This window comes from Pan troglodytes, chromosome 8 (genome assembly GCF_028858775.2).
Source record: "Pan troglodytes isolate AG18354 chromosome 8, NHGRI_mPanTro3-v2.0_pri, whole genome shotgun sequence".
Classification (NCBI taxonomy): Eukaryota; Metazoa; Chordata; class Mammalia; order Primates; family Hominidae; genus Pan; species Pan troglodytes.
The window spans coordinates 131,817,987-132,106,344 of record NC_072406.2 but is presented as its reverse complement, the minus strand read 5'-3'; the positions used below and the strand labels follow the sequence as shown (position 1 = coordinate 132,106,344).

The window sequence follows — 288,358 nt, the reverse complement described above, 5'->3', positions numbered from 1 at the left end:
ATGGTGCTGGGGAAACTGGATAGCCATATGTAGAAGAATGAAACTGGATTCCTATCTCTCACCATATACAAAAATCATCTCAAGATGGATTAAAGACTGAAATCTAAGACCTGAAATTATAAAAAAATTCTAGAAGAAAACCTAGGAAAAACTCTTCTAGACATTGGCCTAGGCAAAGAATTTATGACTAAGACCCCAAAAGCAAATGCAACAAAAGCAAAAATAAATACATGGGACCTGATTAAACTAAAAAGCTTCTGTACAGCAAAATAAATAATCAGCAGAGTAAACAGACAACCCACAGAATGGTAGAAAATATTTGCAAACTATGCATCCAACAATATTTTGACTAATATCCATAATCTACAAGGAACTCAAATCAGCAAGGAGAAAAACAAATAATCCCGTCAAAAAAAGGGGAAGCATTCTGCATTCCCTGAGCAAAGTGTCCAGCAAAGCCACAGAAACCATCCCTGCTATGGAACAGGAGTTGCCGCAGCCCCAGGCTGACAGAGGGTCTGGAACAGAATCTGACAGTGATGAATCAGTACCAGAGTTTGAGGAACAGGATTCCACACAGACAACCACACAACAAGCCCAGCTGGCAACAGCAGCTGAAATTAATAAAGAACCAGTCAGCAAAGCAAAACGGAGTCAGAGTGAAAAGAAAGCACAGAAGGCTATGTCCAAACTGGGTCTTCAACAGGTTACAGGGGTTACTAGAGTCACTATCTGGAAATCTAAGAATATCCTCTTTGTCATCATAAAACCAGATGTCTACAAGCGCCCTGCTTTGGATACCTACATAGTTTTGGGGGGAACCAAAAATGAAGATTTATCTCAGCAAGCACAGCTAGCAGCTGCTGAGAAATTCAAAGTTCAACGTAAATCTATCTCAAACATTTAAGAAACAACACAGACCCCAGCTGTACAAGAGGAGAGTGAAGAGGAAGAAGTTGATAAAACAGGTGTGGAAGTTAAGGGCATGGAACTGGTCATGTCACAAGCAAATATGTCAAGAGCAAAGGCAGTCCAAGCCCTGAAGAACAACAGTAATTATGTTGTAAATGCTATTATGGAATTAACAAAGTAACCAACTGAAAACAACTTGTTCAGTGTTTCCAAGAAGTAACTGCAGCTTGATTTGAAATTTGTACTGTTTCTAGAAGAGCAATAACAATCATTGCAGTCTGGCTCTCTAGGAAGCCCTATCCCTAGGAAAAGGGAGAACACACCACATCAAGGGATTGCCCTGTGGGACAAAAGAATCTGAACAGCAGCACTTGAGTTCCAGATTTTTCCACTGAAATAGTCTACTCAAATGAGAAGGAATCAGAAAAGTAATTCTGGTGATGTGACAAAAACAAGGTTCTATAACACCCCCAAAAGACCACACTATCTCCCCAGTAATAGAACCAAACCAAGAAAAAAATCTCTGAATTGACAGTTAAAGAATTCAGAAGGTTGATTATTAAGCTACTCAAGGAGACACCACAGAAAGGTGAAAACCAACTTAAAGAAATATAAAAAACAATACAGGATATGGATGACCATGTCTCCAGAGAAACAGATCTCATAAAGGAAAAACAATCACAACTTCTGGAAATAAAAGACACACTTAAGAAATACAAAATGCACTGGAAAGTGTCAACAATAGACTAGAACAAGTAGAAGAAAGAACTTCAGAGCTCAAAGATGAGGCTTTCAAATTAACTCAATCAGACAAAGACAAAGAGAAAAAGAATTTTTGAAAATGAACAAAGACTCCAAGAAATTTGGATTATGTTAAATGACCAAACCTAAGAATAACTGGTGTCCCTGAGGAAAAGGAGAAATCTAAAAGTTTGGAAAACATATTTGAGGGAATAATTGAAAAAAAAAATACTTCCCTGGCCTCACTAGAGATCTAGACATCCCAATACAAGAAACTCAAAAAACACCTGGTAAATTCATCACAAAAAATCATCACCTAGGCACATAGTCATCAGGTTATCTAAAGTCAAGACGAAGAAAAGAATCAAGAGCTGTGAGGCAAAAGCATCAGGTAACCTATAAAGGAAAACCTATCAGATTAACAGCAGATTTCTCACCAGAAACCCTACAAGCCAGAAGGGATTAGGGTCCTATCTTTAGCCCCCTTGAACAAAATAATTGCCAGCCAATAATTTTGTATCCAGCAAAACTAAGCTTCACAAATGAAGGAGAGAAAAAGCCTTTCTCAGACAAACAAATGCTGAGAGAATTCACCACTACCAAGCCAATATTATAAGAAATGCTAAAAGGAGTTCTAAATCTTGAAACAAAACCTCGAAATACACCAAATAGAACCTCCTTAAAGCATAAATCTCACAGGCACTATAAAACAATAACGTAATGAAAAAAACGTATTCAGGCAGCAACTAGCACAATGAATAAAACATTACCTCACATCTCAATACTAACATTGAATGTAAATGACCTAAATACCCCACTTAAAAGATACAGAATGGCAGAATGGATAAAAATCCACCAACCAAGTATCTGCTGCCTTCAAGAGACTCACTTAACGCATAAGGACTCACATAAATTTAAGGTAAATGGGTGCAAAAAGATATTCCATGCAAATGGAAACCAAAAGCAAGAAGGAGTAGCTATTCTTATATCAGACAAAACAAACTTTAAAGCAAAAACAGTTTAAAAAGACAAAGAGGGGCCAGGCGCAGTGGCTCACACCTGTAATCCCAGCACTTTGGGAGGCCAAGGTGGGCGGATCACAAGGTCAGGAGATCAAGACTATCCTGGCTAACACGGTGAAACCCCATCTCTACTAAAAATACAAAAAAATTAGCTGGGCATGGTGGTGCATGCCCGTAGTCCCAGCTACTTGGGAGGCTGAGGCAAGAGAATGGCGTGAACCCAGGAGGCAGAGCTTGCAGTGAGCCGAGACCGCGCCACTGCACTCCAGCCTGGGCAACAGAGCGAGACTCCATCTCAAAAAAACAAAAAACAAAAAGACAAAGACGGACATTGTACAATGATAAAAGGATCAGTCTAACAGAAAAATATCACAATCCTAAATATATATGCACCTAACACTGGAGCTCCCATATTTATAAAACAATTATTACTAGACCTAAGAAATGAGATAGATGGCAACACAATAATAGTGAGGGATTTCAATACTCCACTGACAGCACTAGACAGGTCATCAAGACAGAAGTCAACAAAAAAACAAAGAATTTAAACTGTACCTTAGAATAAATGGACTTAACAGATATTTACAGAACATTCTACCCAACAACTGCAGTATATACATTCGTTTCTTCAGAACATGGAACATTCTCCAAAATAGACTATATGATAGACCAGAAAACAAGTCTCAGCAAATTTAAGAAAATCAGAATTATATAAAGTACCCTCTCAGACCAGTGGAATAAAACTGGAAATTCACTCCAAAAAGAACCCTCAGAACTATACAAATACATTGAGATTAAATAATCTGCTCCTGAACAATCTTTGGGTCAATAATGAAATCAAGATGGAAACTTAAAAATTATTTGAATTGAATAATAGTGACACAATTTATCAAAACCTCTGGGATACAGCAAAAGTGGTGCTAAGAAGAAAGATCATAGCATTAAATGCCTACATCAAAAGCCTGAAAGAGCACAAATAGACAATATGATGTCACATCTCAAGGAACTAGAGAAACAGGAACAAATCAAACTCAAACCCAGAAGAAGAAAAGAAATAACAAATAGCAGAACTAAATAAATTGAAAAAAATACAAAAGATAATTGAAACAAAAAGCTGGTTCTTCAAAAAGATAAACAAAATTAATAGACAATTAGCAAGATTAACCAAGAAATAAAGAGAGAAGATCCAAATAAGCTTCATTAGAAACAAAACAGTAGATATTACAAACTATATCACAGAAACACGAAAGATCATTTAAGGCTACAGTGAACACTTTTACATGCACAAACTAGAAAATCTAGAGGAGATGGGTAAATTCCTCGAAATATACAAACCTCCTAGATTAAAGCAGAAAAAAAAAGAAACTCTGAACAGACCAATAACGAGTAGTGAATTGAAACAGTAATTTTAAAATTGCCAACAAAAAAAAAGTCCAGCACCAAATTCTATCAGGCATTCAAAGAAGAACTGGTACCAATCTTGCTAAAACTATTCCAAAAGATACAGAAAGAGGGAATCCTCTGTAAGTCATTCTATGAAACCAGTATTATCCTAATACCAAAACCAGGACAAGACATAACAAAAAAAGAAAACTCCAGACCAATATCCCTGATGAACATAGATGCAAAAATCCTCAACAAAATACCAGCTAGCCAAATTCAACATATCAAAAAGATAATCCACCATGATCAAGTGGATTTCATACCAGGGATGCAGGGATGGTTTAACACATGCAAGTCAACAAATGTGATATACCACATAAACAGAATTAGTCCAAATACCTTCATATGGACAAAGTTTAAAATATGTATAAAGTTGGGTTTTAATATAACTGAAGGCTGGCAAAATATCAAACAACTAAATTTAGTATTGCCTATGTCTGAGTGTTCTATCAATGGGCTAGTGGTGTTTGACATGTAACAAAGGTATACATCATTCATACATTATATTTATTTCATAAGTTTTATTTTTCCTGACTTCATTTTAGCAAAATTATATTTTTATAATCAAGATTTTCAGGCCATGCACAGTGGCTCATGCCAATTCCAGCACTTTGAGAGGCCGAGGCAGGAGGACTGCTCAAGCACAGGAGTTTGAGACCAGCCTGCGCAACATAGCAAAATCCCGTATCTATAAAAAAAAATTTTTTTTGATGAGCCAAGTGTGGTGGCATGTGCCTGTAGTCCCAGCTGCTCTGGAGGCTGAGATGGGAGGATTGCCTGAACCCAGGAGATCGAGGCTGCAGTGAGCTGTGATCATACCTGGGCCACAGAGCGAGACCTTGTCTCAAAAATAACAATTTTCATAGAATTTGTGTTAGATTGATAGCAATGCCCTAAACTATTAAATAATAAAATGTAATATTTCAAAATGTATAAAATTAGAATGAATTTTCATTAAAAATATAAATTATTTGATTTTTAAAATTAAAATTATTTTCATGCTTTCAAGATAGGTTATTTTTCTAAAATATTCCAAAGTATATGTTTATGCAAAATCCAAATTTTAATTAAGGAATATAAAATTTTTACATCAAGAGTTTTTAAAGCTGAAGTTGTATTTAATTTTTGGAAAATGTAATCAAAGCATATTAAATATATTTTATAGAAGTAAAACTATTCCTAATTTTAGTGTTCAATTTCCATCTAGCCCCCTATATAAAGAATATATAACACACTTCAGGCGTATTACTTCTTGACCTACATAAATACAAATTTAAGAATAATATGCACTGTTTTAACATTGCAAATTATTCCTCAGCTACCATGTGTAGCTATTGCAAAACTGTGCTAATTTATGAGTACCTCTGGAACCAAGAACTGGAGCACAAAGAGAAACAAGAAAATGAACGTTTGGCACTACTGAGAAACAATAATTCTTTATGCAAGAATTCATTACAAGTTAATTAAAGATAAATTAATTACATTATTTTTTCTTTACCTCAGTTCTCTGCTGGTCAAATCATTCTTACCCTCCCAGGCAAGTCCAACCCAGGCAGCAGCACAACCCTCAAATTCGTGGCATTCGGTTACAGTTGCCTTTGTTTCAAGGACATAGGGCAAGAGTTTGTATGAAGGAGAATTTCCCTGGGACCTGAATGGTGTTAGTCAACATAGTACGTAAGCCTATGTTGAGCACCAGTTCTTAAGTGACAGAGCTGACCATTTGGTCTTTGATGTGTGTGTGTGTGTGTGTATTTATGACATATAAGACTCTCTAAAGCATAGAGCTGAAGTCTAAATGCACCAGTGCTTGTGGTAACTCTCTTACATTTTTTATCTGAATATATCCACTTTTTATTCAGATCAGTTAAATTAATCTTTAATTATACAAGTAATTTGTAAATATATTCCTTTGTTCCAAAATTATTTAAACGTTGAGGATAAGGCTAAAATCTAACTCATCTATCTACCCGACTCCACGGTTATAGGTTTGGCTGCAAGTTCATTACCAATCTCTCTAAATGCATTACATCATAATAATAGCCAACACTGGTACAATACCAGTATTCTAAGCATTTTACATCCCTCATCCTTCTAGATTTTTATCTGTTTAAAATCCTCATAACAACCCCGTAAGACAGCTACTTTACATAAATATACTCATATATTTACTTCTCAAGGATCTATAGCACTGTGTGTGTTCAGCATAAAATATATCATACTTAAGGCTTAGTCTTGAAACATATTTTGTTCTCTTAATATATCTTGGAGATCTACTCATGTTAGGACATTAAGATCCTACTTTCCTTCTTAGTGGCAAGAGGTATATGTAAGCAAAATACACCCCTTGCTTTGGGAGGGAAACAAGTTTTCTAAAGACGTTCAGAATTTCCCCATTTACTGAGATTTCTAATTGTTTGATTTCTGATTATTTTCAGCTTCTGAGATCCACAGGCAATTAGCAATCAGGTGAAAGGTTAGCTGCACAGCTGGCCAACGAAAAGCCTCCCTCTGCAAAATCTCGAATGTGCTGTGCAACATATTTCTCCCACTAGAAACATGTCAGCTCTTGAAATGAAAAAAGGACAAAAGCCCCACCAAGCTATTTCAGGATGACTTTGTAATAAATACATATGAAGGAGCAGGAATAGTCACGTCCATACAATTACTCTTCATTGGAGAAGGCCCACCTCTTCGGGACTAAATGACTAACGTACCAAGTTGATCTTAGCCCTCTCTTTCACCTTCCAGCAGCCTGCACCCTGCCACCACCAGCGATGCTCTCTTGCATTCTGAATTAGCACAAGCAGCTGAACTCCCCTCCAAGCTATTCCTCTTCCCCACTGCCTCGTAAATAGATCTATTCCTACATGGAGCCTTCGACTGGGTGTTGGAAGAACGATCGTCTAAGTTATTTTTTCACATTAATAGTGAGTGGCTGCTACTTCCTCTCTCAAAACTGCCCAAACAAGAGCTTGTTTTAATCTAAACAACTCTTTGGTGAATTGAGACTCTTTGGGAGGATACATTTAGGGACAGGAAAACCACCCAAATACTTACTCCTCTTCATTATTGTCAGTAAGAAAGGCAAACTAGCTCATTAGTATTTATGATGCATCAAAGAAGATGAGACCAGAGATGCAGAGTAGAGGTAACATAAATAAACAAAGTGGTCAGCATGAAACAACCGAGCTTGCTGGGACCACAAACCTTCAGGCAAGAGCTGAAAGGAGAAATGGGGCAAAATATGGGCAGAGGTAATGAGAACTGATATTTTTATCCTTTCTTCTTTGCAATAGCAAAGTAGAATTCAACTGCTTTAATAATCAGGAGTTTGGATTTTAGCATGCTAGAGCCTTTGTGTTTCTTCATGAAAAGAAGCGTCTGGATAATTTTGCTAATACTTATTATTTGCCCCCAAAGTCTCACTGGGAGAGTTTTCCACCATCACCCTGCATCACTTAGGAAAATAATATTCCTGAAATCCTCATCTGTCTAGGTCTCATCTCTAGGGAAGTCTCCATGGTTTTAAGCATTCTTGCCCTTATGCATAAAACATATTTGTTACACTCACCGCCAGTGGCTGGAAAATACAGACCCAATACAGTTCACCCAGCTATACCTTTAATTAAGAGAAACGTGGTGTGTGCAGACTTTATAGGAATGTTGAATTCTGTCCACAAGACCCATCAGCCTATGATGCCCTGCTCTTCTCACATCTGACAGCCTGATACACGTCCCTCCCACCACCTCTCATGACACCCGCCTCCGTACATATCCCTACCGTAGCCTCTGATGCCAAGTCCTGCCCCACAACCCCCCTCAGCCTCTGATGCCACACCCCTTCCCACACACCATTCCCACAGCTTCTGATGCCCCGCCCCTCCTCACACACACACTTCCCACACAGCCTCTGATGTTACCCACTTCTGCACACATCCCTCCCATAGCCTCTGATGCCAAGCTCCTCCCCACACCTCCCACAGCCTCTGATGCCACACCTCTCACTCTCACCACCCCCCATCCGCACAGGCTCTAAGAGGGTCGAAGCAGGTGGATTGCTTGAGCCCAGGAATTCGAGACCAGCCTGGGCATCACGGTGAAACCCCACCTCTACAACAAATATAAAAAATTATCTGGGCATGGTGGTGTGCACCTGTGGTCCCAGCTACTCAGGAGGCTGAGGTGGAATGATCTCGTAAGCCTGGGAAGTGGAGGTGGCAGTGAGTCAAAATCACAGCACTACACTCCAGCCTGGGTGACAGAGCCAGACCCTGTCTCTCTCTTTCTATATATATATATGTATATATTTATATATAACATATAAATATATAATATATTATATATAAAATATATTATATATACATATATAAATAAGTATATATATATAATATATATAATATGTTATATATATTATATATGTGTACATATGAGATACCCCACCTACCCAGAGATCACCCTGGACCTCTGGGTCCTCACAATTTCCCACAGTTGGATGCATCACTGGCTTTGGTCCTCCACGGCCCAGGCAAGCAGTGTGGGGTCCATGTTGGCATGCTCACTGACCAACACCAGGCTTGGCAGTGAGCAGGTGGGTACACACATTGTGCAGGAAGGCTGGGTCTTCCTGAAAAACTGACATTTCTCTGGTGGCCCGGCTGAGACCAGCTCTTCTGTTTCCTGGTACTTCTTTCTGGAGCTGCTATGGAAGCTCTGGCACAAGCTCCCTAGCTGCAGGCCCAGCTAATGCCCAAACTGGGCCCCTCCACTTTGCTGCATAGCACACAGGTAGCCCAAGAGTTGAGTTGTCCATCCAGCCTTGCTACCTCCTTCTGATGGCAAACTGTCAAAACAGGGAGCCACGCTGCTTTCTAAACAGGGGAAGGACAACTTCTGCATGGACAGAACCCAAACTTGATTGAGAGGGAAGGAGACAGGGAATCCCCGAGCCCTGGGTAGGGATGATATAGGCTGGCCAGCCAGAATAGTCTAACAGGTGAGCAAGGGGAAAAGCCTTAGAGTCAGGTGTATCTGCCTTCCAATCCCAGCTCTGCAACTCACCAGCTGTGGGGCCTTCAGCTTCTCTGAACCTCAATTTCCTCATTTGCAAAACAGGCATAAAAGTGTCAGTAGTTGATCCATAAGCCTGTTGTAAGGATTGAGTGAACGAATGCATGTGAAACCTTTAGTGCTCCAGGAATGTTTGTCATAGTCATTATCCAATCAGAAGAAAGCCTGAGCACCTAGACCCACCAAACATAAATCAAAGTAGATTTATAGGAGACCCTACATTCCAGGCCCAGGACAGGAAGCAGGCAAGGACATGGTCATTGAGTCTATACTGCAGATAGAAAATGCAGGGGAGGGTTATTCCTGGGATCATGCAGAATCCAAAGGCAACCTGTACAAGGACAAGAGGAACTGCAACCCATGGGAGAGGTCATGACCACAGTACTTCTGGAAGGAGTTATGTATTTATGTTAATATAGTCCATTTTAAAGGCTGGGACTCCTCCTGTAAATGCCTTGGCCTATCCACAGGCACTTACCAGCCTCTGGCCTGGCTCCTGACAACTTGGTTCAAAGCAGCCCCTGCTTGGAAGATGAAAAGGAAATCTCCCACCCCATTCCTTCTATTCCTACTGGAGACATGTTGGGCCATTTTGTACTTAAAATAATAAAGGGCTGGGCATGGTGGCTCATGCCTATAATCCTAGCACTTTGGGAAGCTCAGACAGGTGGATTGCTTGAGCTTAGGAGTTCGAGACCCATCTGAGCAACATGGTGAATCCCCATCTCTACAAAAAAAATACAAAGAAAGGGTGTTGTAGTGCATGCCTGCAGTCCCTTAAGCTATTCAGAAGGCTGAGGTGGGAGGATGGCTTGAACTTAGGGGGTGGGGGTTGCAGTGAGCTGAGATCACACCACTGCACTCCAGCCTGGGTGAACTTGTTTCGAGCTGGTTTTTTGAACAGATCAACAAAATTGATAGACCGCTAGCAAGACTAATAAAGAAGAAAAGAGAGAAGAATCAAATAGATGCAATAAAAAAGTATAAAGGGGATATCACCACTGATCCCACAGAAATACAAACTACCATCAGAGAATACTATAAACACCTCTATGCAAATAAACTAGAAAATCTAGAAGAAATGGATAAATTCCTCGATACATACACCCTCCCAAGACTAAACCAGGAAGAAGTTGAATCTCTGAATAGACCAATAACAGGATCTGAAATTGAGGCAATACTTAGTAGCTTACCAACCAAAAAAAGTCCAGGACCAGATGGATTCACAGCCGAATTCTACCAGAGGTACAAGGAGGAACTGGTACCATTCCTTCTGAAACTATTCCAATCGATAGAAAAAGAGGGAATCCTCCCTAACTCATTTTATGAGGCCAGCATCATCCTGATACCAAAGCCTGGCAGAGGCACAACAAAAAAAGAGAATTTTAGACCAATATCCTTGATGAACATTGATGCAAAAATCCTCAATAAAATACTGGCAAACCAAATCCAGCAGCACATCAAAAAGCTTATCCACCATGATCAAGTGGGCTTCATCCCTGGGATGCAAGGCTGGTTCAACATATGAAAATCAATAAACATAATCCAGCATATAAACAGAACCAAAGACAAAAACCACATGATTATCTCAATAGATGCAGAAAAGGCCTTTGACAAAATTCAACAACCTTCATGCTAAAAACTCTCAATAAATTAGGTATTGACGGGACATATCTCAAAATAATAAGAGCTATCTATGACAAACCCACAGCCAATATCATACTGAATGGACAGAAACTGGAAGCATTCCCTTTGATAACTGGCACAAGACAGGGATGCCCTCTCTCACCACTCCTATTCAACATAGTGTTGGAAGTTCTGGCCAAGGCAATCAGGCAGGAGAAGGAAATAAAGGGTATTCAATTAGGAAAAGAGGAAGTCAAATTGTCCCTGTTTGCAGATGACATGATTGTATATCTAGAAAACCCCATCCTCTCAGCCCAAAATCTCCTTAAGCTGATAAGCAACTTCAGCAAAGTCTCAGGATACAAAATCAATGTGCAAAAATCACAAGCATTCTTATACACCAATTACAGACAAACAGAGAGCCAAATCATGAGTGAACTCCCATTCACAATTGCTTCAAAGAGAATAAAATACCTAGGAATCCAATTTACAAGGGATTTGAAGGACCTCTTCAAGGAGAACTACAAACCACTGCTCAATGAAATGAAAGAGGACACAAACAAATGGAAGAACTTTCCATGCTCATGGGTAGGAAGAATCAATATCATGAAAATGGCCATACTGCCCAAGGTAATTTATAGATTCAATGCCATCCCCATCAAGCTACCAATGCCTTTCTTCACAGAATTGGAAAAAACTACTTTAAAGTTCATATGGAACCAAAAAAGAGCCCGTATTGCCAAGTCAATCCTAAGCCAAAAGAACAAAGCTGGAGGCATCACACTACCTGACTTCAAACTGTACTACAAGGCCACAGTAACCAAAATAGTATGCTACTGGTACCAAAACAGAGATATAGACCAATGGAACAAAACAGAGCCCTCAGAAATAATGCCACATATCTACAACAATCTGATCTTTGAAAAACCTGACAAAAAGAAGAAATGGGGAAAGGATTCCCTATTTAATAAATGGTGCTGGGAAAACTGGCTAGCCATATGTAGAAAGCTGAAACTGGATCCCTTCCTTACACCTTATACAAAAATCAATTCAAGATGGATTAAAGACTTACATGTTAGACCTAAAACCATAAAAACCCTAGAAGAAAACCTAGGCAATAACATTCAGGACATAGGCATGGGCAAGGACTTCATGTCTAAAACACCAAAAGCAATGGCAACAAAAGCCAAAGTTGACAAATGGGATCTAACTAAACTAAAGAGCTTCTGCACAGCAAAAGAAACTACCATCAAAGTGAACAGGCAACCTACAGAATGGGAGAACATTTTTGCAACCTACTCATCTGACAAAGGGCTAATATCCAGAATCTACAAAGAACTCAAACAAATTTACAAGAAAAAAGCAAACAACCCCAACAAAAAGTGGGCGAAGGATATGAACAGACACTTCTCAAAAGAAGACATTTATGCAGCCAAAAAACACATGAAAAAATGCTCATCATCACTGGCCATCAGAGAAATGCAAATCAAAACCACAACGAGATATTGTCTCACACCAGTTAGAATGGCAATCATTAAAAAGTCAGGAAACAACAGGTGCTGGAGAGGATGTGGAGAAATAGGAAGACTTTTACACTGTTGGTGGGACTGTAAACTAGTTCAACCATTGTGGAAGTCAGTGTGGCGATTCCTCAGGGATCTAGAACTAGAAATACCATTTGACCCAGCCATCCCATTACTGGGTATATACCCAAAGGATTATAAATCATGCTGCTATAAAGACACATGCACACGTATGATTATTGCAGCACTATTCACAATAGCAAAGACTTGGAACCAACCCAAATGTCCAACAATGATAGACTGGATTAAGAAAATGTGGCATATATACACCGTGGAATACTATGCAGCCATAAAAAATGATGAGTTCATGTCCTTTGTAGGGATATGGATGAAGCTGGAAACCATCATTCTCAGCAAACTATCGCAAGGACAAACAACCAAACACCACATGTTCTCACTCATAGGTGGGAATTGAACAATGAGAACACGTGGACACAGGAAGGGGAACATCACACACTGGGAACTGTTGTGGGGTGTGGGGGGGGGGAGGGATAGCATTAGGAGATATACCTAATGCTAAATGACGAGTTAATGGGTGCAGCACACCAACATGGCACATGTATACATATGTAACAAACCTGCATGTTGTGCACATGTACCCTAAAACTTTAAAGTATAATAATAAAATTTAAAAATAAATAAATAAAATAAAAATAAAAATAAAATAAAGAACCTACTATGATCTGAATGTATCCCACGAAATTCGTATGTTGAAATCCTAACCCCCAAGGTGATGGTATTAAGAGGTGGAGCCTTTGAAAGGTAATTAGGTCATGAGTGTTCTTTCCTCATAAATGGGAGTAATGTCCTTAGAAAAGAGGCCAAAGGGAGCTTATTCACCCCTCTGCCATGTGAGGACAGATAGAAGGTGATATCTATGAGGAATAGGCTCTCACCAGACACCAAATCTGCTGGTGCCTTGATCTTGGACTTCCCAGCCTCCAGAACTGTGAGCAACAAATTTTTGTTTTTTATAAATTGCCCAGTCTAAGGTATTCTTGTGATAGTAGCCCAAATGGACTAAGACAGATCCCTTCCTGAGATCTGTACTTGTGATATAGGATTGCTATGTACAAACAAGTGGAAAAACATTCCATGCTCATGGATAGGAAGAATCAATATCATGAAAATGGCCATACTGCCCAAAGTAATTTATAGATTCAGTGCTATTCCTATTAAACTACCAATGACATTTTTCACAGAACTAGAAAAAACTATTTTAACATTCATATGGAACCAAAAAAGGGCCCAAATATTCAAGGCAATCCTAAGCAAAAAGAACAAACCTGGAGGCATCATGCTACACAACTTCAAACCATTCTACAGGGCTACAGTAACCAAAACAGTATGGTACTGTACATGGTACAAAAACAAACACATAAACTAATGGAACAGAATAGAGAACCCAGAAATAAAGCCACACACCTACAACCATCTGGTCTTCAACAAAGTCAACAATAACAAGCAATGGGGAAATAACTCCCTATTCAATAAATGGTGCTGAGATAACTGGCTAGCTGTATGCAGAAGATTGAAACTGGACCCCTTTCTCTCATCATGTACAAAAATCAACTCAAGATGGATTAAAGACAAATATAAAACCTAAAACCATAAAAACCCTAGAAGAAAGCCTAGGATATATCATTCTGGACATAGGCCCGGGCAAAGATTTCATGACAAAGACACCAAAAGCAATTGCAACAACAACAAAAATTGACAAGTGGGACCCAACTAAATCTTCTGCACAGCAAAAGAAACTATCAATAAAGTGAACAGACAACCTACAGAATGGGAGAAAATATTTGTAAACTATGCACTGACAGAGGCCTAATATCCAGAATCCATAAGGAAATTAAATTAACAAGCAAAAAACAATCCCATTAAAAAATGGCCAAAGAGCCAGGTGCAGTGGCTCACACCTGTAATCCCAGCACTTTGGGAGGCTGAGGCAGAAAGATTACTGGAGCCTAGGAGTTAAAGGCCAGCTTGGGCAACAAAGTAAGACCCTCTCTCTATAAAAAATCAAAAATTAGCTGGGCGTGGTGCTGCATACCTGCAGTCCCAGCTACACGGGAGGCTGAGACAGGAAGATCCCTTGAGCCCAGGAGGTCGAGGCTACAGTGAGCCATGTCCATGCCATTTTTTGATACACTATCTCAAAAAATAAAAATAAAATAAAAAATAGGCAAAGGAGATGAACAGATACTTCTCAAAAGAAGACATACACACAGCCAACAAGCATATAAAAAAATGGTTAACATCACTAATCATTAGAAAAACACAAATCAAAACAATAATCAGATACTGTCTCAACACCAGTCAGAATGGCTATTATTAAAAAGTCAAAAAATAACAGATGCTGGCAAAGTTACAGAGAAAAGAGATTGCTTATACACTGCTGGTGGAAATGTAAATTAGTTCAGCCACTGTGGAAAGCAGTTTGGAGATTTCTCAAAGAACTTAAAACAGAACTAACATTCAACCTAGCAATTCCATTACTGGGTATATACCCAAAGGAATATAAAGTAATATCAACTGTTCTACCGTAAAGACACAGCACTATTCACAATAGCAAAGACATGGACTCAATCTAGATGCCCTTCAGTAGTGAACTGGATAAAGAAACTGAGCATTGACAGTGAGACTCCAAATGCAGATCCTGAGACACCTCCAAGAGTCTGGGATTGGATTTTGAACAGCAACTCTAGCAGATTCTGATGTAAGTAACCCATGGATCATAATTTTTTAAGACATATTAAAACATTCCCTAAAAATATTTTTTAAAACACTTTATAACTAAGATGTACGTGGCTTTAGTAAATAGAGTCTTCCAAAGTGGAAATGATATCACTCTTATGTAATTATCCCTAGGATTCCATCCAGGGCCCCTGGGTGGAGAGGAGTGATCTCTTTGAGCCACCAAACTCTTAGTGGAGGCCTGTTGTGTGCCAGAAACAGTGCTGAAGGTGCAAAACCTTCCAGACACACAAAATAATAATAACTTGTATTTATTCAGTACCTCATGAGGTGACAGTTCATTGATGTGTTCTGATTTATTAATCTTAAGGAGAACTTCACAAGCTAGGTACTATTCCCCCCAACTCCATTTCACACGTAAGAAATATAAGACTCTGGCTGGGCGTGGTGGCTCACACCTGTAATCCTGGCACTTTGGGAGGCCAAGGCAGGCGGCTCTCTTGAGGTCAGGAGTTCGAGACTTGAGGTCAGGAGTTCGAGACTTGAGGTCAGGAGTTCAAAACCAGCCTGGCCAACATGGTGAAACCCCATCTCTACTAAAAATACAAAAATTAGCCAGGCATGGTGGCACACGCCTCTAATCCCATCTACTTGGGAGGCTGAGGCAGAAGAATTGCTTGAACCCAGGAGACAGAAGTTGCAGTGAGCAACAGAGTGAGACTCCGTATCAAAAAACAAAACAAAACAAAACAAAACAAAAAACCAGAAATATGAGACTCAAAGAGGTTAAATATATTTTCTGAGTTCACACAGTAAATAGGTGGTAGAGCCAGGATTCAAGCACAGGCAGCTTAACTCCTGAGCCTACACTGTCATATGAAATGACATGTCCTACAAAAATGAAACCTAAAGTACAGCCAAGGATAAAAAGGGGAACCTAAGATCAACAAAGGTGAGCAGGATGCTGTTCTCCTCCTCCAGAGGCTTGCTGTTGTCCATGAAAGGAATTCAGTCAGGGACCCTGCTGAGTCATCTGCATTTGTTTCCTAGCTGGGCAATGATGCCAACTCGCTGGGCAAACTGGGACAAATTGGTAAACATTTCTAGGGCTCTATGAGAGAAGGAACAGGAGAGAGATGAGAACTCAACAATATTTTAAGTTCTTTCCAACTTTAAGAATCCTATGATTCTACATACAGCCCTACCTAAATAGCTGCAATCAAAATATTCTCCAAGTGAGAATATATGACATTCTTAATTGCAGAAGACTCGATAAATTACAAGCCTTTTTAAGAATGAAAGTTCTTCTTTCAGGTAGTGCTAAAGAGAATGAAAACAAAAAACTCGTTTCCAAGAGCTTTAACCTTGAGTTCTTCTGAAAGATTTCCAAAAAAAGTTCTCTTTCTGGACCTATGGCCAGTCTAAAGTCTTCCATACACAGTTAGGAATATTTGGTTTCAAGAATGTTGAGCTCATTTATATTACATTTCAAAGGGACTTTCTTTGTGCCAAGTCATGGTGAAAACCATGAAGAGAAATGCCTTTCAAACCTTATGGGACTTAAATGTCTCTAAGAACATCTTCAACTTAAACCTAGCCTAGTCAACAGCACAGACCTTAAAAAGCAGTACATATCATAGTAATTCATTACTGTGAAATAATGCCAGTATTTGCTTCACAATGGGACTCACTAGTTTTTCTTTTAAATAAACTCTTTTGTAGCATCATAAATGGAATTTTTTGGGTAAACAGTGGAGTCCTAAATAGGGAAGAGGAGTCAGGCTGGTGGGAGCAGGGGAAAGCGAAAAAGAAAAAGCAGATAAGCTATAAGTCTGCCTTCCTTCATGGTCCAGGACACAATCTTCCTGTGTCTAGCTATCACCAGATCCTCAGCTGATACAAAAATGCCAGCTAGCTCACTGCAACCTTGGCGTTACCAGTAGTGCACAAAGGCCTCTTCAGCACATGGCCCAGGCACCATTCTATAAAATCCCCAGCAAGCCTTTGTCTCCTTACAGTCAGCTCCTCTCATGTTGACTTGCCTGTTGCTTTCTTGCAACATATTTTTCTTTACTACAACACCTTTTTAATGCATGGATGTATTTTCATACTTTTTCTAATAAATCTGCCTTTCTTTAACTGCAACTGTCTTGTTAAATTCTTCTACCACCCACACCATTGGCCCAGAGAGTTGCCACTTACCCACAACATACACCATTATCTTTACACAACCTTTCAGACATAAAATAATAATAGCTAATATTTATTCAGTACTTACTGAGGTGATAGTTCCTTGATGTGTTTTGATGTATTAATCTTAAGGAGAACTTCACAAGCTAAGTACTGTTTTCCCCCATTTTACATGTAAGAAATACAAGATTCGAAGATAAATAAGTTTTCTGAGTTCACACAAAAAATAGGTGGTGGAGTCAGTGTTCAAGCACTGACAGTCTGACTCCTGAGCCTACACGATTAAATAAAACAAGGTGCCCTGTAGAAATGAAACCTAAAGTACAGCAGAGGACAAAAGGGAAACTAGAATCAACAGCTGATTTGGCATCCTCTTCAGGATTGTCAAGATGTAAAATAATTTGGATTATCTATGTTGACATTTCAGGTCCATCTAATCCAAGTCTGATTGAAATTTTATAAAGTTAAGAAATAGTATCACCCCAGCAGACTCAAATAGACTCCATTAATTCACAGTTTCCCATGTTTCAGTTATTTCTCCACCATCTGCATGATTTTTTCCATATTCATGTATCACCCGAACTATTATTTACCTAATAATCTGATTTAAATCATCTACTTTATTTCAAAAGGAGTATATAAAATCTTTGAACTCACTGGTTTTGGGTGCTAGTTATATTTTTAAAACTATCTTTAAAATAAATACATAGTCACTTAAATTTTAAAAACTATTCATGTATTCTCTGAGATTTTATTTATTATACTTATAGCAATGTATACCACAGTTGGGACATGCTGAAATTGAAAACGTGTGGCTTCTAGAACTATGGTAGAATTAAGAGATGTCAGCCAGAAAGTCTTCATTGGAAGCCAATAGGAGTCTAGTCTACTATGTATGAGAATATCTTTACCAATAGAGACAAATGCAAGGAAAGTTCAACCCAACCATCTGTGACTTTTAAACCTCAATCGATTGCCATAAGGAACTATAAAGAAATAAATATAGTCACAAGAATAGTTTTTGTGACCTTCTAATATATGGTTTGTCCTCACATTAAATGTAGTACAGCATATCATTAAGAATTAGCTCTTGTTAAACTCTATCTTGTCTCAAAATTTACAATTGTTTCTAATTGTTGGATGTCTGAGTTGACTGTAGAAGGGCATCTTTGCATGCTCAATAGAGGGCAGAGTTTTAAGGTCTCCACTGGTATGGGAAATAAATTACTGACACTTGAAGCCTCTGGATTCTGATGAAAAGAAACTCATTGAAGAAGCGGCTTTTATTATAGCTTGTCACCCCAGTGACTGGAACATAAAAAAGTGAAGGCAGCAACTATGGCTAAATTCCAGTAACCCATTTTCCTTATTCATAGTTCTTAGAGTCTTGAAAGTCAGTTAATCCCTTGAAAGAAATCAAAGATGGGCCAGGCGCAGTGGCTCACACCTGTAATCCCAACACTTTGGGAGGCCAAGGCAGGCTGATCACTTGAGGTCAGGAGTTTGAGACCAGCCTGGCCAACATGGTAAAACCCTGTCTCCACTAAAAACACACAAAAAATTAGTCAGGCGTGTGGTGTGGTGGCTCGTGCCTGTAATCCCAGCTACTCAGGAGGCTGAGGCAGGAGAATTGCTTGAAACCGGGAGGTGGAGGTTGCAGTGAGCTGAGATCATGCCACTGCACTCCAGCCTGGGAGGCAGAGCAAAACTCCATTTCATAAAAAAAGAAAGAAAACAGTGATGCACCAGAAACTGGATGAATCACCAGTCCACGCTGACAGCCATGAGGCCACCATACATTTCCTATTGACCTTGTAGGTAGTTTTAGAAGGTACTAAGGAAACAGGAGAAAGATGAGTATTTTACAGGTGTGTGGGGGTGGAGGGAGTGTAGAGCGAGCATCTGATCCTTTTCTCTGTCATCATCATCTTTCATTTCACAAAGAAGGAGCAGTAGACTCTAATCCTGAAGAAAGTTACTCTACTACCTCTTAGTTTTATAATTTAAACTACCATTTTACTCTGTTCAAAGAGATAAATGATATCATAACACACAAATCAATTTAGGCTTAAATTCATGTTAGGAAAGTAAATATAACCACTGATATTTCCATAATAAATTTAATTTTCATTCAGCCTCTCTTTACAAGACTGCAGAATTCGTTCCTTAAACCAAAATCCCATTAGCATATGTTAAAAATATATCCAGAGGAATAGTCCCCTTTTTGTTTTAAGGGTTTTTAAGTCAGTCCATCAGTCCTGTTAGAGGGGAAACTGAAGGAGGTTTAATATATAAGAACTCATCTGATTGCCTCATAAATCACAAGATATAGGCAAAATAAGGACTTTGGGATTTCAGAGACAGATAAAAAAACATCTATGAAAAGACAACGTAACCTGATGGGCCATTGGAATATTGCCCTTACCTACACTGCTGCAGACACCAAATATAGCCTACAGATATGGGTTTTTTTCCACCTGCTTAGGGTTTTTGTTTTGTTTGTTTACAAGGAGTCTTGCTCTGTCACACAGGCTGGAGTTCAGTGGCACGATCTCGGCTCACTGCAACATCTGCCTCCCATGTTCAAGTGATCCTCGTGCCTCTGCTGCCAGAGTAGCTGGGATTGCAGGTGTGCACCACTATGCCTGGCTATTTTTTGTATTTTTGGTAAAGACGGGGTTTCGCCATGTTGGTCAGGCTGGTCTCGAACTCCTGACCTCACGTGATCGGCCTGCTCAGCCTCCCAATGTGCTGGGATTACTGGCATGAACCACCGTGCTCAGCCTGCGTAGGGTTTTGAAAAATTAACTTAATTGCCTGTATTTAAAATCGGGAGATTTCACATTAAAATGTGGATTGCCAATCACACTGAAAACCCAATTCCTGGCAACACGATGCCCATCCTCCAGCATGTCAGCAGTCAGTGGAACTGTCCCCGTGAGAGCTCCACTGCTCCCACTCCACTAATTCTCTCACCATCCCAGTCCTGTAAGTATTTGAAATTGAACCTCCTGATCGGCATCGAGGATTTATTAAAGGAAAGGGAGAGAGACAGAGAGAGAGAGACAGACAGAGAAACAAGCCCAGCTGGTAACAGAAGTAGGAGCACCCTGGGAGGTCACATGTCCTTCTGTTAGTGGCCCAGCCAGTGTTAATATTCACCATCATTCCTCTTAGGAGGCAGGTAATGTTTGCAAACAAGGTGACAATGAAATTGCCTGACTCCTCCCTGCTTCCAGGCACCACTATAACTTTTCAGACAAATTAGAAGCCACCTCAGAAGCGACCCCTCAGAGTTCCCGAGAGGCTGTTCAAGTCTGGAACACACGCGAACATGTAACCACCAATGCTGAGACGCAAGGCATGTCCCATCTATAATTTCTTGAAGTCAACTGAAATGCTGGTAGCACTCTGCTAAGCAAGCCACAGCCGCCACATGGGATATAGCTGTGACCAGGTGCGAATAACTGAGCATGGCGGCAGCAGTCGGGGAGGATACAGGGAACTGACCTGCCTGCCTGCGGTCCTCTCTCCCAGGAAGGGAGTGGCCTTTTGCTCTCATCTCCTATCCTGGGAATCACCCCATAGTTACCATCAGGAACTATGCCTCGAAAGGGCACTTCTTGGGGAGTGAACCAGTGGCCTCAGCCTGTTTAACATTATGAGCTCATTAATTCACCAAAGCAGGCACCAGCGCAGGGAATGAAAAGAAGATATCAGAAACCTATGGCCTGGTGGTTGTGGGAAAGGATAGTTAATTGAAAAAAAAACCAATTTGCAGAAGGTACATGTGTGAGGAAAATATCTGGAAGGATACACACCAAATGTCAACACTAACCCTCCCAGAGAATGACAGACTGTTCATTTACACAGTCTCCTCTGCTTGAGTGTTCTAAAGCAAGCAGGGATTCCTTTCATGGTTATAAACTCTTAAAATAGAATATTATAAAGCAGTCAATATGAAATGTTCTTATAAAATACATATTAGACATAGAGATATATTTCTGCATTAAAAAGCTTATTTCTGTGTAATAGAACTATGAGGTAATTATTTTCTTCTCTGTAATTGTATCCTCCAAATTTTCTACTTTTATAATCTGGGAAAAATAATAAACAATGAAAAATTTTAAGATAAATCTTGTATCTTAAATCATATCTCACCCTCATCCTCTCACTCCTATATTTAACTGAAACAGAAAGTTCCTATTTGGCTTCCCCACCCTGATTTCCACATCCCATTCCCCGCTACAGTATTTCCTCTCTCACTTCTCCCTGTCATGACAGCATCTGTTGACATAGCCAGTAAGTGACAACATGTCAAACAGAATCCCAGCATTAAGACATGCTCAAGAGTAATCCCAAAAGGAAGCTGGTTCTCAAATGTCATGTTTATCAAGCTCCCTTTGTGCCCCAATTGCCCACACCCACAATGTTCAGAAGCACTGAGACTCAAAGCAAAGGTCCTGGTGAAGATGACTGCAGAACATTTAGGTAGGCCAGGCACGGTGGCTCACGCCTGTAATCCCAACACTGAGGGAGGCCAAAGTGAGCAGATCACCTGAGGTCAGGAGTTTGAGACCAGCCTGACCAACATGGTGAAACCCTGTCTCTACTAAAAATACAAAAATTAGCCAGGCGTGATGGCAGATGCCTGTAGTCCCAGCTACTCAGGAGGCTGAGACAGGAGAATCGCTCGAACCCGGGAGGTGGAGGTTGCAGTGAGCCGAGATCATACCACTGGACTCCAGCCTGGGTGACAGAGCAAGATTCTGTCTCAAACAAACAAAAAAAATTTAGGTAAAGTGCAAAGACCCCAAAGAAGCCCCATTTTACGATATTTTCCAGTCTGGGCCGTGGGAACATCAAATGTCTTTTTCTAGAGCATATTCTGGGTAAAGCGTGTGTGGCAAATTAGCTGAACTCTAGATAATGTGGCTGAATGATGTGCTACCCTCACTCACGAAACCTCTTACTAGGATGTAATCTCACTGGGGTGTAATCATCGTGTCAACTAGAATGGCCCATGGGGTGCCCAGGTATTTGGTTAAATGTTATTCTGGGTGTGTCTGTGAGGCTGTTTCTGGAAGAGATGAGCATTTGAATGGGTAGACTGAGGAAAGCAGATGGCTCTCCCCAGTGTAGGTGGGCAACAATCAATCCATTGAGGGCATGAACAGAACAAAAGGCAGAGAAAGAGAGGATTTGCCTCTCTGCCTGCTTGAGCTGAGCCCTCCATCTTCTCCCAGCCTGGGCAAGGGCAGCTTCAACTTTGTCCCTTGCATCACAAAGGCCAGGAAATAACAACACAAAGATGGCAGCAAGGGTTGTTGGAACTGAGTGGGCGCTCACAGCCAGTCACCCTCCCAAAGACCCAGAAAGGCAAGAAAAAGAACCGAAGCTTCCCCACACCCATGCCTTCCCCACGCCTAGCATCCAGGAAGGGAAGAATGCAGAACGGTGGGCAAGAGTCTGGCATTTAGGGGCCATTTAGTTGTCTGTGGAGGACCACAGACACCACAGACAGTGCCATTGAGGACCCAGTGACATAACCAGGGCAGGAGGCCGAGGTAGGACCAAGATCACAGGAGAGCCAGGAAGGCTGCCTCAGTGGCATTTGTGAAAGCTCCGCCCCAGCTCAGCAGCCACCCCGAGAATGCCTGGCCTTCAAGATGAATGTGATTGAAGTCACTGATTTTATTTCAAATGGAAGTGACCAGATTGCATTTTCCTGTATCACACAAATGAAGGCTAGAGATCAGAAATTAAATAATAGAAAACAAAAAAAAATTATATTCCTTGTACACCCAAGTCTATAGAAATGTGTACCACTCTAGAGAGAATAGATGAGAACGTGTCCTCCCCTTGCCATTGGAAATACACAAGGGCCTGCCATAGGCGACAGCCCCTGAGGGGTGGGCACTGAGGGTCCCATCTTGCTTCTACCTCATCAGTTGCAAAGTCACCCAAAGCAGCCAACAAGGTCTTGCTGGTGCCACCCCACAGTCTGGGGCACTTGGGACCTTATGACATGCCATTGCTGTCTGCCATTCAGTCTGCAGGGCCCTAATCTGTTTGCTGGCTCTCTTGGGACCTCATTGGTTTTTCCATCCCGCAGGCAGAACACAGCCTGGCTGTGATTTGGAACGTGACAAGGTAACCACGACGAGAGTGAGTTAGGCCCAGCAGCAGCCACTGTCCTGGCAGGAGCAGAAAGGACCAGATCTGAGTCACCGCCTTCCTCGTTCCGGCGGGGCAGGGCCCTGGCCCCATTTCTCGAGGTCCACCTCTTCAGCCTGCACTTTCTCAGGGGAAGGAAGCCTCCAACTCCCTGCTGCTCCTTTCCAGCCCTTTCTTGACAAAACTCACAGAATTAATCCCAGGAGGCTTCTCCCAGCCTCCCGGGCAGCCAGCCTCCAGCACTCCTCCTGCTGTTTCTCGTCTTCTTTAACCCCTTACCTCTGGGGCGGATCCACTGTGGGTCAGTGCTTCTGAGGCCTCCTGGATGTGCAGGGTGACTCTGGCCCCCTGCCACCATCTCCACGATCACAATGACACAAAAGCCTGGGTGTTCCCCGGCTGCGAGGCGCCGTGGCAGGAGTTCTCCCATTCTCGCTGAGGAGGGAGGTGGGTATTTTTTCCCCAAAGGGTTGAGAAATGACCAGATGGGAAGAGCTCTGGAGGGGCTGCCGTGGGGTCCAGGGTCTTTGGGTGAGCACCTTCTTGGACTGTGGGAGGCAGGAGCAGGAGGCCCTGGGGAAGATACTCCAAGCTCAGCCTGGCTCCTGGCCCTGTTACTGGCATTTAAGCCAGAATAGGACTCCCAGGGAGGGTGTGCACTAAGTCCCCAAAGACAGGTGAGTGACCTTCTCTGAACCCCACTTTCCTTGACTGTCAGAAGGGACACAGGCACTTTCAAGGGCTTTGGTGAACCGCATAGGTGGCCCCAATAAACAGTAGCTGTTCCTATTTCCTCTCCCCAGCACCAGCTGTAATTCTCCATACTTTTTCACAGCATCCTTAAAAAGACAGGTAAGGCAGCAGGGCGTTAAGGCTAAATACTTAGTATTTTACATATGCCTATCCCCCCACAAGACTGCGTTTAACAAAACTGCACATAACTCTTTATTTCCCTTAAAATAACATAGGGGCCAAGTGCGGTGGCTCACGCCTATAATCCCAGCACTTTGGGAGGCCAATTCAGGAAGACAGTTTTGAGGCAGGAGAATAGGGTCTTAAGGCCCCTAGGGAGCCCACAGCCGATTCTGCTGAATTCCTAGAATGGAATCAAAAGGAAAACTCCACCTCTCCACGCCCAAGTAACAAAAGGATCAGCGGCCACTCCCTTTACAAACCCGCCCCCTCCACTTTTCTGCCTTGCAGATGAAAAATGAAAGTATCTCTGATTGGTCCCCTCCTGCAACCAATCAGACTGGTTGTAGGCCAAGTCTTCATGTATAACTTTGTAATTTCACTTCAACTTCTGATTGGTCACCTTCCACAACCAATCAAACTGGTTGCAGGCCACTACTTCATTTACATAGGTGTTAACCAGGTAACAAATGGGAAACCTCTAGAGGGCATTTAAACCCCAGAAAACTCTGTAACCAGCACTCTTGAGCCACTTACACAACTCTGCTCCCACTCTGTGGAGTGTACTTTTGTTTTAATAAATCTGTGCTTTTGTTGCTTCATTCTTTCATTGTTTTGTGCATTTTTTTTTTTTTTTTTTTTTGCCCAATTATTTGTTCAAAACACCAAGAACCTGGAGCACTCGTAGTCAAGACCCTCCACCAGTAACAGCTTGAGGCCAGGATATCAAGACCAGCCCAGGCAACACAGCAAGACCCCATCTCTACAAAAAAAAAAAAAAAAAAAATATATATATATATATATATATATATATATATATATATATATATATACACAAAAATTAGCTGGGTGTGGGTGGCGAACACCTGTAGTCCCAGCTACTCGGGGGGGTCCTTTGAGCCCTGGAGTTCAAGGCTACAGTGAACTACAGTCACAATATTTTACTCCAGCCTGGGCAATGGAGTGAGACCATGTCTCAAAATAAATGAATAAATAAAAATAACATAATAACATAGGAAATATGTTGTAGCAGGACGAGCTGCAGACCAGAACCCCTCAGACATCGACTTGTGAAAGGAAAGGGTTTTATTTAGCTGGGAGCATCGGCGGACTCACATCTCCAAAAACCGAGCTCCCGAAGTGAGCAATTCCTGTCCCTTTTAAGGGCTTACAACTCTAAGGGGGTCTGCGTGAGAGGGTCGTGTGATCGACTGAGCAAGCAGTGGGTACGTGACGGGGGGCTGCATGCACCGGTAACCAGAATGGAACAGAACAGGATGGGGATTTTCACAATGCTTTTCCATACAATGTCTGAAATCTGTAGCTAACACAAGCAGTTAGGTCAGGGGTTGATTTTTAACTATCAGGCCCAAGGCACAGTGCTGGGCTGTCTGCCTGTGGATTCCATTTCTAACTTTTAGTTTTTATTTCTTCTTTCTTTGGAGGCAGAAATTGGGCATAAGACAATATGAGGGGTGGTCTCTTCCCTTCATGTAAAGAAATTTGTTTAGAGATCTACTTCAAAAGTTGTGTAATTTATTGACTCTGCTAGGTACCGGGAATTGTGCACAAGCTTTACAGACATAATCTTACAACTCTGAGAATGAATATTATTTTACAAATGAGGACAAAGAGTCAGATACTATCACCTCTGTTTTACATGAGTAAACTGAGACGCCAGGAAGTTAGGTCATTAATAACAACAACAGTTAATATTAAGCATTAACTATTCTGTTTACAAATATGAAATAAAAATATAAATGTGTGTGTGTGCACACATGATTGCCAGGCACATACTAATCATTAAACATGTCTTAATGACTTAATACTATAAGGAGTTTTCGCTTAATCCTCCCAACAACCCTGTGAAGAAGGTATTTTTATTATCTACATTTTACACATGAGGAAATCAGGTCATGGAGAGGTTAAACAAATTGCCTTGGTCACATAGTTCCTAAGTGGTGGAAAAGAGATTTGAACTCAAGGAGAAAAGATCTCAATTACTTCAATATTCTGCTCAGTCTCACAGCTGGTAAGTGGTAGAGGTAGAACGAGAAACTGTGTCTGACTCCAAAGCCCCCATTCTTGACCACCTTGATATTAATAATTTGTGAGGATCATAATTCATTTATTTAGAGAAAGCTTACACAGCCTGTTTGTTCTGGTGGGGACTGAGTCCACAATGACCCCCGGAGACTCTCTGGACTGTGCCTTATTCCTAAGCCTGTAGGTAGCAATGCTGTGATAGACATCCAGACAAAATAAGCTAGACAGTTAGGATTCCATGAATAATAATATCCATGCCCTTCAGACTCTACAGTAATGCTGCTCTCAAAATTCAGATGTCGTAGTTTCTAAAGCAATTCTAATTTGTTCTCCAAATGAATGTGAACTCTCCCTCCTCTAAACCCTCAGAGCATTTATTGGACTTTCTCATGGAATTTTCCATATTCTGACTTACATTATGGTTACTGGAGGACTACTCTTCTCACTCCTTCTAGAACTAAGGCCTTGAGAATTGTATGGTTCAAAGATGAATTTGGGTGCTATATAAGAGGCACCTCCAAATAACAATGGCTTAAACATGGTGGAAGTTTGTTTCTCGCTCACATAATGGTACAGCTGCAGAGTGTGGGGCTGGAGAGAGGCTCTGCTCCACAGTGCTACGCAGGGATCAAAGCATCTCCCATCTGTGGCTCTGCCATCTCTAGAGGACTGCCTTCAGCTGTCCACAATGGCTCAATGCATTATAAGGGGTAAAGGTGGAAAGGAAGGGCAAGCCCCTGCCTTTTAAAGACAGAACCAAGTTAAAAGTTCTCTTATTATAATACCAAAGAGAGGGAGAACAGATAATGAAAGGAAATTAGCCATCTCAAGCGGCCATGCCTTAGGAAATACGTTCAGAATGATGCTATGTGCATGCAGACGTTTCTTCATTCAACAAAAATGAATAAAATGCCACTATATTTCATATCCAATGCAAGGCATTTATAAACAATGAATGAATACATGAATGAGTCCCTTTTTTGGAAAAGCAATCTGGAGGTAAGGCCATCAAATAATTTAAAAGATGGACACAAGTAATTTCTTCCCATAGAAGGTTGTAGATACAAACAGATATATTTTAAGCTGAACTTTTTGTAGCTTGCTGAAAAATATGGAAAATCAATTATAAAGAAAGTAAACAAACACCCCTGATTTATCAGGCTATGCTGCCACCAGCAAAATATATGCCAGAGTCTGAGTCCTGAATTTTTTACTTTGATGATTTTTTCTGTATTTTTTTCTGAAACATACTTTTATTTTTCCCTATACAAAAAAAACACACAAATTGTCACTTATTGCATTTAGACAAATACATGACTCCAAAATTGAATCCCTTCTGTGTCTTCTATAAGATAAACACTCAGGGGATTTCATCTGGGAGAAGAGCCAAAAGTCCAATTCCAATTTATTATTATTTCTAAATAATACATAAACCACCATATAAAGTCTTTAATAATAATGTTGGTTGAGCTGCCACTGGAATGCATCACTGTTGTCAGACATAGACATCACCAACTCAGCTTTTCTCATTTCCCAAATTCCATTAAGATTTATCTCCATCTTCCCAGATGGTGCCATCACCCTCTCTACATCTCCCCACCGTAAACAAAGTCCAAAAAATGTTTTGCACATTTAGCATTTTAACTAAAATGCCAATAGTAATATGAATAGTAATACTAAAGCGTAACATTTTTAAATTCAAATGTGAAGAGATGGTGAAAGTTTTGAATTCAAATGAAGTTGTGTTTAATTAGAATAAGGTTTTCAGAACTTAGGCTTTAGGTTTCAAAGAGGCAGAGGTGAGTCTTGGGAATTTATATTTTCTTCCCCCATGCTGTTAATTTGTGATGTTTTTCTCTACATTCGTTGCTCCTGAGAAGCCTGACTTAATTTCTCCTTTCCCTCCTTGGCACACAGATCTGCTATATTTACACACACTGCTATTTCCCAGAGAACAGCTGCTGTGCCCAGTCCAACAGCTTTCTTTCCTCCAACTGCACTGGGCTTAATAAAAAGGAGTAATTCCTAGGCAGTAAGACTTCCCCATCTAGGGGAAACAAAGCATTGTCCCTCAGAAAGAATTTTGCAATCCTCATTTTATGTAACTGAATTCAATACACATTTATTTAGCTATTGCAGAGAAAGTACTTGGCAGTTGGTCTGGCATATAGTTACTATTTGCTTAAAACTTACTATAATTAAGGCAAAATTGTAAGTCCACTGAGGAATACGGCAACTCACTGGTTTATTAAAAATACTCACAGATCGGCCAGGCGCAGTGGCTCACGCCTGTAATCCCAGCACTTTGGCAGGCCGAGGTGGGCGGATCACGAGGTCAGGAGATCAAGACGGTGAAACCCCGTCTCTACTAAAAATACAAAAAAAAAATTAGCTGGGTGTGGTGGCACGCGCCTGTAGTCCCAGCTACTCGGGAGGCTGAGGCAGAAGAATGCCATGAACCCGGGAGGCGGAGCTTGCAGTGAGCCGAGATCGCGCCACTGCACTCCAGCCTGGGCGACAGAGCAAGACTCCGTCTTAAAAAAAAAAAAAAAAAAAAAAAAAAAACTCATAGATCATTAACTATCCATTTATTCATTAGCATATATTTATGGAGCAAGTACTAAGTGCTAGACATCACATTCTGTTTCCAAAACAAACATGGCCCCTACTTTCACGGATCTTCCAAGCTAATGGGGAAGGCAGACAACCAAATAATTGTGCAAATGAATGTAAAACTAATTGTCAAATTGGAAAAGTGTTATAACTTTTATAAAGCCTGGGTCTCTGTGGTTCAATTTCCTGGCAGGGTCACAGTCAAAGAAATACAATCTACCAAATAAAAATACTTTCAGTAGGGTTCAGATCTCTGTCAAGGTCATGAAAAACAAGGAAAGACTGAGAAACTGTCACAGACCAGGAGACTGGGGAGATGTGAAAACTAAATATAATGCAGCGCCCTGGATTGGAACAGGAAGAAGATATTAATAGAAAAACTGGTAAATCCAAATAAAATCTGGAGTTTGGTTAATGAACTATATAGTTTGGTTAATGAAACTAACCAATGTCAGTTTCTCTGTTTTAACAAATGTGACATGGTAATGTAAGATGTTAACAATGGTGTAAATTGGGTAAGGGACATATGGAAATCCTCTCTACTATCTTTGCAATCTTTCTGTAAATCTAAAATTATTTCAAAATAAGAAATATATATTTTTAAGAGCAGCTTAAGAGGATACACATTTTTAAGTGGAAGAGCTAGGTCTTAAATCTATCTCCAAATCCCATGTTGTTAATTGAGCTCATAGTCCACACTGAAAGACTTACCAGGGAAAAGGGCCTAATGAATGAATTGTACCTGGGCCTCCAATTTTTCACAACAGTTTATACATCAAGGGCCTCCAATTAGCTCATGTCACTTTTCTGGAACCTCTGCAACTTGAATTTGAATATTCCTTAGTACTATTAGAAAGTAACCCTAGATCATATAAATCCTTGAACATCAATAGCCTGGATGTCATAGTAACAGCACTTATTAGTTTAATCTACAACTCATTTAAAACATCATCTTCTAATAACCAGATGGCTGATTAAAGCACAGTACCGCAGAGGCCAAGGTCATGAATTTGAATTTCCAGGTATATACTAGTTTACTTTAATCACTTCTGCTGTCATAATCTCCCCCACTAACTTCAACTAATAATCTTTCAATCATAAGAAGTCAGACTCTAAAATAAGAGGTGAGTTTTATTGTGTGACCAAAAAAAAATTAGGAGCTGGTTGAATTGGGGGTGGGGGGAATTGCTCTATTCCTGCCACAAAAAAAAAAGTAATCATAACAGTGGTTAGAAGCAAAGAAAAGCTATTGTGTTTTCTGATTCAGGCAATAGTCCTACTGTATCCAATGGTATTAACTACCTACTACAGATTGACAACACCCAAATCAAACCTCTGGCCAGACACCTCTTCTAAGTTCTAAGCCACAGAGCCACCAGTGAACTCATCCCTATAAACTTTATAAAATTAATCAGGGAAGAAGGGAGGGGGAGAAATGAAAATAAATCAAGCTTGCAGCACATTCAGCATTAATCATGAGGTCAGCTTGCTCCCTGACTACTTCTTCACAGTTGTTTGCCACCCATTGCCCCAAAATCACATAGACCCTAGATTATAGTTCCTTTTAACTGCTCTATAGATAACAACTTGAACTTGAACATTGTGAAATGTTGTTTTCCATTTGAGATATTCTTTCACGTCCTGCATACTGATGAAACTACTGATGCCAGCTGGTCTGATGGACCCCAAAAGGAGCCAACTCACCAAAGAATGCAGTTTCCACATCTTGATGATTTCATCTCCCTTATCCTGCCCAATCAATGACCCCAATGTCCTAGCCCCTTGCCCTCCACAATCTCCTTAAAAACCCCAGCCCAGAACTCCTTGGAGAGATGGATTTGAGGGTCCCTCTCATCTCCTCACTTGGCCTCCCTGCAATCATTAAACTCCTTCTCTGCTGCAAACTCTGCTGTTTCAGTTCATTGGTCAGTTACTGCACAGCTGGCATATGAACCTGGTGGTCCTGTAACACCTGCAACGTATATCTCCTTCTAAATGTCCTAAGGATATCTCAAACTCAGCCTATTTAAAACGCCTCTTAGATTATATGTTCTCCCTTCAATCTCAATGAATGACACCACCCTTCAACAAGTTGCCCAAGCCAAAACTTGGAAACCATTCTCAACCACTCTCTGTCTCTCAACAACAGTTCTGTTACCCTTCTTTCTCAACATTTCTTCACTCTGACTCCTCCTTTGTAACCCAATTTAGGCATCCTTTCCCATTCTATTTAAATAGACTTCTAACTAGTCATTTCCTTCTAGTATCTTCTCTCTCCAATGTCCATGGTCATTAGTTATCTTAAAATGCAAATCCAATGTGAGGAAGTGAAGGCAGGTGGAGAGGTAGGTATGGAGTGCACGATGCAGGCCATATGAGGTATGTGTGTTTCATCTTCTGATTAGGGAACCTCTAAGCATTTTACTCAGGGGAGTGACATGGTCATAAGCTTTCTTTTGCCACTTAGGGGATGTAGGTTCTCATTGGTACTTAAATTTGTGTTTTTCTTATTGAGGTTGAGCATCTTCTCATATACAAATTCATTTAGGCTTCCCCTCCTATAACTTTCCTATTATTCATATAATTCCCCTTTTCCCTTTTTCTTTTGTTTAAATGTGTTTCCTGTTTATTCCAATGCTGACTTTTTGGTATTTTTCTCTACATTCTGGAAACTAATTTTTTCTCAGTCATAGATGTTGCAAATATATCTTACCAGCCATCACCTATTCATTTACTTTGGTACTGGTGCTCACCTTTCAACATCACCCCCCTCAAAAGTATATTTTAATATATTCAAATCTATTTTTTCCTTTATTATATATACTTTGAGGATCCTGTTTAAAAAGATCTCCCCTGCCCAAGATCACAAAGAATAATCTACTCTTTTTTCTATTAACATGGCACTTTTATCTTTAAATTTAGGTTTTTGCTTTTTGTTTGTTTGTTTTTGAGGCAGGGTCTCACTCTGTCACCCAAGCTGGAGTTCAGTAGCACAATCTCGGCTCACTGAAACCTCTGGCTCCCATTTGGAACTGATTCTCCCACCTCAGCCTCCCAAGTAGCTGGGACTACAGTTGCATGCCAATACGCTCGGCTGATTTTTGTATTTTTTGGTAGAGATGAGATTTCACCATGTTTCCCAGGCTGGTCTCGAACTCCTGACCTCAAGTGATCCACCTGCTTTGGCCTCCCAAAGTGCTGGGATTACAGGTGTGAGCCACCACTGGGCCTAAATTTAGGTGTGTAATCCACCAGGAGTTTACTTCTGGGTATGGTATGAGATGAGGATCCAACTTTATTTTGCTCCAGATAATGGAGCCCATTTTCCCAAGATTATTTACCAAATATTCTCCCTTTTCCTATCTCTATAAAGTACCACATTCCCAAATATAGAAGGTCTATTTCTGGATGCTTTTCTGTTTCATTGGGCCTGTTTTTATAATATATGTCAGTTTCTGATAGTGTAAGTCTCATTTCTTTGGCCCCTTTTCCCAAAAATGTCTTAGTTATTCATGAAGTTTGATTCCTCCATCTAATTTGCAAAATCCATTTATTAAGTCCTCTAAAACACTCAGACTTGTAATTGGAATTGCACTGAATTTATAGACTAATTATGTGAGAATCAACCAGTGTTATAATGTTGTCATCAATCCATAGCTCTTTGTTTACATTTTATTTTATATCCTTTAATAGAGTTTCTAATTTTTCTTTATAAAAGTCTTGAGACTTTTTTATTATGTTAATTCCTAGAAAATTTATAGGTCTATGGAGTTTCGAGTTTTTTCTATTTTAATTTGTACCTTATTTTCTTTATATTTTATGATGAGTTATTTCTAGAGCAGAAGGTACTATTATTAAAATTTATTTTGTACCTCCAAACCTGCTGAACTTTTAATTCTCTTTTTAGTTCTAATGGTTTAGTTTATCTCTTAGGTTTACTTTGAAAAGTCTTATTCTATCTAAAAATAATGACAATTTTGTCTCTTCAATTTTGTGTTAGTTGTGATTTAGGTTCAGCTATATATAACAGAGCCTCCAAATAACAGTAGTTTAAGAAGATAGAAATTCATTTCTCTCTCATGTAAAAGTTAAGATGTAGGGAGTCCAGGCCTGGTATGAAAGTTCGACAGCAGCCTTGGGGTGCATCCTCATCCTCATGCTCCCATGTGCTCCTGGCATCACATCCATGCAGGACCCACAGAGGAAACACCTCAGAAATTTCACACACAGCTCCTCCTTACAACTCACTAGCCAAAACCTAGCTTTAGATCTTGAAAAATCATCTATTCACTCTGTTTTACTTTACTATTTCATTGATTTCTGCTTTTACCATTACTTCTTTTCTCCTTTCAAATTTACTCTATCCTAGTTTCTTGAATTGAAAGCCGAGTTCATTTCTTTTCCACCTTCCCTGTTTCTAGTTTTATTCACCACCATAAATTCCCCTCTTGGTATAGTTTTAGTTGCATCACACAAATATCACCATGTCCCACTTTGATTCTCATTCTAATCCCGAGAATTTTGTAATTTCTCCTTGTGGTAGGGCAGCTCCTGACTTGGCTCCAGTGATCCCTGCCTCCTGGTACTCCTGCCCTTGTGTAACGCCTCTCCTGGAGAGAGGGCTGGTCCTAGAGACTTGCTTCTAGAATATGACAAAGGTGATGAGATGTCAGTTCCCAGATTAGGTTATAAAAGACTATGACACTCCTCTTGCCAGCACACACTCTCTTAATCACTCTGATGGAGCAAGGGGCCATGCTGGGACATCCACAGAGCAAGGAACTGTGGGCAGCCTCTGGCCCACAGCCAGTAAGGAGCTGAGGCCCTCAGTCCAACAGGCGGCAAGTTTCTAAATCCTGCCAACAACCATGTGAGTGGGCTTGGAAAAAGGTCCTTCTCCAGTTAAGCCTTAAGATGACTGCAGGCTGGGTGCAGTGGCTCACACCTGTAATCCCAGCACTTTGGGAGGCTGAGGTGGGTGGATCACTTGGGCTCAGAAGTTCGAGACCAGCCTGGGCAACATGGCAAAACCCCGTCTCTACAAATAATACAAAAATTAGCTGGGTACGGTGGCATGCACCTATGGTCCCAGCTACTTGGGAACCTGAGGTAGGAGGATGGCTTGAGCCCAGGAGACAGAGGTTGCAGCGAGCTGAGATCTCACCACGGCACTCCAGCCTGGATGACAAAGCCAGACCCTGTTTCAAAGAAAAAAAAAAAAATTACTGCAGCCTCAGCTGCCATCTTGACCCTGAGCCAGAGCACACAGCTAAACCACACCTGAATTCCTGATCCACTGAAGCTATGAGATAATGTTTTGTTTTATGCCACTAAGTCTTGGGATAATTTGTTACATAGCAATAGATGATTAATATACCCCTATATCTTCTTTAACCCAGGAATTAATTTTCAGTGATATATTTTTAAATTTTTAGTCATACAGGATTTGTCATTAGTCTTCTGTATTAGTTCTCTCTTGCTGCTGGAACAAACAACCACAAGCTTAGTGGTAAATTTGAAACAACTCAAATTTATTATCTTACAGTTCTGGACACAGGTCTTACCAGGCTAAAGTCACGGTGTGGGCAGGGCTGTGTTCCTTTCTGGAGACTCTGAGGGAGAATTCGTTTCCTTGCTCATTCAGGCTGTTCCTTGCTGCGCTTGGCCTGAGATCCCCGTTTCCTTACTGACTGTTTTGTTACAGCCATTGACCACTCCCAGTTTTCAGTGGCCACCCACAGCCCTTGGCTCACAGCCCCCTCCCTCCGTCACCAAAGCCAGCAACAGCAGGTCAGGACTTTCTCACATTCCACCTCTCTGACCATTCTCCCATAACCATGTCTCCTTCTGGCTGCAGCTGGGAATGGTTTTCCCCTTTTTAAGGACTGACGGGATTCAAGTGGGCCCACCTGGATAAACCAGGCTACTCTCACCATCTCAAGGCCCTTAACCTTAATCACATCTGCAAAATCACTTTTGCCATGTAAAGTAATATAGTCATGGGTTCTGGGGATTTAAGTGTGGACATCTTTGCAGGGCCATTATTCTTGCTACCACATCTTCCGATACTGATTTGTAATTTAATTCTATTTCCACCACAGGATATAGTTCACATGAAGTCATTTCTTTCTGATTCACTGAGAATTCCTTTGTGACACAGATATAGTACACATAGTTTTGTGCCTGTTCTGTGTTTGCTCAAACTAATATATTTTTTTCTGAAATGTAAAGTTAAACTTCTCTCTGCTAATTTGAGATAAGTGATCACATTGTTAAACTCTTCCATATCCCTCGTCATTTTTTTCTCCTTAATTTATCAGCTTTTGAGTATGTGTCAAAATCTCCAACTATAATTTTTGATTTATCTATCATCTAATTCTTTCTGTTGTTGTTGTTTTATTTATTTATTTTTTAGCAGATATGGGGGTCTCGCTATGTTGCCCAGGCTGGTCTCAAACTCCTGGGCTTAGGTGACCCTCCTGCCTCAGCCTCCCAAAATGCTGAGATTATGGGTGTAAGCCATCATGCCCAGCCTCTCATCTTAATTCTACCATAAATTACTTGATATATTTCAGGGGTATGATATTAGAAGCAGGTGTCTGTAATTGTTGTATCTTCGTGGTCCATCATTCCTTTTATCAGCACGTAGCATCTCGTTCATCTTTGGTCAGGTTGTTTTGCTGCTGCTGTGTTTCATTTGCTGTAAATTTGTTTTGTCTGATACTAAGATTACTCCCTGAGCTTTTTCTTGTTCACACCTGCCTGCTGCATCTCTTTTTGTTAACTTATTTTCCATTTACGTATATTCTTTTCTTGTAAGAGTGACTCGGTAGATCATATGTTGCTGGGTCCCAGGATCCCCTCATTTAGCCCATCGAGACTGTCTGAGTTTTGACAGTTACCTTTCTTTCACAGGGCTTCTGCTCCTCAGATGCCTTCTAATTGTTCCTCGGAGCTCTCCATTATTCCCTTAAGATTACCTATCCCTCGGGTAGTGACGGCTCCTTGGTAGAGAGGAAAGAGCCTAGTGTTTATTCTTCTCCAGGTGAGCTGGGGGTGAGAAGGCAGAGAACCTCTACGAAGGCCTTCCAGGCTCAAGCAAATCTTGCCTGGGGACCCTGTGGAGTGAACAGTGGTAGAGGTTCTGGTCTAGTAGAAGTGGGTACTCGATCAATCAGTGTGTTCATTTGCCTGCTTACTTAAGAGTTACTGGAGATTGTAAGATTTTGAGCAAGCCGACTTCTGGGTCTAGCCATACAAGCCAAGGTTTGCAATTGCACTGGGGAGGGCCTCCCAGCTCCCACCTAGTTCACCCAGGGCAGTGTCAGAGACAGGCAAGACCCCGAGTAAAACCCAGTCCAGTCCATTCTGGCCTTGATTTCCTCCCCTGCCCAACTCCAGACCCCCTGCCCCAGACCAAACGCTCTCCTTTCTCCAAAGCACTTAGGATTGGCTGCCAAGTGAGGCTTTGAGTGCATCACCCTCCCTGTCGCTTCTTGAGAATCTACAGGATTGAGATGGGAAGAAGAAGTTGGCTTCCTTGACTAGAAGATAAATTCTGAATAGCCTGTAACAGAGAGTTGTTTTTCTTGCAAGAACCTGTAAAATTATTCATTGCCTATACAAGCTAATTTCAATTTTGAGCCTCTCCTGTGGTCAGGCTGGTGGGAAAACCCAAGCTCTTTATTTCCCATAGGTAATATATTAACATGGCTCAGAAATAAAAAATAAACAAAAGTGATACTGTAAACGTCTCCCTCCTACCTGCATATAAAACTGCTGATATTGGTTCTTATGCATCTTTCCAGAGTTTCACCAAATATACACAAGCAAGGATAAAAATGTATTCTATATGCATATACACACACATTCTTATTTGTTCCCTTTTCCACAAAGGACAGCACACTGTACAATCTATTCAGCATTTTGCCTTTATTTCACTTTAAATGTCTGGTAGACCTTTCTCAACTAATAGATTGAGCATTCTTCTTTACAGCTATACAGTATCCCCTGGTGTGGAGGACTATAATTTATCCAACCATCTCCCATTGATAGACATTGAGGTTATTTACAATCTTCTGCCATTACAAACAATGCTGCATTGAATAATATAGAGAGTTTAAACAACAGGGGGAAATGTAAAAGATAGCGGAGGCATTTCATTATGTGTTTCCCAGTAATTTTTTTTTCCCTGCTGCTGTTTCTTCCTGCTGCATTTTTATTTACCTGGAAGCCCACTGTTGATGCTTTATTGCATTTTGCACCTTGTTCAGGGTCATTTTAGCCATTGGAACTATACAGTAAAATAGAAAAATGTACATTTGTGGAAGTCTTGAAAGTTAACAATAACAACTACAAATCTCACACTCATTCAGGGTCTTCTGCAGCCTTGAGCGCTCAGATAGCAGGCTGATGGGGACTGTGCAAGCTCAACACACAGTAACCATCAGATGCAGACACCTCCCTCCTGTCACGGCAGACTAAGAAGCACAGGGTGCACTGGTCAGGCCACTCTTTCCAGAGCTACTGACACCATGAAAGGTACACAGAGATTTTTTTTCACAGTGATCTATAACTCTCCAAAACCCACTGGTGTTTATACCCAAAAGAATTGAAAGCAGAGACTCTATGAGATATTTGTACAACCATTTCTCTTTCTTTCTCCCCTCCTCACCCCTCCCCTCCTTAACAGAGTAAAAAAATAAACATTGGCAGCCCCTTGGTTGACATCAGTCTTTCTGTATAAGCAGCCATATGCAGAGCCTTCTCTGATTGAATCATTTTTCTCCATAATCCATTTCTCCACAATCAGAGAAGAGAGTTGTACAGAAAAGATCTCATCATGAGGATGATATTAGTGAAAGTACAAGTTCATATTAATCAGGCCCCTACTGAGCCAGGCACTAAGCTAAGCTCCTTACTTTATCTCATCGAATCCTTATTAAAGCTCTGCAAGGTCAACATTATCTGCATTTTACAGATGAGAAAACTAATGCTCAACAACGCCAAGAAAAACAGCTGAAAACTATTAGCACTAATGAGAGAAAGGAGTGGGGCAGATGGACACGCTACCAATGGGAAGTCACCAATACTTTCCTAGGTACGAACAATAACCAACTTGAAATTGTTTTTTAAAAGTCCCACTCAAACAACAACCAAAACCACAAAATACTGGGAAAGGGGCTACAAAAAATCTAGTAGAGAAATGTAAATAGGAGAGGGATTAGGACAAGAGAGAGGGAAGAAATTCACCTTTTACCTGGTGTATCTCTGCATAGTTTGAATTTTTACAATTATTTTTGTACAACAAAATCTTAATATAAATGTGAGGTTAAGAAAATTGTCCAGAGTCAATATCTGAAAGCGAATTGGTCTAAATTCAAAGGCTATTCCTGGCCGGGCGTGGTGGTTCACGCCTATAATCCCCGCACTTTGGGAGGTTGAGGCAGGCGGATCACTTGAGATCAGGAGTTTGAGACCAGCCTGGCCAATATGGCGAAACCCCATCTCTACTAAAAATACAAAAAATTAGCCGGGTGCGGCAGCACACGGCTGTGGTCCCAGCTACACTGGAGGCTGAGGCGTGAGAATCGCTTGAACCTAGGAGGCAGAGGTTGCAGTGAGCCGAGATCGCACCACCACACTCCAACCTGGGCAACAGAGCAAGACTCTGTCTCTAAATAAACAAACAAACAAAGGCCATTCCTTTATGTTCTGCCATCCTAGAATCCACCCAAGAAGACTGCTGGCTGGTGCCACGTGTCATCCTGAGAGGACACACACGTTAGAAGGACATTTTTGGATTACAAAGCCAGAAGGAAAAGACTTGGTTGGATGTCTCCTTCCATAAAGAGACATTGTGGGCGTTTTCTGTTTGCTTTTGCATTTTGTTTTTGTTTCGCTTTGTTTGTTTGTTTTAGGACAGAGTCTCGCTCTGTCGCCCAGGCTGGAGTGCAGTGGCGCGATCTCGGCTCACTGCAACCTCCGCCTCCCAGGTTCAAGCGATTCTCCTGCCTCAGCCTCCCGAGTAGCTGGGACTACAGGCGCCGGCCACCACGCCCGGCTAATTTTTTGTATTTTTAGTAGAGACGGGGTTTCACCGTGTTAGCCAGGATGGTCTCATCTCCTGACCTCGTGATCCGCCCGCCTCGGCCAAAGTGCTGGGATTACGGGCGTGAGCCACCGCACCCGGCCGTGTGTGTGTTTGTTTTCTAAGGATCATCATCAAAATAAAAACACAAAATCCACATTCCCGTGGGGGCTCAGTGACCCACCCGCATGCAGCGTTCAGTCTCGTGTGAACAGAATCGCTATAGAAGACTCCCTGATTTAGGAGCTTTTCGAGCCAGGGTAACCGTGTGTACCTGGGGCAAGGGTGATGGGATTGTGCTTTAAGTGAATGGCGCCCCTTGGACCACAGCTCAATGCAGAGCTACTGCTCTGGGCTCAGTTTCCCGCCTGGTTTCCCCTGAGCCTTTTTCTGTGTCGAGCCCCCAAGTACTGGCCCTTTGGCTTGGATTCAGTTTTCCCCCTGCCTAGGATCCTTCAGTGACACTGTCCACCTTCACCCTGCTCATGACTTCTGCGTCCCCTGGGCACTGAGCCTTGGAGCTCTGGACTTCCCCAGTGACAGACCAGGCTCCAGGAACTCAGACCAGGGGCAGCACTTCAGGCCTCCACGTTCTTGAGGGCTCCAGGCAGTTTCCTGAGGGTGCTTCAGAAAAAAAACCCATCACTTGCCTCCAGAGGCTCACATTCCCTTGGGAGACTCCCTCTCACTTTAGCCTAATATCCCTCCAAATCCTGGGCACTTTACAAGGCCCCATGGCAATGCATGCGTGGCCCGGAACTCCCAGTCAATTGGCACTTGTGCTCTCTCTCTCTCACTCATTCTCTCTCTCCCTCCTTCCTTCATGCTGTGCTATTCCCCACACCAAGATTTCTAGCCCACTAGGCATGCACGTCTCTTGTATCAATTCATTTTCTTTTTTTTTTTTTTTTTGAGACGGAGTCCTGCTCTGTCACCCAGACTGGAGTGCAGTGGCGTGATCTCGGCTCACTGCAACCTCCGCCTCCTGGGTTCAAGAGATTCTCCTGCCTCAGTCTCCAAAGCAACTGGGACTACAGGCACGCGCCACCACACCTGGCTAATTTTTTTTTTTTTTTTTTTTTTTAGTATAGACAGTGTTTCACGATGTGGCCAGGCTGTTCTCAATCTCCTGATCTCAGGTGATCCGCCCGTCTCGGCCTCCCAAAGTGCTAGGATTATAGGCGTGAGCTATTGTGCCCAGCCCATTTTTCATATAGCAAATTCCTCCGTGCAGTGGAGTTTCTCTAACAATATAATAACATGCATTTGTAAAGCACTCTTGCATACCTTCATTTGGCCCTTTCATGTGATCTGTCCAAATAAGCCATCTACATAATAACTTGGATAATAATACCTAGCATTCTTGAGCACTGATTGTGTTCCAGATAATGAGCTAATAAGCACCTTATTATCCTCAAACCGCCTTCGGAGGTTATTATTATCCACGTCTCATAAATGAGGACACATGCTCAAGAGTTGGTAAGTAACTCTTCCAACGTCACACAGCTAGTAGGTGATGCAGCCTGGATTCAAAGCCAGGTTTATAGACCTTGGAGTTCTTTCTGTTACACTGTAGCTCAGGTAAACATGTGACCATATTTACAAATGCCAATACATGGTGAAGGGGGAAACAGAAAAGCTATAAAAATCAATAGTGAATTCAGAAGCACATAAATCTGGACAAATGATCTTCCCCTCCTCCCTGGAAATGAGGAAGTCCCTGTATTACAATGATCAATGCCATTTACTCAGCATCTCCTCGGTGCCAGTCCTAAGGGCTTCATGTGTAATTTTTCTTACTAGATGTGTGATGGTAATCAAGTCTCCTGACTTCCCTTACTCCCAAGTTTGTCCTGTAGAATAAGATGACAATGTCTGCTCCTGTGGCTGTTATGAGAGGTGATGGAGATGAAGCATGAATAGCACTCGAGACTGGGAGGAGCAGCAATCATGACTGTCCTGAGGACTGTGATCAGGGTCAGAAAACATTCTATATGGACCTTCCTGGGAGGGAGGCAGCCTTCCCAGAAGCACCCCACCCCCACCAGCCAGCTGTCTCCCCAACAGCACCAGCCAGGACTGAGTATGTGGCCATCCCTGGGCCATCACTGGTAAAGGGACAAGTGCCATGCTTAGGCTAGTCACATGGGGTGGAAGAACACAGGCCAAACAGACAACAATCTTTTCAAAGAAATTCCTTTTATTAATTTAGAGACAGGGTCTCACTCTGTCACCTGTACTGGAGTGCAGTGGTGCCATCATGGCTCACTGCAGCTTGGACCTCCAGGGCTCAAGCCATCCCCACAACCTCAGCCTCCCAAGTAGCTGGGACTACAGGTGCGTGCCACCATGTTTGGCTAATTTTTAAAGCTTTTTTGTAGAGACAGGGTCTTGCCATGTTGCCCAGACTGGTCTTGAACTCCTGGGCTCAAGCAATCCTCCCTCCTTGGCCTCCCAAAGTGCTGTGATTACAAGTGTGGGCCACTGCACCTGGCCCTTTTAATTTTTTTAACTTAAGCCCCTCCAAAAATATTAAAAGGGATCTAATCCATAACCTCCAGCAATATTTCTCAAATCCCCATTTCACACCACCCCGATTTCTCCAAAGCTCCTCAGAAGACCCCTCCTCCTAAGGCTCTTCCTCTACCACCAGCCCTTAGAGGCCCTTCCCCCTATGATCTATATTGACTTGGCCTCTTCTAATGACAGCTTTCCTTCTTCCCTCTGTCTCCAGTCTGGTCTTTCTCTGCTCAACTAGGGGGTGGTCCTTGACTCCTCTCTCCCATCCCAAACCCAATTGATCAGAAAATCCTCCAGCCTCTACCTTCAAACTAGGTCCAGAATCCAGCCACGCTTCACCCCTTCCCTTCTACCATGGAGGTACAGCCCACATCATCTCTCACTTGGGCTCCTGTAAGAGCCTCCTCTGTGGCCTCATGGCTCCCACCCTTGCCCTGTAGTTGAGGCTGGGACGTACCACCCTGGTCAACTCTTCAAACAGAGGCATTCATTTCCCCAGCTTCCAGAAGTGTCACCTGCCAATGGCACTCGGTCAAGTCCCTTCAGGAACTTCCTTCTTAGGGAAGGGGCTGGGTTTAGGATAAGAGCTGCCTGGCTGAGTTCACACCCCCTTTCTGGGAGCGGCCCACATGCTATGACTGATTGATGCAGGGGTATCAAGTCCAAGGCCCCTCGCCTCCATTCGAGACATCTCTGAAAGGCCATCCCATTGGGCCTCTGCTGCAACTGCCACACTTTGGCCTCTGCCCAATCCTGCCTCCCTCACTCCCCCACAGATGTTGATCCCAAGGGTGCACCCCAATAAACTTCCTGCATGTTTTCCTCTCTCTCAGAGTCTGTTTCTGGGGAAATCCAACCTGTGACACCCCTGCTGTCCTCTCTCCCCACACAGCCAGAAGGATACTATTGAAATACAAGGCCCATCATGTCACACCTCTGCCCAGGTTCTCCAGGGGCTCCACATTTCTCTAAGGGTAAAAGTCAAGGCCCTAATAATGGCTCCAAGAGCCTGACCAGCCCACCCTGACTTCTCTCTCCTTGGCTTTTTTCCTACAGCCTCCCCAGCCTCCTTGCCTCGCTAGGCATGTTCCCACCTTTGAGCCTGGGTTCCCACTTTGGATTCTCTCTGCCCACTGCACTCTGGCCTCAGCCCTCTGCGTGGTCATGCCCTCACTTCCCTCTGGTCTCTGCTCAAATGTTACCTGTGCATGAAGTCAAGACTGATACCACTCCCAAATTACCTCCCTTGGCCCACTTTTTTTTTTTTTTTTTTTTTAAATAGGATCTCACTCTGTCACCCAGGCTGGAGTTCAGTGGTGCAATCACAGCAGCCTTGAGCTCCTCGTCTCAGGCAATCCTCCCACCTCAGTCTCCCAAGTAGCTAGGACTACAGGCATGCACCATAACATCTGGCTAATTTTTGTATTTTTTGTAGAGATTGGGTCTCATTATGTTACCCAGGCTGGTCTCAAATTACTGGGCTCAAGCGACCTGCCCAACTTGGCCTCCCAAAGTGCTGGGATTACAGGCACGAACCACAGCACCCAGCCCCACTTTATTTTTTCCAGAGCATCTGTCACATTCCAGCCTGCCATACATCTCCACATACCATTTATCCTGCACGTTGCTTATCTGCTGCCTCCCTTCCCACTGGAACTTAAGCTCATGACAGGGATCTCTGTTTTGTTCACTACCATAGCCCAAGTGCCAGGAACAGAGCCTGGCTTGTGGTAGGCTTAACCGCGAATCTTTAGAATGGATGAGTGAATCCAAACCTGCATCACAGAACCCTAGACGCTCCTCAAACAACAACAGCAGAGCTTTCCATGTCAGTGTGGGAAATAGGAGTGAGTCTATGAATCCTCTCTCAATCACTGTGTTCTGCGTCATCTACCTTGCAAGCAAAGATTGCCACCAATTTCAGTGTCCAAATTTACACTCACATTAAGATCATATTTTTGCCTAGTGAAAAAAAAGAGAATGATGCCCTTGGCCCAAAGTAAAGGCTTCTCCGGGTGGATGTGACAATTGGATGAGACCACGCATGGCGACAGCTTCATCTAGTGCCTGGCACACAGCACGTGCTTTATGAAAGGCAGATGCAGCTGCTTCTTTTATTTCCTTCTCAGTGCTCCTCAGTGCTGGCCCAAGGAGAGACAATACATCAGACAGGTTGATGCCAGTGGAAGTTGAGTTTAGTCTTTGATGTTAGGTGAAATTTATTTTCCAATTTTCTGTAATGTAGTTATAATTATAATTTAAATTGTATACATATGTATTCACTTAAGGAGAAGTCAAATATCTAGTGTGTAGAATAAAAAATTTATGTGAATATATGAAAAAAATGTATTAACCAAGAAGTAAAAGTAGTCAGGTTGATGTCCAGAGTTGAATCAGAAATAAAAGATTCAATGGGCACTGTGGCTCACGCCTGTAATCCCAGCACTTTGAGAAGCTGAGGCAGGAGGATCACTTGAGCTCAGGAGTTCAAAGACCAACCTAGGCAACATAGCAAGACCCCATCTGCATTAAAAAAAAATTTAAAAAATCAGCCAGGCATGGTGTCACGCTCCTGTTGTCCCAGCTACTCAGGTGACTGAGGTAGGAGATTGCTTGAGCGCAGGAGGTTGATGTTACTGTGAGTTATCACTGCACCACTGCACTTCAGCCTGGGCAACAGCGTGAGGAAGGAAGGAAGGAAGGAAGGAAGGAAGGAAGGAAAGAAAGAAGGAAGGAAGGAAGGAAGGAAGGAGAAAGAAGGAAAGAAGGAAAGGAAGGAGAGGAAGGAAGGAAAGGAAGAAAAGAGAAAAGAAAAGAAAGAAGAAAAGGAGAAAAGCAGGAAGGGAGGAAGGGAGGTAAGGAGGAGGGAGGGGGCAAGGAGGAAGAGGAAGGAAGGAAGAAAGAAAGGAAGGAAGGAAGGAGGGAAGGAAGGAGAAGGGGGAGGGAGGAAGGGGAAGGAAGGAAGGAAAGAAGGAAGGAAGGAGGGAGGGAGGGAAAGAAGGAAGGAAGGAGGGAGGGAGGGAAAGAAGGAAGGAAGGAGGGAGGGAGGGAAGGAGGGAAGGAAGGGAGGAAGGGAGGGAGGGAGGAAGAAATGATTCCATTAATGGAAATTGTTATGAAAGAATTTTCTGATACAGAAGATGGTGCATTCTACGCATCAATTTTTTTTAAGGCAGAAACAGGAAATCAAATTTAAATTGGGTCAGAAAAGTTAACTTTTACTATAAGGAGAAAATCCTTTACTTATCCAGGTGTTTTATCAGGGTCTGCCTTCTCTAACTCTGGAAACTTTTCAGACTTCATGTTCACTTCTTCCTTTAAAGAGTGAAGTTCACCAACTCTTGTACATACTTAAAGAGATTAATTTTTAAGCTCTCTGCTCTGATATAAAATGTACACCATCTCCTCTCCTTTCATGTTCAGTTCCCACTGGACCAAACCAGGCATAAAAAGTTTGAAGAAGCCTCAGCTATTATTAAGGGAGAAATATATGGTTCAAGAAACGGGTCAAGGAGATTTAAAAATAAGCCCATCTATTAATTGTTTTCTATATGTAAAACACATACACCCATGGGCTCATTTAAATCTCGTAATAGCCCTAAAAAGTAAGGAATGTTATAACCCTTCTTGTACACTTAGTACACTAAAGCTAGGACGAGGTAGCTAGTCCAAGATTATACAATGAGTAAGTGTTGGAACAAGAGCTTGATCAGACATAGGTAGTCTGTTTCCAGCCTGTGCTCTTAGCCACTGGCCTATACCCCGTCCAACTCCTCAGTGATATGACACAGTGAGAGAACTGTTGGGGCAGATGAGGCAGTGGCACTGTTTCTCCCCTAGAATTACAGACAAAGGTGCACAGAGGACACTAGTTGTGCATGCACGGCAACCTTACTAAGGGCCAAGGCTGGTCCTTGGGAAGTGTTCCCCAAAAAAGAGATGTGACTGGGAAGAATTCTAAAGGCAAAGCTATAAAAGCCACTGTGGAAATTCACAGAAATGGTGTCTGCCCATTATGTGAAGGCCTGTTCAGTACAAGACATCTTTGTCAAGTAACGACTTAAGAAGTGATTTAAAGCCACCCAGCGTTTTACTATGATGCGCCTCAGTGTTGGGTTTTCTTTGCATTTTTCTTGCCCGGCTTAGGGTAAACAGTACTTCCTGAAACCATGAGCCAGTTTTGGAAGATCCTTGTTAACGATCCCTTCAAATACTGCTCCTGCCCTAATCTCTGTCCTCCCTGCCTTCAAGGACTCCAGTTACACATGTGAAACCTTTCACCATATCCTGTGTGTCTCACATACTCTTTCCTGCATTTTCAATCCTTTTCCTCTCTCTGCTCCAGTCCATTTCTTTTTGACTTACCTTCCAATTCACTATTTGTCTCTTCAACTGCCTTATCTATTGTGAAGCCCACTACTGAACCCTCAAAATTCTGTTGTTCTATTTCTCAGTTCTAGAATTTCCATCCAGTTCTTTTTTATCTCCAGTTCTTTACTAGAAGTCACTAAACTGGATTTAATGTCTTGATATTAATCAGTTACCTTAATGTCTGTGTCTAATACCTCCAATGTCTGGATCTACTGTAGATCTGTTTTTACTGTGCTTTTTCCTTTTGGTTTTCAGTCATGTAGATTAGACATTGTGTATGGCAAACTATAGAAGTAATTTGAAGCGCTGGGTGATGTTATCTTCCTCCCAAAAGCAATCTGTTTTGCTTCTGGAAGTCAGTTCAAAGAGGGGTAGATCACCCTAATAATATCAATGATTAAGCTGATTTAACTGTGGGCTTGTCTTTGTGAGGGTTTCTCTACTTCTGGCTCATCCCCTTCTGAAGAAATAGACCCAAGGTACATACCAGACCAAAGTCTGCTTGTTGTGCCCTAAATACAGCTTTTGTCTCCTCCATCCTATAAGTGCCAGAGGCTCTTCTCTCACCTTTTCAGCCTCTCATTTGCCACTTTCTGCTTTGGCAGTAACCTCGAAGGGAGAAGTGGCACCAAATGCCATACTTACTTTGCTGTGCTTCCTTTCTCTCTGAGATGGTGGCCCCTCATGTCCTCACTTCCTTGGGAGGCGCTGCTACCTTCAAACAGATTTTTTACATACATTATATTTTCTAGTTGTTTTCAGTGGGAGGGCTGGTATACAATAAGTTAGTCCACCATTACTGAAAGTGCAAATCTCCCTCATGGCATTAGCCGTTGAAAATGTGGCGAGCTGGGTACTGAAAATTGGATGGGGAAAAAAAGGCAACAAGGAAACAGTTACAATCTGGAAGACAAGATTTCTTGGCAAGACGAAACAGGGGGTGGACTACTCTGATCTCTCTCTTCTCCTCTCATATACATAATCTGGATTTAAGAGCTTTAGGAAGGTAAATTAGAGGAGCTAAACAGGTTTGTGGGAAAATAATACCTATAGCTAATAATTAGATTTTCTGAAAATAAAGGGACATCTTCAAGGGCAAATTTCATTTTACAATAAAAGTAAATTAATAAAATGCCACCGATACTGCAAAAATGATTTAAAATATTGCTAATACTAGCTATGTCGATCAAATCAAACACTAAAGTAAGACACAAGCATCTGAATGAAAACAAACAAATATAATACAAATCACATACATGGCATAAACTAGATAATTCAAAACTTTCTAAAATATTAGTCCTTTCCAGAAAAGTTACATATTCCATAACTATATGTGCAAGCCACATTTAAATAACATCCACTGGTGAACCCAGGATTCAGACACAAACTACTGCCTTTTGGTAAACTCTCTCCTTCTAGTTGAATCAGACTTGAGAGCCCTGGGAAATGTATTAAATAGCCACTGTGTTCAATGGAATGCCTTCCAGAATTCACACTTTCCGTGACACACACACACACTCTCTCTCTCTCTCTCTCATTGGGTTCTTTGGTAAAATTAATTTTTGGTTGAGTAACAGAAAAGTCACTTTACTACCTAGCTAAGTAGCTGAGGTTTAACTCTAAATTTATCACAGAGTTTTGGTGGATGCCAACACTGCCATTCAGGGAACAAAATCTTGAGAATCATGAGCCTTCAAAGAGGGTGAATGAAGACTCAGAGTCAAGTGAAGGAAATCTCATTTCCTTAGCAACTTCCCATTTCACTTGATCTCAGAGAAATCTTACCTGTGCAGTGTAAACTGAATTTGAAACCTAAGTCAGATATTCACAAAGCTTTCTCTGAAAACAGGTTCATCGAAAGGTGGATCTATCTACATATCTATCTTTCTATCCATACACAGAGATACAGACAGACAGACACACACACACACATAATTAGAAAACTGGACTGTATTAGTCCATTCTCACACTGCTAATAATGACATACCCAGGACTGGGTAATTTATAAAGGAAAGAGGTTTAATTGTTCATGCTGCTCACAGTTCAGCATGGCTGGGGAGGCCTCAGGAAACTTACAATCATGGCAGAAGGGGAAGCAGACACATCCTTCTTCACATGGCAGCAGCAAGGAGAAGTGCTGAGCAAAAGGGGGAAAAGCCCTTTATAAAACCATCAGATCTTCCTGGGTATCCTTGTTGACTTTCTGTCTCATTGATCTGTCTAATGTTGACAGTGGCGTGTTAAAATCTCCCATTATTAATGTGTGGGAGTCTAAGTCTCTTTGTAGGTCACTCAGGACTTGCTTTATGAATCTGGGTGCTCCTGTATTGGGTGCATACATATTTAGGATAGTTAGCTCTTCTTGTTGAATTGATCCCTTTACCATTATGTAATGGCCTTCTTTGTCTCTTTTGATCTTTGTTGGTTTAAAGTCTGTTTTATCAGAGACTCTGCACCAAGCGGACCTAATAGACATCTACAGAACTCTCCACCCCAAATCAACAGAATATACATTTTTTTCAGCACCACACCACACCTATTCCAAAATTGACCACATACTTGGAAGTAAAGCTCTCCTCAGCAAATGTAAAAGATCAGAAATTATAACAAACTATCTCTCAGACCACAGTGCAATCAAACTAGAACTCAGGATTAAGAATCTCACTCAAAACCGCTCAATTACATGGAAACTGAACAACCTGCTCCTGAATGACTACTGGGTACATAACGAAATGAAGGCAGAAATAAAGATGTTCTTTGAAACCAACGAGAACAAAGACACAACATACCAGAATCTCTGGGACACATTCAAAGCAGTGTGTAGAGGGAAATTTATAGCACTAAATACCCACAAGAGAAAGCAGGAAAGATCCAAAATTGACACCCTAACATCACAATTAAAAGAACTAGAAAAGCAAGAGCAAACACATTCAAAAGCTAGCAGAAGGCAAGAAATAACTAAAATCAGAGCAGAACTGAAGGAAATAGAGACACAAAAAACCATTCAAAAAATTAATGAATCCAGGAGCTGGTTTTTTGAAAGGATCAACAAAATTGATAGACTGCTAGCAAGACTAATAAAGAAAAAAAGAGAGAAGAATCAAATAGACACAATAAAAAATGATAAAGGGGATATCACCACCAATCCCACAGAAATACAAACTACCATCAGAGAATACTACAAACACATCTACGCAAATAAACTAGAAAATCTAGAAGAAATGGATAAATTCCTTGACACATACACTCTCCCAAGACTAAACCAGGAAGAAGTTGAATCTCTGAATAGACCAATAACAGGATCTGAAATTGTGGCAATAATCAATAGCTTACCAACCAAAAAGAGTCCAGGACCAGATGGATTCACAGCCAAATTCTACCAGAGGTACAAGGAGGAACTGGTACCATTCCTTCTGAAACTATTCCAATCGATAGAAAAGGAGGGAATCCTCCCTAACTCACTTTATGAGGCCAGCATCATTGTGATACCAAAGCCAGGCAGAGACACAACAAAAAAAGAGAATTTTAGACCAATATCCTTGATGAACATTGATGCAAAAATCCTCAATAAAATACTGGCAAACCGAATCCAGTAGCACATCAAAAAGCTTATCCACCATGATCAAGTGGGCTTCATCCCTGGGATGCAAGGCTGGTTCAATATACGCAAATCAATAAATGTAATCCAGCATATAAACAGAGCCAAAGACAAAAACCACATGATTATCTCAATAGATGCAGAAAAGGCCTTTGACAAAATTCAACAACCTTTCATGCTAAAAACTCTCAATAAATTAGGTATTGATGGGACATATTTCAAAATAATAAGAGCTATCTATGACAAACACACAGCCAATATCATACTGAATGGACAAAAACTGGAAGCATTCCCTTTGATAACTGGCACAAGACAGGGATGCCCTCTCTCACCACTCCTATTCAACACAGTGTTGGAAGTTCTGGCCAGGGCAATTAGGCAGGAGAAGGAAATAAAGGGTATTCAATTAGGAAAAGAGGAAGTCAAATTGTTCCTGTTTGCAGATGACATGATTGTATATCTAGAAAACCCCATTGTCTCAGCCCAAACTCTCCTTAAGCTGATAAGCAACTTCAGCAAAGTCTCAGGATACAAAATCAATGTGCAAAAATCACAAGCATTCCTATACACCAACAACAGACAGAGAGCCAAATCATGAGTGAACTCCCATTCACAATTGCTTCAAAGAGAATAAAATACCTAGGAATCCAACTTACAAGGGAGGTGAAGGACCTCTTCAAGGAGAACTACAAAACGCTGCTCAAGGAAATAAAAGAGGATACAAACAAATGGAAGAACATTCCATGCTCATGGGTAGGAAGAATCAATATCGTGAAAATGGCCATACTGCCCAAGGTAATTTACAGATTCAATGCCATCCCCATCAAGCTACCAATGCCTTTCTTCACAGAATTGGAAAAAACTACTTTAAAGTTCATATGGAACCAAAAAAGAGCCCACATCGCCAGGTCAATCCTAAGCCAAAAGAACAAAGCTGGAGGCATCACACTACCTGACTTCAAACTATACTACAAGGCTACAGTAACCAAAACAGCATGGTAGTGGTACCAAAACAGAGATATAGATCAATGGAACAGAACAGAGCCCTCAGAAATAACGCCGCATATCTACAACTATCTGATCTTTGACAAACCTGAGAAAAACAAGCAATGGGGAAAGGATTCCCTATTTAATAAATGGTGCTGGGAAAACTGGTTAGCCATATGTAGAAAGCTGAAACTGGATCCCTTCCTTACACCTTATACAAAAATCAATTCAAGATGGACTAAAGACTTAAACGTTAGACCTAAAACCATAAAAACCCTAGAAGAAAACGTAGGCATTACCATTCAGGACATAGGCATGGGCAAGGACTTCATGTCTAAAACACCAAAAGCAATGGCAACAAAAGACAACATTGACAAATGGGATCTAATTAAACTAAAGAGCTTCTGCACAGCAAAAGAAACTACCATCACAGTGAACAGGCAACCTACAAAATGGGAGAAAATTTTCACAACCTACTCATCTGACAAAAGGCTAATATCCAGAATCTACAATGAACTCAAACAAATTTACAAGAAAAAACAAACAACCCCATCAAAAAGTGGGCGAAGGACATGAACAGACACTTCTCAAAAGAAGACATTTATGCAGCCAAAAAACACATGAAAAAATGCTCATCATCACTGGCCATCAGAGAAATGCAAATCAAAACCACTATGAGATACCATCTCACACCAGTTAGAATGGCAATCATTTAAAAGTCAGGAAACAACAGGTGCTGGAGAGGATGTGGAGAAATAGGAACACTTTTACACTGTTGGTGGGACTGTAAACTAGTTCAACCATTGTGGAAGTCAGTGTGGCGATTCCTCAGGGATCTAGAACTAGAAATACCATTTGACCCACCCATCCCATTACTGGGTATATACCCAAAGGACTATAAATCATGCTGCTATAAAGACACATGCACACATATGTTTATTGCGGCATTATTCACAATAGCAAAGACTTGGAACCAACCCAAATGTCCAACAATGATAGACTGGATTAAGAAAATGTGGCACATATACACCATGGAATACTATGCAGCCATAAAAAATGATGAGTTCATGTCCTTTGTAGGGACGTGGATGAAATTGGAAATCATCATTCTCAGTAAACTATTGCAAGAACAAAAAACCAAACACCGTATATTCTCACTCATGGGTGGGAATTGAACAATGAGATCACATGGACACAGGAAGGTGAACATCACACTCTGGGGACTGTTGTGGGGTGGGGGGAGGGGGGAGGGATAGCATTGGGAGATATACCTAATGCTAGATGACGAGTTAGTGGGTGCAGCACACCAGCATGGCACAGGTATACGTATGTAACTAACCTGCACAATGTGCACATGTACCCTAAAACTTAAAGTATAATAAAAAAAAAAATTTTTTAATCTAATTGAAAAAAATAAAAATAAAAATAAAAAGAGAGAGTAAAACCAACCAAATTTAAAAAATAAAATAGAACTGATCCCATTCAAATTTTTCAATAATTGCAAAAAGTAAGAAAAACTTGTTTAATTCTGGAAGTTCTTGATTAACTGAATTTTTTCTTCATTGCTAGTATAAAAATAAAAATGCTCAAATAAAAAAAAAACCATCAGATCTTGTGAAGAACTCACTCTCGAGAACAGCATGAGGGTAACCACCCCCATTATTAAATTATATCCCACCGGATCCCTCCCACAACACGTGGGGATTATGGGAACTACAATTCAAGATGAGACTTGGGTGGGAGACTTGAATTGGGAACTACAATTCAAGATGAGATGTGGGATTATGGAAACTACAATTCAAGATGAGACTCAGCCAAACCATACCATGGACACAATCCAAAGATCAAATAATAGGGGGTTGGTTAAGTAAAAATGGATTTTTACTTAACTAGTATCTTAATAGAAGATTTTCTTAATAACATGAAAACGATTCACATTCTAGTAAAGGAAAAAAGTTCCAAAGATCATAATGTGATCAAATTTTTATAAGGAAAAATGCAAAATGGTGCGGGTAGAATATGTGATTTTTATTTTTTCATTTATGCCTTTTTGCATTTTCCTAATTTTCTAATCCAACACAGTGCCAAGAGCTATTTCCTATTCACTCATTTTAGGGCCTATCAGTTACCAATAATCTATTTCCATAGAGAAGCAAAACAGTATCACAGAAAAGGCCTTGACCCAGAGTAGGAAGATATAAGCCAAGTCCCAGCTTCACCGTTCACGCCTGAGTCACTCTGGACAAGTCGCGTCAGTTCGGGGACTCTTAGCTCTCCCTTCTACGAAGATGGAGGTCATCTAAGTACATGAGGTGATGCATATGTTAATTAGCTTGATTTGGCCATCCCACAATGTATACATATTTCAAACCATCATGTCACACAACATTTATATAATTTTTATTTGTCAATTTAAAAAATGAAAATAAAATGATGGAGATCATCATCCCCGTCCTGCCTTCTTCCCTCAATAAGCATGAAGGTCAAATGAAGTAAAGTCCATGAAAGCCATCTGCAAAGTGGAAGCATGATCCAAGAAAAGAAATAGTTAGTAACTATTAAAAGTGTTTTTTTTTTTTTTTTTTTTGAGACAGGGTCTTGCCAGGCTGGAGTGCCATGTGATCACAGCTCACTGCAGCCCTGAACTCCTAGGCTCAAGCAATCCTCCCCCCTCAGCTCCCAAGTAGCTAGGACCCAGGCATGCGCCACCATGCCCAGCTATTTTTTTGTTTTTTGGTAGAGACGGGGTCTCACTGTTGCCCAGGTTGGTCTCAAACTCCTGAACTCAAGTGATCCACCCACCTTAATCTCCTAAAGTGCCAGGCATTACAAGCATGAGCTGCAGCACCCAGCCTAAAAGTGCTTTTAAAGTTCTTGTAGATCTATGACTCAAGCTTCTAAAGTTAAAGGCTCTGTATTTTACATCAGATAATATAGCCACCCTTACCGTGTACCTGCTCCCTCAAATGTGAATGTGGGACCTGCACAGAACACCAAGTCAGGACTGCTGGACAGGTGGGGAGCACCAGCCAACAGAGAGAAAAAAACAAGATGTTTATAAAAACCACTGCAGTGCGGCCGGACATGGTGGCTCACGTCTGTAATCCCAGCACTATGGGAGGCCGAGGCCGGCAGATAACGAAGTCAGGAGATCGAGACCATCCTGGCTAACATGGTGAAACCCCATCTCTTCTAAAAATACAAAAAGTTAGCCAGGCGTGGCGGCAGGCGCCTGTAGTCCCAGCTACTCGAGAGGCTGAGGCAGAATGGCGTGAACCCGAGAGGCGGAGCTTGCAGTGAGCCAAGATCCCACCACTGCACTCCACCCTGAGAGACAGGCGAGACTCCATCTAAAAAAAAATGTAGAGATGAGGTCTCCCTATATTGCTAGTCTCTAACTTTTGGGCTCACACAATCCTCCCACCTCAGCCTCCCAAAGTGCTGGGATTACAAGCATGAGCCACTGTGTCCAGCTGAGATCATCTTTTTTTTTTAGATAATCACATATTCCTCTCCCTTCCAAATCCACTAGAAACAGAATCTTGATCAACACACACAGAGATTTTTTCCAAACTTTGGAAGAACATTCATAAATAAAACAAAATAAATAATGGATTTTTTTGGATTTTCATCTAATTTTAAAATTTTTGCTTTCTCTACGCTGACCACAATCCTACCACTTAATCATCTTGTGATCTTGAGCAAGTCACTCAACTTTTAAAATCTGTTTCCTTACCTGTAAAATGTGCCTGTGCCATTCCTGTGCCACAAACGTCAATATGATGTATGAAGCTCTTAATCAGTTTTGGACTCGAGGTGGACATGAATGGACCTGGACACAGGAGACTGAGACCCTAGTTCTGGCTTTGTCATTATCTACAACCGTAATCACACCCCCTCCCTTCTCAGATTGGCTGGGACTGGTTGGCAGATTCCTGAGTCTGCACTCCAGCCACGGTTCAAACTATACACGTCTGCGCATCCACTGGTCTCCCAGAATGGACTGTTTATATACAAGTGACCACCCTGTTATTTCAGGCAGCATTCTGCCTCTGTCTGCTGTGCTGACTTTATACAGATGGTGCTGCAAAGCTGCCAATAACAGCGTTCATTTGAGTTGTTTTCATAGTTACAGAAATAAACAGATTTGCACTGATGTGTCCACGGGATTTTATTGTCTGATAAGACACCTGTGACCAAGACTAGAAATTTGTGACATTTCAAGGCATCCTCCCTTCTTTCCTCCAGTTTCTTACCAAATTGACCATCCTATTTAGCCACACTGAACATTTGTTTCCAGGTTTCCACTCTATAAACTTCCCATGATGAACAATCCAGCTTACATAAATTTTTGTCTTTTTTTTTTTTTTTTTTTTTTGAGATGGAATCTTGCTCTGTCACCCAGGCTGGAGTGCAGTCACGCGATCTCGGCTCACTGCAACCTCCACCTTCCAGGTTCAAGCGATTCTCCTGCCTCAGCCTCCCGAGTACCTGGGATTACAGGCGCATGCCACCATGCCCGGCTAATTTTTGTATTTTTAGTAGAGACAGGGGTCTCACCATGTTGGCCAGGCTGGTCTCAAACTCCTGACCTCAAGTGATCTGCCCGCCTTGGCCTCACAAAGTGCTGGGATTACAGGTGAGAGCCACTGTGCCCAGCCCTGTCCATTTTTTTTTTTAAAGACTCTATTTCTGAAGGTTCAATTATTGGATTAAAAGACACAGATCATTTTAAGGCTCTTGATACATATTACACCAAGTCATTTTCTAGAAAAGAAGCACCAATTGATATTCCCATGAGCAATGTATGAGCTTGTGGGCCCATCTCTTTTTATTTGCCAATATGAGCAGTTAAAAAGAAGACATCTCTTTTTAAATTTTAATTTATATTTTTGAGATAAGTAATAAGGATAAACATCTTCTTCAACTGGGTTTTTTTTTTCCTACTGAATTGTCTGTTTATGTCCTTTTCATGTTTTTAAGTTGCTAAAAGTTCACCATAAGAAAATCTGTACAGCAATTTCTTCCACAGCTAAAAATATGGGAGACTTAACTGTCAACATAAAAATAAAAAGTGACCACTTTCAAGCTGGTTGGGATTTATACTATGCAAATTTAAACATCTATAAAATAAAAACTTTTTAAATGTTCATTTCTTTTTGGATCTTAGCAAATGGGAATTTAGTTCCAGTTGACTCCCCATGATCCCTCCTGCAATTCAAGAATGCTTTCCAGAACTTTCAGATATGCCACGGAGTAGAATGTTGATGATGTTCTCTCAGCACCAAAGAAAGTGGTGACAGATATGGCTCTAAAACCCAGCCACCAGACTGAATTTAATTCTTTACACATAAGCAGCACGTGTTCGACTACAGAGATGCCCAAGGATTCTGAAACCTTAATTTTAACGTGTTTCTTATGGAGAAGACTTAATTTTTTTATTGAGTCTCAAAATCAATTCAAAACTCCTTATATTTGACAACAGTTGAGGTTAACAGACTATTATTGTCACTTAACAAAATTATCCTGATTATATAAATGGTAGAACTCCTTAGGACCCCAGCAATAAAAAGTGATGGCCGAGGGAGATAGTCATACACAGTCATCCAAGGTCACAGTCATGCTAGATTCGGATGTGGACAAAACTGATTTGGAAAACGGGCAAAAATGTAGAAGTATTTGGCTGGATTCTAAAATGTGTTAGAAAATGAAAAGTGGTATCAGAAAATGAATTTTTACAGAAGTTAGATGAAAGGTATCTGCGTTAAATGAGACACAGCATCAAGAAAAAATCTCGGCCGGGGGCGGTGGCTCATGCCTGTAATCCCAGCACTTTGGGAGGCCAATGCGGGTGGATCACCTGACATCAGGAGTTCAAGACCAGCCTGGCCAACATGGTGAAACCCCATCTCTACTAAAAATACAAAATACAGAATCTCACTCTGTCTCTCAGGCTGGAGAGCAGTGGCACGATCACAGCTCACTGCAGCCTCGACATCCTTAGCTAGGACTAAGGCATGTGCCATCACACCCAGCTAATTTTGTTTTTTTATTTTTTGTAGAGACAAGGTCTTGCTATGTTGCCCATGTTGGTCTCGAACTCCTGGTCTCAAGTGTTCCTCCCACCTCAGCCTCCCAAAGGGTTGGGATTACAGGCATGAGCCACCATGCCTGGCCTTTATACTGTTTAGAACAATTTGGGGATCTTCATTAACACAAGGTCTTTACTCCCACATTTAAAAAAAAATTAAAATGGGCTTTGACTGCCTAAATGTTTGCAAAAAGAGGCAGCAATTTGTAAGTATTTGAAAATACATCCTTCTATAGTAGAGGTTTCCCTTTATTTTTATGTTTGAGGCACAAGCACGCTTTCTTTATGCTGCCCTGCCATTAACTGTGTAGGTTTGGGCAAGATGAGTAGCTTCTACGAGCCTTGCTTCTCTCCTCTACAAAGCAAGGATGACAACTCCCTCAATCGCCTCTGTAAAGATTACACACATGAGCTGGAGCTTGTGCAGTGCCTAAGACACAGTCAGCACCCAAAACGCATGAGTTCCCTCCCCAGCCTCTTCCAGGAGGTAACAGCCAGGGAACTACAACAGCCTCCTTCACTTGAAGTTGCTCTAGGGGTCAGAGGCACTCTTCAAAATAGTTTTACAACTCCTGACTAGTAAATATACCCTGAAAAGAGGAGCAAATTGGCCTCAAAGAAACAGCTGGGCACAGGTGTTCAGCGGCATAGGAGAGTAATGCATCTTAGCTGGTAGCAAGCACTTTCCAATATTCCACACTGTGCTCCTTTCAACAAGAGCGAATGCTATTAAGTGGCTGCAAAAATAAAAGCACCACTAGAAATGCTTTCTTTAAAAATTGTTTAATGAAAATCACACTCAACACATTCACATAGCTCTCTCTGCATTTCGTGCTTAACAACTTAATTTCTTCAGTCGCCCCAGTTGTGATGTTCTTTCCCACCTCGCGTCTTTCCACAGGTCTGGAATGCACTGTCCTTTTTCCGTCTTCACCTGGCCACATCTCTTTACCTGTCTTTTAGGTCCCTGACTGTATTAGTCCATTTTCACACTGCTATCAAGGTACTACCTGAGACTGGGCAATTTATAAACAAAAGGGGTTCAAGTGACTCACAGTTCTGCATGGTTGGGGAGACCTCAGGAAACTTACAATCATGACGAACGTCGGGGAACTTACAATTATGACGAAAGGCAAAGGGGAAGCAGGCACCTTCTTCACAAGGTGGCAGGAGAGAGTGCAGGGAAAACTGCCACTTTTAAAACCATCAGATCTTGTGAGAACTCCCTCACTATCACAAGAACAGCATGGGGAAACAGCCCCCATGATCCAATCACCTCCCACCAGGTCCCTCCCCTGACACGTGGGGATTACAATTCAAGATGAGATTTGGGTGGGGACACAGAGCCAAATCATTATCACTGACACCACCCCTGAAGCTGGGAAAAGGGCACATGGGGATTCACTGTACCATTCTCCATACTTTTGAGTATTTGTGAAAATTCCATAGTAAGGTCTTTTAAAAACCACTCTTTATACAAGAAATGAAAGACAAACATGGTGGGTTATCCCAACCACACCAGTCCCACCTGTCCATGAACCTGAACTGCAGCACAACCACTAACAAATATGTAGCACTGCCCACTATCTCACGGATGTGTCCTCAATAACCCCTGGCCTGTTTTATGTGTCATCATACAATTTCATATATTGAAATATGTGAAACTCATTTCACTTAATCTGAAGCTGAAAGAAGTATTAAAGAGCTGGAATTATTTCCCAAACTCCCACTGGTGTTAACAACATGACATTATTTTCAGTGTTCTCTGGGACCAATACATTTGGGAAATCTGCAAGAGTTGCTGTTTTATTTTTTATTCATTTATTTTTTTTTGAGACAGAGTCTCGCTCTGTCACTCAGGCTAGAGTGCAGTGGCGAGATCCCAACTCACTGCAATTGGGTTCAAGCAATTCTCCTGCCTCAGCCTCCTGTAGCTGGGACTACAGGCACATGCCACCATGCCCAGCTAATTTTTTTTATTTTTAGTAGAGATGGGGTTAACCCCCTGAGGAGTATTATAGAAATGTCATGAAGACAGGTTAGCTGACAGTCCGTCCCGTGCACCGCAGGGACAGTCAACAGCAGGAACACAATGTCAGCACCCCAGCTCATAGAGGAACTGAATTCTATCCACTCTCCTCTGAGGACCCAGCCCTGGGAAACTGACTCAAACTAAGCTGGAATGCCAACTTATTAAGTTACAATGAGAACTATAACTTGGAGGAAAACCAAAACACTCAGTGTTTGCAGTTCAAGTTTCCACCAGAAAGATGCTTGGTAAACACTAAAGTACAGCATTAAGATAGTAAGATGCCTCAAGTCATAAAAACCTGAAACAACGGTACTATAAATACCAATCATCCTAGGTTTTCTGGGATAATCTTCAGTACTCTTATCATGAGACCAAATGCTGTGAGTTACTATTTCAAATACATGATCATCCCTGCCAAGATAGCGGCATCTCCTCCTTTTCATGTTCAGGGTTCTATATAGATCACACCTTTCCAATAACATACTTACCTCAAAAATCACTCGAATCTGTGCAGTTTCCTTGTCTTATACTGTGGTTTTGAGAAAGCATGCTTGTCTGGTTGGATTCAAGAAGCACGCGTGTCCAGCAGACTTAGAAAGCAGGTTCCTCTTGCCATACAGCACGTTAACATAGCTGACGAGGCCTGGGTGTCTTCATCAGTACTATGATGACTCTTTCACCTTTGATTTCAGATGCTGGCGCTTTTTACTTTTTGTGCCAAACTCTACACATGAAACACTTTTGGAATAACTACAGACATGACTTTCTTTATCTGGGGAAAAGGAGGGCATTAAACCAGATTAGGGGCCGGGAGGGGAGGTTTTCAGGGGATGAGCTGCTCCTGAGGAAGAGGCAGAGATCAAGCTTCACTCAGCAGCTGGACTCTCACCTAGTTTATAGACTGAAATCCTGCAAGGTGGTTACAACAGTGAACAATATGTTCATACATAAAGACTCTACCCTCAGGGGATCTACTGTTTTTTGGTTTTTAAGAGATTGAATAGTAATACATACATACATACATATGTGTGTGTGTGTATATATATATATGTATGTATGAGTATATATATCCACAGGCAGCGTCACTCAAAAATTCTATTTTCTGTGTCCTCAAGTATTAAAATGAAAGGGCAAGACTGCTGCCACTCAGCTGCCACATGCTTCTTCTACGAACCCTGGTCCTTCTCTGCCCATTACTCAGAAGACAGGCTGAATGACACAAACAAAATCAGATGTAAGTTGAAAAATCAAATTGGATTTTATTGAAATATATATAAATAACCCTCATTTTTCTTTATTTCATCAGTACTGGGAAATTAAGTGAAAAGTAATTAAAAAGTAGTAGTCCTGAGAGAGAGAAATGAAGGCTGAAAGGGAATCAAGAAAACCATATTCCATCCCAGATCTGCCACTACCCAGTCTGGGAAAGGCATTTATTGTCCTGGCCTCAGCTGTAGAATGAGGTGGCTGAAATCTGTGTTGTCTGGAGTCAATTACAGCTCTACAATTTTGCTGTTCTAATTCTACCATTAGGAGCCAATGCTAACGTTACATACTGACCATATAAGCAGGTACTCAAAATGAAAAGGGAATAAACACTGAGTTCATGGGGACACTTTTAAGGAAGACAAGAGAAATACATAAGTTTGCTGCTTAAAAAATGCATTAATGTTACTGCTTTATTCACACTAATTAGAATATATACACAAAAAATGTGTATCATATATCACTTTCAAAAATTTCCATGTTCCATGAGAACTATGTAAACAATGCAAAATGTTTCCACTACGTAACAAAAGAAAATCAGCATTCCCACGTAGTATTAGGAAAATATTTGGATAATCTGAATTTATAGTAAAACAAAGTGATCTGAATTTGTAGTAAAACAAAGTGAAATATTACAAAGCAGTCTTGTCATGAAGTAGCCTTATATAGCTCAGAAGCAACACATTTCATACTTTCAAACACTTTGGTATAAGTGAAATTAATACAAAACAAAAAGAAGAAAAAAAACCTCTACTTTGGTTTTCACATTATTGGAACTTCAGCAACAAGGCAAGTGCACAGCTACCTTGGATGACAAAATGGAAAACCTCTCATCTGCTTGCTTCTCCTCCTGGAAATGGACGTGCTAGGAGAGCGCTTCACAGGACTTCTTGAAAATAAGGTGCATCTCACTTCTTTCCACAATCAGGCTCTCAGCAATCGTTTGAGAGATTTATAAAACCTCAGATTCAGTTGGGATATGAGTGATCTTGATTATTTCCTCTTAACAAATATAAATAACCTTGCATTAAGGCAGCTCAGAAGTACAATTCACATTTAAGTGGAACATAAATCTCTTAAAAATCATATTACTATAGTTTCTCAACAAGTTCATACTTGAATAAAAAGAACATACTGCATTAATAAAAAGAAAAATCCAAGTTTAATAGCCCACTAACAGTACTTTTTAAGAAACAGAAATAACCGTTTACATGCTACAAATATTTCTTCATTGATATCACACATAACTTTGACAACTATACAACTAAACTGATCTGTGGAATTTTTCATGGCATCATTTTTATAATTATGTTTTCTCACCTATACTGTCCAAATGTGGTACTGATTTTTTTCACTGTGTTAGTTCTGTGTCCTGTCCTTTGAATCCCTATATCCGAGAATTGTGGCTGAGCAATTGTTAATGAATCACTCTTCTGTCATCCATCACAGGAGCGAAGTGGGAAAGTCCTCTGAGGATTTTCTCAGCAATGGAAGTTGTACTGGGACTTTCTGTGCAGACAAGAAAGTCTTAAAAAGGAAAAAAAAAACCCTCAGTGAACTTTACAAATTTACAGTCAAATACCATGCATCGTTGTCTTTTCTGAAGTAAAAGAACAGACAATCGGCCAGGCACGGTGTCTCACGCCTGTAATCTCAGCACTTTGGGAGGCCGAGGTGGGCAGATCACAAGGTCAGGAAATCGAGACCATCCTGACTAACATGGTGAAACCCCATCTCTACTGAAAATACAAAAAATTAGCCGGGCATGGTGGCGGGTGCCTGTAATCCCAGCTACTCTGGAGGCTGAGGCAGGAGAATGGTGTGAACACGGGAGGCGGAGCTTGCAGTGAGCCAAGATGACGCCACTGCACTCCAGCCTTGGGGACAGGGTGAGACTCCATCTCAAAAAAAAAAAAAGGACAATCCAGTGCTCAACTTTACTGACAAACACCGCAAACCGCCTCCAAAGAGCACAGCCTGTGAGCAAGTCCTCAGGCCTTCCAAAGGGACAAGAATGCCCAGGAAACACTCAGTAAGATTAACCAGCATGATTTCTTCATAGCAAAGCCAGTACAGAGAGTAAAAGACACAATTTAAAGTTAGTTATGGCCAAGTGTTGTGGCTCACGCCTGTAATCCCAGCACTGTGGGAGGCCGAGGCAAGTGGATCATCTCAGCTCAGAAGTTCGACACCAGCCTGGGCAACTTGGGGGAACCCTGTCTCTACCAAAAAATAAAAAAATTAGCCAGACGTGGTGGTGCACACCTGTGGTCCCAGCCTCTCGAGATGCTAAGTTAGGAGGATCGCTTGAGCCTGGGAGTCAGAGGTTGCGGTGAGCCAAGATCGCACCACTGCACTCACACAAGCTGGGTGACAGAGTGAGACCCCTTCTCAAAAAATTAAAATGAAGTATTTTATTTTATTTTTTTTCTTTGAGACAGAGTCTCGCCCTGTCGCCCAGGCAGGAGTGCAATGGCATGATCTCAGCTCACTGCACCCTCAGTCTCCCAGGTTCAAAAGATTCTCCTGCCTCAGCCTCCCAAGTAGCTGGGACTACAGGTGTGTGCTACCACGCCCGGCTAATTTTTGTATTTTTAGTAGAGACAAGGTTTCACTATTTGGCCAGGCTGGTCTCGAACTCCTGACCTTGCGATCCGCCTTGGCCTCCCAAAGTGCTGGGATTACAGGCATGAGCCACCGTGACCAGCTAAAATATTAATAAAAAATAAAGTTAGTTATCTGCCATGTTAATTTGAGGCTTTTTTATTTTTTATTTAATTATTTATTTTTGAGACAGGTTCTCACTCTATAATCCAGGCTGGAGTGCAGTGGTATGATCACAGCTCACTGCAGCCTCAATCTCCCGAACTCCAGCAATCCTCCCACCTCAGCCTCCCAAGTTGCTGGGACTACAGGTGCACACCATCATGCCCCAGTGATTTTTTTTTTTTTACTTTTAGTAGAGACAAGTAATGTCTTGTCTATGTTGCTAAGCTGGTCTCGAACTCCTGAGCTCAAGCGATCTGCCTGCCTCAGCCTCCAAAGTGCTAAGATTACAGGTGTAAGCCACCACGCCTGGCCAATTTGAGGCTTTTCAAAGAACAATCCTAAAAAGGTCTAAAAGGACATAAACATAAAACAATCATTCAGCAAAACTGATCTAAGCTTGAATGAACTATGTATAGAATAACTGTTAACATTTTAAATGGATTATCTTATGACATTAGTATAGTATTAGAAACTTAAATTCTTGCCTAAATTTTACAGCCAAGTGTAAGAAGAAGTAAATAAAACAATTATAGTGAACGAATCATGTGAAATAGAAGGTTCCGAGTTTTTCATATAAGGTGATGGCAAAATCCTAGAATTACTATTCTTTTGGTTTTGTTTGTCTTGCCTTGTTTTGTTAGGGGAGAGAGCGTCAGGGGAACTTAAATTATTTCGAACTTCATTCGGGATAACTGCGAAGACTATGGTATAGTGAGAACTTCTACTGCCAGATATTATGCAAAAAATTACAATGATTAAAACACCATATTTCACCAAATCTAAGACGCCGTTGATTGTGACACTTCACTGTTATGTACCATAAAAAGATGCCCAGAAAGGGAGTCTCAAAGGAGAAGCCCTCACAAAAAGTGGGGGACCAAACATCTATAGTCTCAATGAGGGATAAAAGCAAGCAACTACATGCAGAAGGGATGGCAAAGAGGCCTGCGCACCTCTTCCTTGACAATGGAAAGAGGGAACAAAAACTCCAATATCTGAACTGACAACCCCACCCCTGCAAATTCTGGGGGCTGAATTCACACTACCAGCATCATCCTAAAAAATCCCAAGCAGAGAAATTAGCTTAAGCAGAGACAAGTTGGTAAAGCCCCTCCCCCAGTGACCAGCAGAAGAGAATGCACGGCTTCTCAGAAAGAACTCAACTTTCCTTAAAGCAACAGCTGACTTAAATTTTTTTTTTTTTTTTTTAAGAGATGAGGTTTCACTATGTTGCCCAAGCTGGTCTCAAACTCCTGGGCTCAAGTAATCCTCCCACAGTGCTGGGATTACAGGTATGAGCCACTGCACCAGCCCCAACAGCAGATTTTAAGATGCATTACAAATTTAAATATGTTAAAATGTGGAAAATAAATGACTTGAAATCAATGAAGTATCATAGACAAATAAATCACTAGAAGAGATGAGAAAGCCTAGGAAACAAATATTAATTAAAATGTCAAACAACAGCAAAATATTTGGCATATGATAAAAACATCAAACCAATGACAAAAGGGTACATTGTTCAATATATGGCACAGACAGAAACGATTATGTAAGAAAAAAGTTAAATTGTTCTCTACACCTTACTCTTCTAAATTACAAAGCCAAATGGGGGAAAAAAAAGAACTAAAAGAAAATAAATGTAAATATCTAAAAAATAATTAATCATAAAAGACTGGGCTATGTTTTTTGTTTTTTTGTTTTTTTTTTAGACGGAGTCTCGCTCTGTCATCCAGGTGGGAGTGCAGCGGCACAATCTAGGGTCACTGCAACCTCTGCCTCCTGGGTTCAAGCGATTCTCCTGCCTCAGCATCCCAAGTAGCTGGGATTATAGGTGCCAGCCACCACACCCATCTAATTTCTGTATTTTTAATAGAGACGGGGTTTCTCCATGTTGGCCAGGCTGGTCTCAACCTCCTGACCTCAGGTGATCCGTCCACCTCGGCCTGCCAAAGTGCTGGGATTACAGGCGTGAGCCATCATGCCCAGCGTAGGGCTACGTATTTTTAAAACATGCTCCCCTCAAACTGCCGCCAAAAAAATCCAAAGTATAAGGAAAAATAAAAGGCTAATTTCAAACTGGGAAAAAATACTTATAATGACAAAGGTTAATATCCTTAAGTATCATATTTATAAATCCATAAGAAAGAAAAGGACCCTGGCCGGGCACGGTGGCTCACGCCTGTAATCCCAGCACTTTGGGAGGCCGAGGCCGGCGGATCACGAGGTCAGGAGATCGAGACCACAGTGAAACCCCGTCTCTACTAAAAATACAAAAAATTAGCTGGGCACAGCAGCGGGCGCCTGTAGTCCCAGCTACTCGGGAGGCTAAGGCAAGAGAATGGCATGAACCCGGGAGGAGGAGCTTGCAGTGAGCCGAGATCACGCCACTGCACTACAGCCTGGGCGACAAAGCAAGACTCCGTCTTAAAAAAAATAAAATAAAATAAAGAAAGAAAAAGACCCTACCCCGTACCTCCAAGAAAACACAAAGGTCATGAACAGGCAACTGACAAAAGAAATATAATCAGCCAGTTAAGATACACCCAAAGAGCTCAACTTCACTAATAATAGAAATGTAAGTAAAAACGGTATTATAACTATTTCTGGCTATCAAATTAGCAAAAAAAATTTTTAAATCAGTAATACCCAGTGTTTCCAAGAGTGCAAGAATACTGGCCTTTACATACTGATGGTAAATATGAAAATTGAGCAACTTTTCTGGAATGCAATTTAGCAAAATGCAGGGATCAAAAAGTTTTTTTTGTTTTTTTTTTTGTTTTTTGAGACGGAATCTCATGCTGTTGCCCAGGCTGGAGTGCAGTGGTGGAATCTCGGCTCACTGCAACCTCCACCTCCCAGGTTTTAGGCGGTCCTCCTGCCTCGGCCTCCCAAGTAGGTGAGATCACACCCTGCTAATTTTTCTGTATTTTTAGTAGAGACGGGGTTTCACTATGTTGGCCAGGCTGGTCTCGAACTCCTGACCTCAAGTGATCCGCCCGCCTCGGCCTCTCAAGCTGGGATTACAGGCATGAGCCACCGCACCCAGCCAAAAATCTTTTCAAAATATGCAATATTCTCAGAAATAAGAACACTGCTTCTAAGAATGTATCCAAAGCAAACAGAGATTGGCAAAAAGTGTGTAAAACTACATATCAGAGTTATTTATAATGGAGAAAATTTGGAAAATCATCTAACACCCAACAATGGGGTAAAATAAAGTATTTTAATAAAAACTATCAAATGGAATGAAATGCAACTATTAAAATATCATGTATCACTGTAGTACTGTTCATACTAATAAAAGATTAGAATAACTTCAATGCCCATCAGTAGGGACTGCTTAAACAGATTATGGTGCAATAGTCAATGGAATACACAAAAAGAACGAGGTCACTCTCATGTTCTGATCCAGATTCTTCTCTCCACCTGAAGTGGTCTTCTTCCTCCAGATATCCACCTGGCTCGCTTGCTCAAATGACACTTTACTTTACCCGTGAAGGGGGTCCTTTGCCATCTTATATACATTAACAACTTGCACCCATCCCAAATGAATTCCTCTCCTCCTTGTCCAGCTGCTCAGTCTTTACCATGTGGTTCATTTCAACTGTCCACGTGCTGTCTGCCTTCCATTAGAGGAAAAAAGGTCCTTGAGGGCAGAGGCTTTGGTCCACTGCTGTGAAACCCAATACCTAAAATAATACCTGGCACTTAAGTAAGGTGCTCAACAGATACTGGACGGATGGATGAATGGACGGATGGGCGGACAGATGGATGAATGGATGGATAGATAGATATGGGACAATCTCAAAGATACAAAGGTAATAACGGTGTGTCAATTTTGCTATCATTTGTCTTTTTTTTTTTTAGATAGAGTCTCACTCTGTCATCCAGGCCGGAGTGCAGTGGCGCAATCTCAGCTCACTGCAACCTCCAACTCCTGGGTTCAAGAGATTCTCCTGCCTCAGCCTCCTGAGTTGCTGGGATTACAGGCACCTACTACCATGCCCGGCTAATTTTTGTATTTTTAGTAGAGACAGGGTTTCACCATGTTAGCCAGGCTAGTCTTGAACTCCTAACCTCAAGTAATCCACCTGCCTTGGCCTCCCAAAGTGCTGGGATTACAGGCGTGAGCCACTACACCCAGCCTCTTTTGTCTTTTAAAAAAGAAAAACTTAAAAGTGTGTGTGATGTGTTAACAGATATCTGGAAAGATACACAAAACATGGAACACTGGCTGCCTCTAGGCAGGGAGGTTGGGGATGAGTTATGGGAAAGCCATCTTTCACTTCTGGCCTTGCATTTCCCAACTACAGGCACCCACCACCACACCCGACTAATTTTTGTATTTTTAGTACAGACGGGGTTTCACTATGTTGGCCAGGCTGGTCTCGAACTCCTAACCTCAGGTGATCTGCCCGCCTTGGCCTCCCAAAGTGATGAGATTAGAGGCGTGAGACACCATGCCTGGCCTACACTTTAGTTTTCTTTTACTTTGTTACAAGTTTAATTTTGGAAATGGAGCCAAAAAACTTTCTCTAAGGAAGCCCTACTAAAAGTACTTACCTCTCTAAAACGAGGAGGTAGAAGATGAGGCTGAAGGGAATGTTCATTTACCACTTACTATTAGAAAACCAAAAATGGCAGGAACTTCCTTTGATTTCAGTAATTTAGAGCTCAGCATTTTGTGTCTGATTCTTTCAAAGCCTTTAAAATTTCTAACTTTGTAAAAAACACATTACTTGTTTTTAAAAGTAATGCATAATCTAGTGAGGAAAACCAGGTATCTGGTGTCTCAGGAGGACAGTTAGGAATACAGAGTGTGGCTGAGCTGCACGTCAGCTGACCCATCACAGACTTAACCTCCTTCCCTATTCTTTCCCTCTATAAAGATTGGGAATGCTCAAAACATTACTTCTACAATCTTTCATACAGACTGGAGATATTGGACATTAGACACAGGCCTAGTCAATAGGTATGAGTAAATTTTTGGACAAGCTTCTGCTTCCCTAATTAAGAGCGACAGATGTGAGGAGTACTACCCTCTCCCCTCTTATTCATGTTGTGAATGTAGATATGGTATCTGCAACCATGGGGGCACCTTATAACTATGAGGCAGCAAGAGCCAACATTCAGGTGGGAAGAGGCAAGCACTCTGGGTATCTGGTGGAGTCATTCAACAGAGGAACCCTTCTTGTTACGGAAGAAAAATAAACCTCTATTTGTTTAATGTATTGTAAACTGGGTTCTGTGAACCTGCAACCAAAGGAATTCCTAACTGATATTCTTGGGAATCTATTTTAAAAAGAAACTAAAAATAACTCAAATTCTATGTAAATTTAGAAAGAAGACTGTAATAAATCAGAAATGTAAATTACAAACCAATTATCTTTCTTAATGTCTCTATTGCAAATTTTTAAAAACGACGACAAAAACTCAGAGGAAACAGAAAAAAGCAAAATCAGTCAACATCAACTCCATACAACAGATTTGAGAATGCAAACATTCAGAATTTATACATTCAATAAGGATAAACTCACACAGTAAAACTGAAGTTTGATCAATGCTGGGGCTGTTCTGGACTAATGTTCATTGTTCGATAAATTTCTTTAAGTAGTAACAGAGCAGTATCTTCAGATTCCCTATGAAAAGGAAAAGCATATTTACTTAAGAGACAATTAGAAGAAATTAACTTCTATGCACAATGGTTGAAAATGCAGGTTCTATTCTATCCAACTCTATCTAAGAAGGGCAAATGATAGCAATGTAATCTCAGTGTAATAAATAAAGCAGCGTAATCTCAGAGCTGTCCTTAAAAACTAGATGAATACTGATTAGCTCCAAAACAGCTGTGTTGCAATTCTCCTTGGTGACAGGGATACAGGAAAGAATGGCATTTCAAAGTCCCTACCACTACCACTGTGAAAGGCATTCCCACAAAAACAGTGTGCAAGAACCAAGGGTCTCTGGTCAAAAGCAGATGACATACTGCCATCTTGTGGGTAACTAAGGGGGAAAAATAACGATTCTGAACATATAGAAATTCAAATGAATATTCATAGCACATTGTATCAGTAAAAGAATCTCACTAAAACTAAAATTGCTGCACGTGCTAGCACCAAAAGCCCACTCAAATGTTACCAAATTTAAGAACACTTACCAATAGCATAAGTGACTCTGAAGAGCGAAAAGGTATTCATTAAAACTCTCTATTGGTTTTTCTTGGAGAACGTAGTCAATTCGGCGGCCTCCATTTAACATTCCAACCTTTCCTAAGTAGTCCTCATCCTTGGAAAAATCTGGACTTTCAACAACCTTTTCTGCTAGAATTTAAACCATTTCAATATCAAAGTCAATCACTTAATCTTTATCCTTTGACTTTAGCTGACTTTCTGGGCTCAATGAGAATACTGCTTGACGCATGTAGCAACCTGAGGAGCTACCAGGCTCACTCCCCGTTCCTCCAAAGAGCCAGGGGAAGAGGGGCTGGTTACCCGAGAGAGAGGAGAAAAGAGCCAACAAGCTGAGAGAAGTTGTGAAGATAAGGGGTGAGAAAGCATTGTAGAAAGAAAGGAAACAGGATTAGAATCTGAAGAAGTCAAAAACATCACAGCACGATGACCTTCACATTGCATGTCAAGTCTGTAACATAGTTAAACAACAGTTTCAGGAAGAAAACCTCTCAGAGTGAGTCTTTAAAATGCAAACCCTAAAACAAATTGAGTTCTCAACTCGGATATTCCACTCTGGCCTTAAGAATCTCAATATAATTTTTAAATTGCAGAGGAAAAAGTTCAGTAACTATCAGATAAAAACCCACTAAAAAAAGATGGCATGGATTTTGAAGTAATGCTATTGACAGTACAGTTTATCTTAACAGATTTTCCTTTAAAGAGCTTCTATAATTTAACCAAAAAGTCTAGAAAGGAAATGCATCATCATATAACTTTTAAGTATTATGTTCATATGAAACATTTGTATTAGAAAATGCCTCAAATGTCAAATTTACCTTCAACTACTTGCTTTTCTTCTTCTTCTTTGATCTGATTGGCCACCTTCTCCAATTCTTCTTGCAACTGGGTTGAAGAGGTATGAGCACGGGCAAACTCATTTAATGTCTGCCAAGCACTTTTGAGAGAGCTAATAAAACCCTGCTTCAAATCAGATCCCATACGAGAGAGACTCTCTTTCAATTCTAAAGAGATTAAGATGACACAACAAGTTAGTCAGTCACTGGGTAAACTTCTGCCTCACAAAAATTGTAAGTTAACACTCTTCTCAGACAGGATAAGACTGTTTCTTCCTCTTTTCAATGTCAAATATACGGAGTGCCTCAGCCAAGAACCCTCAGCATGTTAAAATGTCATGGATAGTCTTATTGCTTTTTTTTTTTAATGACTAAACTTGATCCAGCAAAAATCTATAAATTTTCTCTCTCCAAATAAAAGAAGTTCAAATACCATAAAAACGTAAGCACATTCAGCCAGGCGCGGTGTCTCACACCTGTAATCCCAGCACTTTGGGAGGCCGACGTGGGTGGATCACGAGGTCAGGAGATCGAGACCATCCTGGCTAACACGGTGAAACCCCGTCTCTACTAAAAATACAAAAAGTTAGCCGGGCGTGGTGGCCGGCGCCTGTAGTCCCAGCTACTCGGGAGGCTGAGGCAGGAGAATGGCATGAACCCGGGAGGCAGAGCTTGCAGTGAGCCAAGATTGTGCTACTGCACTCCAGCCTGGGCAACAGAGCAAGACTCCGACTCAAAAAAAAAAAAAATGTAAGCACATTCTTATGCCTTTTTTGTTTGTTTTTACTGTAAGTTTAAACATAGGGGCCAGACACAGTAGCTCATGCCAGTAATCCCAAAACTTTGGGAGGTCAAGAAGGGAGAATCATTTGAGGCCTGGAGTTCAAGACCAGCCTGGGCAACATAGTGAGACCCTGTCTCTATTTAAAATAAAAAATAAAAATAAAAAGAGGCCTACGAGATTTAAAAATCACTGTTTTTCTAATCTGTAAACAGGAAGTGGTTTTGAGGATTCTTTTTTTTTTTTTTTGAGACGGAGTCTCTCGGAGACTGGAGGGCAGTAGCACGATCTTGGCTCACTGCCACCTTCACCTCCCGGGTTCAAGTGGAGAATTAAACATTCTGATAAAACCACAATTTAAACTCCAATTTAGAAATGAAGAAATCCCTGCTCCTTCACTTTTTCTACTGTTGTCTAATAATCACATGTGAATTCAAGGTCTCTGAGTTATCAAACGCATGCCTTATTTTAACTTCAAAAGAGTTCAATATTTTTAAAAAGCATGTTAGCAAAACAAACAAAAAACACACTTTCACATAAGAGTGCGTAATCACTTTTCCTTCTCTTCTACCCCTCCCATCCCTTCCACCCAAACTTTTAAATGTAGCGTTAATACACACCATTAACAGGAAGAAGAGAAACCTAAATTCAACTTGGAATCACCAATCCATTATGTTTAATGAATTTTTTTAACAGGAAGGTGTGTCTAGTTAGCAAGAAAATAACAGCTCACTTTGACAACATCAAGTTTATTTCTTGATGGTCTGTTCATTACTTTAAATACTGTTCTTCTTCCTAATTCCAAAACTTGTAACCAAACTCTATCAAAATCTAATTATGCATCTTATTGCCTTATTACCAACTTCTCCCTATTCCTAATTACCTTGACAATTAGAATGCCATCAAAGAGAAATAATTCATTTGTAATTTTGTTAAAGCTCTTCCAAATTCTTAGTTTAAAAGTTCTGAACATAGTAGGCACTTAAATAATATTAATTCTCTCAGAGACGATTTAGCGTCAAAATTTTCATAATTCATTACAGATTACAAATGACAGGAAAAAAAGTTTTTATAGTATTTGCTTTTTACCTAAATGAAGTCTTTTTCTGCCTTTGTGATGTGGAATGAGAACAGCTTTTAGGTCCAAATCTGGAACAATCATAGGTTCTAATCTATATGCCACTGGATCAAGCTATAAATAGAAGAATTTATGAATAAATAAAAGAAATTTATGAAAGCTGTTTTGAGTTATATGCCTTCGCTGGGTAAGAAAATGGATACATGGCAAATCAGAGATTTTTATTTTTCTCCACACCTTATTCAAATACTGACAATTATGAAAAGATTTTCTAGTTTGTGTGTAAGATTACTTTGCAAGCAAAGCAAAAGAATTATTTCCCTGAACAAAGGCTTTTGATAAGTTTATTGGAAAGTGTCAGACTATATCTCTTAGAACAGAAAGCTGAACCTTATAAAATCAAGATAGGTATTAATTCCCAAGAAATAAGAATATGAGAATTTACTAGGATAAAGAGGACAGGTTCTTCATCTTCTTCAAAAAAGAAAGTAAAAGGTCAGGCACAGTGGCTCACGCCTATAATCCTAGCAATTTGGGAGGCTGTGATGGAAGGATCACTTGAGGCCAGGAGTTTGAGACCAGTGTGGTCCACATAGTAAGACCCCATCTCTATAAAAAAGTAAAAAATGTTTAAAAAAGAAAAAAAGATTTTAAAAAACAAAGTAAATTCAATTACTCACCGGATGATAAATATTGAAGAACCCTTTACAGGTAGGAAGGCTGTAATTCTCATCTATCCTATCAACTCCTCGAATAGTGAGAAACATAGCAATTGGAGACCCCAAGGCAAAGAATATCTCTGGTTCAAAATCTAATGAGTTGTAAGCAACAGAAACCTGGAAAGAATCAAATAACAATGAAAGATGATTGTTCCAATGTCACCTAGTAGAAAATTCTTTTGAATTTTCAGGCCGGGGGTGGTGGCTCATGCCTGTAATCCCAGCACTTAGGGAGGCCAAGGTGGGCGGATCACGAGATCAGGAGATCGAGACCATCCTGGCTAACACAGTGAAACCCTGTCTCTACTAAAAATATAAAACAATTAGCCAGGCATGGTGGCGTGCGCCTGCAGTTCCAGCTACTTGGGAGGCTAAGGCAGAAGAATCGCTTGAACCCGGGAGGTGGAGGTTGCAGTGAGCCAAGATCACACCACCGCACTCCAGCCTGGGTGACTGAGCAAGACTCCATCTCAAAAAATAAAAAAAAAGTACTAAAAAATTTCTCTTTAAAATCTTTATAGACTATTATATCCTCTGGCTATACTTTTACATATTGTTTTGCACGGCATAATAGTATATAAGAATTACTATATTTATTATGGTTATAAATATGGTTAAAACTTTAGACTTCTAAACTCAAACTGCCTGGGTCTGAATCATGGTTTCATTCACTGTGTGATCTTGGGCAAGTTTCTTAACCTCTCTCTCCTCCACCTCAGTTTCCTGATTTATAAAATGGGGATTATAACAATGCCAAGCTCACATGTGATTGAAAAATAAATAACCTAATCCACATAAAGTGCTTAGCACGAGCTCGGCACAGCTTAAGCACTCAATGAGCATTACTTCTGTTACTATTATAACTATCATCCTCTCCAGTTAAGTTTCTTTCCATCAGAAAAATGATTTGTCCTGAAAGAGCACATTTTGAGTAGCTTACATGTAGCCTCTCTCAAGAGAAAGCACTGTCATCTGAATAGCACTGTACAATTTGCAAAGCTCTTTCATTTGTTTCTCAGTAGTAGGAAATGTGTCTTTTTATTTTAGTATCTTGAGAGTGAAGCACAATGAATGGCATAATCCAAGTGTTCAACAGAGGTCCATAGAAAGAGGGAGGCAAGGCAAGAACCATTATGCCTATGGCAAAGCTCAAATATGTGACATGACTTAACCCAAGAACACAGAGCCAGTGAGTGATGGAGTGCTGACTTAGATGTGGGACTTCTAATTCCAAATCCAATTCTCTTTCTACTACACTAAGCTGCCCCTTCTAACAAAGTTTAGACTTCACATTCCTAGGCTTGCCCTTATATTTGCAAATTCGACAGTTTTGTTCCAGCAAACAAAAAGAAGAAAAAGAAAGTTAAAGAACAATTACAAACTGGAAGAAATATTTATAACATACATGACAAGGAGCTAATAACCTTAATATGTAAATATTTTGTAAATGTCAGTAAAGGAAAAAAGAAACCAAATAGAAAAACAGGTAAATTCAACACTTCACAAAAGAAAAATGTTTAAAAAACATATGAGAAAATAACCTCACTAGTGCTCAAAGAAATACAGTGTGATACCATTTTCCCTATGGGGTTATCAGAAACGTAAATGAAATACTAAAAAGAAAGTAAGAAGTACTAACAAGAAAGAAAAAAACTGTATGAAAATACACACAAAAAATTAATTCTTTAGAATAGCGTTGTCAAAGTGAAACTACTACATATTTTTAAAGGAAAATGATAATACCAGTACTGGCAATGGACAGAGGAAACAGGCAAACTTCTAAACTGCCAGTGAGAATACAGATTGATGTCTCTCCCGGGGAAGGGACTGTGTCCATCCTTTGGCCCAGCTAACCTATGTCTACCAACTTAACTGGAAGAAATAATAAAAAATGTGCACAGAAAACTGGCTTTAAAATGTTCATCACTAGACTACTTAAAAGAGTAAAAAGTAGAAATTGCCTACATGTTTAATATGATGGGTTGAACTGTGTCCTCACAAAACATTTATGTTGAAGTCCTAACCCCTAATACCTCATAATGTGACTTTATTTGGAAATAGGGTATTTGAAAAGGTAATCAAGTTAAAATGAGATCACTGTGGTGGCCCTAATCTGACTGATACATAAAAAGGGGAAATTTGGACACACAGACAGACACTCACAGAGGGAAGATGATATTAAGAGATAAGGAGAATATGACATAGAAAAGAAGCCTGGAGGGATGCATCTATAAACCTATAACTGCCAAAGATGGCCAGCAAATCCCTAGCAGCTCGAAGAAACACAAAAGGATTCCCCTCCAAGTTTCAGAGAGAAAATGGTCCCGCCACCACCCTATCTCTTCCGCTCTGCAGAACTGTGTGGCAACAAATTTCTACTGTTCAAGGCCACCCAGGTGGTGGAACTTTGTTATGGCAGCCTTAAGAAACTAATACCTTCAATAATAAGGAAATAAGAATAAGTCATTATCTCTCCAAACAGTGAAATTAGTCATTACTGATTACAGCAGTCATTAAAAATGCAGTTGGAGGCCCGATGCAGTAGCTCATGCCTGTAATCCTGGCACTTTGCAAAGCCAAGTCAGGAAGACTGCTTGAGGCCAGGAGTTCGAGGCTAACCTGAGCAACACAGCAAGACTGCCTCTACAAAAAATGAAAAAATTAGCCAGGTGTGGTGGTGCAGGGCTACACTCCCAGCTACCTGGGAGGCTGAGGTAGGAGGTATCCCTTAAACCCAAACCCTAAACCCTTGTTTTGAGGTTACAATAGGCTATGATCGCATCACTGCACTCCAGCCTGTGCAACAGAGCAAGACTCTGTCTCCAAAAAGGGAAAAAAGAAAAGAAAATGAAGTTGTAAAGGAATATTTACTTACATAAGAATATATTCCTCTAAAACTTCATTTTTAATACAAATCAAACATCCAATTTCATTTTGTACCTTCATGAACTTACTTACGGAAATGCATCTTTATATACCCAACTGTAAATATCCTGACAGTAACACTGTCTAAAAGGATTTTAATAATTATAAAAGCCACTGTGATACAAGTATGTTAAAGTATATCATTAAATGCAGCATTGGTCAATTTTTATAAGACTTTTTCCCCAAGGGAAGAATTATGAGTACTAGGAAACATAAGTTGAGTGAATACAGCCAAGTTGCTCTCACAGAAACTGAAGTATATTCTGAACATAATTTCTTAACTATGGCCACTTCTGTTGTTAGTGGCTATAAGAGACTGATGCTATAAAAGTATGAGCGGTGGGAAAACTGAAATAGAGACAATTTCAAAAGTTAGACAACACGTTCTGTATGCATTTAATCCCTTATTGTGAGTACTGTTGAAGAAGAAAAAAATTTTCACTAAGAGAAAATCAGTTTTTTCCACATCACAAATAAATGTTAAATAAATATTTAAAGAACTTAAAGCCAACCCAAATGATAAAGATGTATGATTCCAACATGAACTATGTAGCCCCAGTCAATACGTAAACTCACCTGTCCGGCGCCAACTTCAAAAGATTCATAATTCACACACACAGAAGACACGCAAGCACCAACTGGAAGTTTCCTCTTTGGCTCATTGGATTCTGAGGGGAGGGAAGCCATGTCTTTAGTCTTCTGGGCACTTTGCTCTTGACCTTTTGTAGAAGTGGCCGCCACTGCCTTCTTTTCTGACACTGCTTTTTTCTGTAAAATACCAAAATTTAGTAACATAATCATGAGAAAAAGTTCAGCTCTCAGCTATCATTACAAAACATGCTATCTCAGTATTAAGGAATGATTAGCAACTTCTTAGGAATAGTAACAACACTGTGATTACTTTAAAAAATGCCTTTTTATTCCCTGCAGCTTTTGCTTCAGCTAATTTAAAAAAATGTCCAGGTCAGGCACAGTGGCTCACCCCAGTAATCTCAGCACTTTGGGAGACCAAGGTGGAAGGATAGCTCGAGACCAGGAGTTCAAGACCAACCTGGGCAACATAGTGAGACCTCCATCTCTAGAAAAAAGAAAAAATTAGCCAGGCCTGGTAGTGCACACCTGTGGTCCCAGCTACTCAGGAGGCTAGGGTGGGAGGATCACTTGAGCCTAGAAGGTCAAGGCTGCAGTGATCTGTGATCGTACCACTGCACTCCACCCTGGTCAACAGAGAGAGACCTGTCTCAAAAAAATTTTTAAATTAAAAAAAATGTTTACGTGTCCTTTTTAGAAATGCATACTAAATATTTAGGGAACAAATGTCATGATGTCTATAGTTTAAAATTCTTAAGAAAAATAATTAAGAAGCAAAGAAAATATAGCAAGACAGTTACAACTAAGCAGAAGTATTGGCTCTCATTAGACAAATCTCAAAAATACTGAGTAAAAGAAACCAGGTATAAAAGAATACATACTGTTCATTCTACTTAGATGAATTTTTAAAATAGGTGAACTATTCCATATTGAAGGAAATCAGAAGAGTGGTTTTGTTGTAGGAGGAGTTAACTAGAAAGAAGCATGAGGGAGCTACCTGAGCTCTCTCATGAAACAGAAATGAACACAGAACATAGAAATGAACTCAGAAATGTTCAATTTCTTGTTTTAGGCAGTGACGACACAAGTGCATACAATCGTGAAAACTCACCCTACTGCACACTGAAGATCTATGCATTTCAGCACAGTGGCTCATGCCTGTAATCCCAGCACTTTGGAAGGCTGAGGTGGGTGGATCTCTTGAGCTCAGGGGTTCAAGACCAACCTGAGCAACATGGCAAGACCCCATCTCTAAAAAAACAGAAAAATTAGCTGGGCATGGTGGTGCATGCCTGAAGTCCCAGCTACTTGGGAGGATGAGGTGGGAGGATTGCTTGAACCCAGGAGGTGGAGGCTGCAGTGAGCCATGCGTGCACCACTGCACTCCAGCCTGAGTGACAGAGTGAGATCCTGCTCAAAAAATAATAATTTTTTAAAAGATCTATGCATTTCCATAAATAAACAAAAGTTTTGGGGCATCTATATAAAAGGTGTTATCTCAGCTGGGCCCAGTGGCTGACGCTTGTAATCCCAGCACTTTGGGAGGCCGAGGCGGGCGAATCATCTGAGGTCAGGAATTTGAGACCAGCATGGCAAAACCCCGTCTCTACTAAAAATACAAAAAAATTACCCGGGCATGGTGGCGAGCGCCTGTAATCCCAGCTACTCAGGAGACTGAGGCAAGAGAATTGCTTGAACCTGGGAGGCGGAGGTTGCAGTGAGCCGAGATCCACCACTGCATTCCAGCCTGAGCAACAGAGCCGGGACTCCGTCTCAAAAAAAAAAAGGTGTTATCTCTATAACGAGAGAAAAGCCATTCACACTGGTTTTCTAATTTGCCTTGAATACAGCAGCAACAATAACATCAGAGAAATTTAAACAGTTGGGTGGGAGGGGGACTTGTTTACTTCCCAATAACACAAGTTAGGCTGTGAATGACTAAGTGTTAGTCTCGGTTTAAACAGCTATCGACAGTGCCTAAACAACCACAGCTGGCCAAAATGATATTATTTAATTCCAAACACCAGGAAATCAGGAAAGTAAGTAACTGGTTAATTGAAAAGGCAATCTATAAAAAAGAAAACTCTTAGCCAGCTTGTAACTGTTTCCACCGTTAATGTTTTAGAAGGCTTGGTTATCTCTGCCCTTCGGAGGCAACACAAAATTAAGCCTAAAATCCGAAATAAGGAACATTTTCAGGGTTCCTCACTTTAAATCTGCTTTCTCACTCAGAAGTACCTCCCGTTAAATTCATAAAACATTCTAAATTGCTGAGAGCTGTCTAAAGAGATCAGAAACTGTCCTGTTGCCAAGAGTTGCTTTGTTAAATTTGCAATACTTTTTAAACTGTGAACCAACAGTGTTTAAAAGTGAACCAACATAGGCTGGGCGTGGTGGCTCACTCCTGTAATCCCAGCACTTTGGGAGGCCAAGGCAGGTGGATCACCTGAGGTCAGGAGATTGAGACCAGCCTGACCAACATGGTGAAACCCCATCTCTACTAAAAATACAAAAATTAGCTGGGCGTGGTGGCAGACGCCTATAATCCCAGCTAGTTGGGAGGCTGAAGCAGGAGAATGGCTTGAACCTGGGAGGCAGAGGTTGCAGTGAGCCGAGATCGTGCCACTGCACTCCAGCCTGGGAGACAAAGCAAGACTCCCTTTCAAAAAAAAAAAAAAACTGAACCAACATATACATACTTGACTATCAATATCCCCAACACTAGAAACAATTCCTTTTCAAATGAAAATTACTAAGATGCTTTAAAAAGAAAAAAAAAGCACACAGTCACAAATATCACAAATATTTGATCTCCTTGTTATAAAATAATCGCTAATTTTGGTCCCATTATTTCAGTTACAGTAAATCAACAGGACATACCATATTACTTTTGTATTGATCTAGTAGCACCTTGTTATCTGTAAGAAGTGTAAAGCAATCAATGGCAACTCAGCTGAGAAAGTTTCATGGTTCATCCAAAGGCAATTACCTTTTAATTTAAAAAATAAGATCACTCTATAGATTTTTGCTCATTTCAAAACATTCTTATAATGCCATAATTTATATATCTAAGCAACTGCAGTCCATAAACCAGTCTCCTTCTAGAAATTCTTCAAGAACTATAGAATCCTTTTCTACTTTTTTCCCTTTCATTACAGAATAAATTAAGAACATGGTGTAGGGCCTGAACACAAAGCTTCTCATTTCTTGTTTTTTTTTTTTTTTTTTTTTTATAGGCTTTTGCTTCACTGATGTATACACGGAGACAAGCATTTTTCTGTACGGAGCACACAGCCTGTATACAGGAACAACACTGACACGCTTGTGTCCTAGTCTCAGTTTGACTATTGTGCTCATCAGAGACAAAAGCCTGGGGATCTACTCACAGGGTTGTTGTGAGGCTCAGGTGAGATGAAAAGCTCTTTGTAAATTGGAATTACAGAACGATTCAACACACAAGAAAAATGACATGAAAGATACCTCTTAACTGCTAAAACTAATAACCTTTCTCAGCACTTAATCAAATACTGCTTGTCTATGTCTAAAATGTCTTTTGAGTTGCTCCCTTCCTCTCCACCTCCTACCTTATACCCTTATCATCTCTCTTTCAGTCACTGTACAATTACAATTACTACTATATAAGATTGCAGCCGCCTCCACTTCACGCCTTTCCAACTTCATCTGTGCACTGTGACCAAGCAAACTCTCCACAGTCCAAAAGTTAAAATTAAAATTTAGACTACACAGATGATTTGGTGCTAAATCATAACTTGTGATAGAATAAGCAGGTCAGCATTTTGCAATGTTTAAAAACACCATGACTTTCATGGCCATAAGAACATGTTTGAAAACCACTCCCTTACAAGAGAAAATCCAAGCCTCCACACCTGCCATCTGGGCCTTTGGAACCCTCTGTGCTTCCCAGTTTCCAGCTTCCCTGATGCTACAGGAAAACACATGCCAGATTCCAGAAGGCCATCTCCCCTGACCTTACCCCTCCTTCAAGCTCAAGCACCATCACCTTGGAGAAGTCTTCTCTCACCAACCCCATGCTTGTCTCAACAAGCCAGAACTGCCACCTCTCATCTGCCTCAGGACAACACACACAGCACGCTATTATGGGGCTGGTATGTTGTCATTTGAGCTCAACGTGCTCCCCCCAACTAGACAGCACACTCTTGGTTAATCTCCGGCTCCCAAGAATTGAACACAGTGCCTGACTCAAAAGAGGTAGCTGCTATTCAATAAAATGATGAAAGACTCAATTCCTTAAGCTAACCATTAAAAAAAAAATCAGTCCTATGACTTTATAGTCATTTCCCATATAAAGAAATGATGTAGGTTAAGTTCCAAATAGGTAGTAAAATAATAGAACCATAGAAATTCAAAAGATGGAAGGATCATCAAAGAGCATGTTAATAACAATACAAATAAGACGGCCACCCTAAGAGTCATCTAATTTTTCTAATTAGAAAACCTCTGTAAAATTAATTTGATCAATAAATTAAAATTAATAAAACAAGTATACTTTCCAGTTGTTCTAGTTTTAAATGCTTTTTAGCTGTTGCCTTGTTTTGTATTGTTAACAATTTTTGCTGTTTAGTGTTTAATGAGACTTCAGTGTGTATGTTTTTCCTCATCTCTTTAGATGGTAAGGACTGGGAAGAAAGTGAGCTATTACTTGGTGCTAAGCTTTGCATGCATTATTTCATGCTTACTCCAATCCTATAAGGAAGGTATTATTCCATTTTAGAAATGAAGAAAACAAAGGATCAGAAAAATTAAGAAAATCACTCATGATCAGAAGGCTGAGGCGGGAGGATAGCTTGAGCCCAGGAGTTTGAGACCAGCAGTGGGAAACACAGCAAGATCCCATCTCAAAATAAACAAATGAATAAAACCAAATAAAAATTGCTCATTAATATGCAGTTAATGAGTAGTTGAGCTGAGAATTTATTTGTCAGAACTTAACCACTTTTTGCACCAGGAAAACCTTAAATATCCATTTTAAAACTGAAAGCCCTTCATCCTAGGAACTTAGTCCCAGGAAAACCAGGATGGTCACTTAGCCTAATGTGGACTTAAGCCCAACTCTGACTCCTAAGTCTGGGTTTCCATCAGCTCCATTACTGTGCCCTAGGTAGGGAGCAAACTAGCTTACCTAACCATAGTAGTATTAAAATTTTCTATAATATAAACGAGCTGGTCACACCATGAGTTTTAGTTTTTCTTGAGTCAGAGGTGAACTTTACCAGTTTGGCTGCTTTATGTTCTACAAAGTTAGCTATCTTCTTTCTGGGTCCAAGGGGTATCCCCATTTCCTTCAGGTCATCAACTGTACACATAAGCTTTAAAAGGAAACAGACAAGCACATTAATCAATCTAGTGATAGAAGAACTGAAATGAGAATATGAAAATTATAAAGAAACCACATCATCTAAAGCAATCTAAGAGCCACTCAACTTTTTACAAGTTAGTTATTTTGTATTTAAATCATGCATCCGTTTAGGCTATAAAATCTTAGGCCTCCACACCTAAATCATTCTATTAATTAACAGAAAATACACATATGGTATACAAAATTCCAAAGCTATAGTCAAGCATACGATGAAATATCTTCCTCCCACTGCTGTCCCAAACATAGAATTCTCCTCTCAGCACCAACTGTGGAAATTTGCTCTCTTTGAAGCGATGTCTTATGTATGCATAGCACTTACATGTTTTTCTCTGTGTGTGTGCTCTACTATGCACACAGTAATGAACTCTGCTCTCTTCATGTAAATGTACCTTAGAGACGGGTATCTCTGACACTGCATCATTCATTCAACAGCTGTAGGGTACTCCGTTATGCGGATGCACCATAAATGATTTCACTAGCACCCTACTCCTCAACACCAATGGTGTCTCTAATGTTTTGTTACCTTGCAAACACTGCTGTGAGTATCCTTGTAGATAATTCTTGTGTGAATATTTCTCTATAGGAAATATTCCTGGCAATGAAACTGATGAAGCAAAGGGTAATTTTTATATTCTTAAAGATATTGCCAAACTGCCTTCCAAAGAGTTTGTACCAATTTACACTCTGACCAACAATATATAACAATGCCTAGTTCCCTTCACCCTGGCCACATAGCATATTATCAAACTTCCTATTTTTTCAAACTGGTAAGTTAAAAAAAAATCCCATTGTACTTTCAATTTCCATTTCTCTTATGAGTTTTCATACGCCAAGACACCATTTGTTATTTCCTTTTCTGTAAATCATGTTTATATTCTTTGCCTATTTACATATCACACTGATGTGATGGTCTTTCTGTAACTGATTTGTAGAAGCTTTGAAAATCAATGAAATAAGCCCTCTGTCTATAATGTGTGTTGCAAATGTATCACTGGCCTTTAGATGTTGTTTATGGTGTCTACTGTTACACAATTTTTTTCTTTGATGGCTTCTGGATTTTGCATCATACTCAGAAAAGCCTTTCAGATTATAAAAAAATATTCTTCTGTGTTTTTCAATTTTTTAAAACATTTCAGTCTTTGTCTACTCTGGAGTGTATTTTGATACGAAAATGTTTATTCCTAATTTTCAATCTACGCAAGAAAAACAATTTCAAACAAAATGAAGCAAACTATGATCAGTACCAGGGATTCCATATCAATCTTTTCCTTTTCAAAAGTGCTAAAATATTCAGAGAGGCTAAGTGCTTCCAGAGTTTCTTGCAAAGTTAGGACTTCTTCATTTTCAACATCAAGGTCATAAGACTCATCCAAAGTCAGCTTTGGCTCTTCAGGCATCTTTAAAAAAAAAGTATGAAAAACATTATAAGCTCAGAAAAACTCCCGTATAATGACTCCTGATCTACGAAAACTCTGAAACAATTTTGCTTTACACAGAAATCATAATTTTAGGCACAGTACTTTGCCATTCAAAGTTTGAATATTCTGGCCAGGCCCAGTGGCTCACGCCTGTAATACCAGCACTTTGGGAGGCTGAGGCGGGTGCATCACCTGAGGTCAGGAGTTGAAGACCAGCCTGGCCAACATGATGAAACCCTGTCTCTACTAAAAACACAAAAATTAGCTCGGCTTGGTGGCAGGCACCTGTAATCCCAGCTACTCGGGAGGCTGAGGCAGGAGAATCGCTTGAACCGGAAAGGCGGAGGTTGCAGTGAGCCGAGATCACACCATTGCACTCTAACCTGGGTGACAAAAGTGAAACTCCACCTCAAAAAAAAAAAAAAATTGAATATTCTGAAAAGCATACAAGTTTAATAAATCACTCAAGTCTCCATTTCCTATAATTTACATTTTTAAAAATCATAAACTTTCACATTTAAATTTATAACCCATAAAGAAGAAGAGTGAGAAACTCAAATAATGAGCTATATGATTTCCATTCCATTTCTAAACCTCGGTGTACTTTAATATGTAAAACCAGTTTCAGGGCTGGACACGGAAGCTATTATATTTGGGCCTATAACTGTACTCTGAATTTGGGGATTCTCTGAAGAGTTATTGATGCCAGCACTTTGGGAAGCCAAGGCAGGAGGATCGCTTGAGGCCAGGAGGGAACTCAAGACTAGCCCAAGCAACCAATGAGGCTCCGTTAAAACAAACAAACAAACAAACAAACAAACAAAAGTTTCAGGAAACAGTTCAGACTTTCGAAAATTGTTCAGCTCCATAGACTCTAAATCGAAATGTTAATTGGCCATGTACAGACATACCTGCTTTTCCTGAAAATGTAGCTGCTTCACAACTCCATTAGCAACAGCAAGAGATCCAGGGCACTTCGATAAATTCAAATCTTTTTGATTAGACAGGATGTCAAACAATATTAAAGAACCTATGAAAAAGAAACATTTTGCCTTATAATGTAGTAGGTATTTTTATAACACTAATTCTTTTTTCAATGTCTATAGTCAAAAGTCATACAGAAGTTACATGTTATTCAAGACCTGATCATTATTTTATCAAACAGCAGAATAAATTAAAATACATAGCATTCCCTAGGTAATACTAGAGGTGAATATAGAAAAGGCAGAATCTAAACTCAAAGCATTCATTTCTACCTTTTCTGAAACTTAAAATCTGTAATTCTTAATTTTGCACTAACAATATCACCTACACTGAAAGCAGTTATGACTCAACAAAAATTGTATTTAAAATGTGAATATTTGACAGTTTTACCTAAACTGTGACCAGCAACAGAGACACCTCCTTTGAAGTCTGGGTTCCGACTCATAAAGAGTGCATGCAGACGGTTTATCTCCATTCCTACTTTTTCCACAATTGTCTGACAGTACGTGGGGCTGTTATAAAATAAAATATCTAGCAAAGTTTCATTGGTAAAGTGACGAAATCGACCAATACTTGGCAAAGTGATTTTCTTAATATTCCTGTTTAAAAAGAAAAATACAGCACATTCAGTCAGCATCTACCTTAAATTTACAGATTTTTTAAAGTTTAGATTTTTGACTCCTGAAAATACACTAAGAAAACCCCACAGACTAAATATGAGTTGTTTCTGTAGATAGTCATTATAAATAAATCAAGATAGGCCAGATGCGGTGGCTCACACCTGTAATCCCAGCACTTTGGGAGGCCGAAGTGGGTGGATCACTTGAGGTCAGGAGTTCAAGACCAACCAGGCCAACATGGCGAAACCCCGTCTTTACTAAAAATACACAAATTAGCCGAGTGTGGTGGTGTACACCTGTAATCCCAGCTACTCAGGAGGGTGAGGCAGGAGAACTGCTTGAACCTGAAAGGCAGAGGTTGCAGTGAGCTGAGACTGCACCACTGCATTCCAGTCTGGGCGACAGAGCAAGATTCCATCTCAAAAAAAAAAAAAAAAAATTTAAATCAAAAGTTAGCCGCCACAAGTCATGGCACACACCTGTACACCCAGCTATTTGGAGGCTGAGGCATGAGAATCGCTTGAACCCAGGAGGTGGAGGTTGCAGTGAGCCGAGATTCTGCCACCACACTCCAGCCTGGGCGACAGAGCGAGACTCCACATCAAAAAAAAAATTAAAAATATAAATAAAGATAAACCAAAAAAATTTGTGCTGCCATATGTGGTGGCTCATGCCTGTGATCCTAGCACTTTGAGAGGCTAGGGCAGGAGGACCACTTGAGCCCAGGAGATCAAGACCAGCTTGAGCAACACAGTGAGACCCCATCTCTACAGAAAATTTAAAAATTAGCCAGGCATGGCAGCTTGCACCTATAGTCCCAGCTACTTGGGAGACTGAGGTGGGAGGATCACTTGAGCCCAGGAGGCCAAGTCTACAGTGAGCCATGATCATGCCAGTGCACTCCAGAGCCTGGGTGACAGTGAGATGCTGTCTCAAAAACAATTCAGTTTTTTTTTTTAAGTTATTTGTGCCTATAACTATACTATGAATTTTGGGATTCTCTGAAGAGTTAGTTGCTATATAAGTCATATGCAAAGATTTCTATTTTATTTTTAAAGAGGGAAGATTACTCTTCCATTTTTCTTCCAGTTAACTGCAAATCTGGACACCTGACAAACCTTGTGGGTCAAAAGGACTAAAGAGAATATCAAACAGAAAAAACAGGGCTACATGGAATGAAAAATCTTTCCTAATTTGAGAATGACCAAAATGAAGTTTAGGAATACACACAGAGAAAGAAAACACCCTTACAATAGGGCCTAACATAGACAAAACGCTGTTTGTAGAAATAGTTTTATTAAACTATGTACCCTGAAATATTACGGTGTTCACTAAAATCTAGACATGTGCCAGCAAAACTATTACCTGTATTTATGATTCTCAATTGGGAGCATTCAAAATTGAGCAGAGTATTTTTAATTGTCACAGTGCCTGGTGAGCACTGCTAGTACTGAGTGGCCTTTACACTAAGGAAGTTAAGTGGTCTGCACTGCGACAGCAAAGAATTGTCCTGACAAGAGCATCTCCACTGAGAAACAATATTCTGAATCTGTGGTTCTCAGCCAGGGGTGATTTTTACCCTCCAGGGGACATCTGGCAATTTCTGGAGACATTTTTGTTGGGGTGGAAAGGCCATTAGGCATCCTACTACATAAAGGACAGCCCCCTGTCTAAACTGCTACAGATTAAAATTGTATTTTAAAACCAGCTAAAATTTCTTAAGATTCTCTTAAATATTTACAAAAGGAGTGCACACACACACAGAGAAAAGTAGTGTGTAAACTTTACAGCCAATATTTAATCATATGTCAGAAGTATACAATTTTTAAAAACATATTGATTGAAGCTACAATAAACTATTTCATATTACGGTTTAAATTTTAAATTTAAATATGACTAATCTGAAAAACAAGTTATCAAAATCCACAAACCTGTCCACACCTGTGGCGTCCCCACCCAAAGAACTATGCCAATGAACTGGAAGGAACTCCACTCTGCTTATTTTCCCGTCATCTAAAGATTTCTTGAAATGTGTCTGCAGCAATTTGAGAGAAACCACCCTAAAATCATCCACTTCAAAAGAAAAAAAAAAAAAAAACAGAGAAAATAAATTAAACTCTCCTAGCTTGGTAGCTAGTCAGCAGTTACCTCAAAAATGCCAGTATTTTTAATAACATAAAGATACATTTTTTAAAGAAAAAAATGAGGATAAGAGAATTAGTAAAATTTTTTAAAAAGAAAGGAATAAGTCACTTTTGGGAAGCTCTTTTAAACTTTCCATTATTGCAAAGGAATAGATGCTTGGGATGCATCCGTTTAACCACCACTGCTGGGAGGTAGCGTGGCACCTTGGGGAAAGGCTCTGGAATCACACTGCCGGCTCCAGGCTCCAGGCCCTACTGACTGTGATAAGGGAGAGTTTCACTTACCCCCACCCCTACCTACCTCTTCACCCCCAACCCCCACTGCCCCAGGCCTCAGTTCCTCATTAGTCACAGTAGTGGCGATAACAGTGACAGCACCTATACCCCAAAGGTTTATTTGTGAGGGTCAAATGACAAGGCATCTAAGATACTTGGCATATACCAAATATTCAATAAATACGAACTATTATTACATGGACATAAAAATAAAACTTCAAAAATTTAAGTCAACCAGGCAGATTCATGTTTCCATTAAACAACTTCTCCCAACTCACTGACTATAAATCCATTCAATGCAGAGGTGTTCCTAGCTGCTGCAGGTGCTCAGGCAAAGGCTGTCAGCAAGGTTAAACTACTTCCAAGATCCCTTCTAATTCCTCACAGTCTGGGATTGTATGCGTCACATATATCACAAGAGCAAATCAAGTACAACTTAGTATTTCCCACTGACCATTTAAATTTCCTCTTACAGACTCCTCAGCAAGTAGTACACAGCTGGGAACTATCCTAAAAATGAATACTCCAAAGCTCTTCTATTAGTTCTCAGATCATCCCATGAAATACAATATACCCAACACTTACCACACTCAATAATGCTCCTAAAGCGTAAGTCACACACAGGTCCAATGCCATGCACCACAAACACCAAATGGTCAACTTGAGGCATCTCCCCTATCAAAAAAAATTTTTAAACATACATAAAAGATGGGAATTTGTTTGGATTTTCCTAATGGCAATATTCTAGATATCCCTTTTGTCATCACAAACTTGCCAAAGAAATTCATGACCCTTCAAAGAGAATAAGCCTCATTACCCCTATCAAATTAGAGGAACAATTTGTCCCTCTTGGCATATAAAAGCGAACTAGAACAAGAGGTGGAGGCAGCAGGCTCTCTCTGTTCCCGGAAGCTAATAGCACATGATGAGCAGCAGGTTTGTATCTATGGAGGCTCCACAACCTTGTGATGCTTCAGAACTCCCCAGGACACTAAGCCCCAGTGGAGATTACTCAGATTTCATCGTGTGAGTATTTATTTTACAAGAAACATACATTTTATTGAAACATTTTACATACACTTCAATAAACATGAAGTGTATGTAATTGTAAAAATAAAATCCATTCTTAAATAATAGTACAGAAGAAACCAAAGCACATACACCAAAGCAGGCAATGGCAAACGATGGCCCACAGGCCAAATCCTACCCACATCCTACCTGTTGTTTTGTTTTGGAGATGGAGTTTCACTCTTGTCGCCCAGGATAGAGTGCAATGGCGCCATCTCAGCTCACTGCAACCTCCGCCTCCCGGGTTCAAGCGATTCTCTTGCTTCAGCTTCCTGAGTAGCTGGGATTACAGGCACCCACCACCACGCCCAGCTAATTTTATATATGTATTTTTTTAGTAGAGACAGGGTTTCACCAAGTTGGCCAGGCTGGTCTCGAACTCCTGACCTCAGGTGATCCACTTGCCTCAGCCTCCCAAAATGCTGGGATTACAGGCGTGAGCCACCAGGCCCAGCCACCTGCTTTTATAAATAAAGTTTTTGACAAAGGTGAAACCATTCAAGGAAAAACATAAAAATAACATAAAGTTTTATGGGCCGGGTGTGGTGGCTCACGCCTGTAATTCCAGAACTTTAGAAGGCCGAGGCACGTGGATCACTTGATGTCAGGAGTTCAAAACCAGCCTGGCCAACATGGCAAAACGCTGTCTCCACTAAAAATACAAAAATTAGCCAGGCGTGGTGGTGGGCGCCTGTAATCTCAGCTACTTGGGAGGCTGAGACACAAGAATTGCTTGAACCCAGTGGGTGCAGGTTGCAGTAAGCCCAGATCACGCCACTGCACTCTAGCCTGGGCAACAGAGTGAGACTCCATTCAAAAAAAAAAAGTTTTATGGAAAATGGATATGCTCATTTGTTTACATATAGTCTTCAGCTGATTTCACACAACAATAGCAAACCTGAGTAGTTTGTAACAGAGTCCATATGGCCTGCAAAGCCTATCTGCTATCTGGCCCTTTACAGAAAAAGTCTGCAATCCCCGCACCAGAGGAATACAAACCAGTGAGGTGTAAAACCACAAGCCTAAAAGTGTTGCCAAACCTTAGTTCCAACCACCAAAGTGCTTCTCCACAACAAAACATATTTTAGAATCTACACTATGTGGTATATGTATTTTAACAGAATTCCAAATTTAAAGATAAAGATATCTGTATGTCCTCACTCATATGTAGGAACTAAAGAAGTTTATCTCATGGAGGTAAGGGCAGAATGATGGCTACCAGAGCCTGGGAAGGGTTGAGGGGAAGTGAAGATAAAAAGGGGTCAATTAATGGGTACAAACATACAGGTATGTTGAAGGAATAACTTCTACTGTTCGATAGCACAGTAGGGTGACAACAGTTAACAATAATTTATTGTGTATTTCAAAATAGCTAGGAGAGGTAGGGTGCGGTGGCTCACATCTATAATCCCAGCACTTTGGGAGGCTGAGGCAGGTGGATGACTTGAGGCCAGGAGTTTGAGACCAGCCTGGCCAACGTGGTGAAACCACATCTCTACTAAAAATACAAAAATTAGCTGGGCGTGGTGGTGCACGCCTGTAATCCCAGCTACTCGGGAGGCTGAGGCAAGAGAATCGCATGAACCTGGGAGGCGGAGGTTGTAATGAGCCGAGATCACGCCACTGTACTCCAGCCTGGCCAACAGAGTGAGACCCTGTCTGAAAAAAAGAAAAAAAGAAAAAGAAAAATACCTAGGAGAAAAGATCTGAAATGTTCCCAACACAAAGAAATGATGAATGTTTGAGGTGATGGACATACTACTTACTTCAGTTTCATCATTACACATTCTATGCATTTATCAAAATACCAGGTGTACCCCATTAATATGTATCAATTAAAAAATAAAGATACAAAAGTAATAAAATCAAAAAGAAAGATATGGCCAGGCACAGTGGCTCATGCCTGTAATTCCAGCACTCTGGGAGGCCGAGGCAGGCAAATAGCTTGAGCTCAGGAGTTCGAGAAAAGTCTGGGCAACATGGCAAAACTTCATCTCTACAAAAAATAGATATATTAGCTGGGAGTGGTGGTGCAATGGCTGCTGTGGCAGGGAATTCTAATAACTGTTTATTTCTTCATCATTCTAAAGAATGATGCTAAAATGGAGAGGACTAAAACAGACCTCAGTTCTAAACAAACTATACACACCGTCGGGAATTTCATCAAGGTTATCATCAATTCCACGCTTTACAACCCTGGGCCTTGTCTGTCCATCTTGAGTGGTGCCCCATTCATCTGGCACTGAGGAGGGCTGGAACTGAACAATAACCTTCAAGATGCAACAGAATTATGTCAAAGCTCATTAACAAATTCTTTTCCACTACAGGCTAAGTAGTTTAACACATACTAAGCTATACCTCAGAGTATGGAGAGTTTATAAATTATTAGTACTGTTTCCCCAAAACAAACTTTGAAGGAGTCTTGCTAGTGTTCATTAACCACCAAAATTAAGCAAATCGATACCTTTCCAATGCTTATGTTGAAAATTATACAATTAAATCAGAAGTATTACACCTTGATTTAAAAGCTAATAACATAGGCCAGGTATGGTGGCTCACACCTGTAATCCCAGCACTTTGGGAGGCTGAGGTGGGAGGATCACTTGAGCCCAGGCGTTCAAGACAAGCCTGAGCAATATGGTGAGACCCATCTCCACAGAAAACTTAAAAATTAGCCAGGCACGGTGGTGCATGCCTGTGGAACCAGCTTCTCAGGAGGCCGAGGCAGAAGGATTGCTTGAGCCCAAGAGGTCGAGGCTGCAATGAGCTGTGTTTGTGCTACTGCACTCCAGCCTGGGCAACAGAGCAAAATCCTGTCTCAAAAAAAAAACAAAACAAAAATAAAAGCTAACATAAAACTCCAGGTTTACACAAAAGAAATCAAGGACAGGCCCGGTACAGTGGCTCATGCCTGTAATCCTAACACTTTGAGAGGCCAATGTGGGAGGACTGCTTGAGCTCAGGAGTTCCAGAGCAGCCTGGGCAACAAAGTTAGAGACCCTGTCTCTACAAAAAATAATAATAATAATAAAATAAAAACAAAAAAAGAAATCAAGGACAAGTAACCTGCAATTGAGGAGTCTCTGTCTTATAAAAACAAGTAAAGCAAAATCCTTTAAAAATAGTAAGATTCCCAATTAAACTACAATTTCAATTTCAGTGACAAAAACATAATGACAAAACCCTACCACTTTTTAGGAAATCCATTCTGTTAAACCAACTGTATTAAATTCAGCCCTGTACCACAAAGAAAATTTTCTTTAAAAAAAAAAAAAAAAGAACATATACTTGATGTATGCAAAATGTTTATCTAAAAAAAAAAGGTTAGCCAAGTGCGTTGGCTCACACCTGTAATCTCAGCACTTTGGGAGGCCGAGGCAGGAGGAAGACTTGAGCCCAAGAGTTCAAGACCAGCCTGGGCAAGATAGCAAGACCCCATCTCTGCAAAAAAAGTCTTAAAAACTGGCCAGGCAAGGTGGCGCACACCTGTAGTCCTAGCTACTCGGGAGGCTGAGGCAGGAGGATCCCTTGAGCCCAGAGTTCGAGGATGCAGCGAATTGTGATTGGCCACTGCACTACAGCCTGAGTAAGGGAGTGAGACCTTATTTCTTAAAAAAACAAACAAAAAGATTAAGAATGGTTACTATGGAGAGGAGAAATGAGGAAGGCAGAGATAGGAGGCTTTTATTTTTCATTTAATATCCTTTTAAACTGTTTACATTTTGTTGGCATATGAATGTTATTTTTATTTCAGTATCAATAAGGACTATAGAAGTAGTTGGATTATAAGTTTTTTATATACTTTTCTATAAAAACAAATGAATAAATAAAAAGCCTATGTTCTCAGAAACTACTGTGAGCTAAGCCCCATGCTAGATGCTTTTGCATAAATTACCTTACTTCGTCTAAAATATGACCCTGGGAGATCATTATTGCAGGTGAGGAACTTGGAGCTCTGAGAAATTAAGGTTGGCAAATGATAGAATCAGAATACCAGCAATCAATATTTTTTTAAAAACAAGATAAACTCATAGAGACGATAAAAGTAAAAAGAAAAAGGACACATTTTTACTTGAAAGGTTAGAGCAAACCACATCAAGGGCAGACAGGCATACTACAGCCCACAGAAAAATCTGGCCATCTGTTTTTATAAATAAAGATTCATTGAAAATATCATACCCATTGGTTTACACATTGTCTCTGGCTGCTTTCACACCACGGTGGCAGAGCTGGTGGCTGCAACAGGGAACATGTAACTTGCAAAGCCTTAAATATTTTGTCTCTGGCCCTTTATAGAAAAAGCTTGCCAACTTCTGATCAAGTGAAAAAAATTATCAAGCAACTTCTACATTGCATACTAAACTCCAGTTATCATGTTGCCATAAACAGAAACTTCATAAGAAATACTTATTTTATTTATTTATTTAGACAGAGTCTTGCTCTGTCACCCAGGCTGGAGTGAGCGTGATCACAGCTCACTACTATCTCAAACTCTTGGGCTCAAGTGATCCTATATCTCAGCCTCCCGAGTAGCTAGACAGGTGCACACCACTATGCTCAGCTAATTTTTTTAATTTTTGTAGAGATGGAGTCTCTTTGTTGCCCAGGCTGGTCTCAAACTCCTAGCCTAAAGCAATCTTCCCACTTTGGCTTCCCAAAGCACTGGGATTACAGGTGTGAGCCACCACACCCAGCCTGAGAAAAATTTACTTTTTATTTTGAGACGAGGTCTTGCTCTGTCACCCAGGCTAGAGTGCAGTGGGGAGCAATCATGACTCACTGCAGCCTCAACCTCTCGGGCTCAAGTAATCCTCCCACCTCAGCCTCTCGAGTAGCTGGGACTACAGGCATGTGCCACTATGCCCAGCTAATTTTTCTATTTTTTATAGAGACAGGGTTCTGCTGTCCCCCGGCTCAAGCATTCCACCTGTCTCAGCCTCTCACAGGTGTGCACCTCGCCCTACGAAAAATTTGTGTTTTTGTTTCTATGATCAGTGTGAATCATAGAAATAATATCTGTATTATCCACTATAATAATAAAGTATTTTAAAAGCAATGCACTTGTTATAAAAACATTCCCACTGTAGAAGTTACTAAAAATGAACAATTTATCAAACATACACAGAAAAATATTAAAATGAACTTAATACCTTAAAATTTGAAACAGCATCATTACCTTTGGATTGTGCATAACAATTGTCTCTCCACTTGGAAACTCTAATCTTCGGTGCCACTGATTAGTGGTTACAGCTTTTTTATATTCAGCCTATAATGGGGGAAACAACATATATTCCAATATGACAAATTTATACCACATTGAGAGAAAGTATGCAGGAAAACGGTAACTATAATGGTGATAAAAATAACAGTAATAGCAGTTCTCATTTCCTGACTGGTTAACATATTTTTTATCACCTTACACATACCATTGAAGTAATTACTCTCAATCACGCCTAAGTAACAGGATCCTCATTATATAATGAAGAAAACCAAGTTTTAGATGGTCTGTTCATTTCCTAGGGCTACATTAACAAAGTATCACAAACAGAGTGACTTAGAAAAAAAAATGTATCATCCCATAGTTCTGGAGGCTCCAAATAGAAAATTAGGTGCCAGGAAGGCAGGCCACCTTTCCTCTGAAAGCTATAAAAAAATCCTCCTTCCCTCTTCCTAGCTTCTGGTGGTGGCTGGCAATCTCTGGCTTTCCTTGGCTTGCAGTGTAACTCCAGCCTTTGCCTCCATCATCATATGGGATTCTTTCTGTGTGTCTGTCTTCACATGGCAAGTTATATTGGCTTTGGGGCCCATCCTATTCCAGTAAAACCTCACCTTAACTAATTACATCTGCAATGACCCTATTTCCAAATAAGGTCACATTCTGAGACACTGGGGATTAGTAATTCAACATATTTGGGGGATGGGGAGACACAATTCAACCCATAATAGACATTTTAAGTACTGTATACAGTTGCACAAGATGACACAACTGGGAAGCAGCAATGGGAGAACTGTAGTTCATTGCCACCTAGGACTGACTTTTTCTTTTTTTCATGTGGGCTGGAGTAGTATCACCCAGGACTTTCTGACTCCAAAATCTTCACTGTCCAACCATCTTCTTACTCTTCCTCCAAATATAGTCTTTCTTTGGTTTCTGCAGGGCATTGGATCCAAGACCCCTCAAAGATACCAAAATCCCTGGTGTTCAAGTCCTTTATATAAAATAGCATTGTTTTTGCATAAAACCTACATATATCCTCCCTTATACTTTAAATCTTCTCTAGATTACTTATAATACCTCATGAAATGTAGATGTGATATCAATAGTTAAACTGTAATTTTTATTTTTTATTTTCTTGAGACAGAGTCTTGCTCTGTTGCCCAGTCTGGAGTACAGTGGTGCAATCTCTGCTCACCGCAACCTCCGCCTCCCAGGTTCAGGCGATTCTCCTGCCTCAGCCTCCCGAGTAACTGGCACTACAGGCAATGAGCCACTACATCTGGCTAATTTTTCTATTTTTAGTAGAGACAAGGTATCACCATATTGGCCACGCTGGTCTCAAACTCCTGACCTCAGATGATCCGTCCACCTCAGCCTCCCAAAGTGCTGGGATTACAGGCATGAGCTATGGTGCCCAGCCTGTGTTATTTTTATTGTTGTGGTTTTCTAAATATTTTCAGAGTATTTGGTTGAATCTGCAGATACAGAACCTGTGGATACGGAGGGGCCGATCGTACTATTCTAGTTTCTATAAAGCACAAGCGTGAGGACCTCTTGGGGAGAGATTCAACACAAAAGTAAGGGGGAGCCTCTGGCATATCCACAAGTCCTTTTTTTTTGTTCATTTATTTTTTTAATTGACAAGTAAAAATTGTTACAAAGTCTTTTTTTTTAAACTAGTAACAGTGAGTATTTGACAATCACGTGAAAATAGAAGTATTTCCTTTTGTTTCTTGGACAATCATTGAGTAACAATTCCTCTTCATCAGTCTTCCGTACTTTTTTTTTTTGAGATGGAGTCTCACTCTGTCACCCAGGTTGGAGTGCAATGGCGTGATCTCAGCTCACCGCAACCTCCGCCTCCCAGGTTCAAGAGATACTCCTGCCTCAGCCTCCTGAGTAGCTGGGATTACAGGCGTGCATAACCATATCTGGCTAATTTTGTATTTTTAGTAGAGACAGGGTTTTACCACGTTGGCCAGACGGGTCTCGAAATCCTAATCTCAAGCAATCAGCCCACCTCGGCCTCCAAAGTGCTGGGATTACAGGCGTGAGTCACCATGCCCAGCCTAGTCTTTTGTACTTCTGACCCTCCTCTTCGATTTAAAAAAAAAAAAAAAACTTCAAATGTAATTCATAATTTCTAAAAGCAAGGCCACAAACAACAAGGATTAAAGAAAGAAAACTTTCACCATCTTAAAAATTATTTTCAGGCCACGTCTGGTGGCTCACGCATGTAATCCTAGCACTTTGGGAGGCCGAGGTGGGCGGACCACCTGAGGTCAGGAGTTCGAGACCATCCTGGCCAACATGGTGAAACCCTGTCTCTACTAAAAATAGAAAAATTAGCTGGGCATGGTGACAGGCGCCTGTAATCCCAGCAACTCGGAAGGCTGAGGCAGGAGAATCGCTTGAACCCAGGAGGCTGAGGTTACAGTGAGCTGAAATCACGCCACTGCACTCCACCCTGGGGGACAGAGTGAGATCCTGTTTTAAAAATAAATAAATAAATTATTTTCACTTCTTCATATTCCCTTTCAATCCACAGCTTTATAGTAAGTATTATCTGGTAAAGATTTCACATTTCATTGTCGAAATGGTCTTGGTTATCCTTGACATTTTGATCTTCCACAAAAAATTTAGAAGCAGCTTGCAAATTTTACCAAAAAAAAAACAAAACCCTGATGTGAATTTTGATTGGGATTGCCTAAAATTTATCAGATAATTTGGGAAGAATTGACATCTTTTATGATAGTGCCTACATGAACATAATGTTTAGCTCCGTTTCTTTTTTTTTTTTTTCTGAGACAAGGTCTTGCTCTGTCGCCCAGGCTAAAGTGCTGTGACACGATCACAGTTCACTGCAGCCTCAAGATCCCAGGCTCAAGCAATCCTACTGCCTCTGCCTCCTGAGTAGCTAAGACCACAGGCATGGGCCACCATGCCCAGCTAATTTTTTTGTGTGTATTTTTTGTGGAGACGGGGTTTTGCCATGTTGTCCAGGCTGGTCTGGAACTCCTGAGCTGAAGCAACTCACCCACCTCGGCCTCCCAGAGTGCTGGGATTACAGGCAGGAGCCACCACGCCCAGCCTAGCTCCATTTCTTGAGGTCACCTTTTACGTTCTTCAGTGTTCCATAAAGTTTACAGGTACTTTTCTTGGGCTTTTTTCCTACATTGCCTGTAGCTTTATATAGTCTCTCTGTTATAAATACATAGTATCTTCTTTTTCTATTTTTAATTGGTTATTTCTATGGCACAGGAATGTTACTAATTTACGTATGTTAATTTTATATACACAGACTTGCAAAAAAACTCTTGTATTGGTGCTAATATTTCTAGAGGTTCTCCTGATTTTCCACGTAGACAATAATCATGTCTTCATCAAATTAAAGGTATTCTCTGTCTCCAACCCTTCCGTTGTTTTGTCTTAGTGCTCTGACAGAACACGATCACCAACAGGATGCTGAGCAATATGTATCATTTTGTTCCCTTTCTATTATCGGCTTTCTCACTTCCTAACCTCCTCTGCCTCTTCCCTGATCTGGTTTGAGTTTCCTGGAAGAAGCCGAACAAAAGCTAAGGTCTCCCTAGGTAGACATGTGTTGCTGCAATGGTCGGTATGTGGATATCTATCCCGCCTCAAAGTCTATGTCACCCATATAAAATCAAATATAGTTAAGAGAAAGTGTAGACTTTCAGACACTGCTTGGACTTGAAAATATATACTTCAGCTTCAAAATAGTAAAACTAAACATTTAATCTGGGGACATGATAGCTTCATAGGGGCCTACCAAAAAGGTACCAAAAATTATAATATATCTTTATTTGTTTATTTATATCTAAAATTAAGCTATAGATATCAGCATTCCTTTACACTTTTTCCTTTATATACATACACACACACATATATGCACATATACAAATATATACTTTTTTTTTTCTGAGGGAGGGTCTCATTCCCATTGCCCAGGCTGGAGTGCAGTGGCATGATCTCAGCTCCCTGCAGCCTCAACTTCCCTGGCTCAGGTGATCCTTCCTCTTCAGCCTCCCGAGTAGCTCAGACTACTAGCGTGTGCCGCCACGCCTGGCTCGTTTTTGTATTTTTAGTAGAGACATGGTTTCGCCATGTTGGTCAGGCTGGTCTCAAAACTCCTGGCCTCAAGTGATCTGCTCACCTCGGCCTCCCATAGTGCTGGGATTATAGGCACGAGCCACCACACCCAGCCAGAAGTTAGCTAAAATGTTCTGTATCTCATTTCCTATCTATGCAACTGAATTCACTGAACGTATTTCAAATATCTAACATTCAACTCTTAAGTAGAATTAACACAAGCATTTAACACAGTTATATAAAACAACATATAATTTCTTGAAGAAATTCTAGATTTAAGATGGCTAAGAAGGCTCAAGACACTTCTTCCAATTCTATTTATTTATTTTCACAAATCAGAGGTTAATTTCAAGCCTTTTACCGAATACTAATTTGAAAATGTCCATATGCCTGGCATCTTCTATCAACAACAAATCCCAGCGGCCTAGGTTCTATTGAAGGCTTGACACAAGCACCTTATCAGATCTGTGATGTATCTCTGTAAATCATATTCTATCTTTAGACACAGATGCCACGATTAGCACCTCATGAGTGATGACACCACTTAAAAAGTAATCTCTGTGAACAGCATCAAAACAAGCTGTCTTGTAAATAAAGTCCACTCCACTGTGAATGATGTTACTCACCAATGTATATAGGACCTACATTTTTTAAAGAAACTCATAAAGAAATAAAGCACCCATACCTCTAGTTTTTCACTGAACTCCTCAGTATAGGGAATAAATCGACTATCTGTGTCCCCCTTGTAAAACCAAGTACAGCGTCTCACTTCAGCTGGCTCCTCTTCCCAGTAGGCAGCCTTCCTTATTCGGTCATAGAGGTAAACATCGTAGCGCCCTCCATCCGTGCCAAGAACCACGCTCTCCGGATCTGGCTGAACTAGAAAACAAAATTAACACTTTTCCTGACTGCTGCAAGGCATATTTTAAAATAATAAATAATCGGCTGGGTGCAGTGGCTCATGCCTGTAATCCCAGCACTCTGGGAGGCCGAGAGAGGTGGATCACTTGCGGTCAGGAGTTTGAGACCAGCCTGGCCAATGGTGAAACCTCCCTGTCTCCTAAAAATACAACAATTAGCCAGGCGTGGTGGCGCACGCCTATAATCCCAGCTACTCGGGAGGCTGAGGCAGAGTAGTTTGAACCCAGGAAGCAGAGGTTGCAGTGAGTCCAGATTGCACTACTGCTCTCCAGCCTGGGCAGCAGAGTGAGACTCCGTCTCAAGAAAATAAAAATAAAATAATAAATAATGAATACGGTGACTACTCAATCTTTAAAGACAAAAAACTAGGCTCATTTTTATTTCAAAATAGAAGTTTAAGATTAATCTGTGCTGCTCAAAATTATGACTCTTAAGTAGAAAAGAAACAGCTAGGGCAAACTTTAAAAACATAATTCAAAGAACTGATGGATTTTTTTTTATCAGAACAATAGTATCTACATACAATAATACAGTGATATAATAATATATCAGGATAAACAAAGAAACACATTTCTACACTGCAGGACTTCTCAAAGCATTAATGTACTCCTGCACACCATCTCTCTCAAGACCTAGATACAGAGAGCAGCATTTCCAAAACTTATCTGACCAGGGAACCCTTTTTTCACAGAGCATCTCCAGGATAGAGAGTTCCACAGAATGCCCTTTATAAATGCCCCAATAACTACAAATGAACAAGGGAAACAGAAAAATTGAAACCTGGATTATATGAACTGCTCAACTTCTCTGATTCAAAATACCTTTAAACTACGGAGTAAATTACTAAAACATTTCTTCAAATACCTTACCCAGGTAACTCAGGACTTATACTAATATCGTCACCTTAAGGTACAGAGTCTGGGGTCTATAAGGATTAAGGTATTTGACATTCACAGAAAATAGATCATGAATAAATGATCTCATTCCTTCTCTTCCTAAAATCAGATATGAATGATGTATGACCAATGTTTACCTGAATTATAGATTTCTTCAAGATTCAAAGAGTCGAACACACTAAAAGGCATCCACAGTTGTTTGTATTCTACCTCCTTGCAGTAAAACCAGTGGGGCTGAACAGGCTCATATTGGTTTTGAAGTAGAAAAGGAGGTGGCACTTGAACAGAGGGAGCCCCAGGTCTGGCAGGTACCTGCTGCTGTGCTGGTGACTGCACTGAAGAAGGAACCTGGAGGGGACGGCAAAGTTAAGACTGTCATGCTTGTCCAGAAGAATTCTGAATATGCTTCACACCCAAACTGATGTTAGTAGATTATCCTACATGTATATCTGGACAATTACTTAGTGTAATAACTAGATCCCAAAGCAATTTTAAGAATTTTTAAACCTAACAAAACCCCAAATCAAGGATAAATGCTTGAGGTGAGGGATATCTATACCCCATTTATCCTGATGTGATGATTACACATTGCATGCCTGTATCAAAATATCTCATGTAACCCATTAACACATATACCTACTATGTACCCACAAAAATTAAAAATTAAAAAATTTAGAAAAAAATCAATTACAAGGTGAACCAGACCTTCTCACAGAACACAAAGTAAACTAACACCTTTACAGAAATCAATCTAGCAATACATCTCCCATGATTTATTTAACCTTTTTTGTGTGTGTGAGGCGGAGTTTTGCTCTTGTTGCCCAGCCTGGAGTGCAATGGCACAATGCACAGACTCCGTCTCCCGAGTTCAAGCGATTCTCCTGCCTCAGCCTCCCAAGTAGCTGGGATTACAGGCATGCGCCACCACACTCAGCTAATTTTGTATTTTTAGTAGAGACAGGGTTTCTCCAGGTTGGTCAGGCTGGTTGCGAACTCCCAACCTCAAGTGACCAGCCCGCCTTGACCTCTCAAAGTGTTGGGATTACAGGTGTGAGCCACCACACCCGGCCTATTTAACCTTTAAAATGTGCCTACTCCTTGACCTACTCATTCCATTTCTAAAAATTTATCCTAAAGATAGAATTATAAAAACAAATAGCCCGGGTGCAGTGGCTCACACCTGTAATCCTGCCACTTTGGGAGGCTGAGGTGGGTGGATCATCTAAGGTCAGGAGTTCGAGACAAGCCGGGCCAACATGGTGAAACCCTGTCTCCACTAAAAATACAAAAATTAGCTGGGCGTGGTGGCACGGGCCTACAATCCCAGCTACTTGGGAGGCTGAGGCAGGAGAATCGCTCGAACCCGGGAGGCGGAGGTTGCAGTGAGCTGAGACTGCACCACTGCACTCCAGCCTGAGTGACAGAGACTCTGTCTCAAACAATAAATAAAAAATAAAAATAAAAATTTATCCCCAAGGATATACATCAAAAGGTTATTTAAAATAGGAAATTGGTGTGTACAACTGTCAAAACTCAGCTAATTGTACACTTTAAATAAATCGAATTGTATACTGTAAATGGATGCCTTTTACTGTATGTAAATTATACCTCAATAATGTTGATTATAAAATCATAGCTAATAAATTTGGAATGTTTGCAAAAAAATAAATAAATAAAATAAAATAGGAAATCACTGGAAATAATCAAAATGTCTAACAGAAACCTGATTAAATAATATTTCACTCAAATGCTAGATCCTCCAGCGCCATTAAAAATGTCTTATATCCTTTCTGCAGGAGATAGCTAAAAAAAAAAAATAAGTAAATAAACAAAAATAAAAGTTTTAGAGGATAGACACGATGGTTCACATCTATAATCCCAGAACTTTGGGAGGCCAAGGAAGGAGGATCATTTGAGGCCAGGAGTTTGAGCCCAACATGAGCAACACAGCAATACCGTTTCTACAAAAAAATCTAAAAATCACACGGACATGGTGGGGCACACTTGTAGTCCCAGCTACTCCTGAGGCTGAAGTGTAGTTCAAGGTTGCAGTGAGCTGTAATCACACCACTGCACTCCACCCTGGATGACAGAGCAAGACCCCCCTATCTCTTTTAAAAAAAAAAAAAAAAAAGAAGAAGAAAAAGAAAAAAATTTTAATGTTTTAGAAAAAATCTTAGTAACATTTAAAGTATGTTCACACACAAAAAAATAGATTATAGAAACCATAGGTAATATATGTTTGCCAAAAAAAGGCATACAACAAAATGAAAACAGTGGTTATCTATGGACATTTTTTATTAAATTGAGTATTCTGCATTTTTCAAATTTTCTACAAAAACGATTTTAAAATCAGACTATACTTATTTTAAAATTTTTTAATTAGACACCATTTTGGGACAGGTGTGGTGGCTCACACCTGTAATCCCAGCACTTTGGTAGGCTGAGGCAGGAAGATCACTTGAGGCCCAGGAGTTTGAGACTGCAGGTGAGCTGTGATTGCGTCACTGCATTCCAACCTGGACAACAGAGTGAGACCCAGTCTCAAAAAAATATATAATTTAGCCCATAATCCCAGAACTTTGGGAGGTCAAGGCAGGAGGACTGCTTGAGCCCAGGAGTTTGTGACCAGCCTGGGCAACATAGTGAGACCTCATTTCTACAAAACATAAAAAAAAAATTAGCCAGGTATGGCAGCATGTGCCTGTGGTCCCAGCTACTGGTGAGGCTGAGGTAGGGGGATCACTTGAACCTGAGAACTCAAGGCTACAGTGAGCCGTTACCATGCCACTGCACTCTAGCCTGAGTGACAGAGCAAGACCTGGCCTCAAAAAAAATTTATATATATATATATATATACACACACACACACACACACACACACATACGTACATATACATACACATATATAATTTCTAAAAAATCATTTTGAAGTATTACATCAACACTCAATTTCCTGAGATCCATAGCTGCACTGTGCACATAAGAAGAATGTCCTTATGCTTAGCAAATGTACACCAGGAATTTAGGAGTAAAGAATCATAATGTATTTTACTGACCTTCAAATATTCCCCCCAAAATTGCATATATACAGAAAGAGAAAAAAACGATGGGGGGAAGGGAGGGAAGAGGGAGGGGCAGGAGGAGAAGCAGGAGGAAGGGGCAGGAGAAAGGGATGGGGGAAAGAGGGAGGGCTCACATATACCAGGGTGTGCACATGCACAAATTAAAAAACAAATGGGATGAAATGTTAATGATAAGTAAACCTGAGTAAAGGATATTAGAGTGCTCTTTGTACTCTTTTTATTTTTGCAACTTTTCTTCAAGTTTGAAATTATCATTTTTTAAACTTTTATCTAAAAACCTTTTTAAAAATTTAAGCAACAAACTACAATTAGTTTGTTACAGTTAGCAAAAATACTAACTATATACCACATGCTATGAATTTGGTTACTTTTCAGAATGCCGAAATCCAACATTGTCAAAAATTTGTGTATTGGTATGATTTAAATGAAATGATAAAACAGAGTCCATTCCCTATCTCTAACAGAGAAGTTAGTTACATTCTGATCACAATACTGCTATCTCCACCACACTGAAATGGGTTCTTAATTCTTTTTAATCATTTCTCTTTTTGTTTAATTCTGTTGATTTTTCTTTGGAAATCAAATGAACAATTAGTTGGGAAAAATGCATAAGGGAATTTCATGAAATTTACCCAATGCATACGTTATTCCACCAACTCTCCCTAGATAGAGTTTGACTGATCTAGATCCAAACTCCATAAAGAAATTACTGAAGTAATCAATTTTAGTCCCTGTAATTGAGTGTTTTGATTGACTAGTATAATTGAAAGATGAGAAACTAGCAGTCTGTTAAGACAATAACTGCTTCAATTCTCCTATGTCTCTAGACAACACTTATTTTTACCTTACTCTAAAATCTGGAAATACTGACACGTAGCTAACTCATTAAAATCAGTTACTACTTCAATAAACAGGTAATATACACTAAAATATGAGCCATCCAATAAGCTATCTTTAAGACAATGTTTACTTCATGTAGCTTACAAAGAATACCCTCTGAAACTAATTTGTCACCATATTGATTATAAGATGTGAAATGTTTTTTAAAACATAGGTTCAGGTGAGAAAGAAGAAACAGAGTGAATAAGTAGGACACAAAATCATGTCTCCATACCGGTGGCAAAGATCCTGGAGGCATCTGGTACATCTGAACAGGGGGTCCAGAAGGTGGAGGATGAGCAGGAGGGCCTGGTGTTTGGCACTGCTGCAGCTGGGGTGGTGCAATGTAAGGATTAGCCCTGCTGCTGCCAGGGGTATGGCGATATGGATTGTATCCTGGTTGGGGAAATCCTTGGGGTTGGTTCCCAAAATGTGAAGGAGGGAGACTACTTGGCTGAGAAGGCAGATAAGAATTTATTCCCATCAGTGAGGAAGGTGGAGCACCAGGTTGAGCCTTCGAAATGGATGGTGAAAATGCATTCGAGACATCTTGGGATCCAGTTGTAAAAGGGAGAGCAGTCAGGGGCTTGGGGAATCCTGATTGTCCAACTGAGGTTACTGCAGTTGTTAATGGTGACTGTCCAATATTCCCAAAAGGATCACTGCTGCTTGATACCTGAGAGAAGTAACTAAATGTCTGTGGGGCAGACGTGTGAATAGAAGTCTGACCAAGGAAGCTGTCCTCCTCACCAACATCTGTGGAATCCTCTGAAACGGAACAGGAGAGCATGTGGTTTAAAGGGTACTCTATCATTCCGCAGATAACGATTCTATAAAGAAGGGCTAGCAATTATACTTCCTTATTTGTTCTTCAAACTTGCTATTTCTGCATTACAGAAAAAAACAGTTTTTTCTTTTTTTCTTTGAAAACTTGCTTCTTAGAAATGAAAAACTAGAAAACATGAATAAGAAAACATAAGAGGAAACAATTATAATTCATTCATAAGCCCACCTCCCAGAGACAATCACACTGTTAACACTGTTAACATTTTGCTACATACCCTTCCATACTTCTAAAATAAATACAAATAGTTATTTATTTTGTAAATATATATTTGTATATAAGTTTTTAAAAATAGAAACAAAATCTATACTTACTATTTTTATTTTTTTTTAATTTTATTTTATTTTATTTTTGAGACGGCGTCTCGCTCTGTCGCCCAGGCTGGAGTGCAGTGGCGCAATCTCAGCTCACTGCAAGCTCCGCCTCCTGGGTTCACGCCATTCTCCTGCCTCAGCCTCCCGAGTAGCTGGGATTACAGGCGCCCACCACCACACCCAGCTAATTTTTGTATATTTTTTTTTTTAGTAGAGATGAAGTTTCACCATGTTGACCAGGCTGGTCTTGAACTCCTGACCTCAAGTGATCTGCCTGCCTTGGCCTCCCAAAGTGCTGGGATTACAGGCATGAGCCCCCGTGCCCAGCCTTACATATTATTTTTTATCTTTTTTTTCTTGGTAAGAAATAATTCAATTGTTACTCGACTACCAAATACGTATATTTTTATTTCTATAGTGATAACGAGAGACTAAAGATAACTCTGTTGACAAGAAGGGGTGTGTCAGGAATCTTACCTACAAAGCACTTATTGTACAAATGAACACGTGGTATTTGTATTCCCAAGGCAAAGTAGGTCAACCATTAATTGCCATTCCCTAAAATCATGCACTATCACAGACTTATCATTACAGAATACCAAATTGCTGAGAAGGTCACTTTCTAACCAAGGGAAGATCTCCCATCCCTTTGCCCAACTTGATGTTCACTGTGGGTATTAACAACTCCAAATAATTTAGCTTCTGTTCTACTACCAAGTTGTAAAATAAAAGCATTTTCCCTGTATATCACCTCAAAAGTCCACGTTACTATTATTCCTTACGAAACTTTTATGTTCCCTAGCTTGTAGCTTTCATATTCCTCCTCCTAATCTTCCCTGCTCCTGCCTCATTCCCTCTTACCTCCTTGCTGGAGGCGTGGAATCCATCAGAGGGCTGGACTCACTCACAGCACACAGGCACACTTCGGTCCCTGCCCTTGGAGACCTGCCAAAAGGCAGCCTTATTCCAAGCTCTGGGCTCCAAGCTTCTTGACCTCTGCTGAGACTAGGGCTTGAGCTTCTTGAGCTCTCATTATTTACACACATCAGTTTAACTAAAATACTCCACCATTCAAAATACTCCTTTTGATAGTTTCTTTGTAACTAAAAATAAAATATCCCTTGCTGCACAAGGCCTTGTGTCTACTTGAATCATTCCACTTCTCTGATATATTTCCAGCTCCCACCCCTCTTTTCAGGTCAGTGACCCTCACTTGGACTTATCTGTATTTCTTAGTTCATTCCCAACAATTAAAAGAATGAAAAAAAAAAAAAAAAACTCAGTGGTATCTTTCATCCTTTAGAAAAACTTGAGGTCAACCTGGTCTGAGAAACTTTTTTTCTGATTAGCATCAACTACAAATGAAGTGCTCTCCACATACTGCTACCCTCACCTCAGGGGCACTTTCTCATTTCGTTTGGACACATGTCATCTAAAGCCACAACAGGCACTTGTATATTTGTGACACTCCCAACTCCATCGTAAGCCCAGACTATTCTCGTGTGTTCCAGAACTTGTTTTCCAACTACTTCCTCAATGTTTTTGGCAGATTCAGCCACATATACCTCATGCTTAGTAAGCCTAAAACAGAGTTTATCTTAACTACCCACCTCCATGCTCCCTTTTCTGTATTTCACAATCTCCACAGATGTTTGCCAACATTCATTCAGACATTCAAACCAGAAACCTCAAGTCTGAGACTCCTCCCTCTCTCTCAAACCCTTCATTTAATCATTCAAATATTTATTCAAGAAATATTTACTCAGGATGCATTCTGTGCCAGGTACAGAGCTCAGTCTTGGGTCTAAAACTAAACAAAAATGGGCCTCTGTTCTGACAGACAGAGCTGACACTCTGGTCTTCTGTGAGTCTCTACAACTGTATAGTCCACACATCTCGCACATCTGCTCCCTGCTCCTCACACCCAACGTGGCTGACTCGGGCTAGACTGCCATAGCCACTGCCGGCCTCTCACTATGCCTCCCAACTGAATCCTCTTGCTACAGTCAACCTTATTCCAGTGCGACTAGAGAAAACTCCAGTCTTTCTGAAACACACGTCTAATTTCACTGCCTTGTTGAAAATCCTTCAAAGGCTCCCCAACACCCCACAAGATGAACTACAAACTCCTCCTGAGTATGGCATATGTGGCCCATAGATCACTGAGGCCACTCCACTGCACACACTCTAGTCAAAGTGATCTACTGGGGGCAGAGGACACAGGGGAGAGGAGACAAAGGTGAAGGGACAGGAGAGAGGGATGAGCTCCATCCCTGTCCCATTCCACCAACCACTAACTCCTGCCAAATCTGCAGATTTTCTCACACCTTCAGACTTCACATACACCTGTCTCTCCAGATTCCCTCACTTCTATGTATCCTTCAACATTCAGCTCAAGCATCACCTCCCCTAAGAGGCCCTGAAGGCCTAAGGGACATCCATTCCCCGGCTCAGCCAGCCTGATACCCGTAGCATTCATAGCCATCTATCAATCCCTCTTTCTAACTGTTCTAAACCTGTATCACAATTGCTTACACAGGTGGGTGTGTGTGTATACACACATACTGTGCAGTCATTGAGGGCAGGGCTGTCTGCTCTTCTGTGTCTCCCAGGTTCTGGAACAGTGCCTGGCAAATAGAAACTGCTCAATCCATGTCTGGTTTTTGTTTTTGAGATGGAGTCTCACTCTGTCGCCCAGGGTGGAGTGTGCAGTGACATGACCTCAGCTCACTGCAACCTCCTCCTCAAGCGATTCTCATGCCTCAGCCTCCCGAGTAGCTGGGATTACAGGCGCCCACCACCACATCCAACGAACTTTTGTATTTTTAGTTGAGATGGGGTTTCACCAGGTTGGCCAGGCTGGTCTTGAACTCCTGACCTCAGGTGATCCACCCGCCTCAGCCCCCCATAGTGCTGGGATTACAGGCGTGAGCCACTGTGCCAGGCCTTCCATGTCTGCTGAATGTATGAAATTGCTTCCTGTGTCTCTCTTCCACTTATATGATTAACTGTTGCTTCCAGGGAGACAGGTTCTTCTTTTGTCTCTGGAAATTCTCTGAATGCGTTTCTGAGATTTTTAGAGACGAATTTTAGTTCTAAAATTATTAATATTCACACACACACACACACACACACACACACATACACACAGACTGTCTCCAAGAAACAAAAGCATTAAAGACAGGTGTAGCTATACCAGACTTAACAATGAAAACGTTTAGCATGAATTCACAGTGACACACACAAACCAAATACTACATAGCAAGGAAGACGGACATAACCAAACAACTTTAATGGTGCAGAGGATAATTAGAAAACCCCAAGTATAGCCCTATTTATTCCTGCATCCTCCCACAGCATTCTGCTCTAACCATGCTGGTTCTTCACCAAAGACAGCAACACCTAACCTTTCAACCACAGGTCAAAATGAGACATCATTTTGACTCCCATCCTTTCACTCATTCAACAAACATCTACTGAATAATTGGTCTACTAAATACCACACACCATTCTAGGCAGTGGGAATATAATCGTGAATAAAAGTAAGCTTTTGCTTTCATGGTCTTACATCCTAGTGCAGTGGAATAAACAAATATGTGTACATGTCAGGTAGTGACAAGCATCAAGAAGAAACATAACACATGGGCAGGGGAACCTTCATGTACAGCTGTTCGCAGTGTGCCTGTCTTCGCTTCTCCATGAAACTGTCTTTAGTCCTTCAAACAAGAATAAATTATTCACTGGAAACTCAGCATCCAAAGAGGATCTATGTACTAGGCCCTAAACAAGATCCTGGAGATAAAAAGGCAATTAGGTCATAGCTGCTGAAGAAGACTGCCGTCCAAATGGAGAGGCAGGTGTGTTTATTTCACAAACATTAAATCACACTGTCTGGCAGGCACTATACTTAGCGCTTTGCAAAAATTAAAGCATTTCTAATTACAATTCCGTGAGGCTACACATACATAGAAACTGAAGCACAGAGAGGTAAAGTAAAATGCCTACAGACACACAGCAAGTTACTGGCAGGGCAAGGACTGGAATACAGACAGTCTGTGCTCTTAAACACTATGCTCTGGGCAATGCTACATAATCATCAAAAAGCAATCTCCCTGGACAATAATACAAATACGAAAAAAGAGCTAGGAGTGCACATAGGAGTGGGGGCCTAAGAGAACAAGAAACAGCTTCTTGGAAGAAGTGATGTATTGTCTTGAAAGATGAGGAATGGGTCGGGCACTCACACCTGTAATCCCAGCACTTTGGGAGGCCAGGGCAGGCGGATCACTTGAGGTCAGGAGATTGAGACCATCCTGGCCAACATGGTGGAACCCTGTCTCTACTACAAATACAAAAATTAGCCAGGCATGGTGGCACACGCCTGTAGTCCCAGCTACTCAGGAGGCTGAGGCAGGAGAATCACTTGAACCTGGAAGGTGGAGGCTGCAGTGAGCCGAGATCGCGCCACTGCATTCCAGCCTGGGCGACAGAGCAAGACTCCGTCTCAAAAAAGATAAGGAATGCATTGTATATGTCTACTTCACAAATATTACAGGCTTCTAGAAGAGGGGCACAGTCCATCTTACAAGATATCTTACTGTAACCTAGAAGATATCGTACTGTATCACAACAATCTCCTAGTAGGAGACAGTGTACCGTATCCTAGGAGAGGGGCACAGTCCATCCTAGGAGGTATCTTACCGTATCCTAGGAGTCTCCTAGTGGGAGATAGACTACTGTACCCTAGGAGAGGGCCACTGTTTAATTTATTTGCATTTCCTGCCAGCACCTGGCGTACCAACAACGGGTATTCAGCAAAGATTTGCGGAATGCCAGGGTACGAATGAATGTCCAGCACTCTGGACAACTCGGAACAGTGGGTTTCTGTGAAGAGCAAGTCTCATCACCTGCCACCTCCAAGATCCCAAAGCCCCCGACCCACTCAAACCTGGCCATTAATGATCCTGGCAAGCTATCCACAGGGTAGCTCGAGGCAGAAGGAAAACCTCCCGTCTGACCTTTGTCATTGCACGTCCCCCGCCCGCCTCCCACCACACACGGGGCCGCCCTCCCCTTAGTACCTCCGGGTAAGAGCAGGGAGGCCGGAGAAGCGGAGGCCTGGGTGACTGGGATGAAGGGCACATTGAAGCTGAACTCCGTGGCCGAGGAGGAGAAAAGTAAGTTCGTGCCCGATGAGGAAGTGGAGGCGCCGCCGCTGCCACCGTTAGGTTTTCTCTCGGCCATGGCTGCGGCCCACCGTCCGATACACGTCTCCGGGTACCCGGTACCGCACCACTGACCGGAAACCGATCACGCTCCTGGCCAGCGCACTTCCGCACTTGCGCACAGGAGCCGAAACTACGGGTAGCTAGTCAGCCGCCCTCTCCCTTCCCCTACCTGGCGCCGCCAGATATCAACATGGCGACACTGTCTTCACGCCCGCGTCTAGCACGTGACACCCTCGGAGGCGGAGGCCGGGCGGGAGGATGGGGACGTGGTCCCCGCAGGTTCTGGATAGACTTGCGAATTGAGACGCAATTGACCCTGAAAGTCACAGGTTGTGGCGGGTATCTATGGGCTTCCTAAAAGTACCGTCAGGATGGCTCTCCTGACAAAGATTTTGGAGGAACAGCGGAATCCTGCTGGACGCTACCGGAGGGAGGAAGGGAGGAAGAGCGTTGTGCGGGAATGGGAATTCGCGTGCTAAGCGGAACCAAACACCCTCTCCAAAACCCACTTGTCTTTCTGGACGGAACCGAACATTGTGGTTGACCCAGAAATAGAAGTGGTAAAACATTTTTTAAGTGTTTAATCCATAGGGAGAAAAAAAATATTTCGTTTTATTTTTGTTGTTTTTTGTTTTGCGTTTGTTTTTTGTTTTTTTGGTTGGTTTTGTTTTTTGTTTTGAGACGAGTCTGCTGTGTCGCCCAGGCTGGAGTGCAGCGGTGCAATCTGGGCTCATTGCAATCTCCGCCTCCCGGGTTCAAGCGATTCTCCTGCCTCAGCCTCCGAGTAGCTGGGACTACAGGCGTCCGCCACCACGCCTGGCTAATTTTTTGTACTTTTAGTAAAGACGGGGTTTCACCGGGTTGGCCAGGATGGTCTCAATCTCCTGACCTCGTGATCCGCCCGCCTTGGCCTCCCAAACTGCTGGGATTATAGGCATGAACCACCACGCCCGGCCAAAAAAAAAATATTTAAAAGAGAAATCAAACCAGACGTCATGGCACAGGCCTGCAATCCCAGCATTTTGTGAGGCAGAGCGGGAGGATAGCTTGAGCCCAGAAGGTTGAGACCAACCTGGCCAACATGGTGAAACCCCGTCTCTACTAAAAATACAAAAATTAGCCGGGCTTGGTGGCATGGCACCTATATTCCCAGCTACTCAGGAGGCTGAGGCGGGAATATTGCTTGAGGCCGAATTAACCCTGATCTTGCCACTCACTGTGCGGCGAGACCCTGTCTCCTTAAAAAAAAAAAAAAAAGAAACCAGGGCATTGAAATTAGAGATCTGACATTTTAGATAGCTTTCTATATCCACAGTAAGCTGACTTACTTCAATCCAGGAGGTACTGTGGATAACTTGGACATAATTGTCATCTTTCATAGTTAGAGATTTTGAAGGAAAATATAACTTAAGCCATATTTCAGCTTCTTGGAGGTTGGGAGAGGAGATCCCAAAAGAATGCTCAAAATAATGAAACTCTGCCCAGCTGTTTATGCATATATAGAACCTAAGTTTGTTAATTCAATAACGATTTCGTGTGCTTACTGTCAAGAAAAATTTTTTAAGTGGGACACTCGTTAAAGCAGTAAATTAGATTTTATTTAATGAAAACTATTGCAGTGCATTTACAATCCTTTAGCTACACACAGAGTGTTGATTGGTGCATTTTTACAGAGTGCTGATTGGTGCATTTACAATCTTCTAGCTAGACACAGAGCACTGATTGGTGTGTTTTTACAGAGTGCTGATTGGTGCATTTACAATCCTCCAGCTAGACACAAAGCACTGATTGGTGCATTTACAATCCTCTAGCTAGACAGAAAAGTTCTCCAAGTCCCTACTCAACCCAGGAAGTCTAGCTGGCTTCACCTCTCAATCACCCCTCTAAAGAGGATACCCCAAGAGCTGTTGGGAATTGGGCGATGACCGCTGTAGCTACTTCCTGCTGGATGGGTTGAAGAAGGAGCCCTGCAGTTGTAGTGTCCTCCAGAGGGGAACTCTTTATGCCAGTCAAAGGGCCAGCGGGTTGGTGCAGGGGTCCTCAGTAGAAGTTGTTAGTTGAGCTCATTGGGGTTCCATTTGTAAGACTATCTGTAGCTTGATGGCCTCGATCCTAGAGGAAACAAATTTGACAAGGAGGTTAAAAATACAGGGCCCGAAGGTGAATAATAGCAAGATGGCCATCACGGGACCTAGAAAGGGGAAATGCCATATCGCCCAACTCCAGAGGTTGATATAAGAGTTTGAAAGGTGTTGTCTGATTTCAGAAGCCTTTTCCTGTAAACACCAGGCAGCACCTCATACTACCCCTGACTGGTTAGTGTAAAAGCAACACTCTTCCCCTAAGAAGGTGCAAAGTCCTCCTTTCTCAGCAGTGAGGAGGTCTAGGCCTCAGTGGTTTTGGAGGGTCACTGCTGCCAAAGAGTCTATTTGGAATTGTAGAATAAGGATAGATTTTGTTATTTCTGGCAAACTGTCTGAGAAATCCTTTGAGAGTGTGTGGTAGTAGGATAATATATGTTACACTGTTAACTTTTAGCAAACTTTTGTTGAAAACCTTGTAAGTTTGGGATTTCAATTATTCTTTGTATTAATAAGACCTTGTTCAATCCATATTAACTTACAATTGGTATAGATGGCTTCTTCCTGATTCTGTGAGTACTTTAAGGTTTGGCTGAGTACTGATAGCTGGAGCACATTTGAACAGACAAATTATTAGGCAATTTTCCTAACTCTGCTTCTACAAGAGTTTCCTTATCACTTACTGAATACTCATTGTGTCTTTCTCCCTTAATCGCTGGGGAGGAACCAGCTATAGTCCTGTCCTGAAGGGAGTTCCTCCTAGATCTGGTTGGACCTTTGTATGATAATTAAGATTTAGATCCCCTGTTAGGAAACCTGCTGGGTTAAGGATTTTTGATAGGAAGACTATGGGTTGTCAGTGGCCTCAGTGCTTTCGGGCTATGCCCTTGTTTACACTGACAACCAGGTGGTGTTGGAGTGTTACAGGGTCACGGAGAAGACCTTCAATTATCAATTATAGGTTTTAAATTTACTCTGGCTTTTAAAGGAATAGGGTACACTGTTTTTTCTTTACTACTTCTCTCCCTTTCTCTCTTTCTTTTTGACTTTCTGTCTCTTTCTCTCTTTGACTCCTTTTTTGTCTCTGTCTCTTTCTCTCTCTCTCTTCGACTTTCTGTCTTTCTCTCTGTCTTTCTTTCCTTCTCTCTGCTGGTCTTTCCCTGCTTCTGCCAGCCGCTTATGCTGCTATGCTGCTGTTCTCCCCTCTCCTTCCCCTTTCTGATGGCTTCAGCAGTGTAAGACTGCCACCTCCTTGGGTTTTTGCACTGCATGCAACAACTCCATGATTTCCTTGTGGTATTTAGTGGGGGTTCCCCCAGAGATTAGGAACTCCCTTTCTTTCCACATTGCAGCATGGGCATGTAGGATTAGATAAGCATAATTGCTATCTGTATACACATTTATTCTTTTTCCCTTTCTAAGGCTCAGGTAAGTGCCAGTAGTTCTGCTAACTGGGTGCTGGTCCCTGGGGGAAGAGGCTTACTTTCAAGTATTGTTACATCACTATGGCGTAACCTGCTCTTCGTATCCCATTCTCCACAAATGAACTTCCATCAGTATATAGGTTAAGGTCAGGATTAGCTAAGGGGACTTCTAAGCGATCCTCTCGGGTGGCATAACTCTGGACTATAATTTGTTGGCAGTCATGCTTGATTGGTTCTCCATCCTCTGGGAGAAAAGTGGCGGGATTGAGGGCCACCCATATGCATATTTGAAGCACCAGTCCCTCAAGGAGTAGTGCCTGGTATCTGAGCAGGCAGTTGTCTAATAGCCATAAACTTCCTTTGGCACCTAGTATGCCATTTACTTCATGAGTAGTCCAGACAATGAGATCCTTTCCTTGTATTATTTTGATAGCCTCTGACACTAAGATGGCCACCATCACAACTACCCGTAAACAGTGAGGCCAGCCTTTTGCTACTATATCAATTTCCTTACTTAGGTATGCCACTGGTTGTGGGGTTGTCCCACGAGTCTTGAGTAAGGACTCCAAGAGCTATTCCTGCTCTCTCTGTGACGTATAAAGAGAGGTTTTGTCCTGTGGGAAGGCTTAAGGCTGGAGCTTGTACTAGGGCCTGCTTTAAGGTTTTGAAGCCTGTTTCTGCCTCTGGTTCCCATTCTACTAGATGAGTATTTGCCCTCTGGGTCTCCTTGATTAGAGTATAGAGGGGTCTGGCCATCTCATTGTATCCAGGGATCCATAGTCAGCAAAGCCAGTGATTCGAAGGAACCCCCACAACTGTTTAAATGTCTTAGGGTGAGGATAAGCCAGTATAGGCTGTATTCGTTCCTTGCTGGGGGCCCTGGTTCCTCTGGCTAAAATTAGGCCTAGATATTTGTCTCGTTATAGGCAGAACTAGGCCTTCGATTTAGACGCCTTGTACCCTTGATTAGCTAGAAAGTTTAAGAGATCTAGGGTAGCCTGCTGGCATGAGGCTTCCAAACTGGTAGCCAAAAGTAAATCATCCACATACTGAAGGACTAGAATGCCTAGACTTGAGAAGTGGCCTAGACCTTGGGCAAGTGCCTGACCAAACAGATGAGGGCTATCCCTAAATCCTTGGGGCAAGACCATCCATGTAAGTTGAGACGTGTGGTCTGTGGGATCCTCGAAGGCAAAGAGAAACTGGGAGTCAGAGTGCAGGGGAATACAGAAGAAGGTATCCTTGAGGTTAAGAACAGTGAACCATTCTGCTTCCTCTGGTATTTGAAAGAGCAGGGTATAGGGGTTGGGTACAACTAGATATAGAGGAATTACTGCCTCACTGATGAGTCTGAGATCTAAGCACTAGTCTCCACTGACCGTTCGGTTTTTGTACTCCTAGAATTGGGGTGTTGCAGGGACTACTGCATTTTCTTCATAAACCTTGAGCTTTTAAATGTCTAACAATATCCTGTAATCCTTTATGAGCTTTAGGCCTTAAGGGATATTGTCTTTGATAAGGAAAAGTGGTGGGGTCTTTTAGCCTGATTTGGACTGGGTGGGCATTTTTTGCCCTTCCAAATTGTCTTTCCCATGCCCATATTTCAGGGTTGACTCCCTCCTCAAGCAGGGGGCAACAAATGGGTAAATTGTTCCCCATATTCATGTAGATAATAGCTCCAGCTTTGGCCAATATGTCCCTCCCTAATAAGGGTGTGGGACTTTCAGGCATAACAAGAAAGGCATGTTTAGAGCAAAGTCTCCCAGTTACAACTGAGGAGGTGGGAGAAATACCTGGTTACAGGCTGTCCCAGGACTCCTCGGATGGTAACAGACCTTGAGCACACTGTCCAGTACAGGAGATTAACACTGAGAAAGCCACGCCAGTGTCCAGGAGGAAGTCAATTTCCCAGTCCTCAATGGTTAAACATACCTAGGGCTCAGTGAGGGTGATGACATGAGCTGGCGCTTGCCCCGGACACCCTCAGTTCTGTTGTTGGATCATCCGTTTGGGGGCTTCTGGCCCAGAGAACCTTTGTCCTCTGGTGCAGTCGCCTTCCAGTGATTGCCTCGGCATAGTGGACATGGGTGAGGGGGCAGCTTGTTTCTTGTTGGACAATCTTTTCTAAGGTGTCCTTGCAAACCACACTGATAAAAAGCCATACCAGGTGATTGGCCTGCTCCATTTTCTGTCCTCTCTGAACCACCAAGGTTTGTTTGTTTGAGGGCCATGACTAAGGCTGCAGCCTTTCTCTGATCTCACTTTTCCTTTTTGGCCTGTTCCTCTTGGTCCCTAGTATAGAACACCAAGGTTGCCAGGTTTAATAATACCTCCAGATTTTGTTCAGGGACCAGGGCTCGGTTTTGGAGCTTTCTGCTGATATCTGTGGCTGATTGGGTAATAAACTTATCTTTTAGGAGCAATTGACCCTCGAGTGAGTCGGGTGACAGGGGAGTATATTTTCTTAAGGCCTCCCATAGCCACTCGAGGAAGACAGAAGGATTTTCTTCCTTTCCCTGAGTTATGGTGGACATCATTGAATAATTCATGGGCTTTTTCCTAATTCTCCTTAGTCCTTCCAGAACACAGGTCAACAGATGTTTGTGACTTCAGTCCCTGTGATCTGAGTCAAGGTCCCAGTGGGGATCCATATTGGGGACAGCTTGCTGATCGGTAGGGAATTTGTCCCTTTCCAGGTATCTCCAAACTCTCAGGCTGCAGCTAAAGCTGCATTCTTTTCATTAAAGGCCAGGGTTTGATCTAACAATAGCATGACATCTCTTCAAGTGAGATCGAAGGTTTGCCCTAGACCCTGTAGGACATCTATATACCTATCAGGATTATCTGAAAACTTCCCCAGGTCTGCCTTGATCTGCTTTAAATCAGAGAGGGAGAAGGGGACATGTACCCAGGTTGGGCCAAACTTTCCTCTCCCTACAGCTTGAAGGAGACATAACCAATAGTCCAGGGTGTTTTGTGGTCCCTTGGAGATTTCTTTGCTTGTTTCCTTCTGGGTGGGGGAGAGTAGAGGAGGCTTATCATTAATAGGAAGGGGAGCTATAGGGAGGCTAGGATATGGGGGTAAGCTGAGAATTCCTCTTGTGGAAGGTAAATTGCAAGCTTTGCATAGTTGTGGATTCTCCTTCAATGAAAAGAAAGCTTGGACATAAGGTATTTCACTCCATTTGCCTTTCCTATTACAGAAAAGGTCAAGCTGCAGGATAGTATTGTAATTTATACTTCCCTCAGGTGGCCATTTTTCCCCATCAGAGAGAGAATATTGGGGCCAGGCCACAGTGCAGAAAAAAATGAGCCACTTCTTTTTCAGAGTTTGTGGATCAAATTGGTCTCAATGGCTTAGGATGCATTTCAAGGGTGAGGCTGTTGGTGCCTGAGTATTTCCCATCTGAAAGAAAAAACTGCCTGCAGTTTTGGTTTGTTTGTTTTCCCCTTCTTGCCCAAGAACCTGCAATGGTCCCTGGAACCTGCTGATCAGAATAGTTGTGCTCACTGACACAGCAGAAACCCCTCTTGCCCAAGAACCCACAACAGTCCTGGACCCTGCTGATCAGAATAGTTGCACTCACCAACGCAGCAGCAGAAACCCCAGTTTTCCTCTTAGACCACAAAGAGGACCAAGGAAGGTTGGATTTAGTGGCCCTTACCGATGCATTCTCGAAAATTAGAGTCCTAAATGTTCTCCTGTTAGTATTGGGAACTTACCCCTGTCCTATAAAGGTGTTATGCCCCAAAACTGAAGTGGAGGGCCATACCCTGAGGAAATGAAGGGATCTCCAGGGTTGGAAGAGTGTCTTTTGTCCTCACTTCTCATTATATGAATAGGAAGGATAACATTTCTGAGGCTCCCCATATCCTAGCTTCAGGAATAGCCTTTGTTAGGCCTGCTTGTTTGAGGAGGGATCCTAAAAGGGTAGTTGGTCTCCTCACCTGATGGGGCTTTGCACAAAAATTATGTCTTTCTGATTGGTGAGCCCAGGTGCCTAAGGAAGGGAACAGAGTCCTGAAGTTTATACTAGAAATCATTCTTATAGGAGAAACTAGAAAAGCACCAGAGACAGGGAGTGGTTTTTAGAAGCAGGACTAGCCTTGGAGAAGAGAGGCAAAAGGAAGTTTGTCTGACAGGCGTTAGGACCCAGGAGGCAAGGGTCAGGATAGATAGGATAGATGGGTAAGTCTCACTTGGGTGACGTGACTTTGAGAGTTCCACTCATGGCTACAGGGTCAACCAACTTTTTGTTGGGACCCTGGAGCTGAGTGGCTTTCCTGTCAGTCAACCCTCAGCTCAGCCCAGAAGTACAAGAAAAGTGGAAGCTGGTTCCAGGCAAACCAACACTCCCAACTCCAAAGAGTCGGGGGTTGTTGGAGAGCCCTTTCCCAGAAAGCCTGACACCCATTTCTTTAGTCCAGCAGCCATGCTAGTTTAACTGGCCGACAGGTGCCCAGGATTTAGCCCCCAAATTCTAAGGAAACATAGGAAAGAATAGCAAGCAAAAGAGGTCCGATGTTACTCACTACTTGGCAGTAGTCCCTTCGTGGTCGCCAAGATTTGTCCAGAGTTGGTTCCTTCCGGTGGGTTCTTGGTCTCGCTGACTTCAAGAATGAAGCCACGGACCTTTGTGGAGTTACAGCTCTTAAAGGTGGCATGGACCCAAAGAGTGAGCAGCAGCAAGATTTATTGTGAAGAGCGAAAGAACAAAGCTTCCACAGTGTGGAAGGGGACCTGAGCAGGTTGCCACTGCTGGCTGGGGGTGGCCAGTTTTTATTCACTTATTTGTCCCTGCCCACGTCCTGCTGATTGTTCCATTTTACAGAGTGCTGATTGGTCCATTTTACAGAACACTGATTGGTCCATTTTACAGAGTGCTGATTGGTGCATTTACAGTCTTTTAGCTAGACACAGAGTGTTGATTGGTATATTTTTACACAGTGCTGATTGGTGCAGTAAAAGATTTACATCTTCAAGTAGCAGAGGAAGGGTTTATAATTCCAAGCTTTCTAAAGTAACTGCTCCAAGGTATAGTAGGGGACAGTAAGCTACTTTAACAGAAAGACCCAAAAATGCAATGGCTCAAACATGATAGAAGCTCAGCCCTCACTCACATAAGAGTACATGTTGGTGACCAGCTTTCTGTCCTCAACATAGGGCTGCCAAGGCTGCTCTAGTTGTTGCCATCCAAGTTAGCAGGAAGGGTCAAAGCAGTTGAGGGACAAATATTTCATCTTAACAAGTGGGGCAGAAGTTGCATCCTTTCTGTTCACATTCCATTGATGAGAACTTCCACAAAAGGCATGTCTAGGTGCACGAAGAGCTGGTAAATACAGTCCCCACCTGGATAACCACATTCTAACTACATATAACTGTGGACGAAGAAGATTTGGTGGGGAATGACAATTGCCACCACAGTCTGCCCCTCTGGCTAGCAAATTCCCACCCTTCCCAGACATAGAACATATGTCTATGTCCCTTCCCAAGGGAGGCAACCACCTATATCCAACTTAAAAGTCCAGGATCTTTGAGTGTAGCTCAGCCCTTTTGACTGCGTCCAAATGTGGCTCTTTATAGTCTACTGAACCATGGCTTTAAGATGCCCAATAGCCAATAGTGGAGCAAGAACAACGTAACTTCCATCAAGCCCCCACTGGAAAAAAGGAGAAATGGAAAACACAGCAATCACTTTAATAGAAATGATTGAATCCTGATAGGCATGAATTGGAAATACTCCCTGCTCTGAGAGTGGAAAATTGTCATGGTTTGTCCAGCTGCCTCTGGTATGTTAATAACTCCCTGGCACCCTGGAAATAACTCCTCAGTCTACAGTCCTCTGAGGCACTGGCTTTGCCCTCTGGGAGTACTATGGTTTAGGTGTTTGTCCCTTCCAAATCTCATGTTGAAATGTGATTCCCAATATTGGAGGTGGGACCTGGTAGGAGGTGTTTGGGTCAGGGGCTCAGATCCCTCATGGATGTCTTGCACTTTGGTGCTGTCCTCACAATAATGAGTTTTCATTCTACGCTCAGGCAAGATCTGGTCATTTAAAAGAGTATGGCTGTAATCCCAGCAGTTTGGGAGGCCGAGGTCAGGAGATCGCGACCATCCTGGCTAACACAGTGAAACCCCGTCTCTACTAAAAATACAAAAAAATTAGTCGGTCATAGTGGCGGGTGCCTGTAGTCCCAGCTACTCGGGAGGCTGAGGCAGGAGAATGGCATGAACCTGGGAAGTGGAGCTTGCAGTGAGCTGAGATTGCACCACTGCACTCCAGCCTGGGCAACAGACCGAGACTCTATCTCAAAAATAAAATAAAAAATAAAATAAAAGAGTATGGTACCTGCGCCCCTCTCTCTCTTGCTCTCACTTTTGCAGTGTGATGCACCTGCCCCCTCTTCACCTTCTGCCATGATTATGAGCTTCCTTTTTTCTTTTTCTTTTCTTTTTTTTTTTTTTTTGAGACAGAGTCTTGCTCTGTCGCCCAGGCTGGAGTGCCGTGGCGCCATCTCGGCTCACTGCAAGCTCCGCCTCCTGGGTTCATGCCATTCTTCTGCCTCAGCCTCCCAAGTAGCTGGGACTACAGGTGCCCACCACCACGCCCAGCTAATTTTTTTTTTTTTTTGTATTTTTAGTAGAGACAGGGTTTTACCATGTTAGCCAGGATGGTCGCGATCTCCTGACCTTGTCATCCGCCTGCCTCGGCCTCCTGAAGTGCTAGGATTACAGGCGTGAGCCACCATGCCTGGCTGATTGTGAGCTTCCTGAGGCCCTCAACAGAAGCAGATGCCAGCACCATGCTTCCTGTACAGCCTGCAGAACCGTGAGCCAATTAAACCTCTTTTCTTCATAAATGACCCAACCTTAGGTATTTATAGCGACATAAAAAGCAGACGAACACAGGGAGATGTCTCCTGATCCATGATCTTCCTTGGCCATATCTAAAGTGGCATTAGGGGGTCAGGTGCAGTGGTTCACGCCTGTAATCCCAGTACTTTGGGAGGTCGAGGCAGGAGGATCACTTGAGCCCAGGCATTCAAGACCAGCCTGGGCAACATGGCAAGACCCTGTCTCTACTCAAATAAAATAAAATAAAGTAAGATAACCAGGCATGGTGGTGCATGCCTGTGGTCCCAGATACTCTGGAGACTGAAGCAGGAGGATCACTTGGGCCCAGGAGGTCAAAGCTGATGTGAGCTGTGATTGCACCACTGCACTCCAGCCTGGATGACACAGTGAGACCCTGTCTCAAAAAAAATTTTAAGTGGCATCAGGGCCGGGCATGGTGGCTCACGCCTGTAATCCAACACTTTGGGAAGCCAAGGTGAGCAGATCATTTGAGGTCAGGGGTTCAAGACCAGCCTGGCCAACATGGTGAAACCCCATCTCTACTAAAAATACAAAAATTAGCTAGGTGTGATGGCGCATGCCTGTAGTCCCAGCTACTCATGGCTGAGGCAGGAGAATTGCTTGAACCCGGGAGACGGAGGTTGCAGTGAGCTGAGATCATGCCACTGCACTCCAGCCTGGGCGACAGAGTAAGACTCCATCTCAAAAAAAAAAAAAAAAGTGGCATCAGGAAGCATGTCTGTCTCTCTTTGGCAGTCCATTTCTTGCTGGTAAAAGTTTGAGGCCTAAGACTTGCTTTTGAGGCCTGCACAAGTTCCTAGCTTTTTTGCTTTTTTTCTTTCTTTTTTTCTGAAACAGGATCTTGCTCTGTCACCCAGGCTGCAGCACAGTGGCGTGATCACAGCTCACTGCAGCCTCAACCTCCCAGACCCAAGCGATCCTTTCACCTCCGCCTCCTGAGTAGCTGGACCACAGGCCTGTGCCACCATGCCTGGCTCATTTATTTTATTTTAATTTTTGTAGAGGTGAGATCTCCTTATGTTGCCTAGGCTGGACAGTTGCTGGCTTTTTCAGGCCCTGCTCCTGGTATTTTATTTCCAGTCCGTTCCGAATTCTTTACTTCCTTATCTGATTCAAGCTCATTTTTCAGCCTAACTGGGGGTTAACTTGAAGTGATTTGAAATAGGCTCCAGTAGGAGAGGACCATCCTTGATTTGAACTTTGCTGTAAGGCTGGATTCTTCTGATTACCCAAGAAGTCTCAAAGGACCCTTGAAAATAGTTTTCAGCAAAAATTTTACCTCCTGTGATTTGAATATTGAATTGATTGGCATTTCCAGTCCTGTAACGTTCTAACATCTCTTGTGCTGTCCAATCTGGTAGCCTCTAGCCACCCGTGTCTAGTGAGCACTAGAAATATGACTATCTGAAGTGAGAAGTGCTATAAGTATAAAATACATACAGAATTTCAAAGACTTCAGGGAACAAAGTAAAATATCTTATTAATAATATTTGTATTGATTCTTTTTTCAAATTGTATTGTTTTTGACATGCTGGGTTAAATATACTATAAAAACTAATTTATGGCTGGGCATAGTGGCTCACGCCTGTAATCCCAACACTTTGGAAGGCCAAGACGGGTGAATCACCCCGCCTCTACAAAAAATACAAAAATTAGCCAGGTGTGGTAGCACGTGCCTGTAATTGCAGCTACTCAGGAGGCTGAGGCAGGAGAATCACTTGAACCCAGGAGGTGGAGGTTGCAGTGAGCTAAGATCACACCACTGCACTCCAGCCTGGGCAACGGAGTGAGACTCCATCTCAAAAAATAAAAAAATTAAAAATAATTTACATATTTATTTTTACTTTTTAAAGTATGACTGCTGACAACTTTTAAATTACATACATGGCTTGCACAATATTTCTAAGCGAACTGCATATACAAACAGACAATGGTCAGATTATATTTAATTTTTATTTTTTTAGACAGGGTCTCAATCTGTCACCCAAGCTGAAGTGCAGTGGCACAATTACAGCTCACTGCAGCCTCAACCTCCTGAGTTCAAGTGATCCTCCCACCTCATCCCCAAGTAGCTGGGACTACAGGCACACACCAACTAATTTTCATATTATTGTTAGAGACAGGGTTTCACCACATTGCCCAGGCTGGTCTCGAACTCCTGGGTTCAAGCAATTCACCCACCTTGGACTCCCAAAGTGCTGGGATTACAGGCATGAGCCACTGTGCCCAGCAGTCAGACTATAGTTAACAATAAAACTCTGACCCACAACCTCTGCAGCAATTAGACCAGATACGTTGTGACTCGGTCAATGAGTGCCATCTTCCCTATTTTTTGCCTACCCCCAAAAAACAGAAACAGTTCAGGAATCCCCCCTACCTTTTTGTGTTCTAAGACAGGGTTAATTGCAAAGGACCACTTTGCTCTTGCATATTCCAACATAAGAACTGCCTCCACCCTTCCACAATGATTCCTTTGTTTTTATAAAGCCCCAAATATTAACCCTCCTGTTTGAGATGTTCATGAATGAATGCTCTCCCGCTTGCAACAGCCTGAATCAAATCATCCCCTTATTTTTCTGGAGCATTCTGCTTTCATGTATCACCACCCACTATCTGACCACGAAATTAGAGCCACATTATTTTCTGTTTCTTATGATAGCACCTCACTTCTGATACCAATTTCTGAACTAATAAGAGCAAATGCTGGCAGCTGTATAAAGAGACCTCAGACTGCAATGTTCACATAAAAATCCAAGGTGTCTTTAAGCAGATCATTCTAGTCATCACCCTCCTATGCATCAGGAAGGAGGAAAAAACATGCAGGGCCAAATCTTTTTCCCCTAAAAAATGGAAGTTGGGCTGGGCACAGTGGCTCACATCTGTAATCCCAGCACTTTGGGAGGCCATGGCAGGAGAATTGCTTGAGCCCAGGAGTTTGAGACCAGTCTGGGCAACATAAGATGTTGTCACTATAAAAAAAGAAATAGAAGTGGGAGTTCCAAACATCTCACTCACTCAGAGTTCATTGGTAAGAACTTAATCACACAGCCTTATCTGGCTGCAAAGAAGTCTGGGAAATGTGGTTCCTTGCTGGGAAACCAACCTCAGCTACATCTCTATAGGTGAGAAATGCAGTTCTTCGCTGGGCAACCTATCTGTAACTGTGGAAAAAGAGGAGAACAGTTTTTTTCTGAGGCCTCAATAAAAAGAAAAAAGAGGAAAAAAAGATAATCTTTAAGGTAATGGTGGTAGAAGATCCTAGGAAGACAATTTTGGACCAGAAGTAAAAGGCAGCAAGTCCAGACTGGAATAGGTCAAAAGACTCTGGAAAAGAGGTCCAAGAAAATGAAGTAGTGTGTCTAAATATCTGATGTGTCTAAATATCTAGAGATGATATTTAGGCAGTTTATAGAAAGTGGGCATTATTCATTCAGCAACTATTCATTGAGCATCTATTATAAATCAGGTACTATTCTAGGTGCTGGGAAACAAAACATACAAATACCAAAATCATTGCTTCAAGGATCTTATAACCTAGTGGAAAATCTAGTTGGGATTGCATTTTTGATAAGTACACAGAAAACTAGCAAATGTTTACCCCATTTACCGCAACCTGGAGGCAACTACTTTCACCTCTTTAAGCTGATTCTTTCAGTATTGCTATATTTCTAAATTAACATGATTCCATTGCTACTTGTGATTTTTCCTTTTTTCCTCCATTGCATTATCTGTTAATTTTTCAGAAGAAAGATTAGGATTTTTCTCTTTTTTATCTTCTTGGTCATCATCACATATGTGAGTCCTTCGCATCCCCCCAGCCTCCCAATATAGTTAACTATAAAGTTGGTTAGATCAATGTTCAAATTTTAACTTTATTGTGACCATGTAAACACTTTTAATAGCAAGTCATATACTAAATTGTAACTATTTTAGTTTTCCTGTACAAGTTTTGGTTTTTGCAGTCTTAAAGCTTAAAAATCTTTCCCCCACAATTTTCACCTAATTTACTGTTATTTATCTTTCAAATTCTAGTGTAAGTGTCACATTTTCAGAGAAGCCCTGAAGCATCCTTTTCTCCTACCCCACAACTCTTCCCCATTCTCTTGTTTTAGAACATTTTGTGCTGCCATAACATTGCCACAAACTGGGTAATTTATAAAGAAAATTTATTGGCTGGGCGCGGTGGCTCATGCCTGTAATCCCAGCACTTTGGGAGGCTGAGGCAGGTGGATCACCTGGGGTTAGGAGTTTGAGACCAGCCTAACCAACATGGAGAAACCCCGTCTCTACTGAAAACACAAAATTAGCCGGCCATGGTGGCACATGCCTGTAATCCCACCTACTCAGGAGGCTGAGGCAGGAGAATCGCTTGAACCTGGGAGGTGGAGGTTGCGGTGAGCCAAGATCGCGCCATTGCACTCCAGCCTGGGCAACAAGAGCCAAACTCTGTCTCAAAAATATATATAATAATAATAAATAAATAAATTTATTTCTCACAGTTCTGGAGGTTGAGAAGTTCAATATCAAGGTGCTGGCATCTGACAAGGGCTTTCTTGCTGCATCATCATAAGGCAAAGGGAAAAAGGGTGAGAGAAGGTGGAAGAGAGCATAAGGAAGAGCACGCATGTGTGTGAGTGTGTGTCTGTGTGTGTGTGCATGCCTGTACACACGCGGAAGAAAGAGCCAAACTCACTTTTATAACCAACCCACTCCTGCAATAGTGACATTAATCCCTTCATAAGGGCCCTGCCCCTGCCCCTTAAAGTTTCTACCTCTCAACTTTAAGGGGGACACATTCAACCCTTAGCATTCCCTCACTAGAACATATACACATCTGTTTATTCCTCTTATAAATATTCACCTATTCTTGCCTAGCACCTCTCGTGAGTAATTAGTAATAAGTCTTCTGCTAGACTGTATGTTCCATGAGGGCAGAGATGGAATCTCTTTTTTCACCCCGTATTTCCAGTGCTCTCTCAGTAATTTTTTTGTTTGTTTGTTTTTGAGACGTAGTTTCACTCTGTCACCCAGGCTAGAGTGCAGTGGCACGCTCCTGGCTCAAAGCAACTTCCGCCCCCAGGATTCCAGCGATTCTCCCGCCTCAGCCTCCGAAGTATCTGGGACTACCGGCACGTGCCACCACGCCCAGCTAATTTTTTGTATTTTTTTTTTAGTAGAGATGGGGTTTCACCGTGTTAGCCAGGATGGTCTCGATCTCCTGACCTCGTGATCCGCCCGCCTCGGCCTCCTAAAGTGCTGGGATTACAGGCATGAGCCACCGCGCCTGGCTGCTCTCTCAGTAATTTTTTATAGACAGAGTAACTTAATGCCCTCCATAAAAATACAGGCTCGCGGTCAGGGCAGAAGTGTGGTTACTGATAGTGGGAAAAAAGAAATCTTGCCATAGAGACAGACTTTCATGAACGCTCCCCTGGCCTTTTACATTTTCATGACTACTTATTATTATTGTCATTGTTATTATTTTTAGAAATGGAGTGTTCCTCTGTCTCCCAGGCTGGAGTGCAGTGGTGCGATCATAGTTCACTGTAACCTCGAACTCCTGGGCTCAAGTGATCCTCCCACCTCAGTCTCCCAAGTATCTGAGACTACAAGTGCACACTACCTCCCCCAGCTCCATAACTACTTAGTATCAAAACGTCTTGCCACAGAAAAATCAGAGGGTTAAATTATTCACATTATAAAATAATTACATTTCAGAAGGATCACAGTGTCTCCTTAAGTAAAATCAGAGCAATTTTTTTTTTATAAATCACTAAATACTCTACCAAGGAAGAAACCAAAAGAAGTTTTCACAGAGATGGGATTCACGACTTGCTACCCCAAAATATGGCACCTTGGCATATTAAGTATTTTGAGCTGAAGGAATTTGAGAAATAGCACATGCAGGAAAGGCTCCCTGGCCTTCCCCTGAAGCAGATTATAAGACCCTGACACGAGAGCTGCCCTCCCTCTTCCTGGAGGACAGGAGCATCCTATCTTAAAGATGAAGGGACACAGAAAGGAATCTAATGCACAGGCCTTGCTAAATTTCCCCTAGTTTGCTGGACTTAGCTCACAACCTTTGTCCTATCACATTCTTCCATGACTCTCTTCATCAAACCTAGCATAAAAACACTTGGTTTTAACGCTTCTTTGGATCTTCATTTCCTTATGAAGGCTCCCATTTCTTGTAAAACGTATATGAAATAAAGTGCATGCTTTTCTCTTGTTAATCTATCTTTTGTTACAGGGGGTCCAACGTAGAATCTAGAAGGGTAGACGGAAAAGATATTTTTCCTCCCTTACACTAGCCACTGCTGAATTGGTATCAAGCTGCAATTTAGATAAAGTAAATTTGAATTTACAGGGATTTAAGAGCAGACATTTCCATATCATACATTTAATTTGCCTGTTACTGGCCATGAAGCGAAAATATGGGATTTCCCCTTTTGATGCCAGGATCTTGGCAACCCTGTCTCCTAAATGAATGAGTGGAATGGTGGTAATGACCTGGATTTGAAACTCAAGTTTTCTCAACATACCCAAACAAACAGGAACCAGATGTACAATTGAGTGTGTCAATTAATTACCTTACACTAAGAAATACAAACTCTTCGTTTTTGCCCTGAAGTAAACCAGAATGTCACCCCAAAATGTGCCACTTTGGCATAAGGATTATTTTCATAATATTAATTTAATTATAGTATTATTATCTTGGTAACTGAAAAGTAGATCCAGACAGTCTCCAACTTAACGATGGTTTGACAAGATTTTTTGACTTTATGATGGTGTGAAAGCAACACCCATTCAGTAGAAACCATACTTCAATTACCCACACAGCCATTCTGTTTTTAAATTTCAGTACAGTATTCAATAAATTGCATGAGATATTCAACATTTTATTATAAAACGGGCTTTGTGTTAGATGCTTTTGCCCAACTGTAGGCTAATGTAAGTGTTCTGAGCATGTTTGCAGTAGCCTACTGATGTTTGACAGGTTCCGTGTATTAAACACATTTTCAACTAATGATATTTTATTTTTTTGAGACGGAGTCTCGCTCTGTCACCAGGCCGGAGTGCAGTGGCATGATCTTGGCTCACTGCAACCTCCGCCTCCTGGGTTCAAGTGATTCTCCTGCCTCAGCCTCCAGAGTAGCTGGGACTACAGGCGTGCGCCACCAGGCCCAGCTAATTTTTGTATTTTCAGTAGAGATGGGGTTTCACCATGTTGGCCAGGATGGTCTCCATTTCTTGACCTCATGATCCGCCCGCCTTGGCCTCCCAAAGTATTGGGATTACAGGAGTGAGGCTCCACGCTGGGCCTCAACTAATGATATTTTCAATTTACAATGGGTTTATTGGGATGTAACTCCATCCTAAGTAGAGTAAGTAGAGGAGCATCTGTACAAAACAAGCTCCCTACCCTTCCACTATGTACCTAAGAGCAGGACATACATTTTCAAAGGTGTCCCACCTCCTCTTTCTACCAGGGACAAAAGTTAGTCACCAGAGACAACTTTAGACCCTTATCAGCCAGCGATGGCGCTAGAGGAACCTACATAACACACTTTACTCACTACCTGTAACTACCATTAGTTTCTCGTATCTCTGCCTTCCCACTCTGCTGTTTTTGGAAACCTCAAACTGCTTTCGCCATTTCTCCCCAGTTATTGTTCTTCATTGTAAATGCTACGTAATTCCCCCATTCTAAGCCACCTCTTCGAGTTACTCTTCCTTGAGTTTTGCCCATATAAGATGTACATGTTATTAAATTTTTCTTTTGCCAATCCGAGCTTTGTGATAAGGGCCGCAGTGGAGAACCTAGAAAGGTAGAAAGATTTTCCCCCCTTCCTACAGCCCCAAGGAGGGTTTGAGACACGGGTTCCGTTTTTTTCCTTCAGCTTCTCACTTTGTAGATTCCATTCAGGTCATTCCCCTTCCGTCACCATGCCCTTTTTTCATTGAGTAGATATATGTGATGGGCCTGGGGTTTTCTTAGGTACATTTCAGGCCCAGGGGCAACACAGTTTCATTCTTTTTTTCTTTTTTATCGGACAGCCTCCTGAACCAGAAGAGGTTCAGAGCGACTCCCACAGTCTCACTCTTGAACTTGGGTATTTTCCAAATTGCCTCAGCAAAAGGCTGCTGTAGTCGGTCTTCGTAGCTCCTTCTCCAGGGTATCCTAGCGGCGCGCAGTGCAGGAGCCTCGCACCGCTCCCCGACGGCGGCTGCCAGCTTCCAGACAGACGCCGACCCGGTGTTCGCAACCAGGGCGCAGGCCGGGCCCGGAGCGTTTGGAGCGCCCGCCCCTCGGTAAGGAACCGTCCCTGAGCCACAGGGCCTGACGCGACTGCAGAAGGAGCGTGGGGTCCTCCGTGGTTCCCCTTCTCTAAATGTGCACCTTCCTCAAGGAGACCTTGTGCAGCTGAGGGAAAAGTCACCACTCAGGGTTTCGGGCCGGGGACCCAAATAAAAGTGCTGCCATCAGCAAAAAAAGAAAAAAAAGGCACGAAGAGGAGGTGGGCGGATTCCCAAGGCGGTTTCGCCCACTAATTTTGCCCAGAGATGACTCTGAGGTCTCTGACCTTAATGCTTTTCAGCTGTTGTGCAGACTCGCTTTGCCCTCTTACAAGCCCACTATGGGAGCTCCCGCTACACGCCGGCCCAGGGGTACAAACGACAACGTGCCGCCCTTGGAACGCGTCGCCGGGCCCCGCGCTGCGCAGCCTCCAGCGGCGCTGCGTGCCCTTCCTTTTGCCCGTCTCCAAGATGGCGGCGCCGCCGCCGCCCCTCCTCCTCGCCGCGCAGAGCCGCGCTGCGCCGCGCGCTCCCGCCGCTCCTCCCCACGCGAGCTCCACCCAGGTCGCAGGCAGCGCGGTCGGCGGCGGCTATTTCCCGCCATTGTGCGAAGTGAAGGCTAGGGGCCCGTACGCGCCCGCCTGACTGTCGCCAGCAGCTCCTCCGCGGCCCCACCGCAGCCGCCGCTCCCTGAGGCGCGGGAGGCCCGCGCCCCGCGGCTCGCTGTGCGTGGGAGGGCGCGAGCGAACGCGGGCGAGGAGCGGCCGAGCCGCTGAAGAGGAGCTGGGCGCCGGCCGCCCGGCCGCGCTCGGCCCGCGGATCGCCTCCGCCCGGTCTACGCCGGCCCCGGCCCCTGGCGAGATGCCGTGTGGGGAGGATTGGCTCAGCCACCCGCTGGGAATCGTGCAGGGATTCTTCGGTGAGTGGCGGCGCCGGGGGGCGGGCCGGGTGGGCAGCCGAGTTTGCCGGGCCCCGGAGCAGGGCCCCGCCGCGCGGCCCCCACGCGGTACCATCTCGAGGGCTCGCGTGGCCCGAGACGGGGCCCCGGGGCCTGCACCGGCCCCAGCTGGGACAGCCTCTCCCCCGGTCGCAGCAGGCAGGGGCAGGAGCCGGGCCGCAGGTACCTCCCACCTGCCCGAGTCGCAGCTTGGGAGCCGCCAAGGTGAAGTCGTGGGGCGCGGACTGTGATTGACGGCCTCGCTCCCAGCCTGTGGCAGGGCCAGGGCCCCGGCCCCGGGCGCAGCAAACTCGGAGGTCCTCGAACCCTGGGGAGGGCCCGCAGAGCCGCGGGGAGGGAAAACCACTTTGCCTGTGGGAAGCCCACAGGATATTTCAAAACTTCCGGTGCGTCGGGGAGTGCTCGCTTGCACAGAAGTTGGTTCTAACTCCTGTGCTACCCTCATTCTCTCTTTCAGAGATAAGATTTAATGTTCATAGCTTAGTTTTCCTGTTGGGATGACTTTAGAACCCATCTAGTCTGAATCTGCTCCTGTGCCAGAGCCAGCAAGAAATATTGAGCTACTTGAGTTTGTACACAGGGCTGAGAATCCTGCAGGCGAGCTTAGTAAATTTTGGTTGCGATTGCTGTTGCTACTTTACTGCGAAGGGTATACGAAGAAAAATTTATATTTGTTGTCGTTAACTGGGCATTTTGACAACCGTTCCATTCCCCAGTGTCTTTTTACACGTAATGAGTGGCGGAGTCAGATCCAGCTAGAAATCACTGTAGATGGCAACACCTGACTTGTCTGGAGTTAACTTAGAGTTGTAGAGCGGCCTTAGCTCATTGAAAAAAACATCTTGGGGTACTAGGGAGAAAAGGCAGTGGGAAGCTAAATCATCCTCAGCAGCCAAAATCGACGGCAAACAATGTATGGTATTTCTTATAGGAGGGCCTCTAGTGCCGACTCAGCAAGTCCTTATTAATTTACCTGTAATTCTAATTAGTTTAGTTACCTGGCTTCGCAGGCTGTAACTAAAGGCATTACATTAGAAAAAAGCCTGGATAGACGTCCGAACTTAGCCAGTGAACACTGACAGCCTGATGAAGAAATTTAAAACTACCTTCATACTTGAAAAAAAAAATCACTATATAGCAGTCAAGGGTGCTTTGAGGAAGGGGCATATATTTATCCACTAAATCCTAGTAATTTATGTTCATAAAAATTCTAGAATTGATAATCGATGCTCAACACAATGGCCCCAAAATGTCAAGTGAAGATTCAATTGTAGCATTGGTTTAAGAGGGTGCAGATGCATAGATACTTTTTAGGAAAAATCCCTCCGAAGTAAAAAGGTTTGGTGCTTAAAGGGTTAAATTTCAGTTACTAATATTAGGAAGTTTATTTATTAGAAATACCCCATACTCTGATTTTGCTGGATAAATGAGATGATTTCATATTTGGTAGAGATTTGAATGTATTTGTGTCAAATTTTGTCTTCTAAATGTATGATCCTAAGGGACACATCTCATCATAGTACAGGAAGGATGTAACTTAGATATAAAATAATAGCTTCAGAGTATTTTATAAATTATGTGGATTGTTGTGGGAACCTGAGAATTTTCTTGATGTGTTTCTCCCCAGAATGTCTTGTTCCCGTGTACGTTGTGTCTTATAGAAAAGTCATAATGTGTTCGTAGAAGCTGTTGCTATATTTTCGTATCACTGTGATTGTATTGCATATCTTTATTATAACAGCATTACAAGTATGTTTGTGTGATAACTTATAGGCACTTTTTGGTTTAGGAGGAAATTGTTTTCCCCCCAGATAGGTAATGCATATGCATTGTACAAAAAGAAAAAAGCAGTTCAGTAACATATAGCAGAAAAGGAAAGATCTTTGAAGATCCTTCACCTTCAAGATAACCACTGGTTCGTGGTTGTGTAGTTTATTTTCTCTGCATATATTTAGACAGTTTTTTTAAACTGAAAAGTTAAGTTTTGTTGTGTATTTTATTTTGAAATATGCTTTTTTTTTTTTGAGACAGTCTCGCACTGTCGCCCAGGCTGGAGTGCAGTAGCGCGATCTCGGCTCACTGCAACCTCCGCCTCCTGGGTTGAAGCGATTCTCCTGCCCCAGCCTCCGGAGTAGCTGAGACTATAGGCGCGCGCCACCACGCCCGGCTAATTTTTGTATTTTTAGTAGAGACGGGGTTTCACAGTGTTGGCCAGGATGGTCTAGATCTCTTGACCTCGTGATCCGCCCGCCTCGGCCTCTCAAAGTGCTGGGATTACAGGCGTGAGCCACTGCATCCAGCAGCCTGAATTTTTCCCTTTCTTACTGTCCTTGTCATATAGTATTGTATAAACTTATTAATCCTGTCATATATTTTAAGTTAGGTGTCACAATAATCTAGAGTGTGCTGTCCAGGGCAGTAGCCATGTGTGGCTATTTAAATGTAAATTAATTAAAATTACACAAAATTAAAAATTCACCTCCTCAGTGTTAGCACATTTCAAGTGCTCAGTAGCTACATGTGGATAGGGGCTATTATATTAGCACAGATCTAGCATATTCCTAACATCAGGAAGTTCTATGTACAGCACTGATCTAGAGGACACCGCTTTTTAGTATGTGATGCTAGTTTTTTTGGATAACCAGCTACTCACTGACTCTCTTTCAGGATCTGAATTTGGTCACTGTATCTTATCCGTTCTAGGGGTTTTGTTTTTGTTTTTGCTTTTTTTGTTTTTGAGATGGAGTTTCGTTCTTGTCACCCAGGCTGGAGTGCAACAGTGTGATCTCGGCTCACTGCAACCTCCTCCTCCCAGGTTCAAGCAATTCTGCCTCAGCCTCTGGAGTAGCTGGGATTACAAGTGCCTGCCACCATGCCCAGCTAATTTTTTTTTTTTTTTGAGACTGAGTCTTGCTCTGTCACTCAGGCTAGGGCGCAGTGTTACAGTCTTGGCTCACTGCAGCCTCTGCCTCTTGGGTTCAAGTGATTCTCCTGCCTCAGCCCCCTGAGTAGCTGGGATTACAGGTGCATGCCACCATGCCCAGCTAATTTTTGTATTTTTAGTAAAGACAGGGTTTCACCATGTTGGCCAGGCTGGTCTTGAACTCCTGACCTAGTGATCCGCCCACCTTGGCCTCCCAAAGTGCTGGGATTGTAGGCGTGAGCCACCACACCGAGCCGCTAATTTTTGTATTTTTAGTAGAGACAGGATTTCACCATGTTAGCAAGGCTGGTCTCGAACAGGTGATCTGCCTGCCTCGGCCTCTCAAAGTGCTGGGATTATAGGCGTGAGCCACCGCGCCCGGCCCAGACCCTCATCTCCAATGCTACTGTCATAATTAAAGCCATCGTAGTCTCTTTCCTGGATGCTGGAACAGCCCTCTAACTGGTTTCTTGCCTCCAGTCTTGCTTCTCTTCCACCTGCCATACTGGAACCAAGTCCTTCAGTGACTTCTTGTTACCCTTACTATCTGATCCAGGACTTTTAAAGTGGTTTATGAGGCCCTTTTTGGCTCCACCCTTGCCTTGCTCTGAGACTTTATCACTGCGTACCCCCTCCTCATACTCCATCCCAGCCGCACTGAACCTTTTTTCAGTTCTTTAATTTTGAACCTGTGTCTAGGCCTTTTTGCATCTGCTGATTTCTTGTGCCTGATTCCCCCTCCCATCCCATGTCCACTTTTCTGGCTAAGTCTTACTTTTCCTTTGGGAACTTAAGTTAGGTACCAAAGTAGGGTACCCCTGCTCCATGTTACTGCAGGATCCTATTATATATGTCTTTGAAAAATAGTGTGTAAAGCACATTGTTGAAATTCTTTGTTTTGGAAGTTCCTTTGCTGGATTTTGACCCCGCGAATTCAGGGCCCCTGTATCTGCATTATTCACCACTGTATCCTAATTTCTTAGAATTTGCCTTGTACATTGAAAGTGCTCAGTGGACACTTGTTGAACAAAAGCAGTGAAAAGACTGATTAATCAGAAATGTTGTTAATTGAAATGGCTAGTGAGATCACAAATCTCAAAATTTTTCTTTTCTTTTTTTTTGGAGTCAGTGTCTTGCTCTGTTGCCCAGGGTGGAGTGCAGTGGCGTGATCTCGGCTCACTGCAACCTCCGCCTTCTGGGTTCAAGCCATTCTCATGCCTCAGCCTCTCGAGTAGCTGGGATTAAAAGTGTGCACCACCATGCCTGGCTAATTTTTGTATTTTTAATAGAGACAGGGTTTTGCCATGTTGGCCAGGCTGGTCTTGAACTCCTGGCCTCAAGTGATCTGCCCCCACTTGGCCTCCCAGAGTGCTGAGATCTCAGGTGTGAGCTGCTGCGCCCAGCCTCTTTAGCTGTTTTCCCTTCAACTATTGGTTAGACCAAGATCATTATTCTCGTTATATTTAAGGTTCTTTGGTTGTATCTAACAGAACTAGACTAGCTCATGCAAAAAAGAGCAGGGTTGGGTGAAGAGGGGCAGAGCAGACTATTTTATCACTAGCATTTTAGAGAATTTAAAGCAATAATAAAATGAACTAAAAGTTAGTTGGTCTGCTTTTTATTATCACCATGAATCTAAACAGACAATCTGTGCCCTTATTGTCTGTACCCAGCTTGGACCTCTTCTACCACTCTGTCCTTGGTAGGCCACTGAAAAAAGTTAATTTATATTAAGGCTATAAAACCCAAGAACAGGGGAAGTGGTTGGGTATTCGAAGAGACTGAGTGGAATCAGGAACTGGAAAGCTAGCAGGAATCCAAGCAACTCAGTATTTCTTCTCTTGGGATACATTAATCTCTGCACACTTTCTCTACTCCATGTCTCCCAAATTTACTTGTTCTCAGTTCCAACCCACGCTAGCTAGCATCTTTATTTTCAGGCATAGAAAATCTGATTGGCACAACATGGAGTCAGGAATCCATTCACTCAGGGATCAGTTATCTGTGGCCATGGCACAGAGTTAGGTAGGACAATCGTGACTATTATCCACACCTCAACATTGGGGGCGTTCTCAGAGAAGAAGAATAGCTCCGGCAGCCATGGCAGATGGCAAACGTAGGCGTTTTTAAGTTATAATAACTTACACATGGTTTTAAAAAAAATCAACATGATGGTATGAACTGAGTGAAAGTATGTGCTCCCTCCATTGAAGTAACCACTTTTTTTTTTTTTTTTTTTTTTTTTGAGATGGAGTCTCGCTCTGTCGCCCAGGCTGGAGGGCAGTGGTGCAATTTTGGCTCACTGCAACCTCCCCCTCCCAGGTTCAAGCGATTCTCATGCCTCAGCCTCTTGAGTAGCTGGGACTACAGGCGACCACCACCACACCTGGCTAATTTTTGCATTTTTAGTAGAGTCGGGGCTTCACCATGTTGGCCAGGATGGTCTCGACCTCCTCTGCCCTCGTGATCCACCACCCTCGGCCTCCCAAAGTGCTGGGATTAGAGGCATGAGCCACTGTGCCCTGCCTGAAGTAACCGCTTTTAACTGTTTTTGCTTTTAGAGGTTTTTTTCTTTGAGACAGAGTCTCGCTCTGTCACCCAGGCTAGAGTGCAGTGGCACGATCTCGGCTCACTGCAACCTCTACCTCCCAGGTTCAAGCAGTTCTACTGCCTCAGCCTCCCGAGTAGTTGGGACTACAGGCGCCTGCCACCACACCCAGCTAACTTTTTGTATTTTCGTAGAGATGGTGTTTCACTATGTTGCTCAGGCTGGTCCAAAAAATTTTTTTTTCTTTGAAATAAAATTCACATAACAAAATTTAACATTTTAAAATGTACAATTGAATTTTTTTTACTGTATTCATAATGATGTTGTGCAACCATCACCACCACTATCTTTTTCTCTTTTTTTTTTTTTTTTTTTTTTTTGAGACGGAGTCTCATTCTGTTGCCCAGGCTGGAGTGCAATGGTGCAATCTTGGCTCACTGCAACCTCTGCTTACCGGGTTCAAGCGATTCTCTTGCCTCAGCCTCCCAAGTAGCTGGGATCACAAGCATGCACCACCATTCCTGGCTAATTTTTGTATTTTTAGTAGAGACGGAGTTTTACCATGTTGGTCAGGCTGCTCTTGAACTCCTGATCTCAGGTGATCCACACGCCTCGGCCTCCCAAAGTGTTGGGATTACAGGCATGAGCCACCACGCCCGGCCACCCCTATCATTTTCATCACTCCAAAAAGAAACCCCATACCTTTAGTAGTCTCTCCCATTTCTTCTGTCTTCCATCTCTGGCAACAACTATACTTCTGCCCATGGATTTACCTATTCTGGACGTTTCGTGTAGGTGGAATTATACAACATGTGGCCTTTGAGGTCTGGCTTCTTTTCATTTACCATGATATTTTCATGGTTCATCCATGTCATAGTATGCATCAGTACTGCATTCCTTTTTTTTTTTTTTTTTAAGAGATAGAGCCTAGCTCTGTCGTCCAGGCTGGAATGCTGTGTGGCAAGATCATGGTTCACCGCAGCCTTGAACTTCCAGTCTCAAGTGATCCTGCAGCCTCAGCTTCCTGAGTAGCTGGGACTACAGGCATGTATTACCTGTATTACCACACCCAGCTAATTTTTAAATCATTTTTTGTAGATTTGGGGTCTCACTATGTTGCCCAGGCTACACTCAAACTCCTGGCCTCAAGTGACCCTCCCGCCTCGGCCTCCCAAAGTGCTGGGATTACAGATGTGAGCCACTGTACCCAGTCTGCATTCCTTTTTATGGCTGAAAATAACATTCCATTGTATGTCTATACTGCATTTTGTTTATCCATATATTTGCTGATGGACACTTAGGTTATTTCCTGGCTGTTATAAATAGTGCTACTATAAACATTCATGTACAAGTTTTTGTGTGAATGTAAGCTTTTTGGTTCTTTCCCAGATATACCTAGGGATGGAATTGCAAGGTCATATGATAATTTTATATTTAACTTTTTGAGGAATTGCCAAACTTTTCCACAGTGGCTGCACCATTTTACTTCCCAGGTTCAAGCAATTCTCCTGCCTCAGCCTCCCAAGTAGCTGGGATTACAGGTACCGCCACCAAGCCCAGCTAACTTTTGTATTTTTAGTAGAGATGAGGTTTCACCATGTTGGCCAGGCTGGTCTCAAACTACTGATCTCAGGTAATCTGCCTGCCTTGGCCTCCCTAAGTGCTGGGATTACGGGCATAAGCCACTACGCCTGGCCTAAAATGTTTTTAAGAAAGGTTGTGTGAGAAGAGAACAAGAGGCACATTATATAATGTTAAAACAGTCAGTTCACCAAGAAGACCTAACTATATATGCACCAAGCAACAGAGCTTCAAAATGTATGATGCAAAAACCAGCAGAAATAAAAGAAGAAATAGGCAAATCTGCAATTGTAGTTAGATATTTTACTACTCCTCTCTCAGTACTTGACAGAATAGTGGGTAGAAAATCAAAAAGAATACTGAACAACACAAAACTACACAACACTGTCAACCAAGTAGATCTAATTGACATTTGTTTACCTAATGACAGCAGAATACACATTCTTTTCAAGTGCACATGTAAAGTCACCAAGATAAACCACATTCTGGGTCATAAACCAAATAGTAAACTTTATATATAAGAAGAACACTTCTAAACAATCCATGGATTAAAAACTCTCAAAGGAAAGCTTTGAATATTGTGAACTAAACCAAAATGAAAACTCAACATACCAAAATTTGTGGGATACAGCCAAAGACGTGCTTAGATGCATTAGCTGCCTTAATTAGAAGAGAAGGTCTCAAGTGAATAATTTAAGCTTCCACCTATGAAACTAGAAATGAAGAGCAAAATAAACCCAAATTAAACAGAAGAAAGAAATAATAGAGAACAAAAATCCATGAAATAGAAAACAGAAAAAAAAAAGAAAAAATCAGTGAAACTCAAAGCTCTTTTAAAAAAAAATCAATAAAATTGTAAACCTCTAGCCATACTGGCAAAGGAAAAAAAAAAAAAGGAAAACAAATTACCAATAGCAGAAAAGAAAAAAAGGAAGACAAATTACCAATATTAGAAAAGAAAGAGGAGATAACCACCGTAGACTGTACAGGCATGAAAAGGATAATACAAACAGCTCTACAGATAGAAATTCATCAACTTAGATTAAATGGACCAGTTCCTCAAAAACCACTGTATTAGCTTTCTATTTCTCCTGTAACAAATTACAAATGTAGTGACTTTAAAACAAAAGGTTTTTATTTACAGTCCTGGAGACAGAAGTCTGACATGGGTCTTACTGGGATAAAATCAAATTGTTGACAGGACTTGCATTCCATTGTGGAGGCTTTAGGAGAGAATCTGTTCCTTGTCTTTTCCTGCATCTAGAGTCTGCCCACATTTCTTGGCTTGTGGCCCCCTTCCGTTTTCAAAGACAACAAGTCGAGTTGTTCTCACATCTTACTCTAACTTCCTCTTTTGCCACATCCTTCCACATTTAAGGACCCTTGTGATTACATTGAACCCACCCAGATAGTTTTTTTTTTTTTTTAAGTTCAACTGATTATTAACCTTAATTCCATCTGCTACCTTAATTCCTATGTAACATATATTTACAAGTTCTGGGGATTAGAACATCAATATCTTGGTTGGGTGGGAGGGGGTCATTATTCTGCTGATCACAGCCACAAACTATCCAAACTCACCCAAGTAGAATAATATTTCACCTTTTACGTCTGGCTTATCTCACTTAGCATAATGTTTTCAAGGTTTATTTCTGTGTCTTCGTTGCTTTTTTTTTTTTTTTTTTTTTTTTGAGTCTGAGCCTCACTCTGTCTCCCAGGCTGGAGTGCAGTGGTGCGATCTCAGCTCACTGAAACCTCCGCCTCCTGGGTTCAAGCAATTCTCCTGTCTCACCCTCCCGAGTAGCTGGGATTACAGGCGTGTGCCACCACGCCCGGCTAATTTTTGTATTTTTAGTAGAGACGGGGGTTTGCCATGTTGGCCAGGCTGGTCTTGAACTCCTGACAGGTGATCCGCCCGCCTCGGCCTCCCAAAGTGCTGGGATTACAGGCGTGAGCCACCGCGCCTGGCCCTCGCTGCATTTTAATAAAGATACAAAAGCTAATTCAAATGGAAAAAGGATATTCTTTTCATCAAAGACATGAACAATTTAACATTTACATGGAAAAATAAAATCCTCAACCTTTACCTCATATTTTATATAAAATTAACTCAAAATGGATCATACATCTGAGTATAAAACCTGAAAATATAAAACTTTTAGAAGAAAACAGATCTTTGTGACCTGGGGTTTGGCAATGAGTTCTTAAGACATGACACCAAAGGCACAGTGCATAAAACAAAAATTTGATAAATTGGGCTTCATCAAAATTAAAAACCTTTGTTCTGTAAAAAAAAAATTCTATTAGGAGCATGAAAAGACAAGCTATACACTGGGAGAATATATTTGAAAATCCGGTATCAGAAAAAGAACTTGAATCCAGAATATATAAGAAAACACAGCGGTAATTTAAAAACTCAATTTTAAAAGGGGCAGAAGATTTAAGTAGGCTTAAATAGACATTTCACCAGATAGGATACAAGGATGGCAAATATCCCCCTGAGAAGAGTTCAGCATTGTTAGCCATTAGGGAAATGCAAATTTAAGCCATGATATTGCATATTAGAACAGCTAAAATTTAAAAATACATAGTGATAGTACTAAGTACTGGCAAGGATGGGAACAGCTGGATCTCTTAGCAAAATGGTGCAGCCACTCTGGAAGACAGGTAGAATCTTAATCATACATTTACCAGGTACTCAACTGTGTCATATCTAGATACTCATTCTAGAGAAATGAAAGCTCATGTTCACATGAAAACCTGCAGACACGTGTTTTATAGTTTTGTTTATAGTTGTCAAACCTGAAGACAATCTAAATGTCCTTCAGCAAGCAAATACATAAACAAATTGGTTGTTATTCAGAGGAATAATAGGAATAAAAAGAAATGAAGTATTGATATACAAATGTGTTGGGGAGTCCCATAACCACCCATATGCTTGAAGATTTACTAGGACTTATATGATTCACTGTATAGTTGTACTTCTCCTAAGATTTATTGCAGCAATATGGTAAGGATACATAGTTGGATCCTAAGGACACACATGGAGTCTGGAGGAATCCAGTGTCTTGATAATTTTTTCTTTTTGCGTGGTGGAGGAGGTGGTGCGGGGGGGGGGACGAAGATTCACTCTTGTCGCCCAGGCCGGAGTGCAATGGGGCAATCTTGGCTCACTGCAACCTCCACCTCCCAGGTTCAAGCGATTCTCCTGCCTCAGCCTCCCAAGTAGCTGGGATTACAGGCGCACACCATCACGCCTAGCTAATTTTTGTATTTTTAGTAGAAAAGGGGTTTCACCATATTGGCCAGACTTGTCTCAAACTCCTGACCTCAGGTGATCCGCCTGCCTCGGCCTCCCAAAGTGCTGGAATTACAGGTGTGAGCCACCGCCCCCAGCCAAGAGGATTTTTTCATTTTAAGTGCAGGGGCAGGAGGATCGATCACTTGAGCCCAGGAGTTCCAGACCAACCTGGACAACATAGGGAGACCTCCGTCTCTACAAAAAGATTTAAAAATTAGCCAGGCGTGGTGGCCCGTGCCTGTGGTCCCAGCTACTCAGGAGACTGAGGCCAGAGGATCACTTGAGCCCAGGAAATTAAGGTTGCAGTGAGCCAGGATCACACCACTGTACTCCATCCTGGGTGACAAAGCAACACAACACCCTGCCTGAAAAAAGAAAATTGCATTTATATACATTCAAGTAACTTAGAAATAACTTGCTGCTCCCCAGTCACTGCTTGATGTAGCTTTACTATTTGTTATGTGGTATTCTCACGTCTTTTACACAATTGCAGGCAGAATAGTTGGTGTGGCAGTTGTGGCTGTGTAATAGTCTTTTCTTTAAACATCCATTTTGAATACAAGCGAAAATACCCACTTATCTTTTACCCAATTCACTGTATCTAGTAGAGCAGCGATTCTTAAACTTCAATGTGCATTATAGTCAGTCACATAGAGGGCTTTTTAAAACATGAATTGCTAGGCCCCACCCCTAAGAGTTTCTGATTCTGTGGTTCGGGGTTGGGCTGAATAATTTGCATTTCTAACAAGTACTCAGATGATGCTAATGATGCTGGTCAGGGAACCAACTTTGAGGACTAGTTTGTTAGTGGATTTAATGCCTACACATTAGTATCACCTGAGGAGTTCCCCATCCCTACTTCTTTTTCAGAACTGGCCCTTGTCCAGTTAAGTAAACGTGTTTGGAAGTCCTGCTCAAACATGGTGTTAGGATTTTATGGTCCTTTTCAACAGATGCAGCTCCATAACAAGTGTAGACTTTTTATTTTTTACTCCAAATCTTCATAACATTTGTGTGATGAATATAAACAGCAGGATTGGCCAGCTGTGTGGTTTGGTGGTTTTAGTTCACATAAATCTGTATTCCGTCAATAGCTCACTTTTCGGTCTTGGCCAGTTCCCATAAGTGCCTGCTGTAGATGGCTTGTTAATTGTAAGGAGTAAATAGTAACTACACAGTAGAGTAATTGGCTGTCACTTTGGGTGATCAAAATTAACATCACCAATGAAGGGAAGATGGACATCATGTCTTTTCAGACATCTGGAAGGATAAACATCACTTATACAGTAGTTTGACAACATTGTTTAAACAGCAGTTCGGTTATACTTGATTGGAATCTGATCATAAGGGAACCAACAGATCCAGATTGAGAAGCATTCAATTTTTAAAAAAGGACCTTATTCTTCTTAAATAGCAATGTCATGAAATATAAAGTTTGCAGAACTATTCCATATGAAAGGAGATTAAAGAGATCTGATAGCTAAATGCAAAAGTGATCCTAAGCTGGGTCCTGTAACTGAACGGAAAAAAGTGCTATAGAGGGGATAGTATTGGGTCATATGATAAATAGGAATATAGATGGTAGATTAAATAAAAAGTATTGTGCCAATTTTGAATTTCCTGAGGTTGATAACAGTACTATGGTTAGTACTGTTCCTTAGGAGACACGCTGAAATATTTGTAGGCAAAAATACCTGATACTGCAACTTAATCTTTTTTTTTTTTTTTAATTATACTTTAAGTTTTAGGGTACATGTGCACATTGTGCAGGTTAGTTACATATGTATACATGTGCCATGCTGGTGCGCTGCACCCACTAACTCGTCATCTAGCATTAGGTATATCTCCCAATGCTACCCCTCCCCCCTCCCCCCACCCCACCACAGTCCCCAGAGTGTGATATTCCCCTTCCTGTGTCCATGTGATCTCATTGTTCAGTTCCCACCTATGAGTGAGAATATGGGGTGTTTGGTTTTTTGTTCTTGTAATAGTTTACTGAGAATGATGATTTCCAATTTCATCCATGTCCCTACAAAGGACATGAACTCATCATTTTTTATGGCTGCATAGTATTCCATGGTGTATATGTGCCACATTTTCTTAATCCAGTCTATCATTGTTGGACATTTGGGTTGGTTCCAAGTCTTTGCTATTGTGAATAATGCCGCAATAAACATACGTGTGCATGTGTCTTCATAGCAGCATGATTTATAGTCCTTTGGGTATATACCCAGTAATGGGATGGCTGGGTCAAATGGTATTTCTACTTCTAGATCCCTGAGGAATCGCCACACTGACTTCCACAATGGTTGAACTAGTTTACAGTCCCACCAACAGTGTAAAAGTGTTCCTATTTCTCCACATCCTCTCCAGCACCTGTTGTTTCCTGACTTTTTAATGATGATACTGCAACTTAATCTTAAATGAGTCAGAAAAAATATGAGATGGAGCAAATGGGGCAAAGGATACAGGTGTTCTTTCCAACTTTTTTGAATCTGGAATTATTCCCAAATGAAGTTATAAACAAAAAAACTTAGGCTCTTTATTTCAGGATAGTTGTAAAGATAAAAAAACTACATAAAAATGTATTGAAAGAACAGAATGCTTTACAAGCAGTGCTTCATATGCTGCTGAATCTAGGTGGCCTTGTAGCACATTCTGTAGGTGTCCCCAGCTACACTGTGGGTGCTAGAGAGCCTGCAGGAGGTCAGCATCCTCCTGATTTGTAACTGCCCCTTCCCCTGCTCAGTACAGCTTCTTGAATGTGTCTTGTGTAGTACTTCAGACACACTGAAGCATAAAATGCACCCTATCTAAAAATTCATTCTATCATAGTAGCTAATTTTAGTTTGTTTTTTGCTGACTAAACTATTGTGTGACTCACCTGATCATAGTCTTTTATTATATATTGCATGTACATTAGCTTTGAAAAGTATATTTCTCTTTCAGCCCAAAATGGAGTTAATCCTGACTGGGAGAAGAAAGTAATTGAATATTTTAAGGAAAAGCTGAAGGAAAATAATGCTCCTAAGTGGGTAAGCTTATTGCTATTTTCGAGGGAGAGGGTTGGACAGACTATACAGTTTCTCTTAGTAGAGTAACTAAGTAACCCACATGTAATTTAAAAATATGTAAATTAATGTACTTCTGCTTCAAGTACATTTGTATTAAAAGATTTTGGTCTTTTGCTAATTAGGTTTAAGCATGTAAATACTTATACATTATGCCTCTAGGTGGCAGTAACTGACTGTGTTGCTTCCTGAGACAAATCTTTAGTTGCAAGAGTGTCAGTTACCTTTGTTTTATTACCTTCATTTTAAAAGAATTGGCATGTGCTAGTTTTAAGAGAAGAGCTCAACAAAGTAAATGCCTTTTTGATCATTGAAAAGTGTTCTGAATGAAAAGCATTTTTTAGCATTCTTTTACATTGTGGTCAAATGTTATCTAAAACTTGAAAGAAATGGAAGAGAACTTGGGTTCCAGCAATTATATTGACCATTGAGATCATTTGGCTCTCTGATGAGGCATGGGTGTGTGTGTGTGTGTGTGTGTGTGTGTGTGTGTGTGTGTGTAACAGTTTGAGTCTGGATATAAGGTTTGTGTATATATGCTTAATGTTGTATAGACAGGATATTTAGTTGACTGACTTGATTATTTTCCTTTAAGGTACCATCACTGAACGAAGTTCCCCTTCATTATTTGAAACCTAATAGTTTTGTGAAATTTCGTTGCATGATTCAGGATATGTTTGACCCTGAGTTTTACATGGGAGTTTATGAAACGGTTAACCAAAACACAAAAGCACATGTAAGTATTGCTGTTTTCATGAATTTGTGGTATTAATTTTGTTCTTTTACTGTTGGTGGTAGTTTTGGTTCAGATATATTGATATAATTCTGTTTTTCTATGTTTGGGGTCATAGGTTCTTCATTTTGGAAAATATAGAGATGTAGCAGAGTGTGGGGTATGTATCTTTAATATATATGAAACATTTTTAGTAAGAATTTTTTCCTAAACAGAGAATTTATTTGTTTAGCTAATCTTAAATTTATTTATCTTGTGTATAAGTTACAAGAAATCATGTGAAATGTTTTCCTTATTTGGTTTTATTTAGGAGTTTGATGTGACTTTTTTTTAATCCTCTAAAGATCTTTTGAAGGGGAAATACTGTTAATGCCAAAATTAATTCCTCTCTCCAATATCTGTATATAATATATGTAAAACAAAGAACCCTAGGTTGCAAAATTAAATCCTTTTTAATTCCTTCAAAGACAAAGCCAATGGTAATCTCACTGTTTCTTTCATAGAAAACTGTCAGAATCAGCCTATAATACAGAAATTTAATGAAATATTCATTCCTAGGTAGCTCGGAGATGAGATTCAAAAGTCATATATTATTCCCTAGGAAAGGCATGTTCTCTTTCAGATATACTTAGAAAACTCTAAGAAGTGGAAAGGACCCAGGAGACATCAAATTTGAGCCTAATACATACAAGCAAGGATTTTTTTGTTTGCCTTTCTTTCTAGGCCCAAGGTACCTTTCTCCTAGAATGAGTCTTTTATTTATGACTCTTGAGCAACATGTGTACCAACTCTCTGTTAGCCTTTGGTAGTGTCACACATGGACAGCCTCATCTATTTTATTGACCCATTTCCAGATGCTGCGATTACTGAGTTACATTAATACACAGCTTTTTATGGTATACAGTAATGTAATATATTAGCCTAATGTGTTAGGACTCCTTAAACAAGGGATACTGTAATCATTAATACAGTTGATCCATTAGGCTTGGCACAGTGTTTATTTTATGGAAACACTCTAAAAGAAAAACAGACCTGAAGTTCATCATGTGTAAGGTTACACAAATCTATCTTTCAAATGAGTTCATTACTCTAAATAATTGTCAGAAGTTACATTTTTGTTTAATATAATCTTTGCAGTAACCTTCCAAATTAGGGCAATTTTTCTGTCCAGATCTGCCTACTGAACTAGAATATTTAATGAGCAACAACTTCTGTTGTGAATTAATGGACTGATATTGGGGTTTGATAAATCAGTTTCCTAAGGTTTGGATAAGCCAAGAGTTAGACTCTAAGAATATAAAAAGGCCTAGATAACATCATAAAAGTAAAGTTCTAGATCCACAAAGCAGAGAACTAGACCCAGATTATAAGTCACTCCACAGAGGTCCCATTTTTCTGGATTTGAGGGGAGAAGTGTTTGATGACAGTATTTGAAGTGATTTTATATCCATTTTCTTTTAAAAAGTAATAGTTTGGAATTAGTTACTTGTTAATTAATCTGTAAAATATTTGCTGTGGTGTTATAATGTGAAAATGTGGTTGCTAATTTTAAAATAAATTTTGGGTTTTTTAAAATAAATTTTTAAAAACACTTTTTATGTATATCACAGCCTCAACAAGAACTTGATTTAAACTCTCCACGAAATACCACTTTGGAAAGACAGACTTTCTATTGTGTTCCGGTGCCTGGGGAATCTACGTGGGTAAAAGAAATATCCTTTATCTGAACTTTCTTACTGTGTTGATGGTTTCTAAAAACTTAGCCTTTAATTATTCTTCCTTTGCAAAGCTTGGCTTTATTTTAATAAAGTGTGTTTCATTTGTTCTAATTGAGAAAACCCATAAAACGGGCTAAGTATTTGTCACTGAGTAATGCTAAAATAACAGTACATTCCTATAGTGAAATACTGTTAAAATGATTGAAGTAATTTTTTTTTTTTTTTTTTTTTTTTGAGATAGGGACTCACTGTCACCCAGGCTGGAGTGCAGTGGCACAAACATGGCTCATTGCTGCTTCAACCTCCTGGGCTCAAGCAGTCCTCTTGCCTCAGCCTCCCAAGTAGCTGGGACCACAAGCGTGTGCCACCATCCCTGGCGAATTTTTTGATTTCTTGTACGAACAGGGTTCACTTTGTTGCCCAAGCTGGTCTTGAACTCCTGGGCTCAAGTGATCCTCTCACCTCAGCCTACCAGAGTGCATGCTCCGCCTAAGGCACATTTAAAGGTACTGAAAAAATATGATAATTAAAGTAAAAAAATAGTTTCAAATTGGAATTCATTCTAATTAAGGGAAAACAACGTGTTGGCTCTTTTGAGAGGGGATTGTAGAAACATTTCCTTTTTATTTACGATAGTAATTTTTTAAGGCATGGCCCACCTACACTGAAATGCACAGATTTTAAGGTAATGCACAGTGATTTGGATAAACGCATACACCTATATAATTTATACCCCAAAGTAAAGAACTTGTGCCTAAAAATTCCCTTCTGCCTTTTTCTAGTCACTACCTCCTCCCCTGCAAGCACAATCCTGAATTCTTGACTATGGCTTGGTCTTGCCTGTTCTTGAATGACATCTAAATGGACTCATATAATATATAGTCTTTGTGTCTGACATCTTGTGTTTAACATCATCCATTTGAGTCATGTGTGTATCAGTAGTTCTTCATTTCTTTCTTGTTTTCTTTTGCTAAGTATTATTTGTTTATACAGTCTCCAATTGAGCATTTAGGTTATTTACGGTTTTAAGCTGGGCATTTTCTTTGTGAGAACATTTTAAACTACCAATTCAGTTCTTTTTGTTTGTTTTTTTTTGTTTGTTTTTGTTTTCTTGAGATGGAGTCTTGCTCTGCTGCTAGTCTGAAGTGCAGTAGCGTGATCTTGGCTCACTGCAACCTCCATCTCCTGGGTTCATGATTCTCCTGCCTCAGCCTCCCGAGTAGCTGGGACTACAGGCACACGCCACCATGCCTGCCAGTTTTTGTATTTTTAGTAGAGACGGGGTTTCACCATGTTGGCCAGGATGGTCTCGATCTCTTGACTTCGTGATCTGCCTGCCTCGGCCTCTCAAAGTGCTGGGATTACAGGAGTGACTAATTCAGTTTTTTAACAGATATTTTGAGTCAGTTGTGATAAATTGTATCTTTCAAGGACTGTTTTGAAGTCATTTAAACCCAGTTGTTGAATTTATTGACATAAAACTTGTCAGAGTATTTTCTTTTTAATGTCTGTGGGATATCTAGCATTGATCTCTTTCATTCCCAATAATGTTAGTCTATTTTTCACTTCAATTTTCTGTTTTCTGCTTCATCCATTTCTGCTTTATTTCGTTCTTTTTGGTTTGGTTTTAATTGGTCTTTTTCTAGCCTTTTTTTTTTTAGACGGGGTCTTGCTGGCTCTGTCACCCAAGCTGGAGTGCAGTGGCACAATCTCGGCTCACTGCAACCTCTGCCTCCCAGGTTCAAGCAGTTCTCTGCCTCAGCCTCCCAAGTAGCTGGGATTGCAGGTGCCTGCCACCGTGCCTGGCTAATTGTTTTGTATTTTTGATAGAGACGGGGTTTTACCATGTTGGCCAGGCTGGTCTTGAACTCCTGACCTCGTGATCCACCTGCCTCAACCTCCCAAAGTGCTGGGATTACAGGCGTGAGCCACCGCGCCTGGCCCTTTTTCTAGCTTTTTAAAGTAGATGCTCAGATTATTGATTTCAAATTTTTCTTGTTTTCTAATGTTAGCAACTAAAACTATAAATTTCTCCCCAATCACTGCTTTGGTTGCATCCCACAAGTTTTCATTTGTTAGGTTTTTACTGTCATTTAATTCAAAATATTTTCTAATTTCCCTTGTGATTTCTTCTTTGATCCTTCACCCTTGCAACAATCTGCTTCTGTGTATTCTCATTCTTCGTGCTATTTTTGTCATAGATTTCACTCATCCTTAGATTATATAGCTCACGACATACTATTTTTGTTTTTAACAGTCGTTTGTCTTTTATATAAATTAAGAAGCAAGAAGAATTCATCTTTTTTTATATTTGGCATCATTTCCTTTAGCGATATTATTATGATTATGATTTTTTTTTTTTTTTTTTTTTGAGGCAGAGTCCTGCTCTGTCGCCAGGCTGGAGTGCAGTGGTGCAATTTCGGCTCCCTGCAACCTCCGCTTCCCGGGTTCAAGTGATTCTCCTGCCTCAGCCTCCAGAGTAGCTGGGACTACAGGTGTGTGCCACCACGCCATTTTTTTTGTGTTTTTAGTCGAGACGGGGTTTCACCATGTTGGCCAGGATGGTCTTAATCTCCTGACCTCAGGTGATCCACCCACCTTAGCCTCCCAAAGTGCTGGGATTACAGGCATAAGCCACTGTTCCCGGCCAGCAATTTTTTTTTTTTTAAAATACAGCTCTGTTGGTGACGAATTCTGTCAGTTTCTGTTCAATTGAAAATGTTTTTTATTCCACCTTCATTTTTGTTTTATTCATTTATTTATTTATTTATTTATTTTTGAGACAGGGTCTCTCCCTTTGTTGCCCAGGCTGGTCTCGAACTCCTGAGCTCAAGGGATCTACCCGCCTCAGCCTCCCAAAGCACTAGGATTCCAGATGTGAGCCACCACACCCGGCCTCACCTTAATTTTTGAAGAACATTTTCATTGGATATAGAATTTTTATTTTTTATTTTAATAATTTATTTTAAAAAAATAGACCAGGGACAGTGGCTCATGCCTATAATCCCAGCACTTTGGGAGGCAGAGGCAGGAGGATCACTTGAGGCCAGGAGTTTGAGACCAACCTGGCCAACATGGCAATACTCTGTCTCTACAAAAAATACAAAAACTAGCCGGGCGTGGTGGTGGGCACCTGTGGTTCCAGCTACTCCCATGGCTTGAGACGGGAGGATCACCTGAACCCAGAAGGCTGAGGCTGCAGTGAGCTGAAATTGCACCACTGCACTCCAACCTAGGCAACAGAATGAGACTGTCTCAAAAAAAAAAAAAAAAAAAGAAAAGAAAAAAAAAAAAGAGATGAGTTCTCACTGTGTTGCCCAGGCTACTCTCAACTTCCTGGGCTGAGCAGTCCTCCCACCTGAGCCTCCCAAAGTGTTGGATTTACAGATGTTAGCCACTGCATCCACCTGGGATTTGTTAGGGGTGGTGTAGAACAGCCCTTGTTGAACAGTAGATCATCCTTATTCATGAGGTCTGCTATTTCTAGGTCTTACCCAAATGCCTAGGATGACTAGTAGGGTCCATTCTAGTATTATACTACTTCCAGAGTCTCCATTTAACTCTCTGCCAACTAGCAGCTGTTCTCTGCTAGGCCTCAGGGAATCTTGACTTGTATATCCACAGTTTAGTGTTTTGTCAGAGATCCAAATGGAACCTTCAGGGTCTTTTATCCGTAACTACTTCCTTTCTAGTACTTCTCTGCAAATTCCAGTTGCTTCACTAGCCCTGAACCATGTGCTCTGTCTTCTCCACCCAGTAAGAGAGGGCCTCTACTGCTCTTTGTTGCAGTTTGGAGAATGTCTCCAGGAGAGAGCTGGGAGAATTTGGAGTTTACCTGCTGTGTTTCTCCTCATTCAAGGATCATAACCTTATGCTCCCTGTTGTCCAGTGACTGAAAACAGTTGCTTCACATATTTTGTCCAGTTACATTGTTGTTTACAGCAAGGATAGCAGCATAAGGTTGATACCTGTTACTCTCATGACCAGAACTGGAAGTCTAGCCTCCTTTTATGAAAATGCATTCTATTTTAACTGAATTGCCAAACTAGTAATTTTTTATAAGTCATATAATTAGCAAAACTTTAGGATATTCCTCAGTTTATGGTAGTCTTTTCTTAACTTTTCGTTTAACGCCTATGTTAATGCAAACCAAGCTCGAGTCAGTCCCTCAACATCCTACACTCCTAGTCGCCACAAGAGGAGTTATGAAGATGATGATGATATGGACCTACAGCCCAATAAGCAGAAAGACCAACATGCAGGTGCCAGACAAGCAGGTAGTGTGTGCCAACAGGTTTTCTCTAGACTTTGCTCTCTTACAGTAGATTGGTTTTCAGAGTGAATTGTTACATAATATAGCTCTATATTTAGGAGCTGGCAATTTATCAGAGTTACAGACATGTTGAGAGTTTTTACAGTACTCTGATGAGACTGTGCTTCGCAAATGAGCAATTAGGCATCACTTTGTGACAAGTGGCTGCTCTAATGTATGTTTTTGGAGTCTCAAGTGACTATCTGGAAAGGTCTTTTCTATCTTCATATTTATTTTTAATACAGAAGCCTGGTACTTTACCCTAAAAATGAGTTATTTTTATCTGAAAACATGCTTTCTCATTTTCTTTTTAATTTTCTTGTTTGTTTGTGTTTTGAGACAGGGTTTCACTCCCATCACCCAGGCTAGAGTGCAGTGGCATAATCATGGCTTATTGTAGCCTTGACCTCCTGGGCTCAAGTGATCCCCTGTCACTTCAACCTGCCTAGTAGCTAAGGCTATAGGCGCATGCCACCACATGCAGCTAACTTTTTAAATTTTGTGTAGAGATGGGATCTCACTATGTTGCCCAGGCTGGTCTCAAACTCCTGGGCTCAGGTGATCCTTCTATATCAGCCTCCCAAAGCCATTGGCATAACAGGCGTGAGCCACCACGCCCAACCAGTCTTAGCTTTTATAAGCAGTGGATTTCTTTGTTATGGTGGGTATATAAGTTTGTCTTTATATTTGTAATATATTCAAGTTTGTAATATATTCGAGTATGTGCTATCCACTTCCCTTCAGCACCTTTAATCAGAAGGAAAAATTAAAGGACAAGGAGGCAAAACAAATCAGTCTGGTCATTTACTATCTGCAAGATTGGGTAGAGAAGGCTTTTTTTTTTTTTTTTTGAGACAGAGTTTTGCTCTTGTTGCAGTGGCTGGATTGCAGTGGCACGATCTTGGCTCACTGCAAGCTCCGCCTCTTGGGTTCAAGCAATTCTCCTGCCTCAGCCTCCTGAGTAGCTGGAATTACAGGCATGCGCCACCACGCCTGGCTAATTTTGTATTTTTAGTAGAGACGGGGTTTCTCCATGTTGGTCAGGCTGGTCTTGGGCTCCCGACATCAGATGATCCACTTGCCTCGGCCTCCCAAAGTTCTGGGATTACAGGCATGAGCCACCGTGCCTGGCCAAGGCAAATTTAACAGTCAGTGGTAAACAGGGATTTACTAATGAATTTTATTTACCCTTATATTACTCTACTTTATAAATTGATATTTCCAGATTTTCTTAATGCTAAGATATATTTTAATGTGTTTAAAATTGGAATGTTTTACTATAAATACATATAAATGTCGTAGTATTCTTTTTCTCCACCGATCCCCAGAATATATTAAAATTAATGGTCTATCATCTAGCCTGGACAGCATGGCGAAACCCCATCTCTACTAAAAATACAAAAATTAGCCAGGCATGGTGGCAGGCGCCTGTAATCCCAGCTGTTTGGGAGGCTAAGGCAGTAGAATCACTTGAACCCAGAGGGGCGGAGGTTGCAGTGAGCTGAGATCATGCCATTGCACTCCAGCCAGAGTGACAGAGAGACTCCATCTCAAATAAATATCATAGTAACTTATATATTGTAATATATTCGAGTGTGTATTTAAGTCCAGGAAATATGTTAATTCTCTTATCACTTAAGCAGTTGATGCTACTTTTTATTTCTTACCATTCTTGTTTGAATGTCTTAATGCAGGCTTTTTATGCATTTGAGTACTTTATTTATATAAAGTAACACTTGTTGGTGTTTAGTCAATGTTTCAGGCTATACATATTTTTAAACTTTTTATTTTGACACAGTATAGACTTACATGCAGTTGTAAGAAATAATACAGAGAGGCTGGTTGCGGTGGCTCACACCTATAATCCCAGCCCTTCAGGAGGCCGAGGCAGGCACATCACTTGAGGTCAGGAGTTCCAGTCTGGCAAACATGGTGAAACCCCATCTCTACTAAAAATACAAAAATTAGCTGGGCATGGTGGTGCACGCCTGTAATCCCAGCTACTTAGGAGACTGAGGCAGGAGAATTGCTTGAACCCGGGAGGCGAAGGTTGCAGTGAGCGCTGATCGCCACCATGCTCCAGCCTGGGTGACAGGGTGAGACTCTGTCTCAAAAAAAAACAAAAACAAAAAAAACAGAAAGATCTTGTATGCCTTTTAGCCTCTACTTCCCCCAGTGGTAACACCTTACGTAATTATAGTAGAATGTCATAACCAGGAAGTGGATATTGATACAATCATTTTTTTTCCTTTTTTTTTTTTTTTTTAGACGGAGTCTTGCTCTGTCACCCAGACTGGAGTGCAGTGGTGCAATCTCTGCTCACTGCAAGCTCCGCCTCCCAGGTTCACGCCATTCTCCTGCCTCAGCCTCCCAAGTAGCTGGGACTACAGGCCCCCATCACTGCGCCTGGCTAATTTTTTGTATTTTTAGTAGAGACGGGGTTTCACCGTGTTAGCCAGGATGGTCTCAATCTCCTGACCTCATGATCCACCTGCCTCAGCCTCCCAAAGTGCTGGGATTACAGGCTTGAGCCACTGCAGCTGGCCTGTTCTTTGCAGTTTTATCGCATAGGTAGATTCATGTGACCACCACCACAGTTAAAATCGGGAATATTTCATTACCCAGATCTCTCATGTTGCCCTTTTATGCTCCTAACTACCACTCTCCTGCCTCCTCCGTCACCAGAAGTCTCTAGACCCTAGCAACCACTGGTCTCTTCTCCATCTCTCATAATTTTGTCATTTTAAGAATGGAATTGTATATTACATAAACTTTGGGGATTGTCTTTTCTTCAGCACAATTCCCTTGAGATCCATCCCAATTGTTGCATGTATCAGTAGTTTGTCCCTTTTATTGCTGAGTGGTGTTTCGTGGTATGGCAGGCTATAATTTGATTCTCATGTTATCAGCCCTAAAGTGTAACTACTTCAGGAGTTGGGGTTATTCTTTTAATGACCTGTATATCCCCAACAACTGGTTTGATTCCTGGTACATACTGGATATTAATAAGTATTTGGTAAATTAATTTATTGCTGTATGGTTTTATTCTGCTTAATTAATAGAAAAAGTATGTTCTACCAAGGAGTTTTGCTGTCGATAGACCATGTATTCCTTAAATCAAAGATGTCAAAGTAACCATATTGCAAATCAACTTTTGAAACTGGTTATACATGAGATTTGATGGGAGGAATTTGTTGATATCTTACAGTAAGGGAAAAAAAAGTAAAATTTTTAGATCTTCATGTTTATCTTTGTCCTCTTACAGATCAAACAAAAGACTTTGTTAGTATGTGCTGTTTCCTTAAAAACTGTAACAACTTGAACTTTGCAAGCTCAGAAGCATCACGTATATCAAACTTGAAAGGCACTTATGGAATGTTCTTTTTCTCCAGGAGGCCTTAGAAATGACTAAGTGCAATGCTATCCTTTGAATTTAGGGAGTGTTGGTGGTCTTCAATGGTGTGGAGAGCCAAAACGTTTAGAAACTGAAGCTTCTACTGGGCAACAGCTGAACTCTCTGAACTTGTCTTCTCCTTTTGATTTGAATTTTCCATTGCCAGGAGAGAAGGGCCCTGCATGCCTTGTGAAGGTAATAAAACCTTTCGTAGATCCAACACTGAAATGTTATGTGTCTCAGAAAGTAGCTTAGTGTCTGAGCATTTGCATTTGTTTCCTTGTGCTGGGCTAGCTATAGCAAATCACTGCAAATTTAATAGCCTAAAGCAGCAAAAGTTTATCATCTTACAGGCTTTAGGTCAGAAATCCAACATGGTCTCACTGGGGTAAACTCGAGGTGCCAGCAGGGCTACATTCCTTTCTCGGAGCCCCTAAGGGAGAATTTCCTTGGCCTTATGGCTCCTTCTTCCATATTCATAGCCAGCAACATTGCATTTGTCTGACCATTTTTTTCATGTTGACATCTCATCTGACCACAACCAGGAAAGTTTCCCCAATTTTAAGAATCCGTGTGATTACATGGGGCCCAGCCAGTTAATCGAGGATAATCCCCCCCATTTCAAGGTTATTAATTTAATCACACCTGCACGTTCCTTTTGCATGTAAGCTAACAAGTTAAAAGAATCGAAGAACATCTCAAATGCAGAAGCAGAACAACTTTTAAATTATGTCTGTTCCCTTCCTGTATCATTTCTAACATAATATCTTCTTCATTTTTGTCTTCTTCCTTCTCTCAGCAAAACCTATTTCTCACTTATATTTAAAATAAAACAGAAGGAAGAAAACTTTTAATAGTTTGTTCTTCCATCTTACTTATGCTAGTGTTTTGATCCTGATAAATGAGCAAGTGATAGAGGTTCAGAAATGATTGTTAAGGATTTCTATCCTTATTCTTTGTGCATTTTGGGTTTTTTTGTTTTTGGGGGGTTTTTTTGTTTTGTTTTTTTGAGGCAGTCTCACTCTCTTGTCCAGGCTGGTGTGCAGTGGCACGATCTCGGCTCACTGCAACTTCTACCTCCTGGGTTCAGGCAATTCTCGTGCCTCAGCCTCCTGAGTAGCTGAGATTACAGGCATGCACCACCACACCCAGCTCGTTCTTTATATTTTTCGTAGAGATGGGGTTTCACTATGTTGGCCAGGCTGGTCTCGAACTCCTGACCTCAAGTGACCCACCCACCTCAGCCTCCCAAAGTTCTGGGATTCCAGGGGTGAGTCACTGCACCCAGATTCTCAGTGGTTTTAACTGAAATGACACTTAAGTCATATGGCACAGGGACCAAAATTACTATTTTTTCCCCTGCCTTGCTTCTACCAGGTCTAATCAGTAAATGGCCTTGACTATTACTAAGTCCATCATGACAGACAATTTTGAAAGGTTTTTTTTTTTTTTTTAATTGTGAAAAATCTTCTGGCCATTCCAAGTTTTGTGTTAATCCGATGTTGCAGTTTATGAATAAATGCAAAGTTAATCATCTTGTTTTTGTTTTTTCCTTTTCTTGGTGTGGTTTAATAGGTTTTGAAATAGTACACAGTTCTAGTTTTAACTGTCAGCCTTTGGGAAAAGGCTTTTTTTAATTTTAGGAAAAGCCTTTTTTTTTGTAGTACTGTGGTATATTGAAAACAGACATTAGTCTGGAAGTTAGGCATCCTGTGTTTTGGTTTTTCACTTATTTGCTAACTAGCAGAATGACTCTTGGTCTCAATTTATAAAAATTTATAAAGTAAAGGACTTGCTTTAAGGTCTATTTCCTGATCTAAAATTCCAAGATATTGGTACTTCAAGACTAATATCTTAAGCTTTGTGTCTGTTCTAACAGTGTGATTTCATGTGGTCTCTTGTTAGGTTTATGAAGATTGGGATTGTTTCAAAGTAAATGACATTCTTGAGCTATATGGCATACTGTCTGTGGATCCTGTGCTGAGTATACTGAATAATGATGAAAGGTGAGTCTGTGTGCTCTTTTTTTGGTCTCCTTTATTTTTATATAATTTCAAGTTTTCAGGAGAGTTACAGGATGGTTTTAAAGAACTCCCTTTTCCCTTTTTACCAGATGTACCAGTTGTAAACACTTGCACCCCATGTGTTTTGTCATTCATTTGTGCTCTCTATCTATGCACACATTTTTCTGAAACACTTGAAAGTATGTTGCAGAAATCAAGCCCTTTTACCCCTAACTGCTTGTCAACATTTCCTAAGAGTACTGACTTTCTCATATATAATTAGAGTACAGGTATCAAAACTAGGAAATTTGCCACAAATATACAATACACTAATCCACAATCTATACTTAATTTCACTAATTGTCTTAATCATGTTCTTTCTTACACGTCTCCCTTCTGCATCCCCCAGTCCAGGGTTCAGAATCTCGCTCATTCTCTGTTTCTACTGAGTTCATACTGTATTTCTGATTCCAGTTCAGCACCACAGGTGTCGTTCTGCTTGTTCTCCTTTCTGTATTAGTGTAACTCTCTTAAACTTGATTCCCATTTTTCACAATCTTATCATTTGCACATTTTTACAACATAGAGAAGGGAATTTCAGAATTGTTCACTCATACCTTTACAAAACATAAACCTAAATAACTAGAGTTCAATCTGAAACAGTCAGCCTTTGTCTTTCATGGTCTTGCCACTTTTTTTTTTTCCTTAAACAACAGAAATATATGTCTTCCAGTAGTTCTGGAGGCTGGGAAGTCCAAAATCAAGTTCCCAGCAGATCTGGTTTCTAGTGAGGGCCCACTTCCTGGTTTGCAGATGGCTGTCTTCTCATGTGGTAGAGAGCAGACAGCCTTGATGCTTTTGAAGAGTGTAAGCCAGTTACCAGTTACTTGTTTCCTCATGGTTAGACTCAATGTTTTGCATTTTTGGCAGGAATATTACAGAATTGATGTATCCTCAGTATGTTACAGCAGGAGGCATGCGATGTCAGTTTGTCCCTTTACTGGTGAGGTTAATTTTCATTAGTTGGTTAAGGTGGTGACTTCCAGATGTCTCTTCTGTAAAGTTACATTTCTCACTTTGTAATTGACAGGTAACTTGGAGGAAGGTACTTGGGGACATAAATATCCAGTTTCTCATTAAACTTTCACCAATTTATTTTAGCATTCATTGATGATTCTTGCTTGAATCAGTTATTTGTTGGCAATTTTCTAACGCAGTACATTTATTTATTGGCATTCTACTATAAAAGATACCTCTTCCATTTGTTTATTCAAGTAATGTATTTACCTATATTTAGTATGGACTAATAGATTCTGATTTTATTCAATGTTAATATCATTATTTTATTTCGAGACCCAAATTTTCCCAGATTTGGCTAGTGGGAGCCACTTTAAGCAGGTGCCGGGTCCTTTTTTTGAGATGATGTTATTTTTTAACATTTATTTTCTGGCATATTAAGCTGTTGCAGCTTCATCGTATGCTTTGAAGATCTGAGTCCTAGATGTGCTCGTTGGTACTGGATTAGATTTGCATCTAGGCCCTTAAAGTAGACAGAGCTAGGATACATGCAGCATATGGATACATATATACGCACCCACATTTAAATGCACACATATACACTCACATGCATGTTTTGTGTATTTCTAATGTCTGTGAAAAACCATGGGTTCATATTTCTGATTACAGTTCAGCACAGCAGGAGTCACATGTTCTAGTTGTTCTCCTTTCTATATTTATGACTTCCTTTTCTAACAAATTTGATTCCTATTATTCACAATCTGTCGTTTCCCCATTTCTACCATATACAGAAGGGAATTTCAGAATTGGTAACCCATACCACTACAAAACAGAAACCTGGTAATTAGAGTTCAATACATTTCCAGTTCATTTTTATTTTAGAATGCAGCTGTGTAGTCAGAGCTATGTTCCAGTTACTCAGGTAACTTTTCTTCCCCTTCAGTGTGATTTCATTATTTATTTTACTTAGAAAGATTCTCAGAGGTGTCATTCTCGGCTATCCCCATTCCTGCTGTCTGTTCCCACCCAGCCTCCTTAGGGAACCACAGTTTCTGGTTTATCCTTCCTGTATTTATTTTTTTACAAAAATATGAAGATACGTATACATTTTATTTCTACCTTTTTCTTCTATAAAAGATAACATGGTATATATACTCTTACACTGTTTAATTTTTTTTATTAACAACATATCTTGGAAATCTAGATCTTCCTCATTCATTTTTGTTTTGTTTTGAGATTGCCAAAAGCAAGGGCTGATGTCCCTCATCTACACCAGAGTCCTCTTGTTGAATACCGGACATTAATCATCTTAGTTTCTGTGTAGGATGAACTTAACATTTTTCACAGTTAAAAAAAAATGGTACAAAACAAAAATTTTAGACAACTTTAAATAAGCTTAACCATCCCTTAATAATAGTATATGAGATTGTTCATCTTGGCAATTTCTGATTGTGATGACTTTCCTGCTTTAGTTACTTCACTATTGATGTAGTTTAGTTTAGAGGTTGTATTAGGGGTCTCTAAAGGGTCAGAACTGATAGGATAGATGAATATATGAAGGGGAGTTTATTAGGAGAATGACTCACATGATCACAAGGTAAAATCCCACAATAGGCTGGGGAGCAAGAAAGCCAGCCTGAGTCCCAAAATCTCAAAAGTAGGGAAGCCACCAGTGCAGGCTTCAGTCGGTGGCTGAAGGCCTAAGAGCTCCTGGTGAACCACTGGTGTAGGTCCAAGAGTCCAAAAGCTGAAGAACTTGGAGTCTGATGTTTGAGGGCAGGAAGCATCCAGCATGAGAAAAAGGTGGAGGCCGGAAGACTCAGCCAGTCTGCTCTTTACATGCCTGCCTTTATGCTGGCAGCTGATTAGATGCTGCCCACCCAGACTGAGGGTGGGTCTGCCTCTCCCAGCCCGCTGACTCAATGTTAATCTCCTTTGGCAGCACCCTCACAGACACACCCAGGAACAATAATTTTCATCCTTCAATCCAGTCAGATTGACAAAGTATTAACCATCACAGAGGTTAAGAGCACAGACAGGCAGCCTGGGTTGGAGTCCTGACTTGGCCACTTACTAGCTATGTCACCTTGGGCTTGGTTTCCTCATTGTAAATAAGGGTAGATGTGAGGTTTTGGTGAATTTGTACGTGTAAGGCATTGAACGTTGTCTGTCACATGGTACGTACTATGGAAAAGGTTATTATGCTTGTATTAAAAAATACAGGAGTATGAATTTATTACTTCAGTGTCTATAGATTCTATAAAGTCAAGATCTAAAAGATTAGCCATTTGTTTCGGTCGTCTCACAAATCTATCCTCTGCAGATTTATTTAGCAAGTCTGAAAAATTCATACTTTCATTGCTTGTCTACTCAGTCTTCGAGGGATCGTGTAAGAATTAAATTTAGGAAAAACAATTAGCAAGATAAGAGATGAATGGATTCTCCACACGCTGAATAATAGATACCAGATGGCTTTTGAGAAAAAGACCCCAGTTTTTGAGATCTGCTGTCAAGTATTCGATGTCCCGGCCAATAGTTCAAGGAGTACCTGTGTTTTGAAATAGCCTTATGAGTGACATCCTACATTCCATTTATTGAAGTGCTGAATAACAAATATTATTGTTTCTGGCCAGGCATGGTGGCTCACGCCTGTAATCCCAGCACTTTGAGAGGCCAAGGCAGGCAGATCACTTGAGGTCAGGAGTTCGAGACCAGCCTGGCCAACATAGTGAAACCCTGTCTCTACTAAAAATACAAAAATTAGCCAGGCATGGTGGTGTGCACCTGTAATCTCAGCTACTCAGGAGGCTGAGGCATGAGAATCGCTTGAACCCAGGAGGCAAAGGTTGCAATGAGCTAAGATCGCATCACTGCACTCTAGCCTGGGCAACACAGTGAGACTCCATCCAAAAAAAAATAAAAATAAAAATACCGTTCTTGAAAAATTGAATAAATGCATTATTTCATGATATGTCTTAACAAGCCTGAAGTCTGTGTGATGTAACACTTTAGAATGAGAGGCCACTTTCTGTTCTTTAAGGAGATGTACAGGTGGAAATATTCTTGGCTTTAACTCTAATTTTGTTTTCCAAGATGCACATTATTCTTGCATCTGTGCAATTGATGTCTCTCTAAATTGAAACTTTATCATCTCTCCACAGGGATGCCTCTGCACTGCTGGATCCGATGGAGTGCACAGACACAGCAGAGGAGCAGAGAGTACACAGTCCTCCTGCTTCATTAGTGCCAAGAATTCATGTGATCTTAGCCCAGAAGTTGCAACACATCAACCCATTATTGCCTGCCTGCCTTAACAAAGAGGAGAGCAAAACCTGTAAGTGTAAGTGTTACAGCCTAGTCAACTATCGACTGTTAGCCTCAGTGTGTCCAGAGCTGCCTGTAACGTGCTCATAGTGGAATTGAGAGTCAGGTCTTCATTCCTCACAATAAGTGTTTTCAGTAATCTCTCTCTCGTTGCCCCATTTTTCTCTTACATTAATTCTCTTCACTGAAATGAGGACAAAAGAGTATACAAGGCTGGGTGCAGTGGCTCACGCCTGTAATCTTAGCACTTTAGGAGGCCGAGGTGGGTGGATCACCTGAGGTCAGGAGTTCGAGACTAGCCTGGCCAATATAGTGAAACCCTGGCTCTACTAAAAATACAAAATTAGCCAGGTGTGGTGGCGTGTGCCTGTAATCCCAGCTACTCGGGAGGCTGAGGCAGGAGAATCACTTGAACTGGAGGCAGAGGTTGCGGTGAGCTGAGATGGCGCCATTGCACTCCAGGCTAGGCAAAAAGAGCAAAACTTGGTCTCAAAAAAAAAAAAAAAAAAAAGGAGGATGCAAACTGCCTTATTTTTAAGATTAGCATCACTTACTGACGGATATGTTAAGCTTTACTTACTGTCTGCTGAATTGTGCTTTGCTCACGTAGTTATTTTTTACCTAAGACACTTGAGAGGAACTGGAGTGTGTGTCCTGAATCAGGTCTTCCTTTCTCCTTCAGTTGTTTCAAGTTTCATGTCCGAATTGTCTCCAGTCAGAGCAGAACTTCTTGGGTTCCTTACTCATGCCCTTCTGGGGGATAGTTTGGCTGCTGAATACCTTATATTACATCTCATCTCCACAGTGTAAGTGCTGTATCCTGGTGGGAATTAGGGGAGTTTGGTGTGTGTGGAAGTGGAAGAGCGGGAAGATTGCTGGTGTCATTTGTGTGTTTTCCTTATTGGGCTTCATCACATGGTTTTTATCTGTTCAGTGTTAACTGTTATACCAAATCACAGACAAATTCCTTTTCTCACAGTTTCACATTTAGCATTTTGATTATGTCCCCTTAAATTTTAGAGCCAAAATCAGATAAAGCAGTGGTCCCCAACCTTTTAGGCACCAAGGACCCATTTCATGGAAGACCATTTTTCCATGGACCGGAGTGGGAATGGTTTCAGTATGAAACCGTTCCACCTCAGAACATCAGGCATTAGTTAGATTCTCATAGGGAACACACAAATGTGCAGTTCACAATAGGGTTCGCGCTCCTGTGAGAGTCTGATGCCACTGCTGATCTGACAGGAGGCGGAACTCAGGCGGTAATGCCCACTCATCCACCCCTCACCTCCTATGTTGTGGCCTGGTTCCTAACAGGCCATGAACCAGTACTGGTCCACGGCCTGGGCGTTGGGGACCCCTGAGATAAAGGACCTGGCTGATGAGTAAAATGAGCTGTTTTATCCCTTTTGCATTCTGAACGCTCTGTTTATACATCCCAAGGCGCCCACGTCATGTGCACGTTTAACGTGGACATCGACACTAGCACCGCATCCCTTGACTCCACTGTATTTCTTTGTTTCTCATTTTAAAACTAGTGTGGGCCTTTGACAAGTTCCAAGAACATAAGGAGGAAAATGCACATCATCTGTAATTTCACCACTTAGAACCTCCGTTAACCTTTAGGTACATGTTCATTGGTTTTTGTTTACATATGTATACATCCTTGCATAGGTCTTAGTTACACTCTAAGCACAGATGCATGTCTTGTTTTCAGCAGTTGATATATATTAAACATTTTCCCATCATAATGCTTCATGAACTTTGTAGTGGCTGCAAAGTATTTCACTATGCAGTTGTACCATACTGTAACCATTTCCCTAAATGTTAGCTTTTCCTAGCTTTTCTCTATTATAAAGTTGCAGGAAACATCTTTGTGCTGTAAATCTTATCTTTTCTCAAATCAGTCTGTGACAGTAGTACATAATGGTTGAGAGCACAGGCTCTGGAACCAAACTACCCGGATTCATATCCCAGCTCTGTCAGCTTCCGTTTAGATGAACATGTTGCTTATTATCATCTCTGTGCCTCGGATTTCTCATCTGTGAAGCAAAGACAACAGCACCTACCGCTGAATGGTTAGGGGTTAAATGAGGAAGCATTTACATACTCAGAACGGTCTTTGGCACGTGACCAGCAGCACTTACGTACAAATATTGGCTATTACTTTTATTGCTGTTATTCTGATAAAATAACTGGTCAGAATATTCTGGTTTATTTTTAATGACAATATTAAGCTAATTTTTCTATTCTTCGCTATTTGATAGAAATCAGGAAGTCACTTCAGCATCTTATTGATTGATTTCTTTCTTTTCTAGATATACAAGAAGAGATGTCCTTCCACTAGGAAAATTTACAGTTAACTTGAGTGGTTGCCCACGGAATAGTACCTTCACGGAACACTTGTATCGAATTATTCAACATCTTGTTCCAGCAGTAAGATGAATATAAATATGTATTATAAACCTAAGCACACTTAAAAAATCCATCTAACTGTCTTTCATTCACTTCAAATATTTAACTTAGAGATTTTAATAGATCTTATTTAAGGGGAAACAAAGCCTGCCAAATTACATAATTTAAAATGTACGTTCCCCTAAACGTTTCACTTTTTTTTGTCTTTTTGCCTAAGCACAAATTTCTGTAAGTCTAACAAAACAATTGTAGTAACTCCCTTAAAATTACACTCTGTTGATACCAATTTGTCCAATTTGGTATCCTTTTTGTACACTAAAGTCTTAAATCTAAATAAACTCTAAATTGTAGGAGCATAATTCTTTTAGTTGAGGTAATAAAGTTCTTTATCTCCATTGCCTCAATTTTAATTCCTGTTTGGAAAGTTGAGCTCACTTTATTTGCCAGGGTATCTGGAATGCAGTATTTGCGTGGTGGTAGGATCTTGGGAACAGGGGAATTGCTTCTGATTAGTTGTGTGACTGAAAATACTGATCACTTCTTTGGAAATTGAAGAGGGTGCACTAGATCCTTATTGAACCGAATGTATTCAGTGTCTCAGTGCTAACACTCGTCCAGGCCCTCAAGAAGCAGAAGTGGACTGGAATATACCAGCAGTTCTCAGTCTCCTTAGACTCACTTTACACTCTGAAAAATGTGTTCATACTCAAAGAGCTGTTTTTCATGTTATGATTATATTTATCATTAATTTACCAAACTAGAAGATAAAGTAAATACACCTATTAAAAATAAAAAATTACATATAAATATTTTTATAAAAACAACTTTTCCCAAGCCAAAAATGATTAGTGATAAAGGTGACATTGTTTTACATTCTTGCAAATCTCTTCAATGTCTGGATTAATAGGAGACAATGGATGCTTGTATCTGCTTCTGCCTTCAGTCTATTGTAGTCTCAGGTTTTGGTTGAAGTATATGAAGGAAAGCTGGCCTCACACAGATGGAAAAGTAGTTGGTAAAGGAAGGATGGTTTCGATAGCCTTTGCAGATAACCGGGTGGTGGTCTTTGATACTAGACCAAAACTGTCCACATGAGATTTTCTTAAAGATAGTTAAGTGTGGAATCTGAAATCCTATTCGTAAACTTTCCATAGTCTGCTATGGTAAAATTCATTAGTCTCGCACATTGAAAGGATCTTTTATCCATGCATGAGTTTGACCTGATTGACCCTGTAAAAGGGTTTAAGCAATTCCCTGGGGGTTCTCGGGACCACATTTTGAGAATTATTGAAACAGATCCTTTGCCCTCACAGAGTTTAGGTAGAAGACCAACAAATAAATTAATACATGGTAGGTCATTTAAGCACCCCTAAGCTCCTCGTTTTCTTAGAATCACTGAGGTAATACACAAAACTCCTCTAAATTTTCGCAATATATCTTACCTCTTCCTTGACAGCCTTCCCCCACCATACCCTCTTCTCCATCCCTGCCACATTGTTTCAGGCTGGAGGGATGGAAGAATGGATTGATGTATAAGGCAGAGCACAGAGGGTGTTGGGAATGGTGGCTCAAGAGCTGGAGGAGGAGCATAGATGGTTCGCTTACTCGTTAAACACTGAGTGAGAAGGTGCTCGCGTCCTGGAGGCACCTCCTGAGAGCTGCAAGTCCATCCACAGCTCAGTGTGCTCTGCTCCTTGATTTTTCTCTGAAAAGTTTGTTCAAAAATGTCTAAGATAAATGAATACAATTTTAACTCAAAGAATATAGAGGAAAATTAAGCTTTTCTCTCCCTGTCTTGAAGAGTAAAATTAACATTTTCTTTTTGCTAGCTAGCTTGTGTTAGGTGAAAGAAGTTAGGTTTTGGGGTATTTAATATTTGTATGTCAGTTATCTACCATTTGTTTCATTGGTTAAATTAAAATTGATTTTCAAGAATATTGAACAAGACATTTGAGAATAAAGTAGCTCATAAAATGGATGAAATTCAAATGTAAGATCTAGATACTATTTTTGCTTCTAGAGTTCAAGAAACCATATCACTACTCCCTTAGAAATTTATAAGATCACTTTTTCCATATGAAACACAATGTTTAATTCCAAGTACATATTTACTTAAAACAGGGAAACTTAAATTCTTGTTCACTAAAAAATTTCTCTTTGCAGTCTTTTCGTCTACAGATGACTATAGAGAACATGAACCATTTGAAATTCATTCCCCACAAAGACTACACAGCCAATCGCTTGGTCAGTGGGCTCCTCCAGCTGCCCAGCAATACTTCCCTTGTAATCGATGAGACTCTCCTGGAACAGGGGCAGCTGGATACCCCAGGTACGTACATAGATGTTTCTCTTCCATTTCTGACTTCCTTCGCACTAAAGCCAGATCTAGGAATAACTTTTAGAAGAGGATCTATGGACAAATTCACATTTAACAACGTAAGATAAAGGCTTGGCATATGAATTTGATTAAAGCATATGTTATAAACTAATTATATACACCAACTATGTTTTGCCATAGTATTCTGAAAGTAGTACAATGGAACAGATATATATCTTACATAATATAATATATATCATATAATATATAATGTCTCATTTAATATATATCATATTATATATTTTATATATTATATATAATGGAGCAATAATATAAAGGGTAGTATTAATATAATGGAGCAGTAATATAAAGGGTAGTATTAGATGTTGAGGGTCATAAGGGTTCTTTGGTGAAAAGTTTTATTGTGTCAGCAAATGGCTGGAGCAGTCTTCATGGGCCTACAGTGTTGGGTTCTTTTGCGTAGTTGTATATAACCTAAAATTTTTTTTTCAGTGAGTGTAAGGAATGGTAGAGACAGGGTCTCGCTATGTTGCCCAGCTGATCTTGAATTCCTGGGCTCAAGTGATCCTCCTGCCTTGGCCTCCCACAGTGCTGGGATTACAGGTGTGAGCCACTGCACCTGCCCCAAATAGCTTTTTAAAAAGCTGAAATGGGAGGAAGCTTTGCCTTTAGTCATCTAATACCTCAAAAGGGAAGTGTAGAAAAGATCTAATAGAATTTTTTTTTTGTTTTGAGACGGAGTCTTGCTCTGTCGCCCAGGCTGGAGTGCAGTGGCCAATCTTGGCTCACTGCAGCCTCCAACTCCCGGGTTCACACCATTCTCCTGCCTCAGCCTCCCGAGTAGCTGGGACTACAGGCACCCGCCACCACGCCTGGCTAATTATTTTTTAACCTCCCGTTGTAAAGTTTGTAAATGGTTTTCAGAGAATGTCTGAGAAATAATAGATCAAATGGTTTGCACTAACCTCAGTTGCGGAATATATTATAAAATCACAAGAAAGCAGATTGTTTACCAGTGCTCAAATGAAGACAATTAAGAATACACTGCTGGCGATCAGCTCAAGAGGTAAAGGTAGAAGAAAAAATGAGGTAGACTGGGCATGTTTAAGGCAAAGGGGAATATAAAATCTGTAAAATTCACTAGGCTGATCTATGTATGAAGGTAGTTTTAGTGTTTCCTTGGTTTCGCCCTGTAAATACACCACTTAGAAATAATCATACTTGGGAACTATTTTATGTCTAGGTGCATACCAGATGCTAGGTATTAGATTTGCGGGGGTATCCCCTGCCCCAAGAAAGTTCTACCTTGACCAAGACTGTTGTAAGCCTACACACTTAGTGACGTTTAGCTTAGTAAACTGGACAGCGCCTCATACCCTTTATTAAAAGTGGTAGAAACTTCATGGCTCATCATCGGTGTCAGCAAAACTGATGTGTTTAGATGATTAAAGTCAAATGACTGAAAGTGTTTTCCTGCCTTCGTAGGTGTTCATAATGTGACAGCCCTGAGCAACCTCATAACGTGGCAGAAGGTGGATTATGACTTCAGCTACCATCAGATGGAATTCCCCTGCAATATTAACGTTTTCATTACTTCGGAGGGGAGGTCACTCCTCCCGGTATGATGAGTCATTTTTAAATGGAGGGAGGTTGACATTGGAAAAATATCTACATTTTTGCTGTTTCTTGGTACCGCTTATTAATAAGTTACATTTGTTGTAAAAAAAAAAAAAAACTGTGACTGCTGATCATTAAGGGAATTGAGTATTTTGCACTGCCATGGATGAAAACCTTACATCTACCAAGCTCAGGTATCAGCAAGTCATGAGACCAGCAAGGCTGTTGGCAGCAGAAACACCCACATCTGAGCATAGTGAGATTGCCTGATTTTAACATCCAGACTTCTGTTCTTGCTACCTTTGACCCATTGTTTTCTGCTAATCTTATGTGAAAAATATTTTAGAGTTCCTTTTAAAATGTCCTTGGTCACTTGGTAGTTATTTTCATGCTTTGTGGTGAAATGCTCTGGTATGTCTTCAGAGTGGCTGGTAAAGAGAGCTTTTAATTCTGTGGATGATGGGAAATGCTCCCATTTTAATAATAGTATTCACCTGCGATTGATGAGAAACCGCCTTTGACTAAGAATGAAATGGCTCAAGGATATGTTTTCTGTGTGCAAGTATTGATAGACCTTTTTAATTAGCTGCTTTTTAGAGGTTGGCTACATTTTTGTGTGCTTACTGATACCATTGAGGAAACATAAGTAACCAAGAAAAAGCTTTCATAATTATTTCTGAGGTAGTTATAAAGCATGTAAATTAATATTAAAAATAGATGCTCACTGGCTGCGGTGGCTCACGCCTGTAATCCTAGCACTTTGGGAGGCCAAGGCAGGTGGATTGCGTGAGCCCAGAACTTTGAGGCCAGCCTGGACAACAGGACGAAACTTGTCTCTACAAAAAATCCAAAATTAGTCAGGCATGGTGGCGTGCACCTGTGTTCCCACTACTAAGGAGGCTGAGGTGGGAGGATCACTTGAGCCTGGGAGGCAGGTTGCAGTGAGCTGCAATCACACCACTGCACTCCAGCCTGGGTGACAGGACAAAACCCTGTCTCACACACAGAAAAAAAAACATTATTCCCTCCCCCTAAATAATAAGTGGAATTTTTTAATTCCTATAGGGGCTGACAGAGATGATGCATCTTTCTTTAAAAATGTAGATTAATTTAGGAACTCAGAAAATACAGTGTACTCCTTCTCTTTTCAGGCAGACTGCCAGATTCACTTACAGCCCCAGCTAATTCCACCAAACATGGAGGAGTACATGAACAGCCTTCTCTCAGCGGTGCTGCCTTCCGTGCTGAACAAATTCCGCATTTATCTAACCCTTTTGAGATTCTTGGAATATAGCATATCTGATGAAATAACCAAGGTATGTCTAGGTTAAAATAAAGGATTTCCCTGTGTTGAATTGCAGTATGTAACCAATTTACATTTACCATAATGACTGATAAGGTAATTTTGCTATTTGTTTTCTGTCATGTCTTTTTTTATTCCTCTGTTACTCCATTATTGTCTTTTTGTTTGAAATAGGTATTTTCCAGTGTCCCATTTTAATCCCTTGAAGTTTCTTAAAGTTATTTTCTTAGTAGTTGTCTTCGGGGGATAAACTTAACATGTTAGTATAATCATCTATTAGGGATTAATGCCAGTTTGTTTAGTTATTTTTAATTTAAAAAAAATTTGTGTGGCTAATGCCATTTTAATTATATTATACAAAGACTTTGCCCCTTTATAATTCCATTCCTTCTCCTCTCCCTTGTGCTGCTGTCATACAATTACCTCTCAGTACATTGTATGTCCATCAACACATTTAGAATTACTGCTTTTGCAGTTGTCTTTTAGAGAAAAAAGTTAGAAATGGAAAAGACTTCTGTACTATTTTTTCTATTTGCCTATGCAATCACTTTTACCAGCACCCTTTATTTCCTCATGTGGGTTCATGTTACTGTCTAGTGTCTTTTCATTTCAGCCTGAAGAACTGTCTTTAGTGTTTCTTGCATGGCAGGTCTACTTGTGCAAATTCTTTTTTTTTTTTGAGACAGGGTCTCGCTGTGTCATCCAGGCTAGAGTGCAGTGTTGTGATCATGGCTCACTGCAGCCTCAACCTCCCCAGGCTCAAGCGATCCTCCCACTTCAGCCTCCTGAGTAGTTGGGACCACAGGCATGTGCCACTGTGCCCAGCTAATTCTGTTTTTTGGGTTTTTTTGTTTGTGTGTGTGTGTGTGTGTGTGTGTGTTTGCAGATAGGGGATCTCTTTATGTTGCCCAGGCTAGTCTCAAACTCCTGGGTTCAAGTGATCCTCTCTCCTTAGCCTCCCAAAATTCTGGAATTAGAGGTGTGAGCTACCTCGCCCAGCCCTCTTTTAAGTTTTTGTTTATCTGGGAATGTCTTAATTTCTCCTTAAGGCTAGTTTTGCTGGATGTAGAATTCTTGGTTTATAGTCTTTGTCTCATCATTTCGAATATGTCCTCCCACCACTTTCTGGCCTCTGGTTTCTACTGAGAAGCCAATTAGTTTCTGATAAGGATCCTTTGTACGCACTGAGTCATTTTTCTGTCACTGCTTTCAAGATTTTGTGGCTTTTGACAGTTTTGACTATGATGTGTCTATGTGTGGATCTCTGAGTTTATCCTACATGGAGTTTGTTGAGCTTCTTGGAGGTGCAGAATAATTCATATTTTGGGGAAGTTTTCAACAAGTTTGGGAAGGTTTTGGCCATGTTTCTTTCTGCCTCATTTCTCTCTGCTCTCCTTCTGACACTCCCACTGTGTATCTGATGGTGCATTTAATGGTATCCCACAGATCTTCAAGGCTCTGTTCATTTTCCCTCATTCTTCTTTTTTTGTTCTGTTTCTTAGACTAATCTCAGTGAACTTATCTTCAAATTCAGTGATTTTCTTCTGCCTGATCAAATCTGAGCACCTCTAGAGAATTTTTACTATATTTTTCAACTCCAGAATTTTTATTTCCTTCTTCTAAAAAATTATTTCTCTCTTTTTATTGATACTCTCTATTTGGTGATTCTCATATTTTCCTGAAGTTCTTTTTATGTGGTTTCCTTTATTTCTTTGAATGTTTAAAATAGCCAATTTAGTGTCTTTTTGTCTAATGTTTGAGTTTCCTCTGGGACAGTTTTCTACTGACTCCCTTATCCCCAAAGTGTGAGCCATACCTTCTGGTTTCTTTGTACTTTTTTGTTGAAAACCAGACATTTTATTTGGTCAGTGGGGTCTCACTGTATCACCCAGGCTGGAATAGTAAGTAGCACAGCCACAGCTCACTGCAGCCTTAAACTGCTGGGCTCAAGTGATCCTCTTGCCTCAGTAGCTGGGACCATAGGTGTGCACCACCATGCCCAACTAAAGTTTTGTTTTTTTGTTTTTTCTTTTCTTTTCTTTTTTCTTTCTTTTTTTTTTTTTTTTTGTAGTGATGAGGTCTTGCTTTATTGCCTAGGCTGGTCAACTCCTGGCTTCAAGTAGTCCTCCCACCTTGGCCTCCCAATGTGTTGGGATTACAGGTGTAAGCCACCACATCTAGCCACAACCAGACATTTTAAATTATATAATATGGCAACTCTGCTTTGGAAGTTACTCTGGAAATTAAACCTCCCTAGGGTTTATTGTTGTTGCTGTTTGTTACCGTTGGTAGGTTGTTTAGTAACTTTTTTGACTAATTCTATAAAGTCTGTATCTTTGTCACATGTGGGCACTGAAGTCTCTGCTCTGTTAGTTTTGTGGTTAATGATTGGAAAGAAATTTCCTTAAATGCTGGGAAGTAGTCTCCCAGTCTAAGGGTGAATAATAATCATAAATAAAAATAAAAGTTGGGGCAAGCCTTCAATTCAACACTTAGCCGTACAATTTACAAGCCTTAGCCTTCATTTCCTGCTCGCACAGAGCCTCCAGGTGATGCAGAGGTGGGAGTTAAGGTCTCTGAGCATGTCTGCAGCCTTCTGAGTTCCTAGGAGTTACATACTTAAGGTTTTCAGAGCCCTCTACAGACATGTCATTTCCCAGCTAGCTTTTCCGTTTAAGGGTTTGGGTTAGTCTGTTTGCCGCAGCTGTTACCCAGTGTCTCAGGTAGCTAAGGTGATTGGTAATTTCTTCCGATTGTTTTTGATAAATGCCCTGGGGAAAGAGGTGGTTCATAGTAGACAGGCTTCCAGTCAGGTTAAATAAAGACAACCTTGCAAATGGGTCCTTCCAGGGAGCCACCAGACAGGTGGTCAGATGACAGTTCTCCGGGAATGGCACTTGGAAGGAGCCCTAGCCCTGTTCTCTCTCCAGTGGCTGCCAGGCTGTTGATTTTTGAAACTACTAATTATCGCCTGGAGGGGAAGGGGTTGGAATTTAGGAGTAGGACATGTTAAAATGCTGCAAGGCTCAACATTCTTACCAATAATCACCTGGTTTTCTTGCATAAATGCTCTCTGGATTGCTGCAAGTATGGTTTTATTTCTAGTTTTTAAAAAGCTGATTTTGATCACTGTTAACAGTAGAGACAGTTTTCTGCGGTCCCTTCTCTGCCATTTTCACTAACATCACTCTTCCTTTGTGGAAAAGCATTGTTTCCTATGCCAGTTGCTGATTTATATGTTTGCTTGACCTTAAATGAATCTGAGTTTCATTATTTTATTTTCCTCAGCAGCATTATGTATGTATATGCTTTGGTACTTTCACCCATATTGCCTCCTTTGTCTAAGAGGCTGACATCCACCTTACTACCTCAGTCAAGGAACCATGTTAATTTTCTTTTCCTTACAAAAATGCACATCATTTACATTTACTCTTTTGATAAAGGCAGTTGAAGATGACTTTGTGGAAATGCGGAAGAACGACCCTCAGAGCATCACTGCTGATGATCTTCACCAGCTGCTCGTGGTGGCTCGGTAAGTGGCGCATGCCCATTATTGCTGTTTCGGTAAGCTTGTGTATATGTCTTCTGAGTTATTCAGCAGTAACTGAGGCAGACTTCTAAAAACGGAAATGAACTTTTCCTTTTAAAAACGCTGTATGAAAGGGCTCATTGAGGGGGAATCGAGTTTGGCTGGTGATCTCTTCAGTGGAACAGGCATGCTGCTTGTTCTCTAAGCTTCAAAGAGTGAGCCACTTTCCAATTCTGACTCTTCAACGATTTCTTTTTAGAAGCCTAACTTGGCTGTTGACTTGTGTGTAACTACCATACGGTCTTGTCTCCTAACGTGCTCTGTGTTTTCACAAAGTATTCCTAGGTCTTAAAAAAAATTTAAAACTTACTATCCCAGCTCTAGACTTAAATTTGTTTCTGTGTTTCAAACCAGGTGTCTGTCTCTCAGTGCTGGTCAGACAACACTGTCAAGAGAACGATGGCTGAGAGCAAAGCAGCTAGAGTCTTTAAGAAGAACGAGGCTTCAGCAGCAAAAATGTGTGAATGGAAATGAACTTTAAAGATGTAATACCTATGAAGAGTAATGGGCAAATTGTAGCCACATAATTGTAAAATTCAGATATTCATTTATACCACATTGTTTTATAGGTAATTTCTATCACAAACCAGTGACATTTCCTGAAATCAAGCCTGGTAACACCTGATGTTTATATGATATTCAGTAAGGACTTTTACCTTACTGATTTCATGGAGCTTTTGAAGTTTGTTTTATAATTATATAAATTAGTAATGATGTAAAAAAAAGTATTTGATATTAAAAGTTTAATATTGATAATGTTGCTGATTGTACCATTTCCTTAGCTTCAGCTGAGTCATAGGCCAGACTGTTGAAATGCTGAAATGAAGAAGGTTGTTGCAGTTTCAAAGTCAGAGGAATCGTGCTTCGGATTTCTTATGTTTTCTAGTTCTCTGTTTTTCCAGTTCACAGTGGGTTGGGGTGCATTCAGTAGTCCATCTTTGGGGAACGGAGGCGTACTTGCCATTGATTCACATGACTACATGAAATTCTGTACTGTCATTTCCCAGATGTTTGGCCACAGAAACTTTTTCCCACTTAACATTTGTTAACAGCCTGCAAAACTAAACTTGTACATGGCAGTGGTTCCCAGACTTTTGTATTTTATGGACCGGTAGTAATATTTCCAAAAATCTGGGGTACTATAAGGTTGCCAATTTACCTTGCCAAGTAATCCGAATAAATCACTGTATTATCACCATTTTTTTCATAAAAGGACAATCTATCTCTGAATAAGAGGAGTCCTTTAAACGGAATGAATGTGGCTTTTGGGGGCAAAAGAAACCAAGACACTACATTGTCTTTATTTTCTCCTATCCCAGTGCATTTGAGAACCATGCATAAGGGAATGCTGTGCTACAAAGCTGTGCCCAAATATGAAAACAAACAAAATAGTAAACTTAAAAAGCAATACCCCCTTTAGAAAGTTTTTATTTTCTTAAATGTCACTGAGTTGCTTTGATTCGATTGGATTTTTGGCATTTTATATGGGATCATCAGTTGGTTCCAAGTATGTTAGATCAGCTAACATCTGCTACTCCAGTAACAGCCTCGTACAACTGCAGGTAGGTTTTCTCCAGACCAATTAGTTTTAATAGAGCAAACTAACAGACTGTAGTAGCATGGTTATGGCAACCAGAATCTTCAGAAAGGTTAGGACATTACTTTTTAAGCTGTCAGTGGTATCAAATAACTAACTTACCTAGTTGGAGGCAGATAAAGGATCCCTTACGTTTTTTCCTATAAGGCCTAAATTGAAATTGTTAACCAAGGAAACAGGGTCAGCCTTGAAAAATCGAGGAATTCATTGTACCTAATAACTGAAGTAAAAATTACTAGTTGTTCAACTTTTCCTAAACTCAAATCTATTTTTATAAACAAATGTAAATAATGTTTATATTAGAGTTGAACTGGTTTTCATTTTTATAACTGGTAGACTAGACCTTCCTTAAACTTTTAGAAATAAAACGAAGGCTTCACTGGATTTGTGAGGATAAAATACATTTTCTTTAATTGTCCTAGAGCAAAGTACATTAGTCACCATGTGTTTTTTGTGCCAATGTAAATTGTAATTTACCAAAGAAAAATACATACATTGCTTGGTCTTGCAGAAAAGTTCCCTTGAAAGAACCTTTCCAATAAATAAAACGTCCCAAATTAGCAGTACCTTGGGCTGTTTTTCATGAGTAAGCAGATTCACCATCCCATGTGATCTGTGTGGAAAAAGACCATGTCCTCTTGGTGGAAGACATGAGAGAGCTGAACTGAAGTGGAGGAGGTGGTGCAAGAGGGACCTTCCTGCTCAAGGCCCGCCCAGGCAGCGGAATGGAGTGCAGTGCTTGGCTGCAGAAACCCTTTGTCCCTCACCTATATATACACGGACAGTCAAGTTTGTTGCTCTAACGTAAGGCACAGCGTTAATCCTGTATGGCCAGGAAACTGAGTAGACTCCTGTGTAACCCTGTTTGGAACTTTGCCTTCTTAAAATGATTTTTCAAAGATCTCTTTCGAACTAATTTCTGTAGAGTTTAAACGTGTATTTTATCACCTAATGTTGGGTTGTATTTTCTCCCATGTTGGGAACCCTTAATATTTTCAGGACCCGGAAGAAAAGTTGGTAGAAGCAAGCATTCAGTTTTGAATGTTTGGATTTAAAGTATAGTTTCTGATCCATTTCACTTTTTAAATCATGAGTATATTTCAAAGGAGTAACATACTGGCAACAGCTAGACCAAGTGTTCAGTTATAGCAAATCTGCCGTTTACAAATTCTTTAATCATCTGTTATGCAAGGAATTCTCATACACATTTGTCACTTTAAATTACAATGGTACTTTAATAATCACAAGATTTAACACGTAAAAAGATAGCACTAATAAATAACAAAAGTGGAATGCTTATCAAAGTTACGACATAATGTTCAGCTGAGAATCAGTCACTTCAACAGAGTAAAGCTCTAAAGACACCAGACGAACCAATACTTGTTGGAATATGCCATACAACTTTCTTACTGTGGGGATTACAGGGGCAGCCCTGGTTCTGTGTGGTCACAGTTATAGTCAGACAGATTCAGCACAATTGTGTTTCAGACTTAAATTGTTTTTGAGACACGGTCTTGCTCTGTCCCCCAGGCTGGAGGTCAGTGGCACGATCACAGCTCACTGCAGCCTCAATCTCATGGGCTCAAGCAATCCTCCTGCGTAGCTAGAAACACAGGCATGCGCCACTATGCCCAGCTAATTTTTGTATTTTTTTGTAGAGACAGATGTTTCCCAGGCTGGTCTCAAAACTCCTGGCCTCCCAAAGTGTTGGGATTATAGGTGTGAGCCACTGCACTAGGCCCAGACTAAATTTTGAAGTTGTGGATCATCTACATAAGATGTCGAGGATGCCCCTCCTGGAATAAATTAAAACCTGACTGACTTCTAGAATTTCCAGTAGCCAATATGGGTGTTCTTACATTCCTGAAAACAGCAAAATGAAACCTAATAGGTGCTGGTATTCACCTCTGATGTATCAGGTTTACTGTGTGACAAGTCTTAATGCTCCTAGGTTTACATTGTATAGGCAGCAGAGTATTTTTAATGTGTTCAAGTAGAATACGGGGAAAATTAGGATCAAATGAGAATTCATTTCTCTAGTGTCAATAACCCTCAACTCCTCAGGGAACAGTTAAGCCATCAAAACTAAAATAGCTTTATATTCAAATGCTTCCGTAACATGTTAAAGTCACTAAAAACTAAATGTGTAATTTACTTTGTAGAGGTAAGAACACACAGGAATGAACTGACAAACAGAACAAATTATGAAAAATGCTAATCCCCTAAGCATCTGCATGTCCAGCCCTTGTGTCTACTTAATGTAGTCTACCCACCCCACTCCAAAAAAAGGTTCAGATTATATCCCAAAGTGACCTGTTGCTGAATTACTTTCAAATAAGCAAAGTGCTCTGTAGTGTATAAGCTACTCAGGTCTACACATTCTAGAATGATGCACTTCTGTAGTTCTGGCTGTAAAATTTGGAAATCTACTCAGGTTCAGACTCCGTTTAAAACCCTTTCCAATGAACAGAATTTGTGATCCCTGGGTTCAGACAGTACAATTAAAATACCCCAAGAGGTGAAAATTTCATATTTTTAAATAAAAGCCATGGAAGGATTCTTATGGCTAAAAGCTAAATCTGAATTATCCGTGTCTGGCATTGTATAAACATCTTTTTAAGTTCATTTTGCTGGACTTGATTAATGATTTCAGGTTCTGGAGGACTCTTCTGAACTTTTGACACTGCAAAGTTTATCCCATGGGTTAATCCAGCTTGGGTAATACTAGCAACCTGGACCATGGAACTTCGAATCTTGGCAAAGGGAGAGACTGCTCTGCTGCTACTGCTTTCTGAAGGAGAAGGAGTTACATGAAGCCCTGTCTCAAGTTCAAGCATGCTGGAAGCGGAGGTGGGGGTTTTTTGAGATGCAACTGAATGCGCTGGCTCAACTGACAAAAACTGTGGGCCTGTTGCAGAAAGAGAGACATCTAATTGGGATGGCCGAGAAGGTGTCTGTTCTGTTGATTCTGATTGGGTTTCTTCATTTGAAACTTGATTGGTCATTTGATTTCTTTCCTGACTAGCCTGCTGAGACACAGACCTGGTCTCTGATAGGTGGGTCACTTTGTTTTGTGCATCTTGCACAAATCTGTGGCAGTAAATATCCATAGGCTTGGCAAAGCCAGTCAATATGTGTACGTTGCCAGCAGAAGGACTTTTCTTCAAAGGAGACTCCTGGCCTTTTCCAAGCCCACTCCCATGAGCAACAGTAATCTCTGAAGGAGCATGAATGCTACTATCTGTGCTGCTAAGAGACTGGGACCGACTGCCCAATCGAGGCGCTGAGGCAATAATACCACAACTAGGAAGAACGTAATCTATTGGCCCTACACTCTCTAATGAGTTAGCTAGCTGCCTGTCTTCATCAGACTTAGAATTTGTAAGGAATTCATCAGAGTGGTATGAGTCATTATCTGAAGACATGTCCCCATCAGACTCTGCCTGAACCTTATCCATCACTCCTGTGTTTTCCATAGTTTCAAGACTACTATCTGATTTCCAAAGATTTACTTTTAAGTTTGGTTTTAGAAAGTTAACTTTCATTTCAGGTTTGGTAAAGTTTCCTAGCTTTCGGAGGTTGCCAATATTTACATTGGATTTGGTCTGCTTCACTTTTTGATTTAGAGATGAAAATTTGCTCATTAAAAAATTCTTTCCCTGGGCCAAAGAACCTTGGTTTTGAGACCTGATACCAATGATGTCTTCGTGAGGTTTACTGCTCTTCCTACAAATTAGAAGAGAAAAAAAGTTAATTCCCCATGGAATCCAATATGCCAGTTCCAGTTATTAACATAAGTGAAAACAGTTATTCAAATTGGTCCCAACTTCTTGAAAACAGTGCATTGCTAACTGACAGATAACCCTCAGAGTTGACATTAAAACAGTGCTATCCAATAGAAATATATGAAATACATGCATAATTACAATTTTTCTAGCAGCCACATTAGAAAGCAGCAGTGAAATTAACAGTATTTCATTTAACCCAATATATACAAAATATTTCAACATAAAATATTAAAAGATGATTAATATTCCTTTTTGGACTAATTCAATATAGGCAATGTGTAGTGTTCTATAATTACAGCACACCTGAATTCAGCCTAGTCGCATTCTAAAAGGCTTCACAACCACATGTGGTGAGTGGCTACCATTGTGAGCAGTGCGGGTCTAGCACAGCCACCATCTGTACAATCAGCAAAGACATCTCTGACTGTAAATGGGAATCTGCAGCACCTTAACTAAGGTTATCTATACACATCCCAGTGTGGCTCAAATTCAGATAGTGGGGGGAGACAGGAGTAAGACTTCCATTTTCTTATATGTCCTGTGGGTTACCTGATTTTAAAAGATTTGGGACATTTAACAATTAGTGTCTTCTCTCCTTTGGTATCCCTCATGACAGCTATAAATAAGAAAGAAAAGTTGATGCTATTTGCCACAAATGTCTCAGTGTGTGCATTTGTACTGTTGGATCATGCAAGATCACTGATCATGAGCATACTGCAGAAAAATTATGGGTTAAAGTAATTCTTTAACAAAAGCCTGAACAATTTTCTTCCGGCCAAATGGCTCTCTTCACTAGCAGAACGTGGACCACAAAACCTGACAGATGCTCATTAGAAAGAAAAGCCACACTTTTTAAATATGAAATAATCTGTTGATAGGCATTCTTTTTCCAAATTCAAAAGCCTAGTGTTTAAAACATACTATTTTCTCTACAAAGTATTTAGAAAAAATTTCAATGTTTCCTCTCATCAGTTTACTTAGGAGTTAAAAATGTATCACTTGTGGCCGCGTGAGTTGTGTCAAGGATGGCAAAATCCTTGCAGGGCCCTTGCTCTCAGACCGGTTCTCTTGGCAAAATACCACCTACGTAAATACTTGTGGAGACAGTCAGTGTTACTCTGTATCAAAACTTTTAAACACACCTAGAGGGATATCCTAAGCATATTTTAAATGCCATATCACTCAAGATAATGAAACTCTGGGTCTTCAGAGTTTTTCTTGAAACTGAGGATGAGCAATAACCTTTGTATGGCACTGTTAGGGACAAGTGAAATACCCACATCTTTTAATCCAGATTCACAACCTGAGGATGCTATTCTAAAGAAATCATCCTAAACATGAAAAAGTAATACATGACAAAGGTATCTGTCATGACTTCTTTATAAAAGGAAAAAATGCTTAGCAACCAAAATTCTTGGCAATTGAGTTTAATAGCTGTGTGCCAGGTCTGAGTGCGTTATTCAGTTCATGCAATGCACTGACATGGATTTTCTCTCATCTTACAGATAACAAAACTGAAGTAAAGGAGTATGTTTTCCAAGGTTAAAGAGTAATTGATAGAACCAGGAGTCATAGAGTCCATGTTCTGAACCCACACAATACATTTCCAAACTGATCACAGGAGGCATCTATTTAAATGGTAGTTATGAATTCTACAGTAATGTGGAAAATGCATAAAATACAATCTTTGGCAATAAAAGGTTATTAACCTGTATAGGTTAAAAATGTGTACAAGAGGCTGGGTGCAGTGGCTTTACAGAAGAATTCCAATTAACAAGTGTAGAAGGAATGAAAATTAGAAAAATGACCATAGATCATGACAGGAATAATTATTATAGAAAAGATCCACAATGGTTATGAAAATGAATAGTCTTAAGTTTACACAGAAACAATATTTACATAGTCTCAAAGTAATTTCCCCTAAATATTTAGCAATTATAAAGAGGAAAACACAAAGTTTGCAGTGCAGAATCCTGGCAGATGCTACCCCAGCCAAGTAATCAAGCTTAACCTCAACAATACTACACAGGCCATCACGCCCTCCCTCCCCACAGCACGAGGCACTGAGAAGTGCACGTGGCTTCTGCGGTGTCCTTCCTGACCATGCATAACCTCAGCTTCATCAGGAAAGAACACTGGACAAACCTACATGGAGGGATGTTCTACAAAACAGCTGACCAGTACTCTTAAAAAATGTCAAAGTTATGAAAGAAAAGACAAGATTGAGGAAATAACATTAAACTATAGAGACAACTAAATGCAGTGTGGAATCCCAGACTGGATCCTGGAACAGAAAAAGGATGCTAGTGAACACCTAGTGAAATCTGTACTTTGGTTAATCTTACCGTGCCAAGGTTACTTTCTTAAGTTTTGATAAATGGTCTATGGTTATAAGTCGGTAATATAAAGGGAAGCCGAAGGAAGAGTACATGGAAACCCTCTAAACTACCTGTGCAACTCTTCTGTAAGTCTAAAACTTACCTGAAAATTGTATACATGAAGAATGTTGAAAGTATTTTGATCTGCAGAAATTTGATCCTTACCTCTCTAAATACCAACACCTTACCATAATGTGATCTCCTCCCCTTTCCCCCTGCAAATAATTTTAAACAAATAAGACTTTGGATAAGAATGCCTTTATTCTTGAGAGAAGCAGTATACTCACCTCTCAAGTTTCTTCTCAATTATGGGTACATCCGATCCCATGGCTTGCTTGGTGATCTGCAGCATCTCTGCAATGCACTGAAGGGTATCTGCAACCCAAATATAACTGCCTGCCAATTTCTCCATAAACATACTAACAAAAATAGCAGTTCTAACCCATTTAGCGCTGAATGAAATTTGTCGTCGTATAATTAAATACAAATTTATTTGCTTCGATTTATAGAAAACTGCCACCTGTTCACTAGTCTCCCCACTTAATTCACAATGTTCTAAAATTTTAAAAGAACAAAAGCAAAAGAATGAAATCGGGGAATTAAAAGTTTGTTCTAGTTCATGTTTGTTCAAGCACTGTGACAGATGCCGAGACAACAGCCATGAATGAGACAGGCATGATTCCTACCTGCTACAAATGAAAAGAACATGACACGTGAAGAGCCTTGACACCCATACGATCACTGATGGGGCCAAACTCCCTGAGAATCCCCGCTAAAGATTCCCTTGCCCCAGACTAAATAATACATTCAGATAATTTCCCTGGGTTGCTGGAAACAGAGTTGCTATTTCAAGGTCTCATATTCCAAAGCTATTCCCTGGACCCTCTCTTATTCAGTTGGTTATGATATGAAATGTCCCCAATTCCATTTGGGCTTTTAAGAATAAATAGAAAGTTTTCACTGAATACTTTCATCTCTTCCTCTTTTTACCTTTTCCATCCTCTTCAGGATTACGCATTACAGCTCGCAATGTGTGGAAATAGCCACTCGCTTCTTTGTATCTGTAGTGCAGTCGCATGCAGGAGAACTTTGGCTTACCAAAAAGAGTGGGTTCAGGGCCTAAAATCCCAAATGAATACGTATAAAGTTAAATGTTTCACATAACATTTTCTTCTATTATCTTCAAAAGACCCAACACATTTTTCTTCGTAATATAAATGACAGCACACAAAATACAAACTTCTGGTGACCATTTGGTTTGATAAGGCTAGAAGAACTCTTTCAATTTCAATCATTTAAGCTTTCTTGATCCCTGGGGTAATCTTCACAAGGTAAATAATAGAAGGAACACAGTTATTATGATAAGACCATATCTATCACTAACCTATAACGAATAGAAAGGAAGTTCTAAGAAGTAGACAGCTTGGAATATCCCTTTCTGGTTTCTAACAGATGTTATACTGGTCTCCAAATTCCACTGTAAGAAAAGCCGACATTTCTGCCTTAGGATTTCATACCTATTCCCTAGACCTCATCAAAATGCTACTAACAACAAATGGAAAATAATAGTGAAGAAAAGCATTTGTAGGTGAAACTTAAACCAGGTTCTTGCTTAAATAATTTGACCCCCTCTTGGAAACAACAGCATTTGCTTTTTATGACTTGATTAGTATGTTAAAACTTACCTATTTCAATTTTTTCCAGGTTTTCTAGACTTAGTCGTTGATACTGGTTTACTTTATCAACTTCATCATCATAACTAGATAAAGGGAAATGAAGTTAAAAGAGGATTTAAATCAAAAGCATATTTGGCTTGTCAGGGAAGGCATAATAGCTGCAAACTGTTACATACAGTTAACAAAATCTTCCACAGCACATACATTCTGGGGTAAAATGTTAAACATAAGAACTCTGTTAAAAATTAAACAAGAATAACATATATATAGTTCAACAGCTAAGGGAAAATAAGTTTACACATCTAACAGTTAAAAAAAAGCAACTACGGCCAGGCGTGGTGGCTCACACCTGTAATCCCAGCACTTTAGGGGGCCGAGGCGGGTGGATCATGAGGTCAGGAGTTCGAGACCAGCCTGACCAACACGGAGAAACCCCGTCTTTACTAAAAATACAAAATTAGCTGGGCGTCGTGGCAGGCGCCTGTAATCCCAGCTACTCAGGAGGCTGAAGCAGGAGAATCACTCGAACCCAGGAGGAGAATCACTTGAACCTGAGAGGCGGAGGTTGCAGTGAGCAGAGATCATGCCATTGCACTCCAGCCTGGGCAAAAAGAGCGAAACTCCGTCTCAAAAAAAAAAAAAAGCAACTACAAGGTTAAAATATTTTAAGTTTTATAAAAACTCATATAAAATGAAAACAAACCTAAAACCTAACTTACAAGGCAAACACATGCGCGCGCGTGCACACACACACACACACACACACACACAGAGCGAGAGACGGAGGGAGACAGAGATGAAGGGAGGGAGAGAGGGAGAGAAGGAGGGAGAAAGACAGAAAGAGAAACAAACTATGTATTTGGGAACAATACAGCTGTTAAATCTGATATCCAAAATCGAGAATGAAAAATCCATATGATATATGCCAACAGGCATCTGGGCAAATGACTAAAAAACAATAGTTTACACAAAGCCAAAAATAAATTGAATATTTACTTAGTAAATACAAATTAGAACAATTCTGGTAAGGTGTGAGGAAACAAGTGCTTGTATTTTGCTACTAGCACTGTTCATTGAGAGTCTTTCTGGAGATCAATCTGACAACAAACCACAAAAGTCATAATTCATCATACCCTTGTAACCAAAGAAGTGCGCAGGCGCATGCACACACACACACACACACACACACACACACACACGTTATTGCATAAAGACAACTGCATCATTGGTAGTAACAAAAAATTGTAAGTAATTTAATACCTAACAGTGAGGAAAAACTTCACTATAGTAATGCAAACAATGATACGTGGTCATTAGTGATAAAAACGTATGGAATATATCAAAACCTGGGAAATATATAGGAAATAACACCAAATGCCAAAAGAATACACCATAACATAAACACACTAATTTAACTGTAAAATCTTGCCTTCAAACCGATAAAGATAAAAGGAAGTTAGAATGACGTAACAGTTATATAAGGTAAAGGGGTTCAATGAAGTTTCATAAAATACATAACAAAACCATATTCTCACATTTTTTTGTTACAAATTCTAAAAAGAAAATTTACTCAAGTTTAAAAAACAAAATCAAAACCTTTAAATCAATAAGCAACTTACTAGGCCACGTAGTAGGCAGAGTTAGAAAGCAGTAACAGCACATCCACGTCTCTGTGAGTAGCATCAATGAGGCTAAACAAATATGACACAGGAGATTAAGTATTTTCATTTCCATCTGCATTTTTTGCCAAGCATATTTCTAGAGCAGAGCTACTTAGGACAAAAAATTGGCCAGGGGGAGGGAAAAAAAGAAGGTAATCAACGAGTTCTACTGCAGTTAGATGTAATACAATCTAACCATTTGGACAGTCTTTAAAAAACAAGGAAAAGCAGATGTGGGAAGTGAGGGATGGAGCGTAGAGAAAGGCAGCCAAAGGAGGAAGGAGTCCCTCAGGAAATGGGATAATTTGAGGTGGGGGACTGGTGGTATTGGAGGATGATAGAGAAGCAGTTAAGGGAAGAAGAAAGAAATACGTGAGAGTGAGAAGGGAGAAATCACCTAAACTATCTCACATTATCTAATCTTCAAAATAACACACTATACATTCAGGATATCTTTACATTCATGTGGAATGCATCTTTTGAAAGACTTTTACATGAATACAGTATTTATGTGCAAAAATGGAACAAGTCCAAGCTACTTTTGCATTTTTGTCATTATAGATTATTTGGCTTTCAATAAACAAACACTTCCTTATTCCATTTTGCCATATTTATACCCATTCTAAAATCAATGATGAAAATAAGAATTAGAATCCAGGTAGTGTTCATGAACCACGAAACCAAAACTACAGTAAAATGTACATCCTTGTAAAATTACCAATAAGAAAATTCTTAAAGTATAAAATCTACAAATAATTAACAACACAGGCAGAATCTGAATTAAGGTGAAACTTTTAGTCTAATATTAATCTAACAATAATAGCCTTTCCAGCAAAAGAGAGATGTTTCTGCATTCTTATGCTGGTCTCCAAATTCCACTGTAAGAAAGCCGACATTTCTCCCTTGGGATTTCATACCTATTCCCTAGACCTTATCAAAATGCTACTAATAACAAGCAGAAAATAATAGTGGAAAAAAAACATGTATTAAATCTGCGTAAGAATGAGGTCATTGTTTAACAGGTACTGCAGGGAAGGATTTACCATAATCTTAAACTGCAGTTTTTTACATCAGAGACACCCCGTTGTAGCTTGAGTCTAACAGTCTTAATCTAAAACAACAAATTCACCTCAATTTGCACGTACAATAATATATCCAAAAATACAGCAAATGACATAATGAAATGCCAAGACCGGGAACACACAGATCGATTCTAGGAGCCAAAATCTGAGCATTAACCAATTAACCAATGGGAAAAGGAGACCGATCCAGGCAGCTTCATAGAGAATAATACCAAATAACACTGTAAAATGTTAAGTTTTACGCATTGATACTTACGTGCACTCTGAAAATTGTTGCTTGAGCCAAGCCATAAAAATTACGTCACGACACATTTTAATATGAAATAAATTCTACTACTAATTACAGTGTTACTTTCATCCTAGCTCCTATTTTGGCATTAATATTTACATCAGCCAAACATGATCCCCAGTCAAAAACATTATGTCCTTAACAAAAAGCACTTGGCACGCAACAGGCAGTCGGAAAATGTCAACCCTCCCCCCACCCCCAATTTTACTGAAGTCTTAGCTGCAGTAAATATTTAATTCCCTCCCCACCCACCCTTCCCCTTTAAAAAAAAAAAAAAAAAAAAAAAAAAGCACGTTCAATACGAACAAGAAACAAGACAAAAACCCTTTAGGTATTTCCCCACCCCCCACGTCTGCAGCTCTGAAGAAGCTGCTCTATTCGTTTTTGTTTTCCCGCCACTGGGGCAAGCCCTCCTTCCACACTATGAAGACGAAAATTGCCAGCACCACATGAAGCCCGACCACTGCGACAATGGTCGCATAAAAGCCGCTGTCTTCAGGGGACATCAACATCAGACTTTGGAAAAGAAGTAATTTGCAGGAAAAATATAACCCCACAGGAACTTTAACCATAAGCCCTGCAAAAAGGAGAAAAATCTTGAAAGTCATAGCCACAACGCCCTCAGACTTGGGCTCGGCTGCTGCGGCAGTGGCAGCCCGCTGCGCGGTAGGCGGAGGCCTGTGAGAGCGCGGCATCGTCAGTCAGTCCGTCCGTCTGTCCGTCCGTCGATGCCTCGAGGCTCAAACAGCTGCCTGCACCCAACCTCGCGCCTGCAGCGAATGCGGCGAATGCGGCAACTGCGACGCGGCAGTGCCAAGTCACGCCCAGGGGACACGTCTAGCTTCCGGACACCCACTTCCGTCCTCGGCTGGCGGCCAGTGCGCATGCGCGCTCCATCCTGCGCATCCTACGCCTACCAAGGAGGGCACAGACCCCGGCCCGGCGGGGGAGGGGCGCCAGGGTGGCCACTCCCGCGAGAGTTCGCTGGCGCCTTCGCCTTCGTCAGGAACAGTGCCTGCGGCTGGAGGGGGGCGCTGGCGGGCCGGGCGAGGGTACCGCGCCGAGCGTCTGGCCCCTAGGCCATCGCATGCCTAAGAGACAGTGGCTGCCGCGTGCCTGGCCACTCCATTACCACGGCTGGACCGGGCAGTCGACCTGAGCGCACGGAAGCAAGTCGAAGCAAGTTGGGAACACCACTTGGCTTAGCGGAGAGGCGAGGCGGGCCCTGCAGGTCCGTGGTTTCCTCTCCAGTCTCAGAGCCTCTTTCCCGCTGTCGATAGAGTCGGGGGTTTCCTGTGATAACGGGCGGGAAAGGACAAGAAAGGCAGAGAGGTCGGCCCTGGCCACGATGGAGTCTGTCTAAGGTAGCCCGGACAGAGCTGCGCTCAGCCTTGCATGGGAGAAGGGCCAGGACAGGCACGGGCGTGCTGGACAGTTCCCGGTTTCTAGTTCTCTGTATCCGGCGACCAATGCCCTAGGCCGCGACCCCGCAGCCAGGCCTACTTCCCTGCTGGGACTGCGCATTTCCAGACTGCTTGCCTGTTTTTCCACCAGATATTTAAACGCAGCTGGGACTGCAGTGAAGTGAGTGAGGTACTGGTCTCTGGTACAGATTTTAAAGGGTGTCATTAATTTTGTCAACAAGACAATTGGTGCAATATTTTTTAAAATCAAAATTAATGCAAAAATATGATAAATATGATGGACAAAGCATCAAACATTTAAGATAGAATACATCCCTGTAGTTGCATGATCGTACCTCACTCACTTGACCCTAATCCCAACCCTGTTCCCAACAAAACTTTATTTACAAATCAACAACCCAATTAAAAAATTGGCAAAGCGTTTGAATACATGTTTTTCCAACTAAGACACAGAAATAGCCAACAAGTACAAAAAAAAAATCCTTAACATCGTTTGTCATCAGGGAAATGCAAATCAAAACCACAATGAGATACCACTTCACACTAAGTAGGATGACTGCATTTAGAAAAAAAGGAAAATACGTGTTGGCAAAGATTGGAGATATTGGAACCCTCCAAACTGGAATGTACTGAAATACATTGCTGGTGGAAACGTAAAACAGCGTGGCCACTGTAGAAAATAGTTTGGCAGTTTCTCAAAAGTTAAACAGGATTATCAGATAATCTGGCCATTTCCACCCAAAAGAACTATTTAATAGAGACAGGTGTTCAAATGAAAACCTGTACACAAATGTTCATAGCAGCACTACTTACAATGGTTAAAATGTGGAAATAACGCAAATGCCCATCAAGAGAAGAATGAACAAAATGTGGTCTATAATGAAATACTATTCAGCTACAAAAAGGAATGAAGTTCTGACACATGCCACAACATGGATTAACCTGGAAAACATTATGCTAACTGAAAGCAGCCAGTCACAAAAGGCCACGTATTATATTATTCCACTTGAATGAAATGTCTAGAATACGCAAATGCAGAGACGAAGTAGATTAGTGGTTGCTTAGGGATGGTAGTGTGGAGGGTAGGGAAGTGACAGCTAAAAAGTACGGGGCTTCTCTTTGTGGTGATGAAAATGTCCTAAAATTGACCATGGTGATGGCTGCACAACTCTGAATATACTACAAACCACTGAATTATATACTTTAAATAGGTGAATTATATGGTATATGAATTATATGTCTCAATAAAACTGTTTAAACACACACACATACTCCAGGAGTGGATGGTTCAGGCAGGCAGTGAGAGCAAGTCCCCAAGTCTGGGAGCTGAGCCTTCCGCTGCCTGGCTCTCCAGAGACCCGCAACCCCACTTCCACTTCCAGGGCCACCTCTTGTCCTCCACCAGGAGCCTCTGTTCTGGGTCAACATCTCCAGCTGAGCTGATGGACTGTACAGAGGTTCTATAGCAAACTCGGCCCAAGAGCAGGTTTCCAAATCTCTCATCAAGAGAAAGGGAAACAGAGCACCACTAGGAAAATCTTTAAGCCTTGCAGTAAGTGGAAAAAAAATATCGGTGGCAAATTCAAAGAAATCTCAGCAGTATTATTAGCAAGAATCACACCCACAAGACAAAGACGTGCCTGTACAAAGAGGAGTTGCTAAAGAATTCTGTAATCTAGATGGAAACGCAATAGTTACTTTGAAAACTCAAACAGCACATGACATCCGCTGTCCACCAAGAGTAATCCATAATCCACGGAAGAGGAAAATGTAGGAAGAAGGTAACAGTTCTCTATCTGAAAAAGCATCACCTCTAGAAGAAAAGAAAACACTTGAAAACCATTCTGAGAGCCAGCCCCTGCTCCACCTCCTCCAGCTAGCTCCTCCTGTGCCCCAGCCTAAACCCCTAAACCACCTGGCTCTCCAAAAGGGGCTCACAGTGGAGCCAGCCACAGGGAGATTAAGTGCCTTCCATTAGAAAAATACCAAGACTCCTGGTAGGCAGGCCTCATCCTGCTACGCAAGCCAACAAGGAAAACATGACCTGAGAAGCTGCTGGCTCCAAAGCATTGGCTTCACTAGCTCCTACATCCACCTCATCCTGTCCCCAACCTTCAAAGGAACAAGTTTCTAGCAAAACGTTAACCACGGGGACCACCAACAGCAAGGAAAATCTAGCAAGCGGCCAACACCTCAACCATTGTGAGATGCAATCAGTCTGGCATGGTGAGCTTTAGAGGAGATCTTTCCGGAACAGAGTGGAGAGTCTCAAAATTTAGCAGCCATGCCTGTCTCCAAAGAGCAGACCACACAAAAATTCCACAAGTCAGTGACCCTTGTGTCCTGTGTTCTACTTCCTCCTCTTGACAATTAACACGTCATTCCCTCAGACACTCCTGCTGTCCTGGTTAGTGATGGAGCTCCCCTGCCCATCTCTGCCTTAAACCCAAGTCAGCTTCTCTGGACTGAAGAGCCAACAGACAGAACCACTCTGCATCAGACACTGGTTTACACATCAGAGAAGACAACATTTTCACAACCAACAATACATCAGGAAAGACAGCACCTCAGCTAACGATTCCTACATTGATGGGAAAATCTTCAGAATCTTTCAGTGTCCCAAAGGATGAAGATCAAAGGGAATCACTGAGCCAGTGATCTGACGGGTCTATTTTGGATACCAATGACCACAAGGAAGAAGATAAGGATGGCAGTGGAGGCTCTGGCACGTAACACAGGTAAAGAATACTCTCACAATCACTCTTGGCAACTGACCATCTAAGAAAGAATCAGAGGAAAAAACACTGTGTAGCAACATCTGAGCAAGAGAGTCAGGGAATCCGACAACAAATTGGAAGGTAATTGGGAGACTTAGAGGCCCCCAGTGGAAGCTATCCCAAAACAATAAAGAAGTAGAGGGCTGGGCACAGTGGTTCACACCTGTAATCCCAGCACTTTGGGAGGCCGAAGCGGGTGGATCACGAGGTCAGGAGATCGAGACCATCCTGGCTAACCCGGTGAAACGCCATCTCTATTAAAAATACAAAAAATTAGCCGGGCGTGGTGTCAGCTGCCTATAGTCCCAGCTACTCGGGAGGCTGAGGCAGAAGAATGGCGTGAACCCAGGAGGCGGAACTTGCAGTGAGCCGAGATCGCGCCACTGCACTCCAGCCTGGGCGACAGAGCGAGACGCTGTCCAAAAAAAACCAAAAAAAGTAGAAGAAACAAGAAACAAACATACAACTAAAAGGCAAACTCAGCAGAAAGCTCAGCCTGAGACCCACAGTGGGGCAGCTGCAAGCCCTGGACCAGGTTAGCATCTAAAGGCAAAGCAGCAATAAGGATTAAACAAAATGAACTTAAAGGTTTCATTGTCCATCATGCCATGTGAGACTATCTGGGTCATCTTTAGGGGTAGCCCCATGTGCTGAAAACCTGATAACGCACTGAATGAGTGTGTTTCAGCTTCACTTGTCATGAAGGAGTGTGGGCAGCTGCTTTTTGGGGAAGAACTCCTCAGCTGTACAGCCCAAAGGCAGCAATGAGAAACAGGAAGGATGCACTGGCCCTTGCTGTCTAACACGTGTCACTGATGGTAAGTTACGTATGACTGATGATAAGTTACGTGTGACTGATGGTAAGTTATTCTTCATTGGGAACTTTTATTATTTATTTATTTATTTATTTATTTATTTATTTATTTATTTTGAGATGGAGCCTCACTCTGTCACCTAGGTTGGGGTGCAATGGTGTGATCTCGGCTCACTGCAACCTCCGCCTGCCGGGTTCAAGCAATTCACCTGCCTAGGCCTCCCAAGTAGCTGAGACTACAGGCACGCACCACCATGCCCAGCTAATTTTATTTTTAGTAGAGACGAGGTTTCTCCATGTTGGTCAGGCTGGTCTCGAACTCCTGACCTTGTGATCTGCCCGCCTCAGCCTTCCAAAGTGCTGGGATTACAGGCATGAGCCACCGTGCCCAGCACTAGGAACTTTAATTAAAGAAGATGAACAGAAGATACTCACTGGCTCCCTGTTACCGGGAAGTCAAATTTTATAGTGCTGGATTAAAGAAAAATAGGAAATGCATTTACTGGGCACTGGACAGAGGTGGGAGTCAAAAATCAGGAAAAAAAAAAAGAGAAGCATTTCATCATGTTAATGAAGAAAAGAAAACTGAAGCACAATGTCATTTCTGAGGCAGATATTTGGTAGCTGAGAACTTAAAAGATTTGAGACTCTAATCACCCAATGGTGACTTTTTTTAAGAGACAGTGTCTCACTACATTGTCCAGGCTGGTCTTGAACTGCTGGCCTCAAGTGGACCCTCCAAACTCAGCGTCCCCAAGCACTGGGATTACAGGTGTGAGCTACTGTGCCCAGCCAGTGATTTAAAGACCTAATCCTAGAAGACTATTCTTGTTTCACCATAGTGTTTTTTTGAGTTTTTTTGTTTGCTTTGTTTTTTTTTTTTTTGAGACAGGGTCTCACTCTGTCACCCAGGCTGGAGTTCAGTGCTGCAGTCATGGCTCACTGCAGCCTCAAATGCCTGGGCTCTTGAGTTCCTCTCTCCTCAGCCTCCCGAGTAGCTGGGATCATAGCTGTGCACCACAATACCAGGCTAATTTTAAAATTTTTTTGTAGAGATGAGGTCTCAAACTCCTGGACTCAAATGATCCTCTTGCCTTGGCCTCCCAAAGTGCTGGGGTTATAGGTGCAAGCCACCACACCATTATTCATTATTTTTATTAATATAATTGCCAGAAATAAGTATGTTTTTATGAATCTTTGCAAGAGGCTTCTAATGACTCTTAAAGCATCCTTACCCAGACTTTGTTGCAAACTTTAAATAGCAAAGCTATATACACTTTACATTTTCTAATACTCTTCACCCCAGGGTACCAATTTTCCATAAAAATTACAGAATTGGAAAATCAAATCATCAAGTGTAATGTGACCCTACAAAATCGTAGCCAACACTAGAAATAAACCTTTTGGTTTTTCCCAATTTTGATTATCCCAAAGTAGACACAAAAACACTTGACTGAAGAAAGATGATATTGACAATCATGATATTGATACCCTCTTAAAAATCTAAGTGCAGTTAAAACTCAAGGAAAATGCAGGTGTGCTGCCAGCAGTTATTTCTGAATGGGAAGTAAAAGTGCTCTTTTTCTTTTTCTTTTTTTTTTTTGGTGCTATATTAAGTTGGATTGCTGCCACTAAAAAAACAAGTGAAGGACATGAATCAAAATAGCTTTACCAAATGGCTTAAACAAACACAAAAATCTTCTGCTAGGTTGTGTGTGAGGAAAATTCATCTCTTATTTTTAAAGTCCACATATTATATCCATACATAACAGTATTTACTATCAAAGTGAAAAAAATCCATGAGATTAATATCATGGGATGTTTCCCTATGAATCCACAGTCAACGTTTTTTATTCCTTTTAATACATAAATACTATCTTTAATTGTACTTTCAAGCACATTTTATGCCCCTCTTACTAAAAACACACAAAACGTATGAGATAAAATAGAACTAGAGTGCTTTATTCTTAAAGCTTGGGCTACAATTTCCCAAAATGTTTCTGATTTATAATATTAAAGATTATGATTTTAGATTTCAGCCTAAAGGCAAGCATTCAATCTAGTGGATAAATTTAGATCCCACTATTCATTGATATTTTGAAGAACCACTTGAAACTGGGTTTTGTTTAAAAAAAAAAAAAAGAATATTAGTTGACCTATTTATTTTATAAAAGGCCAGGACCACTTTATAACCAATAAAAATACCCAGCCTCATTACACCTCTTGTTGCACTCACTTATGTGCATTAATACAATAAACCTAGATTCTAGGGCAGGGAGTGGGGAACCCACAGCCAGCTGCAGGCTGTAGTTTGGCAATTTGAATTTTGTTTAATCAAATACAGCACTAAAATATTTTTCTTCATTACCAAGTTTTTAGAACCCCCTTAATTTTGCATCCAAGGCAAGTGCCTCAGTCAGCTTGCCTCACTACCAGCTCATAGAGGAAATAGTCACGCGCCATGCATCCATGCCCACAGCTTTAGGGACAACTGCCAGTGTTAATCATGACAACTTCCCAACATCGGTTAAGCAAGCTGGTCACCTGGACACCACTCCAACTCACCTAGGGTCACAGTCAATGAGGGCCCAGCCCCCATGGAACTTCTCATCATCAGGCAGTAGTAACTTCATGTAACTTTGTAAGAGCTGGCTAATTAGTTCCTGGTGGCTTCTCTGATTTTCCTTATGCAAAGCTTCATGTTCTTTCTCCTTGGTAAATATGGAATAAAGATCTTCTGTCACTGGAATGCCTTGCATCAAATCTAGGGTGGAATTGTTAATATCTATCATCATTTTAGTTTACTAATATATTTTTAAAAAACAAAAGAGAGTGTAAGACCTAAAACTGTAAAGCTCTTGGAAGAAAACACAAGCATAAATCTTTGTAACCTTGGATTAGGCATGATTTTTAAGATATGACACTAAAATCATAAGCAATAAAAGAAGAAAAAACAGACAAACTGGACATCATAAAAATTAAAAACTGTGTTTCAAAGGGCACCATCACAAAAGTGAAAAGATAACCCCTAGAACAGGAGAAAATATTTACAATTCATCTAGCTGGTATAAATCAATAATAAAAAGATAAGCCAATTGTAAAATGAGCAAAGATCTGAACAGACAAGCTAACTTCCTCTTGGTGGGGCATGCGGCACAGCCTTAATAAATCATTATAATCCCATTCCCTATGGAGTTATTCCTCCCTATCTCATTGTCTCATGGGACAATGACACTCGAGGAGGCTTCAGCGAAAGAAGATCTGCCAACCACTGGCCCTACACAGGAAAGAGACAAGCACAGATTGCTACTGGCTTCTATCTCTCAACCTTGAAGATCTCTCAGCCAGCTTCAGGATCTGGATGCAGCTGATGCTGTGGATGGCTGAACTGAGAGGACAGAACTGAGGTCCTCAGTGATATAACTGAGTAGCTAGGTCAACCAATGGAAGCAAGATATCTTCTTTTTTCCTTGAATATCAACTGCTAAAATCCAATTCTGTAGTCACAGCATGCACCCTCCATGTCTGGCAAATAAGTCAAACATCTTCACATCAGACTTCTCAAATTCCTAAGTGGCCTGTGTCTAGGCCCTACTAGTCTGATGTGTGCACTAAATAATCAGGTGAAGAAATAAGATTTCAAAAAGACCCTCAGGGACCACAGGTCAGCTATGTTACATTTGGTTCTAATCCAGAACACTCTGCATTTACTTTAATCCTATACAGTAACATCTTCATGAGTATTAAATTTTTAAAATGTCAATGCATACATTCTACTGGGCAATCTATCCTTCCATTTCCTCTTCCAAAAAAATGATGAGTTGGTTAGGGTAATCTCTAAATCTGGTACCCTAATATTCTGATAAACCATGCTTATGGAAAAGGCTGGTATATTTGTCCACAGCAAGAACACAGAACAAATAATATACAGGAAAAAATAATCTGGTTACATTGCTCAGCCTTGAGTAATGAGAAAACAAACGGAATATGAAGTTTTTAATTGTTGAGGTTTTAGGGCACCTTATTCCACACTCCAGGAGCTTCAAACCCTGCTTTCTATTACCTGAGTAATAAACTGACAAATATGCATGGAAAATAGATGGTTTCTTTTGTTGCTCCAGCCAAAAATATTTGTCAAATTCTAATCTTGTAAAAATTTGAATTTGATATATTGGGTAAGATGCTCAATACAGAAACACAAGTATATTACAAAATATGGATTATGTTAATGAAGCTGGTTTCTGTAAAATATTAGTCACAGAAGACATAAATTTTGAGGAAAGAAAAGCTTTTCTGCTTCTTACCTATAACAGCTTGCCTATAAGCATCCTTAAATCGGTTGAGGTAATATCTGTTTGCTGAGTTCACTCCATCTTTCATAACTCCTGCTAACTTCCTTTCTCCTGTCCTTGTAAAGTCACCCTGTCAAACAAAAACTGATTTTGACATCTTATTTAAACACAAGAATGCCCCCAAAATAAATTGTGGGCTTTCAGTTCAAGTCTAGAATTCTACAGGCTTTTATAATTTCCAAGGTCTGACTTCTATAATTTTCAAATAGTATAGTTAAATTAAAATATCTACTAGTATTCTACCCTGATCTAAGCTTGTCAAATGCTATTTGTGGCATCAAGTCTTCACAGTTAGATGGTGCTTTAGGGTAAAGCCATTCTTGGCAATTTGTAGAATTTCTAGAATTTACAGGTCAAAACAAATTATATGACAAACACCAAAACAATAAAAATTATTTACATCTCAAACTGGTGTAATATTCAAAAACCGAGTTTCTGACATGGGAAAATGTGGCTAGTTCCCTAGAGTTGATCACAATGGGCTTTCAGCCTGGGTGTGCAGATGAGCAGCTCTACACAGGGAGGAAAAGCAGGGGTTTCCTTACCTTGCTGCACATCACCAGCACCTGTAGAACAACCCAGTGACAACTTAAACTGTTTTGTTTCTCTTGCGCTTTTCACAACAAAGATGTCAGAGCAAGTCCCTAGAGAAGTGGTGACTTAAACTTAAGGCAAGGAAGGTGTAGTCTCTTTTTCCCCATCCCATCCCCTCTATTTCTCTCCAAGGCAATCTCAGAAATCTCAGTCCAAAAACCGACAATTTAGGAAGAACATGCTGCCAATTAGGTCAGTCTCAGGGAATATTAGTAGAGCAACAAGTCTCTATTACAGAAAAAAGGTATAATACTCATCCCGAAGAAGTTTAAAATCAAGGGGAAAAAAAGAGAAGTATTTCTCTTTAATCACTAACTTGTACCAGGCTTTTTTTTTTTTTTTTTTTTTGAGACAGAGTCTTGCTCTGTCGCCCAGGCTGGAGTGCAATGGCACAATCTCGGCTCACTGCAACCTCTGCCTCCCGGGTTCAAGTGATTCTCACACCTCAGCCATCTGAGTAGCTGGGATTACAGGCGCACGCCACCATGCCCAGCTAATTTTTATATTTTTGTAGAGACAGGGTTTCACCTTGTTGGCCAGGCTGGTCTTGAACGCCTGACCTCAGGTGATCCACCTGCCTCAGCCTCCTAAAGTGCTGGGATTACAGGGTTGAGCCACTGTACCTGGTCTTTACCAGGACTTCCAAAGTTTACTTTCTGTAATTAATAAAAAGCTTTTGATATTTATCACTCAATGCAAAAGAAGGACTGATGCTTGTTAAGTCCTTGATGGTACAATCTGTGTAAGAAGTACCTTGAGATGAACTAGAACCTTGAAGAATGATTAACATAAACCTAATTTAAACAAATTCTAACACTTCCTACTGCCACAGAGGACAACGCCCTCAGACTGAGTAATTTATTTACTAGAGAATATATTTTATATTTAACTTAATATTCTGTGAGGACTAGCTCTATAGGATCTTCAAAGGACTTTACTTTTAACAGTAACTAAAACATTTCTTCCGCATTTATGTGTGTCAGAGAATATTCTAAGCCCTTACATGCATTGACTCATATGATCCCATAACAGTCTTTTGAAATAGGTCTAGTATAATTCCTGTGTGACAAATGAGAGTGGTTAAGTGACTTGCCCAAGGTCACAGCTAGTTAAGAAGCAGGGTTGGGATTCAAACTCAAAGATGAAGTATGACACTGGTGGCCAAAACCTGCCAGCAGACATGCTCTGTTTTGTCAGTTTTGAAAACCAACCATTTCATATAAAATTCTGGATTTCCAGAATCCCTTGAAAAACTGGAGGGTCTGGCAACATAGGCCCCTCCAGAGAGAGCACACACTCCTCCTCAGGCCCACACAGCCCCCTCTCCCTCTGATGTAATGTGTGGCCTGCTTGAGTCACATTACCTGGCCCTGCCTTAGCCAACCGTTTCAGAAAAGAGTCAACTACACACATCTGCAATCTGGAACCCGCACACATTTCTGTGGTTTTAAACCATAGTCTAAGCTGTGTCCTACATAATGACCCACAGATGCTTCCTGCAAGTATTTACCTTCAGAGCAGCTGTCCCAGCATACTGTCTGCTAATGGAGTCACCATTATTGGCCCACATTATCTGGTAGATGCGATTACATTTCACAGGTAATGGCTGTTCCGGGGGCATCACACCTAATTTTTTCAGCTAAAATGAACACATTGGTGGATTAACTGTATACGGGCCAGGAAACCATAGCAAAAAATGTGTACTGCAGAAAAAGGAAACATATTCATATACAATTTAGGACCCTTAAATAAGAGAAATGGTCTTTTCAGACTCATTTTTAATAAAGTAGTGCTTGAAAGATGGCTTTATAAATTGCTACAAGTTGAATAAATATAATGAAATATTTATACTGTTTTGGTACAATTTTTAATGTGCAGGATCATACTATTATATTTTGTCTTTGTTTTAAATTTGCCTATGAAGTGAAACTGAATATCAAAAAAGCACACAGAAACAATACTAATAGTGGCAGAATAGTTAAGTGCCTAGTAAGTGTTAACTCTGTGCCAAGGCTAGGGTTCTAAGAGCTTTTTTACAGTTTTTTCACATTCACTAGTCCTAACAACACTATGTAATCGATACTGTTATTACCTACATTTTACAAATTATGAGACTGAGGTTTGGAAAGGTTAAGTTATTTGTACAGAGTCAAAACCTTGTATGTGGTAGAGCCAGGGCTTAAACTCAAACCTGGCTGCTTAAACACTGTACATAAGATAAACAGATTCGTGTCCTCAAAGTACAGTCACAAGGTTATTTTATGTATTTTATTTTTTTATTTTTATTTTTATTTTGAAGATAGAGTGTTACTCTATCTCCCAAGCTAGAGTGCAGTGGCACAATCTGGGCTCACTACAACCTCCGCTTCCTGGGTTCAAGTGATTTTCATGCCTTAGCCTCCCGAGTAGCGGGGATTACAGATGACTGCCACCACGCCCAGCTAGTAGGGACGGGATTTTAGTAGACAGGGGGTCTTGCCATTTTGACCAGGCTGGTCTCAAACTCCTGACCTCAAGTGATCCACCCACCTCAGCCTCCCAAAGTGCTTGGATTATAGGCATGAGCCACTGCGCCCAGCCTACACACCACATTTCTGCTTGGCCTGCTGGATCTGCCAATAGGAGGCACTCAAGGAGGCCCATGAGACAGGAGGAAGAAAAATACACAGGCTCCTTCACCTGTGTTCCTCCCGCCAGCAGCTCCCTCCCCAACAGCCTGGGCAACAGAGCAAGACTGCATCTCAAAAAAAAAAAAGAAATGCAGTATCAAGACTCCCAGCCCCAAACACAGAAGGGTGGGCTTGGAGGTGAGAGGGAAAAGGTAAATGACCACACAATGCCACCCAATGGACTTTAAAATGTTGGCCGTCACATTTTTGAAACGAGTGATTAAGAAAATCTCACTTTATTTAACTGATTTTCAGTGCAGGTTGTGCTTTCCAGATTTTAATGCAACAAGGGTGTTTGTATGTTGTAAATGTTGTATAGAATATTTGACATTTGAAAAATATTTAGCTATTTGCTTACTCATGGAAAAAAAAGCATTTCGAAATGAATATCTGCAATCCAACAGACTCCAAATTACCTGCTGTTCCATGACCACTCTCGCGATGGCAGCTTGGACCACGTTGGTGCGATCCAGGCAGTCCATACAATTAACACGAAAAATCCCTTCCTGCTTACATATTACCCCAGCTTCATCAACCCTTTTTAAAAATAATACAGAATTATTTTACAATATAAAATAATAGGGTTTTCAAAAGACAAAATTCTTTAAAGTATATCAATAAAACAGCAGCACTGGCTGTAATTTGCTTGGTGTATCTTTATATGCTATGCATTATTGAGTCATTTATAGACATCATTGTTAATTTACACAATAACATAGCAAGGAAGATATTATCCTCATCTTAAGGAAAAAAAAAAACTGGGGTGCAGAGAGACTTGCCTGCCCCAAGTCCTATAACTACTAGGCAGAGCTGACATCATCCCAAGTTATGTTTTCCTACATGTAAAAAAACAGAAGGCACTTTAAAACACCGTTGTTCCTTTAAAGTAGAAATGCATCTAAACTCTCCAAAACAGACGAAGTTATTTTACCCCCCAGTGAGGAGGCACACAGCATGGCTTGCTCATCTAATTTCTCTGGCCACCGTGTAGTCTTAACATCTAATCAAATGTTCTCTTCTGTCCTTTAAGCCAATTTAAACCTCCTGTACTCAGAATCATTTTCCATCTCTGATAATTTTGAAATGCCTGAAAACTGAGATAAAGTACCTCTAAGACTTCCTTCCTGTGTTAGGAACAGTGAGAAAGAAAGAGGAGAAAGAGAAAATGTGGACCGTGGGGCATGAGAAGGAATAAATTCATGTCCTTAAAGAACAGTCAGAGCGTTTCACTTCATTTGGCCTGACCATTTCACACCCTCTCCCTGTTCAAAGCTAACACCACCTGCTTAAGGGTCAGCAACATTCTCTTGAAAAGAATAGGAACTGGGAAGCAAAACGAACAAAAAAAAATGCTGTCTCTGCTTGCTGCTATCAGTTTAATGCTCAGTGGTACTATTTTACAGATCCCAGAGTCTGTAAAAAGGAGTTCTTGTAAAATACTTACCAACACCACTTCATATCAAGAATAATGTCATAAATGGCATCTGTTAGTGTCTGAACATTCTCAAACTTCATTCCTCGGCTAAAATCCATGCCAAAAGAAAGAAAAAATCTTTAATTTAATCATAGATTTTTTTTAAACTTAAGATATGCTATTTAATGTAGCTTCGAAAAATTAAAAAGAATTGTTGCTGTACATATATGAGGTTAATACTACTATATATTATATGGGCAATTAGGTAAATGTTTATAGCTAATCTGCATTGTGAAATAAAGCATACTTAAAAACACATTAAAACATACTACAGACATCAGAAGCTTCTTTCCCCACCAAATTTCAATACTTAGGTAAATTAACCTAAGTTAGAACCAGGATTATGGCAAAAGAACCTTGCTGTCAGAATACACACGTTAAAGGCACCATCAGAATGATTCACTGGGCCGGGCACATTGGCTCATGCCTGTAATCCCAGCACTTTGGGAGGCCAAGGTGGGCGGATGACTTGAGGTCAGGAGTTTGAGACCAGCCTGGCCAACATGGTGAAACCCCATCTCTATCAAAAAATACAGAAGTTAGCCGGGCATGGTGGAGCGTGCCGTAGTCCCAGCTACTCGGGAGGCTGAGGCAGGAGAATCCCTTGAACCCAGAAAGTGGAGGTTGCAGTGAGCCCAGATCACACCACCGCACTCCACTTCAGCCTGGGCGACAGAGTGAGACCTGTCTTTAAAAAAAAAAAAAAAAAAAAAAAAAAGATGCCCTCATTGTTGTTGTTTTCCTCTAGTGAAGTTTACCCATCGAGAAAGAAGTATCACTACCAGACATGAAGAGGAGCCAGCAAGATACCCTTAAGGAAATTCTATTACTTCTGCTAGGCTCAGACCCAAGCAGAAAGGCAATGCCATCAGTTCTTTAGCTGGTGTGATCAAAGCAAAAAGGGAACTCTACATCTCCAAGATCTTCTGGAACAGAACGACTGTAAATATTTTGGAAACAACTCAAAATTTTAGCCAAAATAATGCCCACATGAAAATTAAAACAAAGTAAATGAATGATACCCTTTTTCTTTCCAACAATGAGAAGAAATTTTTATTCCCAGCAAAGAAGAGAAACTAAGGTCCCTGTGGCAGCATCTACCAAAAACACTGCAATTGATCAACACTATTCTCCGAAAGCCATCTTACCAGTGCTCATGGAAGTCAAACGACACGTAAGTGAGGTGTGAGTTGTTGAAAAGCAACACTTGCTTCAGGTAAGCATCGCCAATAATCTTCTCTCTTCCTGCCTGGTCTACCAAGTTAATAATAACCTATAAGAGCAAAGAAACAGAAAAAATTTAGTTAGATGTTAGAATCACAATGTGGTTTAAAATTTAATTAGATGTTAGAATCACAGTGTGGTTTTTAATAATTTGGAATTATGTGTTAGAAATATTTTATAGCCATACTTAGAAATTAATCCACGCAAACATCAATTTTTTTCTATAAAATTTTCATTTGTTACATACATTTAAGTTTGTGAGAATTGACATCAATGACATTAATAGCTTTTCTATATATTTGCAATAACCAATTAGAATGAAATAATGAAAACAAGGTCCTTTGTAACAGCAAATATTTTAGATATCTAGATTTAAAAAGAAATAAAGAAAGCCTAAATACTGAACATGATAAAATGCTGCTGAAGTACATAAAGCATATGATAGAAAACCTGAATAAACAGAAACATATACCATGTTACTAGGCAGCAAGATTCAACATTGTAAAGATTTCAAGTCTCCCCCAATTAATCTATACACTCAACCATCCCAATCAAAATTCAATCAGGATCTGTTAATGAACTTAACAACTCAAAAGTTCATCTGGAAGAGTAAATATGTGGAAAAAATTTGGAAGCTAATAATAAAAAAGGGACTTGTCCCATTGGAAAGCAAAACATACTCTAAATCTGTAGCAATTAAAACTGTCATACTAGCGTAGAAATAGCTAAGTGACTCAACAGAACAGGAATGGTGGCCCAGAAGCAGACCTATGTAAACACTGAAGAATCTAAGCTATGCTCATGATACCACTGTGGGGCAAATATGGACTAGTCTATAAATGATACTGGGATGTCTATGTGTGGGGTAAGGAGAAACTTACATTAGCTCCCTACATCTCATTAATTATACACAAATAAATTCTAGATGCATTAAGAATCTAAATAGTTTTTCTAATGATAATAGAGCTAGAAGAAAACTTAGAATAATGCTTCTATAAATGTAAGTTGGAGCATGACTTTCTAAGCATAACTTTAAAAAATTTTAAGCCTGTGTACCAAATGACAGTATAAGCAAAGGTAAGAAAGCAAAGTGCTACCTAGGAGAATATACCTGCAACATAAAAACCAATAATGCATAAAGAGTCCTAAATCCAATACGGAAAAAAATGGTAAAGGATACAGAGAAAATCCACATGAAAAAAATATACAAATAGCTAATAAACATGAGACTACAATTTCTGAACCTATACTCAATGAAGAGATGACAACTTTAATACTCAAAAGAAATGCAATTTAAAACAGAAAATGAGTTTTCACCTATACCTAGGCAAACGTGAATACTAAACACAGACCGCACTGGTCAATATGTGAGGAAATGGGCACTAGCTCCTACTGTCGCTTTAAAACAATTTTTTAAAAAAACCTGGAGTGATCTTTTCAGAAGCAACAGAGTGGTATCAAATTTAAATATACATAATGTCTGATCCAGCAATTTCATTTCCATAAATTTATTCTATAAAACATACAAGTATCCCAAAATATATAAAATGCTTTCTGTTCCTAGTCCATGGAGTTTTTAAATAAGAAAGATATTTTCTGGAGAGTCTTTATAATAGCAAAATAACTAGTATATCCTAAAGGTCCACCAATAGAGAAATGATTAAACAGCAGCCATGAGATCTTAAATGAAAACAGCTGCACAATAGTATATATGGCATAGTTTTGTTTTGACTTGAGTTTTTTATTGTGTATATGCATGTGTCAAGGTGGCTTTTTTTGCTGCGGATGACAAATTTGAGTCAACTGACTCATACCTCAGAACAAGTCTGGAGGTAGGACGGTTCCAACATGGCTTAATAGTGATTCCCAATACCATTAAGGACACAGGTTCTTTCCATCCCTTTACTCTGCCATTCTTCCCATCTTTTTTATTCTGCCAGCATATCGGCTGATCCTGAGGCTGGTTCCTTCACAGTCTTGAGAGAGCTGTAGCAGTTCCACATCAAACCCAGAAACAGCAACCACAGAGGGACTATTGGTTCCTGTATCTCTTATTAGAGCAGAAAACCTGTTCCCAGAAGCCTCCCAGGAGACTTCCCCCACATCACCTATCTCATTGGCTAAATCCCCAATGAACATACACAGGTCCGTGCCTGAACCAATCACTGGTGACAGCAATAGGACCACCATGGCTGAGTCAGACTGACTGTGGGCCCAACGCCCTGGAAAGTAATTACCCAGGAAAAGGTGGATAAATGAACACTGCTGGGGTACTGTTCGAAATCAGGAAGTATCTGCTCAATACACACACCTAGAAAATTGATGTGAATGTCAACAGGGAGCAGGATGAGTGTGGGAGGCGGTTATTTCCTCTGCTTGCACACCTTAGTATTGTTTTGTTTTATAATTGCATGTTACATTTAAAATGTGGTTTATTCGTTATTGTATTTTTATTTTTTAATTTTATTTATTTACTTATTTTGGAGACAGAGTCTCACTCCATCACCCAGGCTGGAGTGCAGTGGCACAATCATGGCTCACTGCAGCCTTCACCTGCTGGGCTCAAGTGATTCTCCCACTTCAGCCTTTTGTGTAGCTGGGACTACAGCCATGTGCCACCAGGCCTAGCTAATTTTTAAATTTTTTTGTACAGACAGGCTCTATTCTTTATATCTACTTATAATTACACACATTGCTAATACATGAATTTATTTACACTGAAACAAATTCAAATGTAAAATAAGGTCAAATCCTTCCTGACCACAACCCAATCCTATGGCCCTCCCTGGAGGTAACTCCTGTTATCAGTTGGGTGTATCCCCATTCAGCCCACATAAATGCATTTCTGTACAAATATGCATGTCATATGTGTGTGGATAGAATAAATGGAAGAGAACCAACTGTATGTAAATGACCTAATTTTGTTTTGTGGGATTTTTTAAATGGCTAACATACCATATGCTGTTAAAAGTTTTCTCTTCTTACCCCACAAGGTGATGTTAAGATCTTCCCATTAGTACACGTGGATCTACCTCATTCTTTTCCATCATTTATATTCAATACTTTAGATGTGCCATGCCTGATTTTCCCACCTATTGTCCTCCTGATGAACAATTAGGTTGTTTCTATGCTGCAATGAGTGTTCTTGTACATGCCTCCTTGACTGAATATGTTTCTCTCAGACAGATTTAAAAATTTTTTCTATTACAGTTCTAGTTGCTCCATGTCCTTGTCAAAACTTGGTATCCCTCCACCTTTTTTTTTTTTTTTTTTTTTTTTTTTTTTGAGACAGAGTGTTGCTCTGTCACCTGCTGGAGCACAGTGGTATGATCTTGGCTCACTGCAACCTCCGCCTCCTGGGCTCAAGTGATTCTCCCACTTCAGCCTCCTGAGTAGCTGGGACTACAGATGCATCCCACCGTGCCCAGCTAATTTTTGTATTTTTAGTAGAGAAAGGATTTCTCCATGTTACCTAAGCTTCTCAACTTTTTTATGTTAGCCATTCTGGTGTGTTGAGTAGTGGCTTTAATTTGCATTTCCCTGACAGTTAATGAAGTGGAGCCCTTTTGCATACATCTACTGACTTTCTGGATATCCTCTTTTGTCCAGCTCTCTTTTGGGTTGTACATCCTTTTGAATAAATTTTTAGGTTTTGTTTTGTTTTGTTTTGTTTTTGAGATGGAATCTCACTCTGTCGTCCAGGAGTGCAGTGGCGCAACCTTGGCTTACTGCAACCTCTGCCTCCTGGGTTCAAGCAATTCTCCTGCCTCAGCCTCCCGAGAAGCTGGGATTACAGGCACAAGCCACCATGCCTGGTTAATTTTTTTTTTTTTTTTTTTTTTTTTTTTCAGTAGAGACAGGGTTTCTCCATGCTGACCAGGGTGGTCTCAAACTCCTGACCTCGCGATCCGCCCACCTTGGCCTCCCAAAGTGCTGGGATTACAGGCGTACGCCACCACGCCCAGCAGGCATTTTTAAATATACTCTAGATATGAGACCTTTGTCATACATACACTGAAAAATCTTAAATATCTTCTACCACTTTGTGAACTGCCTTTCCATTCTCTTGTGTCTTAACAAATACAAGTTTTTTATTTTAATAAAGCCAAATGTATCAAGTTTTTTTCACTATGGTGTTTTCTAAAGTCCTATATAATTTTAATAAAATTTTAATAATATTTACAACAGTATTTTAATATTTATAATTTAGTAAAGTTTTAATAAAAATGAATTTAAAGTCTAATTTATCATTTTTTTCATTAGAGTGTTTTTTAAAAATAAAAACTATTTCCTAGATGGGCATTACCTCTCATTAAACAACTAATAAAATATGTGATACATAATAATACATTGAAAACATGGGAAGACAATAGTTAGTGCTTTTTAAAGTCCTATTTAAGTCACCAGGTCAAAAAGATGTCTATTTTTTCTTCTAAAAGTTTTATTGCTTAACCTTTCACATTTAGGATCATAATCCATCTCAACTGATTTTTGTATAGGGTATATAGGATAGATATCAAAAATTAAAATTACTGGGCTAAGCAGTATAAGTATGTTTAATTTAATTGATAATACCTTCAAAATGGCTGTACCAACTTATGCTCCTTCAACCAATGTGTGAGAGTTATTTCAAAACCTAAATACTCGCCCCTTTTAACTCTTATCATCAAACCTCATTTTTTTTTCAATCTGAGGGTTTGCTATTTCCCTGCTGAGACTTTGTGATTGCCCAAAATTTATATATTAATTTAGGAAGAACTGAAATCTATTTAATATTGAGACTTCCCTTCCAGGAACATGGTATTTTCTCTCCACTTAAGTCAGGTTTTCTGTTGTGTTCTTCAGTAGTTTTTTTCTTTTTTTTCCTCCATACACATGCTATCTTTTTGTATGTTATTTTAGGCTGTTTCTTCCTACTTCATTTTTGTTGCTGAAAAAAAAAGGCATTTACCTATTCATTACACATTCCACGGCATTACTCATTCACACTGGTCACTGCTAATGGATAACAGAATTACTATTATATATTCATCTTGTATCAAAATCATTGAACTTGTATCTCACCTACCAGTTTTCAGTTGATTTTGGTTTATACACTTGCATTCTTATATGTGAGTGAATATGAAGGTGAGCAGAGAAAAAAAGATACTGAAAAATACATAACAAGTTATCTCCAGGAGGTTGAACTGTAGGTGGTACTGAGACATGACTTTCATTCCTTGGTCTAGATGCTTCTTAGATTGTTATAATTAATTGATAGCAATCTAACCTCTTCACGCTATCCAAACACAGTCTAAAGTAGCTGACCCTGCCGGGCACAGTGGCACATGCCTGTAGTCCCAGCTATTCGGGAGGCTGAGGAGAGAAGATTGCTTGAGCCCTGCAGTTTGAGTCCAGCCTGGGCAATATAGCAAGACAGTGTCTCTTAAAAAAAAAAAAAAAAAAAAAGTAGCTGACTCAATGATTATTCTTAAAGAATATTAGGAAACTCTTAGCTTAAATGTGTTAAACTTCATGACAAATGCTTTAATTTTGAATAGTACAATGTTATTTTTATGAAATTTAAAGAAAACTTTATTTCTAAAGATGAAGGAACATTTTACTACTGTAAATCAAAGCCCACCTGTTTTTTGTAAATGTTCAGTTGTTCTTCGAAATGGGCACAGAAATAGGCAACAGTTTCCTTTTCACCTACAAAGAAGTGATACAAAATCTTTTTTTCCTTCCCATGTTTAAGACATATTAGTGTCTACTCCATCTTTCTTACTTTTAAATAATTTATTGACAGCCCAAATGAACTAAGATTGTCTAAAACCATCATTTAAAAATGAAATGCTAAGTCAAAGATCTGATTTTTTTTCCAGTTATACTACACTAAAATATATCTGAAAGTGCAAACTATGACATTATGAGATTATTTATATATCCAGCCTACTTCTCAGAAAAGCTTTCACGTAGTTTATAAGAGAATAAAAACCCCTCTAAAACAATATTTTAAAAACCAAAGCTTTACTGAATTCTCACAAAGAATACCAACTGAGAGAGAAATTTACTTTAACAATTTTTTTAAAATCAAGCTCATTCAGTAATCTAATTAGATTTAAATGACTTAGCTATTCCAAGACCAAAGTTAAAATACTAGAAGAAACAAAATACTCGATTAAAAAAACAAAACAAAACAAAAAAAAAACTTTCACAGAAAAATATTTGAGTAAAGGCATCTTATTGATTTTTGGTAGATTCCATCTTAAGATATTTCCTGCTTCTACAAATATTGGCTAGATTCGCTCCTTTCCAAAGTTAAACATTCAATAAAGTACTCTTCAAAGCAATAGCAATTTAAAATCTCTGAGGTAAGCTGTTTTGCTCTACTGTTAGAGAAATTTTTTATTGTTAAATAAATGACTTAGTCAACTATTTTTACTCCTATGATTATTACATTACTTTCTATTACATTTTTCAAATACAAGTTATCGTTTTGAAAGAAGTATCTGGCAAAGCAAATCCAAACCTAACAGGTAACTAATTTCTTAAAAACTATTCTCTCTGAAATCATCATTTGCAAACCCAATAATTGACCTGCTTACTTCTGTCCAGCCGCGGTCTTGGGTTATATCGATACCCAACCTGGCTCCAAAAGACAGGCACAGAGCCTCGTGTTTGAACAAATGACAGGGTATGATTATGAACATGAATCAACTGCTCAGTCTCCACATAATTGGCAACATTTCCATTTTTATCCACTCCTCTTCGTTTATAGCGCATTCCTGAAAGAAAATTAAAACAGAAAACAGCAACATTTTTAAAAATTTATTTAGTCTGGCTAGATTACGCTTCCTAATCAAATGTATGTCTTCCAGGATAGCCTTGGGGATTCAGTGTGCAACTGCCAAGCGGAACAGTATCAACTTACCCAAAATCGTAACTGTATGCATCATTGTTTTTAACAAGTTGAAGCTCAGTTCCTCTGAACTGAAAGAGAAAGGTTTTCCCAAAGGCACTAGCACATAGGAAGGATTTATCACGGTGATACAGGCTGTCAGTGGAGTGCCAGTATTCTGAAGCACATCTCAAGTGACTTTTTCTCTTCTCTCTATATATGTACCTCCTTTTCCTTCTCATTTTGCTAACTCTCTCTTATTCACCCCTCTTCAAAAATTTGTCCCCAATTATATCACAGTATTTAGAGTCCCCAAGCACTTTGAAGCCAACTGTGTTTCCAAATCCATTATTGTCATTAGCATTTCAACACATCTGCAGCTTTTCCATTCTCACCTGGATTTGATTTGCATGCTATTACAGCCCTCCACTCACCTGCTCTGTGCCTACTTCGGCGTGAAATGAGAGCCACTAGAAATCGTGGGTGAATATCATCTACACAGGTGGACTCCTGAGGGGGGGTCTCTGGGCTGCTTTTCTCATCATCAGATGATTCGGTATAATTAACCACAAGTTCTTCAATCTGCACAAAACCTTGGATCATGGGGATAATCCAAAAGTCCACATCTGGAGTCTGAAAACAAAATGAACATGATATTGTTTCTATTCTGTATGGCACTGCTACTTTCTTAAACCCAAACAGTAGTCAGCACATATTTCTCAGTTTATTAGAAGCAGAAACCTTCCATTATTCAACCATATTTTCTGCTTATTGAAGAACACCACGTAAGGAAGGGACAGAGGAGGTCTTTCCTTTTCTTTATGGTGAACACAGCCTAAGAGCCAGGCTGCCTGGGTACAAATCCAAGCTCACCATTTATTAACTCACTGAGGGGAGTCACCCTCGCCGTCGCTGTCCTTCTCCGTGAAATAGTAACAACTACTTCATGAATTGTGAAAATTAAATGGATAATACACGTAGTGTTTAGCACAGTGCCTGCCATATGGGAAGTATTTAACAAATGTTTATGATTATGATTCTCAACTCCCAATTGTATTAAGGCTTTAATAAAATACAACCAACTCTGATCACTTTATTATAAAACACATAGGTCGGCTTTATTTTCTGGCTTAGAAAAAAAAAGTCTCAATTCCTGAAGCTAAAATCTAAGTAATAAATGAAACCAAAAAGAAAAAACCCATTTCATAAATGTCTTATTTTAAAATGTCATCCAACATAATTAGGAGAGTACTGATTAGAGATTTCTTCTTCTGGTCAGTTGCAGTGGATCAACGCCTGTAATCCCAGCACTTTAGGAGGCTGAGGTGGGCTATTCACTTGAGGCCAGGAGTCTGAGACCAGCCTGGCCAACATGGTGAAACCCCGTCTCTACTAAAAATACAAAAAATTAGCTGGGCCTGGTGGCGCAAGCTGTAATCCCAGCTACTTGGGAGGCTGAGACAGGAGAATCACTTGAACCCGGGAGGTGAAGTAGCAGTGGGCTGAGATCGTGCCACTGCACTCCAGCCTGGGTGACAGAGAGATACTGTGTCAAAAAAAACAAATAAATAAAATAAAGATTTCTTCTTCTGTCTCTTTCAGACTAAGAAGACAGATTTCTCAACTTATTATCTGCAGAGACAGCAAAGGATAAAAATGTTCCAGAGAGTTCTTCTTTGTCCTACTTTCTCTCTTATCTCCGTAAGTGTACCCAGCCTTAATCTCAGCATCCACTTCAAATCCACCTCTTCTTCCATCACCAAACACTCCAGGTCCTATCTCAGTTTTGTTTTGTTTTGTTTTGTTTTGTTTTATGCAGCCTGCAGATAGGATCTTAGGAAGGTGGCTAAAGTTGAAAATAATGAGGTAAAGGATCTACCTGCATTCTTATCACCATTCCCATTATTTGTATTTCTGTTCTAGCAATAAATGCAAAACTCTTGACAGGCATAGAGAAATTTATGCTGCCAAATGTCACCTTTGAATATGATGACTTCCAGTCGTCAGTTTTAAATGGTAATGTAAAAGCATTCTGACAAAAACTCGGCAAAACATGTTAGAGCTCGATATTGTCAGCACACAGGACAAATGCTCATTACAGATGCCCCTGCTTTTCTCCTCTACCACTGGGTTTTGGTGGTCACAGTTTGATCAGCATTGCAAACAGAGGTAAGAATAATCTCAGGCCTCATTCTCCATAGAGGCAATTGATGGGTATCTAGCGAAGACACCACTAGATTATGTGAAAATCATTGATACTAACCACCACTAAGGGGGAGAAACCAAAAGGAAAAGGTGTGAAATTTCTGAAAGGTTAAAAGATAACATATGACTTTATTCACCTATTTGCCTGCTTTGTTTAATGTCTAAAAGACAAGTGGCACATAACAGGCCTTCCATAAATATTTGTTGATTGAATGAATTGTCTTTAGACAGTCAATTTTCCAACATACATGACCAAGAAAAGGAAAAAAATAATCATCAAACCAAAGGAACTTCATGCAATAATCTCATCATATTCTGTATCTTCCCCCTATCAAATACTGGTAGTACAGCAATGGCCTCAGAGATTTGGCTATTCCAATTCCCAGATAGAAAACAGAAGTCCGGCGAAGGTAAAAAAAAAAAAAAAAAAAAAAAAAACTGGTACCATTTCAGGAAAACTGGGCTCAAACATTCCCAATGGGTAGAAAGAAAATACCTCTTTTGCAGGAACTCTATGAACATGAGTTCCACAGCCTTAACTTACCATTATCCTATGGGAATGTGCTAAAAAGACAGGCCTGTGACGAGGCAGTGGAATTGTAAACTGCCTTAAAATAATGCCTTGGTTTTCCTGGCTAAATGATTCCCATTCCATAGGGGAAAACGTAGTGATCTTTAAAAATGTATCTTAATATAATTAAAAAACATTTGCTTAACAATTATAACCAGACGTTTTAGAAACAAACAGACCAATTTCAGTACGGTTAGGAAATTTTAGAAACAACTACTCACACCAATCTCAGTAAGATCTTGTATCATGTATTTATTCCAAAAAAATCGGTCATCAACCTAGAAAAGGTGCAGGAACAATAGTTCAGAAACACATTATTTCAGTTTTCCTACAAAAGCCAAAACAGGCCATCACTTCTTCCCAAGGGCAAACCCTGCTCTACGAGCTGTGAGTGGTACCTTCTGCCAGAGGGGCCGACCGTCCCTCTCCCCAGTGCTCTGCCTCTGCACGGAATTGGTCAGGTCATAGGTCAAGCTATAATAAAAGGATTCTGAGTCCATGAACATCTTCAGCAACTCTTCAAGTAATCTCCTCTCCAACTTCTCCTTCTCTTTACTTTCCTTAACCTATAAGAAATTAATCTACTATTACTACAGAAATTAAATGTAAAGTAGTCTGGGGATAACACATGAATTCCTAAGACAGAAGTGAAAATAATCCCAAGGGCATAAGGAGATGGTGCTTCAATACAACAAATGGTTTAAAAATAAATTTTCTGAGTGGAGAATTATCTCTCTATTTAAAACTAATCAAAGATGAATTCAAAGCCCATATCAATTAAACTCTTACTTTCTTTTTATTAGGAGCAGACACATTGGATTTAATATGCGTAAAGGTCTTCAGCAGAAACTTTGAGTCATCAGGAGATGGTATGATCTTCTCTGGTTTGTTAATACCAAAATGATGCTTCTTACAGAGCTAAATAGGAAGAGAAAGATGATTTGTTATTACTAATACCTGTTTGTTAAATGTTCGAGTGCAAAAGAGAATGATACTGCTCAGGCATTCTGATTAACAGTAAACTTCAAGAGTTAGAAAAATTATCAAGTAGACAATTGATGGCAAACACAATTATGAGTCCCATGATGAGAAAGCTATAGCAGAGGATAAAACACAAAGAATACAGGGCAGGATATACTTAGGATTTAGAGGTGGAAAATTCAGGTTAGGCTCATAATCGGTTCTCTTCTAACATAACTGAAGAGTGAAATGTTCCGGCTGAGGTTATTAATGCTTTGGAAATTAGTATCTAAGAATTTAAAAATTGCAAAATGCACATTTGCTATGCTTCAGGGTTATGACTTTACAGGTATCCGTGCTAAATACTGATGCTAATTGAGTGTTTTGGTTGAGAAGATGGCTTAAGAGCCTGGTCTAGTGGGAGCCCTAAAAGCTGGACATTTCAACCACTCCCTCTCCTCCTACGCTCACATGCACTAATGAAATCAGCTTAATAACATACGCTTTGGGTCCGGAGATTAGTTAAACTTGAAGAAGCAGTAATTAGGGGCTGCAGGAGAAGTGCCGCACAGCTGACAAGGGTAAGGAAGGGCGTGGGAGCGTGAATACGGCTATGTTAAGAGAAGAGAAGGCACAGAAGGTTCTAAAGAAGGCTACCTGATTAAAGTTAAGGGATTTACATATAATTTCATGTAGCTCAGCAAACAAAGCAAATATTCTGAAATGTACACACAAATTCTGTTAACAATATGCAGACCAATTCCATTTTTTCAACAAACTAGTTTCATTGCTACACTAAGTAGGAGACTCTTAATAAGAACTAATAGTTACTAAATGCTTATTATCATCAGTGTGTTACAAAATAACTATTAAGATAAAGTGAGAAGAAAAGCGAGTTTAAGCTTTGATTGAGAGAGAGAGAATCCCTGTTTTATCAAATTTGGAAGTAGAAACTAATAACTGGACCAAATTTTCATGTGCAATGGAATCTCCAGATGATTTCAAGCCTTTTCAAAATCATGGCTATCAAAAACTGTCCACACAGGTTTCACACCATGATTACAGCTTTAAGCTGCTCCTGCCCTACCATTAAAGACAAGGGAACTAAAGATGAGGGAGAAAAGCTTTATACTCCTACTACCAGAACAGCTCACTTTATTTCCCTTCAAATAAGCAAAACTAGCAAGAATTCCAGGTGACAGGGAAGGAGAGAAGACAGAACCAAGCTTATGGACATGGCATCCCTCTTTCTGTGATCGTTTCCGTCAGCACACAGGCCCATCCTCCTCCGCTCCTCTCCTCCGCACACCCCCGTGCGACTCCTCTTCCTCAGCCACTGCTGTCCTCTTACTCACTCTGCACTCCTCAGTACCTCCAGCTCCACTCCTCCCATTCTCTCCCCAACTCGCCCCCCAACCCCCGCCCCCCCCACCCCTGATTTGGCTTTCACCCCTACCACTCTCCCAAGCTACTGTCTGAAGCATGATCAATGACCTCCACTTTGCTAAATCCAATGCTCTTGGTTCTTAACTCTCAGTAGCGTCTGAGTCCCTCCCTCATCCTACAACACACGGCTTCACCTGGCTCCTACTGGTCACTCCTCCTCTGCCGCTTTGAGCAGTTCCTTTCCAGCCTCCTGCTTGATGTCTAGGTGCCCCAACGTTTGGTCCCTCATCCCCTTCTCATCTGCATTCACTCCCTCAGTGATTTCATCCAGACTCATGGATTCCAATACTGTCCTTATGCCAACCCCACCTTCCCAAATGTTTATTTCGAGCCCAGCTCTCTCCCAAAACTCCAGCCTCACATATCCCAACATTTCCACTGGGATGTCTACCAGACATCTCAAACTCAACACGTCCAAAACCAGAGGTTGAGGCAGGATCTTTGTCTTGTTGACTCCTACCTCCAGTGCCTTAGCAGTAGCTGCCATTGGAGCTTTCACGACCATCACTCCCCTTCTCCCATGACATTGCACACACCCCACCCTCCTTGATACAGCATCAGTGGGGCAGCAGAGCAGCAGTTTTAAAAAGATGCTTTCCCTTTGGTCTCCTGCTACTACTTTGCTTGTGGCACTTGGCAACTGCTGGCTAGCAATTTTTATATAAAATATCAGTGATTAGTCATATGAATAACTCTTTTAAAAACCTGAAAACATGCTTACTTGCTCAAAACCGAGCTACAGATTGTTACAATTTTAGTATTCAAAACGGGATACACAGACATAGCCATTATTTTTTTTTTTTTGAGACAGAGTTTCGCTCTTGTTGCCCAGGCTGGAGTGTAATGGCGCAGTTTCGGCTCACCACAACCTCCGTCTCCTGGGTTCAAACAATTCTCCTGCCTCAGCCTCCCGAGTAGCTGGGATTACAGGCATGCACCACCATGCCTGACTAATATTGTATTTTTAGTAGAGACGCGGTTTCTCCATGTTGGTCAGGCTGGTCTCGAACTCCCAACCTCACATGATCTGCCCGCCTCGGCCTCCCAAAGTGCTGGGATTATAGGCGTGAGCCACCGCGCCCAGCCAACAAAATCATTCTTTAAGAGCACTCAAGCCAGCAAAAATTTCCTCCCAGGAATCTATCAAAGGTCCGCTATTTCAAGTAAATGTGCAACAGCACACCTAGTCTGCACCCAGGTTTTCCTCACTCAGAAAGACCGAGTCCATTGTTCTCTTCAAGGTTAGTTTCTGGGATTAGGACCTGGGCTCATCATTCGCCCCTTTCCTTTGTCCCAACCTCTAATAGCCCCCTTCCTAGCACCTTGTGACATGTTTACACAAGTGAGAATCTTCTTTTAAATCCATTCCTCAAACATGGAATCCACTCCGAGAGCCAGCAGGGTACAGTGTCCCAGCCACTGGAACTGTAAGGACTATAGTCTGATTGGGGCAGGTCAAGGAGTAAAGGCTCCGATGACACTGCTTAGGCCTCCTAACTCTCTCGGAATGAGAGAACACTCCCTGCTGTCTCTTCCTCTGGTCCCCATGACAACAATCTCTCAGGGTCCTTCCCCATCTCTGGCTGTTCCTTCTCAGTCTTTGTGGGTGTATCTTTCTTCTCTAAAACTGATGGTATTCCCAGTGTTCTACCCTTAACTCTCTTCTCAGTCTTCATGCTCCATCTAGAAAATGTCACCCTCTTTCCTCGTTTTAACTACTACTACGTTTGCTAACTCCACTCTTTTGCCCTAATCTCAAGACTGATGGATGTGACGTCTCCCCCACACTGAGACACACTAGACCCTCAGACTCAGCATCTCTAGAACTGCGCAACACCTGCTCCCCAAATATTGTTCCTTCTCTGGTATGCCCTATTTCAGGTAATGACTGCACCACCCACTGGATCATTTAAGCAAGAAACCTTGGAATCATCTTCCATCATTCTCCTTCTCTAAGTCTCTCCTATCAACCCCAACCACTTCATGCCCATTGCTATGGTGTTGATTCAGATCCCTATCTTTTGCCCAGACCAGTATTTCTTCATGGAAATGCTACTGGCATGGCACACAGGAGATGTTCTATGCAGGATTATCCAACTCAGTGCAGACACTCTAACAGCTCCCCTCACGATCTAGGGAGTTCCACCTGAGCACCAGGCCTCAAGTGCTAAGCATTGCCCCAGGATCCCATCTCCCATGAAGCCCTGTTAGTCCTCTTTACTGTGTAGGGGCCAAATTCCCACCTGCTACTGTCTGCTTCTAGATGCAGACCCAGAAAGGCCTCTGGCTTCAGTCTGATCTACTTTAAAAAATGCTTATTCTCTAAGCTTGGCATTTCCTTCCTTCCTGCCTGCCTGCCTGCCTTCCTCCCTTCCTCCTCCCCTCCCCTCCCCCTTCCCTTTCCTTCCTTCTATCCTTTCCTTCCTTCTTTCCTTCTTTGAGACAGAGTCTCACTCTGTCACCCAAGCTAGAGTGCAATGGCGCGATCTCAGCTTGCTGCAACCTCCGCCTCCCAGATCCAAGCGGTTCTTCCACCTCAGCCTCCCAAGTAGCTGAGGCACATGCCATCATGCCTGGCTAAGTTTTGTATTTTTAGTAGAGACAGGGTTTCACCGTGTTGGCCAGGCTGGTCTTGAACTCCTGACCTCAAGTTATCTGCTTGCCTCGGCCTCTCAAAGTGTTGGGATTACAGGCTTGAGCCACCACACCTGGTCTTTTCTATTTTTATTTCTTTTATCTACCCTCATCCTGGGCTTGAAACAGAGTTAATATAAGCCCATCATCCCTTAACTTCCTTATGTACAATTCCAAAATCCAAAAAACTGTAAAACCTGAAAGTGTATCTTTTAAGTTAAAAACTCATTTAATGGCAAAGCATGCCCTGAACTGATATGAAGATACTGATAATCATCACTTACCTCCCTTAGTATGAACATTCATACCATTGTTTAAGAAACATTAATGTGTTTTATCGTGGGGTAATGCTCCAGAACCACTTTAGAGGGTAGAAAATACAGGGAATAACCTTTTGAAAACCCCAAAAAACTTGAATTCTAAAACAAATATGGCCCCAAGAAGTTCAGATAAGGATTGTGGATCTGTATAACAAAGTTCAAACTCATGGAAACACCTTCACTGGAAGGTTTTCTCTGTCTCTTAAAAGTGATTTTTTCTAAATAAAAATCTAAAATTACTGGCCAGGTGCAGGGGCTCACACCTATAATCCCAGCATTTTGGGAGGTAAAGGTAGGCGGATTGCTTAAGCCCAGGTATTCAAGACCAGCATGGGTAATATAGTGAGACCCCATCTCTTCAAAAAATAGAAAAAAAAAAAAAAAATTAGGGGGTGGTGGCACATGCCTGTAATCCCAGCCACTTGGGGGGCTGAAGGCCGGATGATTGCGCCAGTGCATTCCAGCCTGTGTGACAGAGCAAGACCCTGTCTCAAACAAACAAATGAGATTACTATAAATGCAAACATTTCCAGTGAGTATGTTAGAATCTGCTACACAGTTATCTTTAGAAAATAAAGTATAGAACACTACCTTTCTGAAAAGGTTAAATTCAGTCCTGACAAAAAACAGGGATAGAGAAAATTACTTCTTAGGATTCCTTCCCAGTCCTAAGGTATTTTGTTTACACAGAGCCCCAGGGATTACAATGCATAGCACTGGCAACAGGATCACCTTCCCTTTTCCAGAGGCCCAGCCAGTTCTGTGTGGTATGTGGTTAGGTCCTTATCACAACTCTGAAACACGCGATCTCAAAAAGAAAACACCACAGCCACAAGCTCCACAGCACTTCCCTAGTTTTTAAATTACACTTGCAACTTACATCTTGTGACCGAGACTAAGGGTTGATGTTGCTGCTGCCATTTAAGAAAAGGGACATAAATAATTTTATGTGAAAAGCTGGTATCTACATCCATCTGAAGCTAAAATTTTAAACAGGTGTCTGATGGAAACTAAATACGGAAAATGATGCAGTTATCTATTAAGGCAATGAGATACACAAATAAGATATGCAGACATGGAACATAAGCCTATATAACTTTAAAGGGTATTTTTTTTCTAAAGAAGCAACAACTATGTCCTCATTGTTTAAACCATTACAGATTCTTCATACCCTTATACAGATTTTTAATTTTTCTTTTTTAGAGACAGGGTCTCACTCCACCATCTAGGCTAGAGTGCTGTGGTGCAATCACAGCTCACTGCAGCCTCAAACTCCAGGACTCAAGCAATCCTCCTGCCTCAGCCTCCTGAGTACCTGTGACTACAGGTACACACAAATATGCCCAGCTAATTTTTAAATTTTTTATAGAGACAGGGTCTTGCTATGTGGCCCAGGCTGGTCTCGAACTCCTGGCCTTAAGCAATCCTCCCACCTCGGCCCCCCGCCAAAGTGCTGATATTACAGGCAAAGTCAGTCTCAGTCTCTCTCTCTCTCTCTCTCTCTCGGGCGGATCACAAGGTCAGGAGATCAAGACCATCTAACCAGGCTAACACAGTGAAACCCCATCTCTGCTAAAAATACAAAAAATGAGTCGGGTGTGGTGGCGCGCACCTGTAGTCCCAGCTACTCGGGAGACTGAAGCAGGAGAATCGTTTGAACCCGGGAGGCGGAGGTTGCAGTGAGCCGAGATCGTGCCACTGCACTCCAGCCTGGGCGACAGAGCGAGGCTCCGTCTCAAAAAAAAAAAAAAAACAGTCTGGCAGTTCCACAAAAGGTAAGAGTTACCATATGACCCACCAATTCCATTGCTAGGTACACACCCAAGAGAGATTAAAACAAATATACCACCAATAACTTGTATGCAAAATGGCTTATAATAGCATTATTCATAATAGCTAAAAGGTGGAAACAACTCAAATGTCTACCAACTGATGAACAAATAAATAAAACATGACACACCCATACAAGGGATTATCTGGCAATAAAAAAGAATAAAGTACTGCTACACACTACAATTGGCATGAACCTTAAAAGCTATGCTAGGTGAAAGAAGTCCATCACAAAAGGCCACGTGGTGTATTATTCCGTTTCTATGAGATGTCCAGAATAGACAAATATTTACAGAGACAGAAAGGAGATTAGTGGTTGCATGGTGCTGGGGAGCTGGAGTTTGGGAGGAAGTGAGGAGTGGCTGCTAACGAAGACAGGGTTTTTTCGGGGGATGATGAAAGGTTCTAAAATTGATTGTGGTGATAACCACATGACTCTGAATACACTAAAAACCATTGACTTACATACTTTAAACGGGTGAACTGTAAGGTATTTGAATTATGGTATGTGGATTTTTTTTAATTGGCAAACAAATAAGGCATATATTTGCGATAAAAAGACAACAGAGGCAGAAAACTAGAAATTCTATTAATACCCGTCTCTGAAATAAGATTGCTTCTGCTCCAATTACAGAACACAGACTTAGGCTTTAGCAAATCTGGGAACAGTGACCACATTAAAGGATGCTGCTGGAATAAATGCAGATTATTCAAACTGATACACAGACATCCAAATCAGAAAGTCATACTAAGGAGAAATAAGTAGTTTTGTTTAACAAAGTCTTCCTATGTTCTTAAAAAAATAATAAGACTAGAGGGAAATATGTAAAAGTGCAAAACAGAGAAACTATTCTGAAACATGTGAAAGTAACACTGGTCCTCCAAAGAGCCTAGGCACAAATGGAAACACCCACCAAAACTCAGTAGAATATTGATAGCAATTATTTCCAAGTGGAGGAATTTTTTTCTTCTCTTTTACAATTTACTGTATAACCAAAAAACAATTTAAAAAGGATTAAGCTTCTAAAAACTCTTTTAAATTGAGTTATATGGAAATTGAAATAGATACCAAGATTTAAATTAACATGTTAAAAGATAATAAAGTTGTGATTTTCAACATGTGGTTCTTTGCCCTTCCTGTTATTCACTGTTGCAAAGTTCCTTTACCATAAAACAGGATTAAAAGGAAAGAAAAAATGGCAAAAGTGTAAATTTCTAAAATTTTAATCTCTTGAGAGAAAGGTGTACCAAACTATTTACTGAGATAGGACCTGGAAATACTTTCTCTGTAGTTACTTTTACTCCCAATTAGCAAGAGTCGTTACATATACTCAACTCTTAACGTGAACCACGATCTCGCTGCCCGAGAAGTACGGTAGTTTATACTGTACAGCCCAACAGCTGTAAAAATAATTATGTCAGTGGAGGAAATCTCACTTCCTTTTTATTTGAATATAATCTCTTTCCCTTAGACTATCGAGAGAGAAAAAAGGGAAAGTATGAAGAATAAAGAAGTTCTTAAAGCTTTGATAATATTCACACTTTTGCCCTTAAAGACTCCATGTAAATGTTAGTTCCTAAAGCCATCTTGGTTTTTTCCCTTTTTATTGAATAGTCAGCTACTAGTCTCAAAAATGTTACAGATTGGTGGCCATGAAGGACATCAGAACACCTCCCTGAAAGGCCTAACAAAGGTCCCAACCTTTTCTGGATGATGTGTGACATTTAATTTCCCCAGAACTGGGAGTGCCAAATATGCAAATCATGACTGGCAGATGGACAAAGTGCTGGGCGGGCTGGTTCCCATCTCTAAATCAAACTGCCAGATACCCCAGTCTTAGTGCTCAAACCTGAATGCCAGGCCAAAGGGGTGCCCACCCTCAAGGGAAAGGTCTGTGATAACAAGCCATCCTGATCTTTCAGTGTGTCAGCAAAACCATCCAAAAGACACTGCCAGCAAATTTACTGGCTTAGGAAACTAACACAATTTTTGCTAGTCTGGCTGCTCTTCACCCAAAAAAAATGCAGACAAAAACTGCAAACATCTGCTTTTAATAGGCCTAATTGCCATCTAGGTTTTTTGTCTCTCGATCAGCAATAGTGAATAGTGTTCTAGCATAAGTACCAATAAAAGGAGAATTAAGAACTCCAAACTTTTTTCGATTCCTGTAACAAATAATTAATATCAGAGTCCACTTAAATTCATTTTGTTTCTTAAAATTCAATTGTCAAACTTCCAGTGACATTTGAAGCATAAAAATAGTTTTATTTTTACTTATTCTTAAGGCAATTTAACCCTGTCCCCAAAGTTCCTCCCCAAGAACTCTACATGGAAAAACATGTGTTGAGTTGTAGGGCAGTGTGTGCTTTGCTGTTACCTGATGTTCAGGTAACAGGGCGGCAGCTCAGCAGAATTATATAGGACCAGGCAGCCTGAGTCTAGATCCAGGCCCCACCTCTGCCAGCTGTGTGACTTAACCCTTGCCAGGCCTCCTTTATTTGTTTTTATTTTATTTTCTAAAATCCATTCACTCATTAATTTTTTTTTTTCCACAAGACAAGGTCTGGCTATGTTGCCCAGGCTGGTCTCGAACCCCTCAGCTCAAGCAATCCTCCAGCCTCAGCCTGTCAAAGACAGGAGCCACCCACCTAGCCTCCTTTATTTGTAGTAATGTCTACCTCATAGGGGGGTCTTGGGGACTAAATATTATCATCTATGTAATACACAGGGCCCACCTGGCACATCACATAGTGAACAAAACAATCGGAGTGATGACAATTACTAGGCATCTAATTCCCATACTAAGAGCAAACAGGACATAAATGCTTTCATGGGTTACTTCTACTAGGAGGCAGCACCTTGTGGTAAAAAACACTAGCCCTAGACAATCTCATTATTCCGTCCTTAAATCACTCTACTTGTGGACTTGAGCTGTCCTCTGGAAAATAAAGAGATTACATTAGATGAGTGACTGTCTTCCTTTTAAAAAACTTTCTTTGTAAATTTTAATAGAGTAATATATGCTTAGAAAATTTTCAAGAAATGCAGACAAAAGAGGATATAATAAGAGCTCTCCTTTTCTTAACTCACTCCTTTTCCCTAAGAAGTTTTCAAACTGTACTGTGCAGAGCCCTAGGGCACCCTGGAAACAGAAGGTGGCTTCCCAGGAGAGATCAAGTGGACAGAGCCCCAGGGATTCCCCCAACACTACTGCAACCACAGCAGCCCTGCCTTTATGTGTCTTCTACACTAGATTTCATGGATTTTGAGACAAGAGTTCCACTACTAAGTTGGAAAATCTTAGGATTAAATTATTTTAAAAACATTACCCAGCTCTAAAAATGTAAGTTTCTGGTCTACTGAACCAAATCCTCATATTTGCTATTACATTTATATCAGGTTTCCATATAATTTCCCTTTATTTCACCTACCTCTAGCTCAAGATCCTGAGGTTCCATTTCAGAAAGTGAGAGCACAGCAATTTTGGTAACTTTACAGACCTCATGGTCTCCTGGGAGTTTGCCCACCAATGCTTTCTGCCGAATTAGAATAAGCCACCATGGAAGATCTGAAAGAGGAGAGTCATAATAAAGTCTGGCGTTTTTAGAGTGCTACTGTTCTGACAAGTTGAAGGTGAATAACCTAACAATGATAACAAAAAAAAAAAGGGTGCATCCAAAATAAACTTTTAAAGTAAAACATGTCACAAAGACATAAAATGACCCTTAAACATGTGAAAAGATGTTCAATCTCACTCATAATTAGAGAAATGTAAATTAAAACCAGTTGTGACACCATGCTCACCCATCAGATTGGGAACAATTAACAAGAATGACAACACATGTGCTGGCGAGACTGTGAGAAAACTCAAAACAGCTGTGCAGGTGAGAATACCGATGACAAACACAACTTTTCTGGAAGGAAATTTAGCAATACCTAACAATACAACAAATGCACTTACCTTTAATCAGTCCAGTGATCCCATCTTTGGGAATTTACCCTGAGGGTACACCTCAACAACCAAAGTATATACACTGAAGCCTATTTTATAATTACAATAAACACTGGAAACAGCCTAATGTCCAGATACAGGACAGTGGTTGAATAAACTATGGCACATCCATGCAATGGAGTACTATGCAGCTGTAAAAAAACAAAAAAGTATTCTATGAATTAATAAGGAAGGATTCCTGGATGCACTTAGTAGATAACCTGAATATATTATTAACATACAGCCATCCCTCGGTATCTGCAGGGGACTGGCTCCAGGACCCCCCCGTGGATACCAAACTCCACGGATGCTCAAGTCTCTCATGTAAAATGGTGTAGTATTTGTATATAACCTATGCACATCCTCTCATATACTTGAAATCATCTCTAGATTGCTTACAATACCTGATATAATCTAAATGCTATGGTAAACAGTTTTTAAACTGTATTGTTTAAGCAATAATGACGAGAAAGAAAAGTCTATGCATGTCCAGTACAGATGCAACCATCTTTTCCAAAAATTTTCCATGTGTGGTTGGTTAGATCCACAGACACAGAACTCAATGGATACACAGGGCCGACTGTACATAATAAGGCTATGTTATAATAACATAATAAATATATGTTTTGTTTTGTTTGAGACTGGGTCTCACTCTGTCACCCAGGCTAAAGTGCAGTGGTGCAATCTCAGCTCATGGCAGCCTCTGCCTCCTGGGCTCAAGCAAACCTCCCATCTCAGCCTCTAAAGTAGCTGGGAACACAGGCATGCACCACCATGCCCAGCTAATTTTTGTACTTTTTTTTAAAAGATGGGGTTTTGCCATGTTGCCCCGGCTGGTCTCAAACTGCTGGGCTCAAGCAATCTGCCAGCCTTGGCCTCTCAAAGTGCTGGGATTATAGGCATGAGCCACCGTGCCCAGCCAATAAAATATATTATTAAATCAAAGCATAAAAGAATACCTAGAGTGTACTACCCTTCATGTAAGGAAGAAAATATGAGGTGATATATATCTATACAGTCACATACCACATAATGATGTTTCAGTCAACGATGAGCTACATATGCAGTAATGGCCCCTTAAAATTATCATGGAGCTGAAAAATTCCTATCACATAGTGACATCATAAATGTAGCATTACACATTTCACATTTGTGTGATTCTGGTATAAACCTACTGCACTGCTAGTGATAGAAAAGTATACAACATACAATTACATATATACATAAGACTTGAAAATAATAAATGACTGTTACTGGTTTACGTATTTGCTATACTGTACTTTTTACCATTATTTTAGGTATACTTCTACTTATAAAAAAAGTTAAATAAGGGTAAAAAGAAAACATTTTTGCACAGCTATACAATGTGTTTGTGTTTTAACCTAAGTGTTATTACAGAAGAGTCAAAAAGTTTTAAAACATTAAAAAGTTTATAAAGTAGAAAAGTTACAGTAAGCTAAGGTTAATTTAGTATTGAAGAAAGAACTTCTGGCAGGGCATGGAGGCTCATTCATGCCTGTAATTGCAGCACTTTGAGAGGTCAAAGTGGGAGGACTGCTTGAGCCCAGGACTTCAAGACCAGCCTGGGTAACATATGGAGACCTCGTTTCTACAAAAAATTAAAGAATTAGCCAGGAGTTGGGACACGCACCTGTAGTCCCAGCTACTCGGGAGGCTGAGGTAGGAGGATCGCTTAAGCCTGGGAGGTTGATGCTGCAATAAGCCATGGTCATGACACTGCACTCCAGCTTGGGTGACAAGGAAAGATCCCGTCTCATAAAAAAATAAAAATAAAAACCCAAAAAAATGTTTAAAAAAGAAAGAAAAAATTTTAAAATAAAGTCAGTGTCGCCTACATGTATGATGTTTATAAAGTCTATAGTAGTGTACGATAATGTCCTAGGCCTTCACATTCACTCACTGACTCATCCAGAGCAACTTCTGGTTCCGCAAGTTCCATTCATAGTAAATGCCCAATACAGGTGTACCATTCTTACCTTTCATACCATATCTTTTGTACAGTATTTTTACTGTACCATTTCTGTGTTTAGATGAAATTGCCCAACAATGCATTTCTCATTAAGTGATGCATAACTATATGTATCCACCCATTTGTACAAAAACAAGAAGAGGAGAGAGAACCAGAAGTCAGTGAGATTAGTTATCTCCACAGAGTAGGTGGAAACGGGGTACAAAGAAGAGGGGGATGGGAACAGGATAAAAGAGATGAAGGGGAAATGACAATTCTCTGAGTATGCCCTGGCAAATGACTGGTCTCTGAGTAGAATTCTGACTCTTAGAACAACGGTAATGTTTCACATATCCCTTAAAATAAATAGTTCAAATCAACCAGAATGTGGGAGAACCTCAAACTGCAAACCCAACTCTATTAAAAATTAAGAATAGAACTAAACTGTAGGAGATAGAGAAGAAAAAACTAACCGAACTAACTTCAGAAAACTATTTGGTAAAAATAAAGACAAAAAGAACCGTATGCACTACTGTACTCTGGTTACTAAATTTATTTTTCAGAAGAGTATGGGTTGGTAATTCTCCAACTACTTTGTGTGTACACTAGGATTGAACAGAGAACTAAATATAATGAGGAGAATGGAGGGAAAATGGCAAAACAACCTAAAGAAACCTTTAATAAACACAAGACAGAAAGAAGCAAACACCCAGTCTTTCCAATCCAAATTTCTACTTCTCACAAGAGATTTTTAATTAAACAAAAAATAGTCTATGAAAGACAGCATGCAAATCAATTTTTCAGTTTATGAGACTACACCATTAAAAAGTACTCCCCAATTAGACCCCAAACCAAAAATTATTGAAATTGTGTTTCAGGAATTTATTATAGAAAAATAACACCATATATTTCCCATATAAAACAATTTTTTTAAAGGATATACAGGCTGGGCGCAGTGGCTCACACCTATAATCCTAGCACTTTGGGAGGCCAGGGAGGGCAGATCACATGAGGCCAGGAGTTCAAGACCAGCCTGGCCAACATGGCAAAATTCTGTCTCTACTAAAAATAACAAAAATTAGCCGGGCATGGTGGTGCACGTATGTAATCCCAGCTACTCGGGAGGCTGAGGCATGAGAATTGCTTGAACTTGGGAGGCAGAGGTTGCAGTGAGCCGTGACGGCACCACTGAACTCCAGCCTGGGCAAGAGAGTGAGACCCTGCCTCAAAAATAAATAAATAAATAATAAAAATAAAAAGGATATATAATATTTTCATTTCCCTCATTTATTCTCCAAGTATTGATCAACTTTCATTTTAGAAATGGTGCTTTGGAGATATGCTTTAAGCGTTTCACAAATGCAGAAGTTTGGAAACATTTCATAATTCCTTATAAAGTAGGGTGGAAATTTACTCCAAAGTTTTAAGGCTTTTATAGGCCATTTCCCTATTATCATTAAACATTAACTGAAGACCTACCATGTGCTAGGAAATTCATCAGGCATGAATGGACATTACCAAGCATCTTGTAGGTGTTATGTGAAACTTTACCCTTTAGGTGCTTGGTAACAAACCTAACATGTAAATCTTCTTAAAAAGCACATAGGGGCCAGGGGAAGGAAGGGACACGAGGCCGCCCTCGCCCCGCCACCTCCTACCAGCTTCCCCCCAGCCCCGGCTCCGGGAGATGTGCCGGGCGGGGGGCCTGGGTTCGCCGAGCCGCAGGAGAGACACGCTGGGCCAACCCCAGAGCGGCGCTGGACAGGTGTCAGCAGTCATCACTGGCCCACAGTGTGCGTTCAAGAAGTCTTACCTGGAGTGCTCAATGGCGCCCAGGCTGGAGTGCAGTGGCGTGATCTCGGCTCACTACAACCACCTCCCAGCCGCCTGCCTTGGCCTCCCTAAGTGCCGAGATTGCAGCCTCTGCCTGGCAGCCACCCCGTCTGGGAAGTGAGGAGCGTCTCCGCCTGACCGCCCATCGTCTGGGATGTGAGGAGCCCCTCTGCCTGGCTGCCCAGTCTGGAAAGTGAGGAGCGTCTCTGCCCGGCCGCCATCCCATCTAGGAAGTGAGGAGCGCCTCTTCCCGGCCGCCATCACATCTGGGAAGTGAGGAGCGTCTCTGCCCGGCTGCCCATCGTCTGAGATGTGGGGAGCACCTCTGCCCTGCCGCCCCGTCCGGGATGTGAGGAGCGTCTCTGTCCGGCCGCCCCGTCTGAGAAGTGAGGAGACCCTCTGCCTGGCAACCGCCCCGTCTGAGAAGTGAGGAGCCCCTCCGCCCGGCAGCCACCCCGTCTGAGAAGTGAGGAGCGTCCTCCCTCCTCGTCCGGGAGGGAGGTGGGGGGGTCAGCCCCCCGCCCGGCCAGCTGCCCTGTCCGGGAGGTGAGGGGCGCCTCTGCCCGGCCGCCCCTACTGGGAAGTGAGGAGCCCCTCTGCCTGGCCAGCCGCCCCATCCGGGAGGGAGGTGGGGGGGTCAGCCCCCCGCCCGGCCAGCCGCCCCATCCGGGAGGGAGGTGGGGGGATCAGCCCCCCGCCCGGCCAGCCGCCCTGTCCGGGAGGTGAGGGGCGCCTCTGCCCGGCCGCCCCTACTGGGAAGTGAGGAGCCCCTCTGACCAGCCAGCCGCTCTGTCTGGGAGGGAGGTGGGGGGGTCAGCCCCCCGCCCGGCCAGCTGCCCTGTCCGGGAGGTGAGGGGCGCCTCTGCCCGGCCGCCCCTACTGGGAAGTGAGGAGCCCCTCTGCCTGGCCAGCCGCTCCATCCGGGAGGGAGGTGGAGGGGTCAGCCCCCCGCCCGGCCAGCCGCCCTGTCCGGGAGGTGAGGGGCGCCTCTGCCCGGCCGCCCCTACTGGGAAGTGAGGAGCCCCTCTGCCCGGCCAGCCCCTCTGTCTGGGAGGGAGGTGGGGGGGTCAGCCCCCCGCCCGGCCAGCCGCCCCGTCCGGGAGGGAGGTGGGGGGGCCAGCCCCCCGCCCGGCCAGCCGCCCCGTCCGGGAGGGAGGTGGGGGGGGCCAGCCCCCCGCCCGGCCAGCCGCCCCGTCCGGGAGGGAGGAGGGGGGGTCAGCCCCCCGCCTGGCCAGCCACCCCGTCCAGGAGGGAGGTGGGGGGATCAGCCCTCCGCCCGGCCAGCCGCCCTGTCCGGGAGGTGAGGGGCGCCTCTGCCCGGCCGCCCCTACTGGGAAGTGAGGAGCCCCTCTGCCCGGCCAGCCGCTCTGTCTGGGAGGGAGGTGGGGGGGGTCAGCCCCCCGCCCGGCCAGCCGCCCCGTCCGGGAGGGAGGTGGGGGGGCCAGCCCCCCGCCCGGCCAGCCGCCCCGTCCGGGAGGGAGGTGGGGGGGCCAGCCCCCCGCCCGGCCAGCCCCCCCGTCCGGGAGGGAGGAGGGGGGGTCAGCCCCCCGCCTGGCCAGCCGCCCCGTCCGGGAGGGAGGTGGGGGGATCAGCCCCCCGCCCGGCCAGCCGCCCCGTCCGGGAGGTGAGGGGCGCCTCTGCCCGGCCGCCCCTACTGGGAAGTGAGGGGCTCCTCTGCCCGGCCACCACCCCATCTGGGAGGTGTACTCAACAGCTCATTGAGAACAGGCCATGAAGACAATGGCGGTTTTGTGGAATAGAAAGGGGGGAAAGGTGGGGAAAAGATTGAGAAATCGGATGGTTGCCGTGTCTGTGTAGAAAGAGGTAGACATGGGAGACTTTTCATTTTGTTCTGTACTAAGAAAAATTCTTCTGCCTTGGGATCCTGTTGATCTGTGACCTTACCCCCAACCCTGTGCTTTCTGAAACATGTGCTGTATCCACTCAGGGTTGAATGGATTAAGGGCGGTGCAAGATGTGCTTTGTTAAACAGATGCTTGAAGGCAGCATGTTCGTTAAGAGTCATCACCACTCCCTAATCTCAAGTACCCAGGGACACAAACACTGCGGAAGGCCGCAGGGTCCTCTGCCTAGGAAAACCAGAGAACTTTGTTCACTTGTTTATCTGCTGACCTTCCCTCCACTATTGTCTTGTGACCCTGCCAAATCCCCCTCTGCGAGAAACACCCAAGAATGATCAATAAAAAAAAAAAAAAAAAGAATATTTTACTCCATTGATATGAATAAATTATTTACGTATCTAGAAATACAACAGATTCAAAAAAAAAAAAAGCACATAACAGATAATAAACTGTTCAATGTCAATAAATTTTGTTGAATAAAAAGAAATCTTTACACTAGGTCTCTTAACCTCACAGGAATAATTTCTAACTTATATTATTTTATTTATTTATTTATTTTGAGACAGAGTCTCGTGCTGTTGCCAGGCTGCAGTGCGGTGGCGCAATCTCGGCTTACTGCAACCTCTGCCTCCCAGGTTTAAGCAGTTCTCCTGTCTCAGCCTCCCAAGTAGCTGGGACTACAGGCGCCCGCCACCACACCTGGCTAATTTTTGTGGGTTTTTTTGTTGTTGTTATTTTAGTAGGGACAGGATTTCACCATATTGGCCAGGCTGGTCTCGAACTCCTGACCTTGTGATGTGCCCGACTTGGCCTCTCAAACTGCTTGGGATTACAGGTGTGCGCCACTGCGCCCGGCCATTTCTGTCCTACAGTGAACAATTTAGAGTTGGGCCAGGCATGGTGGGTCATCCCTGTAATCCCAGCACTTTGGGGGGCTGAGAAGGGAGGATCACTCAAGGCCAGGAGTTCAAAAACAGCCTGGCAACACAGCAAGGCACCAGCCCTTTAAAAATTGTTTTTAAAAATTAGCTGAGGCCAGGTGCGGTGGCTCATGCCTGAAATCCCAGCACTCTGGGAAGCTGAGGTGGGTGGATCGCTTAAGCCCAGAAGTTTGAAACCAGCCTGGGCAACATGGCGAAACCCCATCTCTGCAAAAGACACACAAGTTATCTGGGCATGGTGGTACATGCCTGTAGTCTCAGCTACTCAGGAGGCTGAGGTGGGAGGATCATTTGAGCCCAGGAGTTCAAGGCTGCAGTGAGCTATGACTGGATCACTGTACTCCAGCCTGGATGACAGAGCAAGATTATGTCTCTAAAAAAAAATAAACAAGAAATCTTTATGACTCAAGGACCTCTCTTTCTCTCTCTCTGTGGGTCACACACACACACAAACACACACACACACACACACACAGAGGAAGGCCCTTCCTAGTTTACATCTTCTTGCCCTGATTTGCTCTGGATTCATTTCATATCAACATTACAAATTATGATTTTAATAAATTCAATAACAAAAACACAACGTACATTATCAAATATAGTATCTTTCCAATAAACCATCTAAAGGTATAGTACCAAAAATATAAAATTTTTAACTTTCAAACACAGGTTTTATCTCATATACAAACTCACCTGGAAAACCAAGAGGCATCTTTTTTCCCACAAAAACACTGGTATTGCCAATACGTAAACTCAACTTACACATTCAAATATATTTTAAAATAAAATACACATTTTTTTAGAGTTAACTACTCATATACAAAAATGTGAAAAATCTATGTGCTTCTTTTTAAAAGGTTACAGATATTCAATATGCCTTGCAGTTATGATGAAGATTAAATCTGAGAAAATATAATGTAACAGCAACAAAGCTTTGTCAATAGTAGCCTTCCTTTTTCAAGGAGGCTTCAAGTGTCCTAGACTTTGAGGTCAGAAATTGGACTCAAATTTTAGCTCCATCATTTGCTTCTTGTATACTTCAAAGCATAATACTTAGCTGCTCCAATTCTCAGTTTTCTCATATGAAAACTGGGATAAAACTGCCTACTTCAGAGAATGGCTATGAGGATTAACAATTTGTATAATTCATGATGCTATTCCTAAGAATTAATGTTTACTAAACATCTACTATAAGTATCACCAGGCAATTTATGTCTATATTTTTAATACCACTACACCCTGCTAATAGATTCCATTTCCAATCTATAGTTGAAAAACTAAAAAACATTCAAATAATGTGCCCCAGGCTTGCAACTGGCCGACAGGATTTTTTTTAAACTTCCCTTTTAGACATCTTCAAACATACATAAAAGTAGAGAGAGCAATATAATCAAACCAAATCCACCCACCACTTAGGCCCAGCAGTTATCAATGAATGACTCAGTCTTCTATGATGTTCAACTTTTTTTTTTCCAATGACTCTGTACTTGTCTTTAAAAGAATTCCAAATCTAGAAAGTAAAGAAGAAACCCCATGGGCTTTGGGTTAAAAACCTGAGTTAGAATTCTATTTGAGGCTGGGCACCGTGGCCCATGCTTGTAATCCCAGCACTCTGGGAGGCCAAAGCAGGTGGATCACTTCAGCCCAGGAGTTCAAGACCAGCCTGGGCAATATGGGGAAACCCTGTCTCTACAAAAAAAAACATTTAAAAATTAGCCAAGCATAGTGGAGCAACCCTGTAGTTCCAGCTACTCAGGAGGCTGATAGTAGAAGGATCACCTGAGCCGAGAGAGGTCGAGGCTGCAGTGAGCCATGATCGCACCACTGCACTCCAGCCTGGGCAACAGAATGAGAGATGCTGCCTCAAAAAAAGAAAAAAGAATTATATTTGATAATCCAGTTTCTTCCAGAAATAAATGGCAAAAAAAATTTTAGATTCTAGCATAATCAAATATATAAAATTTTTCTTTGATTGATTTTCCCCCCTAAGGAAACCTAAAGAGAATCTGAGTGAAGAAAAATTCCAACCACCTATCATCATACCATTTTCCAAAGAAGAGAGAAATTAAGGTAGAGAACTTAGATTATGACGTGTAGATATCTATTTCCTTACAAATTTTACTTAGTTTAGTTTTTTTTATTTTTGATCTATGTGTTAGACTGAAACAGTGAGGAAAAAAACTAACATCGAGCCTTTACTATATGCTGTATATTTTTCATTTGCTAAACCTCAGCCTCATGGAAAAAGCGTGGACTCTAGATGTAATATAAAAGGTTAAAAACTAACTATACATATTGTAAGGAAATGGAATATTATATATTTAGCAGTTTTTCAGACCTTGAGAAACCAATAATATATTAATAGATGGGAGTCCACTGATGTGGCCACATATAAATAAAAACATACAAAAAAGCATTAATATAGGCCACTTCCATATGTAATAGAAAAAAGGTATCATTAGCAACAGGAGCAATAAAGTTTCTGGGACTAATTCCAATTAAGAAATGTCTAGGTCGGGAGTGGTACTTCCAGCACTTTGGGAGGCCAAGGCAGAGGGATTGCTTGAGCCCAGGGGTTCAAGATCAGCCTGGGCAAAATAGCCAGGCCCAGTCTCAAGAAAGAAAGAAAAAAAACAAAACGAACAAACAAATGAATAAAAGAAAGGTCTAATATCTACATGAAAAGCACCATAGAACTTTCATTTAGAGCATACAGAAAATAAATACATGAAAGCACCATGAGCCTGGATGCACAGGTTCAACATTTCAAACTTGTTGGTATCTCTCAAATTAATATAGAAATTTAATGCAATTTCAATCAAAATTCTTATGGGACTTCTAGGGAGTTTTTTTTTGTTTTTTTTTTTTTTTTTTGGGAGACGGAGTCTCCCTCTGTCACCAGGCTGGAGTACAGTGGCGTGATCTCAGCTCACTGCAACTTCTGCCTCCCGGGTTCAAGCAATTCTCCCTCCTCAGCCTCCCGAGTAGCTGAGACTACAGGCGCACGCCACCATGCCCAGCTAATTTTTGTATTTTTAGTAGAGACGGGGTTTCACCATGTAGCCAGGACGGTCTCTATCTCTTGACCTTGTGATCTGCCCACCTTGGCCTCCCAAAGTGCTGGGATTATAGGCATGAGCCACTGAGCCCGGCCAGGAAATTTAAATATATTTTAAATTTCACTTGAAAGACTAAATGCGTAAAAATATCCAGTAAAGATTTTGAAAAGAAATTGAGACTACTTGTCTTCCTAGGCAGAACTATGGTAACACCAGGCGTGGTGGCCTGCACCTGTAATTCCAGCTACTTTGGAGGCTGAGGCAAGAGGACTGATTGAGCTCAGAAGTTCAAGAAGTTGTCAGTGAGCTATGATTGCATCACTGTACTCCAGCATGGGGAACAGAGTGAAACCCAACATTGGAGACAGAGCAAGAGGGGGATTAAAAAAAGCATGGTAATTAAAACTTGATACTAGGTAAAGGAAAAGATAAATGAATCACTAGAATAGAGAAGCCAGACACGACCTATGTAAAAATGAGCATCTCATAAATGATGATAAAGAAGGGAAAAGAATGGTGTCTCAATAAATGGAAACAATAAACACTGGAGATTCCGAAACGGCGGATAGTGGGAAGGAAGCAAGGGTTAGAAAACCGTCTATTGGGTAGTATGTTCACTATTTGAGTGACGGGATCAACAGAAGACCAAACCTCAGCATCATGCAATATACTCATGTAACAAACCTGCAGATGTCCCCCCGAAACTAAAATTTGAAAAACAGGCTGGGAGAGGTGGCTTATGTCTGTAATCCCAGCACTTTGGGAGGCCAGGGTGGGTGGACTGCTTGAGTCCAGGAGTTTGAGCCTAGCCTGGGCAACACAGCAAGACCCTGACTCTACAAAAAATACAAAAATTAGCAGGACATGGTGGCACACATCTGTAGTCCCAGCTACTCAGGAGGCTGACATGGGAGAATCGCATGACCCCAGGAGGCGAAGGTTGCAGTAAGCTGAGTTCAAGCCACTGCACTCCATCCTGGGCAACAGAGTAAGACGCTATTTCAAAAAAGATAATAATTTTTAAAAATTAGGCTGGGCGCAGTGGCTCACACCTGTAATCTCAGCACTTTGGGAGGCCAAGGCAAGCGGATCACGAGGTCATGAATTCAAGACCATCCTGGCCAACATAGTGAAACCCCATCTCTATTAAAAATACAAAAATTAGCTGGGCATGGTGGTGCGTGCCTATAATCCCAGCTACTCAGGAGGCTGAGGCAGGAGAATTACTTGAACCAGGACCCGGGAGGTGGAGGTTGCGGTGAGCCAAGATTGTACCACTGCACTCCAGCCTGGGCTACAGAGCGAGATTCCATCTCAAAAAAAAAAAATTAAAACAATGTTGAAATAATTGGTTCTCCACACGAAAAAAAAGTTAAATTCCCACTGCAAGCCATGCCCCCCAATTAATTGCAGATGAGCTAATTGCTAAAAATAAAAGCAAAACAAAATATAGCAGATTCTTTATCATCTCAGAGCAGAAGGACCTTCGGAAGCATGATACATAATCCAGAAGTCATAAAATGAACAGGCTTGATTCCATTAAAAATGAAACATATCTGGGTGGTAAATCATACTATGAACAAAATGAAAAGCAAATGACAAACAGGAAATTATTTGCAACACACGGCATGCTAAAGGTTAGTATTTACGAAATAGAAAGAGCTGTATCAATCAACAAGAAAAAGGTAATAGGTTTCCTCTCAGTAATTTTCCATCCACAGATTCCTACCACACTCTTTTGCTGTAAATCCCCACTTGTCCTTACTATATCTGGAATTGAGCACAATCCTGGACTGAGGTTTCTTTTCCCCTTGTGCAACAGTTCCTCAATAAAATCTGTAGAAAAGAAAAAGGTAATGTCCCCAAAGTAAAAAAAGATAGGTCAGGTGCAGTGGCTCACACCTGTAATCCCAGCACTTTGGGAGGCCAAGGTAGGCAGATCACGAGGTCAGGAGATCCAGACCATCCTGGCTAACATGGTGAAACCCTGTCTCTACTAAAAAATACAAAAAATTAGCTTGGCGCGGTGGCAGGCACCCGTAGTCCCAGCTACTCGGGAGGCTGAGGCAGGAGAATGGCGTGTGAACCCGGGAGGCAGAGCTTGCGGTGAGCCGAGATCGCGCCACTGCACTCCAGCCTGGGCAACAGAGTGAGACTCCGTCTCAAAAAACAAACAAACAAACAAAAAAAATATATATATATAAATCCATACTTTATGGAGTATGGATGATAAACATTAAAAATATAATTAAGCTCAGCAATAATGAAATAAATTAAAATAGGAAGATCACTTTGTATCAGACTGTCAAAAAGAAATCTCTTTGTTAAAGGTAATACTTAGTGTTGGAGATGCATCAAAATTCAAACTGTGTACATGCTTTATCCAATCTGTTCCTCTCCTAGAAATGTAGTCTATAGACTTGGGAAGGCTGGGAAAATGAAGACTATAAGCATAATAATTGTATTTGTTTGTAAATGCATAAAGAAACTCTCAGAGGATTCACAAGAAACTAATAATGATGGTGCTAGGTTGGATGAAGCAGTGGAAATAGGGCAGATAGGGACAGAGGAGTGAGGGAGGCTTCGCTGAATACCTTTTACTACTATTTACATTGTTGTTAAACCATGCACTTGTACTACCTAAAAATTTAAATTTTAAAAAAAAGCTCCTTCTGTGGAAACAACCCAAACATCCATCAAGGGATGAAGGAACAGACAAAACATAGTCTATCTACACAAGGGAATATTATTCAGCTATAAAGGAATGAAGTGCTGATACATGTTTCAACATGGACAATCCTCAAAAACATTGTGCTAAGTGAAAAAAACCAATCACAAAGGTGCACATATTGTATGATTTCATTTATGTGAAATATTGAGAACAGGAAAATCCCTAGAGACAGAAGGTAGATTAGGAGCTGAGGTTAGTGGTTGCCAGGAGCTGGGTGTAGGGGTAATGAGAAATAACTGGCCATCTGAGAGGTTTCATTCTTGGATGCCGAAAATGTTCTGGAATTAGAGAGTGGTAAATGTTGCATAACCTTGCAAATCTACTAAAAACCACTTAACTGCACACTTTAAAAGGGTTAATTTTATGGTATGTAAATTAAATCTCAAGTTTTTTATTTATTTTTTTTTTTTCAAAAATATCTCCTTCTGAAGAACAAAAGAACTTGTTAGGAGTCTTAAGAAGAGGATAAAAAACTAAAAGTATACTTTCTGCCAAAAATGGAGGTTAGGATAGGACAGCCTATAATTCTTGAAATGTATCAACACTAGTGAAAAGATGTAGCTGTCTGGAATAGTGTTCAAGGAAATAATCAAAATTATCACAATGAAAAGAAAAATTATGAACTGAACACTGAGCTATTTCCAAGCAAAAACACTCACTCTAGAAAATAAAACAAACAAAAGAAGACCTCACAGAAAATAACAGCAATCTCTATTCCTGTAATTATTTTGCCTTAGGTGAAACAAAATACACCACCACTGCCACATAAAAAGCCTGAGATGTCCGGCAGGAATGTGCATATTGAGCTACAGGGTTAAATGATCTCTACATTTTATACTTAGAATTAAAACAAGACAAATGTAAAAGTACAGCGTCACTATTGTTTGGCAATCCTATTATCCATCAGGCCTAATTTCACAGTACAATTTTTAAAAGCACCAAAGCAGGCTATGTATTTATTTGTTACCCACCAGGAAAAGAAACTTGGTTCAATTAAAGCCACCATTTTGAGATCAGGATATACACAGTATAACAAGGAATTAAAAAAAATAGAACCTAGCAAGGTCTGATGGCATAAAGATTTCTTTCCAACTTTTTAAACATATTACAATAGGGGGAAAAAGTCAATTTTGTAACCTTGCCTCTTCCTGGAAAAGAGAGACAAGGAAACCTGACTTCCCCAGCAAGATAAAAAAAACTGATTAGGAAGTGATTATCTTGAAAAGCATGACCAGTAGGGCAAGCTAAAACAATAGTCCTGGAAAAGATTCAATTGCTTGACTTAGAAAGTGACTCACTTACAAGGAGATGAGCAACTGTAGGATAAAGATTTTCATACCACTTTAGAAAAAAAAACTTTTCTCCTGCATTACGGTTCTCTGGAGAAACAGAACTAAGAGGATATATAAATAAGAGGAGATTTATTATTGGAATTGCTCATGTGACTATAGAAGCCAAAAAGTCCCACAATCTGCCATCTGCAAGCTGGAGAACCAGAAAAGCCTGTGGTGTAATTCAGTCCAAGTCCAGGGGAGTCAATGGTAAAAGTCCCAGTCCAAGTCCGAAGGCCTGAGAACTGGGAGGCTGATGGTTTAAGCCCCAATCTGAGTCCGAAAGCTTGAGAACCAGGAGCTCTGATGTCCAAGAGCAGGAGAAGATGGATGCCCTGGCTCAAACACAGTGAATTCATACTTCCTTTTTGCTTCTGTTCCGGCCCTCAACAGACGGGATGATGCTCACCTACACTGGTAAGAATGGGTCTTCTTTACTCGGTCCACCAACTCAAAATGCCAAGTATCTTCTGGAAACACCCTCACACACATGACCAGAAATCATTTTGTACCAGCTTTCTGGGCATCCCTTCCCAGTCAAGTTAACACAAAAAATTAAACATCATTGCCAGATCCGGTGGTGTGTGCCTGCAGTCCCAGCTACTCAGGAGACTGAGGTAGGAGCATCACTGGAGCTCAGGAGTTTGAGACCAGCCTGGGCAGCATAGTGAGACACTGTCTCAAAAAGTAAATAAATATAAATAAAATTTTTAAAATTAACCGACTCCCTACTCATGACCTGGCCTCTAAGGGGTACTGCAACTACGTATTTCTAGACATGGCTCACCATCCTATTGACATACAGAAAAGATATACATTTAATCCACCAATGCATGTCCAGCAATCATTTTTATTTTTGTTAACATTATATAGGGAATATATTAATATATCCCATTTTTTGAAAGTTTAAACATTACAGATAAAACTGAAGTTCTCTTTGACCACTATTCCCCTCTCCATGGAAATTCTTTAAACCTAATCCAAACCCTGCTTTCTTAGTTCTCTCACATAAGGAGAACAGGAGAAATGGAAAGTAACCAGTTACCATTCTTGGCACTAGTCCTTTTACTTTTACTTGAGAACTTAAAATGACTTATGTTCACAGCATACAACCATAATTTATTTTGTAGGTTCTATTTTCACTGCTCTTTTGGACACTTTCCAGTTTATCTCTATAAACATTCATGTGAGGAACAAGGGTAAAAAGGAAGAGAAGGTGCATTTACTAATGAGTCTCAGGTGTTTACTTCCTTTAGTATGCTCTAATACTGCACACTACATTCCTGAGGCAAAGATTACTTTTCCTAGGTCCACTGGAACAGTCACAGAGAGGCTGGGAAATGGTGAAACAGAGAGCACCCATCAGCCTGAACACTCACACGGTTGTGCAATTATGACTTGAGGAGCTAGCACAGGAGAATTCGTAATTTTTTTCCTTTTCTTTCTCTCCCTTTTAAGAGACAGGATCTCATTATATTGGCCAGGCTGGAGTGCAGTGGCTATTCACAGGCACGACCCCACTACTGATCACAGCGTGGGAGTTCTGACCTGCTCCATTTCTGATCTGGGCCAGTTGACTCCTCCTTAGGCAACCTGGTCGTCTCCCCTCCCAAGAGGTTGCCATATTTGATGTCAAACTTAGTGCAGACACCCAATCAGCATAGCTCACTCCAGCCCAGAACTCCTGGGCCCAAGTGATCCACCTTAGACCTCTACTAGCTGGGACTACAGGTATGCACCACCACACTTGACAAGAATTTATAATTATATTGACATACCAACAAATATTAACCCAAAGACAGAGATGCATACTATATACTCCAAAGTCTTTTGTAGCATAATATTTAAATACAAACATTTCTTGAAGGACTTCTGCAGATTATGCTCAAAACGCCACAGAAGAGTCTATATTTGCACTGGATACATCAGAGGATGGAGACATGTTGGTAAAGAAGGAAAAAGATAATCTGAAAAGGGGAAAAGTCTGCTCGCCTTTCCTTTCTTCTCTGTCACATTGCCAACAGGAATACTCACGTTCCTCTGTCATTTCAAATTGACAGTCTAAACTAAAAAATGTAAACCAAATGACTCGTTGCTTTTTACATATATTTATAGTTGGTTTTAAGGTTATACTTAGATGCATACAAATTTCAAACTATTCTATCTTTCTGGTGACTTGAACATTTTGTTATTTTTGAAATGATTCTCTCTCTCTACTTCCTGCCTTAAAGTCTACTTTGATATTAGCACAGTGACACCAGTTTTCGTTAGGCTAATATTCACACAGTTTCTATGCTTTTACTTTCTGTATTCATATCTCTAAGGCATTTGTCTTGAAAGTAAGCATGTAGATGGATTTTATTGTTTTTCTAGTATAAACATCTTTGGTTTTTAATTGAAGCATGAAGTCTACTCATTTGTTATGTAATGACTGACATATTTAGGAATCAAACTATCATCTTACTATTTGTCCCATTTGTTCCATACATATCTTTTCTTGCCTTCTTTTGGATTAAGTTTTTAAATCATTATTATTCTGCTTTTCTCCTTTATGAGCTTTTTACAATATTTTATTATTCTGTTAGTGGTTACACTGTAGGGGATAACATGAATCCTAATTTACAAAAGCCTAATGTAAATTCGTACTTTTCCAGCTGCTGGACAGTGAAAGGACTTAGAATACCAACTCCTCTAACTCCCCATTGTTACTATTATTGTTGTGTATTTTAATTCTACATTTAAAGTTAAGCCCCATATATGATGACAAATTCACTTAAATTTACTATTTCCCCTTTCCATTGATCTTCATTTCTTCCTACCCCTCCATGCTCCCATCTGGAATCATTTTCCTTTTGCCTGAAAATCTCTCTAGGTTTTTGTTTTTGTTTTTTTTTTTTTCTGGAGACAGAGTCTCACTCTGTCGCCCAGGCTGGAGTGCAGTGGCATGATCTCAGCTCACTGCAACCTCTGCCTCCCAGGTGCAAGGAATTCTCCTGCCTCAGCCTCCCAAGTAGCTGGGATTGCAGGCTCCCATCACCACGCCTGGCTAATTTTCATATTTTTAGTAGAGACAGTGTTTTACCATGTTGGACCAGGCTAGTCTTGAACTCCTGACCCCAGGTGATCCGCCGGCCTTGGCCTCCCAAAATCCAGGGATTACAGGTATGAGCCACTGTGCCCAGCCCTCTCTAGTATTTCTTTTAATGCAGAGACTGTTGGCGACAAATTCTCTCGGTTTTTATTTGTCTCAAAATGTCTTTATTTTTAATTTCTGAAGGTATAAAATTCTGGACAGGCACTTTGACGATGTCATTCCATTGTCTTCTGGCTTCCATTGTTTCTATCAATGCTTACTACATGCCTTTGAATTTAATGTGTATTTTTTTCTTTGGCTGCTTTTAGGATATCCTCTTTGTCTTTACTTTTCATCAGTTTTACTATGAGGTAACTGAGTGTGGTTTTATGTTTTTTCCTTGGATTCAAAGTACTTCTTGAATCTGTGGCTTGTATTTATAGTTGGTTTTAGAAAATTCTTGGCCATTATCTCATCAAATACTGCTGTTGTCAGAAACAGAACCTCTGACTAGTTTTCTTGATCTCGTTTTTAAAGTGTATGAAATATCCGTAAAATGACCCTGTGATGGTTAATTTTGTGGGTCAACTTGACTGGGAAGGGATGCCCAGATTGCTAGTAAAACATTATTTCTGAGGGTATTTCCAGAAGAGATTTGCATTTGAATTGGTAAACTGAATAAAGACTGCCCTCACCAATACAGGTGGGCATCATCCAATCCACTGAGGGCCAGAATAGAACAAAAAGGCAGAGGATGGGCTACCTTGCTCTCTAAGCTGGGACATCATCTTCTCCTGCCTGCAGACATCAGTGCTCCTGGTTATCAGGCCCTTGGATTCCAACTGAGACTTACATCACTGACTCCCCTGATTCTCAGTTTTTGGGCTTGGACTGGAACTATACCACCAGCTTTCCTGGTTCTCCAGATTGCAGATGGCAGCCTCCATAATCACATGAGCCAATCCCTTATAATAATTATCTTTAAATAACAAATCTCTGTAAATAATAATTTCGGTATAGATGTTAAATCTCTGTCTCTCTCTCTATATATATATAGTATATAGTGTATATATAGAGAGAGATTAATTAGTATTTATATATATAGTATATAGTGTATATCTATATAGTATATATATACACTATATATATATACACACACACACACACACACACACACACACACACAGTTTACCCTTGAACAATGCAGGAGTTAGGGGTGCTGACTCCCCATGCACATGCAACTTTTGACTGGGCACAGTGGCTCACACCCGTAATCCCAGCACTTTGGGAGGCCGAGATAGTTGGATGACCCGAGCTCAGGAGTTAGAAACCAGACTGGGCAACATAGCAAAACCCCATCTCTACAAAAAAAAAAAAAAAATACAAAAATTAGCCAGGTATCATGGCGTGCACCTGTAGTCCCACCTTCAAGAGGCTGAAGCATGAGAGTCGCTTGAACCTAGGCAGTCGAGGCTGTAGTGAGCTGAGATCACGCCACTTCACTCCAGCCTGTGTGACAAAGCAAGACCCTGTCTCAAAAACAAAAACAATATCCACATACAACTTTTAACACCCCCAAAACTTAACTATGAAAAGCCTACTACTGATTAGAAGCCTAATAACATAAATAGTTGATTAACACATATTTTGTATGCTGTATTATATACTGTATTCTTACAATAAAGTAAGCTAGGCTGGGCACGGTGGCTCACACCTGTAATCCCAGCACTTTGGGAGGCCAAGGCAAGTGGATCACCTGAGGTCAGGGGTTCGAGACCAGCCTGACCAACATGGTGAAACCCCATCTCTACGAAAAATACAAAAGATTAGCTGGGCGTGGTGGTAGGCACCTGTAATCCCACCTACTCGGGAGGTTGAGGCAGGAGAATCGCTTGAATCCAGGAGGCAGAGGTTGCAGTGAGCTGAGATCGCGCCACTGCACTCCAGCCTGGGCGACAAGAGGGAAACTCTGTCTCAAAAAATAAATAAATAAATGAATAAATAAAGTAAGCTAGAGAAAAGAAAATGTTATTAAGAAAACCACAAGGGGCCAGGTGTGGTGGCTCACACCTGTAATCACAGCACTTTGCGAGGCCAAGACAGGCGGATCAGCTGAGGTCAGGAGTTCAAGACCAGCCAACATGGTGAAACTCCATATCTACTAAAAATACAAAAAAGTAGCCAGGCGTGGTAGCGCATGCCTGAAATCCCAGCTACTTGGGAGGCTGAGGTAGGAGAATCGCTTGAACCCGGGAGGCGGAGGTTGCAGTGAGCTGAGGTCGCACCACTGCACTCCGGCCTAGGCAACAACAGCGAAACTCCGTCTCAAAAAAAAAAAAAAAGAAAACCATAAGGAAGAGAAAATGTATTTACTACTCATTAAGTGGAAGTGGGTCATTATAAAGGTCTTCATCCTTATCTTCATGTTAAGTAAGCTGAGGAAGAGGAAGGATGAGAACGGGTTGGTCTTGAGGTCTCAGGGGTGGCAGAGGCAAAAGAAAATACGCTATACATGAACCCACACAGTTTAAACTTGTGTTGTCCAAGGGTCAACTGTGTGTGTGTGTGTGTGTGTGTGCACACGCCTGTGTATGCAAGCACATGCGCGCGTATACACTATTGGTTCTGGAAAGCCCTAATCGAGATTTTGGTACCAAGCAGCAGGGGTGCTGCTATAACAAACCTCTAAAGATGTGGAAGCAGCTTTGGAACCAGGTAATGGGTAGAGGCTGGAAGAGTTTGGAGGTGCATACTATTAGAAAAAGCCTACACTGCCCTGTGTGAACCTTTAAAGGTGATTCTGGTGAGGACTCAGAAAGAAGAGAGATGAGCTGTAGAAAAAGCCTCAATCTTCTCAGAGAATTCCTAAGTAATCCTGAGCAGAATGTCAGTAGAAAACATGAACAGTGAAGAGCATTCTGATGAAGTCTCAGATGAAAATAAGGAACGTGTTATTGGACAATATGGAGATGATCCTGGTTATAAAGTGGCAAAGAACTTGGTTGAAATTTGTGCATGTTCTAGTATTTTGTGGAAGGGAGGACTTAAGAGTGAAATTGGATATTTACCTGAGGCAATTTCTAAGCAAAATGTCAAAGATGAAGTTTGCCTCCTCCTGCCTGATTATAGTAAAATGCGAGAAGAGAGCTATGACTTAAAGACAGAGTTGTTAAGCAAAAATGAAGTAGAACTTAAAGATTTGAAAAGTTCTAGCCAGACTATGGAAATTTTTTAAAAGGCCCGTTCAGGGGAAAACACTACAGGTGTGCCCAAGTCCCTCTGATAAGGAGAGTAATATGGGTGTGAACCATGTACTTAAGCCACTTCAGCAGGAGAACAGCCAGTGTGAGATGAAAGGGAATGAACTGGGAAGGAATGAAGGATGGCTATCAGTCTTCCTGGGTTTTACAGGCCAGGACCATAGAGCTTTTTGGCAGAGAATGTGCACTATTCTTCAAGACAAAGGCAGAACAAGCCCAAAGGTGATTAAGAGATCATCAGGGCTGCTTCCTTGGTTTCAAAAGGGGTAGGCAGGGACTGCATTATTCAACAGGCAAGATGGTCTCTGCCAGATGCCCTGAGGATAGGAACAACCAGCAGGGCCCTAGGGGCACAACCCTTCCTGGGTAGAGCCGTGGAGGCAGGGCCCCCACCTCAGCAGGTCTGGAAGGTAGAACCTCTACCGCAGTGGGCCTGAAGTGCAGAACACGGACTCAGTGAAGATTATTCTCGAGCCTTAAGATCTCAAGGAGTTTGCCTTATAGTTTGGACTTACTAGGGCTCCACTGCCTCTTTCTTCTTTCCTATTTCTCTTTTGAAAATGGAAATGTCTAGCCCAAGTCTGTCCCACCATTGTATTTTCTAAGTACATAACTTGTATGGTTTCACAGGTTTGCAGCTGAAGAGCAATTTGCCTCAGGATGAATCATATCTTGAGTCTCACCCACATCTGAGTTAGATGATATTTAAACGAGACTTCGGATTTTTTACTTTAAGAGTTGATGGTGGAATGAGTTAAGAGTTTAAGAATGTTGGGATTATAATGAATGTATTTTGCATATGAGAAGAGCATACATTTAGGGGGACAGGGCAAAATATTATAAGCTAAATGTTTATGTGCCCACAAATTCATACAGTCACCCCTCAGTAACTGCAGGGGATTGATTCTAGAACCCCCTATAGATACCAAAATCCTCAAAATGTTCAAGTCCCTTATGTAAAATGGCATAGTATTAATATTTCCATATACCTATACACATCCTCCTGTATACTTTAAATCATCTCTAGATTACTTATAATACCTAATGCAATATAAATGCTGTTTATAGTTGTTAATATTATTTTTATTGGGTTTTTTTCCTGAATATTGTTCATCTGCAGATGTGGAACCTACAGATAGGGAGGACCGTGACTGTATGTTGAAACCCATATTATGGTATTGGGAGGTGGGGCCTTTGGTAGATGATGAGGTTATTAGGGCTACATCATCACAAATGGGATTAGTGCCCTTATAAAAGAGACCCAGGAGAGCTCCCTCACGCCTCCTGCCATGTGAGGACTCAGTGAGAAGAGGCCATCCATGAATAAAAGGCAGCCCCTCACCAGACATCAAATCTTCTGGGGCTTTGATCTTAGGCTGTCCAGCCTCCAGAGCCATCAGAAATACATTTCTGTTGTTTACAAGCCACCCAGTCCATGACATTCTGTTATAGCAGCCCAAACAGACAAAGAACTATTATACACAGTTGACCCTTGAATAACACAAGTTTGAACTGCAAGGGTCCACTTACATGGAGATTTTTTCCAATCAAATGCAGATTGAAAAATACAGTATTCGTGGAACGAGAAACCCACATAAACAGAGAGCCAACTTTTCATATACGGAGGTTCTATGGGGCCAACTTCGAGACTTGAGCATGCATGGATTTTGGTATATGTGGGTGGTCCTGGAACCAATCCCTCCTCTTCATACCAAGGGACAACTGAACTATGATATTAACATGCTAAGAGAAACAAATAATTAGGAAAATATCTTAATAGTTTATTCCAAGGCATATTATGTTCCAATTATGCTCCAATTTTATTTACAAATCTTTGGTAGGAATGTAAATTGAGTCCTAAGTGTGCATAAAACCTACTTCATTGGTATCTGCTGCAGAAGCTATTAATTGGCTATTTAGCACTTTTAAGTGAACAGAACGTGAGTCTATAAAGTAGGTTTTATGCACATTTATGCATGAATTTAAATTTCAACTAAAAATATGAATTCACAGTATGTTTAGTGAATTTTTCTGTTTTACATTTAAAGCCATGTCTTAAAAAAAAAAAAAAAAAAAAACAAAAAAAACTACATTAAGAGAAATGTTTTGTCCCCCCTAATGGAAGTAGAGCACCATATATCCCTGATTATATTTCAGGGAACAACACACATCAAGTAAATGGAAAAACAAGTAATGCTACCACCATGCCAGTGCTGGTTTGTTCAACGTCAGGTACCTAATAGCTAAAAGTACATCACATTAGGCTTCTAATGCTCTCAGTGACTAAAGAGCCAACTATTAATTTGTTCATCTTCCAAACATAGCAGCTATTCCATGTTTCCTGACTGGTTGCTCTGTTCCTTACTAAAGTTTCCTAAGTCTCGGTTTATAGAAAACTGACAATGACTCATAGGGAGAGCATCTAGAGCGAGAGACATTTTTAATAGGCTCTATTTCAAAAGTACCAAATGGTGCAATTAGAAGTATATTCTGCTTAGCCTGTAAAGCTTAAGACTGTAGTTAAATCCCTAAATAAATCTGTTATAAAATGAAATAACCTTGAAATAATCTATTATACTCTAAAAATATATAAACTCTTGTAACTGTAAGAAATAGAAAAGACTTAGAAAACTAGAAAAGTCTAAATTATTAAGTACTGTTGGGCAAAATGATTTTCTATATAAAAATGTATTTTTCAGACAACTACAGCTTATCCCCCTAAAGTACTAAAATGTTTTCCTATATGTTTATTGAAAGCTTTAATACTTTCCTAGCCACTAAACTCCAGCATACTAAAGACAATCAGGATTTTTACTCACAATACAAGTTAATCATCATAAAGATAAATTAATGCTTTGAAAAGTGACATAAAAATGCTTCAAGGTTGGAGGTGATTGGTCCGTACACAAAGGGAATCAAGCCCACGGGCTGTAACAGACCTGCTATCCAAGTCAATTAAATAACCTTCATTTTTTGCTGTCAATGGTTGTTACTGGCCAAGCCTAAGTGAGAACTTAACAAATTTATCGAGAATCTCCTTTCTTAAACACAATTAGCTTTGACAATAATTTGACTGGAATTACTTTTAAATGTTCAGTAAGATAAAAAGTCCAAAAGGTAATACAAAGGAGGAAATAAATACAGAAAGCACCTGTATAGGTGGCCCACATAGTCATTTTTACCTTAATAATCCTCCTTTTCTTATTTTTATTCTTTAAGAGACAGGGTCTCACTAGGTTGCCCAGGCTGGAGTGCAGTGTTTATTCACAGGCATGATCATAGCACACTATAGCCTCGAGCTCCTGGCCTCAAGCAGTCCTTCTGCCCTCAGCCTCCCAAGTAGCTGGGACTACAGGCACGCGCCACTGCACCCAGCTTTCCTCCCCTCTTTCTGAGGCTAGAAAACAAACCTTTAATATGGCTGCTACTGAAATCACTGAAGAAAACTGGAGTTTAAGAACAAATGGGTTTATGACTAGAAAAAGGAATGAGAGTGGAATAGCATGAGGCACGCTAGCCTGCCTCTCAAGTATCTCTCTGCCTGAAAACATAAATATCTGCCATGCCACTTAGAGATATGCTCAGGAATAAGAAGCATACTTGTGTAACCACACTCTGGGGAGCTCAGAACTGTGGGTCGCATTCATGTGACTTGTTCAAGCATCACTTCTACCCGGGAGGTGGAACCATCTGCACCAAGGAGACGGGCTCAAGACTAGGAACAAGGGAGGTGGGAAATTCTGAAGCACAAAATGTTGCAACATGCTGAGGGGAGCAAAGAGAGAAGGACGAAGCACTCAGCATCTAGGTACCTGAGGAGAGAAGAAAAGGAACAGGAGAGAAGCAAAAACAAGACCAATGAGAAGATACCGGAGAATGTAATCCCCTCACACCACTTAGCTGCCTGCTTCCAAGACTCAAGTCTGTTAAGAGAATGGGTCAGCTAAATTATAGTTAAAGAATCTTCTAAGGGTTAACCAGGAATCTGGTCACCAATGAAAATCTTACTTCTAGGCCAGGCGTGGTGACTCATGCCTGTAATCCCAGGACTTTGGGAGGCCGAGGCAGGTAGATCATTTGAGGCCAGGAGTTCGAGACCAGCCTGGCCAACATGATGAAACCCTGTCTCTACTGAAAATACAAAAATTAGCCACCTTAGGGTGAGGCACAAGAATCGCTTAAACCAAGGAGGCAGAGGTTGCAGTGAGCCAAGATTGTGCCACTGCACTCCAGCCTGGGCTACAAGAGGAAGACTGTCTCAAAAAAAAAAAAAAGTAAATCTTACCTCTAAAAGTCAGTAACTCTGAGATCCTCATGAGAAAATGAACATAAAAATGACTGTATCTGAGGCTGGGCACAGTGCTCATGCCTGTGTAATCCCAGCACTTTGAAAGGCCAAGGCAGGCAGATTGCTTGAGCCCAGGAGTTCAAGACCAGCCTGAGCAAAACGGCAAAACCCTGTCTCTATTAAAAAATACAAAAATTAGCTGGGCACGGTGGTACATGCCTGTATATACACAGGCAAACTCATATCTAAGCAGAAGCAATAACTAAAAGGCTTGTCCCATGACCCAGCCTCCAGCAGAGGATGAGAGCTCCACAGGGACCCTGTCAGACCCTCTTGTTTCTCTCCAATGTACTTAAGGAGTGGGGTTTCCAGTGGCTTTTAAGGCATGCACTAAAACAATGCTAGTGACACTCCATTCATTTACCACTAAAATATGTAAAATATTTCATGTCACTAGTGCCATAGCAAAGTCTCCATAGACAGAAGACTACAATCAGTATTAAAATCATATGCATAACACACTTTACCATCTTAATGACTGAGACATCGTCACCACTACAAAAGTGGAGGAACAGCAGATGGCGAGTATTATTTTAATGAATGAGATCTACTTGAGTGAATTTTTGTCTAGGATTGTTCAGTACTATCAGTAGTAATTCAGTTAATTACTAAACAAAGAGCCTCTATTGCCACATTAATCAAGACTCCTGACAATTTTCTCTTCAAACTAGTCCTGAATATATCGTGGGATATATTCCTTTACTAATGAATCTTTTTGCTTATCTTCAGATACTTCTTACCCTAATTGAGCTTATCCTCTTCTCAATCTTGAAAATACATTTTAACTTGAAGAGCTTTTGTGATCTATTTTAAATCTCCAGCCTAAAGCAGTCTTTTCCTGGATGTCTGTGTGAAGATATGACTATACCCAGACATTACACAGAAAATGAAGAGAAGAAACACATCAATCATGTGGGCCTTTTGCACAGCTGCGTACTCTGCCAAGAACCGGGCCTTTTGCACAGCTGCATACTCCGCCAAGAACTACCTCTCCTCTCAAGGCCTCCCCCCTCCCACCTTGGCCCTGTCCGTGTGAGATGCTTTCCATCCAGGAGCACCAGCTCCACCCATATGAGATGCTTTCCATCCAGGAGCACCAGCTCCACCCAGTTAGGCTCTTCTGTCATACACACCACAGCACCCCACACTTGTCTTCAGATGATTATGTTTTTAATGGTAAAACTGTGTGACTAGTAATTAACATCTATCACTCAGATTCTGAGTCTAGGTTTCTAGAAGTTTCGACCTGCAGCCCCAGCTTGTTCAACCTGCAGCCCCAGCACTGAGTACAGGCCGTGGGACACAGTAGGTACTCCATAGATACTTGTTAAATCCATAAGTACTCGCTGAATATTTCTGAATTGCCCTGCAGTGGGCCAGCACACAGAGACACAGCAGGTAAGCAGAATAGACATGGCCCCAGTTGCTGTCTTCTTGGAGGTTATTTCCATGAGAAGGCAGACAAAAAAGAAAAAGAAAAAATTAATATGTAATTACAATTGTGATATGAAATTGACTACCATTCTTTTTTTTTTGAGATGGAGTCTCACTCTGTCACCCAGGCTGGAGTGCAGTGGCGAGATCTCAGCTCACTGCAGCATCCACCTCCCGGGTTCAAGCAATTCTCATGCCTCAGCCTCCCGAGTGGCTGGGATTACAGGCGCATGCCACAGTGTCCAGCTAATTTTCGTATTTTTAGTAGAGATGGGGTTTCACCATGTGGTCAGGCTGGTCTCAAATTCCTGACCTCAAGTGACCTGCCTGCCTCAGCCTCCCAAAGTGCTAGGATTACAGGTGTGAGCCACCACATGCCCGGCCTTGACTACCATTTTTATTTCCTCCTGGATACTACAATGAATTTTTTTAATGTTGATTTTTTCACAGATCTATACTTTTCTTTCACCTGCTTGATGCATTACACATCCCTCCTACTTTCTATTCCTCATATTAATAAATCTCGGTCGGGCACGGTGGCTCATGCCTGTAATCCCAGCACTTTGGGAGGCTGAGGCAGGCCGATCACCTGAGGTCAGGAGTTCGAGACCAGTCTGGCCAACATGGGGAAACCCCATCTCCACTAAAACTACACAAATAAGCCGGGCATGGTGACGCGTGCCTGTAATCCCAGCTACTCAGGAGGCTGAGGCAGGAGAATCGCTTGAACCCAGGAGGCTGAGGTTGCAGTAAGCCAAGATCGTGCCACTGCACTCCAGCCTGGGCGACAGAACAAAATTCCGTCTCAAAAATAAATAAATAAATAAATAAAGTAAAGAAATCTCAACTGGTCAAACCAAAGTCAGACACGTTTGAGTTGTCGGAAGACAGACTACATTACACCCTGGCTGAAATCCACCTGCCTGCAAATGTCTGAGGAAGAGGTCTTGCAACCCAAAAATAGGCTAATGGTTCTAAATAGATATTTTCTATGCATTAGGGCAAATAGAACCATTTTTTGTGTGTGTGTGCGGCAGAGCTTGCTAAAAGGGCAGGCAATTATCAACAAAGGATAACACGCACAAAAATAGTTTGAAATTCTTCTATCATATATTTTTTAAAAGAAATGTGTGGATTACAAAATAACTTTCACTAACGCTACTAATGTGTTGTTACCAAAAACATTACTTTTTATACATTTTCACAATGTAGTCTTTTAGTGACTTGTTCTATTTTTTTTGTTTTGTTTTGTTTTGTTTTTTTGACAGAGTCTTGCTCTGTAGCCCAGGCTGGAGTGCAGTGGTGCGATCTTGGCTCACTGCAACATCTACCTCCTGGGTTCAAGCAATTATCCTGCCTCAACCTCCCGGGTAGGTGGGATTACAGGTGCCCGCCACCACACCCAGCTAATTTTTGTATTTTTAGTTGAGACGGGGTTTTACCATGTTGGCCAGGCTGGTCTCGAACTCCTGACCTCAAGCGATCCACCCGCCTCGGCCTCCCAAAGTGCTGGGATTACAGGCGTGAGTCACCATGTCGGGCCTGTGACTTGTTCTTATTATAGTTTCAGCAAAAACTAACATTAGAAAAATAGTCCATGTTTAAAATTTGTTCAAAATTGTGTAGCCACAATCTAAGTGGTTCTTGAGTAGAATATCTGATATCTATGAGGATCTTTAAGAGGGAAAAAAAATAGTAATCAGCATATATTGAATTTTTGTTTTGTTTTGTTTTGTTTTCTTGAGACAGAGTCTTGCTCTGTCACCCAGGCTGGAGTGCAGTGGCGCGATCCTGGCTCACTGCAACCTCTGCCTCCCGGGCTCAAGCGATTCTCCTGCCTCAGCCTCCCGAGTAGCTGGGATTACAGGCGTGTGCCATCACACCTGGCTAATTTTTGTATTTCTAGTAGATACGGGGTTTCACCATGTTGGGCAGGCTGGCCTCGAACTCCTGACCTCATGATCTGCCCACCTCAGCCTCCCAAAGTGCTGGGATTACAGGCGTGAGCCACCGCGCCTGGCTGAAATGCTTATTATTACCAAGAACTCATTTTATGTGAGTTTTATTAAATCTTCGCAATAACTGTATCAAGGAACCATGAGCTTTGTCTTATAGATGGCAACTGAGGCTTAAATGAGGTCACCTGATTCGAGGCAATTGTGTGATCTTTCAGAATTAGTCCACATCTGGAGTGGGTTCCTAGCCAATGATACTTGAGGACTGGCCTATCACACTGAAATGAGTGCAAGCAGCAGGAAACAGCAACACCAGACTAGAAGGAATTCTTTTTGACATGCTTTTGTAATGAAGCATTTTGGTGGATATTATGTTCCGTTATGGGCTAAACTGTTTCCCCTTAAAATTCATATGCTGAAGTCCTAACTCCCAGGACCTCAGAATATGATTATATTTAGAGACAGGGTCTTCGAAGGGGGTAATTAGGTTAAAGTGAGTTTATTTGAGTGGGCCTTAATCCAAAATGACTGGGGTCATTACAAGATGAGGAAATTTAGACAGACACACACAGTTACAGAGGGAAGACCACGTGAAGACACAAGGGGATGGTGGCCATGTACAAGCCTAGGACAGAGGCTTCGGGAGGAACCAACCCAGCCAACACCTCGATTTCAGACTTCTGTGTTCCAGAATTGTGAGAAAATACGATTCTGTTGTTTAAGCCACCCAGCTGGTGGCACTTTGCTATGACAGCAAACTAATACAGTTCCTAAGTCACGAGCACTTGCTCATTCCACAGAGCTCAGAGTTCAGTGACAGTCAGGAACAGCGGCATGGCTCACCCACGCCACTTTAAGACTGTCAATGACATCTGTTCAAATAAATTTATGTTCCCATCTCCCTAGGTGAGAAGAAAAATTTGTGCATTAATATGTGGAGAATAAGTAGGAGGGAAACAGGAGAGAGTTTCAGTATAGACATTTCATTCCCCTCATCCCCTATCCTCCAAAGATAAGATGTTCCTGGGGAAAATGCCCCTGAAGTAATTTTCTCAATTCTTTCTCACACACAGCAGGCACATACCTCCCTTCTAGCCAATCTGACCCAGGGCAAGAGCTTTAATCAGGGGCAGGGAGAGGAGAGGAGGAGGCATCCCTGAGGACAGATGAGGAGAGTAAGTAAGGTGGGTGCTCACAGGCAAGGGGCTGGGGGCAGAGTGACATGGAGAGGGTTGGGAGGGAGGGAAAAGCAGCAGGGGCCCAGAAAAGTGTTTCCCTTTGCTTCCTCCCGACTCTTTTTCTTAAGAGCCAAACCGTTCAAGTGACGTGACAAGAAGAAGGAAAAAAAATGTCCAAGGATTAGGAGAATGAAAAATTAAGAGAATTTCCCTGCCCTTTTTTCCTTTTTTATACTTTCTTTCTCCAGTTCACTCTACCCTCCACCTCTCCCTTCTTTCAAAATATCCTACATCACAGGTATTCTCACTGCCTATCAATCACCTATTTTGGGACCAAAGAATGGCAAGGAGGAGAAGTACATATAAAGGGGGCTGACCACAGATGACCATACCTTCACCGCCTCCTAAATGACCATACTTTGACTGTATCGTAAACTCATCAACCATTAACAAACTTACATTTGTACATTATTTGTAGGAGACAGCTTCTGGGCTGTCTGTCAAGTCCAAACCCTCCTGCTCTGCCTCCCACCTAGAGGACTGGGACTCTGGAGCACGTCTGATCTACGTGACCCTGGCCAGGAGTCCCCTGGCCCAAGATGGGCAAATAAGTCTCTTACCTAGAAGTCTAACGTGGACTCACTACTCAATCTTTTTTAACTGCTAGTCAGTTTCCAGTTATTACAGGGAATATCAGATGTCAGTTGGTTTGAGGCTAAGGGTGTCATTTTAAAGGCAGAAATTTTGACCTACATACACACAAACAGAGAAAGCCAAAAAGAGAGAAGAATAAAAGAGACATAGAGGGAGAGGCAGTTTGTCAGAGACCAGCTGCCCCAATAAAGTAATCCTGGGTCCTGTACAACATCCATTTCTTTCTTGTTTTTGGTCCCTTGGGTTCTTCATTAAAAAGTGTGTTTTTTTGCCTAAGATGATAGGTTTGTATTTGCAACCAAAGAGCCTTGATAAAATAGTGATTTACAATTTACTAAGCACTTGCAGGTACAATAATCTCATTCGGGACTCACAGTACCCTATGGAAATGAAGAGACCAGTTTCTTTTACCTTGTGTAACAACTTAAGACATACAGGCCCTTGAACACTGGTAGCTGTCTTCTCAGCACCCAGCCACTACCCTGAAAGGATGTCCAGGTTATCCAGGAGAGAGAGGAGGACTCAAGACAGGCATTGTGAGATGAGAGACATGGAGAGAGGGGCCAGGTGAAGGAGAACTAAGACCACCCAGGCAAACTCCTGGTGAATGTTGCTGCGTGAATGACCCCAGCCAACACAACAGACAAGAGCAGAGCTGCTCTGTCAACCCATAGAATCATGAGAAAGTATACACTGTTGTTGTTTTAAGCCATTAACTTTTGGGACTGGCTTGTTACATAACAAGAGATACATGACACAGATGTTAGGCAGCTTCTCCTATATCTCAAAGCTAAATAAATACAGCTTGTCTTCAGGTCTCCTAACTGATTGCAGTGATTTATTCACTGTGCTAAGATGTGACTGAAAATGAGAAAAATAACTCAAAAGTTCCATACGTGTCATTTAAATAATAGAAAACGAATTTTAGCTCAGAACACCCAGCTGTGAAATTATCCTGTCAGCATGTAAATGAATTAAAAATATATGTACGTAAATGTGGACAGGTAGGAGACTGTTATTAAAATACTTGGTTACATGGTTACACAACGACTAAGTGCTTTTCTCCTCTGTGTTGAAAGAATTTTTTAAAAAACCTACCAAATACAGAATATACAACAATGCTCATAGCAGTATTAGTTCTAATAGCAAAAAAAAAAAAAAAAAAGAAAAAAAAAGAAAAAACTCAATTACCCAGTGAGAGGAAAAAGGACAAATCACAATATATTCATAAACAGTGAAAATAAGGAACTACAGTTTCATGCATGGATAAATCTCAAAAATATAAATAAAAATAAGTGAAAGAACAAAAACAACTTAATATCATTTATATAAAATCCCCAAAATACAACCCTTAGCAACATCTTTAGGAATACATATACAATAAAAGCAAAAATGAAAACCAAGGGAATACAAAATTCAAAATAGCAGGTTCCTTTAAGGGGAAGGAAATTGGAAACATTTGGGAAAAGGCACAGAGATGGCTCCAAACACATTGGTCATATTTCATTTCTTTTTTTTTTTTTTGAGATGGAGTTTTACTCCTGTTGCCCAGGCTGGAGTGCAATGGCGCAATCTCGGCTCACTGCAACCACCATCTCCCAGGTTCAAGCGATTCTCCTGCCTCAGCCTCCCGAGTAGCTGGGATTACAGGCATGCGCCACCATGCCCAGATAATTTTGGTATTTTTAGTAGAGACAGGGTTTCTCCATGTTGGTCAGGCCAGTCTCAAACTCCCGACCTCAGATGATCCACCTGCCTCGGCCTCCCAAAGTTCTGGAATTACAGGCATGAGTCACTGCGCCTGGCCCATATTTCATTTCTTAACCTAGGTGGTAGATACATGCGTGTATTTTAAAACAACCTTACCGCACATCTGCGATAAACAGCTTTTGGAATTTGTAAAATATTTCATGATAAAAACACACTTTTAAAAACAACCAAAGAATCTAGCAAAGGAAAATTAGATTTTCCAGATATACGTGCTTATTTCTAATACACAAAAATCAATCTAGCTCCCAAATGCTTAATATTATTTTTAAATAAAAAGGACACACTATAAAGATATATACTCACAATTATACAGAAATAATGGCAAAGCCTCCTATAATTCATAACTCATCAAAATTGATACCAAAGGAAAAATATTTATTTAAATGTAGTGCTTAAAATATTTCATTTAGGCCAGGCATGGTGGCTCATGCCTGTAATCCCAGGACTTTGGGAGCCCAAGGCAGGGGAACTGCTGGAGGCCAGGAGTTTGAGACCAGTCTGGGCAACGTAGCAAGAACCCATCTCTAATTTTAAAAAGCTCCCTGAAGGGTAAGGCACCAAAAAAGAAAAAATAAAATTTCATTTGGCCCCTTTCAGTTAGCCTTTTGGGACCCACCTGTATAATACCTGTTATACCTTCCCACCAACAAAATTCCCTTTAAACTGAGGACACAGGTGCCTGTCATTCCAAGTGAGGGCCTGGTGAGTGACCTGGACTTCCCATCAATCTGCCTGTCCTGGATAAGGATCCCTGACAGGACCACACTGTGTGCTAAGAGACCCATACTTGTCTCTGGCAGAGCTGACTGCATCAGGAACAGTCAGCTGACATAAAGCCAACCAGTCATGGTCTGCCACCTGCCTGCCTCTCCAGCTTTATTCCTACTACTCTCCTTTGAGATCAATGCATTTGCTGTATCTTTCCCTCATGGCACCTTCCACAATTCCAAATAATCATACGTTTATTTCCATGATTACTCTTTGATACCTGTCTTTCCTCCTAAACTGTAAGCTCCATAAGAGTAGAAACAGGTCTTCGCTCATTATACACCCACTTTGAGCAGACCCAAAATTAAAACAAAGGAATCAAAGCTATAAGAGAATCTCATGTATCCTCAAAGAGGAAAACACCAAAAAATGCTACAATAAATTTGACAAGTTTAAGGAGTTTATAGAAACATACCTGAATGAAGTTGAATTTTCCCAATAACACCTTCTACCAACCCCAAACAAATGGGATTCCAGGCAAGAAGTAGATCAGTAGCTAAAATAAAATAGGAAGCAGTGATGAGAAAACATTCACCAGAAAATATATTAAAACAGTATCTTTAGCAGTGTATTGAAAAAAAAATCAATGTCCCAAAAAAGCAGTATGAATATCCAAATGGAATACATTACCATAAAGCAATTTGTGACAAAGTATTAAATGTGAGGCCTGAATAAGGCTTGGGATACAATAAGGCTTCGGACAGTTAAGGGGAGAGCAGTAACATTCAGAAACTCTTCCCAGATAGGAAGCAGTACCTTGGCGCCCTACAGTGGAGGAACAGGGCCATTACACTACAAGAGGGCAAACGGAGGAGCTGCGTGTGGTCCTACAGCACAGGATCCAAAGACAGGGCCTAAGAAATTGCCACAGAGCTGTCCACTTACTGGATCACACTCTGGAAAATACATTTTCCCGAAGATGCTTATACCAAACAAAGAAATCCGGAAAGCAACTGCTCTTTTATCTGACTTCCAGGACAAATACAATAGGAACTGTTTCCGTTTGAGTGCCTTCTACGTGCCAGGCATCTCAATCAGGGTTCCTCATCTAAACCACAGAACAGTGATTTGTTTTGGGTGACAGTTTTCTCACTTCTTCCATATGAGAAATTAGATGACACAAGCTGGTTCCATTCTAGACACACAAGAGAGAAGCAAATTCATTACATGCAACGGATGCCTAAGGACAGGGTTTATTCTCTTGTGTGACCCAGATTGCAAAAGGTTATATACGTGGTAATAAACATAACATTTGTGGTAGTTCAAAAGGTGAAGATTAGCAAGAATGAAAACAATATTTGTCTTGGCAGAAAATTAAAATTACATTTTCATTATTATCATTTACAATTTATTTTAGTGAAACTTACACTCAATCTGTAACTCACAGAGTAATTATACACTTAATAGTTTAGCCTCCAAATTCATTTGAGTTTTGACTATTGCATCTTGAATGTCTTTGTTATGATACATTCAATGGAAGGCAAAAAAAGTTGACTTGTTTTTGGCTGGACGTGGTGGCTCATGCCTGTAATCCCAGCACTTTGGGAGGCTGGGGAGGGTAGATCGCCTGAGGTCAGGAGTTCGAGACCAGCTGGCCCACATGGTGAAACCTCATCTCTACAAAAATTAGCCAGGCATGGGGGCACGCGCCTGTAGTCCCAGCTACTCAGGAGGCTGAGGCAGGAGAATCACTTGAACCTAGGAGGTGAAGGTTGCAGCGAGCCAAGATCGCACCACGGCACTCCAGCCCAGGCAACAGTGCGATACTGTTTTTATTGCAAGAATTAAAGCAAAATAAGAAATTTATTTTTTAAAGGCTATTATAATACATTATCATTTCTAATCTTGACAACTCTGAGTTTAGTTTAAGGAGTCTCACTTTACAGATGAGGAAACAAATGCTGAGAAAAGTAAAACATGGTCAGGTCATACAATGGATTGGATCAAGGCGGCTACCAAAAACCAGGTCAGCCTGACGCTTAGCCCCTGCTCTAAACCTTTCTGTTACAGTGTCCCCTTCAGAAATTATACGTGGAACTAATCAGTAAGGCAGTGATTTTTAAATAACATGTACTATAAAATCAAAGAAAAAAAATAATCACCTATCCCACCACCCAGAGACAACTTCTTCAGCTACATTTCAGGGCATTTGTTTCTATACATACCAAACTGCAGCGCTATAAATAAGCATTACTGATGGCAGCCGCAGCCTGTCTGGATGCATCCGGGGAGGCGCGGCCAGGGCTGCGCCCTCCATGGAGCCAGCAGGGCAGAAAACAAGTGGGAGCGCTGCCCCCTACCAAGTTGGCAGGGCTCCTGGCACAGCTGCAGCCAGCAGAGGCTCCAGACCTGGGCATTCCTGTACTCTCAGCTACCCAGGAAGACCCTCTTTCCCCACAGGCTCAGAAGTGCCTGCTCCCACTCCCTGCTCCCAGCACCTGCTCTGGTGCAGAGCAAGTTGTGGCCGAGCCTGGGGACCATCACGACCGAGTCGGGTGTGCACAGGCTTGGACACTGCTGTCACACCAGCTCCCTGCCGCCTCAGCCCCCTCTGGACTTCGGGTGCCGATAAGCGTGGGAGAGAGGCCAGCAGGGGTGAGGGCAGCTCCAAGTGGGCCTGCAGGCACCCCTCAGCCCAAACAGCTTGGGCAGTGGAGGGAGACAGACACAGGTTCCTGTCCAGAAAGGGGCAGATCACAGGTAAAACCCCACCTTCAAGCCAGGGACAACCTGAAGCCTGGGGTCTGAGCTGCAGGTTCCGGGTGGAGTCCGTGAGCTGGAGTAAGAACTCAGGGTGCTTTCTCCAGGCCGTCCGTGGCCTCCCATGGACCAATCAGCACACACTTCCTCCATTCTGAGCCCATAAAAATCCCGGACTCAGCCAGACTCACAGATGTCCAGACCACCAGCTGCGGGAGGGAGCTGCCCGCTTCTGGTCTCCTCATTGGATGACCTGCCTGCAAAAAGGAGCTACCCACTTCAGGTCTCCTGAGAGCTCTTCTGGGGCTCAATGAAGCTGCTCTCTGCCTTGCTCACCCTCCAGTTGTCCACATACCTTGCGTACCTCATTCTTCCTGGACACGGGACCCCTGAATGGTGGGACTGAAAAAGCTGTAACACAAACAGGACCAAAACACGCCCCCTGCTCACCAGGTTGTGGGCAACAAGGAGGAAAGGGCTGCGGCCCTTCGGGAACACCAGACCTAGGGGCTCTCCGAGCCAGGGCTGTGACAGTGGGGCTCTGCAGTTCCTGGCATCTCCAAGCTTCTGGGCATCACTGCATTCCCCAGTACCTGCAGCAGAAACTGCTTGTGGTACACCTGGTCCAGCCACAGCCTTGCACAAAGCCAGTGCCTGTACCGGTGCCTGGAGCTGCCTGCCCTGCCACGGCTGGCACACCTGGCTGTGCATAGTGTCTGGACCGTGCACGCTCGCTCATACACTACTCGCCACTCCGCACCTGACTTGCCGTTGGCAGGCATGGGATCCGGGCTGGTAGTGCAAGCCCAGCACAGCTTGCCGAGCCAAGACGGTGGAAAAAGCCCAGTGGACCCGAGGAAAACTCAGGCAAAATCGCCACTGGCCACAGAAGTGTCCAGGTAGAAAAGCAACACCCTAAGGATCCCATGACATTACAGTTTTTTAAGTAATTTTTTCTAACATTTCTAACATAGTTTTTCTAAAATTTCATGAGTATTTTCTTCTTTAAAGTATTCTTCAAGATTATAACTTCATGGTGACATAATTTTCCACTTAAGGAAGTACTTCCTCAAAGAAAGCGTTTAAGTGATTTGAAGTTTTTCCCCCATCATAAAAAACACTGTGATAAATGATGAATATTATGCAAATATTTGCCTCTCTAATTAATAGCTTTTGGATAGATTCCTGGGAATTAAATTAATAGGTTAAAACCTTAAAAATGTAAACTTCTCAAATAATACCAAATTGTTTGCTACAAAGGTTACATACCAAGTTAGATTTCTGCCAGAAGCATATGAATTTCTTTTTTGAATTAAAAAAAAATTTTTTTTAAAGCAAGGCCAGGCACAGTGGCTCACGCCTGTAACCCCAACACTTTGGGAGGCCAAGGTGGGTGGATTGCTTGAGGCCAGGAGTTCAGCCTGGCCAACATGGTAAAACCCCATCTCTACTAAAAATACACAAAAAATTAGCTGGGCGTGGTGGTGCGTGCCTGTAATCCCAGCTTCTTGGGAGGCTGAGGCATGAGAATTGCTTGAACCAGGAATGGAGGCTGTGGTGAACTGAGATCATACCACTGCACTCCAGCCTGGGGGACAGAGCAAGATTCTGTCTCAAAAAAAAAAATTAATAATTTTGAGTTAAAAATTTAGAATTTATCTAATTTTGCTAATTTGATGGCATCTGGCATCTATTGCCTAACATGATGTTTATTTCCTTTCTATTGCTGATAAGATTAAACACTTAATTATAAAATTGGCTGCTTATGGCCGGGCATGGTGGCTCGTGCCTATAATCCCAGCACTTCGGAAGGCCGAGGCGGGAGGATCACTTGAGGTCAGGAGTTCGAGACCAGCCTGGCCAACATGGAGAAACCCCATCTCTACTAAAAATACAAAAATTAGCTGAACATGTTGGCACACGCCTGTAATCCCAGCTACTTGGGAGGCTGAGGCACAAGAATCGCTTGAATCCGGGAAGTAGAGGTTGCTGTGAGCTGAGATTACGTCACTGCACTCAACTGCAGCCTGGGCGACAGAGCAAGACTCTGTCTCAAAAAAAAAAAAAAAAAAAAAATTTTTGGCTGCTTATATGTCATGTCATCTTCTGTGACTTTCTTGTTCATGCCTCCTAATTTTTCTTTATATCTTTCATTGACTTACAAGTTCCTTTCACATTAAGGACTTCAACTCTTTGACATGTTTGCAAATATTTTCAGTTTTTAATTTTTATATCTTTTGGCTTACAAAGCTGTTCCTTAGTATCAGTTACCGTATTTACTGATTTCATCTGTTAGTTGTTAACTACTTAACCCTAATGCCAGTGGAATAAAGATACCCTGATTTCTTTCCAAATAGTGAGCCAGAATCCCTGTATCAGGCAGACCATGTCTCAACATCTGCCAACACAGATGCCCCTGCTAAGGAAAGAGCTCCAGCTACCCAGAACCCTACCACCTTGACCTTAGATGAACAGACCACAGTTGTAGGACTCTATCCCTTGGGTACCAAATAAGCTTTAGGAATACAGAAAAGGAAGGAAAAAACAGAGTTAAAGCAGTCACGGAGAGTCATGTAGAAGAAGTGGCGCATCAGGCACAAGGACAGCAGCAAGAAAAATAATACAGCAGACAAAAAAGTACAAGATTTGTTCTGGTATGTGTCCCATCATTGGAGAAACACATATCAAGTACTTGCCAGGAACCAGACACTGTATCACGTTAAGATGATACAAAAATAATGAAGCAAACAGTGTAAATAACAGAAGACCAGTAGGTACACTGGAGATATGAATTGATAATGCTAGAAAAGTAAACTAAGGCCAACTGTGGAAAAACTTGAATAAACAGTAATGAGCCTGGTCGGGCACGGTGGCTCACACATGTAATCCCAGCACTTTGGGAGGCCGAGGCGGGTGGATCACAGGTCAGGAGTTCAAGACCAGGCTGACCAACATGGTGAAACCCCATCTCTACTAAAAATACAAAAACTAGCCGGGCATGGTAGCGCATACCTGTAATCCCAGCTACTCAGGAGGCTAAGGCAGGAGAATCGCTTGAACCCAGGAGGTGGAGGTTGCAGTGAGCCGACATCACGACACTGCACTCCAGCCTGGCTAACAGAGTGAGGCTTCATCTCAAAAAAAAAAAAAAGGAATGAGCCTGAGCTTCCTGGAGACCATGGCAAGCAGATAATAACATAAGTAAAATAAGATTACGGCCAGGGATTACATCACAAGGTTGATGTAACTAAGGAAACCTTACCCAAAAGTTAAATCGTGTTTTCAGTCGTTCAGAAGGTCCATTGTAAGAGATACTTCTACATCAAGACCTAGTGAACACATAGATGTATGTAAGTACCAGAAACAAAAGTTTCATGAAATAGTATTTGAAAAGAGGTGGAGATTGGGAGTAAGAAACCCACTTGGGTTACTGCAAAAGTCTTGGCTTGAAATGACATGAAAGGTCATGGAAAAAAAGAGATCGAGAAAAAAAAAAAGAAAAAATAACAAAAAAAGATTTAAAAACAAAAAACAAAAAAAGAAAAAGAGCTTAGGGAGTGAGCTGGTAGTGGGTGAAGAATCCACAGGAGGAGATGAACATGAAAGTCCTCAAAAGAAGCTATGTGGAGGATGGGGAGAGGGGAAATCAAAGATGACACTCACTGAGGCACCTATTCTCTCCTGAGTGGGAAAGAACAAGAGGGAGCATGGCAGAAAGGATAGCGTATACAGCAGCTGAAAGGAAGGGCCGATGAGAACCTCCTTATTCAATACCCTTTTCCATCTTTGGCATTGTGAACCATGTAAATGCATCATCCAGTCAAGAAAATAAGATTTCGACTTTAAAAAAAATAGAAAAAAAACTATAAAAATGTCTGTGTTGTGGTCTAATGACTAAAAACAATAGTCATTAGTAGTCGAGAATGAAAACCAGTTAAACCCATAAGACTGAGTTCATGATGAGATGATCAAGAAGAAATAACTGGATTTAAGAACGAGAGGAGGGACTAGGCTCAGTGGCTCATGCCTGTAATCCCAGCATTTTACGAGGCTGAAGCAGGATGATTACTTGAGGTCAGGGGTTTGAGACCAGCTTGGGCAAGACAGCAAGATCCCCTGCCTCTACAAAATATTAACCAGGTGTGGCGGCACGCACCTGTAGTCCCAGCTACTCAGGAGGCTGAGGCAGGAGGATCACTTGAGCCCAGGAATTTGAGGCTGCAGTGAGCTCTGATGGTGCCACTGCACTCCAGCCTGGGGGACAGAGCGAGACTCCATCTCAAAATAAAACAAAAACAAGAAAGAGATAAGATGATGAAAAAGGAAAAGAAGACAGATGACAAAAAAAATGCTACAGGTATAAAAGCTAACCTTGGAAAGGAAAGAAGATACTATTTTTTTCTTCTAAGTCTGGAAAAAAAGATGAAAGGCTAAACACAGAAATGGAGAAGAGAAGCAGATGGGTGTATCCTATGCCCTTGACTCAGTAAAAACAGGAGTCAAAGTCGTCTTTGTTTTAGCAAGGGGAAGGACGGAGGAGTAATGGGGCACTGGAGGCTAGGTGTGGGAAAGGAATTTGACAAGTCAATTTGCAAGTGTTCTATGTGTGCTTGAAATGCATGTATATTTTTTAACTCAGTGTTGTCAAGAAAAAGGGGGGGAGTCAATCCATCAGTGGGTCATCAAATCAATTTCTTATAAAGAGATCAGCATTAATAGCACTAAAACAGAATAGAAGAGAAAACAAAAACCACAGTGCATGGAGAAATATTTAATGAAACTTTTGTTTCTGGTACAGCCTTGTGAATTATTTTGTTCAACCCCTCTATGTACTTGCTAATTTTTCTGACTGCTTCACCTGTTAGTTTTTGAGAGAGGTCTTACTTTTTAAAATCTCATGCTTTATTTTCTTCCTTATTTTTATATCTCTCAGGATTATTATATTTTCCTGGTGAACTGCTCTGCTTATCAGGACGTAATAACTGGTTTTATTTCAAATAATACTTTTTGCCCTAAAGTCTAGTTGGTATAACATTAATATTGTGAAAGAAACACATTAGGCATTAAAAAGGGATAAATATGAATATTGCTAACTACCTGTCCACCTCCCACAGCCTTGGGAATAAAGTCCAAATTCCTTGGAAAGGCTTGTGAGACCCTGCATAGGCTAGTCCTTTCCATCCCCCGCCGCCCCCCGCCCCCAGCAACCTAGCCTTCAGTCATCCTGAACTATGTGCAGCCTGGGCCTGGAATCCGACTCCCCACCCACTTCTGCCTGCCCTTCATTCCAGACTTAGAACAAGGGTCAGTCCTCTTCCCGGACACATTCCCCACTCCACCCACACCCAGCAGAGCTGACCAGACTCTCTCGTGTGGATCCCCTAAACCCTGTGCATATTCCCATCACGGCATCTTACTTTGGTTTAGTGCATGTCATTACTGACTTGCCTGTCTCCTTGACTGAACAGGAACTCATGAGGAAGAGGAAGCTCACTTAAACCTTGTCTCCTCGAGCTTCTGTTCCCAGTGCATGGTACACAGAAGGCTCCCAAATGGATAGGTAAACATATGATGTAGAAAGGGGGGAGGCAAGTTGAAATCAGATCATTTGCACAGAATCAAGTTGGAAGGATTTACTACTTAAGGTGGCAAAAGTCAAGTCATCTCATCTGGTCTATTTGAGACAAAGACATTAAAGCTGGCATAGGTAAAGTAACTGCCCAACACTGCACAGCTTGTTAACATCAAAACACTTTCCCACTCTCAGACTAGGGCTCTTTCTTTCTTTCTTTTTTTCTTAGCCAGATGGAGTTTCACTCTTGTCGCCCAGGCTGGAGTGCAATGGCGCGATCTCGGCTCATGGCAACCTCCACCTCCCGGGTTCAAGCAATTCTCTTGCCTTAGCCTCCCAAGTAGCTGGGATAACAGGCCTGTGCCACCACGCCGGGCTAATTTTGTATTTTTAGTAGAGACGAGGTTTCACCATGTTGGTCAGACTGGTCTCAAACTTGCGACCTCAGGTAATCCACCCACCTCAGCCTCCCAAAGTGCTGGGATTACAGGCGTGAGCTACCGCACCAAGCCAGACCAGGGCTCTTTCTAACACCATAAGTTTCTCTACCAAATTCTTTCTGGTGCAATTCTCTCATGTTTGTATGGGGCTTTCAGCTCACCACCATCATCCCAGGTACTCCAAAATGCCTTTTCTTCTTGCCAAGTCCTATTGGATGTATCTCCTCAATAACTGATGAATCTTTCACTTCTCTTGACCCCTACTGCTACTATCCTTGCCCAGGGCCAAGACCTTCACCATCTTGATCATTTAAAAAGCTGTTGTCTGGCCAGGCGCAGTGCCTCATGCCTGTAATGCCAGCACTTTGGGAGGCCAAGGCAGGTGGATCACGAGGTCAGGAGTTCAAGACCAGCCTGGCCAAGATGGTGAAACCCTGTCTCTACTAAAAATACAAAAAAAAATTAACCAGGCATGGTGGCGAGCGCCTGTAATCCCAGCTACTCGGGAAACTAAAGCAGAGAATTGCTTGAACCCAGGAGGCAGAGGTTGCAGTGAGCTGAGATCGCGCCACTGCACTCCAGCCTGGACAACAGAGCAAGACTCTGTCTCAAAAAATAAATAAATAAATAAGTAAAATAACAAATAAAAAGCTGTCGTCGGGCCGGGCGCAGTGGCTCTATGCCTGTAAACCCAGCATTTTGGGAGACCAGAATGAGGCTGAAGAACTTGAGGCCAGGAGTTTGAGACCAGTCTGGCCAACATAAGGAAACCCCATCTCTACTAAAAATACAAAAATTAGCCAGGCATGGTGGCAAGCACCTGTAATCCCAGCTACTTGGGAGCACCAGGTGGGAGAATTACTTGAACCTGGGAGGCGGAGGTTGCAGTGAGCTGAGATCTGACTAATCGGCAACAGAGTGAGACTCCATCTCAAAAAAAATAAATAATGGCCAGGCACGGTGGCTCACGCCTGTAATCCCAACACTTTGGAAGGCTGAGGTGGGTGCATCACCTGAGGTCAGGAATTTGAGACCAACCTGGCCAACATGGTGAAACCCTGTCTCTACTAAAAACACAAAAATTAGCCAGGCATACTGATGAGCACCTGTAATCCCAGCTACTTGGGAGGCTGAGGCAGGAGAACGGCTTGAACCCAGGAGGCGTAGGTTGCAATGAGCCAAGATCACGCCACCGCACTCCAGCCTGGGTGACAAGAGCAAAACTCCACCTCAAGAAAAAATAAAAATAAAAATTAATAAATAAAAATAAAAAGCTGTTGTTGGCCTCTAGCAGGCTGCTTAACACATAGCAGACACTCAGATGTCTACTGAAGGCAAAGAAGACTCTAAATAGTTCGGTACTGCTGGCCATGCAGAATAAGACAGGCAGCAGGAAGAATGAGGCTGAAGAACTAAACAGGAACCCACTCAGCGGGACAACAGGTAGTAAATTCAGGAGCCGCTTCCTCCAGCAGGGCAGATTTGGATTTGAGATAGAACACAGGACAAATCTGTAGAGGATGAACATGAAGGGGCCTGAAGCCAGAGAGCCAGGTGACAGGAAAGAATGTGCAAGGGTGACCTGGGGCTGACTGTAGAACTGGAAAGCTGGACAGAATTCAGCTACTTGGATGTGCTATAGATGTAGTCTGCATTTGGTGTCCTGGGTGAAGAATCCTAGCTCTACTACAGTCTCTGAACCCCTCTCAGCTTCAGTTTCCTCCTTCGTAAACAGAATTCCATCTAACTTAGCCGGACACCTGTAGTCCCAGGTTTTCATGAGGATTATGTGAAAAGTGTCCAGCATCCGTCACATAATAAATGTTAGTAACTTTCACATCAAGTTGAGAAATGTGTCGGTATTTAAAACTCCAGGCTCCTACCATTCAGTAACCTCTCCATAATTTAAGGGTCTTCATATGGCTTCAAAGAAAAAAGTATGGGGCCGGGCACAGTGGCTCGCACCTGTAATCCCAGCACTTTGGGAGGCCGAGGCAGGAGGATGATGAGGTCAGGAGTTTGAGACCAGCCTGGCCAACATGGTGAAACCCTGTCTCTACTAAAAACACAAAAATTAGCTGGGCGTGGTGGCAGGTGCCTGTAATCCCAGCTACTCGGAAGGCTGAGGCAGGAGAATCACTTGAAACCAGAAGGCGGAGGTTGCAGTGAGCCAAGATGGCACCACTGCACTCCAGCCTGGGCGAAAGAGTGAAACTCCGTCTCAAAAAAAAAGAAAAAAGTATGAAAGAAAAAACCCAACTTCAATACATTTTTCAATTATTAAACCTCATGGTAGGACCATAATTCCTGAAAGCCTTCTCAGAGTAATAAATGCTTCACGCAAATATCTTAATGCCTAGATATGCCCCAGAATTCTATTTTCTCAGAATGGGAAACATTGACCTGCAGCTCTGATACAGCATAAAACTGGGCATCCAGCATTCAGTCCCAACAACCAAATTCTGGTCCAAATGGTAAATCGAGCATGACTGCCAACTTCCTGCCCTGCCCCCACACCCGCTACATACACAGGAGAGAGGGAGAATCTAGAAAAGGCAGAATCTCAAGGGAGGTAAAAACATGCTTGGGAAAGACATGGATACTGGTAAACTCCAGTTCCATATGTGAGTAAGTACGAGGTCCTAAGGCTGGGGAAACTACAGAAGAATATAAATAGAAAGTGTAAATTTTAATGGCAACAATACCTGACAAAATTTCAGTTATCCAATAGAAAATAGGGGGAAAAAAATTAAGAAAAGCATAATAAATGGAAAACATAAATAAAAGGTAGAAATAACTTCTAATACATGTGTAGTTACAATAAATGTAAACAGTTTCAACTAACCAATGAAAAGACAGACTACTGGCTGGGTGTGGTAGCTTACACCTGTAAACCAACACTTTGGGAGGCTGAGACAGGCAGATTGCTTGAGCCCAGGAGTTCAAGACCAGTCTGGGCAACATGGCAAAACACCGTCTCTACAAAAAATACAAAAAATTAGCCAGGCACCTGTAGTTCCAGCCACCTAGAAGGCTAAAGTGGGAGGATCACCTGAGCCCAGGAGGTCAAGGATGCAGTGACCCATGATCACGCCACTGCACTCCAGCCTGTGGCAAATGAAGACCCTATCTCAAAAAAAATAAAGAAATAAATACAGACAGACTATTAAGTCTGAATCCCTCCATCAGTTTATTTAATTCTATGGCTATTTACAGTTTACCACTACATACCTGCAGTCCAGCATAGCAGGCACTCATTCAATAGTTATTGAACAAAATTTAAAAAATAAGCATCAGATAATAAAAATAAGTTTTTCCTACCAATTGCTTATTTTCATTGACGTGTAATAAGAATACCATCTAAAGTTTTTATTGTTTTTGAAGTTAGCCCCAAAATATCAGTCTTTGCTATGCAGGCACTTTTATTTATGTATTTATTTTCTTCTTTTATACAAACCAGGAATGAGCTTGGATTTTTAATTTCAGGTGCTTTTAATAATAAAAGCATTTATCTTTCAATAAATATTATACATGATTAGAATATGGTTGCTCAAAATGAAAGACTCACCTAAAACTTCTGGGCAATTTTTTTTTTCCCCTTGAGACAAGGTCTCACTCTGCTACCCAGACTGAAGTGCAGCAGCTTGATCATAACTCACTGCAGCCTCCAACTGGACTCAATCCTCTCACCTCAGCTTCCCAAGTAGCTGGGAATACAGGCACACGCCATGATGCCCACCTCATTTTTTTTTTTTTTTTCTTAGTAGAGATAAGGTCTATCTATATTGCCCAGGCTGGTCTCAAACTCCTGGACTCAAGTGATCCTCCCACGTCAGCCTCCCAAAATGCTGGGATTACAGGCATGAGCCACCATGCCTGGCCTGGGCAATTTAAATTATCTTGAAATTTTTATATTATCTTGAAAACTCTAGCAGGTACACAAAACTTCTCATACTAATATAGAGATAAGAAACACAAAACAATAGAGGAAGGCCTGAAGCAGGTACTGTAACTGACACAAGAAGGGAGACTGTGTGTGTTGTGTCGAGCTGCTCTGACTTTGCTGCCTGGTATAGCGCCTGGCATACAGCTGACACTTCAAAATATGTGTGTGTGTGTGTGTGTGTGTGTGTGTGTGTGTGTGTGTGTGTATTTAAAATCTGTGGCTCTTCACTAAAGAAATAAAACAAGTTGGCATTAAAGAGTCTGTCTGTACAGAGGACATGTGTAGACAGTATTATTCCAGGCATATGCAGCAAATGCCCTTAGTAGTAGATATCCTGCTGATCATATTAATGGCTACTCTGGGGGCAGAAGGCACTGGAATGGCAGAGAAAATGGCCAGCGGGCTCATACTATCCTTCTGCAAAGAATAACCATGTAACTGATCTAATCCAACAAATGTATTGTTTTCTAATCTTTCCTTCAGAAGGTATACTCTAACGTGGCATACAAATTCAAAAAAAGAAAAATTTAAAATTCACAAATAAATTGTAAAATTTAAGATCATCAACGTTATCTATAAGGAAAAGAGTTGCTTACAAATTACAAAAGTATAGCCTTTTTGAAATAATGCCAAATTTTAGTGAAATAATAATGCAACATACACCCTAAGTCATAAGTATTTGCAATAAGCTCAATTGTTTGACCCATCAGGTCAACATTTTCACTCTTATTTCAGATCCATTTGGCAGTACATGGCTTCTATTTTCATATGCCCTCCTCTTCCTGGTACACAGAAAACAAGTGATTAAGTACTGTGTGCCTGCACAGAGCATGAGTCACTCATTCCAAGATGGAAGAATGAAGGCACTCCCTCAGCCCAAGAACAAGCCTGGGTTTTAAAGCACAGCTGCTGAAGCCTATAGGCACTTTCACTGTGTCTTAAAAGAAAAAAAAAAGGTATCAGAGTATGCATAAATAATCAGACCCATATTTCATTTCCTGCTAAAGACAAAGGATATTACGGCTCTAAAAAGACAATCACCAACACAAAATCAAACAGATAAGGAAAAGGGTTTTAGAATGAGAAACTAAAAGTTCCAATTGTTAGCTAATTTATGCTTTAATTCTCAGAATTAGGCCAGGAAAACAGGGTAAGGAATAATTTGATTCAGGTGCTATCTTATAAATGCAAAGTTTGATACACATTTCCTTGAACTCTCTAATGGTAATTATTCTCCAGCATTCCACAAGCTAAAGAGCTAATCCAATTTAGAAGTTCTAGCGCTGGTGATTTCCCAGTCTTAAATCTAATTCAGGGTTATCAGTGCTGGCTGCTCATTATCATCATCTAGGAGCTTTATAATACTAATCCCTGAGCATCAGAGATGGTCTCAATTGGTTAGGGCGGGGCCCTGGTATAGGTATTCTTTAAATCTCCCCCTGGTGATTCTACTGTACAGCCAGCTTGAGAATCACTGGTCTAAATGATTATATATAGGTCACTGGGAAGGACCTGTATTAGTAACTTGGTCTTATCAGTCTGACTGAAAGATGATGCCTGTAGCACACACAACTTTAAACTCTCACGTAATAAAGTAATACAAACTGCATAAAGATCTCGTAATATAGGGAGGTGGCATAAAAGCTAGTCTAAACTAGCAGAAGGAAATACACTTCAAAAAGTAACCACAAGAATATTTAAAAGATTAAAGATACCACCTAGAAAAGAAACTTAATTTCCAGGCCAGGCACAGTGGCTCATGTCTGTAATCCCAGCACTTTGGGGGGCCCAGAGAGGAGGATCACTTGAGCCCAGGGGTTTGAGACCAGCCTGGACAACATAGCAAGACTCTGTCTCTATAAAAAATGTTTTTAAAAAATTAGCCAGGTGTGGTGGTGCCCACATGTAATCCTAGCTATTCAGGAGGCTGAGGCGGGAGGATCACCCGAGCCCAGGAGTTCGAGGCTGCAGTGAGCTATCCCACATTCCAGCCTGGGTGGCAGAGCAAGACCCTGTCTCTAAAAAAATTAAAAATTTCTAGACATTTTTATTTAAAAAGGGATCTAATTACAGCACAGCAAGACAGCCACAAAGTTTTGATCATCATGAAGGAAATTAGAAATTGGTTCTTAAACTCTACAATATCCAAACACAAAATTGTTGATTCTCTATATGAAGCATAAAGTCCTAACTGTCACATCTCAAGAAAAGACCCAAAGCAACTCAAAAAGGAACAGAGGACAACTAAACAAAAGGACTTTCATGAAAGGTCCCACAATGTAATTAGGACATTTCAGCCTAGGAGGACCTGATGGAAATGAATACAACTATGAAAGGTATAGACTTAACTGTATACCACTTAATACCAGTACAGGAAACCTACACATTTAAAAGTCATGGTTCGGGCTGGGTGCAGTGGCTCATGCCTGTAATCCGAGAACTTTGGGAGGTTGAGGCAGGAGGACTGCTTGAGGCCAGGAGTTCAAGACTAACCTGGCCAACATAGTGAGACCCCGTCTCTATTATTTAAAAAATAGAAAAGTCATGGTTTGGGAATGAAAAAGGAAGTACAGCTTAAATTACAACTTTCCAAACTCATTACCTTAAGAACCTGAAAGTAACAACCACCTCAAACAAAGATTAGATAAATCCTTGGGTGATGCATTCATAATGCATTCATAATGCATCACCCAAGAAATATGGCAATGTGTTGGGATATATCCCTCACCTTTTGCTGTCCCCAAAACTGTCTTTTGATATCACTTTCAAAAACAAGATTTTGAGAGCTAAATCAAAGCACAGATGAGCTAAGAATTGGTATTTTCCTTTCCTCATTTTAGAGCTATTAACAGAGAAGCTGGGATTACAGGTGCTCGCCACCACACCCGACTAATTTTTGTATTTTCAGTAGAGACAGTGTTTCACCATGTTGGCCAGGCAGGTCTCAAACTCCTGACCTCAGGTGATCTGCCCACTTCAGCCTCCCAAAGTGGCTGGGATTACAGGCATGAGCCACTGCGCCTGGCCCACAGAATTTTAGGCGATGTAATTTGTTAGGAGAAATAAATATAATACTAAATTAGTTAGATGTTGGGGGATGAGGGCTGCTTCTTCAAGAAAAGTATTTGGAAGGTGCAAATTGGAGTAAATGACACAGCTGCACAGATGAATTCTGGAAGTCCCTGCCTAGAAAAGAGACTTAACTGTTACTCTGCTCAACTCCCGGGTCCACCCACCACAGTTGCTCCCTGGGGGAAGGGACATTCTTTAAGCTGGAAATAAGAGAATGTTTATATCTGGTATAAAAACAATGTATAATGATACTGTGAAACATCAATATTATACCTGCAAATTACTAAAATTGAGAGCATGATGGCATGTTTTAAATTTCCTAACATTTCAGTTAGATAACTGCTTCAAATCGTACATATTGACATTGCAGAAATTGTGAAATTTGAAATTCAGTGTTAACTTCAAAGTGAAAAGCTGTTTCAAAGAATGAGATTCATAAAGAAAATTGGCTTAGTATTTTAAAGCATCCCACTATCAAGTTAAAAAAAATGCAAGGGTAAACTTGAAGGAAACTGAAATTAAAATAAAATAACTTAAAAGAAAAAAAATATCAGGGAACACTGACCTAAAATCAACCTGTATTTCAGACTTACCAAAGAAAGAATGTGTGGATGCTATTTTGTGAATGAAAGCAGATCCCTTAAGAGTCTCCAACAACCAGAAAATGAGTCATCCTAAAAACATGTGATTTAATTAAGATACTACCAGTATGTCTTGTGAAGGTACTGTAATGCTGAATGTTCAGTGTTTATCCTCACTTTAAAAATACTATTTATACATTATCACTTAATGTATTATCAATAGCTACTGATAACCTTTAACAATTATTAGTTCCCTATGTTGTTAAACATACTGATTCAAATGTTCTCCTCAGCTCAATTATGGGCAGCTGACACATAATGATTATGACTTACATCAGCTAAGGACTTAGATTGACTAAAGGCTCTGTGACATTGCTGCTACTTCTCAAACTTCTGTTTGCAAAGGTAGATTTCTAAAGGTTATGTTTTAAAATATATTTGAACAGGAAAAGAACCGTTTATAAAAAGACACACAGAGACATAGTAACACAGCTTGTAAAGATCTCATGCATTTAATTCCCCATAAAACCATGCCAAAACAAGGTTGGACTATGATTCTGAGAATGTATTGAATCAATAGCAGATTGATTCTGCTATTAGGTGCAGTGGCTCATGCCTGTAATCTGAGAACTTTGGGAGGCTGAGCAGGAGGACTGCTTGAGGCCAGGAGTTCAAGACTAACCTGGCCAACATAGTGAGACCCTGTCTCTATTATTTAAAAAAAAGAAAAGTCATGGTTTGGGAATGAAAAAGGAAGTACAGCTTAAATTACAACTTTCCAAACTAATTACCTTAAGAACCTGAAAGTAACAACCACCTCAAACAAAGATTAGATAAATCCTTGGATAATGCATTCATAATGCATCACCCAAGAAACATGTGTTGGCAATGTGTTGGGATATACCCCAAACTAGTTTGATCAAACTACTTTGATTTTCCAGTAGTCCAGTATTATCTGCAAATACATGAATAAATTCCACCATAAATCACAAGGACTAAAATTAGCAACAACAACCTTCTCTGCACAAGGGCCGGTTTGGGAAAAAACAAAGATGTCTATGGGTCCCATTTATTTTTATTCAGAAAGAAAACAAATTTAATGAATTCCACAGGCTTAAGAGTGAGATTCCTGCTTCACTGAATAAAATGACGGTGAGAAATTTGCATGACTTTTTTAGGTGGCAAGAGAGGCAGTGTGTTCTAGTCTTTTGTTCTTATATTCTCCCTTTAAACGTCCCTACAACCCCTTTGCTGCTTAAACTATAGAAGGTAGACCAGGGACTAGAATTATTTCAATTCATTCAGTACAACTTTCACAAAAAACCTGTTATGGGCCAGGTGCTAGGGATCCAGCAATGAGTCTCATCCTCTTTCTCCATGCCAGGGGTGTGTTTAGGCCAGGCAAGTGGGACAAGTGGGGACCTGAACCAATGCAGCCAGGTTCCCCATAGACCAAGCTGTCAGTGCACCTTAGTTTCTGGCACCTTCACGGTCTACTCTTAAAAAACTTGATACTACCTCTCCTCCAAAGCATGCCTTTGGCTAGCCTCTGGGGCCAGGGCCTGGCCAAAACACAAGCGTCTAGGAACCAGTGATTCTACAAAGTTTCTCCCTTCTTTGAAGGTAGTTCTGCCCTACACGCTTCTCCTCCATTTCACCTCTGCTGTGCATGCTCTGAAAGGATGTCTATGAAATTGGATCTAGGACTCTTGAAAAGCTACACTGAGAAAGGCTTCAGGTTGCTCATCACTGGAGGAAATAGTTCCCAATGAGTACACATATCAATGCTTCTGCTCAAAGATCTCCCCTGTATCTATTCCCTTCCCAAACTGCAGATCTTCCAAACACTTAAGAAGAGAAACCTGATCAACTGACCGTAGCTGGAAAAACTACTACTAGTCAATTCATTACATAACAACATTCCCTGTAACTATATGAATTTTGCAAGAAAGTCAATGCAGGCATAGGATCAACAAACAAACTAGTTATCACATTATTAGCCTTTTCTTTCTACATAGATCCTTCCTTAATGTGCTTGCTTTGACATTTGAGAGGCTATTTAATTCTCTATATAGGCTACACTATAATGATTAGGATAGCTAAAGATACATTTCAGCTATTACCCATGAAAATATAAATCCTATCACTTTGTAGTCAAGAAGGTAAAAAGGTTCATAAAACATTTTTGTCAATACTGAGGAAAACCTGGTTTTAGAGTCAAACACTGGGTTAGAGCCTGGCTCTCCCTCTGTGAACCTGGGCAAATTACTTCTCTGTGCCTCAGTTTCCTCATCTGTAAAATGAGGATAATAATGAAACCCTCCTCCCAAGGTTTACTGTGGAGATGAAATGAAATAATACATGTAAAGGTCATGGAACAGTGTCTGGCTCAGAAAAGTGCTCAGTTGCAGCTGAGATTACAGGCCAGTTGCGGTGGCTCACACCTGTGATCCCAGCACTTTTGGGAGGCTGAGGCGGGTGGATCATCTGAGGTCAGGAGTTCAAGACCAACCTAGCCAATACGGCGAAACCCCGTTTCTACTAAAAATAGAAAAATTAGCCAGGCGTGGTGGCAGTAGCCTGTAGTCCCAGCTACTCAGGAGGCTGAGGCAGACAGAACTGCTTGAACCCGGGAGGCAGAGGTTGCAGTGAGCCGAGATCATGCCATTGTACTCCAGCCTGGGCAAGAGAATAAAACTCCGTCTCAAAAAAAAAAAAAAAAAGAAAAAAAAAAAGAAAAGTGCTCAAGAAATAAAAGCTGTTATTATTAGCCACTGTTAATCTCAGATGATGATGTAGACAACAAAATATACACAAAAACCTCCCTCAATCTGTAAAACCTGATTCCAAAAATTGTCAGTCACTTTAGAAAGACTTTGTACTCCTGCCAGGCGTGGTGGCTCACGCCTGCAATCCTAGCACTTTGGGAGGCTGAGGCAGGCAGAATACCTGAGCTCAGAAGTTCAAGACCAGCGTGGGCAACGTGGCAAAACCCTGTCTCTACTAAAAATACAAAAAATTAGCCGGGCATGATGGCAGGCGCCTGTAGTCCCAGCTACTCAGGAGGCTGCAGCACGAGAATCGCTTGAACCCTGGAGGCCGAGGTTGCAGTTGCAGTGGGCCAAGATCATGCCACCACACTCCAGCCTGGGCTGTCTACACTAAAAAAAAAAAAAAAAAAAAACCACCTGTCTTCTTTTATTTAAGCCAAAAATGGGTGGGGTGAAAACTTTGTAAAGATAAGTCTTTTCTACCTTTAAATGGGAAATAAATGTAGTCATACAAATATGTACATGCATAAAAATAAACATACGGATCTATTCAACCCAACTGTTAGCCTGTCAGCAATATAAAATACGGAGTAAAAAGTAGTACAAGATATAAAACTAGTAACCCATTATAAAAACTGAAGACTAAATACACTAAGAAAAAACCTGGTTATTCAACAACAAAAATGATCAGAAAGATTTTGTAAGCCATTTAATACGTAATTTAAAGTGCCCTATTAAATTCTGTCATAGTAATTTGCAAATTTTTAGTAAACACAATATTTTTTTCTGAGACAGTCTCACTCTGTTGCCCAGGCTGGAGTACAGTGGCACCATCTCAGCTCACTGCAACCTCTGCCTCCCAGGTTCAATCGATTCTTGTGGCTTAGCCTCCCGAGTAGTTGGGATTATAGGCACCCGCCACCACACCCAGCTAATTTTTGTATTTTCAGTAGAGATGGGGTTTTACCATGTTGGCTAGGCTGGTCTTGAACTCCTGACCTCAAGTGATCCATCCACCTCGGCCTTGCAAAGTGCTGGGATTACAGGCGCGAGCCACCATGCCTAGCCACAAACAGAATTTTTTAAAAAGAAAAAGTTCAAAATCCTTTTTTTTTAAGTAAATACCAAATGCCACAAAACTCCAAATAAACAGAATCATTTCACAAAAATGATTCCTCAAAAAAAAATTCCAGGTGGATTTCAATTCCATAATTATGATTTCTCATTCAAAAAAGTTAACCTCATATGACATAGTAAAAATAATTTCATTATCAAAAATTAACTCTAAGAAGAACAGAAAAAATTTTTAACATTTCTGTGAATTCTAACTAATACCTAGTATCCCTCAAAAAATTGTTCAGGCCAGGCGCGGTGGCTCACGCCTGTAATCCCAGCACTTTGGGAGGCAGAGGCGGGCGGATCACGAGGTCAAGAGATCGAGAGCATCCTGGCCAACATGGTGAAACTCCATCTCTACTAAAAATACAAAAAATTAGCTGGGCGTGGAGGCGCGTGCCTGTAGTCCCAGCTACTCGGGAGGCTGAGCCAGGAGAATTGCTTGAACCCGGGAGGCAGAGGTTGCAGTGCGCCAAGATCACGCCACTGCACTCCAGCCTGGCAACAGAGCGAGACTCAATCTCAAAAAAAAAAAAAGTTCACTGGGATTCATCACTTAAGAGTATCACCTTTCCATATACAGTTTCTATGTTTATGAATGTTATGTGTATGACAGATGCTTTGAGATCTCTTCTTGGTCGCTCAGTCTCAGAACAGAATGTGAATTATTATATAATTTACACACAGCTATAAATTATATAATACTGTCATATCAGACAAAGCCACAAGGACTAGAGGAAGCAATTTTAAGACCAAAGAGATAAGACCATATCAGCATTCCCCCAAAGTGGATTGTATTCTATTTCTTTTTGAATCTTCAAATTACAATTCTTATCCTGAGATATTAGACTCTACTCTCAGAAGATTACTGAATGTTTATACAGTGCTTTATCACTTTCCCTGTAGAAAATAAAATAACCAGGCCGGGCACAGTGGTTCATGCCTGTAATCCCAGCACTTCGGGAGGCCGGGGAGGGTGGATCACCTGAGGTCAGGAGTTCGAGACCAGCCTGGCCAACATGGCAAAACCCTGTCTCTAGTAAAAATACAAAACTTGCCAGGCGTGGTGACAGGTGCCTATAATCCCAGCTACTCAGGAGGCTAAGGCAGGAGAATCGCTTGAACCTGGAGGCGGAGGTTGCAGTGAGCCGAGATGCACCATTGCACTCCAGCCTGGGCAACAAGAGCAAAACTCTGTCTCAAAAAAGAAAGAAAAAAAAGAAAAGAGAAGTAGTAGTCATTATCTTACAATAGACATAAGCATCTATCAAAAAACTGCTATATATGAATACAGATTACTCATTACCCTTAAAAAAATTAGAAACACCAGAAAAAAAACAATACTTGGTTTTTTAGCTTGGAGAAAAAAAACCTGAAAAAGTGTAAATAATGTTAAAGAGGAAAGTAAGGAATACTACCAAAAAGATATTTTAAAAGCCCAGTGTGGTGGCTCATGCCCATAATTCCAGCACTTTGGGAGGCCAAGGTGGGAGGATCGCTTGAGCCCAGGAGGCCAAGATCAGCCTGAGCCATATAGTGAGACTCCATCTCTACCAAAAAAAAAAAAAAATTAGCCAGGTGTGGTAGCACACACATGTAGTCCCAGCTACCTGGGGGACTGAGGTGGGAGGAATAGCTTGATGCCAGGAGGTAGGGGCTACAGCAAGCCATGATCACGCCACTGCACTCCAGCCTGGGTGACAGAGCAAGACCCTGTCTCAGAAAAAAAAAAAAAAAAAGAAAAAAGATAATGAGATAATGCTACATCAGATAGAAATATAACACAAGTGCCGGTGTACCTTTCCTCATATTTCCTCATCCAAATGGACAGAGATTTTCCACTCCAATTAAAATATATTCAAAACAGCCCTAAAAAGAGGCCAGGCGCAGTGGGTCAAGCCTATAATCCCAGTACTTTGGGGGGCCGAGGTGGGCGGATCACCTGAAGTCAGGGGTTTGAGACCAGCCTGGCCGACATGGCGAAACCCTATCTCTAACAAAAAATACAAAAATTAGCTGGGTGAGGTGGCACACACCTGTAGTCCCAGCTACTCAGAAGTCTGAAACAGGAGAATCGCTTGAACCTAGGAGGCGGAGGTTGCAGTGAGCCAAGATCACGCCACCGCACTCCAGCCTGGGCAACAGAGCAAGACTCTGTCCACTGCCCGGCCCGCCCTTTCCCCCTCCCTCAAAAAAACAGCCCTAAAAAGAGCGACAAACATAATATAACATCTTATTTTTAAGGCAATGATATTACTGAGAGAGAACTTAGACTTAACTTTAATTCAGCTCAACTCAAACAAAAACACCTTCTGTGTCCTAAGTACTCTAAAGCCTAGAGACACCAAGATGAGGAGTAAATACAGCCCTTGCCTTGGGGAACACACTGGGACTTCCCACTGGGGAAGAAGTAGGCAAACTTTTATTATGATGATGCATAAGGGTTAGAATTGAAGTGTCCACTAAGTGTAGAAAATGCCTGGAAACACAATAAAGGTGGCCAATAATTCTGCCCCAAGGATGAGGGGTAGCATCTGAGCTGGGTCTTATGGAATGGACTAGGTAGGAAAAGAGGTTGACAGTAACAAACATTCCAGGCTAAATAAATGAGTATTTTAATCTTAAATATCATCATTACTTATCCTTCTAATGTCTCTAGAAAAAGAAAAACTCTTGTTTCAGGTTGTTCAATAGTCACGAATGTAAAAACCACGATGCCCACAAGCTTTTTTGAGCTCATAATACTGCCCTTTCAAAAAAGAAAAGGACTTAATCATCTATTCAGCTAAATAACCAGTAGGAAACAATGAAAGATTTTAAATGCTATCACTACAAACAGCAGCAAAACTTGCCATAAAAGCACAGGGGAAAAGTCCAATAAAATAAAGAGAATTTTAAATGATTCCATATATAGAAAAAGATCTGAAAAGCACTTATTCAATTAAAATGCCATTCTTAAATAGCCATTAGTTAGAAAGGATCTTCAGTCCTGGACAGGATAAACTATAGGAAAATCAAGTGCATGGGATTCTTTATTCCCTGGCTATCCTGAACACCTTAAGATCAAAACTGGCTGTTACTTCTGAAACATGGCCTCTTCCTTCCTCCAGACATTTGGTCTACTTGGTCTGTGGCCCGCTATATTCTAAAAAGTATGCCAATCTCAAGTGCAAAGGCTATAGCTACTTTCCTCCCCAAAAAAAGTTTTAAATTTGCCTTCTGACATGGACTTTGAACAAACAGTAATCCAAACTGCATGGCTTCATCCAAGAATCTAGGCGCAGGTTAGCCTTTATAGTTCAAGAAACTGGGGTGTAGAAAAGTTTGTTGTCAGATGAGTTGGAGACGATCTTAAGTCCCATCCAGTTCTAATAGTCTAAGCTTTTAGAATCCAAGGAGTTGACTCTTTTGACAACCTAGGAATTTTGAAATCTGCTTTACTTCAAGCTGTACTGAAGCCTTACCCAAATTTGGGGGAGTGAAAGGAGGGAAGGGGAGAAAGCCAGACAAATGGTCAAATCAGAGAAGAGAATGACAGAAGACTGGCCAAAATTAGCCTATCCATAACAACTCTATCCCGAGATCATCAAGAACTTTATCTGGGCCAAGGAGTTTATCCTCCATTCTGAAAAGAGGAAATAAAACGTAATAGCAAGAGAATATAGACAGAGCCTGAGGAAAAAAATAAGTTATCCTTCACTGCTCTGGCAAAGCAACTAGTAGGCCTTCCTAAGAAAGCAGTGGGGCCTGCCCAAAAGTGTTCTGGAGGTCACAGAACTGCCCTGTGTCAGTGTCTCAACTCTAGGCTGTGACCCCGAGCGAGTTACTAATAACCTCTCACTCCTTTCTCCTCACCTGAAAAAGAGGATCCCACACGTGTCCTGTAAGGTTGCTGTGGGGATTGGAAATAATATATTAAAAGGCCTGTCCTTAAAAACCATCCTATAAGTGATACCACGCTGTGATCTGAAAAGCTCATCTGAACCTTTTATCCTTTTCAATTCATATCATGTAATCCTTCTGTCTAGACTGCACATAAGAATTACAAGTCTGAAAAGCTCTGGCTCCTTCCGTAAAGAACTCTATCCTCTCACTTTCCCTAAAGTGGAAGAATCTCTGAGTGATATGAGGAAAGGATTAGCAAGCCAAAAGGGGCAGGTGCCACCCAGCCCCATCTTACAAGAAACTGGACTGTCAGCGCTCTGAGGGCAGGGACTGCTCTGTTTAAACCACGACTGCACACACATTTTCCTAAAGCAAGCTAATTGTAGACTTAAGCCTCTCCGAACAGCTTACATGACACCCAAACATGGACCCACAATACATTTTGTGTCGCACAACATCAAGTCACACAAAAATCTCAAAATTATACATTACAATACAGTTTAATTGTGCTGTGGTATTAAAGTCAAAGACAAAGGCTTTAAACCGAGTGCCTATGAGGTAACCACAGTAAAGTCACACCTTTAATAATAAGGGACCAAGAACACACGGGATGGCAACAGGGAGTGAGTGTCCAGCAGAGCCCTAGACGGAACTGGCGCAACCGCTCCAGATCGGAATTCGAACCCAGAACTTCTGGCGAAGGCCATGTAAGAACCACTCCAAGGAGGAAGAGGCCTTTACGGCCAGGTGCACCTTGCTGGAACTTTCTGCCGGAGGGGACCCCCTCCCCTCGGCCTGGGCCCCAAGCCCCAAGGGCGGCTGCGTGACGCGGTGGGAAGGACGAGGGTCGCCAGCCCCTTCTGCTCCGCACTGGGGTAGGGGCTCGGCGCTGTCCTCGGAGAAAGGCCAGGCTCCTTCCAGTCAGGGAATAATGACAGCTCGCGCGCTCGCAGCCCGCCCCGCCCCGCCTCACCAGGCCCGCAGGCGGCTCCTCCCGCCCGGCTGAGGGGTCCGGCCGCGCCCCCTCCTCTCCCCGCCCTGGCCCGGGGTGCCCCCCGCCCGCACCACCAGCCTCACCGGGTCGGAGCTGGAGGCCGCCGTCGCGGCGGCTGCACCACAGCGCGCGCTCGCCCTGCTGCAGGATGTAGTGGTCCTTGGCTTGGAAGAGCTCCATGCTGGCCCCGCGCGCCCAGGGGGGCGGCGCACGGGGCGTCCTAGTCGGTCAAGGCCGCCAGAGCCCGCGCCTCGGGGAGCGGCCGGGTAGGAACCGCGCCGAGAAGCAGCGGCAGAGGGAACGCCCCGGGGCACCCGACCGGTAGGAGGAGAACGCGCCCCGGCAGCGGCAGCGGCGGCGGCGGCGGCGGCCGTAGAGACCTCTCCCCCCGGCTCCTCCCCTTCCCTGGCTCCGCCCCAGGCCCGGCTCCACCCCCTCTGCTGGCTCCTTTCCCCGAGCGCCCGGCTCCGCCCCTCAGCCTCCTCCTCCTTTCAGCTCCCTCCCGCTTCCTGCCCTTTCCTCCGCCTTCTCCCAGGTGTCTCCTCCCAGCTCCTCCCCGCGGGTCTTTCCTCCTCCCTCTCGTCCTTCCGCCCACCCCTCCCGCTCTTGCCCAGGCCCCTCCCCCGGCGCGCCAGCCTTCCTGTCGTGGTCACCGGTGGCAGCTCGGGAGCTCGGCCGAGTCGGTCTGGGCTGACCGCCTCCCTCCGCGCGGCCTTGGGGACAGGCGCCCACCGCTGGGGCCTCCCCTCCGTGCAGGGAGGCGCTCACGCTTCACCAGGCCCTCTAAAGCCAGGCCGAGACCTGAATCCAACCCCACACCCGCTCTCCCGGAGCGGTGCGGGGTACGTTCCCCGCGGGCCTGCGCTGCCTGCCCGTACCGAAACCAGGCGAGACCCCGGGGCCTGGCTACAGGGGTTCATCCCCAGCCAGGCCCACAGCCAAGCGGAGGCGTCTTCTGTTTTCGTATTCCCTATTAGAAGTTTGACAACAGGAGGCATTCAATAAATGCACATCAACGAGGGAAAGCATGTAACAATAGAAAACACACAAGCATTAGCAGCACGCGGCTAAAGAGCGAGGAGGAAGGGAGGAATGTACAGGTGCTGCTGTGTCCCGAATTAAGCAGGGCGGTTTGGAGAAGACTTCACAAATGGAGCCAGTTAATGAAGCAAGCGGAAGGAATATCGTTTGGCGAGGATAAGATGAATGGAGACCCTCTCGGGGAAGGAGGAGTCTCCCCCAAACATCCTTGAGCTCAGTCTGTCTTGAAAAACCAGTTGATATCCTGAACAGAATGGGTCTGGAGAATGAGGCCCCCACTTCCGGGGCCAGTTCGAGGACTATCTAGCTGTGTGATCTTGGGGAAGTCTCTTGGTCCTCAGATGGTGGTTGAACTAATGACCTTTTATGACACCCCCAGTTCTATAAATCATTGAGTCTTCCTACTCCTAACTCCTTGCCTTCTCTAATGCCTGAATCGGAAACAAGAGAAAAAGACAAGAAGTAGGAGATGAGAAAAATAAGGCAATACTTTTTTTTTTTTTTTTTGAGTTTAGGAGCGGAAGTTTATAGGCAAAAGAAAAGGGAGAACAGCTGTCTTTCTTGCGAGAGAGAGGAGTGACCGAATGCGACTTCTCAGAAAGCAATACTTTTAACCTTCTGCTCAAGTAAAAGTGAGAGGGTACAAAAGCAGGAAGGAGTTCCACATGACTAATTATTCCAGCCCACAGTGTTGAATTTCCATAGCACAGAAAGTCCAATGATAACAAAGCGTCCTGGAATCTTTTCTAAGTACCATGCCTCTGTGCTGTCCAGACATCTCAACATAAAGGTCGAGGGAGGTGGTTACTCTATCAAATCTTTGTGATGTGATTTGGAGAAAGAAGGTAATGAAGCTGTAAGAAGCTTTAGTGGAACCATCGGTTTCAGATTGATTGTTTAATTCAGCCATGTGTTGACTTAGCAAAAATGAGAATGAGAAAATCCTATGAAGACACTGTATCCTGCAAATTATTTCATTATTGTTTTATGAATTACATTGCCAGATGTGAAGAAAACAATGCTGTTGCAACTGTTTTTAAACAATTAATTAGTTCATTGAAACTTTTCCTGATGTTTTAGATCAATGGTTCCAACCCTGGCTGCCTATTAGAATCACCTGGGGAATTTTTCAAACATATCAATGCTTGGACCTTAGACCAATTAAATCAGAATTTAATTGGGGTGGGGCTCTGGTATCAGTTTGTTTATTTTTTCTAAGCTCCCCAGATGACTTTACTATGCAGTCAGGCTTGAACACCACTATTTTAAGTGAAATTAATTAGTAAAATCTGCCTGACAGCAGCTTGGAAAAAAACAGCAGTCAGTCATTAACTAATGCCATCATATGGGCTTGGTTACCTGTAAATGCAGAGTTAACACGCAAAGTCTTTAGGAGAGAGGAAAACATGGAGGGGAGATGCTTCTATAATTATCTGACCCCAATGCACACTGCTGTCTCCCTCAGGCTCCAAACACATGCTGTGGGGTAGGCACAGCTCTAGCCTGGCTGAGCAGAGTGAAAAGAGCACATATTTTCTGTCCCTGGTAGATGTCACATCCCCAATCTACTGCCACAGTTGCCTTGCCTTGTTTCTGCTATGAACTTCCTGAACCTTGGCCACTGCAGCCTCTCCACTCCCTGGCTAGCCTATCCTCGGCCTGTGGCTAACTTGCCAGCCTCATCACCCTCTTCCAGCTTCCTAATTCAAGGTCCTCCTGCCCCGATGCCACCCAGGTTTTAATGGAAAGTTCACGTGATGCTGCTCTCCTTTTTAAACACGGATGACCATCATACATATTATATATCTTCTTTTACATGTATGGCATATATATGCTAATTTAAGTATAATCACTAAGGAGTTTGGTTCTAGCCAGTTCTGTGTGATTTTGGTCAGTTCACTCAATCTCTTTTGATCTCAGGGTCCTTATTTATGAAAAGAGATGATCACTAAGTGTTCCCTTCCAGTGCTGAAATCAATGTGAGGAAATGTGTCCACATAGTTAAACCTACACAAATAATGGTGGTAAATAAGCCAACTGTGATTATCGATTTAGCCCTTCAATATCTCTGAGATCTTTGGATTAGATTTTGGTATCCTCTGGTGAGATTTGACTTTAACATCATCTCCTGTCTTCTGTCTACTTGTCCATAGTCTTGTTTGTTGTCTATGATAACTTTCTTCAGTCTTGTCTATGAGAAATCTCCCAAAAGAAGAGATTTATATTTATATAAATATATTCCCCCTTCCCCCAGCCTGCCTGGAGGCTGCTAATGTTGCAGGTCAGCAGTCCAGGTGGCTTAACTTTGTTTTTTGTTTTTTGTTTTTTTTGAGATGGAGTTTCACTCTTGTTACCCAAGCTGGAGTGCAATGGCGCGATCTCGGCTCACTGCAACCTCCACCTCCCGGGTTCAAGCGATTCTCCTGCCTCAGCCTCCCGAGTAACTGGAATTACAGGCATGCACCACCACGCCCAGCTAATTTTTTGTATTTTTAGTAGAAATGGAGTTTCACCATGTTAGCCAAGCTGGTCTTGAACTCCTGACCTCATGATCCACCCGCCTCGGCCTCCCAAAGTGCCAGGATTGCAGGTCTGACAGGTGGCTTAACTTTAGGGTTAAGGGCCCAAAACACTCACAAGCTGTGATGGTGAATTTTATGTGTCAACATGACTAGGCTAAGAGCTACTCAGAAAGCTGGTAAAACACTATTCCTGGATATGTGTGTGTGAGGGTGTTTCCGGAAGAGATTAGCATTTGAATTGGTAGACTAAGTAAAGAAGACTGCCCTCACCTATATGGTGGTCATCCAATCCTTAAGGACAAGAATAGAACAAAAAGGTGGAAGAAGAACAAATGTGTTCCCCATTGAACCCGGTTATTCATCCCTCCTGCCTGCAGATATCTGAGCAGATATAGTTCTGGGCTCTCAGACCCAGATTGACCTCGCTGGTTCTTAGGCCTTTAGGTTTGGACTGGAACTAAACCACAGGCTTTCCTGGTTCTCCAGCTTGCAGAAGGTAGACTGGGACTTCTCAACCTCCATAATCTCATGAGCCAATCCCTCATCATAAATTTTCTTCTGTATATGCATATATATTGTTTCTGTTTCTCTGGAGAAACATGAGGGCAGAATGCAATTGACTGCTTTCCCAAAATTTGTATGTTGAAATCCTAACCTGCAAGGTGATAGTATTAGGAGAGAGGGCCTTTGGAAAGTAATTAGCTCATTAGAGCACTTATAAGAGACCCCAGCAAGGTCCCTTGCCCCTTCCGCCACATGAGGGCATCTCGAGGAAACAGATGTTGGTCTAAGAACCAGAGAGCAGGCCCTCACCAGACACTGAATCTACCAGTGCCTTGATCTTGAACTTCCCAGCCTTCAGAACTGTTGGGAAACAAAAAAAAATTCTGTTGTTTATAAGTCACGCAGCCTATGGTATTTTTTTGTTAGCCCAAACAGACTAAAACACAAGCCAAATTTTTACGTTTGGCCAATCAACAGCCAATCTCTCATGGATTTATCAGCCAGCAAACTTAATGCTACCTCCTCACATAACTTCATCAAGGATGGCTGGAAATTGTACTGTTGGAGCACTTTGACATATATAAAGTTCTTCAGGCTGGGCAAAGTGGCTCACACCTGTAATTCCAGCACTTTGGGAGGCCAAGGCAGGCGGATCACTTGATGCCAGAGTTCAAGGACCAGCCTGGCCAACATGGTGAAACCCTGTCTCTACTAAAAATACAAAAATTAGCCATGCGTGGTGGTGGGCGCCTGTAATCCCAGCTACTCGGGAGGCTGAGGCAGGAGAATCACTTGAACCTGGGAGGCGGAGGTTGCAGTGAGCCGAGGTGGCGCCACTGTATTCCAGCCTGGGTGACATAGCGAGACTGTCTATAAAATAAAATAAAATAAAATAAAATAAAATAAAATAAGATAAAATAGTTGAGAAGCACCAAGGACCAAGAAAAAGGAAAGTCCCTCATGAGGAGACTGTCATGTTGGCCTAAAAGAGGCCCTTTTATTTAATGTAGAAGACCACCCTTTTTTCACTTCTTTACTTTGGGGGTTAATAATTACTGGCTTTTTAATTGTACGGCCTGATAAAATTGTCAAGGACCTACTGAGGAGGCTGAGATGGGAGGATCACTTGAACCCAAGAGTTCAAGGCTACCATGAGCTATGATTGAGCCACTGCACTCTAGCCTGGGCAGGAGAGCGAGGAGTGAGACCCAGTCTCAAAAAAAAAAAAAAAAAAAAATGGGGTGGCCGGGCGTGGTGGCTCATGCCTGTAATCCCAGCACTTTGGGAGGCTGAGGCGGGCAGCTCACCTGAGGTCATGAGTTCAAGACCAGCCTGGCCAACATGGTGAAACCCCATCTCTACTAAAAATACCAAAAATTAGCAGTGCGTAGTGGCGGGCGCCTATAATCCCAGCTACTCAGGAGGCTGAGACAGGAGAATCGCTTGAACCCGGGAGGCGGAGGTTGCAGTGAGCCAAGATCGCACCATTGTACTCCAGCCTGGGCAACAAAAGCGAAACTCCGTCTCAAAAGAAAAAAAAGGAAAGAAAAGAAAATTTAGGCCAGGTGCGGTAGTTTACACCTGTAATCCCAGCACTTTGGGAGGCTGAGGTGGGTGGATCACCTGAGGTCAGAAGTTTGAGACCAGCCTGGCCAACATGGTAAAACCCCATCTCTACAAAAAAAATACAAAAATTAGCTGGGCATGGTGGTGGACGCCTGTAATCCCAGCTACTCGGGAGGCTGAGGCAGGAGAACCACTTGAACCCAGGAGACAGAGGTTGCAGTGAGCCAAGATGGCACCATTGCACTCCAGCCTGGGTGACAAGAGCGAAACACCATCTCAAAAAAAAAAAAATTTTTTTTATTAAACCAGCCATAATTATTTGTGTGTGTGTGTGCGTGTGCGAGAGAGAGTGAGAATGTCTTTTCTGCAGCTAATTTTTCTCTTCTCTCCTTGCAGAGAAGATAATTAGCCTTGTTCAGTGATAATTTCATAGTTGTCTAAAACCAGCTGTCTCTCACTTCCTTTCTGTTATGCATTTACTCTTCGATTAAAAAACAAAACAAAAGATAACTTTAAAAAATTAGTTTGCTCTAAATAAGCTACTTTGGAAAAAACGTCCAGGATACACTGTTAAATAGAAAAAGTCCGAGTTAGGCCGGGCACGGTGGCTCACGCCTGTAATCCCAGCACTTTGGGAGGCTGAGGTGGGTGGATCACTTGAGGCCAGGAGTTTGAGACCAGCCTGGCCAACATGGTGAAACCCCGTTTCTACTAAAAATACAAAAATTAGCTGGACATGGTGGCATGCACCTGTACTCCCAGCTACTCAGGAGGTTGAGGCGGGAGAATGGCTTGAACATGGGAGGCAGAGGTTGCAGTGAGCTGAGATTGCACCATTGCACTCCAGCCTGGGTGACAGAGTGAGACCCTGTCTCAAAAAAAAAAAAAAAGAAAAAGAAAAAGAAAAAGTCCAAATTGCAGAACAGTATTTTCTAGTATCCCATTTGAGTTTTTAAAGTGAGGGAATGGAAGAGAGATTATATTTTTATAAGTCCAGAACATTTCTGAAACAAAACACAAAATCTAGTTCCCTTTGAGGGATGGAAATGGGGCTGGTGAGTGGAGGGGCTGTGAAAGGGAATGAGGAATGTAGGAAGGAGGGTGGAGACGTTTTTCACTTTATATACCTGTGCACTTTTTTTTTTTAATTTTTGTGGATATATAGTAGATGTATATATTTACGGGATACATGAGATATCTTGATACAGCTGTACGCTCTTGATTTTTTAAAAAACCATGTGCTTTTAATGTTTTAAATCTTAAAAAGCTAATTAAGTGTGTGTATATATATATGCATGTGTGTATATATATGCATATGTGTGTGTGTGTGTGTGTGTGTATATATATATATACACACACAAATCATTCCTCTACCACACATAAAAACATATTTTTAGGCAATGTATTACCTAAGGATCTAAAGTCTTTTGCCTCTGACCGGGCAAAGTGGCTCACGCCTGTAATCCCAGCACTTTGGGAGATCGAGGCGGGTGGATCACCTGAGGTGAGGAGTTTGAGACCAGCCTGGCCAACATGGAGAAACCCCATCTCTACTAAAAATAAAAAAATTGGCTGAGCGTGGTGGAGCGCACCTGTAACCTGGCTATTCAGGAGGCTGAGGCAGGAGAATTGCTTGAACCCAGGAGGCAGAGGCCGCAGTGAGCCAACATCATGCCATTGCACTCCAGCCTAAGCGACAAGAGAGAAACTCTGTCTCAAAAAAAAAAAAAAAAATGCATTGTTAGATAATCATGTTAGAGATTTTTCAAATAATGCTTTGGACTGCACAGAAAAACAACAGGGGGATGTTACTCTGGTAGAAAGTTGGTACGTCCTAAAAGCTGCCCAGTGGATTTTGAACCTATTGTTACTTCTCCTGGTTAAAGAAAATAATATCCTACAGTGTTTCACCATTTCATAAGAGTTGCACTTAGTGACAAGGAAACATGGGGTTTTGGTTTCCCTAATAGTGCTGTTCTTTCCCTTCCATTTTACAGCAATCCTTCAACGAGACTGAGAAGTACAGTGAGGGGATGTGTGTTGCAGATGGGGTGTTTGGACAGCTTCTGACTACAGAAGCAAAGGCATGGGGGTATAGAGGCGGGGGGCAGGGGGACGGTGAACAAAGCACGAAATGTGATTTGCAAGTTTCCAAGATGGTGATTTTAACTATGATGGGTAACCAGAGACCAGCTGCAAAAATGTGGCAAATATATTTTGAAAATTTGGCCCTCACTCTAATTTCAGGATTAGAGTGCTGTTGCTGCTTCTGAAACCCTGGAAGATATTCACATTTCAGTTACTCCCAAGCAGCACATCATTTCTCACGGCTTTTCTCATTGCTATTCTCTGAGTTAATTGAGTGGGGATTCTAACTTGTAGCTATGATGCTTATAAAGCTACAATCCAAGGGATTCAGTCCAGGCAGCATTGAGGTTAAAAAAAAAATCCATTCTATACAATTAAAAACAATTTGAGAAAACTCAAATCCTTTGTGTGTATTTCTCAAATATTCTAAAGCCCTCTATAATTTCTTTTAAATCTTTTTTTTCTTCTCACCATTGTCCTCATATAGCACAAATATTCCCATATCTCTCCTCTCAAAACTCCAGAAAGCTTTCTCCCTCCAGCATCTTTTTCAGTTCTTTGTTGTGAAATCTGACCAAACCACTTAGGGCTATTTCCCTGGCAAGGCCTGGCCTTCTCTAGAGGGTGAGACAGGGGAAGAAAAAGCACAAAGCTAAGCCAGAAAACTCTCTAGCTGCGGCTGGGGTTGGGGGGGAAGAGGAAAGGCTAGAAACACTCAAACATTAACAAATCTAGCCCATCACTTCAGCATAAACATATTTCCCCTTTGGGATTCAGTAACAAGTATTTTCATTTTGAATGGGAACAAAATGTGGCCTGTAAACAATTTGATGCAGGGTCCGTACATTCAAAGGCTGCCGGCTGGTCTCTGGACTTTTCTTCCCTTGTGATTTCCTAATTGGAACTAGGCAGTCTGGTTCAGAGGAGGACAGCAAGTTTCCGGGGCTGCTGCCTGCCTGCAGAGAGGGACAAGCACTGGGTCTGAAGTGATTCCCCAAAGCCCCCCCATTTGCTCCTATTTGGAGCGAATTACTGACTCTTCTGCCTGTGGAGCCTGGAGCTGGGAAATCCAAGGGAGATGGAAAGAGACAAGTGCCAAGGGGCGGGCAGTTGCGGTGGCCTCTGCTGTCTTGTTCTCCTCTACCCATCCCCAGCCCTAGGAAGCAGAACAGCCTGCAAATTGTATTTACCCCCAGTCAACACCGGCAAGTGTCACTGGGGTCCCAGCCCACCTCACCTATTCACCAGCCAGATGTGCTAAGGCAAATCTCCCAGCTCTCCGAGATCAGTTTCCCCCTAAGCAAAATGGAGATAAGATATAAAATTTTCTTCACAAGGTTGTCATCAGAATTAAATGAAGTCAACTCTTTGAAACGATGTCTTAAACTACAAAGAGTTGGCCGGGCGCGGTGGCTCATGCCTGTAATCCCAGCACTTTGGGAGGCCAAGGCGGGTGGATCACAAGGTCAGGAGTTCGAGACCAGCCTGGCCAATATGGTGAAATCCTGTCTCTACTAAAAATACAAAAATTGGCTGGGAGTGGTGGCAGACGCCTGTAGTCCCAGCTACTTGGGAGGCTGAGGCAGGAGAATCGCTTGAACCCGAGAGGTGGAGGTTGTAGTGAGCCAAGATCAAGATCAGGCCACTGCACTCCAGCCTGGGAGACAGAGCGATACGCTGTCTCAAAAACAAAACAAAACAAAACAAAAAACTATAAAGAGTTATCGCACCGTTATTTTGCATATATTTTTAAAATATATGCATATATTTTATGCAAATATTTTGCATATATTTTATGGCTGGGCGCAGTGGCTCAGGCCTGTAATCCCAGCACTTTGGGAGGCTGATGTGGACGGATCGCTTGAGTCCAGGAATTGAATATGAGCCTGGGCAACATGGCAAGACCCCATTGCTACAAAAAATACGAAAAAGGTAGCTGCGCGTGGTGGTGTGCAACTGTAGTCCCAGTTACCCAAGAGGCTGAGGTGGGAAGATCACTTGAACCCAGGAGGCAGAGGTTGCAATGAGCCATGATCATGCCACTGCACTCCAGCCTGGCTGACAGAGCAAGACCCTGTCTCAAAAAAAATATGTATTTTATGTGTAAAGTTTTCCCCTCTAGGCTCATTATTTGACAAATTCCTAACATATGTATAAAATATTTTTTATATATATATAATAACATATATATGTAAAGCTAAACACATTTTAATTTTATATATGTAAGTGATTCACGTTTTTAGCTCAAATCACATCACCAGGAAATAGAAGTAGTGGACGTTAACTGTGTAACTATAAGTTGGATGTTGGCCTTGATTCCCAGCCAGAGACAGAGAATTTGTCCTGAGGCAAAAGAAGCTTAAGCTTCAAGATTCCTTGATTTCATCCAAAGCCCTAATTCTGTATTCACTATTTTGTATTCTCCTTTCTAAAGGGACTCTCCTTATTGGAAGAAGCTTCAGGCATCACAGTTGTTGCCCCCATTGCTAGCAGGAAAGAACCTTCTGTGCTTCTGCATCCCAGGAGGATCTGTGCCTGTTCGTTGTCTTCTCTTGGCTTGTCTCCCCTCTGTGATCATTCTCCCGTGTCCTTTTAGCCGCTCCTCCTCTTCTGAGCTCAGATACACTTTCTGCTCCCTCCAGCTCTCTAATCTACTAACAGTTATGGAGCTGGATGAGCACACACACACACACATACACACATTTGTTTTAGAGATAAATTTAGAGATTGGAAACTATGTTTAAAGATGGCACCATTCATCCCAATGACTCAGACAGAGCTATTCTCAGTTCATGTGGAGCCCTTATATTGAAAATAGAGCTAGGAAGCATCTTTGATTCAGTAATGCCAGGGTATAGATTTTCCAGGAGTAGATTCAAAAGTACTATTAATAGGTGGAGAGTGTTTTCATCGTGTGATGCTAGACTGGGTGGTTTCAGGAAAAAATGTAATACTCAGTGGCAAGGCAAGCTTGTCCTTGGGGGATTCAGGATCAACCTGGCCACAGCCACTGCTGGTTAAGGCACTGCCCAGAAGCAGCAAGGAATCACAGTCCTCCACTAATTCATAGAAATCCAAGCTCACTGCGCCCCAACTCCAGAGCCATCAGAGCTGTAGTGGTAGGGATTGTGGGATACTTAGGGAGATAGAAGGCAGGTTCCAACCTGTGGGAAGGGTTGGAATTTCCAAGGTAGGGTTTAGGAGATTTCATAGTGGGAGGGGGATTAAAGGAGAGCAGGAGACAATCAAAAATTAGGGGAAAGCCAGGTGTGGTGGCTCATGCCTGTAATCCCAGCACTTTGGGAGGCTGAGGTAGGTGGATCACTCGAGGCCAGGAGTTGGAGGCCAGCCTGGCCAACATGGTAAAACCCCGTCTCTACTGAAAATACAAAAATTAGCCAGGTGTGGTGGTACATGCCTGTAACCCCAGCTACTTGGGAGGCTGACACACAAGAATCGCTTGAACCCTGGAGGTGGAGGTTGCAGTGAGCCAAGATCACACCACTGTACTCCAGCCTGGGCAACAGAGCAAGACTCTGTCTCACATAAATAAATAAATAAATAAATAAATAAATAAATAAATAAATAAATAAATAAATGGAGGAAACACATATTCTCTTTTTTGTTGTTTTTTGTTTGTTTTGTTTTTTGTTTTTTGAGACAGGGTCTTGCTGTGTCGCCCAGGCTGGAATGCAGTGGCACCATCTCAGCTCGCTACAACCTCCACTTCCTGGGTTCAAGCGATTCTTCTGCCTCAGCCTCCCGAGTAGCTGAGACTACAGATGCCCCCCACCACGCCCGGCTAATTTTTGTATTTTTAGTAGAAATGGGGTTTCACCATATTGGCCAGGCTGGTCTCAAACTCCTGACCTTGTGATCTGTCCACCTCGGCCTCCCAAAGTGTTGGGATTACAGGCGTGAGCCACCGTGCCTGGGCCGGAATATTCTCTTAATATATTTAATTCTGTTAATATTATATGTATGTATATGTGCGTACATATATATGTGTGTATACATGTGCGTACATATATATGTGTGTATATATGTGCGTACATATATATGTGTGTATATGTGTGCGTACATATATATGTGTGTATATGTGTGCGTACATATATATGTGTGTATATGTGTGCGTACATATATATGTGTGTATATGTGTGCGTACATATATATGTGTGTATATGTGTGCGTACATATATATGTGTGTATATGTGTGCGTACATATATATGTGTGTATATGTGTGCGTACATATATATGTGTGTATATGTGTGCGTACATATATATGTGTGTATATGTGTGCGTACATATATATGTGTGTATATGTGTGCGTACATATATATATGTACGCACACATATATGTTAGCAATTTGTCAAATAATGATTTTGGAGGGGAAAACTTTACATATAAAATAGATTTTTTTAAAGTATAAATATTTCTGTAACACTATAGTTTAAGACACCCTTTCAAAAACTTCGTGTAGTTCCGCTAACAACCTTGTAGAGAAAATTTTATATTTTATCTCCATTTTACATAGGAAGAAACTGACCTTGGAGAGCTGGGACCTTTGCCTAAGCACATCTTCAGAATAGTCTCTGAAGGCCTGAACAGAGAGGCCTGCCCCACATTACTTTCACCCTGAGTGGTAT

General features: G+C 41.4%; 3 protein-coding genes, 2 long non-coding RNA genes and 1 pseudogene across 19 annotated transcripts; 3 read left to right on the top strand and 3 right to left on the bottom strand.

Moving 5' to 3' along the window:
- LOC466218 (nascent polypeptide-associated complex subunit alpha-like) overlaps positions 1 to 1,093 on the top strand; it is a 7,875-nt pseudogene extending 6,782 nt beyond the window's left edge.
- A 58,863-nt stretch (positions 1,094 to 59,956) lies between these two features.
- On the bottom strand, positions 59,957 to 109,510 carry SEC23IP (SEC23 interacting protein). 6 transcript variants are annotated; one of them, XR_001706876.3, is made up of 20 exons: positions 109,138 to 109,510; positions 103,134 to 103,666; positions 99,071 to 99,281; positions 97,802 to 97,995; positions 92,962 to 93,051; positions 89,935 to 90,055; positions 87,303 to 87,392; positions 86,229 to 86,370; positions 84,068 to 84,276; positions 83,605 to 83,723; positions 82,520 to 82,672; positions 81,130 to 81,225; positions 75,863 to 76,054; positions 72,323 to 72,478; positions 71,654 to 71,756; positions 69,766 to 69,951; positions 68,917 to 69,079; positions 68,297 to 68,398; positions 61,308 to 61,514; positions 59,957 to 60,989 (listed from the first exon to the last, which is right to left on the bottom strand). XR_001706876.3 is itself a non-coding variant. In XM_508076.7 (19 exons), the coding sequence occupies exons 1-18, from the start codon at positions 109,298 to 109,300 to the stop codon at positions 68,317 to 68,319; spliced, it is 3,003 nt and encodes a 1,000-aa protein (XP_508076.4). In that variant the 5' UTR covers positions 109,301 to 109,510; the 3' UTR covers positions 59,957 to 61,514; positions 68,297 to 68,316. The 6 variants fall into 6 exon arrangements, 2 of the variants coding, with proteins under 2 accessions (XP_508076.4, XP_009457615.3); XR_008537491.2 differs by having other exon boundaries at positions 68,917 to 69,076; positions 109,138 to 109,482; XM_508076.7 differs by having other exon boundaries at positions 59,957 to 61,514.
- Positions 109,511 to 110,860: 1,350 nt separating this feature from the next.
- On the bottom strand, positions 110,861 to 117,619 carry LOC134807214 (uncharacterized). Its single transcript, XR_010147039.1, has 2 exons — positions 117,323 to 117,619; positions 110,861 to 111,396 (listed from the first exon to the last, which is right to left on the bottom strand). It is a non-coding gene; the product is annotated as an uncharacterized LOC134807214 (long non-coding RNA).
- A 10,559-nt stretch (positions 117,620 to 128,178) lies between these two features.
- MCMBP (minichromosome maintenance complex binding protein) lies at positions 128,179 to 172,272 on the top strand. 4 transcript variants are annotated; one of them, XM_508075.8, is made up of 16 exons: positions 128,179 to 128,883; positions 142,225 to 142,310; positions 142,942 to 143,082; positions 143,198 to 143,239; positions 144,690 to 144,791; positions 148,930 to 149,074; positions 152,547 to 152,698; positions 154,409 to 154,509; positions 158,685 to 158,857; positions 159,530 to 159,653; positions 161,166 to 161,283; positions 163,426 to 163,591; positions 165,086 to 165,219; positions 166,369 to 166,533; positions 169,964 to 170,052; positions 170,464 to 172,272. In XM_508075.8, exons 1-16 carry the CDS (start codon positions 128,826 to 128,828, stop codon positions 170,588 to 170,590), a joined length of 1,923 nt encoding a protein of 640 aa, XP_508075.4. In that variant the 5' UTR covers positions 128,179 to 128,825; the 3' UTR covers positions 170,591 to 172,272. The 4 variants fall into 4 exon arrangements, with proteins under 4 accessions (XP_508075.4, XP_016774984.1, XP_063638255.1 ...); XM_016919495.3 differs by having other exon boundaries at positions 128,423 to 128,883; positions 158,685 to 158,863; XM_063782185.1 differs by lacking the exon at positions 166,369 to 166,533 and having other exon boundaries at positions 128,427 to 128,883.
- A 641-nt stretch (positions 172,273 to 172,913) lies between these two features.
- On the bottom strand, positions 172,914 to 276,413 carry INPP5F (inositol polyphosphate-5-phosphatase F). Of its 7 annotated transcripts, XM_508074.8 has the most exons (20): positions 276,073 to 276,413; positions 251,328 to 251,408; positions 218,187 to 218,323; positions 208,354 to 208,482; positions 207,963 to 208,130; positions 207,786 to 207,842; positions 205,223 to 205,421; positions 204,496 to 204,675; positions 203,532 to 203,599; positions 197,833 to 197,957; positions 196,655 to 196,732; positions 195,627 to 195,747; positions 194,052 to 194,180; positions 191,900 to 192,017; positions 190,161 to 190,359; positions 181,168 to 181,239; positions 179,558 to 179,631; positions 178,863 to 178,991; positions 178,160 to 178,247; positions 172,914 to 175,432 (listed from the first exon to the last, which is right to left on the bottom strand). In XM_508074.8, exons 1-20 carry the CDS (start codon positions 276,167 to 276,169, stop codon positions 174,280 to 174,282), a joined length of 3,402 nt encoding a protein of 1,133 aa, XP_508074.2. In that variant the 5' UTR covers positions 276,170 to 276,413; the 3' UTR covers positions 172,914 to 174,279. The 7 variants fall into 7 exon arrangements, with proteins under 7 accessions (XP_508074.2, XP_016774981.1, XP_054516510.1 ...); XM_016919492.4 differs by lacking the exon at positions 207,786 to 207,842 and having other exon boundaries at positions 276,073 to 276,396; XM_054660535.2 differs by lacking the exon at positions 208,354 to 208,482 and having other exon boundaries at positions 276,073 to 276,396.
- Positions 276,204 to 277,981, top strand: LOC129136218 (uncharacterized). The gene is made up of 2 exons (XR_008537625.2): positions 276,204 to 276,310; positions 276,967 to 277,981. It is a non-coding gene; the product is annotated as an uncharacterized LOC129136218 (long non-coding RNA).
- The last annotated feature ends 10,377 nt before the right edge of the window (positions 277,982 to 288,358 follow it).

Bases quoted from the DNA above. Each gene is read 5' to 3' on its own strand.
- SEC23IP (XM_508076.7), bottom strand. From the start codon at position 109,300: ATGGCCGAGAGAAAACCTAACGGTGGCAGCGGCGGCGCCTCCACTTCC. The intron at 103,667-109,137 runs GTACTAAGGGGA...GTTCCGTTTCAG, and splicing joins CTCCCTGCTCTTACCCGGAG to AGGATTCCACAGATGTTGGT. The intron at 76,055-81,129 runs GTAAAGTTCACC...GGTATTTTACAG, and splicing joins AACATAAAGCAGCCAAACTG to AAAAAAGCAGTGTCAGAAAA.
- MCMBP (XM_016919495.3), top strand. From the start codon at position 128,826: ATGCCGTGTGGGGAGGATTGGCTCAGCCACCCGCTGGGAATCGTGCAG. The intron at 149,075-152,546 runs GTAGTGTGTGCC...CTTTGAATTTAG, and splicing joins TGCAGGTGCCAGACAAGCAG to GGAGTGTTGGTGGTCTTCAA. The intron at 159,654-161,165 runs GTAAGTGCTGTA...TTTCTTTTCTAG, and splicing joins TTACATCTCATCTCCACAGT to ATATACAAGAAGAGATGTCC.
- INPP5F (XM_508074.8), bottom strand. From the start codon at position 276,169: ATGGAGCTCTTCCAAGCCAAGGACCACTACATCCTGCAGCAGGGCGAG. The intron at 179,632-181,167 runs GTAAGTTGCTTA...CCCTTTATCTAG, and splicing joins TCTGCCTACTACGTGGCCTA to TTATGATGATGAAGTTGATA. The intron at 178,248-178,862 runs GTAAAAAGAGGA...TTTGGGTTGCAG, and splicing joins TCCTGAAGAGGATGGAAAAG to ATACCCTTCAGTGCATTGCA.